Source organism: Melopsittacus undulatus, chromosome 17 (genome assembly GCF_012275295.1).
Source record: "Melopsittacus undulatus isolate bMelUnd1 chromosome 17, bMelUnd1.mat.Z, whole genome shotgun sequence".
Classification (NCBI taxonomy): domain Eukaryota; kingdom Metazoa; phylum Chordata; class Aves; order Psittaciformes; family Psittaculidae; genus Melopsittacus; species Melopsittacus undulatus.
In genome coordinates, this window is record NC_047543.1 from 2,777,458 (window position 1) to 3,021,250 (window position 243,793).

General features: G+C 56.7%; 18 protein-coding genes and 2 non-coding genes across 37 annotated transcripts in view; 9 read left to right on the forward strand and 11 right to left on the reverse strand.

Moving 5' to 3' along the window:
* The window catches only part of ZPBP2 (zona pellucida binding protein 2), a 5,509-nt gene extending 3,529 nt beyond the window's left edge, over window positions 1–1,980 (reverse strand). Inside the window, exons 1-3 of the mRNA XM_034070303.1 lie at window positions 1,899–1,980; window positions 700–774; window positions 1–102 (exon numbers count right to left, since the gene is read on the reverse strand). The exon at window positions 1–102 is cut by the window's left edge and continues 24 nt beyond it. Coding sequence (XP_033926194.1) covers window positions 1–102; window positions 700–774; window positions 1,899–1,980 — 259 coding nt within the window. The remainder of the gene's footprint in view (window positions 103–699; window positions 775–1,898) is intronic.
* A 4,826-nt stretch (window positions 1,981–6,806) lies between these two features.
* IKZF3 (IKAROS family zinc finger 3) lies at window positions 6,807–36,514 on the forward strand. 5 transcript variants are annotated; one of them, XM_034070353.1, is made up of 8 exons: window positions 6,807–6,845; window positions 11,776–11,844; window positions 12,282–12,389; window positions 23,169–23,429; window positions 24,101–24,268; window positions 25,754–25,870; window positions 31,371–31,490; window positions 35,065–36,514. In XM_034070353.1, exons 1-8 carry the CDS (start codon window positions 6,839–6,841, stop codon window positions 35,766–35,768), a joined length of 1,554 nt encoding a protein of 517 aa, XP_033926244.1. In that variant the 5' UTR covers window positions 6,807–6,838; the 3' UTR covers window positions 35,769–36,514. The 5 variants fall into 5 exon arrangements, with proteins under 5 accessions (XP_033926244.1, XP_033926245.1, XP_030899893.2 ...); XM_034070354.1 differs by having other exon boundaries at window positions 31,374–31,490; XM_031044033.2 differs by having other exon boundaries at window positions 11,776–11,829.
* A 5,441-nt stretch (window positions 36,515–41,955) lies between these two features.
* Window positions 41,956–44,387, reverse strand: LOC101881276 (retinol dehydrogenase 8-like). Its single transcript, XM_034070226.1, has 6 exons — window positions 44,203–44,387; window positions 43,967–44,128; window positions 43,315–43,494; window positions 43,139–43,232; window positions 42,844–43,027; window positions 41,956–42,247 (listed from the first exon to the last, which is right to left on the reverse strand). Exons 1-6 carry the CDS (start codon window positions 44,297–44,299, stop codon window positions 42,008–42,010), a joined length of 957 nt encoding a protein of 318 aa, XP_033926117.1. The 5' UTR covers window positions 44,300–44,387; the 3' UTR covers window positions 41,956–42,007.
* Window positions 44,388–44,561: 174 nt separating this feature from the next.
* On the reverse strand, window positions 44,562–64,803 carry LOC101878314 (growth factor receptor-bound protein 7). Of its 7 annotated transcripts, XM_034070276.1 has the most exons (40): window positions 64,658–64,803; window positions 62,749–62,900; window positions 62,483–62,669; window positions 62,271–62,408; window positions 62,112–62,180; window positions 61,703–61,815; window positions 60,945–61,086; window positions 60,756–60,872; window positions 60,228–60,354; window positions 60,072–60,145; window positions 59,913–60,003; window positions 59,095–59,294; window positions 58,885–59,017; window positions 58,723–58,813; window positions 58,494–58,654; window positions 58,369–58,416; window positions 57,458–57,596; window positions 57,250–57,372; window positions 57,077–57,175; window positions 56,386–56,571; window positions 56,162–56,317; window positions 55,824–55,899; window positions 55,593–55,739; window positions 55,422–55,519; window positions 55,178–55,348; window positions 54,627–54,900; window positions 48,911–49,052; window positions 48,372–48,516; window positions 48,150–48,306; window positions 47,483–47,604; window positions 47,327–47,404; window positions 47,089–47,226; window positions 46,910–47,020; window positions 46,705–46,803; window positions 45,991–46,071; window positions 45,798–45,914; window positions 45,655–45,715; window positions 45,477–45,564; window positions 45,130–45,223; window positions 44,562–45,043 (listed from the first exon to the last, which is right to left on the reverse strand). In XM_034070276.1, exons 1-40 carry the CDS (start codon window positions 64,776–64,778, stop codon window positions 44,897–44,899), a joined length of 5,013 nt encoding a protein of 1,670 aa, XP_033926167.1. In that variant the 5' UTR covers window positions 64,779–64,803; the 3' UTR covers window positions 44,562–44,896. The 7 variants fall into 7 exon arrangements, with proteins under 7 accessions (XP_033926167.1, XP_033926166.1, XP_033926165.1 ...); XM_034070275.1 differs by lacking the exon at window positions 64,658–64,803 and having other exon boundaries at window positions 47,327–47,401; window positions 62,749–63,371; XM_034070274.1 differs by lacking the exon at window positions 64,658–64,803 and having other exon boundaries at window positions 62,749–63,371.
* Window positions 51,990–53,298, forward strand: MIEN1 (migration and invasion enhancer 1). 2 transcript variants are annotated; one of them, XM_034070282.1, is made up of 5 exons: window positions 51,990–52,071; window positions 52,584–52,681; window positions 52,758–52,834; window positions 52,956–53,045; window positions 53,104–53,298. In XM_034070282.1, exons 1-4 carry the CDS (start codon window positions 52,019–52,021, stop codon window positions 53,037–53,039), a joined length of 312 nt encoding a protein of 103 aa, XP_033926173.1. In that variant the 5' UTR covers window positions 51,990–52,018; the 3' UTR covers window positions 53,040–53,045; window positions 53,104–53,298. The 2 variants fall into 2 exon arrangements, with proteins under 2 accessions (XP_033926173.1, XP_005139838.1); XM_005139781.3 differs by having other exon boundaries at window positions 52,956–53,159.
* A 1,330-nt stretch (window positions 64,804–66,133) lies between the features above and the next one.
* On the forward strand, window positions 66,134–70,594 carry PGAP3 (post-GPI attachment to proteins phospholipase 3). Its single transcript, XM_034070281.1, has 8 exons — window positions 66,134–66,471; window positions 67,246–67,343; window positions 67,498–67,650; window positions 68,374–68,436; window positions 68,813–68,874; window positions 69,487–69,623; window positions 69,727–69,931; window positions 70,201–70,594. The coding sequence occupies exons 1-8, from the start codon at window positions 66,192–66,194 to the stop codon at window positions 70,262–70,264; spliced, it is 1,062 nt and encodes a 353-aa protein (XP_033926172.1). The 5' UTR covers window positions 66,134–66,191; the 3' UTR covers window positions 70,265–70,594.
* A 398-nt stretch (window positions 70,595–70,992) lies between these two features.
* Window positions 70,993–73,224, reverse strand: PNMT (phenylethanolamine N-methyltransferase). Its single transcript, XM_034070263.1, has 3 exons — window positions 73,071–73,224; window positions 72,423–72,630; window positions 70,993–71,428 (listed from the first exon to the last, which is right to left on the reverse strand). Exons 1-3 carry the CDS (start codon window positions 73,222–73,224, stop codon window positions 70,993–70,995), a joined length of 798 nt encoding a protein of 265 aa, XP_033926154.1.
* A 1,507-nt stretch (window positions 73,225–74,731) lies between these two features.
* TCAP (titin-cap) lies at window positions 74,732–75,695 on the reverse strand. The gene is made up of 2 exons (XM_034070346.1): window positions 75,547–75,695; window positions 74,732–74,987 (listed from the first exon to the last, which is right to left on the reverse strand). Exons 1-2 carry the CDS (start codon window positions 75,693–75,695, stop codon window positions 74,732–74,734), a joined length of 405 nt encoding a protein of 134 aa, XP_033926237.1.
* A 629-nt stretch (window positions 75,696–76,324) lies between these two features.
* STARD3 (StAR related lipid transfer domain containing 3) lies at window positions 76,325–93,096 on the reverse strand. Its single transcript, XM_034070272.1, has 15 exons — window positions 93,033–93,096; window positions 88,761–89,040; window positions 86,110–86,187; window positions 85,831–85,908; window positions 85,689–85,742; window positions 85,486–85,603; window positions 84,349–84,447; window positions 83,843–83,898; window positions 82,922–83,014; window positions 81,709–81,771; window positions 80,771–80,866; window positions 80,293–80,372; window positions 79,880–79,984; window positions 78,758–78,851; window positions 76,325–76,870 (listed from the first exon to the last, which is right to left on the reverse strand). The coding sequence occupies exons 2-15, from the start codon at window positions 88,974–88,976 to the stop codon at window positions 76,778–76,780; spliced, it is 1,323 nt and encodes a 440-aa protein (XP_033926163.1). The 5' UTR covers window positions 88,977–89,040; window positions 93,033–93,096; the 3' UTR covers window positions 76,325–76,777.
* Window positions 93,097–93,832: 736 nt separating this feature from the next.
* On the reverse strand, window positions 93,833–98,457 carry PPP1R1B (protein phosphatase 1 regulatory inhibitor subunit 1B). Of its 3 annotated transcripts, XM_034070192.1 has the most exons (8): window positions 98,288–98,457; window positions 97,294–97,354; window positions 96,755–96,777; window positions 95,976–96,042; window positions 95,718–95,831; window positions 94,811–94,876; window positions 94,601–94,732; window positions 93,840–94,138 (listed from the first exon to the last, which is right to left on the reverse strand). In XM_034070192.1, exons 1-8 carry the CDS (start codon window positions 98,366–98,368, stop codon window positions 94,050–94,052), a joined length of 633 nt encoding a protein of 210 aa, XP_033926083.1. In that variant the 5' UTR covers window positions 98,369–98,457; the 3' UTR covers window positions 93,840–94,049. The 3 variants fall into 3 exon arrangements, with proteins under 3 accessions (XP_033926084.1, XP_033926082.1, XP_033926083.1); XM_034070193.1 differs by lacking the exons at window positions 95,976–96,042; window positions 98,288–98,457 and having other exon boundaries at window positions 93,833–94,138; window positions 97,294–97,477; XM_034070191.1 differs by lacking the exons at window positions 97,294–97,354; window positions 98,288–98,457 and having other exon boundaries at window positions 93,835–94,138; window positions 96,755–96,973.
* An 11,747-nt stretch (window positions 98,458–110,204) lies between these two features.
* NEUROD2 (neuronal differentiation 2) lies at window positions 110,205–112,570 on the forward strand. Its single transcript, XM_034070218.1, has 2 exons — window positions 110,205–110,337; window positions 111,501–112,570. The coding sequence occupies exon 2, from the start codon at window positions 111,506–111,508 to the stop codon at window positions 112,568–112,570; it is 1,065 nt and encodes a 354-aa protein (XP_033926109.1). The 5' UTR covers window positions 110,205–110,337; window positions 111,501–111,505.
* Window positions 112,571–127,977: 15,407 nt separating this feature from the next.
* Window positions 127,978–152,121, reverse strand: CDK12 (cyclin dependent kinase 12). 4 transcript variants are annotated; one of them, XM_005140477.3, is made up of 14 exons: window positions 150,623–152,121; window positions 144,396–145,280; window positions 141,208–141,384; window positions 140,217–140,356; window positions 139,605–139,775; window positions 138,690–138,879; window positions 137,824–137,880; window positions 137,201–137,302; window positions 136,180–136,257; window positions 135,584–135,700; window positions 134,905–135,036; window positions 134,040–134,254; window positions 132,034–132,483; window positions 127,978–129,600 (listed from the first exon to the last, which is right to left on the reverse strand). In XM_005140477.3, the coding sequence occupies exons 1-14, from the start codon at window positions 151,672–151,674 to the stop codon at window positions 128,939–128,941; spliced, it is 4,428 nt and encodes a 1,475-aa protein (XP_005140534.2). In that variant the 5' UTR covers window positions 151,675–152,121; the 3' UTR covers window positions 127,978–128,938. The 4 variants fall into 4 exon arrangements, with proteins under 4 accessions (XP_005140534.2, XP_033925922.1, XP_033925924.1 ...); XM_034070031.1 differs by having other exon boundaries at window positions 132,034–132,486; XM_034070033.1 differs by lacking the exon at window positions 127,978–129,600 and adding an exon at window positions 130,553–130,984 and having other exon boundaries at window positions 150,623–152,119.
* Window positions 152,122–152,416: 295 nt separating this feature from the next.
* Window positions 152,417–167,145, forward strand: MED1 (mediator complex subunit 1). Its single transcript, XM_034070086.1, has 17 exons — window positions 152,417–152,583; window positions 153,803–153,909; window positions 154,487–154,565; window positions 155,095–155,149; window positions 155,278–155,410; window positions 156,119–156,147; window positions 156,517–156,588; window positions 156,863–156,937; window positions 157,398–157,471; window positions 157,811–157,900; window positions 158,675–158,786; window positions 159,079–159,203; window positions 159,413–159,531; window positions 160,156–160,357; window positions 160,539–160,634; window positions 160,734–160,839; window positions 161,495–167,145. The coding sequence occupies exons 1-17, from the start codon at window positions 152,556–152,558 to the stop codon at window positions 164,742–164,744; spliced, it is 4,752 nt and encodes a 1,583-aa protein (XP_033925977.1). The 5' UTR covers window positions 152,417–152,555; the 3' UTR covers window positions 164,745–167,145.
* Window positions 167,146–167,459: 314 nt separating this feature from the next.
* Window positions 167,460–199,856, forward strand: FBXL20 (F-box and leucine rich repeat protein 20). Its single transcript, XM_034070044.1, is given in 16 exon segments — window positions 167,460–167,489; window positions 167,491–167,667; window positions 179,693–179,754; window positions 184,555–184,609; window positions 186,690–186,764; window positions 188,883–188,977; window positions 189,451–189,519; window positions 190,544–190,639; window positions 191,471–191,597; window positions 193,397–193,471; window positions 195,046–195,176; window positions 196,346–196,406; window positions 196,786–196,830; window positions 197,721–197,777; window positions 198,224–198,436; window positions 199,359–199,856. Coding segments are annotated over 16 exon segments (1,476 nt in total). The 3' UTR covers window positions 199,467–199,856.
* A 2,406-nt stretch (window positions 199,857–202,262) lies between these two features.
* Window positions 202,263–206,527, reverse strand: RPL19 (ribosomal protein L19). Its single transcript, XM_034070045.1, has 6 exons — window positions 206,377–206,527; window positions 205,749–205,855; window positions 204,466–204,588; window positions 203,472–203,592; window positions 203,243–203,353; window positions 202,263–202,458 (listed from the first exon to the last, which is right to left on the reverse strand). Exons 1-6 carry the CDS (start codon window positions 206,379–206,381, stop codon window positions 202,335–202,337), a joined length of 591 nt encoding a protein of 196 aa, XP_033925936.1. The 5' UTR covers window positions 206,382–206,527; the 3' UTR covers window positions 202,263–202,334.
* Window positions 206,528–209,536: 3,009 nt separating this feature from the next.
* On the forward strand, window positions 209,537–219,503 carry CACNB1 (calcium voltage-gated channel auxiliary subunit beta 1). Of its 2 annotated transcripts, XM_034070245.1 has the most exons (14): window positions 209,537–209,635; window positions 210,644–210,730; window positions 211,822–211,941; window positions 212,513–212,635; window positions 212,715–212,851; window positions 213,527–213,603; window positions 214,931–214,950; window positions 215,137–215,217; window positions 215,303–215,361; window positions 216,063–216,172; window positions 216,654–216,805; window positions 217,078–217,173; window positions 217,882–218,067; window positions 218,831–219,503. In XM_034070245.1, exons 1-14 carry the CDS (start codon window positions 209,549–209,551, stop codon window positions 219,101–219,103), a joined length of 1,608 nt encoding a protein of 535 aa, XP_033926136.1. In that variant the 5' UTR covers window positions 209,537–209,548; the 3' UTR covers window positions 219,104–219,503. The 2 variants fall into 2 exon arrangements, with proteins under 2 accessions (XP_033926136.1, XP_033926138.1); XM_034070247.1 differs by lacking the exons at window positions 214,931–214,950; window positions 218,831–219,503 and adding an exon at window positions 213,849–213,997 and having other exon boundaries at window positions 213,527–213,609; window positions 217,882–218,292.
* A 1,194-nt stretch (window positions 219,504–220,697) lies between these two features.
* Window positions 220,698–222,050, reverse strand: LOC117437099 (dickkopf-related protein 3-like). The gene is made up of 3 exons (XM_034070304.1): window positions 221,898–222,050; window positions 221,049–221,226; window positions 220,698–220,897 (listed from the first exon to the last, which is right to left on the reverse strand). The coding sequence occupies exons 1-3, from the start codon at window positions 222,048–222,050 to the stop codon at window positions 220,698–220,700; spliced, it is 531 nt and encodes a 176-aa protein (XP_033926195.1).
* Window positions 221,348–221,437, reverse strand: TRNAI-UAU (transfer RNA isoleucine (anticodon UAU)). Its single transcript is given in 2 exon segments — window positions 221,348–221,383; window positions 221,400–221,437. It is a non-coding gene; the product is annotated as a tRNA-Ile (tRNA).
* Window positions 222,051–223,451: 1,401 nt separating the features above from the next.
* On the forward strand, window positions 223,452–223,523 carry TRNAC-GCA (transfer RNA cysteine (anticodon GCA)). The gene has a single exon. It is a non-coding gene; the product is annotated as a tRNA-Cys (tRNA).
* Window positions 223,524–224,216: 693 nt separating this feature from the next.
* PLXDC1 (plexin domain containing 1) lies at window positions 224,217–243,317 on the forward strand. The gene is made up of 15 exons (XM_034070349.1): window positions 224,217–224,304; window positions 225,254–225,378; window positions 227,218–227,361; window positions 227,438–227,507; window positions 228,048–228,170; window positions 228,301–228,419; window positions 228,829–228,928; window positions 229,981–229,992; window positions 230,418–230,513; window positions 232,369–232,450; window positions 234,954–235,014; window positions 235,821–235,956; window positions 237,373–237,408; window positions 238,473–238,633; window positions 239,707–243,317. The coding sequence occupies exons 1-15, from the start codon at window positions 224,250–224,252 to the stop codon at window positions 239,824–239,826; spliced, it is 1,440 nt and encodes a 479-aa protein (XP_033926240.1). The 5' UTR covers window positions 224,217–224,249; the 3' UTR covers window positions 239,827–243,317.
* Window positions 243,318–243,793: the final 476 nt, after the last annotated feature.

The following is a 243,793-nucleotide window of genomic DNA, read 5'->3' on the forward strand; positions in this document are numbered from 1 at the left end:
CAATCCACAGATAGTTGGGATCTATTAGTTCTTCTTGAGCACGAGCCAGATCCATACACAGGAGAAACGGGCTGTTGGTAAACACCTTAACGTAGATGTTAACTGCAATACAAGAGGAAGGTAAGGATGTGAAATGTTTCTGTTGGGTGAAATCCCAAAAATGCTCATTTCAAATACACATTTAATGTAATGCAAGGTTTATTTTTCAGGTTTGGGCTCGGAAAGTGTCAGGTTTGGGTCTGGGAAGTGTCAGGTTTGGGTCTGGGAAGTGTCAGGTTAACCTTTCATCTCCATTTACTCTCATTATGGACCTGTCCATTGTGTGGTTGGTGCTGACTGCAAGCAGAAGACACTCAAATCCCACCCAAACCATATTGGGGTGGCAAGAACAGCATCCGATTTTGAGCCTGTTGCTGAGTGGGACCCTCACTGAGATGCTGGATTTTCATAAGAGCTTATAGGACAAACTTAGAGCTTATACAAACAAGCTTATGGGACAAACATATTCCTAAATCCATGTATTGTGCTCTGGAGTCTCCAGCATGGCGTTTAGTGTCACTTCTCTGTGTAGCTGTGCCTACATACTGCTCATTGTACTTCAAACTCCATTTTTAACAGTCCAATAAGACCTAAATACATATATCTATAATACATATATAACCTAAATTTATATATATGCATATATAAAGGCACATTTACCTTCATGTTTAAGGTTGCCATACACATAATTCTCTTCCACTAAACCAACAAAACGCTGCTCTTCCTCTGCTCCCACTGTAGGGAAAAGGACTTCAGATGTTAAGCCACAAACCTGAATGTGTGTTAGCTGAGCATTTATTTTGTCCTAGGGCATTTATTGCCTTTTTCTTTCCCCCTTTCCTTAAAAACAAGGGCTCCCCCTGGACGGTTTTCATTCTTTAGTGCCCAGGTTGTAAACCCATCTGGATATTACCAGGTTCCAAACCTTTCTCTTTACATAAAGCTAAGGCAATAGTTCTAAACCGAACTGGAAAGCCACTGTGGGGAGAAGCAGAACAAGGAGGCTGTGGGAGTCCAAAAACATCTGTGAGCCTTTGCTGCTTGGGTTCGAGGGTTTCTGTGACCAAACCCCTCAGGAGATGTGTAAATCATGGCAATGTGTGGGGTTTTCCAGGCTATGGTAGATGAAGATGATGCATGGACAGACCCCACAACGGTACAGCTGTAAAGTAGGTATGGGTTTATTCAGCGCTGAGGTGCATGGGGATGGCTCCTCCAGAGGTTGCACCCTCAGGGCTGTTCTCCCTTTACATTTATCCTCTTAAGGTATACATATGCATTAGGTTACTCGATACCCCATATACATATTTATTATCTATCCCCCTTCGTATTGTAATGAGCTAGAAGGTCCTTTGCGCATGCGCAGTGCCCCCTTCTGGCCATGGGCAGGGGTCTCAGGATGAAGTAAATGAGTCTTCCTCTTCCTAAACTCTTCACCTTTTAACCTTCACACATGGCCTGAGGGTTTGGTCGGTTCCCGTCTGCTTCTGCCCCAGCAGAACCAAACATCTGCTTTGGTCCCTTATAGTAGAGCTGAGCATCTGCTTCTCCCCCTCATCAGCAGTCAGTGCCTTGGACGTCAGGTACTTAGGACAGACAATACTTTTGTTTAAGCAAAGGAATCCCATTAACCCCTTTGTACAATTCCCCTGTATTACCCCCTGTACATCGGTTACCCCTGTACCACAGCTCTAACTCAGCCCAAGGGCAAGGCGGATGCTGCAGGCATCATGGAGCAGTGACCCCTTTGGCTTGAAGGGACCCCAAAGCTCCCCCAGCTCCCCTGGAGCCGTGCAGGGATGGGGCAGCCCCCGCTCCTCCGTGCCCTGGGGGGTTCCCCGGTGTGGGGGTCCCGGTACCTCCGTGCAGCGCCGCCAGCACCGCCAGGAGCCGCAGGATCGGGCCCGGTCCGGAGTGCGCGCTCCCGGTGCCCCCGGCCATGGCGAGGCTCAACGGCTGCAACCGCCTGCCCTGAGGGGGGGGGGGGATCCCGTGCGCGCTCCCGACGCTTCTCGCCCGTTTCCTCGGGAGCTGCGCGCGGGGGGGGGGGGGGGGGGGGGTGTCCTGGCCCGGTCGCTTTTTCCTTTAAAAAGACCCTTTTTTGGTGTTTTTTATTTTTGATGGTTTTTATTTTTGGTGGTTTTTATTTTTGGTGGTTTTTATTCTGGCTCTGGAGCCAGGCTGAGAGAGCTGGGCTGGGGCAGCCTGGACAAGAGAAGGCTCCTGAAGGGGAGACCTGAGAGCAGCTCCAGTGCCTAAAGGGGCTGCAGGAAACCTGGAGAGGGGCTTGGGACAAGAGCCTGTAGGGACAGGCCAAGGGGAATGGCTTGAACCTGCCCAAGAGAGGGGAGACTGAGCTGAGCTCTTAGGCAGAAGCTGTTCCCTGGGAGGGTGCTGAGGCGCTGGCACAGGGTGCCCAGAGAAGCTGTGGCTGCCCCATCCCTGGCAGTGCTCAAGGCCAGGTTGGACACAGGGGCTTGGAGCAGCTGCTCCAGTGGAAGGGGTCCCTGCCCATGGCAGGGGTTGGGAATGGGTGAGCCTTAAGGTCCCTTTAACCCAACCCAGTCTGGGGTTGTTATTTGAAGTACTCAGTGGTTTTAAGTCAGTTTTGTGTTTTGGAAGACTTGCTCATGGCTTGGAACCTCTTTAAAGCAGGAATGTTTTGTTTCTAGAGCCAGTGTTATAAAACCACTCGGGCAAGAGCTGAGCAGGGGAAGGAGGTACTTGGGTCTGACCTCGCTGCGCATCATTAGCCTCGAGCTCAGGAGCTCTGGCCTCTGGGAATTCCCTATATCAGAACTTACTGGGCAGCCCCAGCCCACACCAGTGTCCAAAAGTGATGTAATAGTATTTGCATAACAAATACGGAACCAGCCAGCACAGGAATGTGAGTTATTTGTGTAGACAGCTGTGAAAGTTTTAGTTCAACGCTTCCATGCACAAAAGCACTTAAGTTACGAGTTCTGTTTGATAAAGTATGCAAAAAAAGTGTGAAAAGGTTTGACAGAAAAGACTTTTCCTCAAGCCTGGTGGTGTTTTATAGTGTCCCTGTCATTGGATGTCTTGTGAAGCTCCTTGTCCTGCTAAATGTGTGTGTGCTGCCTCTTTATTTCCCTTCTTTCTCTTTGCAGGGAAGCAGCTCCAACTTTCTTCACCCAAGACAGCCTCAAGTGGCTGGTGAAGGTTCATTTTTAATGGTCCTGAGCTGCTCAGCAGTGCAGGATTAAACCCACCTCAAAAGATCCAATGTTCCCACGTGGGTGTTTTCAGTTTTACTCCGAGTTCCCATTTCCCACTCACACTGTAATGGTTCAGTTGGCAAACTGCTGCAGATGAGTCCCAGGTCAGGCTGAGCATCCCCTGCTCCTAAGGATGCAGCAGCCCTACACAGCCCATTGGTCCCTAGCTTGCTGGTTATTATACGATGGCATCTTTGCTATAGAGCTTTGCCTGCAGTTCTGAATCTTTATGAAGACTTCTCTAAGCCTGTAACTTGAGCTGCTGGTCTGTGTGTTTAGTCAAATGACTCTTTCCTTTTCAGTCTCTAAGATTTCTAACTGATAAGTTGTCATTGCAGATTTGTAAGCTCAGAGGAGGGGAAAAACTGGTTTTCTTTAAGCACAGGGTAATGGGAGGGAGGGGGAGGATTTAACAGGGCAAGATGTGAAGTCATGGTGTTCTCAATTACATTACTAGCTATTTCTGCTGGCAGCTAGAAGCTGAAGGAGGAAATAATAGAAGAGGAAAAGCTATATATTGTGCACTCGGTCATGGTGTGAGGAGATATTAAAAAGGCAAATATATTTTAGGATATATATATATCCTAGGAAATATTATATATTAGGATATATATATCCTAGGAAATACATGGAGAGGTTTCCAGGAGCATGTGAGTGACCTGTGCAAGGCTCTGGAGAGGTGGTACCTGGGATACAGAGTGCAAGGTTTGTCTCTGATCTTTAAGGTGGGTGTTCTAAAGAGGAAAGCCCTGATGAGCACTGCAGAGGTTTATACAGGCTGGCAAACCCAGGCTCTTCTGATTTCTGCCCTTGAAATGAAAGCAGAGAGAAGACTTTGTAGGTTTTCTGATGGTAAATATGAGGGATGTAAAGGTTTAAACTGGAGAACAAACCTGGGAGTAGGAGAAAATGAATAATCGTGGGGTGTAAACCAAAGCTTTCTGATCATTCCAGACCAGTTTCCAGGCCTTCCTTGAAGTTCATAGGAGCAAGAAACCTTCCAGATTATTAAATGGTTCTGGAAGGGGAATACAGAGATTGTTTGGGATAGCAGAGAACTGGGCTTGATTATCCCACATATCTTTGGGTTTTAAACATTGTATTTCCAGAATTGTTTTCCAAGTGATGGATAAGCCTCCATTGAAAGAGTCATTGACATTCCATGGGAAGGAGGAGAATCCTGGCTCCGTGTCGTGTTCTCACACACCTGAGCTATGGCAATGGGCACTCAGTGTCTGTGGGTTTGCATCCAAGCAGTCAGGTCAGATCACAGTTTCATTTGCCACTTTGTCAACCTCTAAATGATCAGGTTGTGGGAGTGTTACCAGTAAAAGAACAAGAAAATGCATGAAGCCTCCATCCCCCTTCTTATCAACATTGATCTCTCAGTGTTAAAGCACAGCTGAGACCAGAACCAGCTCTTACCTTCTTAGGCCTTTCCTTGGGGAGTAGCTCTGGGTGTTGGGTCCATGATGCCAAGTGCTCAGCTTGAACATGAGGTCAGGGCTGTGCTGGCCTTAGTTTAACTTATTAAACAACTTTGTAACTTGATTTACTTCTAAATAGCAATGTGACTTTGCTAAGAGAAGCAGCTAACTTCTCTTTTGCTTATCTCAGTCATTTAATGTACAATCCGAGGAGTGTGATCCCTGAACGGGTAATGCCATGAAAGCAGCATGTGTTGAACAGCTAAGGCTGCCCTGCCACGGTTATGGGATGTGTAGACAGACTGAGCACAAAGGAAGATGGAGATGGTAGAGCACAAGTTACTCTTTCATGTGCGTGGGCACCGCAGTGCACAATCCCTGCACCAGTTCTAATCCAGGCTCAGCCTGCTGGGCTCTGCAGTGTGAACTGAAATGAGTCAGGACTCTGCCAACACAAAATAGCTCCGTGTCACCCTTCTCCATATGAATAGCTGGTGTCCCTTCAGTGACCTAACCCAAGCCATAGCAGGATTCCCAGTGCTATTTTGGGATGCTGGCACTTGCTGCAGGCTTTAAAGATGAAATGCTCCCTAAGTTAAGTATTTTGGGTTAGCTGCCCATGGTGGCTGTGGGTCTGTGCACACAACCTGGCAGCACTGCAGGAAACAGAGCGGCTTCTTGTCAGATCCACTTCCAAGTGGAACTGTGGGTTGAAGGAGACCCTGACCTAGCTGGGTGTCATAGGAGCAGGTGTAAGCCCTCGGGGTGAGGTTACTCCTGTCTTGTTGGTTTATTTCCCCTGGAACTGCTCCCCTCAATCCCATTCCTGCCTCTATCCCTGCCCATGGCTCCCTCACTGATGGAGCCCCCTCTGATGGTGGGGACAGAGCTTATCTCCGGTGATGCTGAGGGAGGTTTCCTCTAAAGCCCAGGGCTTCCAGGGTTTCCTTTCGGCCCCTTGGTGTGTGATGTGGCAGCAGAGCTGCTCCCGGGGCTCACCCTCTGCCCACCCCATCTTCCAGCCCCTGGGGGATGGAGGCTGCAGGTGATGCTGCTGCTGTGGATGCTGCTGTGGATGCTGTTGTGGATGCTGTTGTGGATGCTGTTGTGGATGCTGCTGTGGGTGCTGCTGTGGATGCTGTTGTGGATGCTGTTGTGGATGCTGTTGTGGATGCTGCTGTGGGTGCTGCTGTGGATGCTGCTGTGGATGCTGCTGTGGGTGCTGCTGTGGATGCTGCTGTGGATGCTGCTGTGGATGCTGCTGCTGTGGATGCTGCTGTGGCTGCTGCTGTGGATGCTGGTGTGGCTGGTGCTGTGGATGGTGCTGTGGATGCTGCTGTGGATGCTGTTGTGGATGCTGCTGTGGCTGCTGCTGTGGATGTTGCTGTGGATGTTGCTGTGGATGCTGCTGTGGATGCTGCTGTGGATGCTGTTGTGGATGCTGTTGTGGATGCTGTTGTGGATGGTTCTGTGGATGCTGTTGTGGATGCTGCTGTGGCTGCTGCTGTGGATGCTGCTGTGGATGCTGTTGTGGATGCTGGTGTGGATGCTGCTGTGGCTGCTGCTGTGGCTGCTGCTGTGGATGCTGCTGTGGATGCTGCTGTGGATGCTGCTGTGGCTGCTGCTGTGGGTGCTGCTGTGGGTGCTGCTGTGGATGCTGCTGTGGATGCTGCTGTGGATGCTGCTGTGGATGGTGCTGTGGATGCTGGTGTGGTTGATGCTGTGGTTGCTGCTGTGGATGCTGCTGTGGATGCTGCTGTGGATGGTGCTGTGGATGCTGCTGTGGATGCTGCTGTGGATGCTGCTGTGGCTGCTGCTGTGGATGCTGCTGTGGATGCTGCTGTGGATGCTGCTGTGGATGCTGCTGTCGATGCTGCTGTGGATGCTGCTGTGGTTGCTGCTTGGCCTCCCGTTTCGGACGCGCTCCCTCAGCCCCGTCCCCCCTTGTCCCCCCCAAAGCACAGCAGAGCCCCCGGGGCCGGGTCTGCTCCTGCGGCCGCCGCCCGGCGCCGCTCTCCGCCCGCCCAGCGCGGCCGCGGGGCCGGATGTGGCGGTGCCGTCGGAGGCGAGGCCGCTGCGCTCTGACAGCCCCGGTCCCAGCGGGGCCGGTGGAGCCAGGAGCGCGGCCGGAGCATGGAAGGTGAGCAACGATCGCACCCGAGCCCCGGTGCTACCGGAGCAGAGACCTCACCGCGTGGTGCCGTTAAACAGGAAACGAGCGGGGCTCTCTCCCCCTCTCGGTTTAATTCCAGCACCACCACAACGCGTAGGGTAAAGTTGGGCTTTAGAGCCTGCTTTATCTGCTGCTCCTAGTGCAGGTTTAACGAATTAAAGGGGGTGTTGGGTTCTTTTTGCTTGTAGAACGTGGAGGTAACGTTCAGAGCCCAAGTTGTGAGTTCATCGTGGGCTGCAGTGTAATCTGATGTGGGAGGAAAGGAGCATCAGCAGAGTTTGTGACAAGCCTGGCAAAGCATCACTCGGTTTGTTGTGTCAGAGTTGGATGGTTTTATTTCAACTCATCACTTGAAGGACTTGAGGTTCTTTTCTGTTTCAGTGACTTGAGGTCTTTGGTTATTGTCAGTTGGATGCAGTGGAAAAAACATGTTCAGCTTTGCTAAAAGCTTTAAAAATGTTTGTATTTAAAGGATTCCTCTCCTAGAATCTGACTGAATCGAGAGATGTGATGTTGTGAAAGGATGGGTCTGGTGCCAGTTGGGCACTTCAAAATGCAGCTTCATCTTCTTGGTCCAGCTGGGTCCACTGTGTGTCTATGGAGAAGGCAGCTCTTTAGGTGTGTTACTGGGGTCTGGTTAGAAAGGGAGCATGTTTCTGCCATTCTAACTGAGGTTATTGAAGTCTCTTTTCTGTGTTCCTGTTTCTTGTATGCTTAAACTTAACATGCAAATAACCCTTCAGGTTTTGGTTCTGTCTATGGGGATTAAGAGGATCAGAGGGTCAGTTAATGTGCCTGACTTGTTACATTAACTTCATCCAGAAGGTGAAAGTGCTGTTCTGTGCATCTACAGTAACTGAGCAGTGTCTCTGTTTCCATGGTCCTGGGGAAACCCGAATTCCACTGGATGAAGGGGAATTCTCTGTTGAGGAATAAAGGACACCACTTTTGCCCTGGGTTGTCAGTGTGAGGAGGCCCTTTGTGATCACTGCCCAGGACACAGGCACCAGCAGCAGAAGCTGTTTGAGACCTGGGGCCAGGAAGCCAAACCCTGTGATCAGCTTGGTCGTATTGAGGGGTTTGCTGCACTGGGATGAAGGTGTTGATCTGGATTAGTTCTTCAGAGTTATTCTGCTTGGTTTAAAGGGCTGCATGATATGATGTGAAAACAAATGTTATCTTTAGTTACTGCTGGTCAGGATTTCTTCCCAAAATGACATGTGCACCTAAAATGCCCTTGTCACTCTGAACATTATAGGGTGCTTAAGAACAGCAAAGTATTAGAGACCATATCAAGAGTTTCTTTGGTCCAGGTGCCTTCTGAAAGCCATTGAGAGTGGAAGTGCTGGAGAAGACCATGCACTGGGGAAGTTTGGTTTTCCCTCTGTGTGTCTCGAAGGTGAAAACCGCATTGGGTGAGAGCAGTTGAGTGCTGCACATCACAAAGGTGCTGGCTCTGCTGGGAGCATTTAGGGGTAAGGCTGGAGGGCAGAGGCCAGGGTTTGGTGTGTGTTTTGCCTTGCTTGTGCCTCTGAAGATGGCACGAACAAGGAAATGAGCTGTGTTTGTTCCACGTGCTGTGCTGGGAGAACTGAGAGCATAGAGGAGTTGAAAAGAAGTCCCCTTCGTGATGCTGTTGGGCTGAAACCTGCAGCTGGCAGTAACAAGGCAACGTTCTGGGTTTCACTTTGGAGGCAAACAGGTAAGGTCAGAGTAATTCAAGGCATCCCTCCTGTTTTGATGGCTGCACTGGTGATGGAGGAGTATCAGTGTTATCCTTTATCTGAAAAACATCCAGTTTGGGGGGGTTAAAATACAGGTGGGTTTTGTTGCTTCTCTTAACTGGTCAAATACCAGGATAAAGTGAGAGTCCAGCTCCGTCTTAATATGCCCCAGTGCTTTCTTAGCAAGCGATTTGAATATCTGTGCTCCCTTTGGCTGCTGGGGGACACAGGATGCCTGAGGATTGCTCTCAAAAGCACACGGACTTTACTTCTGCTTTGTAAATGCACATTGAGCACCAACTGCAGCACTCACAGCACACGTCTGCTTCAGTGCACCCGGGTCAGTGCATCGCTCTGGAGCTCCAGAAGACTTCATGTGTTCTGTAAGTGATCTCCTGCGTGGTTCTCCTCTCAGTGCTGGGTAGGAACATGGTCTTGTACAGTATCAGGGCTGGAAGCTTCCTAGGCCTCCTTCCAGCGTGCTTATGTGACATAGTGAAGGGTCTGGCTTGAAAGGCTTCGTTCAGGAAAGAGACCTGAGCTTGAAGAGTAAAAGACCACGAGGGCTTTAAGAAGCTGCTTGGGACTAATGTAAAGAAAGCAGATTCTGATGGGTGGATGTTGGAGGCTTGGAAGTGATGGAAAGACTGGTTTATTTCTCAACAGAAAGAGATGTCGTATGGCTGTTCTTATCTCATCAAAAGAGGGTTTAGATTGGATATTGGGAAGAAATTCCTCACTGAAAGAGTTGTTAGTGTTGGAACAGGCTGACCAGGGCAGTGATAGAGCCACCATCACTAAAGGGGTTTGAAAGGTGCATAGATGTGGCACCTGGGGACATGGTTTAGTGGTCACTGGGCAGTGCTGAGTTAACGGTTGGACTCAGATGCACCCAAAGGTCTTTTCCAACCTAGACGATTGTGTGACTGTGCTGTCCCACAGCCCATCATGGGCAGGAGCCTTGTACACTCAGTAATAAACCCAGAGAGCATCCCACTGGGAAGCAGATGGGAAGCAGAGGACTGAGCAGCTCCAGCAGTGCTGATCTCTAGCAGGTTGTCCTGCAGCTGCAGGTCAGAGTTGCTCACAGCAGGATGGTGCTGGGCCTGTTTAGGGCACACAGAAGCTTTAACAATGCAGCCTCCTTGGTGGGGTGCCTGTGATGTCCTGGGGAATCCCATGGGTTCTAAACCAATAGAGTTGCATGGGAGCATGTGCAGAACTATCCCCTTTGAATCACCATTGAGGGGCTCTCACTCTGCCTTCCAGGACCTCCTGCAGCCCAGGGCAAGGCAGAATTGCTGTATCCCCCCCCCCTGCCCTGGCTGGCACCTTTTTGGCTCAATTTTGGCTTCGGCCAGTTCAGGATTCTCAGATTTCAGAATCAGCTAAACCCAGCTCCAGTATTCCAGAGAAATGGGAATTGTCTTGCCCAGAGTTAACTGTTTGCACAATTCCAAGGGTTTGGGCCATTGAAATGTCGATATTCTTGCAATGTCAAGTTAAAATCAGTGCTAGAGAGAACTTTGTGCATGTCCTGATGTTTCCCCATCGGTATTCACAGTATAAATTACTCTGTTTGCTGCTTTGGGTCTCACTCCTGCTGGTGCGATGATAAATGAAACAAGGACAAACTAAGAGCCATGGACTCCATCTAATGTGTTGATTTTAAACATACCAATTTAGTAAATATTTGAGCTTTTTGTCGTTCAGTTCCATGCCTATCTTTAGGCCACAAAGCAATGTTCTTAGCTCTAATAAAAGCCACTTGATGAAAAGCTCCCACTCATGCTGTATTTAGTGGAAGGAGAGGAGCTCTCGTTTCGTTTTAGGATACATTTCCTAAGTGCTAATGGCTTAAAGCACTTGTCTCCAGTCAGGAGTTCCACCCTGAAGAGCTCTGGTCATTAACAGTGTTTGGTTTTCCTTGCTGTGCTTTGGTAACAGCCAGATAAGAGCAATGGGACCTACTGCATAGGGTAACCCTGAGGCCCATTACTGAGGGATGGGAGCTGAGTGCTTTCAGTTAGGAAACAATGAACCAAGCAAGGAAAAAACCCTTTGGAGAGTTCTGTTTTGGAGTTTGCCTTTATTTGGTTGGAGGCATCATCCCCTCCTCTGCTGGTGCAGGTTTTGGTCCATCATCCCCTCCTCTGCTGGTGCAGGTTTTGGTCCATCATCCCCTCCTCTGCTGGTGCAGGTTTTGGTCCATCATCCCCTCCTCTGCTGGTGCAGGTTTTGGTCCATCATCCCCTCCTCTGCTGGTGCAGGTTTTGGTCCATCATCCCCTCCCCTGCTCCCAGGCTGCTTTGCTGTAGGTAACAGAGCTTTGTGTTTTGACGTTGCAGAGACCACAGAAATGTTCCATAGGCAGCAGTGGTAAAGAGAGATGGTTCTGGGTAAATGTCAGTGGTGGTTAACACCTCCCAGTCACTGTGAGTGCACTGAGTTATGTAACTGCCAGGCTGGGAGCTGCTGTTTGATATGGTCATAGATGAGAAGAGGTTTTATGGTATAGGAAAACCAGAGGAGAGAAGGGAGGAAGGAAGCAGGGAGCTGTGGCACTGCGAAGAACATCAACCCTTACATCGATGCCACCTCGAGACATCAAGGTGCTGAGTGAAGCCTTCACTGGCCGGGTCAGAGCTGCCTCCAGCTCCCCTCACACCCGGATACAGGCACTGCAGTGGGAGATGGACAGTCCTGCAACCTGTCTTCAGGTGTCCTGAGTGCTCAGAGCTTCTGGAAACCTCCCATGCAGCCCTCAAAGTCCTTCCAAATCCCTATCAGAATCTCCAAGTGGGAATTAGGGATCATGGGAAGCAGGTGTCATGAAGAGAGGTTTTTCCTCTGTGCTGGAAAAGGAATGTAAAACACCTTTGTGCTTTATAGATACTCACTTCCTACAGAGTCTGTACTTGCAGGATGGTACATTGCAAGGGTAAGTTACTCTGTTCTGCAACAGTTCCAAGTTAGAGAATCACATTCAGTCCCTTTTCTGGGCACAAGCCAGTGCTCAAGGTTGCCCAATGAAACAGAACAAGGTATTTATTTCTGGGAAAGTTTTGCTTTTTCACTTTTGCTTTCATTAAAGAAAATGGGAATTTCTGGGATTAGAGCAACAAATGGTTCTGAATATTAAACAAATCTGTGGCTTTTCTGTCTTGTTGCAGGTTCAGAGGCAGGTATGGACCTAAGTAATCCTCAGGAACAGCCGCTGGCTGCAGGTACAGTGCTTCAAGGTATGTTCTTTCACCCTCTCTTGAAGAAACTGAAGTTTATATGGGGGAAAATGTCTCCATTGCAGCTTGTTTCAGTTCCCAGGACACTGAACAGCACCAGGACAAAGGCAGGTGCTGAAGGCAAAGGGGAAATTGCAGAATTGAAATAGAACTGTGGATATTCAATATCATATTGGAAAATGATGCTAAAAGCCAGGGGAGGGGAGGGCTGGAGAGTGGGGAAGGGAATGTTGCAGGAAGTTTGGATTAGGGAAGCGAGGATAATGTGATCCTGTGTGGGAGTTTGTCCATGACTTGGGGGAGCACAACCATGGTAATGCCTCTGCAGGCAGGATACAGGATGAGCAGCACCAGGGACCTGCAGATGCTTTGAGGGGATCACTTGGAAGTGCCCTTGGAGCATCAATAATGAACTGATGTGTTGGGGTGTTTTTCAGGACAGGAGGTTTTGGCAGACTGTGATCTGAGCAAATCCCAGGAAATGGAAAGGGAGGATGATGCAGAGGATATGAAGGAACACAATCAGTCTCATGAAGAAGTAGAAGGTAAAGTGGAGACTGAATTCTGCAAACTAATAGTTGTATTTTGTCTTTTGAATTGTCTGGTCATGCTGTGAGTGATTAGGAAGTTTACCCTGGATCATGACTCTGGGTTTCCTGTATGGCTGTAAAAGGATGTACAATGCAGTTAGAGTGTTTCAATGTGCTCTGGAGGAGGAGTAACTATGTCCCACCAGGGAACCTCACGTGCGTTTCCTAAAGGTCACTTTTACAGGAGCCATGTCCATAGGGTGAGCTGTGTTGAAGCATATAAGTTCTTAACAGTAATTTCCATATGACAAATGCACTTTTTATTAATGATACTGAGCTACTCCAATATCTGAAAAATAACATGATTTTTGTGTTAAAGAAAGGGTAAATTACCTCCAATTCATAGGACAACCCAGCTCTTTAACACTCCAAACTGTGGCTGTAATCCTGTGCTTTAAACTGTGGGTGGACAGAGGGTTGGGCAGTTTACCACGTTGTTTAACTTGAACAGTAAACCCTTCCTATACAGCTCTGAAAGAAGACACAGGTATGAACTAAATATGAAACCAATAGGTACTATTTCTCATTGAAGAGCTCCTACATAAGTGTATATTTATGTGTAGCTTTAAAAACCAGCAGCCCATCTTCATTTAATAGCTAAAAGGTGAAAGAAGCAGCTCCTGGATAGAGCAGTCCTGCAGCCCTCAGGCTTCAGGAGCTGTGCAGGTGACAGATGTAGAGCAAGAGACTTTGAATCCCTTCCTTGAGGTAGAAGCTGCTAAAGTGAAATCACAGCATGAATAAACCTTCCTGCCAGTTAGCTGAGTGTGTTCATCTGTGCCAGTTGTCAACCACAGGCAGTGAAAGATGCTGCCTGGTGGAGGATGTGGTGTCCATATCACGGGGAAAAGGCAGGTTTCAAGTGCTGCATGGCCATGGCACTGTCAGGACAGACGATGGCTGTGGCTTTGGTCAGTTCTGATGTAGCACTATGGAGTTGTCTCTGTCTTAGATGCCTGAGTAGCTTTGAGTTGTGTCCTGCAATGGACATGGGATTACTTTTGTATAACATGAAATGTTCCAGGTTAAACTTTGGTGTTATTAAAGATGACTCTTTCTCTATTAACAAAGTAGAAAACATGAAACCCTCAAGGGAAGTGTTGCACTAGTGAGAGCCCATCAGGAGAGAGAAGTTATCTCCCTTGGGTATCTATGTGTCTAGGTGACCTGCACCAGTGCCTGGCCTTGCTCGGCAGTGGGTGCAGTGGGAGCTCACAGGTTCCTCACCCAGTCTGGCTATGTGACAGGGGGAAATGCCTCCTGTCCCCAGAGCAGCTGCTTCTCAGCAGCACTCCATTTATAGTCAGTGGAGAGCAGCTTAGTGTACAGTCTGCAGTGTGGGATCCAGCTTGGGCAGGTGAGTTCTGCTCTGCTTACCCCAAAAAGAGAAGTTTAACATTTTTATCCACAGAATGTGGATGGGTTTGAGCCTTTTCTACATCCAAGGCACCCGATCTCTCTTTCGGATCCCACAGCACATAAAGTCTTCGCAGCTGTGTTCCAGCTGTTTGTCCATCCCTTATACCATTCCCACTCGCATTCACTCACTTCCTCAGTGTCCCTGCCCTTCCCTGTCCCCTTCCTCCATCCCTAAACTGTGCATGGAGGAAGCCAGGAAAGGGCCAGGAAATTCCAAGAGGAATTGGGATTATTGACCATCCAAGAGGAATTGCTTTAGCTTCTCCCCACCTCCCCACTTCAGGAGCACTGTCTATTCCACTGCACACACAGCATCATGGCATCAAGCAAGTCTCTTTTTCCATTCCTTGGCTGTCTTATGTCACCTTCAGCACCTTTCCTCAGGCTCTTTTCCACACACATATGTCAGGTGCAACGTTGACCCTTGTGGGAGGATGTTGATGCTCTCATGCATCACTCATTGTCCTACATCACTGCTGATCTCTTGCACTCTCTTTGTTCTGGAATGCAAATACTGAGAGTTCACATCTCAAAGATAACACTGTAAATATCCATAAAGCCTCATTTCCCTCTGCTTGTCTCCCTTACCATGAGAGCACTCCTTCCTTATGAAGTGAGTGTGAACCTAGTACCATGGTGCTCAATGCTTTGATTCTCGCTGTAGGGATACAGACACAACTGCTGGGAGGAAGCAGTTGGAATGCACAGAAAAGCTGCAGGATCTCAGTGTGAACTGGCACAAACTGAAATCCATGTAGTGTTTACTCCATTGCTTCACATCCAGCTCTCCACATTCATTCTGATACCGGAAGCACGATGAAGCTGATACCTTTACGTGTGCTGGAGTCCTCGAGGCTGTGTGAGCAGCAGTAGCTGTGACCGGATTCCCAACAAAACCAGGATGATAACATTCCCAGATAGTTTTAGTGTCTACTCAAGAGCAGGAGCAGCTCCATTGGGAGCAGTGGTTGTGGCTCAGTAATCCTCTGTTGTGCTTCTGGATGAGTGGAGCTGCCCAGGTGGGAGTGTGATCCTTCAGGATCACTAACCCTGCTACAGATGAATATGGAGCATTCTCCAGCATCACAGGATACACATCCAGGATGGGTGATTGCTCTTGGGAAATGGATTATGTCCTGTGTGCACCTGAAGTGTCTGTCTCCTACAAGCTCTGCTTGTCCCTTTTCCAGATGGGATCACTAATAGCTCCTAACATGTCAAATTTATAGGGAAGTCTGGGGAAGGTGTTGGTGTGGATCTCATAGATGTTAATCCCGGTATCCATGATCCATCCCTTTTGTGAGTAATCAATTCCACTTCAGCATCCTCGCAGCTCATTGCAGCTGACAGCCTGCAACACTGCAAACCCTTTAATCCCAAATCCCTGCGTGAGCCATGCCCACAGGGTTTGTTCCATCTGCTGAAGGTGAGACCACTGACTAAGAGGGAGATGAAGCATTTGATAACCTGGTTTCCACTGCCTTAATATGTCTGTAACGTGTTTTTCTTCAGCACAATGATGTGTTTTTTCCATGTTTTTCCATTCCTTGGACTATACACTCTTTGTGAAGCTTCCATTATTAATTGCTGATGCTCTAAACACACTGTGAGCCTTATAGAATCATAGAATGGTTTGGGATGGAAGGGACCTTAAGGATCATCTGCTTCCAACCCCTGAGACTTTAAGCAGAAGTTGGAGCCTGGTCATATCTAGATGTTGCCTGACTCTCGCTTGGTGGGTTTTATGCTAAAGCTGCAGAAAGTGGTACCCTGATCCCTTCAAAAGGCTACAGGGATTTCATAAAGGCTCTCGGTAATGTTAGAGGCTTTAACCTGTCCTGCTTTTGAAAGGACTTCACCATGCTGAGTGCTAAGTACAGGGCAAACAATTAGGCAGGAGGCTGGAGTAAGATGTTAATTAAAAGCCTGCTGGAGAACAAGGGGGATGAAGAGAAAGAACCCCCCTCTTTTTGCCTCAGGGGAATGAGGCTGCATGCTGTGGTGCACATGGTGCACGCTTGCCTGCAACCATACAAATACACTGTTCCCATGGTGCTTCCTGTGTCTGGGCTGAGAAGAGGCAAACCCTGAGCCGGAGAGGGGAGGAAGTGCTGAATTTCTCTGGTCTCTTTGTGTGTCCCCAACGCTGATACCTTTGGTGGCCATAGATGAAGCATCTTTCATTTAAAAATGAAAGAAAAAGGCCATGTTCTCCCTATGGGAATCAGAGTCATGTTTAATTGTGTCTAAATCCGTCGAGGCTGCTGATTTTGGGGGGTTCTGGATGTTATTGAGCTTTCCTGGTTGTGAACTAAGAAAGCAATAGGAGCCACATCTGTGGTCTCTGGATGCTGCTGCAGTGAGGTGTGTGAATGGGGAGCTAAAGGCTGAAGGGAGCCAGGAGGGGATGGAAAGCCCTGGCCTCACTGCACTGAGGTTCCAGTGGTGCTGCTCACACACACGCACTTATCTACCCGAGAAGGAAGTGCTGTTTGTTATCAGCTATCACATCTCCCGAGCCCAGATCGAGCCTGGCTGCTCATGGGACTCAGGGCTTATCTCACAACATCAGCACCGTGCTGCAGAAGTTCACTTCATGGGGGATTTCTGTAGTGTGAACACAGGCAAGGAGCCTGTGCTGCTCCACTGGGTCAGGCCTGAGCCCAGGGCTGTGTCTGAGCCTTAGCACCAGCACATCCTCTTAACCTGTGCTGTACCAGCAGCAGGAATGCACCCAGGAACGTTCAGTGACATCAACAGTGGGTTGGCTCACTGCAGCCTTAAGGGACTGACATCAGCTTGGCTGATGGGAAGCCCAGAGCTGATCCAGGAACTCGGATATTCTGATGGCCTTGAAACAGTCAGAAAGATGCAGCTATTTCTTATTGCAATGAACCCATCATGGTCAGCAGAAAGTGGAATTTGCCTGGGAGATATCCTGGAATCCCAGATGGATTTGGGTTGGAAGGGACCTTAAAGCTCATCTGGTTCCAAGCCTTCCCCTCTGCTCTGAGTTTGGGTTGGACATTCCTAAGGGAACACTGAGTGGACACAAGTGCTCCTGGAGAAAAGCAGGCTGAAAGTAAATCACAAGTATTTGGTTATGAAACCCTAAATTTGGAGAGAATGTCCTTGAAATCTCAAATTCAGGTCTGGAAAGTTGGTTATTTATGACAGACAAATAGTTTATACTTGAATCAAATCAATACACTTAGTTTCGTGAAGTTTATATTGTTTGAGGAATTTGAACAGCATCTTAACCAAGCTCTTGTCTTCAGTTAAAACTCCATTGGGATTAATCACAGATTTCCCTGTTCTTCATATTAGACTATGTTTTCTTTTCCTATGATACTGGTTTTAGTATCAAACACAAGAGGATGGTGGATTACAAGCAAAGGCTGAATGAAACTTCAGCCTCTCAGCTTTGCAGCTCATTTGCAGGAGCAGTTGACCAGAGAGGCTCGTGCCTGAGCAGTCACGTTAGTAATAGGTCCCCTGATATAGCTCATGAAGGTGATTATCTGACTGTAACATGTGGCCTTTCTCAGTCTGACTGTTGGGTCCAGATGTTCTCTGATTCAGTGTCTGATTACAGCCTGATGGAACGGTTGTGGTTGTACATGGACTTCAGGAATTGTCATTTTAGAAGTGAGTGTGAGTGTGGTTCTGTTCCCTGGGACAGAAGGGAAGAACTCAGCTGGTTTCATACTGTTACATGTGGCTTTTTAAAGAGGGAGACTGTCAAGCTGTTGAGATTTGAAAGGATGACATTAACAGGTGTCAGAAATGAACCAAGATTCAGCTTTTCCAAAGCAAAACTGGCTGCTGTTGGCCTGGGGATGGGGGGGGCATCCCCCCATCCTCTGTACTCCGGTATAGATGGTTGAGGAAAACCAGCAAGCTGTCGTTGCCTTTTGTAAGTGAAACACCACCCCAAACCACAACCCTGTGGCAGTCTCAGCATGGCACTGACCATACCCAGCCCCTGGTCACGTTGTCTCAGGTGATGGCTTTGTGCCTCCCCAGGTTGTGTAGCATCAGTTAATGCCTTGAGCCTGGGGCTGTGGCTTGTCCTGCTCAGCTCCAGCTTTGCTAGTGCTCCCTTTGGAGAACGTTTCATTTCCCCCTATTTCTGTTAGTAGAATTGTACTTCCTGTAGCAACGTTATGAAAGAAAGTAAAATAATTCCCACTAGATGATTAATAGGCAGAAATTGGGAAGAGATAGGAAATACTGGGTGTGAAATGATAGATTTATATGCATTAAATATGCATAATTACATGAAAAGTCTTTGTCTTTGAATACGATGCTTCAAGAACCAGTTACACAATCCAAGTGTCCTGGCTCACATGAGCTTGGAGCCGATGCATGTTGTTTGGTTATGTCCTATGGAGTTTTGCTTGTAATGAGCTGTACAAGTAGAGAAATTATGGTGTGTTTTAATGCTAGAGAGACCCTGCTATTAATGAAGTAGAAAATGCACATCTGACCACTTGGAAAACGATGCCTGGGTCAGGTTCTCTGTTTTCCTTTCCAATTCTCATGCTGCATTTCAGTTCTTGTTTGTTTCTATTTTTGTTTCACAGTAAACCCAAAGAAACCATCACCACAGAGTATCTTTAGAGTGACATTTCCACCAGGTGTGTGCCACATGGGCTCACTTGGGAATTACCACCAAGGGTGCTTCGTACAGCATCGAAGCTACATAGCAATTGGGTGTTGTACAAAACGGAGACTGAACAACAGTGCTGGAAGACACAAACTAAGGCACATATAGAATCCCAGCCTGGTTTGGGTTGGAAGGGATCTTAAAGCTCATCCAGCTCCAATCCCTGCCACGGGCAGGGACCCCTTCCACTGGAGCAGCTGCTCCAAGCCCCTGTGCCTTGAGCAGTGCCAGGGATGGGGCAGCCACAGCTCCTCTGGGCACCCCCACAGGGAACAGCTTCTCCCTACTTTGTCCAAGTAATAGTTTCAGTAAATGCAGGCAGTGAAATCTGTGGATTTCCAGTGTTTTCCTCAGTGGATGCCACACTTGGGGTTTTTGGTGCTACAAACCCAAGCAGGCCAGGCCTGGTGCTGTACTCACATGGTTATTGCCACTGTACCTTTGTGTCTGGCTGGAAGCTGATGGGGCTCCTGGGTGATCACTCCTTCCTTTGATGGCAAACAAGTAAAAGCTTCAGTCTCATAAAAGCATTGTTGGGGTTGTAAGAAGGGAGCTTATCACTGGAGTCAGTGCGAGGAACAAGGCCAAGGAACCCGGAACTCCTTTTGCTTCCCTAGAACTGAACTCTGCAGTGGGGTGAGACAGACACAGAGAAAAGTTCCCTTATCTCTGTGTTGCCCCTATTGAAACCCCAACAACCTCACATTGCTCTTGTGTCACTTCACATGTCCTAATTCCCCATTAAGGTCTCCAGATGTTCAATATACACACGTATATGTGTGTCCTGTTTTCTTCCTTAAGGAAAACCCCTTAGCTACAGCATTGTTGGTTATTTCGATGTTTGTCATCCGGATGCAAGCTGCAAACCTCTCTGTATTCACTGAGGAATAGGGTTGGGTTTAATTCATGGCACATCTTCCCCCGCAGTGTGTTCATTCCATGGCAGAGGTGTTTATTGTTACTCGAATCTGGAAACTCTGCTGCCCTTTGCAGTTTCCACACATAGGGCTGATGTGTTTCAAGCTGCCTTAGTGCAGGAGAGCAGCTCTAGCAGGACCACGCTGGGTTTGGGCTCTATGCTGCTGTGGAGGGAGCAGTGCTGAACCCAGCAGTTCATACCTGTCAAATCCAGGTAGGTACCAGAATCCTTCAGTATGTGCCTGTATCAACTCCCGTCTTGTTCTTTTGGCATCTGACTCCTATTAACAGCTGTCAAAACCTGGTAAACTATTTATGTGCTTTCCCAATTTGTTTAATTGCATAGTTAGGAAATGGCACACAAGCAAAGCTTTCTCTTTTGCTTTCCCCCTTTAGTCTGCCTGAACATCTGTAGCATTAGGGGCTCATTATCTCGGAATTGGCACAGCAAATCAGCAGCAGCATTAAAGTGCCACATTAAGATGATGAAGTTTCTTTGTTACCCAGCTGACTTTTTGCATGTGCTGAGGATTTGACGATTATGACCCCGCTCCTTGTAAAACACTTGAGTAACATCACCCTTTTGTGCTGTTGGCTTTAATAGCTTCTGCTTTATATCCTTTGTGCTTTCCAGAGCGCTGCTGCTAAACTTTGCTTAACAACAGGACCAAACTGATGCTCTTCTCTCTAGGTTTGATGCCAAAGCATTGGATTAAACACAGGAATTGGGGGGGTTTCCTTCCAGGGCCTTCTCCTTAGGGGAATAGCCAAGATAATGCCCTGGCCTGTTTGCTGCTGGTGCCTCCTTCCTTTAGTCATGCATGTTCTACCATACACAAGCACTGTTCATGCAGTGACTCAGTCTGCAGTTGCCACCACAGCTTTATGTTGGATTTTCTCCAGAACCCATTGTTTTTACAGTGTTTCAGGTGAAACAAAACTATGACTCTGGAGTAATGTCTTTCATCTTGTAATCATCTCCCCAGGAAATGAAACCATGTGCATCAGCCTGAACACATCACACTGGTGCTTTGTTGTGTCAGATCCACAACAGGGCTTTGCTGTGCTGTTATTACCTCCCTGAGCTGCCTCAAGACAAATAGCTGCCTGGGCTGGGACACCAGGAGTGGTTTTCCCCTCTTTAATTTCCTAAGCAGGGATGACAGCACCACTTGTTCAGCTGGGGGAGCTCAGTGTGTGATGCTGGGGATAAAGGTGTTTTCCCTCAGCCAAATTCCCTGTTCTGCTTGAAGTTACAGCCCCTTTGCTGTGGCTGAAGGTGGACCCTGGTCTCTGAAATATGAGGTTTGGTGACAGACCCAAACCTTTGCCTGTCTCCTGCTCTCACAGGGCTCCCTGTGCTGCCAATACACAGAGCAAACAGGGATGCAAAGGTTGCTTCAGACCTCTCTAGCTACTCGGTTCTCTGACCTGTATTGAGTTGTCCTTTGGACCAAAGCTTCCTTGTCATGCTCTCAGGAAGGTAGACTCCAAAGAATAACAGGAGTGTTAGGAGAGGATAATCCCAACCCTTCTAACACCTATGTGGTTAAACCCCCACCTCTTCCCTGGTTCTTTCTGTTCTCAGTCAATAGGAGGTCAGGTTTTCCTCTTGAGGCTCTCCAAATGCCTACATGGAACCTGTAAAGCAGTGGAGCTTTGGTGGGACAGCACTGCCAGCTGGAGGGGGTGAGGGCTGCTGGGGGAGGCAGTGATGGGACAGCCTTGCTCAGAACTGGGCTGCATCCTTCCCTGCTGCTGTCAGAGCATCAGGAGCAGTCAGTGATGCGGAGATGCAGAGGGACTCATTTTCCATGGGGGAGCTGTGGGATGGGTTGCCCACTTTGTGCCAGTCAGTTCCATGAGGAACTCAAACTGGTGTCCATGCTACACTGCAGGGGCAGCACTGTAAGAGTGAAAACCTGGGGGCTTGTAGTGAGAAACAGCCCAAAACGGCAGAGAAGTCATCTCTGGTCCTCCAGCACCAAACTGTGTTTGATGCAGACCCAAGGTGAGACGTTAAGTAGAAAGTGGGAATTGAAATTGCTTCTGAAAGTGCCCCCAAGGTGCAGCTGCAACGTGCACTTCCTTCCACCGAGCTCTGCAGGATGCAGCACATTCATTTGGAGCTGCCTCCTTGTGCGAGGGAACAAAGACAATGAACAAACCTTGGGTTTGGGGGGGGAGAGATTCTGCTGATGCTGCTTCAGGAATTGGTAGGAATTGTGGCTTAGAGTAAGGGAAGTGGATGTATAAAGTGATTTGGAAGGAGTCTCCAAAGCAGGATCACTCTTGCGCCCTCCGACTTACAGTTGACAGCAGAGGAAACCCTGTTTCAGTGGAAGCAGGAATCATAGAACCATGGAATGGTTTGGGTTGGAAGGGACCTTAAAGACCAATCCCAAAGCCAGGCTCTGAAAAGCATCTGAGACAGGGGGATGCAACCACACAGGATGGGTGTAAAAGCCCTGATGTGGATATCACCATCTAGGGAAGCACTGAGAGGAATCTTGGAGCTCTCCACACTACTGGAATTCCCACCCGCCTGTTTCTTCTGCCTCATTCCAACCCAAAGGAAGAGACTGGCTGGGCTTAGTGCACACAGCTGGGCTCCAGGAGGGAATTCACCCCTGGAATGGGGTTGATAATGTTGATTTCATAGATCATGCCTTGCCACATCTTTGTTTTTCAGGGCTGCTTTCATGTTGCCACCTCATTTTCACTGTTACCCATTGTTTGTTCTCTGCATTTGATGTGGGTTATTACTCAGAACCAGAGTTAATACATATTCAGCAGTCCATGGTCTGTGCTTTGGAGAAAGGACAAGTGATTCAGGGCCGGATTTAACTGTCTGTCTGAGAGAGGAGCAGGTGGCCAGGAGAGCAGAGCTTTCAAACAGGAAGCTTTGTACTTGATCTCTTGGTGCTTTACTGCAATTGGTAGCTTGAGGCTTAACCTTCAGCTCTTGTCTGCACGGAAAAGTCGGCTTTAAGCAGAAGGAAAACCTACCCTGGCTTTTAATACAGATGTGTGTGTAAGTGCTGGTGATGCTGGAGTTAACTGTGGGAAGGAATTCAACACCAGGGCTTGGGAATCACCAGGTGTTTGTATAGTGGGACCAAGATGGAGCATCATTGTTAGTAAATGACTGGCTACATGTTGTGTTTGCCTCTTTGTCATGAAGTTACAGTCATTGAAGGCAATGGCTTTGCTTTCTCTGGACATGGCTCCGGAAGCAGGAACCTGTCTGAAGGCCACAGTCCTTGGGTTCTTTCCCATGTACTTGCAATATGACTTTGGGCCAATCTTTTCCTGTTTCTGGGATGCATTTATTTATCAGGAAAGCACCTTTCAGGCACCAGAGGTTCCATAGGGAGATACAAATATCCTTTATATTTGTGTCTTTGTAGATTCCAATTCACAGGAGCAGCCTCTCATTGCAGGAGTTTATATTGTCATATACTTTACACAGTAGAAGGGGATTCTCCATCAATGGTAAATAACAGGCAGGGCAGTGTTGTTAAAGGTTCTCTTGCTGTGAGTATCATAAAGTGTACGTGACCCATGAAGATTCACATCTCAGCTGCATTCCTTCATCTTTGGGGGTTTAAATACAACTTTCAGGAAGGTTGATAATGTCATTTGCTGTAATACTTGTTCTTTTCCTCTAAGATACTTCCTTGTGCCTAAAAATGAGCATTCACTTTTGTGCTTTGTTTTACCTGCAGATGATGTGGTTAAAGTGAAAGGTGAATACAGTGAAAGAGAGGAGAGTGCTTTACATTCAGAGCCAATGGAAACCCCTGAAGAATCTGAACTGCCTTACGCCTATCCCAGAGAATATAATGACTATGACAGCATTAAACTGGAAAGACATTCGGGTTCATATGACAACATCAGGCCAGCTAGTGGAAAAATGACTTGTGATATCTGTGGATTAGCCTGTATTAGCCTCAATGTCTTGATGGTTCATAAGCGTAGCCACACTGGTAAATATCTCTCTATTATTCTTGTAAAGCTGACTACTGAATTATTTGTAATCTAGACTATTTATCTTTGTCAAAGGATGCTAGAATCAGGACTTCCTTCTTCTGTCCTTGATGCCACACATGATCTATAGCAAGTTACTCACTTTTCTGTGCCTCACTTTACCCCCTTTTGCTCTTATCAGGATAAACCTCAGTCAAAGTGTGTTTGTGGGGCATTTTAAGGATTTTGGATGAAAGGCACTACGTAACTGAAGTATGTTAGACACAAAACACAAGTTACATTGGTTTTGTGCTGCCGTTTCCAGTCTGTATTTGTATTCCTCTATGTACTATACTTTGGCAACAAACCAGTGAGCATCTTGGGTTTCAACGTGCAGTAAGATAAGACCTTTTTTCTCTAAGTTACTAGCTTGTTGGAATCCTCCTCCTCCAGAACACTTATTTCCATGGAGAAACTGCACAGTGTTTCCATAGTCTACATATGTTACAAGAAGCTCTGACACCAGAGCTGCAGTAACTCCCACTGAAGGCAACGGAAGGGCTCTGTGTGCTTCTATAGAAAGAAATTGATCCCATATCTCATTCTTTCCCCTTCCAAGCAGGAAAGGGTGTGAGGATAAACGTGATACCCACATAACCATTAAATGTCCTTTTTTGTATGTCATTTTAAGGTGAACGGCCATTCCAGTGTAATCAGTGCGGAGCTTCCTTTACTCAGAAGGGAAACCTCCTCCGCCACATTAAACTACACACAGGGGAAAAACCTTTTAAATGTCATCTTTGCAGTTATGCCTGCCAAAGGAGGGATGCGCTAACGGGTCACTTAAGGACACATTCTGGTAAGTGACTTCAAAGGCCCTTCGTGTGTTTGAGATGTGTGTCACTGGGACACGAGGTGTGGAGAAGCAAGAGCTCATCAGCAGGGTTGGCTCAGCCGGTCTGGTTTGGAGAAGTCAGCAAATAGCAGTGAGCACTCACCTGCCTGCTGGGCTGATGGAGCCGGCTCAGGGCTCGGAGCCAGCTAAGCCACCAGGCTCCATGTTTGAGGGCTGCTTTGCTGGGACTTCCTTTGTTCCTATCCTGAGCTGCTCTAAGAGCATCACTCAGGACAGCGTGAGCTTATTGGCAGTTAACACCTTGCTGTTGTGTAGTGCCTTTCATCTGAATGTCTTAACGTGCTCAACAAATGCCAGGGGTGTTTCCCAAGATGGGCAGCCTGTTCTGTCCATTTCCAGATGGGAGAAACCGAGGCACAGACTTGAGGTGACTTGAATAACAAGCCAGGTATAAACTGATTGATGTTAGTTCCCCCTGAGCCAGGCTGTGCTTCCTCTTTGCTTTGTGTATATCCTGTGTTACACAAGGACCTAGACACAGAACAGTTATTCTAAGTGATAGATGTTATCTCTGCCCTGCACTTCACAGGCAAAAAAGTTCAACCTCCCAAAGAATCAAAGTTAAAAACGAGATTATCTGACAGGAATGAATGAGGCTCTGGTTTAACCAAGCCCCAGCACAGTGGTGGTCACTGTTCCCCACCAGCACACACTAAAACCATCGTGCTTCAAACACACCATGTGGTTGTGATGACTGAAGTCATCAATGGGAGAAGGAAAATCTCTCCAGGTGTATCACATCATAAGTGAGCAATTGCATTGGCAGCAGGGAGCACAGTATCCAGTGCAAGGCTGGTTGTATTGGTGCTGTACAGGGCTGGGTGTGTTAGAGGATGTCTGGTCACAAAACAGTCATGAGACAGTTTAGAAGGTGCTGCCAGTCCTTGTCTATGGGGCACTGGGAAAGGCTGTGTGGGTATCTTGAGTTTCAAACAGGTTTGCTTTAACTTAAACGAATTAGGAACGTCATTCACTTCACAATATGTGTCTTTGGGTATTAAATGAAGCTCACATATAGCTTTGGGTGGGCTTAAGTTCTTCAGTGTCATGAAACCCTTGAAAAGCCTGTATAGACAGGAGCTAAGTGAGGCAACTGGGACAGCAGCAGCCCTGGTTTACAGCAGAACCCGTGCTCTTCCCTAAGGAAGTTAGGCCAAGAAAAGCCATCAGTTAGAGTAAAGCTCCAGGAACCTGAGCTCCTAGGAACAGGCTCTAATCCTAAATCCTCTTCTTTCTGGTGCTGAGTTTAGGGGGTGAAGAGGAGCTCTGTGCCTGGTGGGTTGCACCCTTGTGATGATCACAGTCCTCATAAACTTAACTTAAAGCATTTTCTAAGCGCTGACTTCATGCTGTTAGCAATGATACCCCTGAACCCCAGTGTTTCAGGAGCCTCTGATGCTCATTAATGCTGCACTGTTCCTGTTGCAGTGGAGAAGCCATACAAGTGTGAGTTCTGCGGCAGGAGCTACAAGCAGAGGAGCTCGTTGGAGGAGCACCGGGAGCGGTGCCGGACCTACCTGCAGACCACTGGTGTGTGTGAGCCTGGTGAGTGTCCCACTGCAGTGGCTCTGGGGGTGGCACATCCCAGTGCTGTACAAGAGGGCACTGGTGAGCTGCTAATGGGCAGCCTGAGAACAGATTTACTGTGGTCATTTCCAGGAGCCTAAAGGGCTGCAGCATCTCTGGAAAGGGTCTGGTTTAATGCATCCCTCAGGCCACTGGTTAAAGGATGCTTCTATTGCAATCACCTTTTCATTGCATAGTTACTGTGGATAGAGCATCTAAACCACCTTGCACACGGCATTTCTGTAGGTGACACTCACAGTAATGTAAACTATTCCTACATTGCTGCTATTTCCTGGCTTATTTTATTGGCTAAGTCGGTGCCTCTGGCTGTTGACAATACTGGTTCACATGTCTCAGTGCATGGTCTGCCTGGAGCATTCTCCAGGCTGCCCCAGCCCAGCTCTCTCAGCCTGGCTCCAGAGCAGAGCTGCTCCGTCTTTGGAGCATCCATAACTTGGAGGACTTGAGCTTCCAGGTTCTGAGCTTGAATTTCCTTTCCAAGGAGAAGTTTAAACTGAGTTTTCACAGAAGAAAACTAAAATGTGAAAATATACTTAGATGACAACATTACAAAAATTACAACATTATTGCCCTTGAATAATGACAATAACATAAAACTGCATTTAGTGAGGTGATTATCAAGCAAGGATTGTCAAGCTCATCACAAGCCAGGCCTAAAAACCAATGTGAAGACCTGTTGATACACAACGGTAACCATGTGGGTACCAGAGTCCTTACCATGTGCAGAGTGAGCAGGTTGGTGTGTCAGGCCTTAGGCCACATGCATACTCACAAACCTCCATAAAGAAACAATGATTTAAAGAAATTTGAGGTTTATAGTTTTCCATGAACTCTTTTCAGCAAATGACATGTTTTTGTAGTAAAATGGAATGATGATCAGAGCATCAGCAAGTTTTGGGTTTCATGAGAACCCATACACACTGTGACTGTGGTTTGATGGTGCAGCACATACTCCCATGGTGGCAATCACTCAGAGATGTCCATACCCTGTGAAAATGGAAAACATGATACCTACTACAGATTGATGCTTTGAAACCTTCCTCATGGTCAATATTCATTTCAGAATAGCAACATTTCCCTTATCCAGAATGTGCTCTGTGCATGACACAGAGGAAATGTGAATTTCCAGTACGACACAATGTACCCCCTGCCCTTGAGGTCTGCATCTGAGAAATGCAGGCCTGGTTTTAGTGGAGCAGTGAGGTTTGTGACAAACAGGAACCCCAGTCTTGCTGAGGCATTTCCATTCTCTGCTCTCAGCTCTGTTAGATGACAGAGCCCGAGCGTGGGAAGGAGGGAAAGGGCCTCAGGAGCTCATTTAGTGCTTTTGATTTGATTTTCCCCTAAATGTAGCATTTTGTGCTTGTGTTTAGTGAGCGTTTTGCTTTCTGACCATTCCCTTCCTTATCCACATCGCTTTGAGCTGGGGAGCTTCCCTGAAGTCCTTGTATCCTTCTCATGTAGAGCTCAAGCACACTCTCCATCATCCAATAATTCATGGCAATACCAAAGGGCACCAGTAGTAACCATTCTGGTCACTCTGTGGTGCAGGGTTTGCATGTTCCAGGTGTGGAAATACCTCTGAACAGAGTTTTATGTAACAGTATTGTCAGAGCACTGCTCAGTCCCTGATAGTCATCTCTGGTCGCATCGTTCTCATTGCACCAGAACCCACCTCTCCGTTCCACTCTCCACTATTGAGTGACCACATAGAAGCACTACAGGAAGCAATGCCTCTAATTCGAGCTCTGCTTTGTGCTTTAGGGGTTTGTTAGCAATGCCCACATGTTCTAAAAATGACACTCACATTTCTGGGGTGACAGAAACCACAGCATGGAAACAGTTCAGCAGAAGCTAAATCATTGTGTGTGTTCGTGCCCTGGGCTGGAAGGAGGGTATCCGCTCTGGGTGTCTGCAGAGGGACATGCACTCAGAGAGAACATTACATTACAGGGAAACATAAGTACTCATTCATGTAGATTTAGGTTAGATATTATCTAATTACAGTGTTATCAGGTTATTGGAAGGGAGACTGAGCTGAGCTCTTAGGCAGAAGCTGTTCCCTGTGAGGGTGCTGAGGCGCTGGCACAGGGTGCCCAGAGAAGCTGTGGCTGCCCCATCCCTGGCAGTGCTCAAGGCCAGGTTGGACACAGGGGCTTGGAGCAGCTGCTCCAGTGGCAGGGGTTGGAGCTGGATGAGCTTTAAGATCCCTTCCAACCCAATCCAAGCTGGGATTCTATGGTTCATGTTGAATCACATCTGCACAGAGATCCTCTTCTGGAAATGCTTCATAAAGAGAAGCTCAGGACTGTGACGTTCACAGCACCAAGGCAGACAGCAGTGACTGAAGCACCACAGACACTGCTCTGGTGGTGGTGAGTTGGGGCTGCAATCACTGTTGGCTGGGTAGGAGGCAATGCCCCAGATTTAAAGGCAGCCAGGACACTGGAACTAAACCTCATCCTACTCCTGCAAGGAACACTGTGGTATTAGTGGGTCAGGTAATTGAAGAGGGAGACAGGGCCTGGTTATTTCTATCTGAGAAGTCCTTAGAGAATTTTGAGTGATTAAAACCAATGTTTCCTCAATACTGAATATTATTCTTGGACTGTTTAATAAATGGTCCCAAAGAAAGAGGTGGGGAGATCATTTATGTTCACTTTTGGGCAGAGAGCAGTGTTGTGGGAGGGAACCTGCATAACCACCTGTGTGTCAGTGCGAGCAGAGACCGTTTCCCTCAGGGTGCTCCATGAAGCTGTTGTCAAAGACCTTTTGTGGCCCATAAATGGAGATGGTTTTTCTCTTGAGGAGAAATCCGGCTGTTAGCAAGGAGCAGGAAATCATAATGTAAGGAAAAGACTCTCAGCCCTTAAATAAAATGGCAGAGACATCAAGCTGGGAGCTGATAATTACAACTGTCCCAGAGCATCTTATGTAGGTCAGTAGTTACTGTCTCCTCTGAGTAAAGACTCTTGGTACCTCTGCAGGAGGCTGCTTGCCTGCCCTCTTGACACTGATGGAATGACACTTAAAATGCCATTGACAAGTCACTGACACTGCATCTGACTCCAGCCTGGGTCTGGGCTGGCTGATGAGGCTCCAGGAGCTTCACTAGTGAGAGGAAGAGCCTGAAAATGTGAAACTAAAGCTGGAGTAGAACTTAAGTGCAACTCATGAAGTTAAAGGTTGAGGAAAAGAGGAACTAGAAGAACAAAGTAAGAACCACAAAGGAATGGCAGGGACCAAGGTGCTGCCTTCTGACATGGATGGACTGTGTTTCTTTATGTGTTTTGGAATATACAGCACTCTTTGTATCATCTTGTGCGGGCAGTTGTGGGTTGCTGGGGGGTTTAAGTTCAAATTACAACTGCTTTGTGCAGCCATCTGACAAGCTGACAGCTTTCTGCCTTGGGGATAGTTCAGCCTCTAACTGCAGACGATACAAGGAGCTCAGGAAGCACAGTCCATGTTCCTGGAGCATGAGTGTCAAACAGAAGCTCCTAAATCACAAATCCCATCACAGGATCCCCAAGAATTACCCAGAGCTTCTGGCCAGAATCCAAAGGGATGATCATGTTCTGCTACCTCACTTTCCTTTATGGTTTTGGCTTAATCTGATGGTTTGCTCCTCTTTATGTCAACTATTACATAGTGTCTTGGTATTTCAGGCTGGCAGCAGATGCCTTTTAGCAGCTACTGAATATATTCATGCTAAGTATAATGTAAGTTATATTTATTCTAAGTCTTTAAACATCCTACAGTAATTTAGAATCAAAATCAGCCTAGGAAGGCAGGATGTTATTACCTTTAAGGCCCTGAGCATGCCCTCTGTGAGTCTGGTTATCACGTACATCATGGGGTTACAGCCTGATGCAACAGGGCTGAAGTGAACCCTGAGTCATACTCAGAGGCAGTATTTGTGGCATCGAGTGCTTCTGAAGCACTTTACATGTTCAAAATGCTGAACAAACATTACCAAATGCTTCTGGCTGAGGCTGGTGCTGACTGTAACTCATATGGTATCAATAGCAGCAGTAATAAACAGGGTGACTTTGGCATTTCCAGGGAGATGCTGCAGTTTTATCACTTCTTGTACTGGCCAAACTGCAATTTAAGTCCAGTACATCATGAAACTGCATTTAACAGCACTGCAGTGATACCAAAGCACTTGGATCACTTTCCTCTGGCATTCCTTCCCTCTTACCTACATGATGCTTCATACATTCAGGTGCAAAGGTCCAATCACACGCAACCAGGATTCACAGTGAGAGCTGACCTTGGGAAAGTAAATGACCCTGCCTTGCCTTTGCTTTCCTCTCCTTAAACACCAGCTCTTAAAGGCAGGGGCAAGTTCCTGCAACGTGTCCAGTTCCACCACACCGGAACCCTTTGTGCTACTTGTTCATATAAGAACACCACAAGTGCTGCTTGCTCTGCAGGCGAGCGGGAGCTTTCAGGGGCAGCCACAGCAGTTACACTCAGTATTAGTCTGGTAGTAGCGATATGAGGTGGCTGATCCACCTCAAAAGCCTGTGCAGCCTCCCTGAGGTGAGAACAAGCAGTCATTTCCGTGAAATGGTGAGCACTGGTGAGCACTGGTGAGCACTGGTGAGCACTGGTGAGCTCTGGTGAGCACTGGTGAGCACTGGTGAGCACTGGTGAGCACTGGTGAGCTCTGGTGAGCACTGGTGAGCACTGGTGAGCACGGCTCAAGGGGACTGGAAAATGGTGAGATCCTTCAGCTGTCAGTGGCCCCATGGTGAGGGATGTATGGGGCAGAGATTCCTGAAACTGGAAATCACGGAGGTTGTGATGAGCTTTAAAGCATCTCGTGCCAGGGAGCAGCATTCTGAGGGTGTTTAGGGCAAAAAAGAAGTGATGAAGGCACCTGGGGAGGTGACTATGGAAAGGTTTTGTTATTTTAATCATTTTTGCTGTTTCGTGCCAGTTTCTTAGTGGTTAATGAAGACCTCTAAGTGTGAGTGATACCTAAAGCAGTGTGGCAAGAGGACTGAATGTCTTCTGTGCAGCACTGGAGCATGGTGGCAGCCTGCAGGTGTCCTGGTCTTACTCAGAATAGAAAGACAGGCTAGCAGAGGCTGTATCCCCAGCTACACTTCATAACCAACCCTTCCAGCCAGTTGATTCTGCACTTCCTCTTGCTAATGAAGATACTGGGTCTCATGGTTTCTGCTCCCTTTGCATGAGCTCAGGACTGCAAGATCAGTGTCTGCTGCTGCGCTTGCTTCCACTGACCGCAGCCGGTGCCCAAGGAGCAAGAGCAGCAGAAGCAGCAAAACAAGCTGACATCAGATCTCCCAACTGTTTCCGTGGCCAAGGCCGGAGATCAAACCATCCATCCCCTGCTTTGTTGTTTTAATTTCTTTCTCCTTTTTTGCCCTTTTCACCTACTTTTGTGTTCTTGTCTTTTTCTTGTCTTCCTGGTGCATGTCGGAAGTAGCGAGCGTGGAGGGAAGGCACATCAAGGCAGAGATGGGGAGTGAAAGAGCCCTTGTGCTGGACAGGCTAGCGAGCAACGTGGCAAAGAGAAAAAGCTCAATGCCTCAGAAGTTTATTGGTAAGAACAAAAACCCTTTTCATGTGCAACAGTTGAATGTGCGTGAGCCGGTTACTGCTGGTACAAACCCTCTGCTTCTTTCACACCTCCTGCTCGAGCTTATAACCTAAGCTAGTACCAAAGAGTGTAAATAAAGTAACTTGGCTGATTCTGATGTGGTTTTAGTGATTTGTTGCAGGGGGTGATTGAAATACAAAGAATAGATGCTTAAAGTGGCTGGAAGCCACTGCTGTGCTGTGTGTCTGTCTGTGTAGGCAATTCAGAGCTCTGATGGGCTTCCATGTGCTGTTTCCTGTACCTGTGTGTTGGAAATGTTCTCTGCTAGGCTCTTCCCAGGAAGGCTCCATGCTGTTAAGAGCAAAGTGCTCTGTCTGGTCAGCAGGATACTTGTGGGATGCACGTGTGGAATAAGGCCTAGAGACAGAAAAGTATTGGATTCCTGTTAGTCATCCTGCTGCTGAACTTGACTACGATTCAGAAAATATCAGATCCTTTCTTGTGGTAATTTAAGCAACAGGATGTTTCCATAGTATTTTCTTTGCATTTCATTTCCTCTGATCAGAGGTTTACATGCTGGGGATCTCACATACCCGTTTGGCAGGTTCTGTGCTCCAGTGAACGCCTGATCCTCTTGGCTGGGCTGCTTTCATTAACTCACCCTTTAAGAAAGTCAAATGCAGCTCTTGTGTCCTGAGTAAAGACCTGACTTAGTCAGCAGGTACATGAGACTCGTACTAGCAATGCCTTGGTTATGTTCTGCTTGGGCATATAAGGTACTGAGTGATGCTCTTCTTACCATGAGCTTTATGGTTGGTGCAGGGGCCTGAGCAGTGGTTGGTGCTCACACACATGACTGGGGAGGGAAGGAGCATGGGGCTGAGCACACAGGCAGGGATCAGGGGATGGGCTGAGGACCTAGGTGCAGGAATGCTGCTGAATCCATAGAGACCTAAACCCAGTCTGGTTTCTGAAGGTAACATAGCTCTGGGTGGATTTATGGGTAGCACTGGACTTTCATCTATGGAAACTGCTAGTTTTTATTCAGGTATCTTAGTATGGCTCTAAAAAGCTCACCTCTTCATACAGGAGTGAAGTACCACTCCATGTGAGTGCCTTTGGGTACTTCATACTGAAACCATTGACTGTGTGACTTCAGCCTTACATGTCCTGCTGTGATTCAGAAAGTAATACTAATGCAAATGGGTTTGAAAATCCTTTAGCTTCCTTTTCCTTAGCACAGAGATCAGCTTCACCCTACCTTGGTCTACAGTGGCTACTGTTTCAGTGTTGATGTGCTTCATTAATCATACACCCAGCATACTTCAAGTGAAGCGTGTTTCTTGTTTGCTTTACCAGTCTAGCAGTTACCATAAGGCACTGATGCTTTTCTGACAGGGGGGTTGGAACTGGATGATCTTGAGGTCCTTTCCAGCCCTAACTGTTCTATGATTCTATGATCCTATACGTGATGGAGCTCAGTAATGCGCTGGGGTGATGGCTTGCGCTCATGCTGCACCATGGGGAGGGGTTTGTGCAGAAGTTGGAGGACCCAGGAACAAAATAGCTGATTTGTGAAACTTAAAGTGATTTTCCTGAACCTGTAGGGTTCTTGTTAAGTTACATGTGAAAAGATCACTCAGTCCCTTTTATCCTTGGGAAGTGCAGTATCCTTGGGAAGAGGGCTCTGTCCGACCCCACTGTGACTCCAGTGACTGAACTGCTTGTGTGGGAGCACAGATCTAACAGGGCAGCTTTGGGGTTTCTTGGGAAACAGCATTGCTGGAATGGGTGCTGATGTTTCATGCTGTCAGGGAGGAGGGATAGCGACAAGTACTAACAAGGCATCTTTGTTAGGCTCAGTTCTGTGAATGAAGGCCATTGATCAGGGAATAAAACCCGACTGTGTCATTATTTGAGGGCTCTGCAGAGGTTCATACAAGCACCAGGGGTTCTGCCCACTTCATTTCTCACGTTTTCATCTGCAGGAGCTCCCTCGTGTGCATAGTGAGTCTGAAGTAAGGACACAGAGCAGCAAACCATCTACTTGACTCTTAACCTCTGCACTACACCCTCTTCAGAGCCTTGTCCCACAGATCTTGTGCTCAGTTATTCCCTTAGTGCTGAGGGAACAAGGATTTAAATGGAAGTTCATGGGTTTCCTGTTTTGCTGGGGATGTTTTGCATGTGTACGGAGCAAAGTACAAGCCTTGGCTTTTGTACTTCCTGGTTTGATTAATGAACAGATACTTATAGAGAAAACAGCCCAGCAGAACAGCTCGATACCTGCTGGTGGTTTCACTGCTCTCCAGAGCACCCATAGGGCTCTATCTTCAGTTGGTGCAAGCCAAGGTGACTGCTGCAGTCAGGGCATCCCTGCAGTGTACCCAGCTGAGCATCTCACCCACAGACTTCTGTTCCTTCCTCTTGAAAACGAGTTCTCCCAGAGACCAGAGTAGAAACCTGTTCCTGGTGGTGGTACAAGTGTTAGGGCAGCCCCACACGGTTCCACACAGCTCTGTCCCTGCTGTGTCATGAGGAACGGCTGCTTTGGTTAGCAGGGGGCAGGGAGCAGGGTCCCTCCCTCTTCCCGGTGTCCACACCTCACCAGGCTGCAGAACCAAAGTGGTTTAAAGTGAAGAGCCACTGAGCAACCAGGACACGAGAGCAGGTCCCAGGCTGTGGCTCATGTGTGTATGTGGAAGGGGGAAGCTTTAGCACTGCTTACTGAGGCAGGCAAAGAGGAAAGATGTTCTGCTGACCAGTGGACACTGGAGAGCCGGGTCTGCATCTGGTGTGTTGTTGCCTTTGGAAGGTGTGCAGCACCACAACACATCAATGGGACTGTGTCAGAAGAGCTTTTGGGTGTTTGCATTTCATGTGATACAACCTTGAATTGAAGGGCAATGGAATGGGCTGTTGTGGGGATAACAGCACGGGAGAGCCTCAGAGATCATATGTTGTGTGTTGAGTCTCTTATGACAGTGAGTCCCAAATTCACAGGGAGTCCCAAATATCTGTTTTCACTTCTGTTGCCTTTTTGTTCACATTTTCATTCTCTTGGAGCTGGGTTTGACTCACCCAAACATGCTCTGAGCTCTGGTTTCCTTCTGTGTGAAGTCCTGGTGAGGCCTGGGAGCAGTTACACACTTGTGGTTCACTCACCTTTCTGAGTGTTTTAGAAGGGAAACGTGAGCTCCTGTGTTTCTGCCTCTGCAGTGAAACCTCATGAGTTTCATATCCATTGAGTCATGGTGTTGACAGGTGACTGATAAACATCTGCACTATCTGAGTTACCGTAACTCAAAGCTTGGTGGATCTGATGTTTCCCAGTCAGTAACCATCCTCACCTCCTCCTCTATGAGGTTTATTTTGCTTCCAAGCCTGAGCTTTAGAAAATGAGCAAACCCCAATTCTCGCCCCCAAAAGCTGCTTGGGTGTGTGAAGAGCCTCTTTCAGCAGAGAACATTTCACACCTCTTTGCTTTCCAGACACTGCTGCCATTTAAAACAGACCTCATGGAGCCTAAATGCTCCTTTACCCACCCAGGTGACTTCATGCCTCTCCTCTCTTGCAGGTGAGAAACGCCACAGTTTTGATGTCAATTATAACCCAAGTTTCATGTATGAGAAGGAAAGCGATGTGATGCAAGGCCGTATGATGGACCAGGCCATAAACAACGCCATCACCTACCTGGGGGCTGAAGCCCTGCGCCCTCTCGTGCAGACACCACCAGCTCCCACCTCCGAGATGGTCCCAGTCATCAGCAGCCTGTATCCCATTGCACTGACCCGTGCTGAGGTGCCCAATGGCACCTCGCAGGATGCTGATAAGAGCCATCCCCACCTAAGGGACAAAAGCCTGTCCTCAGACAGAGGCCTCTCCCCCAACAACAGCGGCCAAGACTCCACAGACACCGACAGCAACCACGAGGAGAGGCACAATCCCACTTTCCACCCCAGCCAGATGCTCCCTGCTCAGACCCACAACGGCCTCCAGCCCTTGAAGGACTTCCCGAGGCCATACGACATCCTCAAGCCTCCGGCCATATGCCCACGAGATGCCTTCAAGGTCATCAACAAGGAGGGGGAAGCCATCGGGGTGTACAGGTGTGACCATTGCCATGTCCTGTTCCTGGATTACGTGATGTTCACCATCCACATGGGCTGCCACGGCTTCCGTGACCCCTTCGAGTGCAACGTCTGCGGGTACCGGAGCCACGACCGCTATGAGTTCTCATCGCACATAGCACGAGGAGAGCACCGGGTAGGGCTCAAGTAAAGGGACCCAATCCACAAGGTCAGAGGGGAGGCTCGTGGGGTTTTCAGTAGCAGAAAGAGAGCTCATGAGTGTATTTTTCTATGCCAGTTTTAAAGTGAGAGTCATGGGGCAGGTGATGCCTTTTGACCCGTTCCTTTGCAAGCAGTCAGTGTCCTGTAGCATCTCTGCTGTGCGGGGTGGGACTGAGGACGTCCCAGGAGCAGAGACCGGTTTTTAGATGAAGTTTTATTTTTTTATACCATTTTAAACCATTTTTAGATGGTTTTATTTTTTTAATGTGCATTTGTGTTTCCTGATGTGTGCTTTAACTCAGCTCAAACGGGTTTCATGCCCTGCTGATGCTGTCCGATGTGTAGGAGCAGGAATATAGGAGGAGCTTTGTTTTAGCTGTTACAACCCCAATGGGCTTCAACTCACTGAACCAAGGAGAACACACTGGGAGGGATGATTAACTCCTCTTCAAAGGTTTTCCCCTCAGTTTTAAAGAGCACATGGCCCCACCACACTTTCATTTTCCTTCCCCTTCTGTTCACCTGCTTCAAAGTCACTCCCACACGTGTCTTAGCAAGAGCAAAGTGAGACATGAGACCTGGGATGGGGGTTTCACAGCACACCCTTATGGGATACCCCATGAGCTCACTGCTTGGCTCATCCGTGCAGTCAGTGATGGGAAATCCTCCTTTCCAATGGGCACCAGGACCGAGGAGGATGCTGTGTATGGGGGGGACATCCCCAGGTTCTCCTTCCCGATGGGTGCCAAGAGGCAGCATTGGGCTCGTGATGGAGTCACCGGCACCGTGAGAACCTGCCCTGGGGTGTGTGGGAGCCACCAGCTCCGTCTGCTCTTACATGGGGATGTCCCTCGGTGGGAAATGTGCTGTTTGGCAACATGAGTATTTACCCTGACTTTGAAGCTGGGTTCGAAAATAGCTCTTTTAATCTAATCAGTGCTGCAGCTGTATCATTACTGCGCTGAGATAGGGATTTGATAACAGTTCTGCTGAGTGAATGTTTGTTCTTTGCAAGGTATTTTTGTGTAGTGTGGAGCCAGGTGTGTTCTGGTGGACTTCCTGCATTGCAAGGTTTGAGAGCTGCATGCTTCTGTGCTGCTGTGCCCATATCCCTGGTGATCCGTGAGGGTACAGAGACCTGGATGGAGGGTTGAGAACTGCTGAGTTCCCTTCCTCCCTCTGGCCTGGGCTCAATCTTTGGGCTCAAGTATTTTCTCCCTCTGTGAGTTTTAAGGTCACAAGTGCTGTGGAAGAGCTAGATCCTAGATCCAGCTTGCTAAGGGGGTGAGGAGAACTGGTTTGTACCTTGTGTGCTGTTATGTGTAGTTATAGAATAGGTTTAGGACCTTTTCCCTGTGACCAGTGTCCCATTGTGAGCAGGTGGATCTTGGCTCTTCCCAATGTCATGGCATGACAAAGACCCTTCTGTGAGCGAGGCTGCAGTTCCACCACAGTCATCCAAGGATCAACACCATGGATTTGGGAAGCATTTGACCACTTCCTTGCTCCTCCTGGTGTAAATCCTCCCCCAGCTCCATCCCTCCTGTGTTCCTGGGGAAAGCTGAGCTGCTCACACGCTGTGGCTGATGACAGCAGTCCCCATGGTCTGACAGAGAGGAATAAGCTCACCCACCATGAAGCATCACTTGTCCTCACAGCACCGAATGTGCCACACGGCTGATCCCTCCCATCCCTGATATCCCTCTTCGGATGAACCCCTTCCTTCCCATCACACCCAGCTTAGGCTTCCAGCCTTCCTCCCAGCCCAGCTGAGCCCTCAGCATCCCCATGGTGCTCCCAGCACTGCTGCCATGTGGGGAAGGAAGGAGCGAGGTTTCCTCAGCGTCTGACCCATGCGGCCCCATGGCTGCTCCGGCACAGCCGTGGTTCCCATGTGGGCTGCACCAGAAGCCGTCCCCGGCGCTGCCTGGAGCCTCATTGCTGTTGAGCAATCCTGCTGTGGAATTCCAAGCCAGTCATTCATTAAAGTGTCTCTGTGGTTTATGAGTTCAGCTGCTGTGTGATGCCTGAGCCGTGTCCCCAGAGCAGGAGTCACCGGCGCCGTGCCGGGATCAGCCCCTCCATGTGCTTCCCAATGGGGACACCCCCAGTGTGGCAAACCCCATCCTACTGCACTACCCCATGAGCTGAGCCCCAATGAAAGGCAATAGGGAAGCCCATTGAGCAGTACCCATCCATCAAAGAGCTCTGCTCCATCCCAGGCAGGAATCTGAGCTCTGAGCCTTGCAAATCACCTCATCTGGGAAAGCAGAGGGATAGAAATCACCTGTGTTTGTTGTGAGCCTGGTTTGTGCTGCTCCTGCTTTGGTTATTTTGGTACAAGGTTTGGTGTGGATGGTTCTCCTTGATCATTGCTTGGTCTTGTCTCACTTGGCTTCTTCCTTTACTGATGAATTAGAGCCTGAGAGCAGGAGCATGGAGGCAGCTCAGGAAAGTGGCTTTTAGCACTAAGGAAGCAGCTTCTGGGGCTTCAGGGTGGATTGAAGCTCTTTAGGATGTCAATAAACTCTCATGTACATCACAGTTAAAGGCAGCTTGGATGGGACCTGGAGCAATGTGGTCTGCTGGAAGTGTCCCTGCCCATGGCAGGGGTTGGAACTGGATGAACTTCAAGGTCTCTTCCAACCAAACCATTGTGCAACTCTATGGAAGCAGAAGTGATGTCAGTGCTCAGAGCTGGAAAACTGGGGGGATGCTGGCACATGAGGAAGGAAACATCTTCCTCTTCTCTTATCGGGGCTGCTGCTGCCTTCCCTTGGCTCCCCAGCCTGCTCTGGAGCCAGGGGACAGAGCTGGGCTGGGGCAGCCTGGACAAGAGAAGGCTCCTGAAGGGGAGACCTGAGAGCAGCTCCAGTGCCTAAAGGGGCTGCAGGAGGCTGTTCCCTGCCCTGCTCCCAGCCTCAGGACCTGCTCCTTGTGCCATGATCCAAGCTCCATCCTGCACCCCCGGGTGTCACAGTCCCCATGACCTGCCCAGGGCCAGGTCTATGGGGTGAAGGCAGCTCCCAGCCCCACGTACCAGGACCTGCTGCAGGATGGGCTCAGCTTTGCCATAGGTGAGGCTGGAGCCAGATGGGCACATCCTGGCTCCCACCAATCCTCCCACAGCACCTCTCCTAGCAGGGTGATGTTGTCCATGCTTATTGCTTTGCTCTCCTGACACGTACCACGAGAGGCTGGACAGGCTTGGGTAACAAAGGGGACAAGCAGCAAGTCAGGGGATCCATTTGCCTGTTACCCTCACATCCTCCCTTGCTGGGTGAAGCACAGGAACCAAGAGCTGTGCTGCTGCCCCAGCCTGGCTCTGCACTGCAGCAGAGCTGGTTTGGTGCCACCCCCCTCCCCACCCCCCTTCTGGAATCAAACCCTCTTAAGCCCAGCTTTATGAAGACGTTGGTGTTATGACAGGGAGATCCTTATCTGCTGATATGCTGTAATGAGGATAGAGCAGAGAGGAACCCGTTTCCACTGTCATGTCAAAACACGCTTTGTGCCACACACCAAACTCCATCAGACGCCGCCGGGTGCTGAGCTGCATCCCTGAGCATCCCATCCCATCCCATCCCACCCCATCCCATCCCATCCCATCCCATCCCATCCCACCCCATCCCATCCCATCCCATCCCATCCCACCCCATCCCATCCCATCCCATCTCATCCCATCCCATCCCATCTCATCCCATCCCATCCCACCCCATCCCATCCCATCCCATCCTGCTGCCGCCTCGGGAGCGGTCCAGGGCCTGCAGATTGAGTCACCACCAACACCTCCTCCGGCTCCCAGTGCTCCAGCCTGGCTCACACCCCCTGCCCGGTGAGGAGCTGGCACCATCCTGCACCCTCAGCATGGGATGGGATCCACTGAGCCCAAAGCAGGGGCATGGGAACACCCCATGGGGGATGAGTGAGGAAAGGGATGGGATGGGAGAGGATTTGATGGGATAAGAAGAGATAGGAGAGGATAGCAATGGGATTGGAAGGGATTGGAGGGGATAAGGATGGGATTGGAAAGGATAGAAGGGGATAGGAATGGGATTGGAAGGGATAGGAGGGGATAGGGATGGGATTGGAAGGGATGGAGGAGATAGGGGTGGGATTGGAAGGGATAGGAGGGGATAGGGATGGAATTGGAAGGGATGGGGGGATAGGGATGGGATTGGAAGGGATAGGAGGGGATAGGGATGGGATTGGAAGGGATGGGAGGGGGTGGATCGGGAGCCTTACCCATGCCCCCTGCAGAGCCCAGTGCCCAACACTGGCCCCCCCAAGTTGTGGCTCTGCAGCCCCAGGTCCTGTGCGGGGCCATGGGTGTGCAGTGGGTTCCTGTCACACCTGGTGCCCCCTCGCTGAGCCCTGGGGAGCCGCCTGCTCCGGCCCCATTCCCTCCGGTGCTATATCTGGCTCCCCATTTGCATGGCAGTGAAGCGGCACAGCCAGACCCGGACCCGGTCACAGCCGGTGTCACCGGGGACAGGAAAGTCCCAGCACCTGACTGGTTGTGGCACAGCAGCCTCAGCCCTTGGGCTGCACCCGAACGGGCACCATGGAGCCATGGAATGGGTTGGATTGGAGGGGACCATAGAGCTCCTCCAGTTCCTTCCCCTTGCTCCAAGCCCATGTCCAGCCTGGCCTGGGTGATGCTCCAGGACCAGGAGGATGCTCCCAGGCTGGAGCTGGTGCCTCCCCCAGTACAGGAGCCCTGAGCCCAGTTTCCCCCCTCCCTTTTCCCACTGCGGAGCCGAAGCCACCCCAGGAATGTTGGGAATGATCCTGCTCCCCCCTCACCCACACCCCCATTGCTGCTCCCCTGTGGGGCTGGGGGTACCTGTTGGGGGGTCCTGCCCCCCCATAGCCCCATTCCCCATGGCTGTGGCTCTGTGCTGGGGGGGGCTGAGCCGCACATGGGGCCCCCCCATACTGGTGCTGCCGGGGGCTGGTGCAGCCCCCCCGGAGCGGAGAAAGTGACTCAAATGTGCAGAAACCACAGAGCAAGGGGGGGGAGGTTGTGGCTCTGCCACCGCTTTGGTGTCACCGGCACAGCCGCAGGTGCGGCACCATTGCCATAGCCCCGGCGCTATGGGGGGGTCATGCAAAACGTGGGTCCCCCCTCACCTCCTCCACCCATCCTGTGCTCGCATGGGCCACGTGCATGGCACGAGCTGGTGCACAGCTCCATCCATCCCATGGCAGCCCCGCTCCATCCTGGGATGGGGGAGCACTGGGAAGTGTGGTGGGAGCTGGGATGGGGTCTGAGGAGCGCGGGGTCCCCTTGCTCCCATGTCCCGGGTGCGGTCACAGCAGCACCCACACAGCAGCACCCACACAGCAGCACCCACACAGCAGCACCCTGCAGGGGACCCCCCCTGCAGAGCTGGGGCACCCACACCTCTGCTCCTGGTGCTGCACCAGCACCCAGCACCCAGCACCCTGCACCATGCACTGTGCAACCCGCACCCGCTGTGCTGCACGTGAGAACAGGGCCTTGCCCTTCCTATGCACATCAGCACCCCATCCCCATCCCGTTCCTGTCCCCATCCCCTTCCCATCCTGTCTGCAGCCCAGCTTCACCTCCATCCCCGTTCCCATTCCATCTCCTTCTCATTCCCATCCTATCCCTATCCCCTGCTTCTTCTCATCCCATCCCTATGCCCATCTCATCCTCATCCCCTTTCCATCCCATCTGCACCTCAGCTCCACCTCCATCCCCATTCCCATTCCATCTCCTCATTCTCATCCCATCCCTATGCCCATCCCATCTCATCCTCATCCCCTTTCCATCCTATCTGCACACACCCCATCCTAATCCCCACCTCCATCCTGCATCCCTTGGTACCCACCATGCACCTTGAACACACCACACACCCTCTGCACCCTGCTCCTGCCCCTGCACCCATTTCCATGCTGATGGGGGGGTGACCCCGGAGCCCCCCCCAGGGGCATTGCCAATCCCACAGCAGTGCCCATGGGTCAGAGGATGCAGCCATTGGTGGTGTCCTGGGGTGAGGACCAACCTGAGGTCCTCGGGGTGCCGTGTACCCATGGATGTGGGGTGCAGGTTGCCCATCCCATTGCTGCTCACCAGCACTGCTTAAAAACACCACTATGGGGTTTAATGCAGCAGGATTTGGGGCCGGCAGCAGGAAGTGAAGCCCCACACGGGTCCCAGCCCCACACGGGTCCCAGCCCCACACATTCCGGTGCCCGGGTCTATGTGAGCCCCAGGAGCCGGGCGCCCTCCTTCACCTTGCGGATGTTCCATCGGAGCATGCGGATGGCGCGGAGGCCGAGCCGCAGCACCGCGGTGTGCTTGAACACCAGCTGGTAGAAGGCACTGGTGATGATGGTGCCGCTGGGGTCTGCCTGCTTCAGGGCAGCCATCGGGGTGAAGGCCGCGTTGGTTCGGTGCCGGAACGGCGGCCGCGGTGCCGCGATCACCCGCAGCGTGTGCTGTGTGTGGGGACGGGGCTGTGCCCATCACCATGCACCTCCAGCCCCATTCCCATTCCATCTCCTTCCCATTCCCATCCTACCCCCATCCTATCCTTATGTCCATCGCATCTCATCCCACCCCGTGCCCATTCTCATCCCATTCTCATCCTCATCCCCTTTCCATCCTACCTGCACTTCATTCCAATCCACCTCCATCCCTATCCCCATTCTGATCCTATCCTATCCCCATTCCCATTTCCATTCCCCTTCCCATTCCCATCCCATTCCCATCCCCATCCCTTCTCCATCCTATCTGCACCACATCCCCATCCCCAATCCCATTCTCATCCCATCCTGTCCCATCCCTATTTCCATCCCCATCCCATTACCTTACCACCTCCTTCCAGTTCCCATCCTATCCCCATCCTCAACCACTCCCATCCCCATCCCCATCCCATCTCATCCCACCCCCATTCCCAGCCCCTATCAGGATGGAGCTCAGGAAGAAGGAGCCCTCAGGATGGGCCCCAGCCCCATTGCTCCCCATTAGCACCAATTGATGCCCCTTGGAACAGCCCAGTGTGGGCAGGGGACAGCCCTTGGTGCTCGGTCACCTCCGCGACGTCCTCGGGGCTCTGCCCCAGGCTGGCGAACACGTCCCTGGCATTGCCCAGGTAGAGCCGGGTGAAGATCGCGGCTGTCTCGGGGTCAGTCTGGGTGTAATCGGCGCGTTCGGCTTCTTGGTACATCTTGGTCTCGAACTCTGTGGTCACCGGTCCTGGCTCCACGAGGCTGATCCTGCCCATGGACGGGGCAATGGGGACCGTGGTACAACCAAACCCTCCGTGCCCCATGGACCCGGCGGTGCTGGTGCTGCCGGTGCTGCCGGCGGTGCCGCCCCACACTCACCCCACATTGAAGCACCGCGCCTGCACCGCCAGGCTCTCACAGAACCCCTCCACCGCGAACTTGGAGGCTGCATAGATGTCATTGAAGACGATGCCTGGATGGGGTGGGAGGGTCCAGTCAGGGGCTGGGGGGGGGGGGGGTTAGTCCCATTGGGGGTGCCCCATTGCTCCCTGTACCCTGCAGGCCCATGATGCTGCTGATGACCACGATGTGCCCCCCCCGGCGCCGCTTCATGTCCGGCAGCACCTCCTTGACCAGGCGGACGAGGCCGAAGAAGTTGGTGTCCATGAGGCTCTGCATGGCCGCCAGGCTCTGGCATTCCAGGGGTCCCACCATGCCCACCCCAGCGTTGCTGACTGGGGGGTATGGGCATCACTGGGGCATCCCCTGTGCTCAGAGGGGCCCCAGTGCCCAGAGGATGCCCACTGTGGGATGCTCTGGGTTTGGGGGGCCCCTGGCACCCAGCACAGAGGACCCCAGTGCACTGAGGGTCCCTGGTGCAAGATGCCCCTGGCATTGGGGGGCCCTGACATGGAGCATCCCAATCACTGCATGGGATATGCTTGGCATGGACAGACCCAGGGCACTGGGGGGCCCCAGAACAGGCTGTCCCCAGTGCACAGAGGGTCCCTGATGCAGGATGTCCCCAGAATGGGGGTCCCTGATGCAGGATGCCCCCAGAATAGGGGTCCCTGGTGCAGGGGGTCAGGGTTTTGCTGGTGCAGGATGTCCCTGCCATGGGGACTCCCTGCCACAGAGGGTCCCCATCATGGGCCTTGCCTGGCACAGCCAATCCCTATGGCATGGGGGGGGTGTCCGGTCTCTCACCCAGGACATCGATGTGCCTCCCGGGAATGCTGTCAACGCAGGCGCGGATGGATCCTTCATCACACACATCCAACTGCTTGATGTGCAGTGTGGTACCCAGCGCCGGCCCCGCTGCGGCCACCAGCGCCGCACTCCTGCCCGTGTCCCGCATGGTGGCGATGACTGCGGCACAGGAGCTCAGCCCCACGCAGGATCCCACCCTCGGCAATGGGGGGTCCCCCCTTGTACCCCCTCACCTCGGAAGCGGCGCTGCTTGTCCCGTGCGAGCCGCGCGGCCAGCGCCAGCCCGATGCCGGAGGAGCAGCCGGTGATCAGCACTGTCTTGGGAGCCATGGGGGGGTCACAGCCTTGCTCCGGACCCCCCAACCTTTAATAGCAGCTTATGCAGCCCCAGCCCCCCCAGATCCAGGCTCTTAATCCGCTCCCGTTAATCCCCATCCTGGGATTTGCCGGCGGCCGCGTGGGTGAACCGCACGTGGTGCACAGAGGGGTCTTTGTGTAGGACCGGGGGCACTGTGAGGACACGGGGGACCCCCCCGCCCCCCCCCCCGCCCCCCCCCCCCCCCCCCCCGAAACCCCGTTTTGGGACGGGAGCTCTGCAAAAATAACCTTTATTGTCAATGGTATAAAACACATCACAGTTGAACTGGCCTTGGGGGGGGACACAACACACCGGGTGCTGGGTGCCCCCCTCACCCCTTCCCCTGGCACCCCCAAACCCGCCTGGCCTGGCAGTGAGGAGCTCCAGACCCCCCCCCCGGGGGGACACTCGGGGCTGGTGCTGTGGGGATGGGGGTGAACAAAGTGCTTGAGTTTGGGGGTGGCACCCCCGGACCCCACAGGCAAAGCGGCACCGGTTTGGGTTGGGGGGGGATGGAGGCTCCGCTGTGTCCCTGCCCCGAGGGGCCGCATCCTGCGCCGGTGCTGGGCTCACAGGGCCACGCAGGTGCAGTAGTGCCGCAGCCTGCAGGGCAGGATGCCGCGGTTGATCTGATGGAACTCCACCAGCTGGATGAGGTCTGCGAACCGGGTCTGTCCGTCGTCCATGGTGAAGTAAAGCCGCCCCTCTTCCTCACTCTGCGGGGATGGGGGGGTCAGGATACCCCCCCCCCCCCAAGCTCCGGTACCCCCGGACCCCCCCCCCGGACCCCCCCAGCACTCACCGGTAGGATCAGGTAGTGCTTGACCCGCTGCAGGTGGCACAGGGACAGGACGAAGCCCTTAGGGTTACGTTGGCTCTCCCGCACCAGGAACACGCTGCGAGCACCGGGGGGGTCACTGGACCCCTCCAAACCCATGGCCCCACGCCCCCCACCCCCCCCCCCCCCCCCCCCAAATCCCGTTTCCCAACCCCCAGGGGCTGCAGATCCCATATAAACCCTGGAGGGTCCCAGCTGCTCCCGGGATCCACAGCTCCCCACATCCCTGCAGTGCCCATGGGGGACAATTCCCCATTCATGGAATCATATCCCCCCCCCATGGTCCCCAGGCCCCCCCCCCGGTCCCATACCCATCCACCAAGCCCTGCCGGCCGATGAGCTGCTGTGTGTCCTCCCTGGAGATGCGCCCATGGAACCAGGGCTGGGTGCGATGGATCACTGTGGGGACACGGGTGTCAGGGACCCCAACCCCAACCCGGGACCCCAACCCCAAGCAGGGCCCCCCCCATGGCACACAGTGCTGCTCACCGGCGCTGAGCGGGGAGCTGTGGCATGCTGCCGGCAGGCTGTACCGGTGTGTTGTCTTCTTCTGGCCATGCCAAAGCAAGGAGAGAGGCTTTAGGGTGGGTTTGGGGGGGGGTACGACCCCCATCCTGCACCCCAAAACTCACCCTCCAGGCCTGAGCCTCCTCCAGGGCCACGCTCAGCACCTCACTGGGGTTCTCGATCACTCGGCCCGTGCACCCCGAGAAGTCCATGGCCACCAGTGCATTGTCCGAGACACTTCGCTGTGGGGGACCGGGGGGTGATGGGGGGGTCCCCATGGGGTGGGGGCTGTAAGGGGGGGGGGTCACTGGTGCTCACCAGGGGTGTGGGGCCGATCCAGTGGGGCTGGCTCAGGCGCGCCTGGGCTTGCTGGTAGTTGCGGTAGAGCTGCATGCCATACTGGGGGGCAGCCCCGTGAGGGGGAGTGTCCCACAGGGTGGGGGGACGGGGACCTCCACATCCACCCCGTGTGGGGATGGGGGCACCCATCCTGCATCTCTCGAACCCAGTATCCCTCCAGTATCCCCTCAGTATCCTCCCCACATCCCCCCAGTATCCCCCCAGCATTCCACTGATATCCCCACAGCATCCCCGCAGTATCCCATTGGTATCCCCCCAGCATCCCTCCAGCATCTCTCCATCACCCCTCCAGCATCTCCCCAGCATCCCCTCAGCATCCCATTGGTATCTTCCCAGCATCCCACTGCTATCTCCCCAGCATCCCCCCAGCATCCCATTGATATCCCTCTAGCATCCCATTGCTATCCCCCCAGCATCCCTCCAGTATCTCCCCAGCATCCTATTGCTATCTCCCCAGCATCCCCCCAGCATCCCATTGATATCCCCCCAGCATCCCTCCAGTATCTCTCCAGCATCCCCCCAGCATCCCATTGCTATCCCCCCAGCATCCCTCCAGCATCTCTCCAGCATCCCCCCAGCATCCCATTGCTATCCCTCCAGTATCTCCCCGCCATCCCATTGCCATCTCCCCCAGCACAGCACCGGTACCAGCTCATTGTGCCCAGGGCTCACCTTGAAGAGTCGGAAAGCTGCCATCCAGCAGCTCCGGCTCTGCTCATCCTCACTGCAGAGCAGCTTCAGGCCCTTCACACCGCTCCGCACCTTGTAGGGCTGCAGGGAGAGGCTGAGGCCATCATGGAGCAGCCCCGAACGGGTCTGGGTGGGGAGCAGAGACCCCATAGCAAGGACGGGGACAGGGCAGGAGGGACATCCCCACCTTGATGCAGAAGCCGAACTCGGTGGGTGTCCCATAGAGCTTCTTTCCCTGCGTCACGTAGTAGATGTTGGACTCGGAGAGGTCAGCGAAGTACTGGAGGTGCCTGGGGTCCTGGCATGGGGACAGGGTCAGGGTCCGGCCCCACTGCACCCCCATAGTGCTCCCATCCTCATCCTCACCTTGGAGGTGCCTTTGGTGGAGTAATAGAGCCCCGAGCGGCGCAGGGAGAAGTGGAAACGCTTCCAGACCTTGCGTCCAGGCTCCCGCAGCTGCAGGAAACCCTGGACCTCGGGGCAGCTCCCGGAGTTAAGGAAGTTCTGGGGGGCAGAGGGGGGGCTGAGGGACCCCTATGGCACCGCAGGGATCCCTCCATACAATGGTGTGCACACAGCGCATCCGGATGCACCAGCTCCATACCTGGATGAGCTCAGAGTGAGCCATGCTCTTGTTGGCCTCCAGGCAGCTGGACACCATCACCTCGGGGAACAGGGACTGCTGGGGGGGCAATGGGGGGGTCAGGGTGAGCCATGGGGTGTTTGTGGGGTGCAGGGGCCCTCGGGGGCAGGCACCTACCGCAGGGCTCCGGAAGAGCTCGTACTTGGCAAAGTTCTTGCGGAACACGAAGCGGGTGTCAGAGCCTGGGGGCCAAGAGCTCTGCACCTCCAGCACCAGCTCGTGGTCCTCCAGGCACCGCTCTGGGGGGGACAGAGGTCAGGGGAACCCAGCACCGCACAGTGCAATGGGATCATAGAACCCTGAATGGGTTGGGATGAAGGGACCTTAAAGCTCCTCCAGCTCCAACCCCTGCCACAGGCAGGGACCCCTTCCACTAGAGCAGCTGCTCCAAGCCCCTGTGTCCAACCTGGCCTTGAGCACTGCCAGGGATGGGGCAGCCACAGCTTCTCTGGGCACCCTGTGCCAGCGCCTCAGCACCCTCACAGGGAACAGCTTCTGCCTCAGAGCTCAGCTCAGTCTCCCCTCTCTTGGGCAGGTTCAAGCCATTCCCCTTGGCCTGTCCCTACAGGCCCTTGTCCCAAGCCCCTCTCCAGGTTTCCTGCAGCCCCTTTAGGCACTGGAGCTGCTCTCAGGTCTCCCCTTCAGGAGCCTTCTGTTGTCCAGGCTGCCCCAGCCCAGCTCTCTCAGCCTGGCTCCAGAGCAGAGCTGCTCCAGCCCTCGCAGCATCTCCATGGCCTCATCCCCACACCCCAGCACCGCACTCAGCCCCATGGCAGCCGCTCACCCAGCCCCAGGTGCTGGTGCAGCTCCACCAGAGCCCAGCTCTGGTCCTGCAGGGATCGTGTCCTCCGCACCAGGGTCTGGCAGAGCTGCCGAGCTGTGGTCCCCTCGGCCGCCTCCAGCGAGCGGCAGGCTCCGTCCTCCCCGAACACCTTCACCACCTGCACGGCCACAGCATGAGGAGGGCTCCGGAGCACCCCCGGCCCCCCCGGCCCCCACCACTCACATGGGAGGCTCCATCGCGGGGGGGACCCTGCCCCAGGGCCGGGCTGCTGAGGATGGGGGAGTTGGAGGGACTGCAGAGCTCAGGGAACGGGTTGGGGATGCTGGGGAGCGACGAGGAGCGAGGCTCCTCTTCCAGAGGCTGCCGGCTGCGGACAGAGGGGGGCTGAGTGCTGAGGACCCCATCCCAGTGCGATGGGCACCGCATCCCAGTGCGCTGCACCCCACATCCCAACGCACTGCACCCCACATCCCAACGCGCTGCACCCCCCATCCCAACGCGCTGCACCCCACATCCCAACGCTCTGCACCCCCCATCCCAACGCTCTGCACCCCAAACCCCAACGCACTGCACCCCACATCCCAACGCACTGCACCCCACATCCCAACGCACTGCACCCCAAACCCCAACGCGCTGTACCCCACATCCCAACGTGCTGCACCCCACATCCCAACGTGCTGCACCCCCCATCCCAACGCGCTGCACCCCAAACCCCAACGCACTGCACCTCTCCGTCACCCACAGGGGACCCCCAAACCCACCTGCAGCCATGGATGAGGAGGGGCTGGGAGCGCTTGAGCTCGGGGGGGCCCTCGCCCCCATCCCGTTCCTCCTGCTCCGTGCTTCCCGGCCCGGGGGGCTCCCGGAGGCTGCTCTGCTGAGCCCCCCCATCCATGGCATCATCTGTGGGGCATGGACAGAGCGGGGCTCTCACCACACCAGGCTCTGCCTTTGGGGCACCCCCATGGGCAGCACCCAGGGCCCCCCCACCCCCGGTTGTGTTTTACCGGCTCCCGGACACCCCAGGACTCAACGAGGGGCTGCCCATGGGGGTCCCGGTCCCCTCAGCCCCATCCCGGGAGGTTGGTGCCACCGGAGCCGCGGACCGAGGGTGATGGGGACCGGATGGGAGCAGGGACCCAACCCCGGCCCCCCCCCCCGGCTCCGGTTAAACCGGTTCTAGGGCCGCTCCCAACCGCTCCTCCCAGCGCTGGCATCCAGGCCGTGGGAACGGCCCCGAGCTCAGCCCCCGGCCCCGCTCCCCCCCCCCCCCGCCCGGTGCCCACGCGGTGCTGGGGGTAGGGGGGGGTACGGACCCCCCGGTTCCGGCCCCACAGCAGTGTCACTGCAATGGGGAGCCCCATGGCACCGTCGGCATGTGGAACACGTAACACATGTATGGGGCCTGGCACCACAGCCCAGCACTGAGGAGGGATGTGGGGCAGTGGGATCAGGGCCACCAAACACAAGGGATGGGGTCCGAGGGTCACCAAACACAAGGGATGGGGTCCCAGGGCCACCAGCTGTGGGATCACGGACACAGATCCCATGGTTCCCAGGATGACGCATGGGACCAGGTTAAACATTCACCCGTCCCCATCCCTGTGCCCGTTCCCTGCTCAGGGTCCAAGTCCAGGAGTGGGCAGGACCGATGCCAACACACGGCTGCCACCATCATCCCCATCCCTGTCCCATCCCTGTCCCACCACATCCCCATCCCTGTCCCATCCCTGTCCCACCACATCCCCATCCCTGTCCCCATCCCTGTCCCCACCATCATCCCCATCCCTGTCCCAGCCGTTCCCACTGGCACAGACCCTCATTCCCGGCTGTGCTGTAGGGGCTGCAGTGCCCCACAGGCCCCACAGTGAGCACAGGGGTAGCCAGGACAGATGGGGTCAAGTGGGGTGATGCTGCTGAGCAGGGATGTGGTACAAGGCCACAGAGGGGACACCGGAGGGGTCAATGGGGATGTGATATATGGGGGAGCCCATAGGGTGCTGGGCCAGTGGCACAGCCCTGACACCAGCCCACAGCCCATCACCGTGGCCTCAGGTCACCCCGATGCCAGCCCCTGTCCTGGTGGCTGTGAGGGGATGTGATGGTGATGATGGACCATAGGCTGTCCATAGGGACAAATGGGGGGTTGGGATCAGGGGCTGTGGGGCAAGGGCACCAGGGCCACCAGGGTTATGGGGCAGGGTAACCAGGGCCACCGGGTTTAGGGGACAGGGTCCCAGGGCCACCAAAACTAAGGGATGGGCTCCTAGGACCAGCAGAGCTGTGGGGCAGAGGGACTGGGGGATGCTCAGGCTATGGGATGGGGTCCCAGGGCCACCAGGGCTATAGGGTGAGCTCCCAGTGCCATCAGGATCAGGAGACAGGCTCCAGGGCCACCAGGGCTATAGGGCAGGGGGCTTGGGGCCAGCAGGGCTCTGGGATGAGGTGCCCAGGCCCCTACGTGTGTCAATGGGACGCAGTGGGGCAGGACCGTGGGGCAGCAGCAGTGGGGCAGGGCTATGGGGCAGCAGCAGCAATGGGGCAGAGGAGGAGGAAGAGCCGGGAGGAAGGTGGCAGGGAAGGGGTTGAAGCACAGCCCATGGAGGGGAGGCACAGACCGGGGTCCTATGGGTGCAATGGGGCCGATACCCTAATGCCCCCCCAGCCCCACAGCGCAGTGGGGCCCAGCCCGGCCCCATTCCTACCTGCAGGCGCCTGCCCCGTCCCGGCCCCGTCCTGCCGGACCGGGGATTCCTGTTCAACACGGCTTTATCTACGTGCGCCTGCGCCCGCCCCACAACTGACATCATCCTGCCCCATGGCATGGGGAGCTTCCCACAATGCACTGCGGTCAGCCCCCTAACTGGTCAAACTGGGGGGGAATGGGATGGAACACGACACATACAGAGGGCTCTGGTTGGTTGGGGGGTGTGGGTCTGGATCACCCCAATCTGTGCCCCCCGTGGGGCAATGGACCCCCCAGGTTGGGGGTTTGGGTCTGAGATCCCTTGGTGACCCCCATATAGGGGTTGGTGTCTCCATGGGGTGCTTGGGGTCCCCATGGGGCCGAAGACCCCCCAGGGGTGTCCCTATGGCTGGTTCAGGGTATCCCTATGGGGGATGCTGAGGGCCCCGTGTGGGTCCTATGGGTCCATAGGTCTGTCCCTGCCGGCTGTGAGGTGCCCAAGGCGCTATGGGACTCCCATGGGGATGTTGAGGGGGGGTCATCGGGGGTCCTATGGGTCTGTGGGTGATGCCCATGGCACCATAGAGCTGCTGTGGGGCCGGTGAGGGCTCCTGGGGTCGATGTGGGTCCCATGGGGTCGATGTGGGTCCCATAGGGTTGATGTGGGTCCCATGGGGTCAATGCGGGTCCCATGGGGTCGATGCGGGTCCCATGGGGTCAATGCGGGTCCCATGGGGTCAGTGTGGATTCCATGGGGTCAGTGTGGATTCCATGGGGTCAGTGCGGGTCCCATGGGGTCAATGTGGGTCCCATGGGGTCGGTGTGGGTCCCATGGGGTCAATGCAGGTCCCATGGGGTCAGTGTGGGTCCCATGGGGTCAGTGTGGGTCCCATGGGGTCGGTGTGGGTCCCATGGGGTCAATGCAGGTCCCATGGGGTCAGTGTGGGTCCCATGGGGTCAGTGCGGGTCCCATGGGGTCAGTGTGGATCCCATGGGGTCAGTGCGGGTCCCATAGGGTTGATGTGAGCCCCATGGGGTCAGTGTGGATCCCATGGGGTCAATGCGGCTCCCATGGGTTCGGTGCCGGTCCCGGCCTGCGCGGTCCTCCCGCCAGCAGGGGGCGCTGTGCGGCGCCGCTCGGGAGCGCAGCCCTGGCGCAGGACCCGGAAGTGGCGGAGCAGCCATGGGGGACGGGACCGGGAGCGAGCGGAGAGTCCGGATAGTGGTGGAGTATTGGTGAGGACCGGAACGGGGGGGGCATGGGGGGGGGGTGCCATGGGTCTGGGGGTGCTATGGGTCTGGGGGTGCCATGGGTCTGTGGGTGCCATGGGTCTGTGGGTGCTATGGGTCAGGGTCTGTGGGTGCCATGGGTCTGTGGGTGCTGTGGGTCTGTGGGTGCTGTGGGTCTGTGGGTGCCGTGGGTCTGTGGGTGCTGTGGGTCTGTGGGTGCCATGGGTCTGTGGGTGCCATGGGTCTGTGGGTGCCATGGGTCTGTGGGTGCTATGGGTCTGGGGGTGCCATGGGTCTGGGGGTGCTATGGGTCAGTGTCTGTGGGTTCCATGGGTCTGGGTCTGTGGGTGTCATGGGTCAGTGTCTGTGGGTGCTATGGGTCTGCGGGTTCCATGGGTCTGTGGGTGCCATGGGTATGGGGGTGCCATGGGTCTGTGGGTGCCATGGGTATGGGGGTGCTATGGGTCTGTGGGTGCCATGGGTCTGTGGGTTCCAGCTCTGCCCCCATCTCCCCCCAGTGAGCCCTGCGGCTTCGGCCCCACATACCAGGAGCTGGCGAGCGCCGTGCGGGAGGAGTATCCGGACATCGAGATCGAGTCCCGGTTGGGGGGCACCGGTGAGGGCTGGGATGGGATGTGGGGTGTGGGGGGTCCCGGTCCCATGGCCCCAGCTCAGCCCCCCCTGCCCCCCAGGTGCCTTCGAGATCGAGATCAACGGGACCCTCGTGTTCTCCAAGCTGGAGAACGGCGGCTTCCCCTATGAGAAGGATGTGAGTACCCGGCCCTATGGGGCCCTATGGGGTCCTATGGGGCGCTATGGGGCCGCGTTCCCAGTGCTCCCATATCCGAGGGCTCCTTCCAGAGCCTGACCCTTCTCCTGCCTCTCCTCAGCTCATCGAAGCCATTCGCAGGGCAAGGAATGGGGAACCCCTGGAGAAGATCACCAACAGCCGCCCCCCCTGCTGCATCCTCTAGCCCCACATCCAGCCGGGACTGCCCCATGGCATCGGTGCCCCCCTGCTGCATCCTCTAGCCCCACATCCAGCCGGGACTGCCCCATGGCATCGGTGCCCCCCTGCTCCGCGCATCGACACCTTCCATAGCTCCCTGTGGGGCTGGGAATGCCATGGGGAGCTGCAGGAACCTCCTTGTTCCCAGTGGGGCACTGGGGGGGGTGAGAGCTGTGGTACCTGCTGTGGGTCACATCCCTGCTGTGGGTCACATCCCTGCTGTGGGTCACATCCCTGCTGTGTGCTGTGGGTCACATCCCCGCTGTGGGGTGTGGGTCACATCCCTGCTGTGGGTCACATCCCTGCTGTGGGGTGTAAGATGGGGGGGATCTGGGGTCAGGCTCCTGCAGTGGGGCCGGTGCTGGTTGGGAATCATGGTGGGACTGGTGAATGATTAAACCTGTCCTGTCACTGTTTAAGCCAGCGCAGGGCAGGGGAGCCCTGGCCCCATAGCCAAGAGGTTTATTTAACCCCCCCCCAATTCCCCCATTCCCAGCCCATCCTCAGGCATTCCTGCCTGGAATGACTCTGCCCGAGGGGTCCCTGTTTATTCCATAGCATGGATGGAGCCAGAGCTGAATAAAGGATGATGGAGACTGAGGCCCCACATCCCTGAGCCGGGTGGGACACGGGCACCAGGGCTTGGGAATGGGCTCCTGCCATGCAGGGTAATGGGAGCTCAATGCCCCATGTGGGTCAGGGGGGTCCTATCCTGCCCTGCCCCACAGGTGCTGGCGCAGGAACCACAGAGACCAGGGGTGTACAAAAACCAATGTACAGGTACCAAATATACATCCCAGCTTCCAAACTGGGGGGCCAGGACCTGTGCCCAGCACCCCCTCAGTGCAAGTCCGTGTGTGCCGGTGCCGCCGTGCACAGGGATGAGGGCAGGATGAGTCCCAATGCACAGGAGCCATTGGGGTGATGCTGACAGCACCTCCTGCTCCAGGCTGAGCTGCTCCGGTTGCAGTCCCAGCACCATCCAGTTTGAGGTCACCCCACACCAATGGAGGGGGGACCCCTCTTTGGCTGCCCCACAGCATCCGTGCAGCCGCCGGCCCCACATCGTGTCTGGGTCCTCCCCAAGCTGCCTGTGAAGGGATGGGGTCCCCATGCCCCTATGCTGCAGCCCCATCAGCACCAGCCAGGCCCAGGTACTCGGGGTTCTCGGCTGTGGGGCCGGTGGGGTCGGGAGGGTCCTGGTTCCAGTAATAGGGGTTGTCAAAGGCCTGGCTGAAGGTTGGGGTCAGGTACTCAGGGTTCTCCACAGTGTGACCAAAGGGGATCGTGGCTTCCTTGATGAGCCCATTCCTCAGGCCCTGGTGCCCCTTGGGCTGGGCTGGGGGGCATGGGGGGGTTCGGGGGTGCCGTGGGGGCGACCGCTGCTCCTCAGCCTGGTTCACGTACTCTGGGGGGACAAGGGGGACGTTAGGGGCCATGGGGATGCTCCTGCATGGCCCCATTGTCCCCTCCGTACCTGGCACAGTGCTGTGGGTGCCGTGGGTGCTGTGGGTGCTGTGGGTACCATGGGTGCTGTGGGTACCGTGGGTACCATGGGTGCTGTGGGTACCATGGGTGCCATGGGTGCCATGGGGCTCCTCGCTGTCCTCAGCCGCCGGTGCAGTGGGATCCTCGCTGTACCTTGGTGCCGCAGTGATGGGCTCCCGCACCGGCAATGGGCTCTGCAGGGTCCCCTTCACCCCCACATCCCCATCCGGCACCTCCGGCATGGGGCCCTCCGGCCCCTCCACCGCACCCTGCGGTGGGAAGGGGAACGGGGCCAAGGCCTCACCCTCCTCTGCATCCACTGGGGTCTCTGCTGTGCTCTGGTGGGGATGGGATGTGGTTGGGTGCCCACAGCCGGCACCGAGGGCACCATCCCAGTATGGCACCATCCCGGTGGGCACCATCCCAGTATGGCACCATCCCAGTATGGCACCATCCCAGTATGGCACCATCCCGGTGGGCACCATCCCAGTATGGCACTATCCCAGTATGGCACTATCCCAGTATGGCACCATCCCAGTATGGCACCATCCCAGTATGGCACTATCCCAGTATGGCACCATCCCAGTATGGCACTGGTCACCCAGCCCCTCTTACCCGCATGGAGGACACGCAGCTCCGGTACGTGGTGGAGGTGTCGGCGCTGAAGAAGCCGTGGTGAGGAACCAGGTACTCCTCAGCATCCACCAGGTCCTCCATGTCCTCCTCCTCCAGCAGCGCCCGGTAGAAGGTGCTGTCCATGGAGCCAGGCAGCCCGGCCAGGTCGTTCTGGATGGGGACCCGAGCGCTCAGCACCCACACTGTGGTGCTGAGCAGGGACCGGGACATGGGATCCATGTACCTGGATGACCACGAAGCGCTGAGGGTCTCGTGCCATGCGGGAGAACTCGGTGACCAGCTCCCGGAACCGGGGCCGGCTCTCGGAGTCGATCATCCAGCCTATGGGCACAGGCTCCATCAGCACCATGATCCCGGTGCCGCCGCGGCCCCAGCCCGTGTGCCGGTGCCATACATTTCACCATGATCATGTAGACATCAATGGTGCAGATGGGAGGCTGCGGAAGCCTCTCGCCCTTCTCCAGCAGGTCTGGGATCTCCCGAGCAGGGATCCCCTCATAGGGCTTGGCCCCAAACGTCATCAGCTCCCATACGGTGACGCCTGCAGGGATGGGGACATGGATCAGAGATGCCCCTGACCCCCCCCCCACATCCCCATCCCCAGTGTGGGGCCACCCCAATGTACCATAGCTCCAGACATCGCTCTGGTGCGTGAAGCGCCGGCGCAGGATGGACTCCAGTGCCATCCACTTGATGGGGACCTGGGATGAGGATGGAGAGGTGAGCCCTGTACAGGGGGGTACTGTGCCCCCCATTGCTGTGCACCCCATTCTGTGCCCCCCATTGCCGTGCCCCCATTGCTGTGCCCCCCATTGCCGTACCCCCATTGCCGTGCCCCCATTGCCGTGCCCCCATTGCCGTGCCCCCCATTGCTGTGCCCCCCATTGCTGTGCCCCCCATTGCCGTGCCCCCCATTCTGTGCCCCCCATTGCCATGCCCCCATTGCGGTGCCCCCAGCCCCACCTTGCCACCATCCGCATGGTACTCGGTCTCATCGATGTCCAGCAGCCGCGCCAGCCCAAAGTCAGTGATCTTGACGTGGTTGGGGCTCTTGACCAGGACATTGCGAGCAGCCAGGTCCCGATGCACCAACCGAACCTCCTCCAGGTAACTCATCCCCTGTGGGGGTACCAGGGTCAGGCTGGGTCCGTGACCCCCCCAGTGACACCCCAATGATCCCAGCTCACCTTGGCTATCTGCACACACCAGTTGAGCAGGTCCTGGGAGCCAATGTGGTCCTTGTTCTCGCGCACGTAGTCCAGGAGGCAGCCATAGGGCATCAGCTGTGTCACCAGCTGCACTGTGGACGTCAGGCAGATGCCCAACAGCCGGGACACGTAGGGGCTGCCCACCCCTGCCATCACATAGGCTTCCTGTGGGCGGCACAGAGGGGTCAGGATGGGCAGGGGCCAGCACCAGCACCAGTATCAGCATCAGCACCAGCATCAGCATCAGCACCAGCATCAGCATCAGTATCAGCACCAGCATCAGCACCAGTATCAGCACCAGCATCAGCACCAGCACCGGTATCACCATCACCACCAGCACCAGTATCAGCATCAGCACCAGCATCAGCACCAGCATCAGCACCAGCATCAGCACCAGTATCAGCATCAGCACCAGCATCAGCACCAGCATCAGCACCAGTATCAGCATCAGCACCAGTATCAGCATCAGCATCAGCACCAGTATCAGCATCAGCACCAGCATCAGCACCAGTATCAGCATCAGCACCAGCATCAGCACCAGCATCACCACCAGCATCAGTATCAGCATCAGCATCAGCACCAGCATCAGCATCACCACCAGCACCAGTATGACCATCACCACCAGCACCAGTATCACCATCAGCACCAGCACTGCCGCAGCCACACTCACATCCAGGATCTCCTTGTTGGCTTTGGGGGATGTGTTCTCCCGCAGGACCTTGATGGCCACCGGGATCTTCACGCTCTCCCCATCAGGGATCCAGATGCCCTACAAGGGGACACGTGGGGTGAGGGGTGTGGAACGGGGAGGTCCCAGCCCCCATCAGCACCATCACCCCTCACCTTATAGACGGTGCCGAACGCCCCAGAGCCCAGGACCTTGACCTTCTTGAGCTCTGTCTCCTTGAGGATCCTCATCTGGGCCTGGTTGGGGAGGGCCCCGCTGGGCGTCAGGGGCTCCACCAGCTGTGGGGCACACACGGGTGAGGGGGGGGCCATGCTGGCACCCATGGGTGCTGTGGGTCTGTCCCAGTGTGGGTCCCATCCCCACCTCGGTCTCCTGCAGCAGGCGCCTCATGGTGTGTTTGCGTTCCTGCTGCCGCCGGCGCTTGACGCAGACAACAGTGATGAGCAGGAGGACAACAACCAACAGAGCTCCAACCACACCAGCGATGATGGATGTGACCTGGCTGCAGGGCAGGAACAGTGGGGGGGAGATGGTGATGGGGGGGTGCAGGGTGGGGGGGTCAGGGGGGCACAGCACCAGCATCAGCACCAGCACCAGCATCAGCATCAGCATCAGCACCAGCATCACCATCAGCACCAGCATCAGCATCACCACCAGCACCACCACCAGCATCAGCATCAGCACCAGCACCAGCATCACCACCAGCACCAGCATCACCACCAGCATCAGCATCAGCACCAGCACCAGCATCAGCACCAGCATCAGCATCAGCACCAGCATCAGCACCAGCACCAGCATCAGCATCAGCACCAGCATCAGCATCAGCATCAGCACCAGCATCAGCACCAGCATCACCACCAGCACCAGCATCAGCATCACCACCAGCACCACCACCAGCATCAGCATCAGCACCAGCATCAGCACCAGCACCATTATCAGCACCAGCATCAGCACCAGCATCAGCACCAGCACCAGCATCAGCACCAGCATCACCACCAGCACCAGCATCACCACCAGCATCAGCATCAGCATCAGCACCAGCATCAGCACCAGCACCAGCATCAGCATCAGCACCAGCATCACCACCAGCATCACCACCAGCACCAGCATCAGCATCAGCACCAGCACCAGCATCAGCACCAGCACCAGCATCACCACCAGCACCAGCATCAGTATCAGCACCAGCATCAGCACCAGCACCAGCATCACCACCAGCACCAGCATCAGCATCAGCACCAGCACCAGCATCACCACCAGCACACCCACACTCCTACCTTGGCTTCTGGTCCACGGGACAGCCGTCCTCATCCCGGATGGTGCACCTATGGACACAGTGTGCAGCATTCCCACCACCAGCACCCCCATAGGTCCCTGTCTGTGCTGGGACCCCCCAACTCACGAGTGGGTGCAGTTAGTGGGGCAGAGCTGGCAAACACCATCTTCATCCGGATACTTCCAAATGGGCACGAAGGAGGCATCTGCCTTCACCCCACTGGGGCACCGGCGCACGCACTGCTGCCCATCCTTGTAGTGGGCACAAGCCACACACTGGTCTGCTTCCTGCGGGAATGGGGTGGTTGGAGGCACCTGGGATCCGGGGACACCCCATATGTGTGTCCCCATCTCACCGGTCCGAAGCAGGTCTCGGTGCCGTTCTGGGGCTGGCACTCGGGGTGGCAGGGCAGGCACCGCGTCCCATTGGTGTGCTCCCGGATGGCTCTGTGGGGAGAAGGGACCATGGGATGGGGGTCCCAGCCCCACAAGTGCCATACCCTGTGCTCAGTGCTCACCCATCCAGGAGGTTGCAGGAGGCCACACACTCCTGGCCCCGCAGGAACCGCTCGCAGGCCACGCACTGGGTAGGACCAGGACCCCAGCAGTGCCCATGGGCACAGAGGTGGAAGCAGAGCAGCCCCTCGCTCTCTGCATCAGAACACAGTCAGCATCAGGGGGGGGTCCTCCAACCCCCCCATCCCCATCACCCCACAGCACCCACTGACCGCACTGCTCGGGGGGTTTGTTGTGGGTCTGGAACAGGCGCTGCCGGGGGTTGCGGAAGATGCTGTCCCAAGGCACCTTCTGCAGGAAGCAGAGCTGGGGGTTGTGGTGCACCAGAACCATCCCACTGCTGATCTCCTGCAGGGACCTCAGCCCCAGCGCCCGCACCGGCAGGTCCCGCAGCGTCAGCGAGTAGGCACCGCTGGGGGGACAGCACCTGGGTGTGAGCCTGCAGCCCATGTGTCTCTGGGGGTCCCTTGTCCCCACATCCCCATGTACCCACATCCTCCCCATGTCCCCATATCCCCCCATGTGTCCCCACATCCCCATGGTCCCCACATCCCCTCAATCCCCATATCCCTGTGGTCCCCACATCCCCCCCATGTCCCCACATCCCCCCCCATGTCCCCATATCCCCATGGTTCCCACATCCCCCCCATGTCCCCACATCACCCCCATGCCCCTGCATCACCCCCAATCCCAACAACCCCCATGTCCCCACATCATCCCCAATCCCCACATCCCTGTGGTCCCCACATCCTCTCCATGTCCCTATATCCCCCCGTGTGTCCCCACATCCCCATGGTCCCCAGATCCCCTCAATCCCCACACATCCCTGTGGTCCCCACATCCCCATGGTCCCCACATCCCCCCCATGTCCCTGCATCACCCCCAAGCCCCACATCCTCCATGTCCCCACATGCCCCCCACTCCCCATATCCCCCCCATGTCCCCACATCCCCCCCATGTCCCCACATGCCCCCCACTCCCCATATCCCCCCCATGTCCCCACATCCCCCGTGTCCCCATCCCTGCTCACTTGTGCAGCACCCTGCCCCGGATGATGCGCAGGTTCTGGAAGGCCCCAAGGTCCTGCCACCCGGGCGGCCAGGCAGCAATGTACAGGTACCCTATGGGGATCCCAGTGTCACCACACTGTGGTCCCCCCCCCACCAGAGCCCCCATTGCCAGTGCTCACCCGTCAGCTCCTCCAGGCTCTCAAAGACACGCAGCAGTTTGGGGTCCAGGGGTGCAGTGTTGGTGTTGGGGTCCCTGCCGGGATGGGAGGGGGGAGGTTGGGATGGGGTCCCCACTGTGCACCCATGGGATCGAGGAGGGGGGGACCAAGTGTTACCCAGTGAAGGTCTCGGGCAGGAAGGCCAAGCTGCCGAAGACCTTGGTGCAGCCATTGAAGTGATGGATGTTGGAGGCGTTCACAGCACGGACCCCCTTGAGGAAGTCAACTCCCAGCCCATAGCACACTGCAAGGGATGGGGGGCACAGTGGGGCTGGGATGGCTCCATCAGGACCCCCATCCCCTGCTGCCCCACGGCTCTGGGACGCTCCATCGGGACCCCCATCCCTGCTGCCCCACGGCTCTGGGGCGCTCCATCGGGACCCACATCCCCTACTGCCCCATAGCTCTGGGGCACTCCATCGGGACCCCCATCCCCTGCTGCCCCACGGCTCTGGGGCGCTCCATCGGGACCCACATCCCTGCTGCCCCACGGCTCTGGGGCGCTCCATGGGGACCCCCATCCCCTGCTGCCCCATGGCTCTGGGGTGCTCCATCAGGACCCCCATCCCCTGCTGCCCCACAGCTCTGGGGCGCTCCATCGGGACCCCCATCCCTGCTGCCCCACAGCTGTGGGGCACTGCTCACCCTCAGGGCAGGGCTTGCTGCACTTCTCACACTTCTGCACGTTGTTGACCGTCACCTCCTGGCTGTTGTGGGGGCACACGAGGGTGCAGGACCCGACCTCTGTGGCCAGGTAATTGTCTGTGGGGGCAGAGGGGGGGTCAGGGCTATGGGGAGCACCGGACCCCCCATCCCCATCATCCCGGTGCTCACAGGGACACTGGCTCACGCAGCTGGCTCCAAACGTGTAACGTCCATCGCGGTTGGGAACCGACTCAAAGGTGTCTGAGTTGTAGATGACGAGGGGAGGACAATGGAGCTCACAGATCCCGCTCCGGTTGAAGTTCAGGCACGCCTGGGATGTGCCATGGCTGGGGTGAGATCCCTCATCCCATCCCAGCCCATCCCAGCCCATCCCATCCCAGCATCCCATCCCATTCCCATCCCATCCCAGCCCATCCCAGCCCATCCCATCCCAGCATCCCATCCCATCCCATCCCGGCATCCCATCCCAGCCCAGCCCATCCCAGCCCATCCCAGCCCATCCCATCCCGGCATCCCAGCCCATCCCAGCCCATCCCATCCCATTCCCATCCCATCCCAGCATCCCAGCCCATCCCATTCCCATCCCATCCCGGCATCCCATCCCATCCCAGCATCCCATCCCATTCCCATCCCATCCCATCCCGGCATCCCATCCCAGCCCATCCCAGCCCATCCCAGCATCCCATCCCGGCATCCCATCCCATCCCATTCCCATCCCATTCCCATCCCATCCCGGCATCCCATCCCATCCCATTCCCATCCCATCCCATCCCATTCCCATCCCATCCCATCCCATCCCCATCCCATCCCATTCCCATCCCATCCCAGCCCATTCCCATCCCATCCCAGCATCCCATCCCATCCCATCCCATCCCATTCCCATCCCATCCCATCCCACTCCCGGCCTGCCCCATCCCAGTGCGCACCAGGCAGTCCGAGTGCTTGGGGCCGGTGCAGCCGGCAGCACATTGCTCATGGCAGCAGTCGGTCGGCTTCGTGCCCTTGCAGCGCGGGCACCCATGGCAGATGCTCTTGGTCACTGGGATGGGAGGGAGCTGGTGGGGATGGGGACCCCCAACAAGGGGATGTGGGGGTGCCCTGGGTCAGGAGGTGGGTTCCAGGGCAGGGATCTGGGGGGTGTTGGTGGTGGGGCAGGGATTGAGGGGACAAATGGGGATGTGCAGGCAGGGGTTGGGTGTCCAATAGGGGTGAGGGGGACAGGGACAACCCAGGAGGAAGTCCAGGGGGTCTCCAGGACCATTGATCCAATGGGATCAATGAAGCAGGAGCACACAAAGGGAAAAGCTTCCCATGGGATGTGGGGTCTGTACTCACGTGTCTGGCAGTCCCCTGGCCCCTCTCCCCAGCAGTGCCCCTCGGCACACAGCGCTCGGCAGTCGGGACCTGCACCGGGAATGCCATGAGCAGGTGATGCCATAGGGCAGGATCCCCCCCTGCATCCCATCCCTGGGTACCACCCCCATCGGGGCTCACAGGTTCGGCTGCGGGTGCTCTCCACATGGATCTCATCCTGGAGCTCATTGTGCCGATGGAAGATGTCAGCCCATAGGATGGTCTCCTGGAAGCAGAGCTGCGGGTTCCTCTCGATGCGCACTCCTCCCTTTAGGATCTCTGTGCAGTGATGTGGGGCTCAGCATGGGACCAACCCCATGGGGAGCATGGGGCCGCAGGGACAGCTCCCTGACCTGTGAGGTGCCGCATGCCGAGCTGCCGCAGCCCCTGTGTGCCACCAGTGCCACCATTGCCCACCACGGCCAAGGCAAAGCGGTCCTGGAAGAGCTGCGTGCCCCGGATGATGCGCAGGTTCCGCAGCTCCAGCCCCATAACCTGGTTCTCAGCGATGAGCACATAGCCCTGCACCTCCTTGATGTCCTAGGGATGCAGGCACAGGGGTGAGGAGTGGGATGCGCCCCACTGGAGCCCCCTATGGGGTGCTCTCCCCATAGCACACCTTGAGGAATGCGGTGTCGGCATCGGGGGGCAGGTAGGTGAGCTCCAGGTTGCCCTGCACCACTTGGCAGCCCTGGTACAGGTGCCGCAGGGTCTCGTAGTGGCTGTCGGGGCTGGATGGACGCAGCAGCTTCATGTCGGTGCCCGTGCACACTGCGGGTGAGGAGCAGGAGCTCAGCGGGGTCCCCTCTCCCTTCCCATCCTCATCCCATAGGGAATGCGGCCCCGGCCTCCGCAGGAAATGCCACAGCTCTGCCGGCGGCCGCTTATCTGCGGGGCTGCTCCCAACAGCTTCCGATGGGCTTCCTGGATGGTGCTCCCACCCCATGTCCCCATGCGGGGACAACCGGGGCCAACAGCACCGCGGTGGTTATGGGGCCGGGACCCACAACCCGTCCATGCGGAGCGGGGGCCGGGGGGCAGGAATGGCTGTGCCCACGTTGGTTGGAGGGAGGGAAGGGGGGGGTGATGGAAGAGACAAGCCCCGATTGTTGCTGAGCGGCCATGGCCGCCGGAGCGCGACCATCCCCGCGGCGTCGGGGCCGGTGAGTCACGGCCGCGGTGGCACCGGCAGGAACCGCACTTTCAGGTCGGGCGTGTTTGGGAGCAGCAGTGACGCAGGGCACGGAGCAGCCCCGGGCACAGCCCCCCCATAGCACCGAGCGGGGCCCACACTGCGGCTCCGGTGCCGGTGCCGAGGGTCCGGTGCCCCCGGGGCCGAGGGTCCGGTGTCCCCGGGGCTGCGCACGGGTGAGTGACAGCCCCTGGTGCGGCAGCTGCTCATGGAGCCACCTCCTTCCCCAAGGAAAACACCCCCTTGACATGGCCGGAACGGGGGAGCCCTCCCGGGGGTGGGGGCGGCTCTCGCCCCATGGCACCGGGGGGCTCTGAGCCGTCGGAGGCAGCAGCCGAGGCTCCGGTGCGGGGATGCCACCGGCTTCCTAAGCGGGATGGTGGCAGGGCCGGATCCTGGTGGGATCCCGGCTCCATCCCATGGGCTTCGGGCCTGGCTGCTCCTCCATTGAGGATCATTGACCCATGCAGGGCAGTGATCCCCATGGATCTGCCCAAGGGCAGGCACCAAACGCATCCAGCAAAGCCCACGGGCCCCATGCCCATGGGGCTGCTCCGGTGCCCCCGCTCATTCCCAACGCATGGATCCAGCGGCAGGGATGGGGCTGGCACTGGGGGAGCTCCCTGGTGTGCTCCCAACCCGGAGCTGGGACCGTCCCCAGCACAGACCCTCAGATCGGGGAGAGGTTTGGGGTGCGGGAGCAGAGACCCCCCCACATCCCAAACCTGCCCCCAAACCCCGACGGCCGCTATGGGTGTTGTTTAAAGCCCATTCCAGCCCCCCCCGGTTCCAACGCTCGCTCCCGTCGGGCAGGGCAGGGTGCGGCACGTCGAGAATGTGGATGGGAGCGACGGGGACGCGCCCACCGCCACCCACCCGTGCCCCGTGGGGCACCGCGCCCGCCCCGAAACCCCCCCGGGCTGCGGGAAGGGAACCCCGAGAACTCGGCCCCCCCCCCTCCAACGGACCCCCCCCCCCCCCGGTGCTACCGGGACAACAACAACACGGGGGGGGGTCCCGGTACCCAAACTCCCAAACCCCCCCCGGAGGAGCGGACCGGGAATGGTACCGGGAATGGGGGGGGGGGCAGTGCGGGACGCGCAGCCCGAGGCGGGGAGCACCGGGGAGGGGGCGGTCCGGTCACTTTCACCCCTCGGGGACACCGGATCCGGTTCCCCCCCCCCCCCGAGCCCTCCCATTCGCTCCCGTGCAAAACTTTGCTCCAAGTCCCTCCCGTGTCCCGGTTCCCGTGTCCGGTGTCCCTGTCCCGGTGCCCATGTCCCGTCCCCCCCCCCCCCCCCCGTTCCCGGTTCCGCCCCCCCCGGTCCGGACCCACCTTCGGCGGCGGCCGCGGGGCCGCGCAGGGGCAGGAGCAGGGGCAGGAGCAGGGGCAGGGGCAGGGGCAGGGGCAGGATCGCGGCTCGCACGCAGCCCCCGGCCCCGTTCATGGTGCTCATTGCCGGCCCATGGCCCCCCCCCCCGCTCCCACAAACTTCTCGGTGCGGAGCCGCCTCCCGCCGCTCCCGGCTCCGCCTCACGGGGCCGCGCCGCGTTCCCGGCCCCGGGCGAGGGCGCGTCCCGGTCCCGTCACCCCCCCCCCCCCCGGCTGCTCCGTGCGCGCTCCCGCTGCACCGGACACCCCCCCCCGGCTGCTCCGTGCGCGCTCCCGCTGCACCGGACAACCCCCCCCCTCGGGGTGCTCGTCCCCGTAACCCCCGGCTGCAGGGAGCGGAGGTTGGGGGGGCACAAGAGCTCTGCCCCCGTCCACTCAATGGGCCCGTTTGGGGGGCGGTGATTGGGAGGGACAGAGCTGGGGTACGGGGGCAGTGCTGGGCATGGGGATACTGCGAAGGGACAGGGGACACTGCTGGGGTACAGGGATATGGGAACACTCCTGGGATACGGGGATATAGGAACACCTCTGGGGTACGGGGATATAGGAACACTCCTGGTGTACAGGGATATGGGAACACCCCTGGGGTACAGGGACATGGGGACACTGCTGGGATAGAGGGATATTGGAACACTGCTGCGGTACGGGGACATGGGAACACCCCTGGGGTACAGGGTTAATCCTCACGGACCAGGCCATGGTGACAGGGCCATGGGGTCACTCCAGCATCACCCCATGAGTCCCCAGTGGGGTGACCGGAGCCGGTGCTTGTCCCCCCCCATGGGCACAAGCCATTGGTGCACCCCAACCCCTGCTCCCAGTGAGGATGTGGGGTCCGTGGGAGCATCACAGCCCACGATGGGGACCCCCATGTGCCCAGCCCCATGTGCACAGCCCCATGCAGCCCCCCCGGCCATGCAGGGCAGGGTGCACATGGGGACGGTTCTCCTATGGGTCCCCATTGGCCACCTCATCCCCATGGATCACCCCGGGGGGAGCCGGCACAGTGGGGCCGGGGAACCCCCACTTGGGAACCTGAGCGGCCACCTCGGGGTCCTCATCCCATGGCGCCAGCTGGGACCCGAGCCCCCATTGGACATAGGGGACCCCACAGCTCCATAGGGACCCCACAGCTCCATCAACCATAGGGGACCCCACAGCTCCCATCAGCCATAGGAGACCCCACAGCTCCATAGGGACCCCACAGCTCCATCAGCCATAGGGGACCCCACAGCCCCCATCAGCCATAGGACACCCCGAGCCCCCATCGGCCATAGGGGACCCCATTGGCCATAGGGGACCCCACAGCTCCATCAGCCATAGGGACCCCACAGCCCCATAGGGGACCCCATTGACCATAGGGAACCCCACAGCCCCATAGGGACCCCACAGCCCCCAGTACACACTGGGGTCCGGGGGGAGGGATATATCCCATGATCCCCTGCGGAAGGTGCATTGGGGTTGGTGAATACATCCCATGATCCTCCCCCCCGTGGGGGGACTATATCCCATGCTGCCCCTCGCCGCCCCCGTTTCCGGTCGGCGCCGGAAGCGGCCGGCGCTCGGCACGATGGCGGCCTGCGGGTCGGTGGTGCTGCTGCTGCTGCTGGCGGTGGCACCGGGCCCGGTGCGGGGCTCGGCCGGGGACCGGGAGCCGCTGTACCGGGACTGCCTCGGCCGCTGTGACCGCCGCAACTGCACCGGAGCGGCGCTGCGCCGCTTCCGGGCCCGGCAGCCGCTCTGCATGCGGCTCACAGGTACCGCCCCCCGCCGCTCATTGGATGATGGGGCACGGAGGGGGCGGGGCACGCCCCCTGAGGGGCGGGGCTTGGGGAGGACACGCCCCCTGCCTCCGCCTCCGCACGGACGGGAGGGGGAGTGGGAGGAACTGGGAGGGATTGGGAGGAACTGGGAGGGATTGGGAAGTACTGGGATGGATTGGGAAGCGCTGGGATGGATTGGGACGCGCTGGAATGGACTGGGAAGAACTGGGATGGATTGGGAAGAGCTGGGATGGATTGGGAAGCACTGGGACGGACTCAGATGGATTGGGAAGCACTGAGCTGTCCTGAGGCCTCACTGGAAGGCTGCTGGGCTGGACTGGGAAGCACTGGGCCATACTGGGGACTACTGGGCCATGCTGGTTCTGTCCTGGTCAGTGCTCAGGCTATGCTGGGGGGCACTGGGGCTGTACTGGTGGGCACTGGTCCATACTGGAGGCTGCTGGGCCGTGCTGGGAGGCACTGGGGAATGGTGGTTCAGTACTGGGGGACATTAAACCATGCTGGGGGTCACTCAGGCTATACTGGGCAGCACTGGGCCATACTGGTGACTACAGGGCTGTACTGGAGTCACACTGGGAAGTGCTGGGGGGGAGACACTGACCCCTACTGGGAGCCTCTATTGAACCCTTCAGGCTGACTCCATTGAACCACACAGCGATGAATCCCCCCCCCCCATACCCAGTACCCACCATAACCCATACTGGGAGGCACTGGGGCGACCCCAGTCCCCCCCATCACTGCCCACAGGCTGGACCTGCCGCGACGACTGCAAGTACGAGTGCATGTGGCTGACGGTGCGACTGTACCTGCAGCGGGGCCACCGCGTGCCCCAGTTCCATGGCAAGGTGGTGATGGAGGGAGGGATGGGATGGATGGATGGATGGATGGATGGATGGATGGATGGATGGATGGATGGAGGGATGGATGGATGAATGGATGGATATTGGGGGGGGGTCCCCCCGTTTTTACCCCATAACCCCCCTTTGCTCCCCATTGCAGTGGCCCTTCTCCAGGTTCCTGTTCTTCCAGGAGCCAGCCTCAGCCTTCGCCTCCTTCCTCAATGGCCTCGCCAGCTTCCTCATGCTGCTGCGCTACAAGGCCACCGTGCCCCCCACCTGCCCCATGTACCCCACCTGCGTCGCCTTCGCCTGGGTCAGCACCGGACCCCCCCCAAACCCTGCCCCACAGCATCGCTTGGAGGGGGGATGGGGGGGCTCTCTTAGAATGGGAGGTTATGGGGCTCCCTCTTAAAATGAGGGTGCTGGGGGGGTTCTCTTAGAATGGGAGGTTATGGGGGGTTCCTTATAAAATAGGGGTGCTGCAGGTGCTCTCTTAGTATGGGAGGTTATGGGGGGCTGCCTCTTAGAATGGGGGGGCTGGGGGGGGTTCTCTTAGAATGGGAGGTTATGGGGGGGTTCCTATTAAATTAGGGGTGCTGGGGGTGCTCTCTTAGTATGGGAGGTTATGGGGGGCTGCCTCTTAGAATGGGGGGGCTGGGGGGGGGTTCTCTTAGAATGGGAGGTTATGGGGGGGTTCCTATTAAAATAGGGGTGCTGGGGGTGCTCTCTTAGAATGAGAGGTTATAGGGGGGCTGCCTCTTCAAATGGGAGGTTATGGGGGTCTCTCCCTTAAAATGAGGATGCTGTGGGGCTGCCTTATAAAATGGGGGTGCTTGGGGGGTTCCTCTTCAAATAGGAGGTTATGGGGGGGCTTCATCTTCAAATGAGGATGCTGGGGGGCTTCCTTTTACAATGGGGGTGCTGGGGGGGCTCTCTAACCCCTGACCTGAGTGGGGTTTGGGTGCTCGTGCTGGGGGGGCTCAGCCTGTGCTGGGTTTGGTTGGGGGCAGCTCCAGTTCCCATCTCCCCCCCCCAGGTCTCCTTGAACGCCTGGTTCTGGTCCACGGTTTTCCACACCAGGGACACGGCTCTGACTGAGGTGAGTGGTGCCCACAGCGGCCCCAGAGCCCCCTGGGTCCTGCTGCACAGGCTGCATGTGGGGCTCAGCCCCATACATCCCTTCCCATCCCTTCCTATCCCCATCATTTCCATCCCATCCCTATCCCTTCCCATCTTTTCCCATCTCATCCCGTCCCATCCCATCCCAATCTTTTCCCATCCCACTCCATCCCTCCCCATCCCTTCCCATCTCTTCCCATCTCTTCCCATCCCTTCCCCTTCCATCCCTTCCCATCTTTTCCCATCCCACCCCATCCCTTCCCATTGTTTTCCATCCCATTCCACCCCATCCTATCCCATCCATCCCATCCTATCCCATCCATCCCCATCTTTTCCCATCCTGTCCTATCCCACAGAAACTGGATTATTTCTGTGCTTCCGCCGTTGTCCTGCACTCTGTGTACCTGTGCTGCGTCAGGTGAGGGCTGTGCGGTGCTGGGGGGGGGGCTCCTTCTTAATATGGGGGTGCTGGGGGCTCCTTAATATGGGGGGGTCATCTTAATATGGGGGTGCTGGCGGGCTCCTTAATATGGGGGGGCTCCTTTTTAATATGGGGGTGCTGGGGGCTCCTTAATGTGGGGGGGCTCCTTCTTAATATGGGGGTGCTGGGGGGCTCCTTAATAGGGGGGGCTTCTTCTCAATATGGGGGCGCTGGGGGGCTCCTTAATAGGGGGGGCTCCTTCTGAATATGGGGGTACTGGGGGCTCCTTAATATGGGGGGGGGCTTCTTCTTAATATGGGGGTACTAGGGGCTCCTTAATATGGGGGGGGCTCCTTCTTAATATGGGGGTGCTGGGGGCTCCTTAATAAGGGGGGAACCTTCTTAATATGGGGGTGCTGGGGGGCTCCTTAATGGGGGGGCTCCTTCTTAATATGGGGGTGCTGGGGGGCTCCTTAATGGGGGGGCTCCTTCTTAATATGGGGGTGCTGGGGGGTCCTTAATATGGGGGGGGCTCCTTCTTAATATGGGGGTGCTGGGGGCTCCCTCTGATAACAGAATTGACCCCCCTTCCCTCCTCCTCCTCCCCAGGACCCTGGGCCTGCAGCGTCCAGCCTTAATCAGCATCTTCAGAGCCTTCCTCCTGCTCTTCCTCGCCTGCCACATCTCCTACCTGACCCTCGTCCGCTTCGACTACGGCTATAACATGGCTGCGAACGCAGCCATCGGTGAGACCAGGACCTCATCCTTGGGGGGGTCCCTATGATGGTCAGTGGGGGGGGGGTGTTTCACCCCCATTACCCTCTATGTGTGACCCCCCCTGCCCCATAGGGCTGCTGAACGTGGCCTGGTGGCTGCGGTGGTGCCTGCGGAACCATCCACACCTGCCCCACGTCTGGAAGTGTGTGGCTGTGGTGCTGCTGCTGCAGGCGCTGGCACTGCTGGAGCTGCTGGACTTCCCCCCCCTGCTCTGGGTGCTGGATGCACACGCGCTCTGGCACATCGGGACCATCCCACTCAACGTCCTCTTCTACAGGTCAGGGATGCGGATGGGGGGGCCCTATTCCAATGGGGGCTTCCTTATAGTATAGGGATGCTCCCATTGGAAACAAGGATGCTGAGCGCTCTTCCCCTCTGTTTCCCCCCCCCCCTTGAAACGGGGGTGCTGAGTGCCCCCCTTTTGACATTGGGGTGCTGGCACCTCCTCTCTTCGGTGCTCAGGGCCCCCCTCTTGATATAGGGGTGCTGGGGGCTCCCCTCTTGCCCATGGGTGCTGGTGGGAGCCCCACTGTTCCCTCTCCACAGCTTCCTGATGGACGACAGCCTCTACCTCCTCAAGGCCAACTCTGACCTCCTCAAAGCGGATTAGAGCTGCAGGGGGGCTGGGGGGGGGCACATGTGCCCCTTTGTGCCCCCCTGGGGTCCTGCCCTGTGCCAAGCACCCCCCTGCTCCCCCCCCCTCCGGCCATGGGGTCCTTCCCCCTGTTGCCTTCTCTCCACACCCCCCCGTGCCCCACATCTCCGTGGGGGGGGGCCCTGCTGGCTGCTGGCCGGCTTTTGGGGGGGGGGGTCTGTGTGTAATGAGTGGGGCTGGAGCGGTGCCTTGGGGCTGGGGGAGCCCCCCCCTTGCCAAAGGGTCTGTGCCCCCCCCAAACCTGAGTGTTTTGTGGGATGTGAATAAAGATGAGCTCAAGTTCAACCTGGGCTGGGCCTGGCTCTTGTGCTCCCCCCATTGCACCCCATGGTGCACCCCACAACCACCACATCCTGCACCCCATTTCTCTTGCCCTTTGCACCCCTCTGTGCCCCATATCCCCCCCAGCCTGACCTATGGGTAACCCTGCACCCCCCAAGGCAACACCAGCACCTTGGGAGCAGTGGGGGCCGCACATCAGTGTTTTGGGGTGTGTGGGGACCCTCATTCTTCCAGCAGCGTCTGCACACGGGTGAAGGTGATGCTGTCAGTGCCTTTTGCACCCCATTTCTCTCACCCTGTACCCCCCAATGACACCCACCTGTCCCATGCACCTCAAGCCTTTATTGGGGTGCTCATTGACCCCACACCCTTGCTGTGGGGCTGGGGGGGGCAGGGACCCCTCATTCCCCCCCCGGTTTCCGTGCATGGACAAAGAAGACCCCCTGGACATCATCCACCCCCGTGCGCAGCTCCGGGGGCATCACATAGCAGCGGAGCCGCCGCAGCTCGAACCCGGCCCCGTGCAGGGCCCGGCGGACATCGGCCTCGTCCAGCGGCAGCACCGGCAGCCGGACGGACCCCGCCAGGTAGAAGGACTCCCCGAGGGCCCCGAGCAGCACCGCGTGGCCCCCAGGCCGCAGCAGGGAGGACACGTTGGACAGTGCCCGGGTGAAGGCAGCTCCGTCCGGGCTCACGGCCTCCAGGCAGAAGGCAGAGAGCAGCGCGTCCGCCTGCGGCTGCAGCGGAGCCCCCAGCGGCTCCGGCCGGTGAACGTCGATGGGGAGGATGCGGCGCAGACGGGAGCGCAAGCGGAGCTGCTTGTCCTGCCATGGCTCCCTATGGGGATGGGGATGGGAGCTCATGGGGATGGGGATGAGAGCCTGCAAGGAGCAGCCTGGTACCTGCTGGGATGTGGGGATGGGAGCTCACAGGGATGGGGATGGGGATGGGAACCTGCAGGGAACAGCCGGGTACCTGCTGGGGTGTGGGGATGGATGTGGAGATGGGCGCTCATGGGGATGGGGTGGGAGCCTGCAGGGAGCAATCGGGTACCTGCAGGGATGTGGGTATGGGAGCGCATGGGGATGGGGATGGGATCCTGCAGGGAGCAGCCTGGTACCTGCAGGGATGTGGGTATGGGAGCTCATGGGGATGGAGATGGGATCCTGCAGGGAGCAGCCTGGTACCTGCAGGGATGTGGGTATGGGAGCTCATGGGGATAGGGATGGGATCCTGCAGGGAACAACCTCGTACCTGCAGGGATGTGGGTATGGGAGCTCATGGGGATGGGGATTGGATCCTGCAGGGAACAACCTCGTACCTGCAGGGATGTGGGTATGGGAGCTCATGGGGATGGGGATGGGAGCCTGCAGGGAGCAGCCTGGTACCTGCAGGGATGTGGGGATGGGAGCCTGCAGGGAGCAGCCTGGTACCTGCAGGGATGTGGGGACGGGAGCTCATGGGGATGGGGATGGGAGCCTGCAGGGAGCAGCCTGGTACCTGCAGGGATGTGGGGATGGGAGCCTGCAGGGAGCAGCCTGGTACCTGCTGGGATGTGGGTATGGGAGCCCGTAGGATTTGGGGTCAGGATCCTGCAGGGATCAGCCACCAGGGTGTGGGGCTGTGATCCCGTGGGATTTGGGGACACAATGGTGCAGATCAGCCCAGCATCCAAAGGGATGCGTATCTGTGATCTCATGGGATTTAGGGACACCTTCCCACAGGGACCAGCCCAACACCTTCAGGGGCAGGAGGCTGTGATCCCATAGGATTTAGGGACGCGCTCCCGCAGGGCCCATCCCAGCCCCCTCCGGATCCCATCCAGCCCTACCCGCGCCCCTCGATCTTGCAGACGTGCTGGATGAAGGGGCTCCAGTCGAAGGTTCCGGGGTCCCCCCGCACCCAGCGCCGCAGCTCCTCCCGGTTCACCTCCAGGTAATCGGTGGCCACGATCTCCTCGAAGTGGTCACAGGCGCTGAGCAGTTGGTAAATGGTGGGACCTGAGCCCACATCGATCAGCGTCCGCCCACGGATCTCACCTAGGGAAGGAGCCGGACACAGTGGGTCCCACCCCAACATCCCAACATCCCAGCATCCCACCCCAACATCCCATCCCATCCCAGCATCCCATTTCATCCCATCCCAGCATCCCATCCCATTGCATCCCAAAATCCTATTCCACCCCAACATCCCATCCCAGCATCCCATCCCATCCCAACAGCCCATCCCACACCAACATCCCATCCTATTGAATCCCAAAATCCTATTCCATCCCAACATCCAATCCCAACATCGCATCCCACCCAAGCATCCCATCCCATTGCATCCCAACATTCCATCCCAACATCCCATCCCACCCTATCCCACCCCAGCCCCCTTGTGACAAGCCCCATCCCGCCCCATCCACCTCCCGGTGCACTCTCTGCCGTGTTCCGCTGCTCTCCCCCCGCACCCGCTCCCCCCCCGGTCCCGTCCGCACCGGAGCCGAAGGTGTCCGCAAGGCACCGGAGCTTCCAGGGCACCACGGACCCCTCGGAGCTGAAGTCTGCCCGGGGGGGGCTGTAGTTGTTGTCCAGGTACGCGCGGGGCTCGAAGCGCTCGTAGCGCTCCCGGAGCGCCGGGAGTCCGGTCATGGCTCCGCTCCCGGCTCCGGTCATAGCTCCGCTCCCGGCTCCGGTCATAGCTCCGCTCATGGCTCCGGTCAAGGCTCCGCTCTCCGGCCCCGCACTCCCCTTTTATCCCCCCCCCGTGAGCACCGGAGCTCATCCATCCCCATAACCCGGTTAGAGCCGCGCCGGGGGCAGGGATGCGGCGGATGCGGCCCCATGGAGATAACGGAGGGGGGGGGGGGAACAAGGAGTCCGGCTCCAGCCCTGCGGGTGGGAGCTGCGGGGGGGAGCGGTGTCAGAGAGGGGGCACCCCCCGTGGGGTGCCGGCGGTGGGGATGGTGGAGAGTGTACCATGGGGGGATGGAGGGGGAAGGGGTTGGGATGGGGAGAGGATGGGGCTGGGGATGGGATAGGGATGAGAAGGGAATGGAACAGGGGAGAAGATGGGGCTGGGGATGGGATAGGGATGGAAATGGGAAGGGATTGGAATGGGGAGAGGATGGGGCTGGGGATGGGATAGGGATAGGAAGGGAGGGGAATGAGGGAGAAGATGGACCTGAGGATGGGATAGGGATGGAGATGGGAAGGGATTGGAATAGGGGAGAAGATGGGGCTGGGGATGGCTTAGGGATGGAGATGGGAAGGGGCTGGAATGGGGGGGGGGGGGGCTGGGGATCGGGCTGGGGTTGGGATTGTGTTGGGATTCGGGGTGTGATGGGATGGGCATGGGAATTAAGCTGGGCCCAGTGCCCATCTGAGCTCCCCCAGTGTCTCCATCACCAGTGACCTGAGCACGCTGGGTCTCAGCCCAGCCCCAGGCACCCCCAGCACCTGGGGCAGAGGAGCAGGATGGGACCCGCTCAGGGCTGGGTTCAGGACCCCAAACCCTGCCCGTGTGGGGTGGGAGGTGACAGGGACGGGGCCTGGCAGCGGCCCAGGAACAGGGAACAGGAACAGGGAACAGGGAACAGCTAATCTGGGTGTTGGCACCGTCAGTCTGTAGGGGGGGTTACGTAAGAGATGGTTCCCCCCCCCCAATGCTCCCCAATGCACCCCCAATCCGGGACCCTTCAGTGTGCTCGATCCCCTCCGGCTGCCTCAGTTTCCCCTCTTCCCATGGGGTGCCCCCATAACCAACACCAGTGAGCCAGGCCGGGCACTTTATTGCCATACAAAGCCCATCATTGCCACAACCCCACTGCAGCCCCCCCCGCCCCACATCCCCCCCCCAGCGCCCCGGTTGGCACCGGGGGGGGTTCATTCAGTGCTCCCCATCCTCACCCCTTCTTTTCCTTTGCCAGGGAATACGAGAGCCAATCCCAATGCTGCCGGGACCCCCCCAATCCCCACCGGCCCCCTCGATGCCCGCTATGGGGTGGGGGGTCCCAAGCAAATGGGAGCCCACCCCACACATCCCCCCCCACCGTTCTGCACTGTCCCTTTGGGGTGGCTAAGCAGACCCCCCCTCCATCACTATCATCCTCATCCTCACCCCCCCCCCACCAGACCCCATCTGTCCCCATTGCCACCCTCAGCCCCTCTGGGCCTCTTGGGACAAGGAGCGGGACAGGGTGCGTGGGACCCCACTCTTGGCCCCACGGAGGTCCTGTGGGGCGAAGAGGGGCAGGGGCAGGGTGCGGGCATAGGGCAGGAGGTGCTGGGTCAGGGGCTGCCCCATAGAGCCGACCCGGAGCACGCCCCATGGCGAGCGCTGCTGCAGCACCCGCACCTCCCCGCGCTGCTCCAGCGTCTCCCGGCGCTGCTCGTCCACCTCCCGACGGCACCACCTGGGAATGGGGCCGGGAATGGGGCTCAGCACCCCCCGGGTGTCCCCAGCGACCCTAATGGGGACCTTTGGAGACACCCCCCCCCCCAAAGGGACCCCCAGAATCCCCCATGGCCATAGGTGAGTGCCCAGCCCCATGGAGACCCCAATAGAACCCCCAAGACCCCCCCCCCATCCTGGAGCTCCATTGACTCCACAGGGACCCTCGGAGCCCCCCACATCCCCTTGGACACCCCTGACACCCCCATATTCCCTATGGCCCCATTGGAACCCTTGAAGCACCTCACAGCCCCCTGGGGACTCCTGAGACCCCCATATCCCTTATGGCCCCATGGAGACCCTTGGACCCCCCCATAGAGTTTGGGCACCCCTGCAACCCCCAAGGCTCCATTTGGACCCCTGAAACCCCCATATCCTTTATAGCCCCATGGAGACCCTTGGACCCCCCATAGAGTTTGGGCACCCCTGCAACCCCCAAGGCTCCATTTGGACCCCATATCCCCACGTGCCCCCCCTTAGGACCCCCAAGCCCGGCCCTGGGTGACCGCAGAGCCCCTCACCCCTCCTCAGGCCGGGTGCTGAGCTCCAGGTCGAACCATTCAGCACTGAAGCTCTCGTGCCGCCCCATATCCTCCTCCCGTAGCCGGCAGCCCAGGCGAGCCCCCGAGAGCAGCCCCCCATTGCACCCCATAGCAGTGGGGCCCAGCATCCTGCCCCACAATGGCACTGCTGCTGCTGCTGCCCCCCCGGCCCCACTGCGCTGCAGCTCTTATATAGCCCCACAGAGGCTATTTTGGGCTGCGGCGCTGGCACCGTGGGGACAGGATGGTGCCAAGCAAGGGGGTGGCACCGGGGACACGTGTGTGGCCCCGTGTGTGGCCGTGCCCAGCCCCATAGGGCTGCGGTGACACCCCCAGAGCCGTGTCCCCTCCATGGGGATGGCGATGCCAGAACCCCCCCCCCCATTTGGATCCATCCCAAGGCACGTTTGGCCTTTCCCTACTGATGGGCACGGCTTTGGTCGCCCTGTCTCTGCCCTATAGAGCCATTAGGGGGGCCCCATTGCAGGGACAGGCTGTGCTGGGGGGGGGGCTGAAAGGTGTCGTGTCCCCCCCCAAGGCTGGGCTATTTACAACTCAGCTCCAATGGGACCAACCAGGATCCATGGGGCAGGATGCTCCATGTGCTGCCGGTGATCCCATGGTGATCCCATGGTGATCCCATGGGATGGGGGCTGTGGGGCACCCATGGCCAAAAGCATCACAGAGGCCCCATCCTTTGGTGTCCTCCTCACCTTCATCCCCTCGGGTACCAGGGCTTGGTGGAAGACAAGGACCAAACAGTGCAAGGCTTTTAATGCTGACCCATCCGTGTCCCCCCCCATAGGGACAATGGGGGACCCCCAGGATGGGGTGGAAGGGGGGTACAGAGAGCCCTGTTTGGGGGGGAAGGAGGTGGGGGGGGCCCGGCCCCCTCCCTGCAGCGTGGGCCCCATGTGCAGGCGGCTCCAGTGCTTCCCTTTATAGCTCAGCACCGGCCCCAGCACCCACAGGTAGGGAGCAGCCGCAGCCCCCCCCACACCCCCTATGGGGCAGAGCTGGGGCTGCCCCCAATGCAAAGGGATGGAGCTGAGTCCTCACCCTCACACATCCTCCTCCTGGGAGCCTGGGGTCACTGTGTGGGGCTGAGCCCCACGGAGGGCCGGGTTTGGCACACACCAGTGTGGGGTGAGGAGCCCAGCGCTGCCCGTGCCCATCCCGGGGTCCCTTCCCATAGGAATGTCCATAGGGATCAGAGCTCAGCAATGCGCTGCCGCAGGTGGAAGGCAAACTCGAACATGGTGGCAGCCAGGCTCTGGTGGATCAGGTAGCGAGGCAGGCGGCCCTGTGGGGATGGGATGGAGACGTGAGCTGGGGGAACAGGGATAATGGGGATACAGGGATAACAGGGATAATGGGATAACAGGGATAGAGGGGTAACAGGGATGCAGGGATGCTGGGATAACAGGGATGCAGGGATACAGGAATAACGGGATACAGGGATAACGGTGATACAGGGATGCAGGGATAACAGGGATGCTGGGATAATGGGGATACAGGGATAACAGAGATAACAGGGATGCTGGGATAACGGGGATACAGGGATGCAGGATAACGGGGATGCTGGGATAACAGGGATACAGGGACACAGGGATGCAGGATAACGGGGATACAGGGATACAGAATAACAGGGATACAGGGACACAGGGATGCAGGATAAGGGGGATGCTGGGATAACAGGGATACAGGGATGCAGGATAACAGGGATTCAGGGATACAGGGATACAGGGATGCAGGATAACAGGGATACAGGGATGCAGGATAACAGGGATTCAGGGATACAGGGACACAGGGATGCAGGTAACGGGGATGCTGCCGCAGTGTGGAGCTGCCGCTCGCCGTGCACAGGCTCCGGGGGAGGAACTGCTTTTGATTCCTCTAAAAAGAGCCCTGCACGACTCAGCCCAACCGCCTCGGCCCCAATCCATTGTGTGCTCCCAGTACATCCCATAGTGCTGCTGCGGGGGAGGCAGCGGGGGTGCACTCATCCCTTGCTCTGTGCCATTCCCTATGGAGCTGCATTGCAATGGTGAGAGCCTTGGGCCACGGGAGCAAACATGCACCCAAAGGCACCCAGAGCCGTGTCACCCGCACCAAGGGATGAGCCATGGGCTATAAATACCCCTCCAGGGCCAAAGGAAGGAAGGAGGCAGGCCAGGATTGGGGCCCGGGCACCAGGAAGGTGATGGGAGCACAGCCTGGGGTTATTAATAGCCTGTCCGCTCTGGAATCCCTGCCAGAGGCTGCAGGGAGGGCTCTCCAGGCTGGGAAGCACAGGGAACATCTTCCCCTTTCCCATCCCCATGGGGTTCATCCCCCCCCAAACTGCCCCATGGCAGGAGCTGGGGAGGGAAGCACATCCCCAGCACAAAGGGGCATGAAGCTCTGCTCTGCTCTGGTATTCCCGACCCAGAGAGGCTCATTCCCAAAGATTCCACAAGGCAGGAGCTGTGGGAGGGGAGGGGGCAGCAGCTCTGCAGCAGAGCTGATGAATGGAGCCTTTGTGCTCTGCTGCTGCAGCGCCGTTACCACGTCAACCCCGAAGGAAGGGGGGGGAATGGGGCCAGCTCGACCCCGGCTCCCTTTTGTCTGGGCCACCAGTAAGGGACTGGGACCCGAAGCTCTGTAAATAGCTCTGGAGCTGGCTCCTCTCGTGCGGCCAAAGAGCCTTGCTCTAGGGGCAGGCTCGGCCCCACACTGCGTTGGGGGGGTCCTGGGGGCAGCAAGAGCCCAGTTCTGCACACAGAGATGGGGAAAAGCTTCCCCATTGCACAGGGACAACTTTGGGGCAAATAGAGGGGTTTTATGGCAGTGTTTAACCACCTCAGAGCAGCCTTTGCTGTGAGGGTGCTGAGGCACTGGAATGGGTGCCCAGGGAGGCTGTGAATGCTCCATCCCTGGCAGTGTTCAAGGCCAGGCTGGATGAAGCCTTGGGTGCCATGGTTTAGTGTGAGGTGTCCCTGCCCATGGCAGGGGGGTTGGAACTGGATGATCCGAAGCTGCTTCCCAACCCTGACTATTCCATGACTCTATGATTCCTTGATAAGGAGCTGCTTTGTGGGAGCACGGCCCAGGTCCTGAGCGTGCAGCAGGGGAGGCTGGAGCTGCTGGGAGCTCTGCTGGGGTCCGGATGCGGCCGCAGGCAGGGACACCAGCACAGAACAGCCTTTACCTTCAGGTCCGTGTTGAGAATCCAGATGAAGGTGCAGACCCGAGGGTTGCTGGCACACTTGAGCACGATGAAGCCTCCGGGCCCGTTCTCCCCCCTGCAGGGAAGCAAGAGCACAGTCAGAGCTGGGCTGTACTGGGAGCACTGGGGTGCACTGGGCACCAGCAGCAAGAGCTGGAGCCCAGCAGGGTCAGAGCAGACGCAGAGGGCCTGTGATGGGAGCTGCTTTGGCTGCAGCACACGAGGGGCAGGTTTCCCACAGGTGCCTCCAGCCTGGCCCCAGCTTCTCCTCCCATGGAACCCCATGGAAAAGGGGGTGCAAGGAGCTGCATGGAAAGGAGCAGGCAGGGAGAGGCTCTGTCACCACAGCACCATGAGATCTGGCTCCGAGACACCCACTGTGCTCAACACACGGAGCCCAAACACGGATTCCCCTTCCCAGCTCGGGAACACACTATGTTCTGCTGCACACACTTGGAAGGAAGATCTCTCCAGGCCCTGACGGCCTCAGCTCCCAGTTAAATGTCAATTACTTTAACCAGATTAGGAGGAAAAACAAAGTCCGTGTGCAAAGTGGCACAGCTGGGCCCCGAGCACCAGAGCAGCAGAACAAGGAGCCCTTGTTTGATGGAGCTAAACCCACTGTGATCCATCCCCAGCCCTTTGGAAGGGGAGAGGCCCAAGAGCTGCCCCACCTCGGGAGCCAGCCCATCCTGATGCAGCTCTGGTTCACCCCCGGGACCCCCTCCCAGTGTCCCCAGCCTTTAAAGCCAGTAAGTGCCTGGCTGACGAGAAGCAAAAGGCATCCGAGCAGCCCCTGTCAGCTGCTTCCTGCCCCTCAGGAACAGCTGTCCCTGTTTGGGAATGGACTGTGACATAAACAGGATGCAGAGCGGGATGGGGTGGTCAACACCTCCACTCCCCTGAGCTGGGAACGCCCGAGCAGCACTGACAGCACAAGGAGAGCTCTTAACAAAGGCAGAAGGAGGAAGAAGGGAAGAGGTTTAGCTCCACAAATAGACCTGGCTTCCTGCACAACCTGCCAGGCAGACAGCAGGGGTTTCACTGCAGGGCTCTCTGCCCTGTGCTTCAGCAGCTACAGGGAGAACAGCTCCTGCCTCTTACCTGACATACTTGGAGAGCGGAGGCTTCAGGCTGTGCGTGGTTGACATCCCTGAGGATATGTACCTGTCCCTCCTCCTCTCGATCCGCCGCACGTTCACGAAGTCCCTGAGCAAAGGAAGGGATTCAAACCGTGCAGGGGGTTGGGAGCAGTGGAGCTCACTCTCCAGGCTCTAGGAAAGGCTTTGGCAGGGGTATGGCAACACCAGCGCCAGCAGCACCGTCACCAGGGAGCCCCATGCCTGTGGCACCGGCTCCGAGACTCGTGCCAGGAGGAAACTTGAGGGGCTCCCTATGGGAACACCCCCAGTGCCCGGCTGACACCAGGCAGCACTGAGCACCAGTGCCCTGCTCCTGGCTGTGGTTCAGGAGGGTGTCCAGGGGCTCGGGGGAAGCAGGGAATGGAATGAACCAACCTTGGGGAGACGACACCTCCTGCAGCACCAGCTGCCACGTCGTACGAGACGATGGTGTTGTCCTCCACCCGCTGCAGGATCTGGGTGAGGAAAGGAGACAAGAAGGGGTCTGCACATGGCAACAGCAGCCACACGGACCCCCCCTACCCCAGCACTGTGAGCGGAGGGGGACGAGCTCATTGGCAGTGTTTGCTCTGGGGCTCATCCCTCCCTCTCCATAGGGGTGGGCTCCGGATCCCAGCCCAGAAGCAGAGCCCCTGTCCCTGCCCACCTCATGGGCTGCTGGCCTGCAGCTGCTGCTGCTGCTGCAGTGCACTGGGCTGGGATGGATGAGCAGGGGGATTTAATGCCTCAGTGCCTCGGCTCCAGCTGAAGCTCCAGCAAGGGCCTGGCCACAGCCTGGGCTGGACTGGGAAGCTCCCAGCTCTCGGCTCCAAAGGAGCTGCTGTGATTAAGCCATCTTTGTCCGCACGCTCACCTGGCAAGCTGCCACTGTTCTGTTCCACAGGATCATCTTCTCGGGCTGGAGAATAACCTCCTGGTAAACCACTTCAGCAGAGCACTGCAGGAAAGCCTGAGGACAGAGGCAGAGCCACTGGGGTGACATTGTTCCCAAGGAACACAAAGAACCGGGATAATACAGGAGGGAAGAGGCGAGGCCAAGCAGAGCCAAGGCTGTCAACAGGGGCCTGGAGGGCACACATGGAGGTGGAGGAGGCACAGACCTGGGGCTGGCTCCGCTCCCACCCTCACCCCTCTTGAGCAGCAGCTCCACTGTGTGCACATTGCTTGGGGAAGGGGCTAAGAAGCTATTCTGAGCTCCAGCACAGCCACCGACCCCTCCAGGTCCCCGTGGGCCAGGAGATCTTTGGAGGTAAACCGTTAATGCAGTAAAATGGGACCCATCCAGCTTTCTGCTCTGCGAGCTGCTCCATTGGCAGCTCCTGCCAGCGAGGCAGCATATGCACTGGAACAAAGAAAAGCTACCGCAGCCCCGATGCTTCATTAAAGTGTGGGTCCCAGCCAAGGCACTCCAGCACGAGGGCACTTCCGAGCAGCTCTCCTCCATGCCAGGCAGCAGCAGACGTGTGCTCAGCCCTGGTCTTGCTGGCAATTAGTTCCAATTAGCCTCCTTGGTCAGATTAGTCCTCGATGCTGGGGTTGGAAGCGACTCTTGCAGTCACCTGCTCCCACTTGGAGCAGCAGAGCTTGGGGCCCAGCCTGTTTGCTGGGGAGTTTGTCCCACAGCCAAAGGGGCTTTCCTGGAGAGATTCCCTAGAGCGTGCAGTGCACTTCATCTGTCTCAAGCAGAGTGTGGGCTTTGCACAGCCTGACCCATCCTGCCAGGGCCAGGAGCTGGGATCCCATGGCTCTGCACCACGCGGCCCTAAGGAAGTGATCCAGGAAGGTTCTTACCTTTAAAATAAAGGTCTTGCCATGGAAAGGTATTTCGAAAGTGTAAACAACGTCCCCGAAGTCCTGGGCAAGAAAGAAGGAAGTTTCCTTTACGTTAGCAAAGCAAACACTTGCGCATGAACCCCCCCGTGCATCACTGCGGGACCCCTGCCTCCCCATGGCAACCCCAGAGGGAACCACGCGGAGCCTGTTTCAGAGGCACAGATTTCCATAAGGAAAACAACATCCAGGGATGAGCCAGAAACAGAATCCGCCCCATGCCAGCCTGCAAGCTCCTCACCAAGGTCACATTCTCTTTGTAGCAAGCTACCAACACCAGGGTGAAGAGAAAGGGGCGAGTTTGCCAACGCTGCTGCTGTTACCTACATCTGAGAAGAGCCTCCCTGGGGGGGTTAGGGATGGACAGATGATAACCTTTCATCATTAGCCCTGTGTTAAACTCTGATTAGTCTATTTAAATCCATCCCCCTTTGGATAAAGAAAACAATCTGCCCAGCTAGTTTGGCATCAGACAATGGATCACTTGACAGGGGAATTTTGAGCACCAGATGAGACAGCAGTTTGCAGCACTCGCACCCCACGAGCAGAAAGCAAGGGCAGGGTTAGGAGGCACAGGCAGTGCCCTTTCCTCTCCAGCCTCTGGAGATCAAAGAGCTCCAGGTACCCCAGAAACCTGCCCTGGAGCTCAAGGAATGGTGAGGAAACAGCCAGGGCAGAGCCTGCCTTGCTAAGGTGCCACAGTGGGGAGACCTAAGGCAGAGATGCATCCCCCATTTACACCCCAGCATCCTCCAGGTCCCTGTCCTGGGGAGAGGGGAACACAAACAGCTTTGGGGGTGGGAGGTCTGTGCCCCACATCCTCCTGCTCCCATACGGGCCAGAGCTGCCTGGTGTGGGGCACAGGCAGAGCCACGGGGCCATTGAGCCTCCACAGCTCCGCATCCCAACGCCAGCCATAGGTGAGGCCTTCCCTGCCTGCCAGCAGCAGGGAGGAGGGATGGGCTCTCTGCCGTCAAACGGGAAGGCAATTAAACGTCTAATTAAATAAGAGGGGATTTTACATGGAACTGAACTGGAAGAGGCTCCTAATTCAATCAGGTCATTGTAACGCTTGTTAATCTTTCGTGTCGCGAGGAGCTTTCAAAAGCCTCATTTGTCCTCCCAAGCCACCCGTGCTCCCTGCCAGCAGCACCAGGGGCAGGGCAACACTTGCATTGTTCTTCTCGAACTTCCACTTCTCCTCCTGGGCCAGGATTTGGTCCACAACCTCCATAGCATCCTTGCCTTGCCGGACGTACTCCTTCTCCTAGGGGAGAGCACAATGTGAGCTGGGCTTGCAGGGAGGCTGGCAGAGGGAAAAGGGATCTCTCCCGGCAGCACCAAGCAGGAATCTCTTCATTTAGGTGACAGAGGCCTCATTCTGGAGCTCAAAGTCACGCTCCCTGCCCTGGCTGACATCCACACACCAGCTGTGTCTACCAGTGAGCCCCCTGCCTCCTGCAATGCTTCCAACAGGGAACGGGCTGGGAGATGAGCAGAGCTAGAGCCGGAGCTGAAGCACTTGGAGAGGGGCAGAAAGCAGCTTGTGCCCAGCCAGGCTTTGAGGAGGGGAAGGGCTGCCCTGTGAGCCAGGGAGCAGCAGGGGGGACTGAGGCAATGCCCTTCTTGGTACATGCCCAGGGAAAGGGGGATTCAGGCAGAGCCGGAATCACATCCCTATGGAATGCTGCAGGGAAGAGCATGCAGCCCTAGGGATGTGGGGGAATGCTGGGTGGCCCAGAGAACCCCCTCCTTGGTGGCCACGATGCCACCGGTCTCAGGGTACACAGGGACCAGTCTGGGGTGCCCTGGAGATTCAGCATCCTGATGGGGCCACAGGGGTGTTAAGAGACTCCCATAGCCCTGGAGGAGCCTAAAGCTGGGGGACAGGGAATGATGGGGGACAGGGAATGATGAGGGACAGGGAATGAAGGGGGACAGGGAATGATGGGGGGACAGGGAATGATGAGGGACAGGGAATGATGGGGGACAGGGAATGATGGGGGACAGGGAATGATGGGGGACAGGGAATGATGGGGGACAGGGAATGATGGGGGACAGGGAATGCCCCTCAGGCCACGCTGCCTCTGTTTACCTGAGCTGTCAGCACCTTCCTCCCTGCACCTTCCTCATCGGATTCATTGTCTGACCCTGTTGAGGAAGCACACAATGAGCATGCAGCCAATGAACCCCCCTCCTTGTACAACCTCCCTCTGAGGTGTCTGATCCCGTGCCCTATCCAATGGGAAGGGCTCCCAGTGGGGATAACCCTGCTCTGATCATCACCTGCTTGTGGCTACTCGCCCCGTGCCCCCATCCCAAGGGCAGCCTTTTGCAAGCCCTTTAACCACTGCTAAGAGCACTTAATCCCAAAACCACAAAAGGCTCCAGTTTCCAGGGGCTGAGCATGACTCTGCTCTGCAGTGACCCAGGGACAGCACTGCAGGGTGCAGGGCAAGGGCAGGGGAGCCTGTTCTGCAGAGCCAGGTCTTGGAGGCACTGCCAAGGGCTGGGATAAGGGGACAGGGCACAGGGAAGAGGCTCAGGTTGAACCCTGTGATGGGACCAGCGAGGCAGAGAGGGAGGAAGGACAAGTCCTACCTGCAAAGGACTCTGGTGGGGAGTAGAACTGCCCCTCGGAAAGGGCTCCGGGGTAGAGCAGGGGCCCACGAGAGGCTGCAGCCTGGGCTGCCAGGTACCCTGCGAAGCAAAGCACAAGGGTTTACACACACAGCACCATAGGGTGCTGGACCTCCCAGCACATCCAGCCCCTCCTGAGCACCCTCCCAGGCACTTTCCTCCAGATCCAGCTGGATTGTGCACTGGCACCAGCCAGCCCACCAGCTTTTCAGCTCCTATTGCCTCATCTTTTGTTTGAGACATTTTATCTGCATGGAGATCAATGGGCTCTTCTGCCTGTCAAATCCAAAGGCGATTAAGCATCTAATTAAATAAGAGCTTCCCCTGGAAGCAATTTGGAACCTGAGCCTAATCCAATAGAGGCATTAAACACTTGATCATTTTTCATCTTAAAGCCTCCTTGCAAGACCCAAACATCCTCTGGTGTTTTCCAGTCAGTGCCTTTCTGATTGAGCCCCACTTGACAAATACTCCTTGCTTTGGATGCCATTTCCCAGGCCCCTGTCATCAGGGAAGCCTGGGAGAGTGACAACCCCCTTAGGAATGGGCAGCTGTGCCAGCCCAGTGCCACTTGCTCCCTAGAAGGAGCCCTGCAAGTTACAGGTGCCCAGCACTGGAGGGTGATTTGTAACCTCAGTGCCCAGAGGCTGTCAAACTTCACAGCCCATAAGTCACGTCCTGCCCCTGCCACGTGGCTCTGACTGAAGCAACACTCCCTGCAAGGCCTCCAGCCTGGTTCCAAAGGCAGAGATCCCCACACAGAGCCCAGGAGCCCGCCTGGCATTTGTCTCAGTGCTTCAAAACCCCTTCTCCAAGGCGGAGGTGAGCTCCGTTTCCAACACGTCTGGCTCCTGGATGCAGACACTGGGGAATTTGGCACTTTTCTCCACTCAATTAAAAGATGCTTTTTATAAGCTGGTATTTTCTCCCCCTGAAGGGACTTCTATACCACACCAGAACGGAGTCAGGCACTGGCTGTCACAGCCAGCCTGCTTCTCCATAAATGTCATAGCTGCCAAGGTGCTGCCAAAGCAGCAGCAACCCCAGGCCCGGGAGCCTCATCTGCCAAGTGCCACCAGAGAGGAGCAGAATACTCACATCGTTCCTCTTCTGCTTCCTGAGTTAGGACTTTAAAATCCAGGAACCAAGTCTCCAGCCAAGCAATGACAAACGAGACGATAGGAAGTAAGTAGCCAAAAGCCCCTTTGGCCAGAAGCTGTGAGGAAGAAAGGAGAAACCACAGGGAGATGGGAGCAACAGGAAAACAGGCACCGATTCCCTGGGAGCCCAAGGAGACCAACCTCAGAGAGGATGACCTTCACGATGAGGAAGGCACTGGATACCAGCGTAGTGACCTGGAAAACAAAGGTGCACATCCCATCCCTGCAGACCCCAGGGGGAAGGAGAAAGCTCCCAAAGGGAAAGCCAAAGCTGCCTCCTTACCGCGATGACCGCCCAGTGGCGCAGGCGGACGATGGCATAGGCCAGCAGCAACACAAAGAAACGGAAGAAAGCCAAGACCTTTAAAACAAGAAGCCATGAACACTCATCACTGCCCCTGTCCCTGTGCCAGGTGCCTGGGAGGAGCCATCCCCGAGCCAGGCTCCTGCAGACCTCACTCCTGCACAGAGCAGGCCCAATGGGCTGAGCCCAAGGGCACGCAGATCCCCCCCACGTCTGCCCAAAGCCATTTCCTCACCTGCAGCAGGCTGAGATACTCACAAATATATCAAAGAAGGAGGTTTTAAAGCTGTACTCGATGATTTCACCCTCCAAGTTCTTCTGGATGCCATCCTTGGTCTGAAGGGGAGACAGGAAACCACAAAGCCATTGAGTGCACTGATAAGAAACTAATGGTAGAAAGCACCCGGCCAAGCGGTGACCGGAGGTTGCCGCCAGGTCAGGTTATGCATCAGGCATACAAATGCTGCCTCATCTGCCAGGGCAGCACCACGGGAGGATACAAGAGCCCATTTCACCCTCGGTTTCACACCGAGGAGCACGAGGCCAGCAGCCAGAGCTGGAGCAGCAACGTTAAAGCACTTCTCCATGGCCTCCTCGTGGCTGCTCCTTTTGGCTCAGGCACCAGCTCCCAACCCTCACAGCCTAAAGCTCAATCCCTCCCACTTGTGCCCAGCACTTGCATGGGTGGCTTTAGGGGACAGACCTCAGCTGTACTGGAGGAGACATGGAAAACATGGGGAAGTCCCAGGAAACTGCTTCTCCAGCAGCTTCGTGCTGAACAAAGCATCCCACAGCTGGATAATCCAAACACATCCCCTGCGAGGGCTGTTCTCAGCAACCCGGTGGGATTTAAGCTGGGATTGTGCAGAGCACTGAGGGGTCCCCTCTCCTGTTTTCCAGGCCAGGCTGGCTCCCAGGAAGCTGATGGAGGAAGCCAACCGGCAGGTTCAAATGTACTGGCAAAGGGGAAGAGGGAGGAGAGGAGGACGAGAGACACAAACAGCCACAGACAGACCTCGAGGAAAGCCAAAAGAGGCCAAAATGCTTCCTGGGATCTTGTATGGGAGCGTGGAAAAAGCTCACAGAAGAGCTGCCTTGCATCACCCCCAGACAATCCGGGGCCTGCAGCCCTGCTCCTTCTGACACCATCAATCCAGCTCTGGGGAGCCTGGCATGGCTCAGGTAACTGGAACAAATGCTTCACCTTTAGGCTATTGGTTTGAACGTGGCCCAGCTGGCCTGGGAGCTGCTAGAGGCTGGCAGCTGTTGGATGAGCTGGGAGGAACAGGTTGGTGGATGTCAGGCCAGTGCTTGGCAGCCGGTGCCCTGGCACCCTCTGCTCTCACAGGCCAAGGACACCAGAGGCAGCCATCGGAAACGGGCTGGTCAGGGCTGGTGCCTGGTACCCAGGGCAAGGGGGGCAAAGCTGCTCTGTGCCAGGGCAGCATCACCCCACACCAATTCAGGAGATGCTGCAGAAGGAGACACTTTGGATCAGGAGCTCTGGGAGGTGTTTCCAGCTTGAACTGAAGCATCTTCTGTCCCCGAGAGCAGCGAGTTACAGTTTGCAGGCAACAGACATTTAACAAGGGCCAATTTGCTCAGCTTATCTTGCAGTGAAGGAAACCGTTTGATAAAAAAAGCATTAGTCATGATCTGAAGTCGTTGCTCTTCATCAGGAGGCAAATAAGCTGTCCTAATAGCTTTAAATATGCAGCATCTCGGCTCAGGGCCTAAATATCAGCAGTTAGTCACTCATTAATGGCTACCTGCAAGCATTACTGCTCACAGTCACCCTGGTGACCGCGCTGGCACATTATCCCCCGGGGCTGCAGAGACAGCAGCTCTCCAGAGACAACAGGGACAAGAGCAGGAGGCCAGGGTCCAAGGCAGGACACCACTGGCATGGCTGGAATGCTGGCTGGGAGATGCTTTTTCCTAGGCAAGGGTCTCTTGAGGCTCTCAGCTGCAGTGGGCAGGGGAGGGAGCTGCTGGCCCAGACAATCTGTTAAGTGCAGACACCCAGGAGATAAAAGAGGGCAGAGATAAGAGCTGTTAAGTGAAGGCAGGATCCAGTGCTGATAAATGGAAGCCAGAGGCAGGCAGGGCTGAAGCACTGGGGTCTATCTCTTCATCTGCTCTGCTCTGGGGCTGTTCCATGGCAGGAAGGACACAGCGTACCTGAACACGCTGCCACCACGGCCCCAACCAGCCAGGGCCGGTTCAGGAGCAACCAAAACAAACTGAAGGCCACGGGAATGGCTTCAATCCGATGGGAACAAGGGGAATAAACTGGATTGCCCTGCTCCTTGCAACAGGTAATGCGCTGAGCAAACACAGCCGCCTGCACAGGCGTGCCAGACCAAAGCACCCCTTCTCTATACCCCGTACAGCACAGCAGCATCTCCAGCTCTCAGAAGCTGAGATTACAAAGCTCAAAGACTCTTTTGTCTGTGCCCAACAGCTGGGTGGGTGTGAGGAGGGTCTGCACATCCTCTGATGCTCGCAGAACAAGATGCTGCAGCAGAGCTGGCAGCTGCCTGCAAGCACAGCGAGCAGCTTCCCTTAAGGCAAAGGGAGCAGGGGAGAAATGGGGCCAAGTGAAGGAAATGGGGCCAAGTGAAGCTGGCACTTCCAGGGGCCCCAGGTCTTGTTTTGCTCCAGCACAGAACACGGTGTGAACACCCCTGGACAGCCCCACAGGAGCCCGGGTGCAGGAAATGAGCTGGAATGCATGTACACCAGTGCAGGGGCTCTGCAGCCAGCTCCAATCAGCAGAGGGCTGGGAAGAGCAAACAAAGACTTGGCCCCAGCCTTCTGAACCAGAGCGATTAGCACCGAGGGAGCTGCAGTTGCACAAGCACAACTTAATAGGACAAAGGCTCCTTGGATTCACTTCCCCCACTTACATTCAGCTCGATTATCCACAACAAAGAAATGAAGAGCAGGTCGAAGGTGACGAAGAGGCAGAAGGTCCTCCTCACATCCGAGATGGCTTTCCTCTTCTCCAGGGACACGTAGCAGTATGGGGAGAAGCCCTGGCTCTGGGAGAACGAGGTGCTGATGGAGGCAATGGCTGGGAGGCTTCGTTCCAGGTTGTGCTGCAGGTCTGTGGGCTTGCTCATCCTCGGCCCAAGCCACTTGGGTCCTACATCAGGCAGGGCAGCATGGGCCAAGTCAGTGCATCACCTGTGGGAGACATGCAGGGCACCCTCAGTGCTCCCAATATTCCTCCTCTCACCCTCTAAGGGTGAATATTCCAACTTCCACATCAGCTCCTGACTGGTTTATCCAGGGAAAAGGCTAATGCTGCCCCTGGGCTGCCCAAGAGCTCCCATTCTGAGGCACAGACATCCCCATCTCACCCTGGCACCCTCAGCACAGGCAGAGCCGCATCCCCTGCTCACTGCAGGGAAGGAGGAATTGCCTGGGAAAGGCTCAGAGGTCCCAGGGTCCATGGAGCCACCAGGAAGGGGCCCTGGGACCTGGAGCAGGCACCCAGCACCCATGGGAGCTGCTGCTGTGGCAGCAGGGAACGGCCTCAGGCTGTTGCTGCAGCCCCAAGGAAGCAGCAGTTTAGGGATCCCTGTGCTGCAGCAGCCTCCTCTGCAGGGACACATCATTCCCAGGGCCTCAGGAGCTGGTTATCCATCAGCCAGAGCCCATCCTGCCCAGCCAAGGAGCTGGTTCCCTTTGGGAGCAGGACGTTGGGTTTCCCACCCGGCTCAGCCGAGCGGAGCAGCAGGAAGGGGCAGGAGCTGCTCCTGGCCCCATTGCAGCCTCAAGGCTGTTTCCATGCCAAGAGCATCGTATGGAAACCCTTCCTCTCCGTCAGCAGGGCACCAGGAGGCCACGGTGTTAATGGCCCATGCGACAGAGCACACACTGCAGAGATCCAAGGAAAAGGGGAAGCCAAAGCCGAGTATTCCAGGGTTTTGCCAATCCCTGGAGGGCAAAAGCTCTGTGGAAAGCTCCTGCTCAAGCTCCTTCCCTGCATCAGCTCCTGCCACAGCAGCTCTGCATCCTCCAGGATCCAAATGGGGTTTGTCAGCAGTGGAGCACACTGGGAACAACAGGAGGCTGCAGCCAGGCTCTGTCTATGGGGGATAAAACCCCCCCCAAGGGGGTGGGTGAAGCTGATGGAGCATTGGCCACCGGAGCAGGAGCGAGAGCCGGGTCTGGGGCAGGTGTGGGGCAGGTTTGGGGCAGGTGTGGGGCAGGTAGGGAACAAAGCTGTGGTGCTGTCTCTGTCGGAGGCCTTCGGAAGGAGCTGCAGGACTTGTCACTTCTCATCAGCCGCAGCTGAGCCAGGAGCCCGGCTCCAAGTGGGGAAAGTTGGGAGACATCTGTGAGAGCTGAATAATGCATCAGGCCGGGCAGGGCTGCTCCTCCTGCTCTGCCTCTGACACTGCTTTGCACTTAGGCAGCTCCCCCCAACCTCACGGAGCTTCCACATCAGCCCCACATCAGCCCCACATCCCTCCCAGCCCCAGCTCTGCAGTGCCAGGGACATGGGGGAGCACAGGGAATGGCTTGAACCTGCCCAAGGGGGGACTGGGATGAGCTCTTAGGCAGAAGCTGTTCCCTGTGAGGGTGCTGAGGCGCTGGCACAGGGTGCCCAGAGAAGCTGTGGCTGCCCCATCCCTGGCAGTGCTCAAGGCCAGGTTGGACACAGGGGCTTGGAGCAGCTGCTCCAGTGGAAGGGGTCCCTGCCCGTGGCAGGGGTTGGAGCTGGATCAGCCTCAAGGTCCCTTCATCCCAACCCATTCCATGATACAGCAGAGCCCAACCCATTAACCCCCAGTGGGGTTTAAGTCACTGCTGGGGGAAGGACCAGCACCAAGGGCTTCACCTTGAGCACACTGTGGGGCAGAGCAGCCGCATCTGAAGCCCTCACTGGGGGGGAAGCCGGTAGCAGCAGCAGCACAGCGATGGCAGCGTCAGAAATGTGCCTTTTTCTGGGTGACAGATCAATTATTGAGCACCTATTATGCATTCAGCATCCTCCGCAGCCTGCGAGGGCCTCACTGCAGCTCCCACAGCCCCGGCTGAGCACCAGAGCCTGCCCGTGGCGTCAGGAGCACAGCACCCGGTGCTGGGCACAGGGACACGGGCGCTGGTGAGGCTCCGAGGGCAGGTTGGGTTGGTTTTGGTGCTGAGAGCTGCTGGGGACAAGCAGGAGGGCAGAGGTGATGGCAGCATCCACAGGGAACTCAATGGGAAGCACCATGGGAGGCAGGGAGCTCCTGAGGCTGCACCAGGAGGGTCCTGGGGCTCATCCTGCCCTGGGGCCCCTGCAAAGCCCCCAGTGCCAGCACCTCCTCCCCAGCACCTCGTTCAGATCACACGGCTGCCATCAGCACCCGTGTGCATGTCAATGACAGCTCTTGCAGTGTGTGACAGAGCTTCTGCTCCCCCCCCGCGCCCCCACTTCCCATTAACGTGACAGCTTCTCACCAGTTAATGCTGGTGTCAGCCCTGCCTCTGCACCAGTGGTGCTGAGCAGCACGGATGAGGCCCTGCGGAGGCAACAACCCACAGCCTGGGCTTCAGAGAGGCTTTGGGTACCCCAAGGGTGAGGAGCGGGCATGAAACCTCCCCCCTCTAAAACACCCCAAGCACAGTGAGTGTGGAGCTGCTCAGCACAAAGATGGGATTGACAGCCCTGGTCCATGTGGGGTTTGGTCGGTATTCCATAAGGAATACCATAGGGGAGACCGGAGAGCAGCTGCAGGAGCCCTGGAGAGGGGCTTGGGGCAAGGGATGCAGGGATGGACAAGGGATGCAGGAATGGGACAGGGGATGCAGGGATGGGACAAGGAGAATGGCCTGAACCTGCCCAAGGGGAGGCTGAGCTGAGCTCTGAGGCTCCCTGGGAGGTGCTGAGGCTGCAGATCCAGAGGCACAAGCAGGGATCCCCCCTCCCGCTGGCAGGGAACAGGGACACTGGGATTGCCTCGTGGGCAGCACAGGCCCCGGATGGTGCCACCGGCAGCTCCTGACAGCAGCCCCATGGAACAAGGGTCCCTCTGTGCCCCACGGCCTGGGGCTGCCTCTGCTGCAGCCCCCAAAGCACCCCCCATGGCCCCGGTAGTGCTGAGCACCAGCACGAGGACCAACCCCTGTCAATGGCCACCAACCCCCGTCAATGGCCACCAACCCCTGTCAATGGCCACCAGCCCCCCGTCAATGGCCACCAACCCCTGTTAATGGCCACCATTCCCTGTCAATGGCCACAAGCCCCCATCAGTGGCCACCAGTCCCCGTCAATGGCCACCAGCCCCCGTCAATGGCCACCATTCCCTGTCAATGGCCACCATTCCCTGTCAATGGCCACCAGCCCCTATCAATGGCCACCAACCCCATGTCAATGGCCACCAGCCCCCGTCAATGGCCACCAACCCACATCAATGGCCACCAGCCCCCGTCAATGGCCACCAAACCCCTGTCAATGGCCACCAGCCCCCGTCAATGGCCACCAACCCCATGTCAATGGCCACCAACCCCTGTCAATGGCCACCAACCCCCGTCAATGGCCACCAACACACATCAATGGCCACCAGCCCCCGTCAATGGCCACCAAACCCCTGTCAATGGCCACCAACCCCATGTCAATGGCCACCAAACCCCTGTCAATGGCCACCAGCCCCCATCAATGGCCACTAACCCCCGTCAATGGCCACCAACCCCATGTCAATGGCCACCAACCCCATGTCAATGGCCACCAACCCACATCAATGGCCACCAACCCCTGTCAATGGCCACTAACCCCCGTCAATGGCCACCAACCCCATGTCAATGGCCACCAACCCCTGTCAATGGCCACCAACCCCCTGTCAATGGCCACCAACCCCTATCTATGGCCACCAACCCATGTCAATGGCCACCAACCCCTGTTAATGGCCACCATTCCCTGTCAATGGCCACCAGCCCATATCAATGCGGACAAGGCTCAGGCCTTGCCAACAGCACAACGCGATCCGGTAGCACCGGGATGGCCGCGGCCCCCCCGACGGCCGCGCTCCAAGGCCCCAACCCCCATTCCCGGCCCCATTCCCATTCCCGACCCCATTCCCATTCCCGATCCCGGCCCCATTCCAACCCCATTCCCGGCCCCATTCCCGTTCCCATTCCCATTCCCATTCCCGGTCCCATTCCCGGTGCAGGCCCCGCTCCGGTACCTGCCGCCGCCGGTGCCGGCCCCGCCGGAAGCTGACCCCGAAACACGCAGCTTCCGGCGCCGCTGTCACCTCTGACCCCAGAAGGGAAGGCCCAGAGCGAGGCTGCGCCGGCGCAAACCAACACCGGCCCCGGGAGGGGGGGGGTGTGTGCGAGGACGGACCCAAAGGGGCCGAGGGAGAAACCATTTCAGACATGGGGGGGGGGTCAATGGGGCTGGGAGGGACCATTCCCTTCCGGGGAGGGTGATCAGTGGGGCTGGGAGGGACCATTCTACTGCAGATGGGGGTCAATGGGATGGGAGGGACCATTCCCTTCCGGGGGGGGGGGGCATCAGTGGGGCTGGGAGAGACCATTCCACTGCAGATGGGGTCAATGGGGCTGGGAGGGACCATTCCCTTCCGGGGGGGGGGCATCAGTGGGGCTGGGTGGGACCATTCCACTGGAGATGGGGGTCAATGGGATGGGAGGGACTATTCCCTTCCAAAGGTGGGGGGATCAGTGGGGCTGGGAGGGACCATTCACTACCCGGGGGAGGGGGCTCGGTGGGGCTGGGAGGGTCCATTCACCTCCAGACGGAGGGATCAGTGGGGCTGGGAGAGACCATTCCTATGAGAGAGGGAGGGTGTCCACGGAGCACCTGTGTCTGCCCCACAGCCCTGCCCCACAGCTCCCTGCTCTCGCCCCACCGATGCCCGGACCACCCAAACCCGGGGGTCAGCCCCCCCCCCATGGCCGCAGCCCCCCCAGACCAGGCTCCATCCTCTCTGTACAGCCGTTTATTGCGGGCAGGGGGCTCAGCTCGATGTGGGGCCGGGGGGGGGGGTCCCCACCAGCCCCCCGGGGGGGTCCCGGCCCCTCGCGTGGGACCCCCCAGTGCGAAGCGTGGTGGCCGTGGCCATGTGTGGGGCAGCACACGAAGCGCAGGCAGGGCAGCAGTGGGGCGAGGGGGGGCAATGGGGCCGGGGGGGGCACCAGCGAAGCTGCTGCAGCCGGGGGGTGCCGGGTCCCGGTGCCGGTTAACTGGTACCCAGGGGGTAGGTGGGCGAATGGCGCTCGGTGCCGATGGGGCGAGATGGGACCTCGGCGAAGCCAACGTGTCGCCGCTCTGGGGATGGATGCAGGGATAATGGATGGGTGGATAGGTGGGGAGAAGGAGGGGAGAAAGGGGGGATGGAGGGATGGATGATGGAGAGAGGGAGGGAGGGAGGGAGGGATGGATGGATGGATAGATAGATAGATAGATAGATAGATAGATAGATAGATAGATAGATAGATAGATGATAGATAGATAGATGAATGGATGGAGGGATTGAAGGATAGATGATGGAGGGATGGATGGATGCACGGATGGATGGAGGGTTGGATGGATGGATGGAGGGTTGGATGGAGAGATGGAGGAAGGGATGGATGGAGAGATGGATGACGGGATGGATAAAGGGATGGATGGAGGGATGAATGGATGAAGGGATGGAGGGATGGATGGATGGAGCGATGGACAGGCAGAGGCTCAGGCACCTCCACACCACCTGGAGACACGGGGCTCAGGAGGGGCCGACACCCCACGTACCCCCGGTGCCGCCGTCCTCCTCCTCCTCTTCCTCCAGTCCCTCGGGATCCTCCGGGATCTCGGACACCGTCAGCGACTTCAGGTCCTGGCCGCGCTCGTCGAAGCCGCCGGCGAAGGACACCTTCTGTCCGCCTGCGGGACCCGGCTCCGGGTGACCGCACTGCGGGGTCCCGAGCTCCGGCCCCGGCCTCCCCCCCCCCATCCCGGTACCTTTCCGCTTGTGAGCCTTGGGGCCGCTGAAGTAGCTGCGCTCGGCTCGGGGATGGCTCCCGGGCGCTGTTGGTGCGGGCGGGGATGAGCCAGGGCAGGGGCAGGCACCGACGGCACCGCCGCAGCCCCGAGGGCTACAGGGGTGGGGGCACCGGTGTCCGCAGCGCGGGGCTGCGGCTGGGCCGGCCCCGTGCTCCCCAACATCCAACATCCCCGTGTCCCGCAGGATCCAACATCCCCGTGTCCTCAGGATCCAACATCCCCATGCCCGTGTCCCGCAGGATCCAGCATCTCCATCCCCATGTCCCGCAGGATCCAACATCCCCGTGTCCTCAGGATCCAGCATCCCCATATCCCACAGGATCCAACATCCCCATGCCCGTGTCCCGCAGGATCCAGCATCTCCATCCCCATGTCCCGCAGGATCCAACATCCCCGTGTCCCCAGGATCCAACATCCCCATGCCCGTGTCCCACAGGATCCAACATCCCCATGCCCGTGTCCCGCAGGATCCAATATCCCCATCCCCATGTCCCACAGGATCCAACATCCCCATCCCCATGTCCTGCAGGGTTCCAGCATGCTCATCCCCATGTTCCCCAGGATCCAGCATCCCGATCCCCAAACCCCCCAGTCTGTAGCATCCCCGTCTCCATGTCCCCCAGCATCCAACATCCCCATGTCCCCCAGCATCCACCATCCCCGTCCCCCCATCCCCTGGGCTCCAGAAATCCCAACTCCATGTCCCCAGGATCTACCATTCCTGTCTCCATGTCCCCCAGGATCCAATATCCTCACTCCCATGTCCCCCAGCATCTGACATCCCTGTCCCCACATCCCAAGGGCTTCAGGGCCCCTGTCCCCATGTCCCCCGGACTCCCACATCCCACATCCCCATCCCGCTCACCGGGCTCCAGGGCACTGTCGGGATCGACATGTTCCCCATCATCAGCCTCCCCATCGGAGCTGTCCCCCCCGGCCAGGCCACCCTCCATGTGGGACTGGACAATGCGCTGCACCGCTGGGGAGGCACCAGTGTTGGCACTGGGAGCACTGGGGTCTCCCCATGGAGCACCCAGAGAGGTGTGGGGAACCCCGGGTGCCCCCAGCCCACCCCGCACAGCCCCGTGCCTCAGTTTCCCCATTCAGATGGCTCATGCAGTACCTTTGAGCGAGGGCGGGGTGTAGGCACACGGGTTGGATCTCTTTGGTTTCAGCAGGCAGCTCTCACGCTGCAGGAGTGAATGGCATCAGGAATGGGGTCCTGGTGTGTCCCCCCCATGTCAGGGTCACCATGGACCCAGGGGAGCCAGGCACCCCATGGGGAGGTGGGTGCTGTAATGGGGGTCCCTCCATGGAGACCCCAGGATAGAGATGCTGTGATGGGGATCCTGCAATGGGGACCCCAGGATGGAGATGCTGTGATGTGGATTCCACAATGGGGACCCCAGGATGGAGATGCTCTGATGGGGACTCCAGGATGGAGATGCTGTGATGGGCCCCAGGATGGAGATGCTGCAATGGGGACCCCAGGATGGAGATGCTGTGATGTAGATCCCACAATGGGGACCCCAGGATGGAGATGCTGTGACTTGGATCCCACAATGGGGACCCCGGGCTGGAGATGCTGTGATGGGGGCCCCAGGATGGAGATGCTGCGATGGAGGTCCCGCAATGGGGACCCAAGACTGACACCCCCTTCCCAGCAATGAGGACCCTGCAATGGGGGCCACTCTGGTGTCCCTGTGATGGTCATGAGGCTGTTTGACCGCAGCCAAACCCCAGAGCCTGTCTGTGCTCTGTGTCCCCGTCCCCTCAGTGCCGGCGCCGGGTGCCGGTGCCGGGCAGGGAACCGATAAGCGTGGAGCCAGCCTGGGCCTTGATAACCCCCCGGTGCCCTGGGATGGGGAGCGGGGCTGCCCCGGGTGTCCTGGTGCCACTCACCTGGTAGGGCAGGGACTCGTCCTCTGGGTCAGTGGCAGCAATGGGGAGAGAAGAGTGAGTGGGACAGGGGCTGATGGCAGCCAGCAGAGCCAGGCAGGTCCCTGCCACCCCCAGACCCCTGCTCCAAGGGTTACCTGCCCAACAGGGACCTGCCACTGCATCCCATCCCTGCCACCCTATTCCATATGTGACACCGCATCCTGTCCCTGCCACCATGTCCCATCCCTGCCACCCCATTCCTTATGCAACACCCCGTCCTGTCCCTGACACCCCATTCCTTATGCGACACCACACCCCCTCCCTGCCACCATGTCCCATCCCCGATGTCCCAAGCCATAGGTGACACCCGCATCCCATCCCACCACTGCATTCCCTCCCCGCTACCATGTCCCATCCTGGATATCTCGTGCTGTGCATGACACCACACCCCATCCTTATCACCACATCCCATCCCTGCCCCACATCTTATCAGTGACCCCAGACGTCCCCTGACACCACGTCCATCCCTGTCCCGTGCCCCATTCCCGGCCGCTGCTCACCTGGGGATGAGTGCTCGGAGAGCTGGAAGAGCATGGCCGGTGTGGGTCTCCTCCGCCGGATCTGGGGCACAGGGGGTGTCACCGGATGGGGACACGCAGGGTCCCCGTCCCCTGCACCCCGGGGCCAAGGGCCCATGCACGTGTCTATGTATGTGCATGCGTGTGAGCACGGGTGTGTGCAGGGACCGTGTGGGGCCGCGGCCTCATCCCCGGGTCCCCACCATGTCCCCAATCCCCTCCAGCCCCTGCCCGGTCCCTTCATGGGAGCTCTGGGTTCGGTGTGTGCCTGGGACGTCCCCTCGGGCTGGGTACAACAGTGGCTTCACCGTCTCTCAGCGTGTCCTGTCCCTTCCGTCCCATCCCTGCCCCTGTCCTGTCCCTTCCATCCCATCCCTGCCCGTGTCCTATCCCTGTTCCGTCCCATCCCTGTCCCTGTCCTGTCCCTTCCGTCCCATCCCTGTTCCTGTCCTGTCCCCTCTGTCCCATCCCTTTCCTCTCCCCCATCCTTGTCCCCGTTCTGTCCCCTCTGTCCCATCCCTGCCCCATCCCTGTCCCCCTGCACAACTCTACGGGCCCGCAGCTCACGCAGGTACCTCGGAGGTCTCCCGTCCCGTCCCCGTCCCTCCCTTGTCCCCTCCTGTCCCCCCCATCCAGTCCTGTCCCCTCTGTCCCTCCCGTTCCATGTCCTGTCCCCTCTATCCCCCCCCGATCCCACTTACCCTGCTCTCCCAATCCCACTCGGTCCTTTCTGTCCCCTCCAAACCCCCTCGTCCTGCTCTCCCTGTCCCTTCCCTCCCTCCTGTCCCCCCCGATCCCCCAGTCCCATCCCTCCTGTCCCACTCTGCCCCCATCCCTCCTCCAATACCCGGTACCTTGGGGCTCTCCCGTTCCCCCCCATCCCTCCCGGTCACACCGGGGGTCCCTCGTCCCGACGGCGCCCTCGGGGGTGCCGAGGGAGTCCCGGGGTGCCCCGGACCCCACGGTGTCCCCTCACCATCTCCACGGCGCGGGGGTCCAGCTGGCTGGGGGGGGCCGGCACCGAGAACTGGATCTTCTTGCGGTCCTTGGGGTCCATGGTCACCGCCGCTGCCGCTCAGGGGGGCTCAGCACCGGTACCGAGCAGGGAGTTCGGTGGCACCCGGGGCTCCGGTACGGCGAGGACTGAGAGGGGAGGGAGGTGGGGAAAGCAGAGCCGGTGAGGAGGAGGAGGAGGAGGAGGAGGAAGGAGAGGGAGGGAGGACACATCTCCTAGCAAGCACTGAATTATTCATCCCCCCCTTCAGGGGCAGGGGGGCTGAGGCCGAGGTAATGAGCCCTTGGGGAGCCCCTCAGGGGGTGCAGACAAGCTGTGGGGGGACCTTAACCCCTTCCCTGCCAAGGGGGTGTCCCCCGATGGGAATGGGACTGGAACAGGTGCTTCCATGTGGGTCCCCATTCCTTGTGCCTCAGTTTCCCCACCAAGCCGCAATCACGGGGCAGGGTCACGGCCACTTACACCCGTGGATGGGCAGCAGGAAAATCCCCCCCCCTTTGCTCTGACCCACACGGGCCACAGCTCAGGGATGGGATCTCCCAGGGGTTATCCATGGGGACATAGGACACCCCGAATGTACCATTGCCCACGGGGTGTGCCATGGGCAGAGGACTCTGCCCTCACCCGCTCCGTGCCCGGCTCTGCACTGGTGGAAAATTCCACCGAACCCAAAGTTTCCCCTTGGGAAGGGGAGGTTCCCCCCGTGCCCCCCCCCCCGCCTCGGGCACAGCCTCCAGCCCGGCCACCGCTCGGTACCGGGGTCCGATCCGGTGCGGGGCTGCCGGCAGGGACCGAGGGCAGCACCGAGCGGCTCCGGCCCCATCACGGGGTGTCCGGGCCGGGGGACGGGGACAGGGCCGGGACTGTGGCGCTGAGGAAGCCGCTTCCAAGGAGGAACGAGGAAGAAGGAGCCGGGATCTGGCTCCGGCCCCCGGATCTCCCGGTGCTCCAAGGGCTGCGGTGGCCCCGGGCCAGCAACCGCTGCTCCAGCACAATATTTACCCGAGTGGCACCGTGCCACGGAGCGGCCTCCCCTGCACAGCACCACTCTGCATGGCAAAGCGTGGTGAAGAATGGCGAAGAATGGCACAGAATGGCAAAGAATGGCACAGAATGGCAAAGCCGGCCCTGCACATGGCACTGCCAACCGCAGGGCAGCGGCCCTATGGAGCGGACAGCACGGGGACAAAGTGCGGGGTCCCTCGGTCACCCCATGCCCAAGCGGACCCCATGCGATGCTCCGAGCATCGTCCCCATCCTCATCCCCATCCCGGCATCCCACCGCGGGACCCGGGTCGTTATGGCAACAGGTTCCCAGGCTCCATCCCGCTGCCGTTCCCTCTCCTGCCGCCTACGAGGACACGGAGCGAGGGGGTGGCCGAGCCCCCTCCCCTCCGTGCGCTGCGGCAGCGGCAGCACCCGCAGCCCCCCGGGATCGGCGCACGCCGCCCGCGCCCGCACCCACACACCCGGGGCACGTGTGGAGCCGCACCGGGCCCCGGTACCGGAGCCTAACCCACCACGTGCCGCACACCGGTCACCCCCGTGCCCACCGGCTCAGCCCCGGCCGTGCCATGGGCACCGGGGCAGGGCAGCACCGGGGGTTGTGCCGTGCCCATCACCGTGCGTCGTGGCGGGGGCTGCGGCAGCGCAGCCTGCAGAGGCAGTAAAAATAGCAGCGGGTTCAGGACGTGGAGTTCGCTCCTCACCGGTGACAGGAGCCGGAGATGGAGCCTGCACCCACCGGTGGCAGCGGCGGCAGCACCGGACTTGTGGGGCCTGTGGGGCTGCGGCCGTGTGGGGTGGTGTAGGGATGGGGTGGCATGGGGGGACAGAGGGATGTGGTGGCATGGGGGCAGGGTGACAGGGATGAGGTGCTGTGGGGATGGGGTGGCATAAGGATGAGGTGATACAGGGATGGGGTGGCATGGAGATGGGGTGACAGGGATGAGGTGCTGTGGGGATGGGGTGGCTTAAGGATGAGGTGACATAGGGATGGGGTGGCAGAGGGGATGTGGTGGCATGGAGATGAGGTGACAGGGACGAGGTGGCACGGGGGTGGGCCATGGTGGCGACAGGGTATACAGGGCATGGAGCATCATGGTGATGGGGCAGCCCAGGGATGGGGCACCCCATGAATGGGGCTCTGGGACACACACCCTGGGGATGGAGCACTGTGGGGACAAGGCACAGGGGGGGGGACACGGGGGGGGACAAGGGGCACTGCGGGGCCAGAGCATTGTAGGGACGAGAAGACACTGGGGAACATGGATCGCTGGGTCTGAAAGGTGAGTGTCGGGGGGGCGGGGCCTGTGCATCGGAGGGGGCGGGGCTAATTATAGGGGCGGTGCTTGGGGGGGCTGTCAGTGGGTGCCGGGCCCCCCCTCCGGTGCCCATCACTCCGGGTGCCCCCCCGGAGCCCCCATCGCACCCCAGGACCCCGGTGGGTGCTGCCCCCCCCCGGCTGCAGAGGAGGTGCTGGCAGTGGGAACAGGCGTGGGAACGCGCTGGAACCGGGGGGGGGCGGCAGGGACCTTAACCCCTTCCTTGCCGGTACCCCCCCAGCCACAGGCATGGGGCGCTTCGGAGGGCATGGGGGATGACCCCCACCAAATGGGGTTTCATTGGGGTGGCTGGGGACATGGCCACCCCTATGGAGGCACTGGGGGGCGCTGGTATCCCCTCTATGCTGTAGGGCTGGGGGCTGCACCCCACCGCAATGGGGACGCTGGTGCAAGGAGGGGACGTGTCCCTGTGGCGCTGGCACCATGAGGATGGGTCCCATCAGGGTAGGCAGGGGGCTGTGTCCTCCTGTCCCCCCCCGCTCTGGGCCTGGTCCCGGTGCCACCGGCAGATGCCATCGCCGGTGCTGGCAGGGTCACCGCGGCGCTGGCACAGCCACATGGCGAGCACAGGCCTGGGCACAGGCTCAAGGGCTTTGGCACGGGGTGACCGTGGCTGGAGCCATCCCGTTTGGCAGCCACCGGCCCCCGGCCCATGCCAACCCTCACACCCTGGGGTGCTGCCATGGGGGTACTGGGGGGTCCGGGGACATCACCTTGGGATGCGCATCCCATCGGATAGGACCATGCATCAGTGGGGGGGAGTCTGTGCCCCGGTTTGCCCAACCTGGGAGGTCTGAACAGGGCAAACCATAAGGGGGGGACGGGGGGCAAGCCTGAGACCCCAAGGAAGGAGAGGACGTGGCCCCCCGGGGGTCTCCTCTTGCTGGGGCCGTGCCTCAGTTTACCCACCTGTAGAACCCCAGTTCTATCCCCATCCATCCCTTCCCGAAGGATCTGTGACCTCAGGGGACCACAGAGCCCATCCCAGTGCCCCCATAGCAGGGTGGGCTGCATGGGGGGGGGGTCCCATCCCTGCTCCTCCCCATCCCCACCAGTGCCCCCCTCCCGGGGGGGGCCAGGCCGCCAGCACTGAGCAGTTTCGCTGCCTCCATTCCCAGAAGAAAGACTAAAGTTAAAACATCTGTTAATTTATAAACCAATTTAACCATGACTGGTTAATAAATAGGAACCAGCTGCCACCCCCCACCCGCTGCCTGGGCCAGGGGGGACGCGCAGCCGGCCGGGCCCCCCCCTCCTAACCCCATCCCCCCCCCAGGGTCAATGTCACTTGTCCCAATTGGGGTGTCACCAGGGTCCCCCCCCCCAAAGGGATAGGGTGGAATGGCTGGGATGGGGACATGGGATGTCCTGATCCATGGAGGGGGTCCTGGATGGGTGGTGTGTGTGTGCATGTACATGTATGTGCTAGACATGTGCATGCGTCTGCATCCATGTGTGTGTGTGCATCCATGTGTGTGTGCATCCGTGTGTGTGCATCCATGTGTGTGTGCATCCATGTGTGTGTGCATCCATGTGTGTGTGCATCCGTGTGTGTGTACATCCATGTGTGTGTGCATCCATGTGTGTGTGCATCCGTGTGTGTGTACATCCATGTGTGTGTACATCCATGTGTGTGTGCATCCGTGTGTGTGTGCATCCATGTGTGTGTGCATCCATGTGTGTGTGCATCAGTGTGTGTGCATCCATGTGTGTGTGCATCCGTGTGTGTGTGCATCCGTGTGTGTGCATCCATATGTGTGTGCATCCGTGTGTGTGTGCATCCATGTGTGTGTGCATCAGTGTGTGTGCATCCATGTGTGTGTGCATCCATGTGTGTGTGCATCCGTGTGTGTGCATCCGTGTGTGTGTACATCCATGTGTGTGTGCATCCATGTGTGTGTGCATCCGTGTGTGTGCATCCGTGTGTGTGTACATCCATGTGTGTGTGCATCCATGTGTATGTGCATCCGTGTGTGTGTGCATCCGTGTGTGTGCATCCGTGTGTGTGCATCCGTGTGTGTGCATCCGTGTGTGTGTGCATCCATGTGTGTGTGCATCCATGTGTGTGTGTGCATCCGTGTGTGTGCATCCGTGTGTGTGCATCCGTGTGTGTGTGCATCCATGTGTGTGTGCATGTGTGTGTGTGCATCCGTGTGTGTGCATCCGTGTGTGTGCATCCGTGTGTGTGTGCATCCGTGTGTGTGTGCATCCATGTGTGTGTGCATCCATGTGTGTGTGCATCCATGTGTGTGTGCATCCGTGTGTGTGTGCATCCGTGTGTGTGTACATCCATGTGTGTGTGCATCCATGTGTGTGTACATCCGTGTGTGTGTGCATCCGTGTGTGTGTGCATCCATGTGTGTGTGCATCCGTGTGTGTGTACATCCATGTGTGTGTACATCCATGTGTGTGTGCATCCATGTGTGTGTGCATCCATGTGTGTGTGCATCCATGTGTGTGTACATCCGTGTGTGTGCATCCATGTGTGTGTGCATCCATGTGTGTGTGCATCCGTGTGTGTGTACATCCATGTGTGTGTACATCCATGTGTGTGTGCATCCATGTGTGTGTGCATCCATGTGTGTGTACATCCGTGTGTGTGCATCCATGTGTGTGTGCATCCGTGTGTGTGTGCATCCATGTGTGTGTGCATCCATGTGTGTGTACATCCATGTGTGTGTGCATCCATGTGTGTGTACATCCATGTGTGTGTGCATCCATGTGTGTGTGCATCCATGTGTGTGTGCATCCATGTGTGTGTACATCCGTGTGTGTGCATCCATGTGTGTGTGCATCCATGTGTGTGTACATCCATGTGTGTGTGCATCCATGTGTGTGTGCATCCATGTGTGTGTGCATCCATGTGTGTGTGCTGGCATGGATGTGCCAGGGATGTGAATGTGTGAGCATCCACATGCACATGCGTGTGCAGAAGGACACGGGAGTGTGTGTGTGTGCTGGCATGGATGTGCCAGGGATGTTCATTGTGTGCATCCGTATGTATGTGTATGTGCCAGGGAGGTGTATGTGTGCACAGGATGGTGCATGTGTGGTGTGTGTGTGCACAGGACCATGCAGGATGCGTGTGCACAGCCCCTGTGCATGTCCATCAGTGGGTCTGGGTGCCAATCCTGGACCTGGGGGGCTGCTGTCCCCATGGGGCCGGGGACAAGGGATGAGGACTCACATAGAGCATCCCCACTGCACATGGATCTGGGATGGATGCGGATGGAGACAGGCCCAGTCCAGGCACTGTGCCCAGGGATGACCGCAGCGATGGGGCCGGGTTGTGGGGTCCCCACTCCTGCCCCCCAACACCCCCCCCTGTATCCCCCCATCCCCACTCCCCCTCGGCCGCGCGCCCCGACACGTGTCGCAATAGTAATGTAATTTGTACGTTAACAATGGGCAGCTTGAGGTTTATATTTAATTACACCGTTTGCACCAACCTGAACTCACCCTTATTCATCAATAATGCATGGGCTTGTGTTTAGCGCTGCTTAATTAATCTGTGCTTACGACAATTAAAGGCTTGCAAAATCCCCAAAGGTGGCAGCGGGGAGCGGCTGCGCCGTGCTCGTGGTGATGGTGATGCTGTGCTCGTGGTGATGGTGATGCTGTGCTCGTGGTGATGGTGATGCTGTGCTCGTGGTGATGGTGATGGTGATGCTGTGCTCGTGGTGATGGTGATGCTGGGCTCGTGGTGATGGTGTTGGTGATGCTGTGCTCGTGGTGATGGTGATGCTGTGCTCGTGGTGATGGTGATGCTGTGCTCGTGGTGATGGTGATGGTGTGGTTGTGGTGATGGTGATGCTGTGCTCATGGTGATGGTGATGCTGTGCTCGTGGTGTTGGTGATGGTGATGCTGTGCTCGTGGTGTTGGTGATGGTGCGGTTGTGGTGATGGTGATGCTGGGCTCGTGGTGATGGTGATGCTGTGCTCGTGGTGATGGTGATGGTGCGGTTGTGGTGATGGTGATGCTGGGCTCGTGGTGATGGTGATGCTGGGCTCGTGGTGCTGGTGATGCTGTGCTCGTGGTGATGGTGATGCTGTGCTCGTGGTGATGCTGTGCTTGTGGTGATGGTGATGCTGTGCTTGTGGTGATGGTGATGGTGCGGTTGTGGTGATGGTGATGCTGGGCTCGTGGTGATGGTGATGCTGGGCTCGTGGTGCTGGTGATGCTGTGCTCGTGGTGATGGTGATGCTGTGCTCGTGGTGATGGTGATGGTGATGCTGTGCTCGTGGTGATGGTGATGCTGTGCTCGTGGTGATGGTGATGCTGGGCTCATGGTGATGGTGATGCTGTGCTCATGGTGTTGGTGATGCTGGGCTCGTGGTGTTGGTGATGCTGGGCTCATGGTGATGGTGATGGTGCGGTTGTGGTGATGGTGATGCTGTGCTCGTGGTGTTGGTGATGGTACGGTTGTGGTGATGGTCACGGTCACGGTGGCAGTGTGGTGATGGTGGCCAGCAGAACACAGTGACCCTCATGGGTGACCTCAATACCCACATCCTTGGGGGTCCCCCCATACCATCAGTGGCCGCTCACCTCCTACCCAGCCGGTGAACCCCAGAGCGCTGCGGTGAGGACCCTGCCTCAGTTTCCCCATACGGACACAACCACCACCAGCACTGACCCCACTGCACCTCCAACCTCCCTCCTCCTCCCCACTGCTTTCTGCTTCGTTCTCCCTATTCCCTGCCTATTGTCCCTGCCCTCTCCCGCTGGGGCACACCGGTACCGGTGCTGCCGGTGCTGCCGGTGCTGCCGGTGCTGCCGGTGCTGCCGGTGCCGGTGCTGCCGGTGCCGGGGCCGTGCCATACCGGCTCTGTGCCTTTAAGCGCAGCACCGCGGCTGTCCCGGATCAGCCCGAGCGCCTATTAAAATTTTATGCGAAGTGTAAATGGGCCAAGTCTCCAGCTTCCCGCTCCCTCCGAATGATTTATTACTCGCAAATACCACAGAACTAATTAGTATAGTAATTAATTAATACGAATTTGCATATTTGCATGTGCAATTAGTGCAGTGGAGTGATTACTCTGAAAATGAGAAGTTGGGCTTGTCAGATGGTAGTGTGAACTGGAGTGGAAAAGCCTCGTGCAAATGAACCTGGGTGGCGATGGTGGCGATGGTGGTGACAGTGGGCACGAGGCGGCACGCGGTGGCTGCGGCCCCGGGAGGGTGCGAGGCCCCACACATGGGGGGCTCAGCCCCAGGGACCCCCATCAGCCCTGGCCTGGCCCTGGTCCCCACCATAGGGACCAGCTCCATCCCTCGGCCATCTCCATGGCGACTCGCTGTGCCAGGCGCGTCGCCATGGCAACGGGCTGGGCCACGCATCCTCGCCATGGCGACTGTCGTCATTGGCACCCTGTCACCATGGAGACTCCCCCCTCCTGCTCCCCAAATCCGCTCCGTGCCCCTCTTTCCCCATCGATGGCACAGGGTGCTGATGAGCCCCAAAGTCACCTGGGATGTGGAATGGGGGTCCCAATATCCTGAGGGATGGAGGCCTCAGAGCACCCTGGGATAGGGATGAGGACCCCAGGGTGCTGGGTGATGAGGGTCCCCCATTGCCATGGGGCTGGCAGGATGAGCTGACCCTGTGCTGAACCCCACACCGAGCCCCACACTGAGCCCCATGACGGCAGCACAAGTCTGGATCATGTCCCCAGGACCAGAGGCTCAAGACCTTCCCAGGATGGGGATCCAGCACCCCCAGCCCCACAACCTGAATCCTGCCCTTCACCTTTGTCACTGGTGCCACTCCAGCAGCCCCTCACCCATGGTCTCATGCCCACCTGCCCTGCTGAGGCCTGACACCACTCAGTGCATCCCTGTGAGGGTCTGGGGCCACCAGTGCAGAGGGGTTGGGGGGGGTGATGAAAGCAGCCCCATCACTGATCCCACCACATCCCCCCCCCCACATCCCCCCCGCAATGTGCCATCTGCCGCGGGGGGGGCTGGTGCCAGCCCTGCTCCTTCATCACACTGTGCCCACACTGGTGGCACTGTGGGGCTGCAAACCCACCCCTGTTCCCCCATTGACCCGGCCTGGGTGGGAATGCTGTGCTCACAGGGGGGCTCCTGGGGCCTTGTGATGTCACAGGGCACTGGTTGTGACGTCATAGCCCACTGTGACCTCACCATTGTGGCCTTGTTACCTCACCAGCAGCCAGTTCTGAGGGTGGCCCAATGGCGATATTGGGGTTCCCCCATTCCAGCCCCTCCATTGCCCCCAAGGAGCACCTGACCCTGGCAGGGAGACCCCTGGGGGAAGAAGGAGCATGGGGAGAGATGCACAAGAGCCCTGGGGCCATCCATGTGCCGTCACCAGGACCCTCCATCCCCAGCCCCAAACTGGAGGCCGGTGGCATTCCCACTGAACAATTCCCAGTGTCATTTGTCCAATCAACAGCATCTACCTTAAAACCCGCTTGGCCAGGCCTTGGTCCTATGGGCAGGGACTGAGCAGGGCTCTGCACTTCCCCCCTCTCCATGCCTCAGTTTCCCTCCACCACCAACCTCCCTCCTCCCATCCTCCCCATCCCACCTATTGAAGGGCCCTTTAGGGACCCGCAGCCCCCCCACAACCGCATCCCCATCCCACAGAGACCCCAACCGGACCCCTGCTCACCAGGGACGGGTCCTGCGGGGTGGGGAAGGGCTCAGCTCCCTCTCCCTCTGCTGCCGCTGCCGGCGCCGGCTCCGCGCACGTCCTCGCATCCATCTCTCCGCAGCCTTCACCTCCCAGAAATATTGCAGCTCGGAGCCGGCTCCATCTGGCACCGCGGCCCCCGCCCCCCCCCCGCAGCTCGCTCCGCACCCGGGGCCCTGCACCCGTTCGGTGCGCGGAGGGACCCGGAGCCCCCACGGCCGCGCTGCGGAGCTCCGGGCTCACCCCGGGGCATGCGGACCCCGTGCGGGGTCCATGGGAGCCGGGTGGGAGCCGTGCGGTGCCCAGCGGGGTCCCAGCACCCTCACTGTGCCCGTCCGGATGCTACGTGTGCCCCCGGTACCCACCTCCACTGCTGTTCCGGGCAGGATCCCCATCCCCATCCATCCGTCGCCTTCCTGCTGGAGGGAGGGGAAGGAACACGGAGGGATGAGGTTTGGAGGAGGAAAGAGCTTCCTGCACCTGCCAAGCGCCGGGCAGCGAGACCCAGGGGACCTGGCTGGGGTGGGCACAGACCAGAGGCGGCCGTGCCTGGGAAACCGGCTCCTGGACATGGGAACCGGCAGCAGGATGGGGATCGGAGCCCCAGGATCCCCCAGCCCCGAGCTCCTGGAGCAGGAGGAGCCCCCACCTCTCCCCTGCACCCGGAGCATCAGCGGCCACCCCTGCTGCCCTCATCCTGGGGTCACCCCAACCTCACTGCCCCATTGAATGAGACCCCCATTCCTCACCCGCCTCCCAAAAGCACCCAGACCCCAGGATGGGGCTGTTGCCATCACCAGCCATGGCAGAGGGGATGGCACAGGGATGGCACCGAGCCCCCTGCTCCTGCCCACCCCGGGGGCCGTGTCCCGGCACAAGGCTCTGGTTTGGGTTTCCATCTCCCCCCCTCCCCTTTCATCTCTTCTCCCTGTTTCATGTCTCCACTTTCTTCTCCCTCCAAGCGCTGTGAATACTGATGAGCCTCACGCCGGCGCCCACCCTCACCGCTCCCCGGCTGCTAATTAGGGCTGGAACGGATACACTGGGCCAGGGGCTTGTGGCTTCCCCCGTCCCCATCCCTGTCCCTATCCCTGTCCCCATCCCTGTCCCCATCCCTGTCCCCATCCCTGTCCCCACACAGGCCAGCGTGGGCATCTCCTCATCCTGGGGCTGTCCCATGGTACCAGGAACCGTGGCACCATCAGCTTCGCTGCCCTGATGCCAGGGTGCAGCCATGGAGGGGGAGCCGAGGGCAGCGTGGTGGGGACTTACCCAGTGTGGTACCCATCACTGGTGGGCATCGAGTGGGCTCCTGGGCACGGCAATGCCCTCTTGGCACCTGCGGCCAAATGAAGATGGCAACAACAGTGTGAGGTGATCAGGGCTGCGATGCACAGGGAGGGTGCCAGGGTTTTGGTGCCCTGGCACGGCACCGGCACCGGCACCGGTGTGGCTGGGGTGGGCTCTGCCTCCCTGCAGGCCCACTCCAGCTCCGGTGCCATCTGCTCGGCCACAGCCGTGAGTGACAGTCGGAGGGTTCGGGGGGGACGCCGGTGGAGGCCCCTCTGTCACGTGCCAGCGCCGGCACCTGCACTGGGGAGTGGGTGATGGTGATGCCGCTGGCACAGACCCGGCACCGGCAGCCCTTTGTCTGCATGTGGGCACAGCCCTGGACACCATGGGCACCATGACCATGCCATGGCTGGGCCACCCTCGCCTGCGGTGCATGGCCAGCACGTGCCATGTGGTACCCGCTGCCCTGGGTCCTGCTTCTCTGGGCTTGTGGGGACAGAGGGATCCAGGACATGGAGACATCCCGCAGCCAGGAGCAGGGTGATGGGATCCAGCTCCCAGGAACACAACACACCCATAAGGGGTTCCTTGGCCCCGGTGCTGCCCACCGAAACAGCAGTGGTGATTTGTGGTTGTATAGACACCGTGGTGGGGATGGATTGGAGGCCAGGGGTGACAGGGCACTGCCAGGCTGGTGAGGAGGCAGCCAGCACACAAAGGCCTCATTGGCTGCACCATGGCATGGCCAGGCCTCCACCATGGCCACCGTGAGACCCGTGTCAATGGGGGGCATGGACACGGTGTGCATTGGGGAGGCCGTGCTTGTGCCTGTGCATGGGTGTGCACGTGTGCACGTGTTTGTGTGTGCACAGAGGAGCGTGATGGAGGTCTGTGTGTGCCAGGCTGTGCCGTGGGGCTGCAGGGAGAGCCTGGCACCACCATGGTGCCGAGGGATGTGGGGCAGGAAGCAGAGGCCATGTGCCACCCGCATGGTGACCCATAGCCCCTCACCCCCCAGTGCTGCCCACACCCGCACCCACAGCCCCATTCCTGCACCGCACCGGGCACCGCCACCATTGCCACATCCCCATCCACAGCCCCCTGCCCGCACCAGGCCCTCACCACCGCAGCCATCCCCGGCTCGGCTGGTGGCTGAGGGTGGGGATGGAGCCGCAGATGCCAGCTCGCACCGAGGGTCCCCACGGCAGCTCCCCCCGAGCCCCGGTGCCCGCCGGCTGCCCCCGACACGCTCGGGATAGCCGGTTTCCCCACCGCCCTGGTGCTGGCTCCATTGTTCCTGCCGGCCTCGCCATCGCCTGCATCTCAGGGTCCCATTTTGCGGCGTGGAGGCAGAGCTGTAGATTTGGAAAAGGTTTTTTTTCTTTTTTTCCCTTTTTTTTCCCCCTTTTCCCTGTTTTTTTTTTTTTTGGAGTACAGAGTGACAGATGGCGAGTCCTCCTTCCCCAGAGAGACAAATCTCCCTGAATGCAAGCGCATGTCAATCATTAGCTCTCATGTGATAGCTCTCGCGCATGACGTGCCAACCATATGGCACTGGCAGCAGAGCTGGTACCCCCTTTGCTGGGTAGAGATGCCACTCTCGCCTCCTTTTGGATAGAGGACTGCAGGAGGCTGGAGCACCTCAAGGAGCCGCGTCCCGGTCCCAGAAGATGCTGGGAACAATGAAATAAGAATTCCTGCGGTCCGCCCGAAGGTGAGTTATGTAAAGAAGTGGAGGGTTGGGAGGGCAGCGGAGGAAACTTGAATGGAGAAAAGGCAACTTCCATGTTGATTTGGTTTCTCCGCCGCGTCTCGCCCTTTTTCCACCCGGCTTTCGTTCTCCCCCGGCCCTCGCTTCTCCCGTTCGCCACCGATGGGGTTTTCCCTCTCGCCCCGGAGCGCCCCCCCCAACCTCAGGGAGGGGTTGTTGGGGTTTGGGGTTCGCCCCCCCACACACACACCCGCTTTCCCCCCCCCCCCCCCGCGGTTGGGCGCGCCCGGGGCTGCGCGGTCCCGGTGGGACGGAGCGGGCAGCGGCGGCCGAGCGGCATCAACGAAATCAGCGCGGAGCCGCCGCGCCCGCGCCCCCGGGGGCCCCGACCCGGCCGAGCCCCCCCCCCGCTCCCCCGCGGAGCCCTCGGTCCCCGCCCCGGGCGGTGCCCCCCCCGCCCCGGCCCCTCCGCCCCGGCCGGTACCGGGGGTGGCTCCGGTAGCGCCGCCGCCCGGGACCCCCGCGCTGCCCCCGGGAGGAGGGGGGGGGGCTCGGCCGCCGCCGCCCCCGCCGCCCCCCGCAGCGCCGCCGTTGATGCCGCCGCATTGCCCGGGCCGTGCTCCGGTGGCCGGGGGAGCCCCGGGGCCCCGGGCGGGGCTGACGGGGCTGGAGGGGGGGGGGGGGCAACGGGGGGCGGAGGGGGGGGGGCAGCGGCCGCGCCTCGACCCCCCCCGGCCCCGGGACGTCGGTGCCGGAGCCGCGGATGTGGCCGCTCCGCGCCCGCGGTGGGGAAAAGTTGGAGGCGTCAAAGAGGAGCCGGTGGCACCGGGCCCGGCCCACGGAGCACCGGGGAGAACGGGGAGGGTGGGGGGGGCACCGACCGGGTCGAGGCCGGGTGGGGGGCGCAGGAACGGGGCAGCGGGCGGCGGCCGAGGGGAGCCCTGCGGAGGGTGGCAGCGGTACCGGGGGGGCCGCATCGCAGCGCCCCGAGGGAGCCCCGGTGCCCCCGGTGCGGGCTGACCGGTGCGGGAGGCGGCGGCGGACGGCCCCGTGCTTCATTCGTTATCGGCGGCCGGGGATGGGGATGGGTTGGGGGGGGGCGGGTGGGGGGCCGGGGGGGGGCGGCGGGCAGCCGGTAACGCCTGGCTCTTTGCCCCCCGTTGCAGCCACGATGTTGACGCGACTTTTCAGCGAGCCCAGCCTGGTCCCCGAGGTCCCGAAATTCGGCGGCTGGGCCGAGGAGTGCGAGGACGATGCCCGCAGCGAGAAGGAGGAGCGGGCGGGGAAGGGCTGCGCCCTCCCCGAGGAGCCGCCCGAGGGGGAGAGCAAGGAGGAAGGGGAGCTAGGCGGGGACGAGGAGGAGGAGGAGGAGGAGGAGGAAGGTTTGGAGGAGGCGGAGGGCGAGCGGCCCAAGAAGCGCGGCCCCAAGAAGCGCAAGATGACCAAGGCGCGTCTGGAACGCTCCAAGCTGCGGCGGCAGAAGGCGAACGCTCGGGAGCGGAACCGAATGCACGACCTGAACGCGGCCCTGGACAACCTGCGGAAGGTTGTGCCCTGCTACTCCAAAACCCAAAAGCTCTCCAAAATCGAGACCCTTCGCTTAGCCAAGAACTACATCTGGGCTCTGTCGGAGATCCTCCGCTCGGGCAAACGGCCCGACCTGGTCTCCTACGTGCAGACTCTGTGCAAGGGGCTCTCGCAACCCACCACCAACCTGGTGGCCGGTTGCCTGCAGCTCAATTCCCGCAACTTCCTAACGGAGCAGGGCCCCGAGGGCGGCCGGTTCCACGGCCCCAGCGCCTCCTTCGCCGTGCACCCTTACCCCTACCCCTGCTCGCGGCTGGCCGCGGCGCAGTGCCCGCCCGCCGCCGGTCCCGGTGCCCACGGGCTGCGGACACACGGCTACTGCGCCTCCGCCTACGAGAGCCTCTACGGGAACGCGTCCCCCGACTACAACAGCTCGGAGTACGACGGCGGCCTCAGCCCCCCGCTCTGCATCAACGGCAACTTCTCCCTCAAGCAGGACTCTTCCTCCCCCGACCACGACAAAAGCTACCACTACTCTATGCACTACTCGGCGCTGCCCGGCTCCCGGCCCGCCGGACACAACCTGGTCTTCGGCTCCACGGGGGTACGCGGGGGGGTCCACTCCGAGAACATCTTCCCCTACGACATGCACCTCCCGCACGAACGGGGCCCCATGTACGAGGAGCTCAACGCCTTCTTCCACAACTGACCCCCCGCTGATGGAGGGGATCCCACCCCCCCCCCTTCGGGAATGATTTGGGGGGGGGGGGGGCAAGAGGCACCGGCGGCGGCCCCAGCGGAGCGGCCCCCGGGGCTCCGCCGTGGGCTTTGGTGCAATACGGGGACCGGGACCCCGCGCCCCGCGGGGACAAAGTGCTTTTTTGGGAGGATTTCCCCTTTTCCTTAAATTCTTACTCTGATTTACCCGTTAGTTACATGATCAGTGTTATTTATTGAGTCAAACCACCGCTAGCCAGTCAGTTCGGTGATTATTTAGTTAGTGAGCGACTTATTTATTCAGGTAAATCCTTTTTTTTTTAAATTTCAAGAATTCAGTTAAATTATTATTTATTACTTTAAATTCTTGTTTATGAAGTTAATGAATGAATAAGTTCAATTATCATTTCTTAAGTTATTATTTTTTAACTTGAAGAATTATTTCTTTGGTTAAATCGCTATTTATTTGGTCGTATTATTATTTACTTAATTTATTATTTACGCAGTTAAACTATTACATTTATTATTATTATTATTATTATTATTATTATTATTATTATTATTATTATTATTATTGTTATATTTCCCTGGGGGGAGGCGCCCACCGCGGCCCCGACCCCCCCCGTTCACCCTCCGGAGCCCCCCCGGGCTCCCCCCTTCATCCTTTCGGCTCGAGCCGCGTCGTTTCCTTATGAATTCGTTTTCATCTCATTCGAGCTCTGTATTTTTCCTCCCTTTTCCCCTCATTTTGGGCCGTTCTCCCCCTCCCCTCTACCGCCGCCACCCCCCCCCCCTAAAACACAACACCCCCCCCCGGTATTGGACACCCGCGGGAGCGAGAGGACGCAACTTTCCGAAGCAATAAAGAGGCGAAGGGAGGAACCCACATTTCTATCTATGCAAGCGGGCCCGGCCCGGCGGACGCTCAGAGATGCACTTTGCTTTGGGGGGGCCCCGGCCCCGCTCCCCACCCCGGGAGCTCCTCTCGCAGCGCGTGTGTCAGGACGTTTTCTACCTGTTTTCAAAAACTTGAAACGGAAAAAGACAAAAAAAAAGAAAAAAAGGAAAAAAAAAAGGGGAAAAGACAAAAAAAATGGAAAAAAAGAGGAAAAATAATAATAATAATCACGGAAAAAAGATAATGAAGCGACACCCCCACCCCCCCCAGCCCCGCGGAGCGCCCCGGTTCTATGCAAGCGGGGCTCCGGGAGGGGAGGGGGGGAAGCGGGGCTGAGCCCTCCCCCCCCCCCCGCGGCATCCGCCCCGGCCCCGTGTTTCGCTCCGCTCCGGTTTGCCGCATTCCTCCGGTCGGAGCCACCGGATGGCCGAGAAACGGCTTCGATTTTCCTTCTTTCTTTCTTTTTTTGTCTTCTTTTCTCGATCTTGGGTTTTCTTCGGGTTTGCTTTTCTTCTTGGACCCTGCCCGCACCCCCTTCGAGAAACCAGCATTTAATAGAGCCCAGGGAGGAGGAGGAGGAGGATTTCTGAGAAACCGTTTTCGAAACGAAAAAAAAAAAGAAAAAAAAGAGAAAAATCTGAAAAACAAAAAAAACAAAAAGTTTTGCAAAAAAAGACAAAAAAAGGGAAAAAAAGAAACGAAAAAGAAAAGCAAAACGAACCCACCACAAACCGTGTAGCAAAGGGGACCCGCCTGCCCGACACCAGAAGTGCTTTCGTGTTTCTGTTCCGTTTCATTTCGATTAATAAATATTTATGGCCAACGATATGCAAGACCCCCCCCAACCCCCGCGCCGGGAGCCGCGGACACTGCCGGGGACCGGGCACCGGGACCGGGCTGGGGGGGGGGGGGGCCCGGCGGTTCTGCATGCACCGGCCCCGCCGCAGCCCGGTCCCCGTCGGGGCGGCCCTGCCAGGACTGTCCGGCCGTGACTGAGCCGCAGCCATCGGGGCGATTCGCGGCGATCCCTGTAATTACCGAGCGTCCTTCGACGGCGATTAATAAATATTCAATGTTGACTCCGCCGCCTTCGCCGCTTTCCTTCCTTCCTTCCTTCCGCACCGGAGGCACCGGCCCGACCCCCGCCTCGGTGCCCCCGGTGCCTCCGCCGCTCCCACCGCCCCGAGTGCGCGGCCGTCGGTGGGGCGGCGCTGATATAAAGCGGCGTTGCCCCATGGGTGTCCCCCCCCGGGACCGGGGAGGCGGTGTCCCTTCCACCCCCCCCACCTCCCCGCTAATAAAGGCACCGGGATCTGGAGCCGCGGCCCCGCTCGGGCCCGGTCCGCAGCCAGCGGCCGTCACACGGCTCCGGTCCTCCGGGAGCTGGAGCTTGGACGGTGATGCCCGGAGCTGGCACCGGGCCGCGGTGATGGTGGCTTCGGTGAGGGTGCGCGGCGGCGGCTGCCAAGGCCGGGTTCTTCTGTGGCAGCCCCGGTTCCTGCTCGGTTCCCGGTGCCGGTGCCCGATGGAGCCCCGGACGAGCCCCGCTGTGGTGCCAGGTCCCGGTGCCGGTGCCCGACGGAGCCCGGGCGCGGTGCCGGTGCCCGGTGCGGAGCTGTCCGCTGCGGCGGTGCTGAACGAGTGCCCGGGCCCCGCCGCCTCCCCAGCTCCATTTACCGTCCGCACCACCGGGGATCATCACCCCCCGACGGCCCCGCTTTCCTCCCGGTCCCACAGGCCCGCAGGTTTTGGGGCAGATTTGGGATCGGGCCGGGACTCGCCTCCATCCCGGCCATGCCCGGGGCCGGCACCACCGGGGCTGGAAACGGGGAACGGCTCCAGTGCGGCCCCGACGTGCCGAGGAAGGGAGAGGAGAGGCACCGGGCCCAGGCTGCGGAGCGGGTCCAACCGGTCCCGGTCCGAGCCGCTGCTCCCGGGGGCACTCGGAGCCCCGATGGCCGTTCCCCGGTGGTGTCCGCTCCCCTGTGAGGAGCGGAGCCTCTTCCGACGGCCCCGGGAAGGGCCTCGCTTCCACGGGGGAACGAGCCCCAAGGCCGTGGAGGGGGATACCGCGGCCGGCGGCACCGGGGCCGGGAGATGCGGCGGCGAGGGGCGGCTGCCCCGGCGGAGGGGAGAGGATGGACCGAGGGAGCCCTCCCGGTGCTCCGGTGTGGCCCCGCAATGCGGCCCCGCGCTCGGTGCCCAGCTCCGGTCCAAGGCTGCGGTGCCCGGTTCCGGTGCTGAGCGGCGGCCACCGGCGGCTCCCGAGGACGGAGGTCGGTCGGGAGCTGCCGCCGCAACCCACGGGGCTCTGCGTGATGGTGGCACCAAAACCCCGTCGGGGCTGGGAGGGGGGGGGGTGTGTGTTACCGGGGACCCCGCACTGCTCTACGGGGGGACCGGAGAGGGTCCAGCAGCGGGGGGTACCCCGCAGTGCCGGATCCAGGGGCTCAGCGCCGTTATCCCAAGGCAGGATGAGACGGGGACGGATCCCCCCCCACACCCCCACCCCCGTTACCCCCCGTGCCCCCGGTGCCCGTGTCCCTTTCGCTCTCCCGTTGCGGCGGAGCGAGCAGGGGCTCGGGGCCAGCGCCAGCTCCGGGTCGCCGCTGCCACCGGCGAGTGCCAGCCGGAGGGGGGGGGAGGAGGAGTCATTGCTTCAGTTTAAATTTCATGGCATCTGTTCATTATTATACAGTGCGGATTTTTATATGGACAGCTAAATTAAAGACAGATTTCTGCCAAAATTGCAGCTCCCATAAAAAAACCGGAGGCTCCCGGCGCTGGCGATCGCAGCCATGCGGAGGAGGCTCCTTCTCGGGGGTCGGGGGCAAGGGGTAGGGATGGGGATGGGGGATGCTGCCCCCCGGTCTGTACCATGGGGATACCGAGACCCCGGCCGGTGGTGAGGGGGGGGGGGCTCGGAGCCGCGGCCGGGGCTGGCAGCCGTCCCCGCCGCACCGGGGGCTGCCGAGCCGCCCCCTCCCCCGCCCGGCCTGCCAGGCTCCATCGCAGAGGAGTTAAAACAAGGACATCTGTGCCTGGAATCGTTGCGAGGCTCCGAAGCTGCCAACGCTGCTGGCACCGGCCGCCGGCAGAGCCGCTTCTCCGGAATGCGGCACCGCCGCCCCGGGCCTCTCATCCCGCAGCACGGCCCCGGCCATGGGGGCTCGGCCCGGCTGGGATGGGCTGGGGGGGGATGCTCAGCCCCCCCCCCCCATGGGGTTGTGTGTGCAACCCCCCAAGGCAGCGTCCCCACCGTGTCCCTGCGCCCCATAGCGTGGCCGTACCTCGGTTGGGAGCCCTCCTGCCCCTCCTTTACCCCCTGCCCCACAGGGGGCTCTGTTCCTATCTCCACGGGTGGGCAGTGGCCGTGGGTGATGCCCTGGGGGTCCCCTAGGACCTAGGATGGGCTGGGAGGGGGGCGAGTGGTACCCAGGGGAAGGGGTCACCTAGGGCTGGGGGCATCGGGGTGCTCAAGGCTCTGTTGTGCAGTCCAGGATCCCACAGCTCAGACCCCTTTGGAAAGGGAAGAGGCTTCCCCCCCCCCTCTGCCCCTCCAGCTCTGCCCAGGGAGAAAAGGGGCAAAACCCACAGAGGGGCAGTGGGAAATGCTGGTTCCAGTGGGAAATGCAGGGCCAGCCCTGGCCAGGAGCAGTGGGGAGCAGGTGGTGCCCACCTGAGCACCCTGAGACAGCCCCTTCCCTTCTCCTTTCCCTGTGACCCCATCCTGGGCTCCAGCCCCATCCCCGCAGCCCCAGGCCGGGGGCACCGCTCTGTGACCCCCCAGCTCGGTGCCCCCAGGCCCGGGCCCTGCCTGGGCTCCTTCTCCCCCCGCTCGGTGCCAGGCGGTGGCTGGGTTCATATGGGAAATGTCCATTTTGTTGCTACTTAAAAGCTGATTTACGGCGGCTGCATCCCCAGCCCTGCCTTGGCCTGTGTTCATCCCATAATCTGCCCATTTCTCTTGGCAGCTCCGGCTCGACTGGGCTCGCTGGAGGTCTGTGCCGGGCAGCGGGAGCACCCGGCCCCCTCCCGTGGCCCCATCCCCTGGATCCCATCTGCTTTGGGTGGATCCTGACAGCTCCAAGCACCAGCGATGCCTCCGGTGTGCAGTGGTGGGATGGAGGGGACCCAATGCCCCCAGAACACCTGCCTGGGGCAGTGGGGCTGGAGGGGACGTGAGCAGGGGATGGGGACATGGTGCTGGCACAGATAGGACCCCCATTCCATCCATCTCTGCCCTGGGATGGGGATGATGGGATCCATCCATCCATCCATCCATCCATCCCTCCATCCATCCATCCATGCATCCATCCATCCGCTGTGCCCAGGCAGAGCAATCAGAGCAGGGGCACAGTGGCAGGTCCCAGCCTTGTGTCCACCAGTGGCTTGGAGCATCATCCCGCCTGTCCCATCCCTCCTGTGCCTGCTCCTAATGAAACTGTTCCCGACTGAAGGTGTTACACATAACTGAAAGCCAAACCTTTGGAATCATGACACTGACCCAGTATCCGCTTCCCTGGAGCCCCTGCAGCCTCTTCCAGGTTAGTGCCGGGCTGGATTGCGCCATAATCCCGGCAAAGCAAACAAGTCCCGACCAAAACTAATTACATTTAGAGCAGCTGTGATAATAATCCTAATTCCACCCCATTTGGTGCCTAAAATCCGGTGATCCAGCAGCGAACGGGGGTGTCCGTGACCAGCACCCAACCAGCCCCTGGTCATCCCAGAGCATGGGGGGTCCCCTTTGCCGCTGTGGTCCCACCGGGGGTCGCTGCCTTTGCCCCCCTCATAGCCCTGTCCGACCCCATCGCCCCTCACCCGGTGCTGCCGCGGCTCTGCCCCGTGCCCGGGTGGTGGCACCGTGCCCGGCCCCCCCTCCCACAGCCTCCTTGGGGACACGGGAAGGGGAGGGGGGGATCGGGTGGGCGCAGCTGGCGCCCATCACCGTAATGGCCACGGCTGGGCTGGCACGGCGGCCCCGCGCCTGCGGGCACCGGGCAGGAGCAGCTTGTGCCTGGTTTGTCCTTCACCAGACCCCACAAAGCTGAGGCCTTACACTCATCACACGTGTGAAACCGGTGATGGGAGCACAGCACTGGGGCTGACCGTAAACCCCAGTGTGCCATGGGCCGGGCAGGACACCCCGATGCTTCCCATCGGGAACGGAGACCAATCCACCGCTGGCATCTCCTCTGGATGCTGGTGGGTACCGGTTGGCACCGTTACCGGCGGCCGCGGGAGGGTATTTGCATCCTCACCGTTACCTCGGGGAGCGTTTGCCACAAACGTACATTGGGGCTTTTGGATTCCCTTTTATTCCTTTTATTTAAAGTTGCCAAAAATTTGTGTTAGCTAATGGCTTCTTAATTCTGCCGAAAATGAGGGAAGGAAAATGATGCCATTCATCTTGTATTGGTTTGAAATCGCGGCTGACAACTAATCGATCATACTGTGGGACATTAACTCCTTTGGATGGGGGCCCAAAGCCGCTCTCGCAGCTCCCGCCCTGGATTCATTTAACTACTTTACTGCTGGTATTTTGGCACGTACCGTGCCAGGCTGGTTCCTCTCCGGCTACAGCTGGCACCGTGACTGCAGCATCCCCCCCCCCCGTGTGCCACGGCCGGTGCCCTTCACCCGACCTTCACCCCGTGGCCCTAACACCCCCCTTTCCTCCGTGGGTCTCCCCCATTATGGATACGGATGGGATGGGTGAGCACACAGGGGCATTGGTGAGGACAAAGCAAGGATGGGGATGATGATGGGGGGGTGGCTTTGCTGCCCCAGAGGCCCCTGCCTCAGTTTCCCCATGTGGAAGGGCTCAGGTTTTGCCCCCCCCCCCCCCCCCCCCAGTGTGGTCACTGGGACAGGAGCTGAGGGGCTGGGGGCACCTCAAAGCCATGGGTGAAGGCAACGTGGCCCCAGCCCCGACGTCCCCTCTGGCACCGCCATACCCCAGAGGGGGCTCCACATCGAGTCCTGGTGCCAGGGGTGGAGGCCTTGGGATCTGCCCCCCCTTCCGGGGGGGGGGGGGCACCCCACAGCCGAGCAGGGTCGGATCCTGCCCCTCCATCCACGGACATGGAGCTGGGGGTCAGCGATGGGACCAAAGGACGGCAGGGAGCGGAGGGGAAGGCGTTTATATTGCCATGGTGGGCGGGGCTAGGGGAAGAAAGAAGTCTGCCATTGGGCAGCAGCACCAGCCCCGGCAGGCGATTGGCTGGAGGCACGATTCCCGGCTGGGGATTGGCTGAGGGCTGCGAGCGGGTGGTCCCCGCATGCCCCGGGGGGGTCTCGGTCATGGCCCACGGTGGGACCACGGCCGGGGGGGTCACGGCTGAGTCTGGTGGTGCCAGAGCAGAGCCAAAGGGACAGAGCCCCCCCCCCCCCCCCCCCCGGGGACCGTTGGTGGCTCCGGCACAGGACAGCGGCACCGGCCCATGGGTCTGTCTGTCCAACCACATCTGTCTGTCCAACCACGTGTGTCTGTCCAACCACGTGTGTCTGTCCAACCACGTGTGTCTGTCCAACCACATCTGTCTGTCCAACCATGTGTGTCTGTCCAACCATGTCCGTCTGTCCAACCCTCTCTGTCTGTCCAACCACGTCCATCAGTCCAAACACGTCCGTCTGTCCAACCACGTGTGTCTGTTCGAGCACCTGCCCTGCCACCCTCCTGCACAGCACCTCCATTTACCCGTGTGTCTGTCCATGTGTCTGCACCTGCATCCACTCCTCCACACATCTGCTTGTCCATTCAGCCACCTGACTCCTTCTCTGTGTGTCCATCTGTCCATCCATCCATCCATCCATGCATCCACCCATCCACCCATCTATCCATGCATCCTTGCATCCATTCATCCATCCATCCATGCATCCACCCATGTGTCCCTGCATCCATCCAACCATCCATCTCTCTGTCCATCCATCCATGCATCCGTCCATCCCAGTCCATGCTGTGTGCACACCCATGTGTGTGCCATGTGCTCACATGGGACTGACCCTCCCAGTATGGTTGTGGTGTGATGGGCAGGGCCAAATGGGGTGCGGCAGGGTTGGGGGGGGTGCAGCAGCCTCATCACACCTTCATCCCCATCATCCTCATCCTCCCCATCAGCCTCATCACCGCCATTGTCTTCATGATCCTCATCAGCCCACTTCAGCCCCTTCATCCCCTTCGCACCCATCACACCCATCATCCCCCAATCCCCATCACCCCCATCACTGTCATCACCTCCATCACACCTATCATCTCCACCATCCACTTCACCCCCATCATCCTCATCACTCCATCACCCCCACCATCCTCATCCCCCCATCGCCCTCATCACCTCCATCATCATCATCACCTCTATCACTCCTATCATCCCCATCTCCTTCACCCCATCACCCTCATCCCCCTACCACCCCCATCACCCCATTGTCTTCATCACCCTCACCATCCCCTTCACCCCTTCCCTTCCTTCACCCCCTTCACCCCCATCACCCCCTTCACCCCCTTCACCCCCTTCACCCCCTTCATCCCCATCACCCCCCGTCCCCCCCTGCGGCGCGCGGGCGATGAAGACGCAGACCCCGAGCGTATGTCAGGAATCAGCTCCTGTCGCAGCCACATAATCTGTTTTTCTAAGCCGCCCACGAGCCGAATTAGGCCGACAGCTGCTCCGGGTCCTCTCCCCCTCCGCGCCCGCACCGCAGATGCCGAGGCCGGGGAGCGGTGCCGGTGATGCCGGTGGTGCCGGTGCCACCGGTGCCGGTGGTACCCATGGCTCCAGCATCGCACCTCCGTGCCGCTCAGCATCGGGACATGGGCACACGCGTGTGCATCCGGCCCTCGCCTCCCTTTTGCTTTTTGGGAGAGCAGTAGAATGCAATATGCAAATGAGATGGTTATTACCGCAATGTTCGTCAAGCTGAGCTGAGAAGACATTAATAGCCTGATGAATATGCATGTGAATTTGTTAATTAAGTTAATTATTCTGCTGAAAATGCATTCGTCTTCCAAGGACATTTTCCCAATGATTTTTACATGCTTCAGTCATTAGTCATGCTGTATTTTAGCAGGGAAATGAGTTTGCTTAAGTTGCAGGGGAGAAAAAAGGAAGGGAAAAAGCAAGAAAGGGAAAGGGGAAAGAAAAGGGGAAAAAGGGAAAACGGGAGTGGGGGGGAGGGGAAGAAAGAAACAACAAGGAAAAACGGGTGGAAAAGAGGGAAAAGGGGGAAAAAGAGACAACAAAGCAGCTCGGGGGGGGGCACTTGGGGGGCTGCAGGTGGGTGCCCCCCCCCCCCGTGCGCCCCTTTTCCTCCCTCTGATGACAAACTTTTCCCTTCCTTTTTTCCCTCCCAGTGCCAAATTTCCAACACATTAATTAATTGTTGTAGCCAATTAAGTGCAGTTGTGCAAATGAGTTTAGCACTAATTGCCATGCAGCGCCTGGAAGCACATAAAAACTTGCGGTGGGGTGGAGGGAGATGGGGGGGGACGGGGATGGGTTGGGAGGGGGGGACTGGGGCCATGCGAGGGCAAGGGGGTGACAAGGGGGTGGGTCCTGTGGTGGGATGGGGCATGCCATGGTGTGCCATGCCAGGATGTGCCATGCCCATGCCATGGTGTGCCATGCCCATGCCATGGTGTGCCATGCTCATGCCATGGTGTGCCATGCTAGGATGTGCCATGCCTATGTCATGGTGTGCCATGCTAGGATGTGCCATACTAATGCCGTGATGGCCATGCTAGGATGTGCCATGCCAATACCATGATGTGCCATGCTAGGATGTGCCATGCTAGGATGTGCCATGCTAGGATGTGCCATGCCAATGCCATGATGTGCCATGCTAGGATGTGCCATGCTAGGATGTGCCACGCCATGCAGTGCTGTTCCACACTGTGCCCATGCCGTGCTGTGCTGAGCCGTGCCGTGCTGTACCAGGCTGTGCCATGCTGCTCTATGGCATGCTGAGCTGTGCCATGGCAGGAGGGGCACCTGGCACCAAGCGGATGCCCCTATCCCACCTGGAGACCCCGTTTTCCCCGGCTGTGGCCCCTCTGCCCCCCCCATCCCACCCTCCTGTCCCCATGGTTCTGACTGCATCGGGCCAGCACTGAGCCCCCAGGACCCCTCCTGGCACCAGGCCTGGGGGCAGGGTTCACTGTGCCATGGGTATGGACTGCACCGGGAGCTGTGCTCCTGCCCGGGGCTCTGGTGGCACAGCAGGACATGGCACAGTGTCATGGGGCATCACAGCAGGGTATGGCGCAGTGTCATGGGGCATCACAGCAGGGTATGGCGCAGTGTCATGGGGCATCACAGCAGGACATGGCACAGTGTCATGGGGCATCATGGCAGGGCATGGCACAGTGTCATGGGGCATCACGGCAGGGTATGGCACAGTGTCATGGGGCATCACGGCAGGGCATGGCACAGTGTCATGGAGCATCATGGCAGGGCATCACAGAGCACGGCGTGGCGGTGTCACAGGCACATCATGGCATGGCACAGCACAGTGTCACAAGCACATCGTGCCATGGCATGGCAGTGTCACAGGCACATCACGGCATAGCATGGTACAGCATGGTACATCATGATATATCATGGCACATCATAGCACATCATGGCACAGCATGGCACATCATGGTACATCGTGGTACAGCATGGCACATCATGATACAGTGTGGTACATCACGGTACATCATGGTACATCATGGTACATCATGGTACATCATGATATAGCATGGTACATCATGGTACAGTGAGGTACATCATGGCACATCATAGTACATCATGGTACATCATAGTACATCATGGTACATCCCGGCACATCATGGTACATCGTGGTACAACATGGTATATCATGGTACATCCCGCCACATCACCCTGCACCCGGCACCACACAACGTGCCCCATCCCAAGCTGCCACCGCCGATCCCCGGTTGGGGGGGGGATGTCCCGGTCAGCAGAGGGTTAACGGCCCCGGCCGCTGCCAGCGCAGCACGGGGGGAGCGGAGCGGGCACCAGGGGCTGTCTCTGGGTACCAATAACCCCGGGGCGGCCGCAGCTGCTGCTCCGAGCGGCTCCGCACGGCAGAGCCGGCCCCGGCAGCACCGGCCCCGGTGGGTACCAGCGGCCCAGCTCCATCCCACGGCACATTCCAGAGCCTGCTCCGTCCGCAGCATCCCGGGATGCAGCAGCCAAAGGCTCCGGAGCCTCCGTGCCTGGAGCCGCACGGTCCCCATCCCAGCGGCTGCACCGCATCCAAGCACCCCGGAGCCAGGATGGGACCTTTGGCTCTGAGGGGCCGGGTTTGGCCCCCCCCACGTTTCACACCTCCCTTCTGGGGGGGGGGAAGGCGACAGCGGGGTCCGTGTGGGTCCATAGGGGGCCATGAGGGGCTATAGGGTCCTTGGAGGGTCACAGCAGCAGCAGCATCCCTGAGGATGCCGTTCACATTCCAGCACAGGAGGCAGCTGAGCCCCCCCCGGCGCTGCCCCCCCAGCACCACCAGACATTGATGCTGCCCCATGGCACCTCCAAACCCCCCCGGCCCCCAGTGCTGGGACAGGAGGTGCTGGGGGGGGGGGGGCACATGTGCCTGATCCATCTGTGCCCCCCCATCCATAGGAAGGAGCAAGGCTGAACTGGGGGGGGCGGGACCCCCCTAAAGTGCCCACCCGGACCCAGCAAGAGCAATTGGGAGCTGCGTTGATCCCCCCTCCCATCCCCATTGGTGCTGAGGCCGCACCGCTCATCACAGCAGTGGCCTTGAGCCCCAGCCAAGAGCTCGGAGCCCAAAGCAGGGGGTGATTGATGGTGCTGACGGGTAAGAGCACCCCGCGGCCCAATCCTGCCGCCGGCCCCAAGTCCTCCCCTGCCCCTCTTCAGGGCTCGTGTTTGTCTCATGTGGGTCCCAGAGGCACCATTAATTAAAAATACATCCAATTAAATGGCAGGTGAACCCCCCCCATCAGTGGCTCAGCTGTGCCGGTGGCAGTGGGGATGGTGACGGTGTCCCCATTGCCACCCGGTGCCCACTGTGGTCCTTGGGGCGCAGCGGGGTCCGTGCCATGGGGCACGGTGGTGGTGATGGGCACAGTGGCCAGGAGGTGATGCCCCCACATAGAGGGACACGGCTGGAGCATCACCGGATCCCAGCATCCTGGTGCGGTGATGGCACCGCAAGGAGGTGGCACCGCAAGGAGGTGGCACAGGGGGTGCAGGGGGAATGGGGGACCCCCCCCCCCCCCCCCCGGGCTGCGGTGGTTTCGCATTGCCGCTAATTGGAGCCGTTAATCCCGGTGCTGGGTGCTGCGGGAGGCACCAGCTGCGCCGCGGCACTGCTTTAATCAAGCTGCCAGCACGGGGGGGGCCGTGGTGGCACAGGGACCGTGGCACCCACTGCTGCCCCACCCCCCCCCCCCCCGGACCCATTGAGCACCCCACATCCATCCCCTAATGCGTATGGGGCCAGCAAAACACATCCTGTTCCCATGGGATGGATAGTGCCCATCCTTCACCCACAACCCCACTTCCATCCCAACCTCTCCCCATGTTTTCTATGGTGGTTTTATCCTGCCTGGATCCTTTTGAATCCTTTCATTCCCCCTCCCCCGCCCCCATTCCCAAATGCCAAGGAAAGGTGTGAACGGGTTTTTGGAAGGAAATGTCTGAATCGCAGGAAAACCCTGGAATGCCACAGGGAGCAGCTGGAAGGACAAACAGAGAGGGAGGAGGATGGGGATGAGCGGTACCCGGTGACTGGCACCCACGAACACGCGTGTTCACGCATGTGCAAACCCACACGTGTATGGGATGATCCGAGCTGGGGGGCGATGCTCTCATCCATAGGGTATCCAGGTGGAGAATCCAGTGGGAAAGTGCTCAGCGCCTTCATGGGAAGGCTCCCGCTCCTCTTCCTCTCCATCATCCTGCATGGAGGAGCACGGAGCATGTGCTGGGATGTGCTGGGAGCTGCTTCCCACATGGATCCCGACCGCATCACTCCCATTCCCAAGTCTGGGATGAGCGGCAGAGCCTTCGCCTGCACGAGGACTGTGGGATGCGGGAGGGAGAAGGGTTTGTGCTGCATCCCAATGGCACCAGGAGGAGCTGGGAATGGTGGGATGGAGCAGCTGGAGATTTACAGCCCCGGCTCGGCCTGAGGCCATTTGGCAGCACAGCTGCTGCCGGGGGGGTCGATGCCAAAGGAATGGGATGAAGGGAATGGGGATGGTCACCTCGGGATGCCGCGGGATCCATGTGCCTTTGTACGGGAAGGTTGGGATGTGGTGCTGGGGGTGCTGGGGATGGAACAGGAGGTGATGCTGAGCGGGATGCGCAGGGGCAGAGAGGGGAAGGCGGCAGGAGGCTGATTCCTGACTCCTGGAGGCTCATTCCCAGCTCCTGGAGGTTGATTCCCAGCTCCTGGAGGCTGATTCCTGACTCCTGGAAGCTGATTCCTGACTCCTGGAGGCCGATTCCCGACTCCTGGAGGCTCATTCCCAGCTCCTGGAAGCTGATTCCTGACTCCTGGAAGTTGATTCCCAGCTCCTGGAGGCTGATTCCCGACTCCTGGAAGTTGATTCCCAGCTCCCAGCTGCCCGCTCATAAATCAGGGGCTGCAGAGGCTGCTCCAGGCTCGCTCCGGCCGCCTCCACCATCTGCGCAGGGTGTGAACCATGGGGATGCTGAAGCAGGAGCAGGGAGAGCAATGGGAGCCGGATGGAAGCCATGGATCAGCACCAGGGCAGGGGCACTGTGAGGAGCAGTGAGGCTCAGAGGGAGCCTTGGTGGAGTAGGAAGGAGCTGATGCCTGGAAGCAAAGGGAGCCCCTGGAGCAGGAGCAGCCACCTCTGGGTCTCATGGAATCCTGGATCCTGCCCCTTGTCCTTCCCGTGCTCCAGGGCTGGGGGAAAGGCTCCTGGAGACAGTGGGGAGAGAGACTGAGGGAGAGGGATGGAGGGAGGGATGGGAGAATGGCTGGAGAGATGGACAGAGGGATGGATGAATGGATGGGTGGATGGAGGGATGGATGGATAGAGGGATAGAGGGAAAATGGATGGATGGATGGAGGGATGACACACACTCTGTGCCACAGCTCCCTCCCACCTCAGGGCTGGAGCCCAACTTCTCCCCAGCTCCTCTCCCTTGCCCAGGTGCCTCCAGGACCCATGCACAGACATGGAGACAGCCACAACCTCCCTGCTTCCCTTCCCATCCCCACAGCTCGGGGGCTCCTCCTGCCTGCTCCCACCATACCAGAGCATCCCACAGCCCCAAAACCCTCCCTGGGCCCCCAACTGCAGCAGGCAGGAGGGGCCAAGGCTGATGGATGCAGGCAGCGACAGGAGGCAAATACAGCAACAGGAAATCTTTAATTTTCCAATCTCCACTTTTCCATTGTTATAAACTGAAAAAAAAAAACCAAAACCAAAAACACCCCCAAAAAAACCCAAAACCCTAAAGAAAAGCCCAAATCTTACAAAATATCTGTACAGAGACAAGGTTAAACCCAGCACAGGCGCCTTGGGGAGGCTTTGAACCCTGGTGTGTGCAGAGGGGGAGAGGAGGGTGAGGGGCACCTCAGGGCTTGTGTGGGCCCTGAACCCCATTCGAGAGCCTTTTAACCCCCCCCCCCCATCAATCCTTTTGTACAGAGGGGGAAAACACACAAGACAAAGGGGAAAAGGCAGCAGGGGAGAGCGGCCCCCCCAGCCCTGCATGGTCCCCCCATTCAATGCGTGCTACTGGGACCAGTTAAGCCATTGGAGATGGAGGGAGAGGCCCCTGCTTGGCTCCAATCTCAGTGGGCTCCTAAAGGCAGCCCCAGATGCCACCCACAGCAAAGGAGGGAGGTGGGGGGGGGGGTCCATCCTTTGCCAGGGGGGATCCAGAGAGCAGCAGTGGGAATGAGCCCCCCAAGTGGGGGGCACAGGTGGGTCCGTGTGCTCCTGGAGAGGATGAGCAATAGGCATCGGGCTCCAAAGAGGATTCAGTGCTTGGAACATGATTTTCCTTCCAAATGGGATGGGGTTGGGAAGGGGAAACCAGAACAACAAGGAAAGCTCCATCCCAGCGCATGGAGAGAGAACAGAGAGGAACCAAAGGCCTGGTGGGTTCAGTGCCCCCAACCCAGCTCCTCTGTTCTTGCTCCTGAGCATCAGGAATGAACTTGGACATCCAAAGAGACCCAAATTAAAGCAAACCCCAACTCATGGAGCCTGGAATTCTGCTAAGGAGCTGCTGGTCCCTGCTCATCACCACCACATAGCACAGAGCTGCTTCCTCTCCCCCTCACATCAACCAGCACCCATCCAGGTGCATCACATCTGCCCCTTCCCTCCATCCACACACATGAACTCAACCCCCACAAAGAACAAGGTCCCACCCCCCCAACCCCATCCCCTCACCCCCCAGGTTTTCCCAGCTTGGAAGCCTGGTGGCTGTCCAAGGATGTTTTCCATAGGAAAAGCCTAATCAGGGACAAAAAAGCAGCTCATCCACATGTACCTTTGTTTTATTCATCTCTTTTAAGTGTCATTGAAAGGGACAACAGCGCAGGGCTCTGCAGGAGGAGGAATTCCATCGTCGAGACTTCCTTGAACACAACAAAAATATATATATATATATATATGCTTCTAGAAATGATACAGGGATGCCTGGAAAAGCCTCCAAGGACTGAGCTGCTGCTCCGGGAGCCCAGGCTCCAAAAGCTGCTCCTACATGGCAAGAATTCCCCCCCAGAAGTTGGCTTTGGGTTTCTTTTCCTGCTGTGGGGTTTGGAAGTTTCAAAGGAGAAAGGAATTGGGGAGCTCTGGAAACAAAAGAAACAAAAACCCAGGAGCATTCCCACTGGGAAGTGGCAGTGGGAAAGGTACAAACCCCCAAAAGCCCATTTATTAAGGCTACAGTCAAGTGAGAGGGATCCTGGACCTGGAGCTCACAGCAATACTGGATCAATTGAGGCCAAGCCAGTGCCCATCCCGGCTCTCCAGAGCTGGGATAACCAATTCCCAGCAATAGATTCCCCCTCTTTTTATTGTTTTCAAAGGGAATCAGGAACAAAAAACCAAACTCCTCACTTTGGGACCACCTGTCCCCTTAGCCCTATACCTGAACCCTGCGCTCCCCCCTCCCCAGGGAAGCACTAGTGAGAGATTGAGGGATTTCCTATTGCCCTGTGCTCAGGTTTTGTTTCATTCCTCCTATTTGCAATGGATCCCCCCCCCCCACGAGGGCAGGAAGCTCACCCCCACCTTGGGGGGGTCAGTTTAGTCACTCAGCAAGCACAAAGGCACCCAAGTGGGGACCCCTCCGGTGAATCCCGGTGGCAGCCTAGCAAGGAATAACAACAGGGAGCATTGCAGCAGCTGAAATGCAGAGAAATGAGACCTTGCTCCGGGCCACAAACTGGAGCCGTGGTGCTAAAGGTGGAGGTGAAGGAGGGGAGGACGAGGGCAGCTCAATAGGGAACCCCCCTGCCCCGTCCTCCCCGCGGAGGCACTCTGCCAGCCCCACGGAACGCCTTCCCATAGGAAGAGGTGGCTTGGGTTGGGGCACCCCAGCTGGGAGCTGTTCCTGCCCCACTGGCTGGGCCCAGCTCGCTGTAGTTGTGGATTTTGGCCTCGGGATGGACCAGAGTGTTATTGCTCCCCTCGGATTTAGGGAAGGATTGGCCAACCGTGTGCACGGCGACGGGGCCGCGGGCGAAGCGCAGGTCCTGGTCCCCTGGAAACTGGACAGAGCCTGTGCCCTGGTAGCTGCTGGTCTCCCCGAGGTGGCTCACGGAGCCCAAGAAGGTCCTGCTTTTCCCCAGAGGCTGAGCAGAAGGTTCCAGGAGGCTCTGGCCTGAATTCAGCTCCTCGGCTCCGAATCCGCCCTCGGAGCTGTCGGTGCTGTAAGTCCTGGAGGAGCGGGATCTGCTGTAATCCGTGGCTCTGGAAGTCTGATGCTCCTGTGGCTCCGGCTCCTGCTGGGAAAAGAGCTGCAGGAGAGCAGCGGTCACGGCCGGGTTCAGCTCCTGGGCTGCATTGGAGAGGTCGTCCTGGGCCAGAGGCGGCGGTGGCGGCGGTCCGGGGGGCTCGGGGGGTCTCTTCTCGGGTGGGACAACGCGAGGAGGACACGCTGTGGAAGGGTTACTGCTTTTAAACACCAGCTTATAACATCAGCGAGCAGACAGCAATAGATTCAGTAACATAACACCCACCCCCCCTTCCAAACCCAGCCTATGGAGTTGGGATGCGCTGGGGGAGATGGAGATCTGGCAGCGCACACAAAGCATCCTTTAGTTTTCTCCATGCATCCAGTGGGCAACAGCTCCCCTAACCCATGGGTACCCGTGGGAGGGATTCCTGCTCTTGGATCAGAAGGCTGATGCCAAGCGGGAGATGGATGGAGCTGCACATGGGGTTGCTGCAGAGGGATGCCGTGGCCTTAATGCTTCGGTCCCAGGCTCACTGGTGCCTTCAGAGTGATGGACTGGTTTAGGAAAGCCACAAAACCAAAAGCCAACCCCAAGGCCACACTGAAGGAGTGGGTACAGCCTCCTGTGTCCCGACATTTTCCAGCACAGAGCCCAAAGCAATCTCAATCCACAAATCCTTGCGTGCATCACACAGACTGCCCTGGAACATGAGAAAACCCTTTTGTCCCCGTGCCCAACCCCCTTCTCCCCAGCTCAGACCTGAAATCACCAACATTCCTGTTTCAAAAGGACTTGTTCTGTGCTAGCAAGAACAAGAGCACCCTTCACACCCCATCACCACCTTCTCACTGCTTTGTGTTACTGCTTTCGAGGCAGCAGAACAACAAAGCAGCCTGGTTAGGTGATGGGTAAGACCAAAGACAGCTCTGGCTCTCCCCCTTGCTAAGGGCAAGCAGCAAGGGGACAACACGGGACACGACCTGCTCCCAGCAACCCATCCTGACTCCTGCAGAGCAACACAACTGAACTGCCTCGATTCCCATCCAGCGACCAGGCTCAGCTACCCCATGATTAAAGTTCTTACTGGCGATGACACAAGAGGCCACAAACACCTTGGTTTGAATCAGATCCTCAAATCATTTGCAAAACTGGTTATTAAAAAGGTCAAACTTTATTGTGAAAACCAGTAGTCTTCCAGGACCACCCCTCCACCCATCAGTCCACTTTAAAACTAGATTGTATTGCAATCCAGAACACAATCTTCAGGTCATTGGGGAAGCCAAGCCGATTGGGGGACAGCATCTCCTTTAAAATCGTTATAAACAGAGAACAAGGTTATTGAATTGAAGCTGCTCTACAAGAACCTAGTTATCTTCCAGGACTAGGGCAGAAAGAGAAAAGAACCAGGCAAGACAAGCACGGTCACAACTGGCTCGTGGTGGGCGGGTGTGTCGAAGGCACGAGAACACAGCACGGTCAGCTACATTGCAGAGGAGGTGTGTGGCCAAAAGAGGCTCCCTTGGAGAGTCTGGGACATACCCGGGAGGTGCTTCTACAATTTGGTGAGGTCGTCACGGGAGGTTGCTAATAAAGCCAAAAAATCAACAGAAACAAGAGACATGGAGACATTTACACTCACCTTCGGCAAGGACATCCCAGCGCTCACTGAGACAAACTGCTCTTTGCAACATGCCTCCTGCCTGCTCTACAAGAACCAGGGGAGCTCAGCTTTGGATGGCAGCACTCAACTGAAACAGGGGGGGGTTTAGATTGGATCTAAGGAAGAAGTTCTTTAGTGTGAGGGTGCTGAGGCACTGGAATGGGTTGCCCAGGGAGGCTGTGAATGCTCCATCCCTGGCAGTGTTCAAGGGCAGGTTGGATGAAGCCTTGGGTGCCATGGTTTAGTGTGAGGTGTCCCTGCCCATGGCAGGGGGTTGGAACTGGATGATCTTAAGCTCCTTTCCAACCCAAACTCTTCTATGATTCTACTCAAAGCTGGATGCACCAGTTCCTGTTGATCCCAATTGCTACTGTCCCCCTCCCTTCCAGCACTCGCCACTGTTTCAGTTCTCATGTTCTTCACAATCATCTCTGCACATTTGTCTTCATTTCCTTGTTTTTGGAGGGCAAGAAGGGAACGGTGAAAGAACAGTTGGGATAAGCAGCAAGATGGGAAAACCTGCAGGGATTCCATGTCCTGGGTGGAAAAACCTACCTGGATGTGTAAACTGATGCTTAGGGGTGCTGGAGGAAGAACTGAACCTCTGGGCTTCCCTTTCATTTCTGGCCAAACCCCAAAACCTTTCATCTCCACTGATGGAACACTACAATATGCTTTGGGGATGTGAAGCAGAGAAGGAAGGATTGCCACGTTTTGGCTTGCTGCAGTTGTTAAAACCTCCCGAGCACTTACTGCAGGGAGTAGGTCAGTGTCTGCCTCAGTGCTGAAATCCTGCCCCCATTCTGGCACCCAGCACCTCTCCCCTCTGCCCACCCACAGCCCCTGCTCCCTCTGTCACACCTCTCAGCTCCTCCTGGCTGCAGATCAACCAGAGGCCCTCACGTGGAACACTTGAGCTGCTCAACCAAGAGTGTGGCACCCCAGATGCACGAGCCACGGGCACGTTATTTACCTGTACTCTCCTCTGGCTGCACCGTTGGGGTTTTCCTCGGCCCCCGTTGCTCACTGCTCTTCTCCCCATTGCTCTCCTCCAGGGTCAGAACAGGCTCCTGGCTCTTCATCAGCTGACTCAGCAGAACAGCCAGCACGTTCTGCATGTCTCCCTGAGCACTGGCTGCTTCTGGAGTCGCCTGCTCCTCTGGTAGCTGTGCCTCTGCGGGTGGCTCCTCTATGGCTTCCTCTGCTGCTGCTGCTGCCTGAGACTCGTGCTGCTGTGTGGTGGCTTCTGTCAGAGCATTGATGGACTGGTTGAGAGCTTCCAGCTGCTGCTGCATCTCTGGGTTTGAGTGAACATTCAACAGCTGGGCCATCTGTGGGACACTCAGATCAGTCTGGCTCTGCAGCAAGTTCAGTAACACAGCCAGTTCGCTCTGATTCAGCTGCTGGGTGATCTCTCCGAGGCCTGCTGGAAACACAAGCAGCATCATAGGAAGGTTACACAGAGCCACATTGCACCAACCTGTACTGCTGACACTGCATCCCCCTCCTCTGTGACCCTGTGCTGGGGGAAGGCATGGAGGCTCCAGGATGGTTTGCTCAGCTTGCCCCCTCCGGGCTGCCATCAGCTCTGACAGCACTGCAGCAGCACCCCGTGGTACTGTGCACACACTGCACTCACCCGAGGTTCAGCTCCCTCTCAGAGCCACCAGCACAGCTGCACACGTGGCTGCTGCTTGAAACGAGCTCAGCTGAGCCAGACCTCCCAGTCTGAGCATCCCGGTAGCCAAGGACGGCACCAGTTACAGCAGTGAGGCTGAGATGTGCAATGAACATGGAAACCCCCAGCCCACCTCGGTGGCAATCAGAGCAGCTCAGCCCCTCCTGCAGCATTCCGTGCATGAGCAGCACTCCCTATGCACTGGGAAGCAGGTTTCCCGGGATGAAGCCGAGCTGCTCTTTGGGATGGAGAAAGGGTGTGTTCCCCTGACACAGCAAAAGAATTAGGTCAAGCAGAAGGCAACTGCTTGCTGAAAACTGGCCTGGGATCATAGGAGACTGTCCTGACCTGCAAGTATCCAGGTTAGTCTGAAACACAACCCTCAAGTGGCATCACCTCCCTCTGCACCATGCTGGAGCAGAGCCTCCCGAGTGACAAGTGCCAACAGTGTCCCTTCACACTGACACTACCTTTGTAAGGCAAGCTTTTGGGGCAGAAAGCTGCAAAGGTTTGGGTTTAAAAAGCTTAAAATGAAGCTCCTCTTGCTGGTAGGCAACTAAGAACACGACACTCACTTTTCTCAGCTGTTTGTTAATCCAACCACCACCTTTTTGTCCATCTGCCATGTTTCATTGAACACATGGATTGTGCATTCCCTGGAGCAAGAACTGTCTTCCTCATTACTTGTCAGCACAACGTCTGAGACAAAGGAAGCTTTAGCCCATATCTGGGTTTTTATAAGGCTTCTATAGAACAATCAGCATGGCCTGGGTAGCTTTGCATAGCTCTGTATTCCCAGGAATCAATATACCTCCCATCCAACTACTTTTGAGACACAGGAAGGCTGCTCACACCTTTAGAAACCCGGTCCTGCAAGTCTCTATGGCCAAGTGATCTTCCCTGCACCAAGCAGAGCGTGATAATGTGCACTTTCACCCACCAGCCACTAGCCTGAGAGATCCCATGCCTCAGCTTTAGAGAGTTCAGCTCATCTGCACACCCTTTACATGGCTGCACCTTCCAGCCTAAGATCTGTTCCTTCACTTCAATGACTCAGTAAGTCCTTCCGTTCATCTCTGTGGAAGCGTGTTTCAGAACCAATAGGACTCCTAGAACAAATTCACAGCCAGCTCCTCCATAAGACATTCCTGAGGCAATCAGGATGGGGAAAACCTGGCATTTGCCTTTCTGCAGAAACAGAGGTGAAAGAACAAGCCTGGCTTCAAACCAGCCCCAAGCCAGAGAGCGAGCAGGGAGGTACCATTACCAGGCACCATCTATAGAGCAGGCTGGGCACTGACCTACTGCATCTGCAGCCCCAGGCTCTGCTTTGAGCTGGGCGGGCTGGGGGGGCACAGGACTGCTGTGGTTTTTGACAGGGTCTGTGCTTGGAACAGAGGTAGTTTCCTTCCGAGGAACTTTGGAGAGCGGTGGCTCCTCCACTGCGATGCCGCTCTGCCGCTGCCGCCGCCGCTTCTTGCTCCACAGCTCGTGGCAGTCCTGCCAGTGCGGGAGGCTGGAAGGGAACAACACGTGGCAGTTAGGATGTGGCACCAGTGTAACCCTCCAGCACACAGAAGTCATCGGTGCTGGAGGAGAAGCATGGATGTTCCAAGCAGGGGCAAGGCAGCAGAATCGGATGGGAATCGTTTCACTTGCAGCCGGATCTCCCTCCCAGCTGGACAGCGTTAGCCACAATGCACACAAGCTTGCCAGCTGAATCTGGCAGCTTTAAGGAGTTAGGTCCCTTTTGTACCTCTAAAGGGAAGCTCAAAAGCCACTTGCACCCAGTAAGAGCAGAGCTTTACGCCTTGATTACTGGAGTGGAAGAGCCGCATGGGACACTGCTCAACAGCCCCTGAGTCAAGTACAAACAAGGCCTGGCCAGTCCCCCTGGCACACAGGACAGAGGGATGCTACATGCTACCCTCCTGTATCTTCCAACAGAGTTTTAGAGCACCTTGTGAGCATTAAACTGAGCTTTCTAAACCCAGCCTGATACCAGGCAGAAAGCCAAGAGCACAGAAGAGCTATTTGCTCAGCCATACAACAGAACACACAAAAGGAATCCAGAAATCATAACTCTGACTGACCTCCCCCCCGACAAGGGCAAGCCAGGGGGGCTCTTTCCCACAGCTTGTTAGCAGGGAACCCACTGGAACTTACTCTGGAGGGGCCATCTTGCTGAGGTCAACATCCTTAAGGAAGTCGCTCTGCAGGGCCTGTTCTGCTGTGCAGCGCTTGCCAGGGTCTAGTGTCAGCATGTGGTCCAGCAGGTCAAGAGCAGACGAAGGAATGCTGGGGAGAGGTGGAAATACAGCTGAGTTCAGGGCTCGTTGTGAACAGGCACTCTCAGAAAGGCACCTCAGGCCTAAGAGAAACCCTTGCAGTCAAAATCAGTTACTAGGTGATGCAACAGCCCAAAGACATCACCAGAACAGGCATCAGATATGGGGTATTTTCAGTGGAATTTCTGCTGTTTAGGAACAGCAGTTCAGCTAGAAATCCCATGGGAATATCACACAATCATACTCTCCCCTCAGGGAGCACATCTCTGAGGTCAGCCAGCCTTAGCCCTGTGGAACACAACACTGACAAGTGCTTCCCAACACAGATCCTGCCTAAGCATCACGAGCCCTCCAGAAGGCACCTGTGGCAGATGAGGTGTTTAGGAGAGGGACAATGACCCCATTCCAGCTTTACCCAGAAGGAGGAAACCCTCCTGGAGAGGGCAAGGAAGGGAGGCACTGCTTTACCCTGCCAGGTAGACTAGAGCTGAAGGAGAGCAGATGAGTTGCACATAACCCCCACGCAGCTACTCATCCTCTCCTCTACCAAGACTCACAAGGAGAACTCCTCACGCAGGCGCCTCCGGTATTGCTTCTTCGGCTTCATAGTGTTGAAGTAGGGCAGCTTGATGACATCTGGCCACACTGCTGGACAGGGGCTCCCACAGAGCCGGCTGCCAACCAGAAGAGCAGAGGATGGTCAGTGAGTGGAACGCAGCCAGGAGGAGAAGAGTCCCCAACCCCAACTGCTCTGGCTTCAGCTGGAACAGTTATTTCTCTTCCTTAGCAACTTATGGTACCAATAACCTAGTTCTGGTTAATCAGTTATGGTGAGATAACCCTCAGAGGTTAAATAAAGAGGTAAAATGAATACCTTCAGTCTGTAAGCTTTCCAACACAACAGATTTTCAGTGCGGGATGTAATTTAGGTTCACTGCACACTCAACTACCAACAGCAAAGTTTCCAGACAGTGCCTGCATTAGCAGCCACACACCCCTAAATGCCCACCTCTTCACATCTGCAGTTACCATCATTTGCTGCTCCTATTCTGTAGGCAGGTTAGAGAAAGAGAGCTCTTCTAACACAGAGCCTGTGTGCATGAGCAGTTTCTGCAGTACCACTTCTCATAGGCATGCATGTGCAATGCTTTACCTGATTAATTCAAGCTGAGCCAGCTCCAGATTGGCTTGAAAAATAGGCTTCTTTGTAAACAGTTCCCCGAGGATACAGCTGGAAAGAGGAAAAGCAAGAGGTCACGACAGCAAACCCTTGGGATGGTCGTTTGAACACTGCAGTATTTCTGTTCAGGAGCAGGTTTGCCTGAGGAGAGTTATTTGCATCAGGGCTTGTAGTTGAGGACTGACAAACTAACCTATGTGTACAGAGTCACTGATTCCACGCAGCTGGGAAATAGCGTTCACTACCAGGCTGGTTAACACTGGCTTCATGCTTTAACTCTTTGCAGGGAGAGGAGGACGGGGCAATAATGTGACAAGGAAACAGCCAGGCAGCTCATTTGCCTTCAGATCCAGCCCGTTTCTCTTTGCAGCTTTACTGAAGGGAGGGTATCTGCCTGCCCAAACCATCCTCAGCTGCCTGAAGCTCAGTGTTTGTCATTGCCAAGCACAGGACACAGCCTTGTGCACACAAGGTTTGTACACACATCATTTGTACAGCTGAAAGGGAAAGAAAAGGAGGGAGGGGACAATTCTGGCTCAGTCCTTAATATCTACTCTAAAGCTGACAGCAATGGCAATCAGTGCCAAATTCTTCCCTGGGAGGGTGCTGAGGCACTGGCACAGGGGGTCCAGAGAAGCTGTGGCTGCCCCATCCCTGGCAGTGTTCAAGGCCAGGTTTGACAGGGCCATTACAGCCATACACTGAAGCTACAACCAGCACAGAGTAAGCTTGTCACCCCTCCTTAGTGGTGCATTATGATCAAAGGTTGGCTGGTTTGGGTATTTAAATAGCAAGAATAGACACTTTTTTATGCTCTCATATGTCAATACCAAGCAGGAGTTTTTACTAAGTGGTGTAGTTTAAGTTTAGAAGTATCCCTGTACTATCTCACCACTCTGCCTTGCTGGAACAGAGCTTCAGAGATCAGCACAAAGCAAAGAGCAGCTTCCATGTGCTGATGGTCACAGCCCACAGACACAAAGCAGGGACTTACCCACAGCTCCACACGTCTATGGCAGGTGTGTAACGCTCCTCACCTAGCAGCAACTCTGGAGGTCGATACCATAACGTAATGACTTTGTTGGTGTATGGACGGCTGGAATGCAAGACACAAACACAGACTGAGGCCAAGTGCCACAAAAAGCCTTATGAACTCTAATTTTGACTTCCCAACGGCAGTGTTTGGCATGTAAGTAGGAGTGGGCTTTCAAATGCCAGCCTTCCATAGCATCTGCCTGAGTTACATAGAGCTGGGGAGCCATCAGGGATTTCAGGTCTGCCTATAGGCAGATAGCAAGCTGTAGGCACCCAAGACCTATAAAAGGCAGCAGGAGGCTGCCATGGCTGAACAGCAACTGATCTCAAAGCCAAACATGGGCTAGAGCAAGCAGGGAAGGTGTTTCTGCTCCTTATCAGCTGGTTTCTCTAATGGAAAGCCATTAATAGCAGCCAGGAGTATATTTTTGCAACAGCTGGAGCTACATTATACCACTTAACCCTGGAAATCACTCCTCAGGCAATGTCAGGACTTCCAAGTGAAGTGACTATGCAGGTATTAAGAACAAAGGAGCTCATCCCACCTATGGAAGGCCTTTCCCCCTTCCTCCCATGCCTCACCTCTCCTCTGAGCTGTAGAGTCGGGCGAGTCCAAAATCTGCAAGCTTGATTTGCCCACTGAAAGACAGAAGACAGTCACTGGTTTGAACCAGAGCCAGGCTCACACACAGCAACAGGAAAAGGGAAGGAAATCCCCCACATAGTAGAAAGGCCCAACAAAGCAATGGGAGCAGTAATTACTTTTGAATATACCAGTGTTAATTTTCCAGATCCTATTGAATGCTTCAAAGAAACAACAAGAAAAGGCAATAATTTAGTCCCATCTCTACCATACACCCTTCCCAACAGGCCAGTGTCCCAGGGACCCTTTTCAGATGGATATCCAGACATGTGGATGTGATTATGTGCAGCATTATTCTCACAGGCTCAAAGTTTTCTTATGGGTATCCAAATAAAGACTTGAGAATTAACAGCAAATGAGTAATTGTGATGTATTCTGTGATGAGCTCTGTTAGTGCCAAACCCTATCTAAAGGAGAGAGCATTCACAGAGAGCTGCTCCTTCCTACCTTAACCCTCAGTGGTTTCCCTGCATACAAGTGCTTCCAATAAACAGGATTTTTGCCAAAATACCATGGAGACCAAGTGCAGAGCCCCATTTATTTCAAGCCAACATGAAAATTAACTGTAAAGAGCTGCAAAACAGTGGGGAGAGTGCCACCAGCAGCAAGTCCAGGTGAAGGCTGGTGGGGCTGCTCACCCTTACAGCAGCAGCACCCAGGAAAGCCACTGCTTAACCATAACCACCCACCACACCATGTGGAAACACGCAGGGTTCAACACCTCCTGCTCCCAACCATACTCAAGGTGAACCCAGGGAGAGGGCAGGGAAGAGCTTGGCTTGAAGTGTTTCTATTCCCAGGTTACCTGTTGTTCAATAAGATGTTGGAGCACTTGATATCTCGATGAAGGAAATTCTTCTTGTGGCAATAATCCAGCCCCTCCATTAACTGTTTCATGAAAGACTTGATATGGTCCTCTGAGAAATGTACCAAGCCAGATTCTAGCAGCCCCATTAGGTCATGGTCCATGTACTCAAACACAAGGTAAAAGGCACCTGATATAATAAAGAGAGAAATCATTTAAGACAAGAGGAGAGAACAAAGAGGAGGGGAAGTGGATTCAACTGTTGAAATAGCCTTGTTGGTGTTTTGTTGGCATTTTCTCCAACACACCCAATGTGAGACTTAAGGTTTCCTGGACACCCTAAAAGACTTCTTTTTGTTCCTCAAGAGAGGAAAAACCCAACACAACCAAGCAGCCCTCCCATAAATTCCTTTGAAATCCTGGGTTCTTTTGGATTTGTTTCTTTTAAGCTAAGTTGCTGAAGAGATTACTTGCACTCACAGCTTGACCTGAGGTCTGTGGTGTTCCCTGCTCCCTCATGGAAGAGAAGGCCCCAGACAACAGCTAGTGGGATGCTGGAACACCTCCCTCTTCCAAAGTGACAGAGGACAAAACTCATCTTGCTATTAGTAAGGTTTTTGCCACTAATCAGTGTTAAAAGCCCTCCTGTAAAGGCTTCCTTTGGGAGTCTCCAGGAATGCAATGCATCCTTTTAAACCTCTTCGCTCTGCAGTGTGAGGCCTCACTTTAACTGGAACCTATGCTTTGATGCGAGGCCAAATCCAGATACCAAACTCTGAGCTTTGCATCAAGGAGGAACCCAAAGAAAGAACATCTAGAGCAGGGTCTGGATTTCTGGTTCTACCCCGAGAGCAAACACTAAGGGATTGCATCAGCTCTCTGGCTGATGAAACCACAGCCTGCAGCAAATGCTACCTTTGTCCTTCTTGAAATCCAGTGCATCTTGTTTGTCCGTGACAATCTCCTTCATGTTCACCACGCTGCGGTGGATGAGCTGCCGCAGGATCTTGATCTCGCGGATGGCTGTGATGGGGAAACCTTCCTTCTCGTTGTCCAGCCGCACCTTCTTGAGAGCCACCAGCTCCCCTGCAGGGACAAGGCACTGTCAAAGCCTCTGCACACAGCCCCGGCCACCAGCTCGGTGGGATTCCCAGGGGGAGTTGAAAGCCAACATCCACCAAGGTAAAAATCACTGCTAGAAGTTAGCACATCAACAGCTCCAGACAGGGACATCAGTGCTCCCCTCATCTACTTCAGTGTAGGGTCACACAAGTGGACATAAATGAACCCTGGAAACCACTCCACAAGCTACAACAGTGTGGCCAGAATGGGATTCTTCCCCCCTGCTGCACGGACACCCCCTGCAGTCCTAAGTCCAGCCCTGGGGTAACAGCACAAGAGGGACCTGGAGCTGTTGGAGGGAGTCCAGAGGAGGCCACACCACTAGCACTGGAAAGGGTTTGAAGCACACCCACAGGAATGAGACCTTCAAGTGCAAAGCAACCTGAAGCCGCTTGGCATCCTTACCTGTGTCCTTGTCCTTGGCTTTGTACACCTGCCCATATGTCCCTTCTCCAATAATCCCAATGATGTCAAACTTGTCCACACAACGCTTCCCCCAGTCACTTTCCGTCTGTCTCCTTTCCCCATACCGAGGGCAACAGATTCTGGAAGAGGAAAGGAAGCAGATCCATGTGATTCTGGATTTGAGTTGTACTTCAAAGAAGGTGTAGCCAGCACTCAGTGTACAAAACACATGGGTTTCATTGTCAGGGAAGCTCTATACACCTTGCAACACAATCATGCCTGAAGAAAAGGTGTCCACCTCTTGTTCGGAATAGCAAACTTCTGGTAGCACCAAGAGCTTTCTATAGGGATACTCATCAGGAGGTTTCTTTGCCCTGCAGGAACTGGTATATTAAGGATGTGGGCACCTTCAGGGTAAATGTGGCTGGAGATTGGATCTGAAACACTCCAGCAACTTCTAACCCTGGAAGGGTCAAAGGGGAAGACAACAGAAGCCATCACAGCTTCAGTAGTGAGCCTGAACCAGGCTCCATCCGGCTCCCACCTTCCACAACCTCCTCCTCTTCCCCAAGTGCTGTTCATTCTCACAGAGATGAGGCAAGTGGCCTCCAGCTGTGAGTGGTCCAAGTGAGCAACCCCATAAGAAAACAACAGAAATATGAGCTTGTTCTCTCCACGTTTCACTTCCCTCAATCAAGAGCACTCAAACGAGTCTGGGGACAAAGAATGGATACAAGTGAATTAAACCCGACTCAAGATCTATAACTAAGTGCCCATTAAGTGTTCTCCCCATCCACTCAATGGTGGGGAGGCTGCTGAGAGCTGGCAAAGCAGCTGCCAGGTTCCATTCCAAATGGAAGAGCTCAGTCAGCTCTTCAAGCAGCGCTGTGGTTACACTGGAAACCCAAACCTTTGGAAACCTAGACCAAGACCTGTGTGAAGAGACAAACCCAACAGCTCCAAAAAGCCAACAGAAGAGAAAGGCTCTTACTTTGGTCTCTTTTTGAAGGGTTGCTGAGGTGGTGTGGCTGCCTTTGGTTCCGGGGAGTCGGGAGGAGATGGATCCCCTCCAGGAAGCTCTGGGGGGAGCGGGAGGTCCGTGAGTAAGTGTCGTGGTCTCTGCTCTCTATCTTTCTTCACAGGTTTTGGAGGAAGAATCTCTTTTGGACTAAACTCCGGAAAGTTAATACAACACAAAAGTCAGACTTAAGAGGCAGTGAGCAAACAAAGCCAGCCTGCTGCAGGGCAGCTCAAGAACACGGTTAGGAGCCCAAGTTACAGGGCCAAAATGAGCATAGCTGAATAGAAACCTTCAAGTTTACAATGATGATACATCAGGGTTAGGTTTAAATGCACCATCTTCAACTAAACACCCAGCTCTGCAGCTAGATCCTGCACCAATAAGGGGTTATGGTGAGTTTCCTGTCAGTTCAGGTTACCCCCAGCCCCCACTTTCCCCCCTTACTTCCTCTATTCAGTCTCTATCATACTGAAATTAAATGCATGACTTGTTAAGGAGCACTAAAAATACAAACCCAGGATGACATCTCTCTACATCAGTGACTTTGAACTTCTTAGCCAGGACCCAAAGGCAGCTCTGACTTGTGAGTACTGCTGAGGCCCCCAAAGGGGACTTCAATAAAGTTACCAACAGCATCCAAAAAGCTTGGCTTGGACTGGCAGAACCTAATGCCTCTCTCCTGCATGCAGCAGGGAGAATTCCAAGGTCTGAATAGCCAGGAATTCTTCTCCATGCACATCTCCAGTAGGATGAGGAGATGCAAACACCCTCGCAAGGGGCTGTTTTTAGGGCAGGCAGGTTTGCTCTTTGCCAGCACTGTCAGGTCTAACCCTCAGCATGGAAAACTCTACATGTACCCGCAATGGAAGGAGGTCATTTTCCCAGTTATTAGGCACTGTCTAATCCCCACAACCACCTCTTGTGAAACAGAGTTGAGAAAGGACAGAGAAGGACACAATTGTGGCACTGAGCTTGGATACCTCCTGTAAGAGATGGGGGAGCAGCCTTCTCCCACTGCTAACAAGTCACCAGGCAGCTGCAGCACTGATGGCATATGAGGGAAAGCACTCACCAGATCCCAGAAACACCAGGAATGGGATTGCTGCATGGGCTGAGCTCTCCCTCCATTAACCACAGATGTGCAGAATAACCCCCAGCCCAGGCAGAAGCCTGGCTGAACCTCAGAAGAGGTTCTTCAAAGCAGGACCCAACAACAGCACATAGGAGATGGGAGGCTGTCCCAACCACGTTTTGCTTTCTTTATGGCTTCCCTGTGTACCTGAAGCACTGATGTGATCACAGAACCACAGGATGGTTTGGGCTGAAGGGACCCATGGCAGGGGGTGGAACTGGATGAGCTTTGAGGTCCCTTCAACCCAAAGCAGTCTGGGGTTCCTTATTTTGAAGGAAGAAAGCCCCATGAATCCTTCAGAGCTTTGAATGCAACCTCGAACACAGAGTTTGTACTATTGGTGTCTACACAGCCTTTCCTCCCCTACCACTACACCTCTTGCAAGGTGAAGCAGCCCCCAATGCACCCTGACTGCTGCACAGTCTAAAAGCATTCCAGAGGTGACAGCAAGCACCAGGAAAGGATGGAGTCTCCAAACTGAATGAGGCATATCTGGTACTTGGACACATTTAAGCACGTTTCCATATCCTGCACTCTCCATAGGCTCAGAGCTGGAGTCTCAGCATGGAAAATGAAAGTCTAGCCACAAAAGTTGTGTTCCTATGTATGAAAGCAGCCAAATAAGCGTGAGCTGCTGCTCAATCAGTGCCACATGCAACTGCCACCAGACTCAGCAAAACAAAGCAGGATTTCCCATCCTTTCATTGGGAAAGGCAGTGGAAATCCAGTTACTAAGCATAGCAACCAGCTGCAGGATCACCCCCATGCCTCAGTTCATAGTGATGGCAGAGAGAGAGCACACTTGGACAAAACCGAGCCACACCTGGTGGTAAAGAAAGGTTAAACCCCTGGATCTGCAGAGCAATCCTGGTTTGGGAATGAGGAACAAAATCCTGCAGGCTGGGAAAAGCTGCTGCTCAACACGGATGCAGTTAAACAAGTGTTTGCTGAACCTTCCACAGTTTTGGATGGGCAGAGCCTAACTTCCACATTGACTGAAGTGACAACATCACCCTCATTTACAGGGATAGCAGGGAAATCACTTCAGTGAATGAGAAAATGTAACATAACCATGCTCACTTCACCCACAGAGTAATTAAACCAAGTCATAACCACTGTGTTAAGCACTAGTCATTAAATCCCATACAGGATACCTAGGCCATCTTCAGTGATGGCTGGAAAGACACACAAGCTAAGCAGAGAAAAATGTATCTGTGCTGATGTTAACAGCACTGCAACACATTAGCATCTACAAAAGGGGAAGTAGCTTCTCTTCCTCTCCACTTTGTCTCTTCTGCTCCTTTCCCCTCCACCAAAAGCCACCCCTCAGGAAGGTTTTGCAGCCAACCTGATATTAAGGCCCAGAGCAGCAGCAGCCAAGGCAGGAGCTGCTCTTACAGGGCAGAATTGAGCCTGGGAGCTTTGGTTAGAATAGGAAACAGAAAGATGAAGTCGGTGCAGCCTCACCCTTCCATTTTTACATGAACACCTACTTCATAAGCAGTAAGGATTGTATTAATGACTCAATAGTGCAGCTAAACCAAGGGCAGTTTCATGCCCAGCCTGCATGACTGATGCATTTGGAACCACCATCACTCTGGTTTGTGCTCTGGTATAGGACTTGTTGAGCTGTTCCCTGTTATTAAGTGCAGGTTTTGGAGGCATTCAAAAAGCAGTTTCAAGATAAGTCTGTGCAAACAGCTGCACCAAAGGGGTGCATCATGCCAGACCCATGCTACATTACTGTCATAAATACAAACAAAGAGTGATGTGAAACCTTTACTAACCAGCATTAAATCAGCAGCCAAACCTCTTTTTCTCACAGGGATAACACATAACTACTGCATGGCACCAAAAAACTCCACATAAACCTGACAAAGCCAAAATGAGGACTGGGGCCATGTAATAACGCAGTAGTCTTGAGTGTACTCTGCAGGATGAGGATGAACTGCTCAACTACCCCAAAGAAGCTCTATCTCAACGTTTAGCTTCTAAATGCAACCCGGAGGCTGTGGTGTGACCTTACCTATCCAAGTCATCTTCCCCAACTAAAATAGGGGGGAGCGGAAGCGGAGGCAACGTTGAAGTTTTCAGGTGTGGGATAGCAGCCGTCACAGACACTTGTGTTTTTGTAGCGACTTGGACAGAGGGCTGAGAGTTCACCTGAGAGGATAAAGTAGACGTCCTTGGGTGGGAAGAAGATGGCAAAGGTGTTGGGGCTGAAGTAGGGACCTGAACGGGAGGCAGTTGGGATGGTGGCAAAGGTGGAGCTGCAGGTGATGGAGGCAAAGGCGGCAGCGGTGGGGTCGGAGGTGGTGGTGTGGTTGTCGGCAGGGGAGGAGGAGGTGATTTTATTGAGGGTAGTGGGGGTGGAAGCTCCTTCTCTGCTGTGTCTGTCTCTTTTGGAGATAGGAGGTCCTCTACCACTGCTACAGGCTTCAAGTCTTTTGCTCCCAGCTGTTTGGAATCTCTGACTGGAACAGGATGTTTCCTCTCCGAGTTCTCCTCTGCCTTGGCTTTCGCTGTCTCGGCAGCGGTTTTAGTCTCTGCATTCGTGTGCAGCAAATTCACTGACTCCGTGTCTGAAGACGACTTGTCAGATTTAACACTTTTGAGGCTCTTCTTAGGCTCCGTTGGGGGCTCCCTCAGCTCAGCCAGGCTGTTCTCCTTCCTCGCCAGGAACACGGGAGAGCCCTTGGCTTCCTTCCCATCCACCCTGGCTGCAGCCGCCGCCGCGGCCGCTCGCTCCTTCTTCTTCCTGCTGAGCTCTGCCCCGAGGCTGGAGTTCAGTGGGAGCCTCGTGGGGGAGATGCTGGAATGGCGACTGCGGGACCCAGACCTCTGCTTCTTGCTGTGAGATGAAGAGTGCCTTGAATAGGCAGGGCTGCGGCTTCGGGACTTCACAGACTTCCTGTGGGGGGAACAGGGAGAGGATGAATGAAACGAAGCATCTCTCACCCCCTGAGCTACTCACCAACACCAAGAGCTCGCTCTGGAAACAACTCCCATCAGCTGAGGTCAGACAGTCCTGAACACCTGTGGGGGAAAGCTACTGAAAGGAGTTTCCAGGATAAAGCAGAGCGAGTTTCAGGTCCTCATCCAGCTGTCCAGTGGCAGGACCATCCTCATTGTCACACTGTTCAAGGCAGAAAGGAAGGATGAAGGTGGGCCAAGGTGAAAGGGAATCACAGAGGCAGGCACTAAAGAAAAGAGTTTTCCCAGTTATTATGTACAATTTTAAAGCAAACAAGGGATAAAACATGACTGCCTTCATGGGAAGGCTGCCTCAGAAAGCACCTCACTTCAAGCCTATCCCCCCTCCCTGGCTCTTTTATGATCATCAGAACTCAGATTTGCACAATGTGATTCAGGAGAAGAGAAACACCCAATCCACCAGGAATTGTCCTTCTGCTTGAGGTATATCCAGAGGGCCTCTGTTAAAATAAGCAGGCTCTACATTAGGTGTATGTATGCAGAAATAAAGCCACACTGAAACCTGTGAGGCACAAGCAAGGCAGGAAACACCTTGCACCATGAGGGTACACACCAGAGCACAGGGTGAACCCAGCAGTAACCATCAGCTGATGTAGGAACAAGCTCAGGAACAACATGGAACTGGAAACTGGTACTTCCAGTGCCCATGTCACAATTCCTGACAAGACACAACTGCTTCCAATGAGGATTTTGGAGGTTATGAGGCAGCACACTTTATCTGTACATGTGATAGGCTCTGAGGGGTTTAGAAGCCATGTGAGCCAACAGGAAAACAAGGACATCTTGAGATCAGACTCTCTGGATACCAGAAACTGCTCAAAGCTTACTCTGATTGCATGAGTTACTCCTCAGGAGTATCTAGTTGTGAAGATGGGGACCTGCCTCTAAACAGAGTCCCACAGTAGTTCTAAACCCCACCTAACAGCGAGCAGGTTTGAACACAGGCTCCCTTGGAACAGCACTCAATGTAATTTACTCTTTCTAGTAGACATTAAGACCACCCTGAGACAGCAAACGGCTGGAAAATAAACTGGAGAGCTGAGACTACAGCAAAATTCCTTTGCAGACACCACCAGCCCCTGTAAGGATGCGAGAGCAGGGGCTGGCTGCCCCCAATCCTCTTCCCTTGCTACACCAAGGATTCTGCCCTCTCACTAGTATGTACAACCCCAAACCTCCAGCTAACAGTGGTCGAAGAGCACAAGTGCAGGTAGGCCTTACCTTTAGCCTTACCAAATTAATACACAGCAGAAGGAGGAAAACAAAAGTGTCATCTGAAGTCAACTCAACTATTCTCCTCTTCCATTACATGTGTTTGTATAATGGGAATGTGCCTCAGGATCAGCTCTTTTCCCAAGGTTTCTGCTTCCGGAGGTAACAATCTCAGATGCAGTTTGCCCCTTGGGCAGCAGTTCACCTGCCACATCCCAGGGCTGAAAACACAGCTCTGGTTTTGCTCAAAGACCCTTGCATGTTAACGGCAGCATTCCTATTGGATCCTGTAGGATGCAGCTTACTGCAACCACACATAGTTATGGGGTTAGCATTCCCTATTACAATTCTTTCAGGTTAAGATTAAGATGCTGCAATACTTGGTTTCATCCCATCTTTCATCCTGCCCATGATTACTCCAACTCAGCTGGTTGCAGAGCAACATTCCCAACAAGATCACTCAGCAGATCCGATATAAACTTCCCCGGAAGTCCAGTTCTACCTCGTTCCACCAGGACTGAAGCCATTTATTCCTGCTCCACGAGCATCACTCAGGCTATCCCTCCTGAGTTGACCAATGATAACCTACAGTTACCTATAAAGAGCTCTTTTTCCTTAAGCCCATTTTCCAGCTCCTTTGTCAGAGCTGAGGAAGCCCCAGAGCCAGCAGCTCCTCTGCTTTCCCACCAGTTCACAACCAGTAACAGATCACTGCAGACCCTATCTCATATGAGAACACAACAGTCCCACCAGCACTACAGCTGGAGATCTTCCACAGCTATACTTGCTTTTATCACTACTAGTGCTCTCAGGAGATGACAGAAGATGTCCAGGTTTTTTGAACATACTCTTTCCATCCTCTGGAAGGCTCTTTTCTTGAAGCCAGTCAGCACTTCTGCCCCTTCACATGTGTTAAGACAACTCTCTATAGCTTTCTTACCCTGCTAAGATCATCAGGGATGGGAGATTCAGTCCCACTGCAGTTCTTCCTGTGGTTAAAAATGCTTTGGGGCCAAGCCCCACTTTGTTGTATCTCTAGCACTGGAAAGGAGAAGTGCAAGATCCATGAGCACTGCACATTAACCCAAAGCAGAGCTTATGGCTCATCTGGAAATCCAAATGAAAAAGCATTATTAGATTGATTTAATTGATACAATCAGAAGATTAGAATGGGGCATGGAAGAGGGATTGCTGGAAGCCTCCAGCCCTCCTCATGCTAAAACCAACCACAACTCATAGCCCTTGGCTATCAGACCCTCCATCAGCTGGCAGAACAAAGCCCCAGGTCACCCATTACACAAGCTCCTAGGGACATCTACAGACATTAAAACATTTCACCTGCTCCAAGCCACCACAGAAGTCAAGAGTAACATGGAAATGAGTGCTTGGGAAGCCTGCCCCATGCTCAGGAAACAAGCTCAGCCAGGAGGCAAATGCTTTTGCTGTGGCAATGGTCTGTGTGACAGGGGCCACTACTACAGCACGTGCACACACTCACACTTAGCTGCTATACTTAGAGCACAACCCACTCCAGCAAGCTGAAGGACTCTGGAATTTCTTCTAGTTTCAGCTGCAATGCCAACAGTTGCTACAGGGAATGGGAAGGCACATCTGTTCTTTTCCCTACTGACCCAATCAGCCTCATTTGCTCCTCAATGGAAAGCAAGTTGTTTTGCACAGCCATTTGAAATGCAAACATTCTGGATTTCCCTCCCATCAGCACTGCAAGCACATGGATTCAGTTTCCTAACACTGAGGCTTGGTCGTGGAAATGAAAGAAGACACAGAATACATTGAAAATACCCCCCCAGCTACTACATTGTCAGTCAATGGAAGTCACTCAGTGGCCCAGAAAAGCCTGTGTTACCTCCTCTGAAGGACTGCAGCCACAGGCAGGTGTTCACTGCTTGAGTGTGCCAGTTAAAGCCCTCTCCTCTCCCAAACCATCCCTCTGCAGGAGCCAACAGAAGACATCCCAGTCACTCCTCAGCTGCCCCATTCCACACTCACCTGCAGCACATCCACCAAAGCTGCTCCCAGTGGAGCTGCTGAGGAAAGCTCAGCTCAGCCACCCGAGGGGAGCTCCTGCACAGCCCTCAGCAGAGGGGCAGCCCCACCTCTGTCTGCTGGAGCAGACACCTGACCAGGAGCCTGCAGCCACTGCCTGAGCACTGAGCTGCAAGCTCAGCAAAGCCAAGCTAACAGCTCAATTACAACTTACAGTTTGCCTAACATATGGAAAATGCATTAACCCCCTTCTTCCCTTCACTAGAATCCCTTCAGGCAGACGTCTTCTCAAGGCATAATCCATGTTGTCTGCTCTGCTTTACAAGCGTGTATCACACAGTAAGTTCTCTGCCCAGGAAGGAAAGAGGACTAGGTTACCAAATCAAGTCCAAGATTCAAAGAATTCAGTACAAGCTGAGAGTAAACAGGCAGTAACCTTTGGAATCTGTTTTGCTTTGAGGTCCAGCATTTTGCCAGGGAGTCAAAGATGCACTCAAAAAGTTCCTTGTGAGGGTATGGAAGTTCAGGGAAGCAGCACAAAGTTGCTCCCATAATTAAGATCAAGTCAGAAGTAACCTAACACCTACAACAAGAGTAAGCTTCAGGTTCTGTTGGGAAGTGGAGTAATCTGGGGGGCAAAAACCTCACCTCTTAGTATAAGACCCTCATTCCCACATGGTTTCTCCCTGCTTAGGCTGAATATGGACATTTAGCAGGTGCTGTAACACCATTATAGCACATCCATTTCCTACTGCTGTATTTTCTCTTCCCAATGTATTGGCAAAGAGTCTGTGGGAGCAGTGCTACCAGGGCAAAAAGGATTGAGGGGAGGGAGAAGGAAACCATTGAGGACCTCAGGTGCACATAGAGAAAACAGGGCAGAGGAGGAAGAGCCCAAAGGGAATCCTCCCTCTGTAAAACCACATCAGAATGAGTAGATTTTATGTAACAGCATCCAGGGTGCTAAAACCAGCACAGCTCTCCCAGCAAGGACAAAGGCCCCATTCCAAGCCCACTATGGGAGATGGTATTCCTGAAGTTAGGAGCTCTAGTAACAAAGGGCAGATTCCAACAGCCCTGTGTTCTTTGGGAAGTACTGATCACAAACGTGCTCTGGAGGCAGCCTCTTCCCTTGCAGCTCCTGTTTGGCCTAGAGGATGCAGCTGCCACACTGTGCTACAGCCATTACATTCCAGGTCACATCTTAACTGCCATGGAGCTCCCACCAAAGCTCTGCAGTACCCATGGTGACAACTGGAAGCTCAACATAAGCTGAAGCTAGGAAAGAAGAATCATTAGGTTTGTGCAGGTAACAGGGTGATGATGAACACCTGAAACAGAACACCCAGAACCACCTGCAAATAACAGCTTCCTTCTGTAGGAAAGTTACTGATTAAAGAAAAAGGAGAGAAATTTATAGTTAAGCCAAGATCTTTAACGTCCCTTCCAACCCAAACCTTTCTATAAGTTAAGCCAAAACACAGCTGGTTTCTACCAGCCCTGGGAATGCCCCAATTTCAGGATGGAAGCAACAAACCCCAGCACTGAGAAAGGGAAGTTTAGGCCAGGAAGATGGAGCTCAGGTGTGTTCAGCTTGGGGTGAAGGAAAAAGACTGCTCAGCAAGAGCACACTGCAGCCTCCTGAAGGGGGTGATCAAGTTCCCACCTGGACTGAATGGCTCCAGGCTTCCTGAAACAGGTGAAAACCTTCTCCCTGGCTGAACCCCTCCCAGGGAAGAGCCTCGGGAGCCGAGCACAGCCCTCACCATGGCCACCTCAAGAGGTGGGTGTAATTTAATCCAGGCAGCTCATTCAGCCTTGGGCCTCTCTGCTGGGAGCCAACATGGATGCTGCCTCCCACCACTCAGGAAGGTGTTTCCCAAAGGGATCACCATGACCCCAAGCAAAGCAATACCAAGCAACCAGCAACCTTGGGGCCCATAGAGATGAGGAAGGGGGTGACACCTCCCGGTACCCACAACCATCCCAATACACTTCCCTCTTCCCTGGGGTGAGGAAGACCACACTGAGAGCACATACCTGGTGATGGGGCTCCGGCTCACGGAGCGCTTGGTGCCAAAGGGGCTGCTGGAGCGCCGGCGGCTGTAGGGGCTGGGGGACCTCCCGCTGTAGGAACCGCTGCCTCTCTCGTAGCTGGACGAACGCCTCCTGGTATAGGGGCTGATGGACCTCTGCCGCCGGCAGTAGGGGCTGGGCGAGCGGGTGTTGGACTGGTAGGCCACAGGCTCCTTGTAGGGCGGGCTGATGGACTGGCGGCGTGAGGAGCCCCCGGGGCTCTTCCTGTAGGAATCATAGTTACTGGATGTGTGAGAGCGGGGAGGGCTGAGGTCGTACTCCTGGATGTAGGAGGCTCCTGAGGGGCTGTCGTCCAGTTTCGGGCTGTCAGACCATTTCCTGTGAGGACTCCTGGATTTCCGCCTGGGACTGTCAATGGTTTTGTAACTTTTGGGAGCATCCCTTTTCCGATGGCTTTTACTGCGCTCCTTGTGGCTGGACTTGAGCTCCCGATCCTTCCTGGATTTCTCCTTGTGCGCTTTGGCTGAGCGGGATTCCTTGGTGCTACTCTTTGAGGACAAGGCCTTGGGATGCTCCTCACCCTCCAGGAGTCTCTTGGAAGATCCCGATATTCTCTCCTTGGTGGACCCAGACCTACTGGATGAATCCAGGCTCCTTTCCAGCTTCCTCTCCTTCTCCGACTGCTTGCTCTTCATCAGCTCACGGACGCGCTTGTGCTGATGGTGCCGGTGCTTCTGGACCCTCTCGCTCCTGTCCGTTCTCCTCTCCTCATTCTCCCTCCTATCCAGCTTGAGGACCACATCATCCGAGAAGGTATCCGAATCCGAACTGATGTCATCGTATTCCACCAGCGGCTTCATCGTCGAGCCCAGGGATGCCGCTGCCTCCTGGGCCACCAGCGGTGACTCCCTGGAGTGCCTGGACTTGTGCCGCCGGTGCCGGGAGGCCGGCCGGTGCCTCTCCTTGCTGTTGGAGCCGCCGCTGCCCGGTGCGTGCTGCGAGGACCCCCCGCCGCCCCCGTCCTTCTTGCCCCCATGTCTCTCCGGGTTTGGCATTCCTCCTCCTCCACCGTGCTCCGAGGAGCGGAGGGGGAAGAAGCCTCCGAAACCCCCAAAACTTCCTCACACGCCCGCCCCTCGCACCATGCACCCCGGCCAAGGGCCTCCCTGCCGCCGACACCCCCCCGGCCGCTCCTACATGGGGAGCGAGGCCCCGGAGGCGGCGGAAGGACGACGGGAAGGGGGCGGCCGGCACCGGGAGGGGAAGGGGACGCGGCCCGGCCTCACCGCCTCATCCGAGGGGCCCAGGCCCAGAGGGCAGCGCCGCGGCGGGGGCGCCCCGGGAAGGCGGGGCCTGGGCCCACGCTCGTTCCTCAGCACCGGGAGGCTCCGGATGGCCCCGCGGCCGCCGCTGCCCCCGGTACCTCCGGTACCCCCGGCCCGGCCGCTCCGGCCCCGCCGCCGCCCCCCGCTCACGTCCCAAAGCGAAGCGGCTCCGCGTCCAAGGGGGGCAACCTCGGCAACGTCTCGCGAGACCCGGCGGCCTCTCGCGAGAGCAGCGGCAGCGCCTCCGCCCCTCGCCCGGCGGAGCGCAAATCCCGCGAGAGCCTCGCGGGGTTGATGAGGGCTGCCGGGGGAGGGGGGGGCGGTGCGCGGCCGTCTTCTCGCGAGAACTGAATCTGAAAGCCGATTGGAAGGGAGGAGGGGGCGGGGCTTGAGCGCTCGCACCCCTCCCTGCGCGCACACGCCGCTCTCGCGAGAGGGAGCGAGGCCCCCCTCCCCCGCGCGCGCTCCCGCAGCCATGGCGGCCGCCGCCGTCTGAGGCCGGAGGGGCCCGGCCGCGGCTCCCTCCTCCAGCCCCGTCTCGTTCCCCTTCCCCTCGGCTCCCGGAGCCATCGCCGCGGCCCCGCTGAGGGCTGCGCAGCCCCGGCCGCAGCATGAAGGCGGCTCCCGGCGGCGCTGAGGGTGAGTGAAGCCGGGGGGTGCGGCGGGCATGGGGCCTGTGAGGAGACGGGGGGGGGGGGGGGGGGGGGGGGGGGGGGGCTGTGAGGCACCGGTAACGGGAGGGGGGGGGCGGCTGTGAGGCACCGGTAACTGGGGGGGGGCTCTGAGGCACCGGTAACTGGGGGGGGGCTCTGAGGCACCGGTAACGGGGAAGGCGGCTGTGAGGCACCGGTAACGGGGGGGGGGGGCGGCTGTGAGGCACCGGTAACGGGGGGGGGGCGGCTGTGAGGCACCGGTAACGGGGGGGGGGCGGCTGTGAGGATCTTATCAATACATAAACACCTTGAGGAGAGCCTAAAGCAGGGGGAGCAAAGCTCGCTTCAGCTGGGACCTGCAGGCCATGGGTGCAAGCTGAAAGGCTCCACCTGAGCACTAGGAAGCACTTTATTATCAGCACATGGTGCCCAGAGAGGTGATGGGAGCTCCATCCTGAAGCCAGCAGGACATGGGGCTGGGCAGCCTGTTGTCAGCGGCCAGGAGGCCTCAGCTGTGTTAGCTGAACTGGACTTGGTTAGTCACTGACCCTCTAGCCTTCCTTTTCTCTCATCAGGGAGATATTATTCCTTACAGTGGAACTTTCCCTAGTAGCTTGTAGACCCACGTGTTGCAGATGGGAGTCTATGGGATGTGAGAGGTGTTTTGTAAGCTTGGGTTGGTTTGAGGTTGGTGGAGATTTGTGTCCCCTCCGGTTGCCTGCTGCTGCTTTCAGAGCCTCCAGGCCTGTGTCTCACACCAGTGTGGGGCAGGAGTGTGTCTGCTCACAGAACCCATCACAGCTGGCAGATGGACCAATGTGGTTGAGGGTTTTGGCGAGGGAAGGGTCTGTGAGGATCTTCAATGGAAGCAAGTTGGAGGATTAGATGTGAGAATAGTGATGGGGAATGCAGAAAACAAAGCTTAACTTCACTTCTATAACAGTGTTTTGTATGCTGTTACATTGTCCCAGGGAAGCTTCTGTCTCAGACCATGTATCTTTATTTTAGGGTCCTTGAGGTTTTGACAGCTTGTGATAGAACCTACGTATTGAGATCATGGGGAGAAACTAGCAGTGAATGTGTTTTATTAAATCCCATTTAACTTAAAGGAGGAAAGGCTTTTCATTCCAACAGCCCAGCTGTTTTATTTGTAGCACTTCAAGTGTTGTCTTGTTCCATGTTCTCAAGAGTGCCTTGTCTTACAGAGACGGAGAAGCTGAACAAGATGAGCACCCTCTTGGAAAGACTCCATGCAAAGTACAACCAGAACAGGCCCTGGACAGAAACCATGAAGTTAGTGCGTCAAGTCACGGTGAGAGGTGTTGGGGTCTGAGCAGGAGCTTTCTGGAGCTCCTGGTGTGGCAATGGTGGTGTTACTTTGTGAGCTCTCTTCAAAGGGCTGCCCCTTGTTCTTTGGGGGTTTTGGGGTTTGTAAAGCAATTTGCTTCCATTTGGTGATGTGCCAAACTCAGCGTTGGCTTTGTCAAATGAGGGTTTGAAATGGTGGGGGAAGGAGGAGCAGGAGTCAGGGCAGGGCTACAGCAACCACTTCTGCGTGCACTGAGGTGTTAAAAGTGTGCCTGACTTCTTGCTTCTGTGTTGTCTCTTGTGTAACTCTTAGCTTATATCTATTTAAAAGTTGCTTCAGTTTGTTCTTCCAGATGAGCAAGTTGCTTAGAAGCAGATAAATCAATTCCAGGCCTGCTTTTGTTCCCTTCTTCCAAAGCAGATAGTGTTCTCCTACAGGAATCAAAATGCAGCTGTAATCTGGGGAGGAAATTAATCAGTTTTCCATCACCTCGACAAACCTCCCTTGACTAAACCACAATGGCAATAACTCCTGTTACTGGGTGAGGCACAAAAAGCTGTTTCTCTTCTCTCTGACTAAGGAAAAGCGCGTTGTGATGAACTCGGGGGGGCACCAGCACCTGGTGAGCTGCTTGGAGACACTGCAGAAGGCCCTGAAAGGTTGGTGCATCCTGTGCTCAGCAGTGGGAGGCCTCTGAACCAGGAGAGCAGTGAGGTGGCTGCTGGCACATCTCCCTGTGTTCCTCCTGTGTGTGTGCTCATGTTTGGGTACCTCCTCTTGGTGCCTGTGGAGATTGTCTGTGCTGCTTCTGTTGTGAAAGTAGAAAACTTGTGAGCGGGAAGTACTAAAACATGGAATGGTGAAAGGAATGGCTTGAATTCCCTTTCCTGCACCTGTATGAGAGTTTGAACTTGCTCTTTACATTGGCCTGGCCACTCTTCTGAAAACAGACCTGAATTGCACTGGGGGAATAAAATCCCTTCTCTGCTTGCAGTTCTGGGAGCATGTAGTTATCTCTGTTCAAGTTGTTCTGCCTGTATTTGGAGTGCAGCTCATGTTGCACATGCAAAGGTGTGAGCACACATGGGAGGGAGGAACTGGTTGAGGTTGGGTTTGGTGCTGATGCCTCATTCCTGTTGAGGTGTTGAATCGTTTCACTAAGCCTTGTTTTTTGCCCTCCCCATCTAGTATCTTCTCTGCCTGCCATGACAGATCGCCTGGAGTCCATAGCTAGACAAAATGGGTAGGTCTTCTCCTTTGGTTGACAGCAAAGGCTTTCCCTGTTCCTCTGTACCCATCATGCTCTCACTGCTGCTTTGGTTGGCTTTTGTGTGCATCTCATGGCAATTTCTGTTTTGTTTTGTATGGAAGCCTGGGATCTCACCTTAGTGCCAATGGCACTGAATGTTACATCACTTCAGACATGTTCTATGTGGAAGTCCAGTTAGATCCTACAGGGCTGCTGTGTGATGTCAAGGTGGCTCACCATGGAGAAAACCCTGTGGTATGTATCACTGACCAAGGTGAGAGCGATGGCTGTGTGGTTTTGACTCCCTTTGAGCACAGGAAATGGATTATATTTAATGTTTCCCTACACCCACCTTACACCTTTACTGCTTGTTCTGCTGGAAAGGGAAATCCTCCATGGAGTAATTCCTGTGGCTTAGCCTGGTTGATGTATGTGTGTGGGACCAGTTTACTGCTGGTCTCTCTTTCCCTCTGTGTGGTTTTACAGCTGCCAAAATCAGCTGTAGACATTTTCACTGTGTTTCTGGAAGCAGAATAAGGAAAATAAGCTTAGAAAACTGAGATCTGCAATTGGGAAGTACTAAAATATGGAATGCTGAAAGGAAATTACTTTATTTCCCTCCTGTACATGGAGGAGAGTTTGAACTTGATGCTTATATTGGCCACTCTTCTGAGAACAGAGCAGTTTTTAGTACCTCTGTGTAGAAGGTAACAGTTGTCAACTGAAAGCTTCATGATTTCAAAAGTCTGTTTCAAATGAGTTGTTTAAGCAGAAAGAGAAGTGCTTAAATCTGTCCCAGAGGGGCTGAGGGACAAGTGGAGCTGGAGCAGTGTGGAGTTGGGAGCTCAGGAAAAGCTGCTGCTCAGGCATGTTCCTGTGCTGCTGTTTCACAGTTGCTGTGCTGCACAGGGACTGAAATCACTGCACTGGCACTGATCTCATTCTATGTTCTTCTCTTTTCAGAGTTGTCCAGAACTGGTGCAACATCTGAGGTGAGCGTCAAGAGTTCATTGTGGTTTTGGCAGCTTCTCTTTGCAGAAATGATCCCATGTTGGTTTAGGTCTGGAAATGCAACTTGTTTCAGAACTATTCGTTCCCCCACAAAGTCTCTCCATGTCTTCAGGGGGTTTTCTGGCTTTGGTTCAGCTCCTTCTGACCCTGAGTGCTGTGCCCAGTATCTTCAAAGCCACAGGGCAACATTCCCCAGAATCAGTAAAGCTGGACCATGCTGAGAACATATTTTGTAGCTTCCATGTAGCAGAAGTCTCTTCTGAAGTGACTTAGTGTCTGTATTCATGTAACCTTTTAAAACAAACCCTTGCGTGTTACCAGTTTGAATGCATCTTAACTTTGCCTTTCAGAGAGAAGAACTTTGATGAGTTCTCTAAGCATCTGAGGGGGCTGGTGAACCTGTATAAGCTGCCAGGAGACAAGTAAGTCTAGAATGTATTTATTTACCACAACACGTATAAGATAAAAGTGCAAGTTTTACTTCTGTGCTTACATATTCATTGTGTGTGAGCCTCCTGAACTCCCTATCATGGCTTGCACTTGTGCAGTGGGTAGGGAGGGTTTCATGTGAGATGGAGCTGCAGAACCACACGGGATCAAGGCTGAGGGCAAGGCCTGCAGCTTCTCAGCCTGCACTTCCTTGCACAGTTCCTTTCCTGTGTTCTTACATTGTTTTGTTGTTTTTCTTCTCCCCAGCAAACTGAAAACTAAAATGTACTTGGCTCTGCAGTCCTTAGAGCTGGATCTCTCAAAAATGGCAGGGATGTACTGGTAAGGGCATCTGTATGGTTTGGGGTTTGTTGTTGGTTTGGGTTTTCTTACTAACACTGCATCACACTGGCTGATTCTGATAGTGTCACATCCTGCTTATGTGGGAAGTGTCCCATCAGTGCCTGTCTAGTCTGTCATTGCTGCGAAGAAGATGCTGAGGCTATAGAGGGCCTGTGGTAGCAAGGGAATGAGAAAGAAAGTGCTCAGAGCTTTCTAGCAATCCCTCTTAACTGCAGAACTAGATTGCAAGAAAGCCTAAAAGGCAAAAAATGAAGTTTGTAACTGGATGGATTAGTGATAATGTGGTTTACAGTAAGAAACTGAGGACCATTTGACCCTCTTTTACTGCTGTAGAGCCTGGGCAAACAGCTGTGCTGTGAAGTTTAAGATCAATGGGACTGGATTTTGGTTTCAGGTATGACTCTGGCTTCTTACAGACTTGTGGTCGTCTTTCTTGCAGGCAAGCCACCAACGCCAATCCCTTGGACAAGATTCTCCATGGCAGCGTTGGCTATCTCACCCCCAGGAGTGGAGGTACCTTTGATGAGTGCTTAAAAAAGAAAAGAGTCAAACTTACTTTGTTCAGAGTCCCCTTTGTGGACTTTGGCTTCACCTGAACTGCTGGAAACCAATGGGGAAATGCCAAACAAAGAGGGACAAGGTTGAGTGTGAGTCCCATGGGATGCAGAGATCCAGCTTTGCTTTACAAAGCCACACAGATGGACATGTGTGTGTCTGCCAGCAGAGCACAGCTCTTCAAGGTGACGGCTCTGCTTGGTGTGTGCTGTGGCTCAGTGTGAATGCTGTGTGGCTGTGGGTTAATAGTGCTCTGGGTGACTTGTACCCTCAAGTTCAGCAGCTTCTCTCCCACAGGTCTCCTGATGAACCTCAAATATTACGTCTCGCCCTATGATTTGTTTGAAGATGGCTCTGGAGCCCCTGTTATTTTGCATGAGAACAATGGTAGGTCAGCTTCAGTGAGGGCTACTGCTGCTTGCAGGAGCAAGGAAGACAACTGTAACAGTCTCACTGCCCTCTGCTGTCACCCTGTCACACAGGACAGCCATGGGGTGACATGCAGAGGACATGGGTTCAATAAGCCCATGTGGAAACACTGGTGACTGTCATCTTGTGGCTGTTCTGGAGTTCAAACCAGACTGCTACCAAGGGGGATGGGGTGCACACAGAGCTGTTTTCCTTAGGGTGAACTTCCTTCTTAACATGGGTTCTGTTTTGTTGTGTCTCTACCATCTTACTAGAAGATGAAGTTCTATGCATGGACATGGATATCTGTGTCTCACTAAAATGACAAAACCAAGCAGCTATTCAAGCTGAGGCTACTCTTGGGAGAGGAGAGGGTGAAAGTGTCCAAAATTGTGATTTATTTTGCATTGGAAAGAGCATACTACAAACTTACAAATGTATTTGGAGTCTCTTTTAAGAATGATGCAATTGGTTCACCTTGCAAGAGAAAAACAGAACGTTAGGGAGTAAAAGTGCCCAGAGAAGCTGTGGCTGCCCCATCCCTGGCAGTGCTCAAGGCCAGGTTGGACACAGGGGCTTGGAGCAGCTGCTCCAGTGGAAGGGGTCCCTGCCTGTGGCAGGGGCTGGGGAGCTGGATGGGCGTTAAGGTCCCTTCCAACCCCAGCCACTCTGTGACCATGATTTCCACACAGTGATGTTTCTCACATAAAGCTGCTCTGGGTTTATTGTTGTGTTTCTTGCTCCCTCTCGCAGTCCCTCGCTCACTGGGGATGAACGTGTCGGTCACCATCGAGGGCACCATGGCCATGTACAAACTGCCAATCGCCCCACTCATCATGGGCTCCCATCCCGTTGACAGCAAAGGGTAAGCAAAGGACACAGCACCCGGGTTTAGGTGCACGTTCAACACTCGGGCCTCTGTTGGAGTCAGAGTGGGGAGATAGCTGGGAGATGTCAGTACATCATAGCACTGTCTTTAGCCAAGAAATCCCTATTTCAGGCATGTGACATGCTCTTGAGGAATACCTTAATTGTTAGGAATGTCTAACAGCCTGCTTGGGTGGGAGCAAGGAGGAAATGGGCTGTGTGGTGTTGACAGCAGAAGCCACAGCCGTGCCCTGTGTCTGATAAGATCCCATGTTAACCCACTGTTTCAGAACTCCGTCGTTCTCATCCATCACTAGTGCCAACAGTGTGGATCTACCAGCTTGTTTCTTCCTGAAATTCCCACGTCCCATCCCGGTGTCTCGAGCTTTCATTCAGAAGCTTCAGGGCTGCACAGGTGGGTGCAGATCTGTCTCATAGCTGCTCCCCAGGTTTTTAGTCAGAAACTGATGCTTGTTTTGAATGTGTGATGGGAAAAGTTGCTCGAGGTTTTGTGCTGGTGTCAGGAGAACCTGGATGGGTTTCCTGTGTGGTAACACCTTCTGTGGCCCACGTTCTCCTTCTGCCTCCCTGGTGCCATCATTCTGTGCCATCTTGTGCCCTCAGGTATTCCTTTGTTCGACACACCACCAACATTTGTACCCTTGTATGAGCTGATCACGCAGTTTGAGTTATCCAAGGAGGCTGATCCAGTACCTTTAAACCACAATATGCACTTCTATGCAGTAAGTATCTTGTTACAACCAAGCATTGGAATTCAGATATAGGCCACAGTAATGAGAATCATAGAATCCCAGCCTGGTTTGGGTTGGAAGGGACCTTGAGATCCTCCAGCTCCAACCCCTGCCATAGGCAGGGACACCATCCATAGAGCAGGGTGCTCTGAGCCCCTGTGCCCAACCTGGCCTTGAGCACTGCCAGGGATGGGGCAGCCACAGCTTCTCTGGGCACCCTGTGCCAGCGCCTCTGCACCCTCCCAGGGAACATCTTGTGCCTAAGAGCTCAGCTCAGTCTCCCCTCAGAAGCAGGGGAAATTGTAGTTCTTAAGTTAGTCAATGATGGATCTCTTGTTAACTTCAGAGGGTTTCTCTCTACCTCTGAAGGGCTGCTGCACTCTATGAAAGTGGATTAGTGGGGACAGTGGATAGTGTTCAGCTCTGGTACTTCGGAGGAGCCAAAAGTCATGTTTTGCTTATTCAGATTGGAAGACTGTATCTTCCTTGTTAGTCATTTCACCCAGAAAGGTGGCTTTGATGTCCCTTGCATCTGGCGCTTGCTTTTCCTTCCTGGAGGTCTGTTACTGCCTTGTACCCAGCAGGAGCTGGAGTAAAGCAGGACTTGTTTGTCAGGCTCTTCCAGGACAGCAGCACTGTTACTTTCTGAACAAAGATGCTCCTCTCCCAGATGGAAGAAGCCTCCAAGGAACTCTGATCAGTAAAATCGCCTTCCAGCACCCAGGCCGCGTCCCACTCATCCTCAGCCTCATCCGGCACCAGGTGGCCTATAACACCCTCATTGGCAGCTGTGTCAAGAGGACGGTGCTGAAGGAAGGTGGGTGCAGCAGGTGGGGATGAGGAACCCTGGGTGATGGGCCCAGGTGTAGGAATAGGAAATGAGGCCTATGCTTTCCTTTTCCTTTTGCTTTTCCCATTCTTTCTCCATGGGAGCATCGACTCTGGTTCGTGCCCTGTGTTCCCCAGTTGAACAGCCCCCATGTTTCCATGTCTTTCAGATTCCCCTGGGATCCTGCAGTTTGAAGTTTGCCCACTCTCTGACTCCTGTTTCAGTGTCTCCTTTCAGCATCCCGTGAATGACTCCCTGGTCTGTGGTAAGTGGAATCGGGAAGAGCAAGAGTGTGTATGGGAAGGGTGGATCCTTCCACTGTAACCAGGAGTTTGATCTCCTCCAACCTCCTCCTCTCTTGTAGTGGTAATGGATGTGCAGGACTCCACTCATGTGAACTGTAAGCTCTACAAGGGGCTGTCTGATGCTCTGATCTGTACAGATGATTTCATTGCCAAGGTTGTGCAAAGGTAAGCCAAGGGTTTGTGTGCCACCAGGAGCTCCAGCTCATACAGGTGTACTCTGTGTCTATCTCCCATTTACCCCGCTGGGTTTGGAGCTGGCCTGTGTGCGGGTGAGTCTTGGGAGTGGTTGGTTGGATGAGAGGAAAGCCAGAGCCCTATTAAAAACCCAATTCCAGGCATTCAACTGTAGTTTCTTATATTTGAATGCATGTCCAGATGCCTTCTCGTGGGGGTGGCTGCTTTCTGAGCCTTAGAAGACATGAAATAGCTCCCAGCAGTTTGTCTTTACACAGACCTTTCTCCAGGGTTCAGAACACAGCAGAATGGGAGCAGGGCACTGCACAGGCCTTTGCAGTGAGAGGAGCTGCTTCTGCTTGCAGAACATTAGAGGCTCAGCTCTCTCAGCCTGGCTCCAGAGCAGAGCTGCTCTGGTCCTCACAGCATCTCTGTGGCCTCTTCTGAGCATCTCCGTGGCCTCATCTGGCCGTGCTCCAACAGCTTCAGGTCCCTCTTGTGCTGCTGCCCCAGAGCTGGATCAGGGCTGCAGGGAGGGGGTCTCCCCAGAGCAGAATAGAGGGGGAGAATCAAGTTATGGGAAGGTCTTGTTGACCGTTGCCATTGAGCAGCACACACACCAACCCCTTTGTGTTGTGTCTTGCAGGTGCATGTCCATCCCTGTCACCATGAGAGCAATCAGGAGGAAAGCAGAAACCATTCAAGCTGACACCCCAGCCTTATCCCTCATTGCAGAGACAGTCGAAGATATGGTGAAGAAAAACCTGCCCCCAGCCAGCAGCCCAGGGTATGGCATGACCACAGGCACCAACCCCCTGAGTGGTACCACTACCCCAACCAACACTTTTCCTGGGGGGCCCATCACTACGTTGTTTAACATGAGCATAAGCATGAAAGAGAGGCATGACTCAGTGGGGAGCCATGGGGAGGACTTCAGCAAAGTGTCTCAGAACCCAATTCTCACCAGTTTATTGCAGATCACAGGCAATGTGGGCTCAGCCATTGGCTCAAGCCCAACCCCTCCCCACCACACACCACCACCAGTATCCTCCCCAGCAAGCAACACCAAGAACCACCCCATGCTCATGAACCTTCTGAAGGAGAATCCCCCTCAGGATTTCTCCAGCCTGTATGGGAGCAGCCCTCTGGAGAGACAAAACTCTTCCTCTGGCTCCCCTCGGATGGAGATTCCTGGGGGGAATAAGCAGAAGAAAAAAAAGTCCCGCGCACCAGCGGACAAACCCAAGCACCAGACTGAGGATGACTTCCAGAGGGAGCTCTTCTCAATGGATGTGGACTCCCAGAACCCCATTTTTGATGTCAACATGACTGCCGATACCCTGGACACCCCCCACATTACCCCAGCCCCCAGCCAGTGCAGCACTCCTCCTGCTACCTACCCCCAGCCCATCCCTCACACGCAGCCCAGCATTCAGAGGATGGTTCGGCTCTCCAGCTCGGACAGCATCGGGGCCGACGTCACCGACATCCTCTCGGACATAGCAGAGGAGGCTTCCAAGCTCCCCAGCACCACTGAGGACTGTCCCCCCATTGGAACTCCAGTGAGGGACTCTTCCAGTTCAGGCCATTCCCAAAGTGCCCTCTTTGACCCAGATGTGTTTCAGAGCAATGCCAGTGAGAACCCCTACACGGACCCTGCGGACCTGATCGCCGACGCTGCCGTCAGCCCCAACAGTGATTCCTCAAACCATTTCTTTCCTGATGGTGTAGATTTCAACCCTGACTTGCTCAACAGTCAGAGTCAAAGCGGCTTTGGGGAGGAATACTTTGATGAGAGCAGCCAGAGCGGAGACACGGATGACTTCAAGGGTTATGCATCCCAGGCTCTCACTACTTTGGGGGTGCAAGTGTTGGGGGGTGATGGGGGGGACAATAAATTCAAGGGGAGCACTCAGTCCGACACGGTAGATTTTAGTATTATTGCAGCTGCAAGCAAAGCACTGGGCTCCTCGGACATCATGGAGCACCACAGTGGGGGGCAGAGCCCTCTGCTGAACACAGGGGATTTAGGGAAAGAGAAGTCTCAGAAACGGGTAAAGGAAGGCAATGGCTCTGGAAGTGCCATGGCAGGAGCCGGGATAGATGGGAAGCCTGGGAAGCGCAGCCGGACACCATCCAGTGATGGCAAAAGTAAAGAGAAGCTTCCCAAGCGGAAGAAGCAGGAGACAGATGGGAAATCCCCATCTCACAGCTCGTCCAACAGGCCTTTCACACCACCAGCAAGCACAGGTGGGTCCAAATCTCCCGGGAGCTCGGGCAGATCTCAGACTCCTCCTGGTGTAGCAACTCCTCCTATCCCCAAAATCACCATTCAGATCCCCAAAGGAACAGTGACTGTTGGCAAACCCTCTTCACACGGCCAGTACACGAGCAGTGGCTCCGTCACCTCCTCCAGCAGCAAAAGCCATCACAGCCATTCTTCCTCCTCCTCCTCTTCTTCCTCCTCTTCAACCTCAGGCAAGATGAAAAGCAGCAAATCGGAAGGGTCTTCGGGCTCCAAGATGAGCAGCAGCCTCTACTCAGGCCAAGGCAGCTCGAGTTCAGGCCAGTCCAAAAGCTCAGGCCAGTCAGTGGGGAAACCGGGATCTTCCCCCATCACCAAACACGGCCTCACCAGCGGCTCTGGGAGCACCAAGATGAAACCTCAAGGAAAGCCATCGTCACTTATGAACCCATCCATGAGTAAACCAAACATCTCCCCCTCTCATTCGAGACCCTCGGGGGGTTCTGAGAAGCTCGCTTCTCCCATGAAACCTGTCCCAGGTACTCCCCCATCATCTAAAGCGAAGTCACCCATCAGTTCAGGTTCTGGAGGCTCCCACATGTCTGGGACCGGCTCAAGCTCAAGTATGAAGTCGTCTTCAGGAATGGGATCTTCTGGGTCGATGTCTCAGAAACCACCTCCTTCATCAAACTCCTCCACGGCATCCTCCTCTTCCTTTTCATCCAGTGGGTCTTCCATGTCCTCATCTCAGAACCAGCATGGCAGCTCCAAAGGCAAGTCTCCAAGCAGAAACAAGAAGCCATCTCTGACTGCAGTCATAGACAAGCTTAAACACGGGGTTGTCACTAGCGGGCCTGGTGGAGACGACCCAATGGATGGACAAATGGGGCCAAGTTCCAATTCCTCAAGCCATACCATGTCCTCCAAACACAACATGTCTGGAGGGGAATTCCAGGGCAAACGTGAGAAGAGTGACAAAGAGAAGTCCAAAGTCTCTGTTTCTGGGGGATCTGTTGACTCTTCCAAGAAAACTTCGGATTCCAAAAGCGTTGGAAGCACCGGCGTGGCCAAAATCATCATCAGCAAACACGATGGCGGTTCCCCCAGCATTAAAGCCAAAGTGACTTTGCAGAAGCCTGGGGAAGGAGGTGGGGACAGCCTCAGGCCTCAGATGGCTTCTTCCAAAAGCTACGGGTCCCCTCTCATCAGCGGCTCGACCCCAAAGCACGAGCGCTGCTCTCCCAGCCACAGCAAGTCCCCTGCCTACACCCCCCAGAACATTGACAGTGAGAGCGAGTCAGGCTCCTCCATAGCAGAGAAGTCCTACCAGAACAGCCCCAGCTCCGACGATGGCATCCGGCCCTTGCCCGAGTACAGCGCCGAGAAGCACAAGAAGCATAAAAAAGAGAAGAAGAAGGTGAAAGACAAAGACCGGGATAGGGACAGGGAGCGGGACAAGGACAGGGATAAGAAGAAGTCGCACAGCCTGAAGCCAGAGAGCTGGTCCAAGTCGCCCATCTCGGCTGAGCAGCCTCTGGCCATGGGCAGCAGCTCCATCCTTGCTTCCGAGCGCCCGCCCCGTGCCAGCCCCGAGTTCCTCATTGGGGAGGAGGATGATGATCTCATGGATGTGGCTCTGATTGGTAACTAATATCCCTAATGTCTGGAAGTGATGGTTCCAGATCCCCCTGTGAACCTGCCATGCTGCTGACCAGGCTGTGGGTGAAAAGGGGGGAGCAAAAAGTATTCCCAAGGATCTCCAAAGACAAAGGAAAGTGCCAGTGCCAGCAGCTCCCTCGGGATCCAGGTCCTGACTGTGGCCTTCACGCTGCTGGCACTTACACTTGCTTTTAATAAGTATTAATAACCCCATTAGAGTTAATGGGTATGAAGCAAAGTGTGTGTGAGCATGGGAGCAGACCCCAGAGTGGTGCAAGCGGGATCATGGGCTGTTCAGGAGAGTCTTGAGTCCCTCTTCCCCTCATCCCACTTGGAATCAAGTTGCTTTTGTATCAAGGAAGTTTGATTTCAGGGCTGGACTTCTAAAGGATGATTGGAAGGAAAAGAAACCAATAAGGTCTGATATGATTCTTGGGGTGTTTCTATATTCAGTGCCCAAGCCAGTGTGGAGCTGAGCAACTTCAGCTTCCTCTGGTCTGAATCCTGCTCCGTGCTCTGATGGATAGCAGGATTCTATTCCCAGCCTGGCGATGAAGGATTGCTGTCTGTATTGGACTTCCCTTCTGGGTTAGGTATTTATTCAGGTGCTGGGATGCCTCAGTTCTACTGGTGTGATGCAGAGCCCAGAGAGCCTCAGGAACTTGGGAATTGCTGTGCCCTGGACAGCTGGTGAAGTTGTGGAATATTGAAGCAAATCTGAATGGAAAAGGGACTCTGTTGGCTTCAGCCTAGAGCTTCCCCCACTGCATCCCTGGAGCTGTGACCTGCATCCTGGTCCTGCCCACAGTGCTTCCCCACTATGGATGCTTCCAGTGATGGCAATAGGATGCCTTGTGCATGGTCATGGCCACAGACAGGGCTTGTCCCGGTTCCTGAACCCTGCAGGGTTTCATTTGGGGCTTTGCTTTGTTTTCCCTTTGTTTCTGGTGATTCCAGTACCACTCACAAGTGCTGCTGCCTCATATCCCTGCTGGAAAAGCATCCCTGGCTGCCCCTCCTGGGAGCAGAGCTGTGCAGAGCAGGGATTTCCCTCAAAGATGGCAATTTTTCCTCTTTTGGCTGGAATTAGGAGCATGACTCAGGCATCCTTTATGGTCTTATCTTGTGGTCCCTGAAAGGAAAAGAGACTCAGGAGAGGGTTGTATTATTCCAAGCAGTTCAGTGTGATTCACTGAGGAGGAATCCAGGAAATGGGAGTTCTGGGAGCACATCTGAATCATGTACCTGCTCCCAGGGGATTTTGCTGTTGATTCCCAGAAGCCAGGGTTTTCCCAGTGGGATTGGGATGAAACTTCATGTTTTGGGGAAGATTCCACAGAGATTCCTAGTCCGCTCCCAACAAGTTGCTGCTTTAAAGCTTATTCAAAGCTTTTAATTGTAGGGATTTTCCACCTCTTCCTCCTGCCTTCGGTGGAATTCCGGATCCTGAGTTTCCCCAAGCCCCTTCGTTGCTTCTCCTTGTATTCCCCACCATTTCCTCTTCCTGGTTTGCAGCCTGTAGCTTCCCCCTTCCCATCTCCCATGCACCAAGAAGATGGGAATGTGGTAAAGGAAATCAAGAGTCAACCTGGAGCAAACGTGTTGGAGCTGCGGGACTGCAGAGGATGGAGGGAAGAAGCTCATCCAGGATTGCAGCTCCAGAAGTGGTCTTCCTGGAAGCAGGAAGTGGCTCCGGATCCCCCTCATTTTGTGCTGGTTTTGGGGGGGACTTTAAGTTGTTTTGTTTTCCAGAGCCCTTTGAGCTGCTCTGGGATGGGTAAAGGTTTAAAAGCAGTGTTCAATCAGCGCTGGGGATTTCAGCGGGGGGTTCTTTGGACTTGGCCTTTTCCTGCTCGGAATCACGCTGGGAATTCAAGGGAATGCCGCTCAGCATCAGAATAAGCACACAGATGGGTTGGAAAGGAGTGATCTCACCCAACCAAAGCTCAGTATCTTCAATTTCTCCTCTCGGGAACATCTCCTCTCAGAGAGCACCATGGCAGCAATTTAACGCTTTTCACCCCATTTTGGTGCCCTGTTTTCCTGCGTCATCCCCTTCCCATGATGTAAATCATGTGACAGACAGACCAGAGCCGTGCTTAGGGATGAGCTGTGTGATCCTGTGACTACTCCAATGTGTCAGGGCTCGGTCTGTGACACAAAAAAGGTTTATTTTTCATAGATTCCTTGGCTTCTGCGGGTATTTTACATCTTTCAGTATTGGAAAGAGAACCCTTCAGAAGGTGCGAACAGGACCGGAGCCGAATGGGTCCAGGGGCTAGAGGACGATGTGCTGAGGGTGTAAATACGCGGCTGGGTCTGTAACCGCTCCGGTTTTGGGGCAATATCGCGGAAAACGCGTTTGTTACACGCCAATAAACCCCTTTGGTACACGGCGGTGTCAGCTCGCTGCGGCAAGGGGGGAGCTCCACCACGCTTGATTTTCCCGCGGGGATGACATCACCGTGACGTCACGCCAGCCTCGCCCTCTGATTGGCCAAGCTCCGCGGCCTCCCGGAAGGGAGCGGCGGGACATGGGGGGGGAAGAGGGGGGGGGGGATCCCCCAATTCCCCCCTCCCCACACCGGCCCCTCCCCCTCCCCTCCTTGCCCCAAGGGGGGGGGGCAATAACCCCCGGGGGGGGGGGGGGGGGGGGGGGCGGTGTCTTACGGGGTAGGTGGGGGCTCGTTGTTGCCGGCGCTGGCCAATGAGCGGCCGCGTTGCTGGCAGGTGCGGAGTGTTTTTGTTTTGGGTTGAAGTTGAGGCCGGAGCGAGGCGAGGCGGGCGGAGGCCGCGGAGCACCGGGACCCCCGGACCCCCCCCCCGTTCCCCGGTGACCCCCCCCCTCCGGTGCCCCCCCCCATTGCCTCGCCATGCGGAGGGACATGAACGGAGTCACCAAGAGCCGCTTTGAGGTGAGGCCCGGCCCGGACATGGGGTTGGGGGGGGGCACGGAGGACAGGGCCGCACCGTGTGGGCCCTGACGGTGTTAGGGTGAGGGGAGACCCCCCCCGTAACCCGGTACAACCGGTTGGTGCTGCACGGGGGGGCTTTGTGTGGATGGGGATGGGGGGGTTTAAACGGGGCCTGTCCATCGATGGTTATTGGGGGGGTGTAGGGTAGGTTGTATGTGTGTATATGGGGGGGGGTATAAACTGCTTACCCCCCCCAGGGTAACTGGCTGTTGTAATACGGGGGGGGCTTTGTGTGATTAGGGTGGTTTAAAGAGGCCCTGTCCACGCGTGGTTATGGGGGGGGTGTAGGGCAGATTGTATGTGTGTATATGGGGGGGTATAAACTGCTTACCCCCACCAGGATAACCGGTTGTTGAGGCGTCGTTGTAACACGGGGGGGGGGGGCTTAAATAGGCCCTATATACGCGTGGCTGTGGGGGGGGACACCACACACTCGGGTTATGACCCGCGGTGCTGGTGTATGTGTATATATGGGGGGGTATAATATGGTTTTGCCCCCCCCTTCCCGATGTAACCCTCCCCGGGGGGGGGGGGGGGTAACGTGTTGTTGGCAGCGAGTTGGTGGAGATGTGGGCAAACGGCTGGAAAACGGGGGGGGGGTCGGGAATGGGAATTGGGAATGGGGGGGGGAGCAGGACGGTATTTGGGCAGTAGCCGGTGCGGGGATGGGGGAGGACGGGAGGAGCGGAGGGGGAACAATGAGATCCATTGAAAGGCGATGGCACAAAGCGGGTGGGAGCCGGGGCTGCTCCCGGCTCCGCATTGTTGTCCCCGCGGGTGCGGAGCAGAGCCAGGATTGCCCCTGGAAGAGGATGGAGATCCCTGCGCTTCCCGGCTCCGGGATGAGCACGGAACGGGAAGGACGTGGCCGTGTTCCCCCCGTCCTAGAGACAGGGCTGGGAAGGCCGGGTTAATGGTAAACCGCAGTGGCCAGTTCCACCCAGTTCAGCGCTGGAAGCCGGTCCTGGAGCCGAGCAAGGTGCAGGCGCTGCACACAGGGAATGGTTCCGTTCCGCTCTGGAATGGGCGGCTCGGGAGCGCTGTGGGGGTGATTTGGGGTTAAATGCTGGTGAATCTGTGTTCCTGCAGCATCCCGGGGATGGAAGCAGTGACCTGGACCTCATCCCGGGTTCCTGGTGTTCCTGTTCTAGGCTGTTCCTGAGCTCTGCCTTTCCTCTCCCAGGGCCGTGCTGCAGAGGGGCTCTTGCAGAGCAGGGGCAGGATCAAACCACCCTGGGGCTGAGTCCTTTGGAAACACCAGAGTTCATCCCATAGTGGGTCTGGAGCAAAACGAGATTCCTTGGGGAAGGAAAAGGGGGGAACGAATCATTTGGTTTGCTTTGAGTGGGTTTGCTTTTGGGTTGGGGTTTTCTTTGGAACTGTGTGTTCTGTTCTTCCCATAGCTCAGAAATGGCCAAGTTAAATGCTCCAAGAGTATCCGAGATGTAAATGAATCCTTTTTTGCCCTAATTGCTATAGGGAGAGGTGGTGTGCTCTCGAAATGCTCACCCTGAGCTTCCAGCAGTGCCTTTAACCATCCTGTTTCGTGCATGTGTTTTGATTGGTAAATGAAGGGCATGGTTTCATTAGCCCTGGCATTGATTATCCCTGACCCACTCACCCATATATCCCAGGAGGGATGAGTTTGGAGCTCCTCTGCTTTAAACACAGGCTTTCCTAGGGAGGGTGTTGTGGTGTGGAAAGCTGTCATGCCAGCGTAGCCACACTTAGAAATAGCTTTGTTTTTCCAAAGGGAAGCATGGGGAGTTATTTTCCAGCTTTCTAGAAACCCATTTGTGAAGTCTCTGCTTTAAAAGTTCTATTTGCTATTGAGAAGGGGTATTTTTGGTGTGATAATTCCTATTGAATGTGACATAAGGGCAGTTACGCAGGGATGTGGTGTGAGTGGAAGGAAGCTGCTGCTCTGAGTATGGTCAATGTTTTAAGATGAGTTCTCCAGAGCCCTCTGCACCATGCTGGGTTCCCTATCTGAGGGCTGGGAAGCAAGGCCTTGGGGTCTGGAGTCTGATCTTGGGGTAAAACCAGCTTAAATTGGGGTTGTGAGGAGCGTGGGTTGTGTCTGTCCCAGGCTTTAACAAGTGAATGGTTGAGGGGGAACTTGCTTCAGGTTCCCCAGGTTAATTTATTGCCTTTTGTAAAGAGATTCCCAAGCTGTTGTTGGGTAATTCCCAAATCCAATCTAGGTGGGATTTAATCATCGTTGCTTCTTACTCCAGTGATAAAATATGGAGCTGGTCTATGGACTAATCCCACTTGTGCATCCTTCCTGGTGTGGCTGCGCCGGCAGCATTCCCGGTGGGATGGAGCTCTCCGAGATGAAAGCTTGTCCAGCCAAAGGAGCATGTTGGAAACAAGTCCCTTTCCAGGAGGTGTGGCCACCACAGAGAATAATCACTGACTGCAGCAAAGCAAACACCAAGGGGAAAACATGGCCCAGATTGAGTCCTAGTGCTCGGTGGTGTCGGTTTGATGGGGACCGTGCCCTGTCCTGGCTTCTCTTTGGGGTTTCTGTGCTTCCTGTGGTACCTAATATGTGATGCCTGATGAGCTACAGCTAAATGAGAGCAAAGAGGGGATGGATCTCATCACCTCCTGATGCCTTTGGGTGCTGGTGCTCTGCTTGTGGAGGGCTTGGTTACCTTCCAAAGGTCTCCTTGCTTCTGTAACCTGGTTCATCCATCATCGCATGGGATGTCGCCTGGAGACCAAGTGCTTCCATCAACCTGCTGCTCTCACCCACTCCTCATCCAAGAGGAAATGAAGCCTTGCAGGGCAGAGCACTCCCCGGAGCCTCCTGGTTTTCCAGGTGGGATGGATGGCATCGGGCAGCACTGCTTGGAGCTGGTGAGCCCTTGCACAGAGCTGAAAGGGATGGTGTGGCCCAAAACATCCTGCTTGTGGTGAGGAGCAGTGTTTTACGTGGATCAGGAGCTTCCCTGGTACCAGCCTGACTGCAGGGCAAGCTGCAGGCATCTCCATGGGGTTTGAGCTTCCTCTGTACAGGCATCTCTTGCTCCACAGTGTGTTCCATTGAGCCACGTTGTCAGGCTCCAGTAATTATAGTTGCTTTTCTTACCCAGACGGTGAGCAATACACAAAGTCTGTGGCAAGGAGTCCTTACAGCAGGAAATAGAAGCAGAAATGCCAGAAAACCAGGATTTCCTCCCCCATCCCATGCAGTGAAGAGGTGAAGTCACTGCTTTGGCTGTCTATGGCGCTGGGGAGGGCTCTGCTTGCAGGTTAGGGGGTGAGCACTGAGCAGGGATTCCCCAGGGTGGTTTCCATTGCAGATGGAGAGAGGTGCTGGGCTGCATCCATCCTGCAGCCTGTGGAACAGGACTGGCTCAGCTCAGGTACCATCATTAACCGGGGCCTGGGGAGAGCAGGGAATTGCTGTTGTCACGGAGGGGTTACCCTGCTGTGCATCCCAGTTGACTCACACCATTAGGAAAGTCAAGCCCCTGAGTGCTGTGGCCTTCTTGAGCTGGTGTGAGCCACAGCCTGTGTGTGCCTGCCTGATCCCTCAGGTTTGCTTTCCCATCCAGCATCCTATTATGTGCTGAGCTCACCCCATGCCTTCGCTCCTCGTCCCAGGTAGGGCTATTGAGATGCCATCGTTTGCTTTTTATTTCCAAGGATGATGCTAATAATTCCATCATCATGGAATCACCATGGAATGGTTTGGGTTGGAAGGGACCTTAAAGCTCCAACCCTTCCACTAGACCAGGGCTCAATATAAACCCAGCAAGGAAAACCCCCTTGCTACCAGTGATAGAGAGCTGCAGGCTTTGGAGAGGGGCAGAGCGAGAAAACATTTGTTATCAAAGAAGCTTATTTGACTTGTGCTGAGCCTTGGTACATACTGGGAGAGCTGGAAGAGGCTCAGGTTTGGCCTGGAAATACTGAAACATGTCTGGTTTGGGGTTTTTGTTGTTGGATACAGTTAAAGGGTATGTGTAGTAAACCACTACCCTGCTAAACTGAGCTTAAGGAAGAAATAATCATATGGGACACACGGCCATAGGCTTGTCCCTTTGAAGTGGGGAACCTTCTGTCTTATTTATATCCCCCCCTTTGCTGGGCTTAGGTGGTGTTCCTGTGGGCAGCAGTGCACATTGAAACCTCTGCAGGCTGTGGCTGAGAAAGCAGCAGTGTGTTAAATCCAGGAGCTGCAACAGGCTCCTGGGATGCTGAGGCCTTCATGGGGTCCATGCCCAAAACCATCCTTGCTGAAGCATCTGTGATACCTTCACTCCTGGCTGCTCACCCTGCCTTTGTTTAACACCATTTCCAGCTTGCTTGGAGCTCTGCAGCTCCTGGATGTGCTGTTTCCAGAGTGGGATTTCCATTTGGCACCAGATACATCTCCTAGGAAAGCCAAAGGTGATGAACCACGAGCTCCTTCCTCCCCTGTGTGTTACCAGGGTTCTGACCAGCCGGTGCAGCTGCTCTGAGGTGGATCTGCTGAGGATGAGGATGCTGATGCTGGGGGTAAATGGCACTTTCAGTACTAACACACTGGGCTTCCAGGTGTTGTTGTGGGATGCTCTGTCTGTAGAACACTGTCTCCCAGCCAGGAGCAGGAGAGGAGAACGAAACAGGTGAACCAGAATCCTTTGGGATGTGAGAATGGTTCCTAGGGGATAAAATATAGGATATAGAACATATTGAAAGGATAATTCTTGAATCAAAAGTAGCCTTCTTGTCGGCACGTCTGGCTTGGGAGCTTTACTTTCTCAATACAACATCACCACCCCATGTGCTTGCACATAAATCCCCAATGAATTTCCCCCCATGGCAGTTCCATCTACATCAGAGGTGTGTGCAGCAGGCAGCTCTCGTGATTTCTGCAGGGCTTTATGCATCAAGTCTTTATGTTGGGTTTGATTTCTGTGGGGTTTTACTAATCCTTTGTTCAGCCTCATGCTTTTAGCGTTCTGATTCAGAAGGTAACATCAGAAAAGGCTCCTGAAGGGGAGACCTGAGAGCAGCTCCAGTGCCTAAAGAAGCTGTGGCTGCCCCATCCCTGGCAGTGCTCAAGGCCAGGTTGGACACAGGGGCTCAGAGCACCCTGCTCTATGGATGCTGTCCCTGCCCATGGCAGGGGTTGGAGCTGGATGGGCTTTAAGGTCCCTTCCAACCCAACCCATTCCATGGCTCTATGGATAAAGGCTGTGTATCAGTGAGTGCAGAGCAGGGTCAGGCTCCAGGGAGCGTTGCCAGCAGGGACTGAAGCTTTTCCATAGCAGATGAGGAACTGATGATGGTGCATGCCAGGTAAATTCCCAAAGATGGGAGTTTGTTTGTGTGGAGGCCTGGTTGGGAGCCAGGCTGGTACCACAGTGCATGGCAGGAGGATGCCTTCACCTTCCCTCCTTCCACTGAGCATCACGATGGAGCTCATCACAGCAGCTCAGTTCAACCCCAGCCATGTCCCTTGGAGTCTCCACATGGATTGAACCGGATGGGGTTTCCAAAGCACAAATAATTCCCTATGGGACTGAAGGCTGGAAGGAAGATTCCGATGGAAACAGCTTCATGCTTCGTATCGTGGCCTCCAAAGAGCTTTGCCTGGCGCTGGCACTTGTGTGTGACTTATCTCTGCAGCATCCCTGTGCCTCCAGGAAGCAGTTCTGCTGCTTGAACTGCTTCAGCTCCTGCTTCCCTCCAGCCTTGTACCAGGAAGCAGCACTTGGGAAGCAAACTCCATGAGTGTTCCCTTTGTTTCAGTTCTTTGTATCAGGGAGAGAGTATTTTCAGTCCCCAAAGTGAACAGAACTAGAGGTCAGATGCTGCTGTTCATTGACAGGGTTTGTAGGGAGACACTTCAAAGCTTCACTGAGCTCTTCCAAAGGGAATCCAGGCGGAATTCCATGGTTTTCTCACTGTGGTTTATGCTCAGCTGCTTGTACCCCATCAGAGCTCACTTTGCTGGGTGGCTTGTCCCATATCAGTGACTCTGTAATGGGCTTGTTCATCTCCATATGGGGCAGAGCAGATCAAAGTGATGCAAACACTTGGATTTTGGGATGGGGACCAGCAGCTGGAGCTGCAGAACTCACAGGGATCTGCCTCGCCAGGATTCCAGCTCTTGGGATGAGTTTGCACGAAGGTTTCACTTGGGAACAGCAGCGACTCCTCCATAGCCCTGAAGGTGAATCCCTAAGGTGTGTGGATGATATGGACTGGGTGGGGATATAACCTGACCCAATATGCTGGCTGTTAAGTTAATCCTTCCTTTCTGATGGCCACCTTCACTTCCCCACCTCTCCTGGCTCCAGAAGCCCTTTCCAGAACGCATTGACTGCAGCCTGCTTTGTGTCCTGGCTTTAATGGCTTCATTTCCTGTGGTTGCAGCAGCCTGGGGGGGTCTGCTCAGTGTGTGCTTGTGGAGCAGGAACAGGGAGCTGTGGGGCTGAGCAGCCTCCACCATGTCATCCTCAGCACGGGGCTTCCTCTTCCTTTGCTGTTTGTGGGGCTGCTCTAAGGAGTTTGTCTCACACTGGGCAACAAGAGCAGTGTTTGGATATGGGAATAGCTGATAGCTTCTCAAGAGGCTGGGCTTTGAAATGCTCTGTTTGTTTTGCATGGATTTGCTTCATCCAGAGGCACACAGATTGCTCCATCTTTGGCCTTTCAGAGCTGTTTCTAGGTTTCCTGCATGGATGTCCCCATTGTTTGCCTGTGTGGGGTCTGTGCTGCAAAGGGGTGTCCATCACCTCCTTTCTTCCCCCCTCTGCATCAACCTGGTTGTGTCTTCATGGTGCTGGTGCTTCTTGGGAGCCCCATCCAGCCTGTGTTCTCAAGGGGCTCAGTGGTGATGTTCCCATTAGGGTGGATGGTGGTGAGTCTGTTACAACCGGTTAAAGGGCCTTTCCCAGCCTCGCAGCCACTCGTTCCATGCAGCCCCAAATGCTCCTCATCCCTTTTCCCCCCTGCTGAGCTCTGAGCTATCCACAAGTGTTTGAGTTCAAAGTCCACAGTGCGGCTGTGCCGGGAGTGCGGTTGTTGCCTTTGGCACTGCTGCTTCTAAACTTCAGCCTTGTGGGATTTCCATAGAGTTTGAAGGCCAACGATCCATCCCCTCTGGTGCTGGTGCCAGATGCTGTTTGTCACCAGCATGGAACTGCTGCCCCCCACCCCTAGCTGATGTGAGCATCGTGCTGCTGGGATGCAGTACAAGTACCACCGTGGGCAGTGGGTTGATGTCCTGGTGATGGCAGCTTCTTGGCCAGCTCTCCTGTTAACCTCAGGTCTTCAGTGCTTTTCAGGACAAGATGGGTCTTAAATACTGCTGTGTGTGTCTGTGTCTGCAGGTGAAAGAGCACAGAGAGGGGTGATGCTCCTTAAAAACAGTGTGGTTTTATGCACAAACACACTCTGCAGACTGTCACTTGGACAGTGAATGATCAACCTTGAGCTTTGTCATAGAATTCCAAACTGGTTTGTGTTAAAGGGACCTTAAAGCTCATCCAGCTCCAACTCCTTCCACTGGAGCAGCTGCTCCAAGCCCCTGTGTCCAACCTGGCCTTGAGCACTGCCAGGGATGGGGCAGCCACAGCTTCTCTGGGCACCTTGTGCCAGCGCCTCAGCACCCTCACAGGGAAGAGCTTGTCCCCATCTCCCCTCTGCCAGTTGATCCCTGTAAATCCCCTCATGTGTGTTGGCCAAGGAGGGCTTTGTGGCACAGGGTCATAGCACTCGGTTGGTTCAGGTTCTGAAGCTCCATCCTTGGTGCTGCTTGGAGTATGTGAGTACCTGTCCACCTTGGAGATGTGCCTTCATTGCAGCCCCCCCATGTTACACTGCACATGGATGCTGTCCTCCTCCTGCTCCTTGGCTTTTCAGCAGGCAAGGTCCTGTGGAGCAGAGCATTGGGAGTGTTGATGGTGGGTTTCAGTGTTGGTTTCCTCCAGGCACTGCTGTATCCTTATGTCTGGATGGTGCTTTCTTGACCCAAGTCCTGCTGCTCTCCTACCAGGCAGTCTTCTTGGTAGGTGAGATGGGTAAAGTGGTTACAGAGCTGCTTACAGGGTCCTTGTGATCACTGAGGGCAATGTCCCATAGCTGTGCTTTGTGTTGTGGCCATCGTGTTCCTAAAGGCTGCAGGCAAAGTGTAAATGTTGGAATCACTCACTTGGAGACTTCTCCAGTGTGTTTTTCCATAGACAAAAAAGGGAAAACCAACCCTTTGTGGTCCCCATAGGAACACCCCTGCAGCCTTTCCCCAGCCATGCACTCAAACCAGTGCCAGATGGGACATTGACAGGGAGGAGGCCTCATCCCTCCCTCTGCTGCACTGGAGCCTGATGGGAGCAGCTCATGGGCAGCTTTTCCAGCTCTCTGTAAGCTGGGAAAGGCAACTGTGTGTGTGTGGAGGCTTCCTATGGGATGGGGCAGGAGGAGGTGGGTTCTGGAAGCAGAGGTTTCAGTTCTGCAGGAGCTATTGAATAAATCCAGCTCTTGCTGGAAAAGCTTTTCCTTGTTGGTGAGCAGTAAATGAGCAACTGCTGCCAAACCCTCTGTGTTATGGGATCAGCTGTACCTGAGCAGAGCTGTCAGTGATGGCTGTACCTGAGCAGAGCTGTCAGTGATGGCTGTACCTGAGCAGAGCTGTCAGTGACGGCTGTACCTGAGCAGAGCTGTGTTGGTGATGGCTGTACCTGTGTTGTTGATGGCTGTACCCCATTTGCCAGTGACACACGGTTGTGTCATGTAATGTGTAGAAGCTGGATCAGCCCAGCATTGGGACACTCCATTTCCATGTTAACCATCACCTCACACATTCACTCGGGGCAGGATGGAGAGCACAGCATCAGCATCAGACCCAGGTGAGGCTCCTGTCCACATGGCTTTTGAAGCCTGGTCCCTCTCAGTGCAGGACTTGCTGGGAGGCTGAATGAGTAGCTGCAGTAATGACACAATGCTCTCTATTTTAACTCAACCCCTGCCTGCTGGGAGTTGCTTCACTCCGGGAGCTTGCATCAGTTGTTGTTCACTCCCCTCTTTGCATGTATGATGAGTACAGTCCGTATGTAGGTGTTCCTTGTGCAGGGACACTCATAATTACACCCTCACCCACCGCGCGCTCAGCTCCAAGGTGCTGTCGGCTGCATCCTGCCTGGATGCACATGACCCACTTTGGGTGCTGTGCCCTGTAATGAGGGCTTGATGTGACCAGGGCCTGACCAGCAGCTCCAGTGTTCCCAGCACATAAACCTCTTCATTATCCACACTGGGGCCACCAACAGGGATTTACTGGGAGGGTGGTGGCAAGCAGTGCTCAAGGCCAGGTTGGACACAGGGGCTTGGAGCAGCTGCTCCAGTGGAAGGGGTCCCTGCCCATGGCAGGGGTTGGGGCTGGATGAGCTTGAAGGACCATTCCAACCCAAACCAGGCTGGGATGCTGTATGTTTCCCTGTATCCTGTTGAGAATGACACCTGGTAATAAAGGATGTTAAGGGACAGGGTAGGAAAAGCAAACTTGGGTCAGTTGGTTTGTATCCCTAGAAGCAATTCAAAAGCCTGGAATTCTCCAATGGCCTCTCCCATTGTTTTCAAACTGGTTTTGTTCTTGTATGGCCCTGCCAAGGAGTCCCAGTGTCCATGGCTGTATTTACCTGTCCCCACTGCCATGACTTACCAGTATACCCAGTGCCGAAGCTGCTGGGGCACATGCTGTGCTGGAGCCTCCCTGGTGCACAGTGTGTGTTAACAACAGGCAGTGACTGCTGCCTGCATTCACACAGGCACATCTGAATGCAGACAAAGCCTTGTTGCCAATACAGATGAGACAGAACAGGCTGGCTGCTTCTGGAATCTCTATTTTAATCCTTCCTGCCCCTCGCCTGCTCTCTTCCAGGCTGGTTCCTTTCCGGAAGTCTCCTGCTGCTGTCTGGTTTGCTCCTTGCATTTTCCTTCTCCTATTTGTGTCCAAGGGCCGGAGGGTGCTGGGTCAAATGGAAGGTCCTGGCTTGGACAGTAATGGGAATGAGCGGAGATCTGCTCTTCCCTATTGTGCTGGTGGCTGGGGGATGAAAATCATCCTCTCCTTTTCCCATGAGTAATTCCTCCTTCGTTAGAGCTCTCTGCAGGATTTCCTTCATTTCCCAGCTGATCGGCTGAGGCATCTCCGGAGATGGAGCAGGAATCCTGCATCCAGCCCTGGGGCAGCAGCACCAGAGGGACCTGGAGTTGTTGGATGAGGCCATGGGGATGCTGCGAGGGCTGGAGCAGCTCTGCTCTGGAGCCAGGCTGAGAGAGCTGGGCTGGGGCAGCCTGGACAAGAGAAGGCTCCTGAAGGGGAGACCTGAGAGCAGCTCCAGTGCCTAAAGGGGCTGCAGGAGGCCTGGAGAGGGGCTTGGGACAAGGGATGGAGGGACAGGAGCCTGTGGGCTCTCAGCAGTTGGTAGCAGTTGTTACTGAGGGTGAACCAGGTCCTGGGCTCGAGGCGCTGCTCTTGCACCCGAGTCCGGATGGAGCAGACTCCATGGGATCTATGGGATCTCTGTGATTTGGGGCAATGGCAAAACCCCCATTTCATCATCTGCAAACCAGGCTGAGGTGGTGCCTGTGAACCCGTTCGGACTCACTGTCATCTGCTGGGAGGTGAGAACAGCATCTGTGGAGGGGGAACAGCCCTCATTCTGACCGACACGTGAAGGAATAACACTGCTGAGTTCGTGTCCCACTGCAGCATCCTGCCTTGAGATGCTTAAAAACCAGCTTTGAAGTTTGATGCCTCCAAGAGCATCGGTTTGAGCATCCCCTTGGCACGATGGTGTTACCCTGTTAGGTACCACTGATACCCAGAAGCACGTTGGCATCTCACATTAGCGTTCCACACTGGAGGTGATGTCTTTGGTGGGCAAGGGGCTGGATTGAGGCTCAGGTACATGGTGTTTGCTCTTGCAGATGCTGTTGTCTCATTGAGGTCTGGCAAACAGCACCATAAGCCAGTTCTTACTTTCCTTTTTTTAACTCTTAATCTGATCCTGTGCCACAGGAGTGACCTGCCTGAGGCTGGCTTTATTTGCTCTGCATACATACACCTCCATTCATCCAGAGCACTGCATCAAGCCATTAGAATCAGCTTTTCCAGGCTGGGATTTCAGCAGGTTTGTGGCTCAGGAAGATCAGCTTTTAGGTAAAGGTTCAAGAGGAAGTTCATTAATGAAATTAAAGCTCCTTCTCATTCCCTGCTTGGCTTTTGGCAATGTTGAAAGCTTCTGACAGAAGGAGGCATCACTGCTCAGCAGTCCTGGTTCACAGATCACGCTCAGCCTTCCTCCCACAGGCACAAGCGTGGGGAGGTTGGTGGTTTGTTGGGTTTTCACCACGGCAAGACAATACTGAGGGGTTTAAATCCATGGGGATGCTTCTCAAGGAGCACACGAGGCACCATCCTCTGCTCTTCATTGGACTCCTTGGAACAGAGAAGCTGCACTGAGGTCATTTCAGAGCCCACTGCAGGTTTGTCCCTTGTTGACCACTGCAGTCATTGCCCCCCCTGCAGCCCTGATCCAGCAGCACAAGAGGGATGTGGGGCTGTTGGATGAGGCCATGGGGATGCTGCGAGGGCTGAAGCAGCTCTGCTCTGGAGCCAGGCTGAGAGAGCTGGGCTGGGGCAGCCTGGACAAGAGAAGTCTCCTGAAGGGGAGACCTGAGAGCAGCTCCAGTGCTTAGAATCTCCATTTATATTCATCTCTCAACCCACGGAGCCTTTGGACCAGTTGTCATCCATATTGGATGTAATATTCTACCCAACCATCATCGAATCCAGGCGGCTGAAAGCCTGAGCACAAAGTTTCTCTGTTGAGAGCCGATGGGGGCAGATGTCTCTCTCAGAATGGCTTTGTTAAGCACCAGCCTCTCCCCTCAGGTAGGTTGTCTTTCCCTCATGAAAACCAATGGCTCAATGGCTTGAACTGTGCTTTCTTTCCAGATGTTCTCAAACAATGATGAAGCTGTGATCAACAAGAAGCTTCCGAAGGAGCTGCTGCTCCGGTGAGTCCTTTCCCTTCCCAACCAGGGCTGGTACTTTGCTGGTTGTGCTCCTAAATCATGAGCTTAGATCAGGTCACTTTAGAAAAGCCATAGACAAACAGAAGCAGATGAGAGGTCTGCAGCAGCTGCGGTTTATGCTAAATATGGTTAGGTTTGGGGTTTTCAGATTGCTGTTTTGTAGATGAAGAGCCCTAGGACTAAAATCCGTGGTGAAAACACATGGTGAGTACCTGCTGATGTCTAGAACAGGATTCTGCCTCTCTCAGAGTTCAATTCTAGTACAAAGTGCATATCTCTGCTACAGACTTTGTCCTGGTCCTCATCCATAGGAGATGTGTTCAGCACAGGGCAGGATGCTCCTGGTCCAGAGCTCAAGGACCAGGCTTTGAGGATCTCGGAGGAGAGCTCTGCCCTTCCCTGTGCACTCACATCTGCCCCTTCCCTGGTGCAGCAGCAGTGATGGGATGTGTGTGGTTGGCATCTGGAAGTAAAGCTGTGTCCATCCGTGCTTGAAGCTGGGGCTGGACCACATAGAATGCTTGAAAGAGTGAAACACCATCAGTGGTGAAGGCAATTGCAGGTGGCAGCTTGAATTATTGACATGGCAAGAAACTGTGGTAATGCCAGCACCATGATAGAAAGTGTGGGGAGGAGATGCTTTTGTCTTCTGTGTCTTGCCAGCACGAATCACCCCAAGCCTGCTGTAGACCAGGGCAAGCATGAGGAGCACAGGAGAGAGCAGGAGGGTGAGTTTATAAATGTTTAAAGTTCATAAGTGATGGTTTGAGGCTTGGAATCCACTGTTAGCATATTGTGAACATTAATTAGTGAGGATTGACAGTGCAGCCTTTCAAAGAGCAGCGTGGATGCAGTTGTCTGCAGGAATCTCCTGTAAATGAGTGTCACTGTCTACAAGACAAAGCCGTGTGTGTTTTAAGCAGTGCTGCTGTGTCATGTCTTGTTCCCTGGCTTGTTCACTCTGCAGATGGCATTGATGTCTCGTGTAGTGTGGCTGCAGAGTGGAAAGCTGTATTAGAGCAACATGAAGAGTGGGAGGATAGCAGAGGGGTGAAGAGCAGCCTTTGTCACAGCCCCGAGACACAGACGTGGGACTCCAGTGGTGCTTCTGTCTGGGAGGCTGGGCTGGAGGTGGCAAATACACTGCAGGGTGTCCTTGCAGAGCTCCTGTGTCTCCTGCCCTGGTGCTGGTGGTGTGTGCAGGACTCTGAACAGAGCAGTTTGTGGCTTGGGATCAGTTGAGGGGTCCCAAGTCCTTGTCCTCCTGCTGCTGGGCCTGCTTCAGCTCTGCTTGTAGGAGCTTACACCTTCATCCATCACTACAGCTCTGACACTGACAGAGGAGCCAGCCCTTCACTGCTGCCCCTGCACTGAGTTCCTGCTCCATGCGGCTGTGCCTGTGCTCCTTTCCCCATCCCATCCCTGTTGCCCTGCCATGATCCTCTGGGAAAGCCACATTCCTTCCTTTGAGGGCTGCTTGCCAGGTGCCTGTTCTGTCTGCAAGCCTCGGATGTGGATGTGCCATGGCAGGGGGATCTCTGCTGCTTCCCTGCAGCAGGTCCCCTCCTGCTGGGATATGGGGCTGCCTCCCTTGGCAGCAGGAGCTCTTTTCCTTGCTGGTTCATGGGCAGGTCAAGCAGTTCTCAGTTCTCTCCTGCCATAAGCAGCTTTTCCTTTATGCTGCTGCCTGCCCATCTCCAGCACAGCCATGGCCATTGCCTTTGCCTTCTGACCTTCACGTTACTTTGGTGCTCAGGAGCTCCAGTGCTGCTCAGGACCAGGCAGGAGCAGAGCTCATTGGGAGCGATGGGTTGACAGCAAAGGTGTCCTTTCTCCTCTGCATTGGTATCAAATGGGTCCAGAGCAAAACCCAGCAGGCCTGGTGGGTCACTGGATAATTATAGCAGGCTGAAGGTCTAAGCTAGCTCACCTCCAAGCCCGCAGCAGCCAGGGATGGCATTAGAGTCCTGACCCTAATCCAATTAGAATGGCAGTGGGAAAGTGAGGAGCCCTGGAAAACCCTGAGTGGATTAAGAGGCTGAAGGCTGCAGAATGGCTGAGAGCTGAACTGCTCAGGCAGGGGAGTCCCTTTGGGGTGAAGCAACTCAATCTGCTGCAGTTCCACATCTGGGCTTAATTCCTCTTTGGAATGCTCAGTCTGCCTTCACCTGTGATCGCTGTCTGATGGTAGTTCTTGGTGTGCATTACTGTTGTCAGCTCGGAAGAGCCAAAAGAGCAGTGTAAGGGAGCAGCAGTCAGCTGGGAACAGAGCACACCCATTGTGCTGGGTGTATGAATCCACATCCCTGCTCTGGGCAGGTTGATCTCTTAAGGCAGAATTGGGGTTAGGGTTAGGGAATACCAGCCTGGGTTGGGATGAAGGGACCTTAAAGCTCCTCCAGCTCTAACCTCTTAGGAGCTCATCTCAGTCTCCCCTCGGACAGGTTCAAGCCATTCCCCTTGGCCTGGCCCTGCAGGGGCAGCTCCTTGGAGAAGGCAAAGCAGGTTCAGGCCGGTGTTAGGAGCCCTTGTGTCCTTGTGCCCGCAGGATGTAACCAGGCTCCTGCTGCTCCTGGTTCACCAAAGGGCTGGAGCTGGAGCCAGCTCTGCCATGACCGAACCTCGAGCAGTGACGGGTGATGCAGGAGTCATTCCTGCAGGCTCATTGTGCTGAATCATGGGCTCCCCTTCCTGAGCGAGGGCAGGAGCAGCTCAGAACACACTCAACAATGCTCCTAAGCTCTGCAGAGCCAAAGGCTCCAAAGGGAGCTCCTGGCAGAGCTCAGCACCAGCAGACACAGAGGGGAGAGGGGCAGATGTTCCCCTGTGTTGCCATCCCTTTGGCTGTGGGGGCAACCCGGGAAGGGAGGAGCAGGAAGTAGGAAAGCATTTGGCCAAGGCCTCATCACCCCTATGGAGGGATGGGAGGGTTATTCATAGCCTGGGATTTCCATGGAGAAAGCAATCTAAGGAAAGTATAGAAAGCTTGCGTGGTTCCTGACCCGGGCGCTGTTCCCATGGAGCCTGGGGTGGTGTTTGCTGCCACAATGGGAATCCAGGGGGAAAGGAAGGATTTTCCCTTGCTTCTCCCATTTCCCCAGGCTTTCCTTGTATTGTTGTGCATGGGCTTTGCAGACATGCAGGAGTAAATGACACTTCATGGGAGGGGAGCACTTGTCCATCAGCAGGGAGTGTGAAACTGCTGCTCGCATCCACAGGTGGCTTCCCAAAGCACTGTTACAGTGAAGTGTGTGTAGCTCAGTTCCAGACCTTTGAAGTGCAAATATCTCATGATGAGATGTGTAAGGAACAGATGAGAGGTGTCTTAAACCAAACTCCTTGAATCTGTGTAGAAACACAGGAGCACACGTGGCTGTTGATTCTGCCCTATCCTGGCTGAAGGATTCACTGCTAAGGCTACATAAGCATCCGTGCTTTGATGAGGAATCTGCATTCATCCTCGAGCAGGAGCATCCTTTTCCATCAACGCTGATGTTGATGGAGTGTTTTGTGTGTACCTGCTGATGTGATCATCGTGTTGTGACATGGAATGGGCAAGAATCCCTGAATGGTTTTGGTTGGAAGGGAGCTTAAAGCTCCTCCAGCTCCAACCCCTGCCACGGGCAGGGACCCCTTCCACTGGAGCAGCTGCTCCAAGCCCCTGTGTCCAACCTGGCCTTGAGCACTGCCAGGGATGGGGCAGCCACAGCTTCTCTGGGCACCCTGTGCCAGCGCCTCAGCACCCTCACAGGGAACAGCTTCTGCCTAAGAGCTCAGCTCAGTCTCCCCTCTCTTGGGCAGGTTCAAGCCATTCCCCTTGGCCTGTCCCTACATCCCTTGTCCCAAGCCCCTCTCCAGGTTTCCTGCAGCCCCTTCAGGCACTGGAGCTGCTCTCAGGTCTCCCCTTCAGGAGCCTTCTCTTGTCCAGGCTGCCCCAGCCCAGCTCTCTCAGCCTGGCTCCAGAGCAGAGCTGCTCCAGCCCTGCAGCATCCCCATGGCCTCCCTCTGGACAGCCTGGTTTCAGTGCATGGATCATCCCTTGCTTTCCACACCAACCTGTTCCAACCACGAGGTGTTGTTAACACAGGGGCAGGAGGAGGGTTTTGCTCTGCACCACTGCAGCTCACAGCTGGGAGATGTACATCAGTGCAGTGCCTTGGAGATGCAGTCAGCATTGAGGTGATGTGGTCACTGCTGTCATTGCCCTGCCAGGGTACACCCAACACCCTGGTGCTGCTGTCCTGTTTATTGGGATGAAGGAATTCAGCAGTGACACTTTGCCATGCTGACACTGGGCTGTGCCACCCATGCTTTCCTCTCAGGCACATACACCCCTACCTGCGTGTGCAAGGTACCGAGCCCATTGACAGCTCCCAGATGTGAAGAGATCAACAGGGGTGTGTGGTGTGTGGTTCTTCAGACAACCTCTCTCTTTGTGTCAAATAGGAGCCAAACCCCACAGTGTGAATGTTGTTCCCTATCCTGACCTAACTGAACCATTAAGCTACATGATACCCGTGAGCATCTCTTGCTAAATGATCATTGAGTTTGCTGCCAGCAAGCACTGCAAGGTGGGAGATGAGTGTTTCCCAGTGCCTCAGTGTCTGTGTCCTGCTTTCATGTGTCAACTGCTAACCCTGCACTTCTTTTCACAGTTGAGCTTTCAGCTGCATCACAAAGGAGTTTTGCTGTCTCCAGGGCTTTGCTTTCCCCTTTGTTCAGCCTGGTTTAATGTGCTTTAAACACCCGTAACCAAGAAGGCTTCTTTTGTTTCTCTTACAGGATTTTCTCCTTCCTGGATGTGGTCACTCTGTGTCGCTGTGCTCAAGTTTCCAGGGTGAGAACCTTCCTCCTTGCTGCTGGATGGGAACGGTTGGGTTGGTTCTGGAGGGCTCCAGCTTCCCCTCGTGTGTCAGACCACGAGGCTTTGGCTTAGGGAGCTTTGTGTCACTCAGCTATTGTTAACACAGGGCACTAAATAACACCACGATACCAGAAGCTTCTGGTGTCAGCAGTGAAGGGGGACTCAGAGCTTGGAATCCCTTTGCCAGTGTTTGCTGTGTGGAGCTGGCTCCCTTTTTGCCCAGGAACCCTCCAGTGAGCCTAGGTTTGGTTGTGCTGATGGAAACACATCCCTGGAGGAGTCTGAAACAGCATCTTGAGGGCTTTGATGGAGATAAATGTCAATGGAAGTGACTTTCCTGTAGTCAGAGGAAGGATGGAAGTTGAACTGGGTCTGTTTTCCTCAGGGTTGGTTTTCCCTCAGGCAGCTCCTGGTTTTCAGCTCCTGACATCCAGCCTGCATGGTCCACTTGGGAACACTCCACCTGCAGGTCTGGTTACAGGCTCCCCATCAGTGTGGATCCTTCCTGTCACCAGGGTCTGCTCAGATGCAGAGGAGGCATCAGTGCAGCAGGCTCCATGCAGAGGGTGTTGCAGTGATGTGCTCAGTGCCCTGGCAGTGCTGAGTGACACCTGCAGAGCTCAGCAACCTGGGTTCAAGCTTGGACTCCATTATTCAGAGTACATAAGAGGGAGAAAGCCTGTGCTTACCCATTCCTAACTGCATTAAACCCCCTGTGTGATGTCTGGGCACTGCAGTTAGCACCCTGTGTTGTCTGTGGAACACCAGCCTTGCAGTGAGAGCTCTGCCAGCTGAAATCCCTGCTCTTCAGAACAATACTGACCAGAACAGGCTGTCCAAGAGACTTGCCAATGCCAGGCTGTGCTCCCGTTTCTGTCACTTGCTCCTGCTCACACAGCCCACAGGGCATCAGAGAACACTGTAGTCATGATGTGACACAGCAGGTACTGTAAAGGACTAAAGTACCCATGCAGAGCTCCAAAGGGCTGTAGGTAAAGTCCCCTCCATTACACAGTCAGATCTGCAGGCACTGATGCATTTATTCTCTGCTGGAGCTCTTAAGTTCTCTCGTGGTGATAACCAGATCTTAAACCAGATCAGCAATGAGTGAAAAGGCAGAGACTGAATGAATAGTCACAGTTCTGTCTGTACATGGCTTGCACAACAGCTGCTACGTGGTGATGGAGATGCAGCTTAGTGCATGTAATAGAGGTAGTATAAACACATGTATATACTCATACACGTCAGCTGTCATAATGATGGGCTCATGGTTAGGATGGGATCTAGTCGTGCACCTTGATTCCATCATGTATACTTCAGGCTCCGTGTTGACAACCTTTTTGGTTCATTAAGAGCAGGATTTAGTGACTTTCAGTTCCTGGTTCTCATTTCTAGCTTCTGGGTGGTTGTTTAAATAAACCAAAGCAGCCCCATAAGGCAGAGGCTGTAGGTCCTGGGTGCTATGTTAGCTGGGCAGCTTCCAAAGCTCTGAATTCCCCATCTGTGGAATGTGGCACCAAGTGCACCAAGTGGTGGAGCTGCTTTGAACACCTCTTTCTGCTGGAGGCAAAGAGAGGTGTGAGAGGAGGCAACAGCTTCACCCACCACTATGGGACCTGGTCACCAAGTCCCCCATCCCAGCACCATCACCCTCCTCTGCACCCTCAGCCTGGCTTCACTTCTCTTGACAGTGTGGGTACCCAGTATAGGGTTTCCTCATGTCCTGGTATCCTTCATGCTCACACTGGCCCCACTATAGCATCCCCTAAAGGCTTTGGTGTAGCTGGATTGGAGAGTATTAGGTTCCAACCATGAAGATGCTGCAGCACTGCCTCCTGTCCTGCCTCAGCATCTTCACCTTGTGTGGGAGCACCAGTGGCTTGGAAGAGTGTGCCCCATAGTGAGGGGAGAGCAAGAGATGCTATAGGGAGCTGTTGCTCTTACATCTGTGCCCCAGTGTTGGTTCTGAAAGGGGCAAACTGTAACTGGGTCCCCACTGGTGTCTTTTGTCCCCTATTAACAACACATTTACCTTTCTTTTCCCCCAATAAAGGCATGGAATGTTCTGGCCCTGGATGGCAGCAACTGGCAGCGAATTGACCTGTTTGATTTCCAGAGGGATATTGAGGTATAATTAAGTGACATACAAACCCGTTTTTCTTGTTTAAAATGTAATTACAGCCTAGAATGGATTAACACTCCCAACGTAGCCCTCGTTGCCTTCCCTGGAGAGAGCAGCCATTCAGTTCAGTTCTCCTTAGCTTCAGGGAGACTTGGCAATCCATTCAGCTTTTGAACATGGACAGGATTCTGTATCTGTATCACAGCTCAAAGGTGGTAATGGAAGGGAAGTGGTTTTGGGTGTGCTCTGAGACCAGAAATAAGGAGAACAGTTCCATTCTGGGGGAGAGCAGAATGGAGGCCACTTTCCATGTAGGTGTTAACAGAGCCCTGACTCAGACCATTAACACTGAATATCTCTTGAAACATGGCCTGAACGTGTCTGTCCTCTCCTGGCTTAGCTTTAATATCAGACATTATATGATATGTGATATATATTGATGCATGAAAGGGGTTTGGGGGGCCAGATTAGTTCCTAAGAGGTGCAGCTTTGAAAGGCTTTGTTGTAGCTGTTCTGAGTCTGTAAGATGGGGATTCCTCAGCACTGAGAGGAACGGATGCTGCTGGGCTGGTCTTCAAGTGGAACATTGCATTGGGTAGGAAAAGGGAATGTTCTATCCTCTTTATAACATATTAGAGCAGGGAAATAGGGAGCGGATCATTTTAACTCCTAACAGAGCCCAGATGAGGGCTGAAGGTTCTCACCCATGGGAACTGGTGGGAAACACACCTCTTATTTGAGGAGGAAAGGGTGAAATCCATCTCCTGCTGCTGGGTCTGAGCCCTCTGCTCAAGGAGGAGGTTTGTGCTGCTGCACCTGCAGGGTCTCAATGGCCTGAGGCTTCCTGGAGGAAGTAAATGGTGTGGTTTGCTTGAGAATGAGCCCTTGGAAGTTCTGCCTTTCCTTCCATGGAGGCAGAGCAGTGTTCAGGATGGAGCCTGCTTGAGGGCTGGAAGGAGCACTGCGAATAGGGATGATGCTCTTCCCATTCACCAGCACTTTTCACATGGGTTTCATGCCTCTTTGTCCCCTCCCCATGCATCAAACAGAAGGTCCTGCAGGAGCACCGGCCGTCCCTTTGGAAACACAGCACTTGGAGAGGTGGTACCTAACCTGAGAGCACCTCCAAGGCTGGTGCCAGTGTGTCCTTTGCTTGAAGGGGATGTCCATCACCCATTGAGGTGACCTCTCTCTGGAATCCTCTCATCCAAGCCTGTGAATCCCAACACTTGCTGGAGGAGCTGCAGAACCACAGGGACTGGGTCAGGTTTTCCAGCCCTTCCACATGGAGATGCCTGCAGCCAGGGCAGTGCTTCCACAGCCGGATGTCAGCAGAGCCTCATCCAGAGACCTCATTGAGCTCATTCCCTTTTGATCATGGGGTTCTGATGCTTGCTCCGGTTTGGGGCTGGAGAAATGTTATAGGAGCCTCTCATCACTGGGATGAGGTCCTAAATGCCAACTGCTGCCTGAAGACCCAAGGGATGTTCATGTCTCTGTGATGAACAACCATGTAGACAAGGTGTTTGTATCTCTGCACACTGATGCCAGTGTTCTCTCAATGGTTCTGGGGGCTTGGAGCAGCTGCTCCTGTGGAAGGTGTCCCTGCCCATGGCAAGGGCTTGGAGCTGGATGGGCTTGAAGGTCCCTTTCCAAGCCAAACCAGTGTGTGGTTGTGTGTGTGATTCATTCACAGTGAGCAATAGCTGGGCCAATGTCAGCTTGTTTCCAGAGATGCTCAATGGTGTCTTTGGAGGCTCCCAATGATACAGATCTCTTGAACACAGATGTTTGAATCCCTTTCTCTCTGGTTCTGCCTCACATCTCTCTTGAACAGGGCTCATGAAAGCCAGTTCACAGTGCCTAGACTGTGCTTATTTGTAGGTCTGTAGCCAGGGCACTGCTGCCTTCATCCATGGATGTCCAGGAGCTCTGCACTGAAGGCAGCTCCTCAGCCATCACCCTGAGTGGCTTTAGGAGGTTGTTCCTTATCTCTCCATCTTCAGAAGCTGAATAATTCCCCTCTCCCTGCCCTGCATCCTTAACCTTTGTGTCTGTGAGCCCTGGGAGCTCAGTGTGGGGCTGCTCAGGGTTCTCATTGTGCTGCTCTTGTGTCTCCCACAGGGCCGGGTGGTGGAGAACATCTCCAAGAGGTGTGGGGGGTTCCTGCGGAAGCTCAGCCTGCGCGGCTGCCTGGGAGTGGGAGACAATGCACTGAGGTACTGGGGAGGCTTCCTCCTGCTCCTAAAGGTGATGGGAAGGGGGATCCCATCTCTGCAGGCTCTGAGGAACACGTTGGACCTGAGCTCTTTAGCCTGTGTCCAATGTCAGCCATTGAGAGCAGCATCATTGAGTTTATCATTGAGTTTATCCTTTAATGCTGAAGGCTTTTTAATGCTCATTTCTCATTAAAGCCTTTGGAGTTTGTCATGGTTCAGCTTCAGAGTAACCATTGTTCTCAGTGCTCATGGAACCCTTGCCAGCTGCTGCTGCAAGGAGCTGGCACTGACTTACCAGCCTTGGCCTTAAGGCTGGGGGATCCCAAGGCAAGGTGTGGGGCAGCATGGATTCCTTCTGTTGTACATTCACTTACATTGAGACAAGTTTGTCAGCTGTGTTCCCATTAAAGGCCATAAAACACCTGGAATTGCACAGCCTCAAATCCAGTGTTTTCCCTTTTCCTTTCCTCAAGAACGTTTGCCCAGAACTGCAGGAACATTGAAGTCCTGAACCTGAACGGCTGCACCAAGATCACTGACGCGTGAGTAGAGCTCCTTCCTCTCTGTGCATCCCCTTTTCCATGGGCACCAGGCTGGATTCCATCCCTGTTTTAAGGGAAGGCCGGTGGCAGGTGATGGGATGCATGTGGTGGGTTATGTGTGGGACTCTGTGGCCTGAGAGTGGTGGCACTGAACTGGGAGCAGTGGCTGACACACCACAAGGCTGTGCTGCCATTCAGAGAGACCTGGACAGAGTTGGGCAGGGAGACACTGATGACATTCAACAAGGGTTGAATTGAGAGTCTTGCATCTGGGGCAGAACAACCCCATGGACCAGTACAGGCTGGGGGTTGACCTGCTGGAAAGGAGTGAAGGGGAAAGGGACCTGGGGGTCCTGGTGGATGGGAGGATGACCATGAGCCAGCAATGTGCCCTTAGGCCAAGAAGGCAAATGGCATCCTAGGGTGCATTAGAAAGGGGGTGGTGAGTAGGGCAAGAAAGGTTCTCGTCCCCCTCTACTCTGCCTTGGTGAGGCCGCATCTGGAATATTGCATCCAGTTCTGAGCCCCTCAGTTCAAGGACAGGGAATGGCTTGGAAGGGTCCAACACAGAGCCACAAAGATGATGAAGGGAGTGGAACAGCTCCCTTATGAGGAGAGGCTGAGGGAGCTGGGTCTCTTTAGCTTGGAGAAGAGGAGACTGAGGGGTGAGCTCATCAGTGTTGTAAAGGGTGGGTGTAGGATGATGGAGCTGGGCTTGTTTCAGTGATATCCAGTGGTAGGACAAGGGGCAATGGGTGTAAACTGGAGCATAGGAGGTTCCACGTTAACATCAGGAAGAACTTCTTTACTGTGAGAGTGCCAGAGCACTAGAACAGGTTGCCCAGGGGGGTTGTGGAGTCTCCTACACTGGAGATATCCAAGGCTCACCTGGACAAGTTCCTGTGGGATGTACTCCAGGTTACCCTGCTCTTGCAGGGGGTTGGACTGGATGATCTTTGAGGTCCCTTCCAACCCTTGGGATGCTGGGATTGGTTCTGAGTGTGTCCACTCTGTTCTCTTGCAGGACATGTACCAGCCTCAGCAAGTTCTGCTCGAAACTCAGGCACCTCGACCTGGCTTCCTGCACCTCCATAACCAACCTGTCCCTCAAAGCACTCAGGTAGGACTCAGCAACACCACTGCCTGTGTCCTGTGTGCCTTGGAGGAGGCTGGGAGGTGCGGCTGTGATTTGGAGCTCAGGTTCAGTGTTCCCATTGCCTTGCTAAGACAGAGGAGGACTCGGTAAACCTGCCCTCATCCTTGCTTGCATCCATCCAGATGGCCATGGGCAGCAGCAGGATTGTGCTCTCTTAAAGCCTTTGGGGCCTCCTTTCTGGAGGGCTCCTTCTGCAGCTCCTTCACTCCCAGTGTGCCCTTGGTGCTCAGCAGTTGTTTAGGGAGGATACTGGGATGGGAAAAGGGGCAGGAAAACCCCACTGAAGGCAGCAATAGAGGCCAAGCTATTGAAAAATAATACTTATAAATTCAGTATAATATAATACATTAAGATTTATGAATAAGAGAATAAAAGAAAATAGAGGGAAGCTGTATCCCAGGAAAAAAACACTGGAGAGTGAATCTGGACACCAGAAGAAAACAGATTTGGAAGAGCAAGTGAATGATTCCATTCTTTTTGAGCCTGTTTTTCCCTTCCCTTGAGCATCTTCCTCCTCATCCCCATCTTCCCAAGGTCACATTCGTGCTGCAGCTCTCAGGTGGATGCTGGCATGTTCCTGCTTACACATTGAGTGTTACTCCTCCTGGCAGCTCTTTGCCAATGCAGTGTTACACCTGGGCAGAAATCAGCCCTAGTTTGCCTTGGCTTGAGGGTGCTTTGCTTGTATTCAGATCCAGGAAGCCTTCAGTGTGACTGGGGGGGGTATCCAGAATGGGATCACGGAGCAGGATTTCATCCCAAACCAAACCCAAGCTTTTCCTTCCCCTTGCACAGTGAGGGCTGCCCATTGCTGGAACAGCTGAACATCTCCTGGTGTGACCAAGTGACCAAGGATGGCATCCAGGCCCTGGTGAGAGGCTGCGGAGGACTCAAAGCCCTCTTCCTGAAGGGCTGCACACAGGTACTGCCCTAGAGAGGGCTCAGAGCCAAGCACAGCTCCCTTCTGCTCTCCCTGGAAGTGTGGGGATGAAGGAGTGAGGCTTTTCCCATTTGCTGGAATGATTGTTGGAGATTAACTGCTTCTATGGAGATTCTTTAATAGCTCTGAGCACAGGGTGAATAATGGGACAGGGAACAAATTGCTGTAGAATCCTTCTTCTTTCTTCCCCACTGATGACACATTGAGAAAACCTTACTTCCAAAGGAGATAACTTCATTATTCCTGGCTGGCCCCATCCATTTGTGAGGGCTCAGGTGTCAGAAAGCTCTATGCTGGTGATGGGATCTCCTCTGTGTGGCCTTTGGATCCAAGGGGATCACTGGGGATGTGCCTCCTTGCAAAGGCATCTCTGCAGCAGTCAGGAACGTGCTGCTGCTCCAAGTACATTGGGGAGCTCTTGAGCTATAACTGTGCTTTGAAGAGGCTGCAGAGACCGTGGCAGTTGTGCTTTGGGATGTGTAAATGGTGCAGATTCCTACAGCTGAAAGGGGGATTTTGTCCCCTTGTACTTTCTGTTACTTTGATTTCCTTTAATCTGGCTTTGCTGTCTTAGCCCCGTGTGTTAAATACTTCCCTGTGTTGCAGCTGTACTATGGACTTACAAGGAGGAGCATGAAGATGCTCTAAGCCTGGAGCAGCTCTGCTCTGGAGCCAGGCTGAGAGAGCTGGGCTGGACAAGAGAAGGCTCCTTAAGGGGAGACCTGGGAGCAGCTCCAGTGCCTAAAGGGGCTGCAGGAAACCTGGAGAGGGGCTTGGGACAAGGGATGTAGGGATGGGACAAGGGGGAATGGGCTGGGGTGGTTTTAATGCAGGCTGATGAGCAAGAAAGGAGCAAAGATGTATCTGAGAATCTTGTCCTTGGAGAAGGAAGGGAAATCTGAGCCTGCAGGACTTGAAACCAGAGACTCCCAAGGGTTTAAGAACCTCGAGGTAGACCTGGAAAATGATGTCTGATTACCTGCCCATTGGCTTGGATCTGGGGTTAAGGCTTCCTTAAGCCCGAGTCCATCAGTGCCCTTTTCCTGTGCTAAGCAAAGCAATACCACACTGCTGATGGGCACAGAGCACTCATACCCAAGGCAGCCCAGCTGGAAGGGCTGGAGTCAGTGGTTCTTCCAAATGGATGCTGCTGGTGAGGTTTTCATACATGAGATGGGTTTACATCACCTTGTAATATATATATATATATATATATGATACATTACATGGCTGTAAAAGTGACTTGATTAAAGGCACAATCTCAGGCTCTCTGAGGATTCAGGTCACAGGAACAGCTTGAGTTTCTTGTATTTATGGAGTCGTGAGCAATATTGATGGCAAGATGTCCTTGTCATCAATTACTTATCATCTGCTCTTAGAGATTTAGGAATAGCAGCTTCTTTTTATCAGCAGGAAGCAACCTGGACGTGTTTGTGCTCCTCACATCAAAACAAGGCTCTCTCTGGGTCCCACTATTGCAGTATCAAGGTGGTGGCACTTCCAGGCCCTGGCTAGGGAATCATTTCCTTCATCCCTGGTTTCACTGCTGCCTTTGTTACATCTGTGTTTGATCAGCTTCTCTTGAACCTTAGTGTTGGGGTCTTGGAACCCTGCTCCTGAGATGCTTAAAACCCAAAAGCCATGGGGTGCGTGTGCAGGTGCTGCCCTTGTGCCCTATGGGTATCCAAACCATAGATGCTTTATTAAGCCCCCTGTGCTTCTTGTGTAGCTCCCTTCAAGTCTGAACACGTTGCTTCAGTCTCTGATTCCTTCCTTTCCAGCTCGAGGATGAAGCTCTGAAGTACATTGGTGCCCATTGTCCTGAACTGGTCACTTTAAACCTTCAGACGTGCTTAGTAAGTAAAGCTCCCTGTGATGCCCCCATGCAACCCAGCACTGTGCTGGTTGAGGCCATCTCTGAGCAGAACCCTGCAGAATGGGCTCCATCCCAGGAGGACCACTTAGGTCCATTAGGATCACCATTAGGACCACTGCAGGCAGGGAAACAGGGAATTTACCAGGCTTTCAAAACCAAGGGATGGAACCAGCTTGTTGGGAACATTCAATAGGGTTGAATAAGCCCCCCCAAAGTCACAGCTCTGCCTTTGCCACACTTGTTTTGTCTCTTTGCCCTGCCTCGTATGCAGGAGGAGCTGGAAAAATCCTTTCCATTGGCCTGGAATGCTTGGATGCTGCTCTGAGCCCATGGCTCCTTGGGCCTCTTCATAAAGCTCAACCAAGAAGTGCACTTTCCCTGCCCACGAGGGCTCTCAAGCGCTCATCTGCAGTGCCAAAAATGTCCATTTCTGCCCAAAAATGTCAATTTCTGCCCAAAAATATAAATTTCTGCCCAAAAATATAAATTTCTGCAAAAAAAAATCTCTATTTCTGCCAAAGAAGAACCTGGAATAGGCTCTTTGCACTCACAAGCTGCAGCCAGGGTGATGCAGGCTGTAATGGGGCAGCCACTGCCTTTTCCATGCCAGTGAGCAGAGCCTCTGGGATGCAGGGCTGTTGCTGGCCCAGTCCCGTTGAAGGAGCAGCTTTAGCACTTCCCAGACTGGTGCCCATCCATGGGACTGGGGCTGAGCTGTGTCTGGGATCTTGGGAAGAGGCAGTGGGAAGAAAGGAGGAGAAACCTGGGAAGGTTTGTGATCTCCTTACCTGAAAACACCAAGTTCTGCTCAGTTTCTCCCTACTGCAGAGCTTGGGTTTACCAGCCCATAGACCTGCTGTTGAATGAAGTAATACTAGTCCCAGAAGTTGGTGTTTTCCTATAGGAATTGGGTCTGGTTGCCTCTCAAAGTCCAGTGAGGTTTCACCTGGTGCTCAGCACACACATCCTCTGCCCCCGTTATCCCTTTTCCCCTATCCCACTGCCTGTGTCGCTCTCCTGCCACACACACTCCCAGCCCCACACAAGGAAGAGCACATCTGGAGCAGATCCATGCCCTGTTGCCATCCCATTGCAGAGCACATGGGGCTGGATGGTCCCTGTGTGCCTGGGGATGCTGCAGGTCCATGGAGCTGCTGTGCTGCACTGGAATTGAATGGGAGTTTGCCTGTAAGCCTGTCTCTTCCAGCTCAGGTTTTGGTCCCACACCACTGAGGTGTAGTTGTACAAGGCAGTGAGAACAACCTGTAGCTCATTCTGGGGGTAACTCTGCCTGTTGGGTGAGTGTGGACCCACTGTTACCCTCCACTCGGAAACACTTCCATGCATGTGGAATCACTTCCCAGTGCTCCCAAGTCACCTCAGTGTGGTTCACCCTATGTCAGCTGCTGCAGTGAAAGAGCTGCCTGCATTTTGGGGTTAAAAGAAGCAGACCTCGGCCTCGGGGACCTGGTTGGAAGCAGGAGCACAAGCAGCACCTTTGCACCTCTGCCTCCGTTGTTATGGCTTGTGATGTTGTTATTGTTTTTCTTGTAGCAAATAACAGATGATGGTCTCATTACAATATGCAGAGGATGCCACAAGTTGCAATCCTTGTGTGCTTCAGGCTGCTCTAACATTACAGATGCCATCCTGAACGCCCTGGGACAGAACTGCCCAAGGCTTAGGTAAGTCTGCAGCTCCATCCCCTCCTGGTGATGTGGTCCTGGTGTGTTTGAGCCTGTTTGGACACCAAAATCCTCTCTAAAAGGGGCTCTTTTGATCACTGGTGTTTGATCATGGATAGAGCCAAACCCATTCTGTGGGTAGAGCTCCATGGAGCTCTGTGCCCTGCTGATGTGTGCTTAGTTCCCTGATGGAAAGCAGTGAGGTTAGGTGGCTGTTGTACTGGGAACAGCCTGGAACTACAGTTTCCTCCTGCTGTGTGATGTTGACAGGTTTCTCATGATGCTTTGGATGGTTTCAGATGGCATCCGTGGCTCTGCAGGTGCTTGCTGCCTTCTGTGTTATCTCTTAAGGCTCTATTAGGACCAGTTTCTGCAGGAGGACTCCACTTTAATGCAGCAAATACCCAGGTGCAGGAAGAAAAGGGAGTTTTATTCTCTGACATCCCTAAGAGCTGAGTGGCTGCATTAAATGGCACAAAATAGGGCTCTTCCAGGGGGAGCAAAGCACAGCTGTGTTCTGTGCCAGCCCCTTCAAAGCATTACGGGTACAAATGCATGGAACCCAGTGTCAAAAGAGGAAGGTGAAGCATCGTTTCGGTTCCAAATGGTTTCTGTGTTCCCATTCAGCTCCATAGAGTAAAATCCATCCTGCACTATAGGGAAGTTGGCTTCTTTTCCTCTAGAGGTGGGTAAATGTGGTACCACTGGGAAGGAAACCTCAGCAGTGGCTGCCAGCAAGTAAATGGTTCACCCCTTAAGACTTCAAACCTCTCTCATGGCATCAAATACTTGTTCTCCAGTGCTCATCTCTCTGGTGCTTCCCCACTTTGGGAATGCCTGGAACCTGCCAGGGATGAGCTCTTAGGCAGAAGCTGTTCCCTGTGAGGGTGCTGAGGTGCTGGCACAGGGTGCCCAGAGAAGCTGTGGCTGCCCCATCCCTGGCAGTGCTCAAGGCCAGGTTGGACACAGGGGCTTGGAGCAGCTGCTCCAGTGGAAGGGGTCCTTGTCCATGGCAGGGGTTGGGAATGGGTGAGCTTTAAGGTCCCTTCATCCCAACCCAATCTGGTTCTATGGCTCCGAGCATCCCTGGGGTGCTGGAAGCTTGCACTGAAGTGCTCTGCAAAGCCAAGTGACTGCACTGTGGTGATGGTGATCCCTTCCCTATGCAGGATATTGGAAGTGGCAAGGTGTTCCCAGCTGACAGACGTGGGCTTTACCACCCTCGCCAGGGTAAGTGCTCCTTCCCTGCCTGATGGATGTGAGCAATCAGGGGCTGTCCTTGCCTGTGCCACCAAACTGCAGCCTTTGCCATTGTCCTGAGCCCTGCATCCCAATGGGAAGCACTTGGAAGGAAAACCCTCCTGGTTTGATTGCTGGAGTAACCTGGGACGTGCACAAGCAACCCTAAATTTGACTGCCCCTATTTGCCAGGACTGGAGCACCTCTGTGCCTTTACCTGGTCCTACACTGCATTGGTGCTGGGCATAGAGAAGCAGCACCGGGATGCTCATGGAGAGGACCTTGTGGGTTGAATGAGAGCTGTGTTCCTGTGGTTGTGTTCCCATTCCCTGCACTCAGTTTGTGTGTTTGCTCTTCTCTTTGTTCCTAGAACTGCCATGAGCTTGAAAAGATGGACCTGGAAGAGTGTGTCCAGGTAGGAGCTGCCACCCTTGGCTCTATTATCCTTTAGGCAGCATGGCAATAGGGGGCAGAGGGGGAGATGGGCTCCAAAGGACTGGATTTCACATCCTGAGCAGGAAAATGGGATGTATTTGGGATAAAGACAGTGTCACTTTTGGGGATTGAGCCTTTGTTCATATCTCAGTTATCAATTAGTATCAAATTTCATCATCAATATCTAATAATGACCACAGTAGCACTTGATTAGTGATAGAGGTGATAGGAATGTGACCCCCAGAGTAAAGTATGCACAAGGCAAGAACAGGTTTGTGCTCCATGTATGGCTGGGAATACTGGAAGTTACCTCTGTGTGGGAAGGGCACATTGAGCTAGAGGACATGGCAACAGCTTGGAATGGAGCTGGGCTGCCTGTGCTACCAGGGCAGTGGGATGACAGGGATGATGTCCCTATCCCTGCCTCCTGTGCTGCTCTTGTCTCCCAGTGGCCATAGGGGAGCACTGACAGGGATAAGAGCTGGATTTCCAGGCAGGAGCTGCTTTGAAGTGAACCCGGAAAAGGAAGAAGAGGAATTGGGCTCGGAACAAAGGCATCCCAGGCAGTTCCCATCAGGGAGCCGCTGTGTTGAGCCTCTTTCTTCCGGAGGGATACAGAGGAACAATGGGGCAGTGCTCCAGAGCTGTTGGGATGGGATGGAGCTCTGCTCCTTGCTCCATCAGAGCTGCTATGGGAAGCTCAGGAAAACATGAGGTGATGCCTCGAAGGGAGTGGAAGAACCTGGAATTGGGGCTCAGGACAGGGGAATTCTGCCATGGATTAGGCCAGCTTTGCAGTGTTCCTCTCCTAGGAGGGGGAAGGCCTTGAGCACAGCAGCCAGCCTGAAAAGGGCTTTTCCTCTTTTCCAGATAACAGACAGCACATTGATCCAGCTCTCCATACACTGTCCACGGCTCCAGGTTCTGGTGAGTGTTCCAAGGGAGAATTCCAGCTTTGGCTGTGCCACAAACACAAGGATTTGAAGTGCAGCCTGTGGGGATTTGTCTCTTTGCCTTCATGGATGTGATGTGAAGGCTCAGCTGGAAACTTGACCTGGAGAACCTCTACATCCATAGGAGACTGCAGCTCTTCCCACCTGTATTATGGAGCTGGGGAGCTGAGGCCTGGCTCTGGAAAGCAGTATTCCTCTAGGTGGGAAAAGTGGGAATTCAGGCTCAGTCTGCCCTGTGAGATGCTGAGAGAGCTGAGCTGGGGCAGCCTGGACAAGAGAAGGCTCCTGAAGGTCCTGAGAGCAGCTCCAGTGCCTAAAGGGGCTGCAGGGACCCCGGAGAGGGGCTTGGGATGAGGGATATAGGGATGGGACAAGGGGAATGGCTTGGGCTCCGGTTCAGCCCTGCTGTGTTCACTGCAGAGCTTGTCCCACTGCGAGCTCATCACGGACGATGGGATCCGGCACTTGGGCAATGGAGCCTGCGCCCACGACCGCTTGGAAGTGATCGAGCTGGACAACTGCCCCCTGATCACAGATGCATCCCTGGAGCACCTGAAGAGCTGCCACAGCTTGGAGAGGATAGAACTGTATGACTGCCAGCAGATCACCCGCGCCGGCATCAAGAGACTCAGGGTAAGGGGCAGAGCTTGGGGGGCAGGAGGGAGGCTTGGGGGGCAGGGGGTCCTGTGCACCCGGAGGCTTGGCTGATGGGGAGAGGTTGTTGCTGGGTAGGAGTGGTTGTTTTACATGTGGCTTGTAAAGGGGATGGAGCTTGCAGCACAGCAGGGGCACCTCCATCACTGCTTCATAGGCTCTGTGCACATTGCAGTGCATTGTGTTGGCCCTTCCCATATAAATAACAGGGGTAATCATAGAACCATAGAACGGTTTGGGTTGGAAGGGACCTCAAGATCATCCAGTCCAACCCCAATGGGCAGGGCCACCTCCCACAGAATCCTGTCCTAGAGGCAGGGGAGGCTGCAGGGGCTCAGCTGGGACAGAGCCAGGCTGCTCTGTCGTGAGCTGTCGGCACCTAAAGCACCTCATGGCCCAGTGCTCCCATCCTCGGGCTGTGTCTCGAGCTGTGAGGGTGCTGAGGCACTGGCACAGGGTGCCCAGAGGAGCTGTGGCTGCCCCATCCCTGGCAGTGCTCAAGGCCAGGTTGGACACAGGGGCTTGGAGCAGCTGCTCCAGTGGAAGGGGTCCCTGCCTGTGGCAGGGGTTGGAGATGGATCAGCTTTAAGGTCCCTTCCAACCCAACCCATCCCATGACTGGGATCTCTTAAGAGGAGCAATGATAGCACTTCATTGGCTTCAGAGGACACAGCTCTGCACAGGCAGGAGCTGTTCTGCTCCCCACAGCCACCCCAGGAGTGATGGGGGAGGAAAGGACATCACTTTATTCCCTGGGATTCTCTTTTCCACTGACAGAATGAACTTAAAAGGGCAAAATCCCCCTGGGCACCTGCAGGAACCTCCAGTTCCATTGTCAGAGCAGAGCCAGGCCTGGTGGGGGCTCCTCATTGTCACCGCCCCCCTCGTGTTTGTCTTCCAGACCCACTTACCCAACATCAGAGTCCACGCTTACTTCGCTCCTGTGACCCCCCCTCCGTCGGTGGGAGGCAGCAGACAGCGGTTCTGCAGATGCTGCATCATCCTATGACAGCGGCCGCGCTCCTCCTGCAAACTGAGGCTTCCACCCCCTTGTAGGAGCATGGGGGACACACCAGGACCTCCAAGGAAAGCGATACCAGTGTCATTTGCAAGGGGCAGGGAGCAGGGCTGTGGTGCCCCTGTAGCCACCCATCCCCATCCATAGACACCCCCCATCCCTCCGTGCTGTGGGAGCTGGAGCTCTCGTGGCTTTCTCTCTAGGTGGATTGGTCCCATCCGGAACCATTCCCGCTGGGTGGAATCGCTGGGAGCAGGAGGGGAGGCTTGTGGTGAGGTTGGGAGAGGGAACTGAAAGCCTTGGACATGGGGAAGGGGAGAGGAAGGGACCTGCTTTAACCCTTGTCCAAGGGGGAAACAAAGAAAACAAACCTGACCCCCCCCCCCCAAGTTCTTGTGTCCATTCTTCAGTGAGGGGATGAAGCAGCAGCTGTTGGGGGTCAGGATTGAGCCGTGCTCCCCTGCTCAGCACCCTGAGCATGCTCATGGCCAATGTTCATCTCTTCTGTGTTCCATAGCATCCGGCTCAGAGGCTTCCTTAGATCCTTGTGGTCCAGCTTGAAACCTGGCACATCCTGGGGGGGGTTCCCCTCCCTGCATCCCACTTGGGGTTGATTTGACACGATTGGAGATTCCCTAAGCACAAAGGCAGGAATGGGGCATTCCAATGAGTGCTTCCCACCGGGAGCAGCCTGAGCCTGGAGTGATCCGGGGGGAGAGGATGCAGGACAAGGGAGCTGCACCACGGGAGGCTCCTCAGCCCCTTCTCATCAGTGCTTGGGTGTCCAAACCTCTTCTGCGTTCCAGGTTTGCTCCCAGGGACAAGGCTCTAACTCCTGCTATAGGGGAACAAGTTCTGACCCTTGCTGCAGGGACCCTAATTCCCAGCTTCCTCCTGCTTCCCCTTCATCCCCAAGGAAAAGCAGAGCAGATGCTGCTGGTTGCCCTGGGAGGAGCAGCCTGAAAACAGACCTCGAGTCATCACCCTCTGTGTGAGCCCGGGGGGTGTGTGTGTGTGTGCTGCTTGTTCCCCTTCCACAGGTAAGTGTCATGGATGGAAGGAGGGTTTGCTCCGTGCCAGCACTTCCCAGCTCCCATAGGATCAGGGATCGGATGGGTTCCATGGGGCAGAGCTCAGACTCTGTCACAGGTTTGGGGGTGGTGTTGTGCTCCTGCTGCCAGGGCCCATCCGGGCTGGAAGGGACCCGTGGTTCTGGATGCCTCTGACCCCCCAAGTGATGCTGCACCTTCAGTCCATGGGGTGCAGCACGAGGGATCTGGTTGAGGCTCAGGGTTTGCTTTGTGCTGCTTCCCACCCTCTTCCCACCGCTCCAAGCAGTTCGGGCAGGCAGAAGGGTCACTTCTTCCCACCTTCATCTCCAGCTTCCCCTTCCCTCTCCCCATCAGCGTTCACTTCCCAGTGTGCTGCTGGGAGCCTGGTTGTGCCGCCTCAAGGATGCTGTCGATCCTTCCCTGGAGCTGGCTTTGAATCCATTCTATTTATTCAGATCCCTGTGGATCCCGTCCCTCCTCCACGAGCATTCCTCATCCTCCCTTTGCACAGCTCCCGAGTTTCAGGGTGGCCGAGGACAAACCGTGTCCTGGGAGCATCAGCAGCAACCGGTGTCTTTGCACAGCTGGAGATGGGGCAGGGCAGAGCTGATGGGGATTTCCAAGCCAGATTTGATGGGATTTTCCTTGTGGCAGAGCCCAGTTTTCATGGGGGAAGCTCCCCAAGACTGCAGAACCCAAAGCGTTTTCGTTGTCGTTTTCCAGACAGGGTTGACAGCATTAAGGTAGCTCAGAACCTACTTGACAGTGTCCTTGACAGTCACTTAATCCGTCTCCAAATGGACTCTATGTTTGTATTTATAAATACCAATAAACACCATTTTCCAAGCTCTTTTTTACCACCGGACCAACTGGGAGAGCAAAACCCAATCCCGGTGCATGGGGCAGCGTTCCGGGCTGGGGCTTGGGAAGGGGGCTTTGGTTTGGGGGGCGCAGAAGGCATCAAGCAGAGGTTTGGGGCTCAGCTGTGGTTGTGGGGTGAGGAGCTGGTGGGTCCTGGATCTGCTGGCTCAGGCCAGGACCTCAGGCCCTGCTCCTCCCCAGACACCCAACCTGTGCCATAGGATCCATGGGCAGAGCCTTGGGAAGCAGCTTCTGCTGCCTCAACCCTCCAGGGCTGGAGCAGATGGAGCAGGGAGCTCCCCAGGGCACCAACTGAGCCCTTCTGGGCCAGGGAGCCCCAATTCCACCCCAAATGAGGCTTGTCTGGGGGTTCAAGGCCTGCAGCAGTGCTTGCGAGCCCATTCCCGTGGCTGCTCCCACAGGGATGGGGCTGGCACCCGGCTCAGTTAAACCTGAACAGATCCCTGTTCTTGGAGAATCCCCTATGGATGTGGCATCGTGGGGGGGTTGGGTTGGATTTTGCTGGTTTGGGGGGGATGGAGATTCAGGATGGACCCTAAAAATGAGGTTTAAAATATCTGTGCCTGAGGGGGGAAAGGATGGGGATGGAGGGTGAGAATGGGAAGAGTTGGGTGGTGATGGGGTTGTGGGGCTCAACCAGCTTCTAAAAGCTTGGGGTGGGGAGGGTTGGCCCCTTGCAGCACCCATGGGGTAAGGAGAAGCTTGGGTGAGGGTTGGGGGTCCCCTGCTCCCTCCTGTCCCTTCCCCTCTGTGGCTGCAGCGCACCCAGAGCCTGTCCCTGATGAACCAAGGTGAAGAGCTGGAGCTCTCCACATTCCACACATCCTGGAGAGAAAGAGGGAGACTCCCTGGGAGCAGTTGGGGCTCTGGAGCTTTATTGGATGCTCGTGGCTGGAGGCTCCTCCGGGTGCAAGACAAGCAGGGGTCACTTCTTGGTCTCCTCCTCCTTGGAGAGGGTCTTGATGATCTCCTCCTTCTTGGCCTGCAGCCGCTCCTCGCGCCGCTTCCGAGCCTCCTTGGTCTTGGACCTGCGAGCTTCAGCCTGGTCCCTGTGAGAGGGGGAGAGCTGGTTCATGGGGGGGTCCCCTCAGAGCTTGCAGCCTGGCCCCTGCTCCCCCAGATCCGAAGCAAGCTCTGCTCCAGTGCCAGCTGCACCAATGGAGCATGGAAGCAGGGGATGGGTTGGAAGGGACCTTAAAGCTCCTCCAGCTCCAACCCCTGCCACGGGCAGGGACCCCTTCCACTGGAGCAGCTGCTCCAAGCCCCTGTGTCCAACCTGGCCTTGAGCACTGCCAGGGATGGGGCAGCCACAGCTTCTCTGGGCACCCTGTGCCAGCGCCTCAGCACCCTCACAGGGAACAGCTTCTGCCTAAGAGCTCATCTTTGGGCCAGTCCTACCCAATTCTGGCTCCGTTCCTCACCCAGGCTGCAGAAGAAGCCACCAGCAGCAGAACCCCCCCCGGGATCACCCCACTGTGGATGCAGCACCCCCAGGATCACCCCACTGTGGATGCAGCACCCCCAGGATCACCCCACTGTGGATGCAGCACCCCCAGGATCACCCCACTGTGGATGCAGCACCCCCAGGATCACCCCACTGTGGATGCAGCACCCCCAGGATCACCCCACTGTGGATGCAGCACCCCCAGGATCACCCCACTGTGGATGCAGCACCCCCAGGATCACCCCACTGTGGATGCAGCACCCCCGGGATCACCCCACTGTGGATGCAGCACCCCCGGGATCACCCCACTGTGGATGCAGCACCCCCGGGATCACCCCACTGTGGATGCAGCACCCCCGGGATCACCCCACTGTGGACGCAGCACTTACGCCAGGAGCTTCTTGCGAGCTTTATCCGCCTTGAGCTTGTGGATGTGCTCCATGAGGATGCGCTTGTTCTTGAACACGTTGCCCTTGACCTTCAGGTACAGGCTGTGATACCTGATGGAGCAGAAGGGAAGGGGCTCAGTGAGGCAGCCCCAGACCCCCCCATCCCTCCTGCTGGGATCAGCCCTGGTGCTGTGCTCCATGGGGAGGGCTCCAGCACCACCAGGCTCACATGTGCCGGTCGATCTTCTTGGATTCCCTGTATCTGCGCAGGAGACGCCTCAGGATCCGCATCCTCCGCATCCACGTCACCTTCTCGGGCATGCGAGCATTGGCTGTGCCCTTCCTCTTACCTGGAGAGGGAAAACAGGATGGGAATGGAGCCGGATTCCTGCACCTTTAACATGGTCCTCATGGAATCATAGAACCATAGAATGGTTTGGGTTGGAAAGGAGCTTAAGATCATCCAGTTCTAACCCCCTGCCATGGACAGGGACACCTCACACTAAACCAGGGCACCCAAGGCTCTGTCCAGCCTGGCCTTGAACACTGCCAGGGATGGAGCATTCACAGCCTCCCTGGGCAACCCATTCCAGTGCCTCAGCACCCTCACACTAAAGAACTTCTTCCTTAGATCCAGTCTAAACTTCCCCTGTTTCAGTTTGAACCCATTACCCCTTGTCCTGTAACTACAGTCCCTAATGAAGAGTCCCTCCCCAGCATCCCTATAGCCCCCTTCAGACACTGGAAGCTTCTCTGAGGTCTCCCTGCAGCTTCTCTTCTCCAGGCTCAACAGCCCCAACTTTCTCAGCCTGGCTCCATACAGGAGCTGCTCCAGCCCCTGAGCATCCTCGTGGCCTCCTCTGGACTTGTTCCAACAGTTCCATGTCCTTCTAATGCTGAGGACACCAGAACTGCACACAATGCTCCAGGTGAGGTCTCACAGAGGGGCAGGATCAGCTCCTTGGCCCTGCTGCTCACGCTCCTTTGGATGCAGCCCAGGATACGGTTGCTTTCTGGGCTGTGAGCACACACTGCAGCCGGCTCATGTTCAGTTTCTCACTGACCAGCACCCCCAAGTCCTTCCCCTTGGGCTGCCCTGGATCTCTCCTCTGCCCAACAGGAGCTGTGCCTGGGACGGCTCCCCCTGTGTTTAACCCTTGTCTTTGCTCCAAGAGGAAAACCAGGAACACACCAAGCACAGGTGGAGGCTGGGATGGACTCACCGATGCCCATGTGCCTGCCCTTCCGCCGGGCCAGGGTGTTCTTCCTGCAGCGGGCTCGGGAATGCACAGTCACAGGCTTGCGGATGATGAGCCCATCCTTGATGAGCTTCCTGATCTGCTGCCCTGCGGACAGAAACATCCACCTCCAGCACCAAGCACAGGCACCAATCCTGCCTTCCCAAAGCCCCCCCTCCATCACTAGAGACCCCTCCCCAACCTTAAACCCACCCCCATAGGATGTGGCACTGGGCTCCCTCAGGCTCTCAGTGCCCTGGATTCACCTCCCTGCCCCTGTCCCCAGCCCCACAGGCAGTGTGATACACACATCAGTGTATTGGCTTTCACAGACCAAGTGTGGTTCTGTGGATATAACCATACAAGTTTATAGTAACAAAAACAAAGCTCAATAAAGACACAAGATGAGCAAAACAGAGTTGCTTAGTAGAAGAATCTGTAAAGGTAAAGAGAACGGGGGGGTTTGCATGCTTGATAGAAGAAGAGCTAGTGCCTGTAAAATAGAGAGTGAAAGTACTTTTTAGCTTAACTTAGGTTGTAGAAATGAACAGTATTTATGTTGTAAACCTGTGGAATTGAGTGGCCCCACTAAATGTGAGTGAATTGTTCCACACCAGTCCTCCAAAGCATCTTTAAAGAACAACGTTTGTGTTGTAAGTCTGGGGTGAGATAACAAGATTTAGTGACCCCATTAACATGAATGAGTTATTTCACACCATCCTTCTACCTATCAGTGAGTTTAGAGGCAGAGCCTCCCAAACATCTTGGGATGCTCCTTGTCTGCAATAAATGGTGCAGGAAGGCCACACTGCTTTAAACCTTTGCCAGTTATCATAATACTGAGAGATGTGGTTGGGTTTAGCCAATTTGTGATTACTGGGGTGTTCAACTGTGCCAAAGGAGATGAGTACACTGTGAGGAAGACTGCTTACTTCATCCTGAAGACCCCTACTCACATGAGGAAGACTGCTTCCTGCATCCTCAACACCCCTGCCCACACTCATTGAAGAGCAGTGCCAAGAGAAGGAGACTTCTGATAACAAATCACTGGACTTAGTTATAATGTTCCCTGCCTATACACAGGGATTATGAATATGGATGTGACCAATGGAATTGTGGAAGCATAGAAACCTGTACCAAATATGAATCACTCACACCTCTGACTATGGCCCTGCCCTGTTTGCTTTGGCTTCATTGACTTTGCCCCTCCATAAACCCTTGTTATCCCGTTCAGAGCAGTGAATCCCTACTGCACACAGGGCACTCACGGGAGTTGGCGTTGGCGATCTCATTGGTCTCGTTGGGGTCCAGCCACACTTTCTTCTTGCCGCAGCGCAGGACGCTGGAGGCCAGCCTCTTCTGGAGCCGCAGCATGCTGCAAACACCTGCATCAGCCCCCCCGCACCATGGGCACTGCCCCGAGCACCCCGTGGGGCAGGGATTGATCCTCGGCTCTATCTAAACCTGCCCTGGTGCAGCTTGAGGCCATTTCCTCCTGTCCCATCCCTTGTTCCTTGGGAGCAGAGCCCAGCCCCTCCTGGCTCCATCCTCCTGTCAGGCACTTGCAGGGAGCCATCAGGTCCCCCTCAGCCTCCTCTTCTCCATCGGAACCCCCGGTCCCTCTCCCATTCCCCATCTCTTGTGCTCCATTCCCTTCCCTGGCCCCGCTCCTCCCTCCCTCAGCTTCCCCTCAGCCGCCATTTCCCCCTCCCCTCACCGCGGCCGCCATTTTCCCCCCACGGAGGCCGCAGCCACCCCGGGGCCGCAGGACCCCCCCCCTCCCCGTTACCGAAGCCTCCCCCCGTTATCCCGACCCCAAACCCGGCTCCCTACCGGCTCCCCCCGTCCCCATGGCCGCTGTACCGGCCCCGAACCCCACAGAGCGCTGCCCCTTACCTCATGGCGGCGGCCGGGCACGGAGGAAGAGGCGTGTGGCCGGTCCCACCCTGCCCCGGCGGCGCTGGGAGAGGAACGTACCACTTGTCTCGCACCCAGCCCCGTGCCCCGCAGCACCGAGGGGATGCGGATCGCGGTGCCGGGAGAGCCCCGGTGGGGCTGAGGGTGCTGAGGGCGGCCGGGAGCGGAGAGGCTCCGGATGGGGAAGGAAAGATGCGGTTTATCCTCTTCGCACACCCCTCTGTCTCGGTGCGGGGTGGTACAGCCCGAGCCGGAGCCTGCGCATGCGCGGTAGGGTGGGGGGGCAGTGGGATGGGATTGGGGCTATGGGGTTGGATTGGGGGCGATGGGACGGGATCTGATCCCATTGATTGGGGCAATGGGGTTGGGTTGGGGGCGATGGGACGGGATCCGATCCCATTGTTGGACCCGAGGGAGCCGGGACGCGGTTGTTCCCTCTCCTCCTGCCTGGGGCCGCAGGACGGGACGAGGTCAGCATCGTCCGGGCTCTGGTTCCAGAGCTCTCACCTCTGGGATGTGGGGATTGGAGCTGGGATCTCGGGTCCCGCTTGGCTCCCGCAGTTGGGAGAGCAGGAACGGGCTCAGGGATGTTCTGAGCCCTCCTGGCACAGGAAAACCAAGAGCGAGGCCTGAAACCGGTGTCCTTAATGCGGGAGGAACATCCCAGAGGTCTGGAGCCTCTCCAGGAGCAGTGGTGGAGAGATCCCAGGAGAAGGGAATGATGCAAAGGGATAACGCGTGGATAGCACCGAACTCAGGGACCGAATTCCCCCTTTCAAGCAAACTTGTGCGGTGAAAACATCACCTTTTAACCACCCTGATGTCAAATAGCACCCAAATACATCCTTTTGCAGCCGTTTTCCTGCTTCCTTCCACCTTTGGAGCGGTTGGAAGGTGCGAACCCCCAAAGCCACATCCCGAAGCACCAGAGCCAGGATGGAAACGGTTCCTTTGGGATCTGGCGGCCGCAGGCGCTCAGCATATGGTGTGAGAAAAGGAGCCGATGGCAACAGATTTCCTGGTTCACTCGGAGGGAAAAACAGGGATAAACACAGGCGTGTGCTGTGGGAATGGGGCTCCTGGTGTTCCTACAACAAACAGCGCGATCCAGAGCATCCGGGTGCAGGGCAGAGCCTGGAGCTCGGTTAGCAGGGATCTGCGGCTGGGATCCGTGTTGGGTCCAGCCCTGGGGCAGCAGCACCAGAGGGACCTGGAGCTGTTGGATGAGGCCATGGGGATGCTGTGAGGGCTGGAGCAGCTCTGCTCTGGAGCCAGGCTGAGAGAGCTGGGCTGGGGCAGCCTGGACAAGAGAAGGCTCCTGAAGGGGAGACCTGAGAGCAGCTCCAGTGCCTAAAGGGGCTGCAGGAAACCTGGAGAGGGGCTTGGGACAAGGGATGTAGGGACAGGCCAAGGGGAATGGCTTGAACCTGCCCGAGGGGAGACTGAGCTGAGCTCTTAGGCAGAAGCTGTTCCCTGTGAGGGTGCTGAGGCACTGGCACAGGGTGCCCAGAGAAGCTGTGGCTGCCCCATCCCTGGCAGTGCTCAAGGCCAGGTTGGACACAGGGGCTTGGAGCAGCTGCTCCAGTGGAAGGGGTCCCTGCCTGTGGCAGGGGTTGGAGCTGGAGGAGCTTTAAGGTCTCTTCCAACCCAATCCATGGCTGGGATTCTATGGTCCTCTGCTGGCTCCATTGTGTCCTGCTCTGGATGTCCTGGAGCAGTGACAGGGGCAGCACTGGAAGCGCTGTGGATACAGGAGCACTGTGGATACAGGAGCACTGTGGATGCAGGAGCACTGGATACAGGAGCACTGTGGACAGGAGCCCTGTAGATACAAGGGCACTGGATACAGGAGCACTGCAGATGCAGGATCACTGCGGGTGCAGGTGGGTGCAGGAGCACTGCGGGTGCAGGTGGGTGCAGGAGCACTGATGCTGTGGGTGCAGGAGCAGAGCCCATCAGAGCCGTGCTGGCAGTGGGAAGCTGATGCTGTCACCGCATCCTGCTCCCACACATCTGCCTGCAGCAGCTCTGCCTCCCCAAACCCATCCCCAGCACCCCCTGCTCTGCACCAGCACCCTCGGGTGCTGCACCCCAGGAGAGGGGCAGGGTTGGTGCTGGGGGGGGGGAATGAAGCCCCAACACCTGGAGCTTGGTCCCCAGCACAAGTGGCTGGTGATGGTCCCATCCTGCACCCCTGCGGGCAGCTCATCCCTTCCCCACTGTGATGGATGGGGCTGAGCATGGAAAACATGGCATCAGCTGTCCCGCTTCCCAGGAACATGCTCCTGACCCCATGGAACAGGAATCTCGGGCGTTCCAACAGCCGGTGCCATTGAGCTGAGCTTGAGGGGGGGCTCAGCCCGTCCTGTTGGGGGCAGGATCTGCCCCTCACCCCATGGGCAGGATGGGGCTGGGAGTCAATGGGGGTCAACAGCCACGGGGTGTCCCCCCCCATTGCAATGGGGTCCCCGGGGTGCCCTTTCCCACACGGCTCGGTGTCCGGGTATCCCTGGGAGCTGGAGGTTTTGGGGTGCCCATGTCCTGGGGGAGCCCCAGAGCATCCCAATGGAGCCCTGGTGTTCGGGATCGCTGCCTCTGCACGCGTGTGCCTCCGAGCCCCCCACAGCCTGGGGGACCCGTGTTCCCCCATCTCCTTTCGGGGTGCCCCCCCCTCAGTGAGCAGCCCATTGGGGGGGGGGGCTCTGAGTCACTGTCCCAAGGGAAAGGACCTGTTTTGGGGGTGCCCTCCATGGGAAACGGGACTTTGGGGGTGCCCTGTATGGGAAGGGGGGGGGGTTGGGGACTCCTCTCTATACGGGGCGGATTTGGGGTCCCCTCCATGGCAACCACGGCTCCGCACCCCCCATCCCTGCCGGAACGCGGTGGGAGCGGCCAAGGCGGAGGCAGCCGCCGCCATCCCTTGTGCCCCCCCCGTCACCGTCCCCACTCCCCTTCCTCCTCCTCCTCCTCCTCCTCCTCCTCCTCCTCCTCCTCCTCCTCCTCCCCCTCCCCTCTCCGCACGCCGGAGCCGCCGTCACCGCCGAGGCGAGGCCCGGGATCCATCGTCCCCATCCCCATCCTCATCCTCATCCTCCTCCTGCTTCCCACCCCCCCCGTCCCCCCCCCCCCCCCTCCGGTCCCCGCTTGCTCCATGGTGCGGGAAGGCGGCATGGCCCGGACCCCCCCCAGCTCCACGCAGGACATCCAGATGGACGTCTTGGACAACGCCGCCCTCCAGGTGACCCCCCCCGGCCGCAATGAAGGGAAAGCCCCATTGATTCCCCCCCCTCAACCCCTACACCCCATAACTGGGGTGATTCCCCCCTCCCCATAATGCGGGCCCCATCGCAGGTTTGGGGGTGCACGGGGGGGTCTGTGCTTGCTGTGTCACTGTGGTTGTGTGTCCGTCCCGTGTTCCCCCCCCCGAGATGCTGGTGCATGGGGAAACTTTTAGGGATTGGGAAAACTCCGTTGGGGTGGTTTGTGTGTGACCCCCCCCCCCCCGGTTTATCGCCTTTATATGGGGGACAAGGGATGTGCCCCCATGGGGCACCCCCTCCCCGTGGGGTGTCTGGGTGCTGCCCCCCTATGGGGACATTCAACCACTTGGGGTGACAATGGGGGGGGAACACACACATAGAAGGGATGGAGGTGCTGCGGGTCCCCCCATCTCCATGGGTGGGGGGGTCTCTGGGTGGCTGTGGTCCCCCCCCCCATGGCGACCCCACACTGAGCCCCAAGGCCATACCAATGGGGGGGGGGGGAAGGACCTAAAAATACCCAGAGCTGCCCATTCTGGGACCCCCCCCATGGTGGTGGCAGCTGGGCCCAGCTGTCCCTGTGACACAAGGGGGGGGGGCACTGGAGCATCCCCATTGCCCCCCATTGATGCCAATAGGAGCATGTGGGTGTCCCCCCATAGCACACACCTCCCTGGGTTCTGGTTTGGCTTGGGGGGGGGGGGGTGAGAGCACAGTGGGGTCTGCCCCACATCCCATCAGCTGCACTTTTCCATTGGGATCACAGAGCCAATCCCTATGGATGAGGCAATGCTGGGCCCTGGGGGGGGGGGGGGGGGGCTGCATGGCAGTGGGCGCAACCCCTTCCGTGCCTCAGTTTCCCTTCTCTCATCCCATAGGAACCTGTGGGGCAGGGGAGGGGATGGAGCAATGGAAGGGGGGGCTTTGGGGAGGGGGTGCTCAGAGCTGCCCCCCAAGTCCTGGGGCTCCCCCATTGCTCTCCATAGGGCAAGTACAGCAGGCGCAAGAGCCGCTTCAAGCGCTCGGATGGCAGCACCTCATCCGACACCACCTCCAACAGCTTCGTCAGGCAGGTGAGTGGGGGGGTCCCTCATCCTCATCCTCATCCCATCGGGAATCACATCAGGAGCCAGGATTGCAATGGCTGAGGCCAACCTGGCTGTGCCCCCCCCTCCCCTCCATCATCAGCCTTGCAGTCACTGGGACCATCTGGGGTCCCACACCCCCATTCCCAGGGTGCCCCCCCCCCATATTGGGGTCCTGCATCCCCTTCCCAATGTATCCCCCCCCATATTGGGCCCTATTTGTCCTCTCCCCCCCCCCCCCCCGTGGCCCCCACCCCTGCCCGGCTCTGGGCTAAATATACCCGGGGCTGAAACCTGAGCGGGTGCCCCGAGCCCAGCGCCCGCCCCAGCGCCTGCCCCGGCCCCACAGCCATGGAGGTACCCGGCAAAGAGCCCCCCGCTGCCCCGGTGAGCCTCTGCCCCCCCCCGGACCCCTCGGTCCCCATCCGCTGCCTTGGAGCTGTGGGACCCATAGCGGGTGTGGGGTGAGGGTGTCCCCTCTGCCCCCCTTACAGCCTCCCCATAGGGCTCAGGGCTGACCCCTTGGTCTCTCTGCCGCATGGTTTTGGGGTGGGGGTGTCCCCAGTTGCTGACCCATGGGTTGGGGTGAAGGGGAGCGCCCCCCTCCACCCCCCAAACATCTCCATGGGGCAAATTGGGGATCCCACAACCGCAAGTGTGGGGGGGCTCTGATGGGACTTGTGGGGCAGCAGCCCCCCCACCTGCAGGGTGCTTGGTGCCTTCACCCCCATTGCCATGGGGCTGGGGGTTGCTCTGGGTTATGGGGGGCTCTGACCCCATCCAAGCCTTGTCCTGGGGTGACCCCATTGCCATGGAGGGGGGGGGGGGGTCAGCGCTGTCCATGAGTTGGGGGGGGCAATGGGGAGGTGCGGGGGGGGGGGGATCCCCAATTTCCTCCCTTCGGGGGGGGGGCCCGGACCGGGTCACGTTCCCTGCAGGAGCAGCTGCGGCTCCATCACCCGGGGGCCGGATCCGTGGGGCAGAGGCAGCGTTCGGGGCCCCCCCCATGGACACGGGGGTGGGTGCTTGGGGTGGGGGGCACTGACCCCGTCCCCTCTGCCCCCCCCCCCCCCACAAAGGGCTCGGCCGAGTCCTACACGAGCCGCCCGTCGGACTCGGACGTGTCGCTGGAGGAGGACCGGGAGGCTCTGCGCAAGGAGGCGGAGCGACAGGCCATGGCCCAGCTGGAGAAAGCCAAGGTGGGAGGGAGCCCCCAGCCCCACGGCAGCACCTGCGCTGGAGGCCTGCAACTGGGAGCAATGGGGGGCACTGGGGTCAATGGGTGCACTGGGTGGCATTGGGGAGCAGTGGGAGCAGTGGGTGGCACTGGGAGCAGTGGGTGGCACTGGGTGCACTGGGTGGCACTAGTTAGCACTGGGTGTACTGGGTGGCATTGGGGAGCAGTGGGAGCACTGGGCGGCACTAGGAGGCAGTGTGTGCACTGGGTGCACTGCAAGGCACTGGGGAACAGTGAGTGCACTGGGTGGCAGGGGGTGCACTGTGAGGCACTGGGGAGCAGTGAGTGCACTGAGTGGCAGGGCTGCACTGGGTGCACTGGGGAGCAGTGGGAGCACTGGGTGGCACTGGGATCCCAGGTTCTCCCCTTGCTGCATGCAATGAGCCCCTCTTTACCTCCCCATTGGTGTCGCAGTGAGGGGCTGTGCCGTGGGTACCCATTGCCGCTGGCACCAGCACCATTGCAGCACCAGCTCCTGCTCTCTGTGGGTGCTGGGGGGGTGTGGAAGGTGCTGATACCTGTCCCATTGCCAGACGAAGCCGGTGGCCTTTGCCGTACGGACCAACGTCGGGTACAACCCATCCGCCGGTGATGATGTCCCAGTGCAGGGCATGGCCATCTGCTTCGAGCCCAAGGACTTCCTGCACATCAAGGAGGTGGGCACAGGGTTGGGGATGGATTGGGGGGGGGCAGGAATTGGGGGTCCCATTGGCTCCTGCCCCTCTCCTCCCTCAGAAGTACAACAATGATTGGTGGATCGGGCGCCTGGTGAAGGAGGGTTGTGAGGTCGGCTTCATCCCCAGCCCCGTCAAGCTGGAGAACATGCGGCTGCTGCAGGAGCAGAAGATGAGGCAGAACCGCCTGAGCTCCAGGTGCGGCTCAGCCCCAGCTCCGGATGGTGCTGACCCCCAACCCTTCATCCCCATCCCCATCCTCATCCTCATCCCCATCCTCATCCTCATCTTCATCCCCATCCTCATCCCCATCCTCATCTTCATCCCCATCCTCATCCCCATCCCCATCCTCATCCCCATCCCCATCCTCATCCTCATCCCCATCCTCATCCTCATCTTCATCCCCATCCTCATCCCCATCCTCATCCCCATCCTCATCCCCATCCCCATCCTCATCCCCATCCTCATCCTCATCCCCATCCTCATCCTCATCTTCATCCCCATCCTCATCCTCATCCTCATCCCCATCCCCATCCTCATCCCCATCCTCATCCTCATCCCCATCCTCATCCTCATCCTCATCCCCATCCTCATCCTCATCTTCATCCCCATCCTCATCCCCATCCTCATCTTCATCCCCATCCTCATCCCCATCCCCATCCTCATCCCCATCCTCATCCTCATCCTCATCCCCATCCTCATCCCCATCCTCATCTTCATCCCCATCCTCATCCCCATCCCCATCCTCATCCCCATCCCCATCCTCATCCCCATCCTCATCCCCATCCCCATCCTCATCCCCATCCTCATCCTCATCCCCATCCCCATCCCCATCCCCATCCTCATCCTCATCCCTGTGCTTCTCCCATCCAGCAAATCAGGCGACAACTCCAGCTCCAGCCTGGGTGATGTGGTCACCGGGACGCGCCGCCCGACCCCCCCCGCCAGCGGTAAGAGTGTCGGGGGTCCCCGGGGCAGGACCCCCCTCCTTGTCCATAGCTCCAGTGCAGGCAGGCGGGTGCCCCCCCCCCCCCCCCTTCCATCCCCTGGGGACCCCCCATCTCCTCTCCCATCCCCTCCTGCTCTTCCCACCATCCCCACACCTCCATGTTCCCCTTCCTCCATCGCCATCATCACTCTTCTTCTCTCCCCCCCACCCCATCCCATCCCCTGCTCCGGCTGCCCCCGTCCCCAGGTGCCCTGGACATGCCTAGCTTTGCCTTTGACCCCGATGAGTTAGAGGAGGAGGAGGCGGCCATGGAGACCCACCGCTCCCCTAAGAGTAGCGTGAGCAGTGTCACCACCCCCCCAGCCCACAACAAGCGCATCCCCTTCTTTAGGAAGGTAACGGCACCCGCCGGGCCCCACGCTCGCCTGCTGCACCCTGCCTGCCCTAACACTGCCTCCCCCCCCCGGCCATGGGGTGGATCAGTCCGCGGCTGCATCCCCCCCCCATGAGCAATGGCATGGATCAGGCCATGGTCCATGGGGTGGATCAGTCCATGGCTGCCTCCCGCTGTGGGCCTTGGGATGGGTCAGTCTGTGGATGCCTCCCCCTGTGGTCCATGGGATGGATCAGTCTGTGGATGCCTCCCCCCATGGTCCATGGGATGGATCAGTCCGTGGACCCCATGATCCCCATGGATCAGTCTGTTGTCCATGGGATGGATCAGTCTGTAGCTGCCTCCCCCCGTTGTTGATGGGATGGATGAGTCTGTAGCTGCCTCCCCCCGTGGTCCGTGGGATGGATCAGTCCATGGTCCATGGGGTGGATGAGTCTGTGGCTGCATCCCCCCGTGGTCCATGGGATGGATGAGTCCGTGGCTGCCTCCCCCCATGGTCCATGGGATGGGTCAGTCCATAGTACATGGGATGGATGAACCTGTGGCTGCCTCCCCCCATGGCCTATGGATGGATCAGTCCATGCCCCCCATTGCCTGGGCTCCCCATGTGTGCGCATGGTGTGTGCCAGCACGGCCCGTGTGTCACCCTGCACCCCCCTGCGAATGAGAGTGGACCATTCCTCCCCCTCAGCTGGGCAGGAGCTGGGGGGCTCTGGGTGCAACCACAGCCCCACCACGGGGGGGATGGAGGGTGTGGGGGGGAGAAGCGGGTCTGCAAAGGCTTAACAGGGGGCAAGCGCCCCGCTCTGAGCCCTGCTTGCACCCCAGAACCTAACCCAGAGCAGGGCGAAGCTTCGTGTGTCCCATGGCTGGTAACACGCATGCCTTGTTTGTCTCCTCTCGCCCCCGGCCCCCCCGGCCCCTTGGCACGTAGCGAAGCAGAAGCAGAAGTCGGTGAGTACCGACAGGACCCCCGGGAGGGCCCCCCCGGGAGGGGTTTGGGGGTCCCCCCGCTTGCAGCCCCCCCCCCCCCCCCCCATTTTGGAGCTGTCCCCCCCACAGGGGTGAAGCTGAGCATCCTTCCCCCCCCCCCCCAAAATCCTTGTGCTCACCCCATTGACCCCCAGCTCTGCCCCACAGACCGAGCACGTGCCCCCCTATGACGTGGTACCCTCCATGCGCCCCATCATCCTGGTGGGGCCGTCGCTGAAGGGGTACGAGGTGAGGAGTGGGGGGCATGGGGGGAATGGGACACAATGGGGGGGGGACCCCGGTGTCATGGACCCCTCTGTGCATCCCTGCCCAGGTCACGGACATGATGCAGAAAGCGCTCTTTGACTTCTTGAAGCATCGCTTTGATGGCAGGTGGGACATGGGGGGGCACTGACACCATAGGGGGGGCACCGACACCATGGGGGGGCACTGACACCATGGGGGGGACACTGACACCATGGGGGGGGCACTGACACCATGGGGGGGGGCACTGACACCATAGGGGGTCCCTAATGGCAAAAGGTGACCCCTGAGGGGACACTTTACAGGGAGATTCCTCACCCCAAGGAGGGGTGATCCCATGCGAGGTCCCCTAATCCCACGGTGGAAACCACTAACACTATGTGGGGGACCCTTCCCTCCATAAGGGGAACCCTAATCCCACAAGGGGAACCCTAATCCCACAAGGGGAGCCCTAACCCTATGGAGGACCCCTAATCCCATGGGGAAAACCCTCTGACCCCATGAGGGGACCCATAAAACCAAAGAGGAACCCCTAATGCCATGAGGGGATGCACCCCTAACACCATGGGAGGGACCCCCAACATTGTGGGGGCCCCTTAATCCCATGGGGGAACCCCCTAACCCCATGGGAGGGCCCCTAACACAACAAGGGGACCCCTAAACCCATGGGGGGACCCCTAATGCCTTGCCCCATGGTTGGGGGGATCTCTCCCCTGAGGAGCTCCAGTTCCAGCATAGGAGGGGGATGACAGATGGGGGGGGGGGTGGGTATCAGGAGGGTCCCATTGGGGTGGGTTTTGCACCCGCTTTGTGCCCCCCTGCACCCCCAGGATCTCCATCACGAGGGTGACAGCTGACATCTCCCTGGCCAAGCGCTCAGTGCTCAACAACCCCAGCAAACACACCATCATCGAGCGCTCCAGCACCCGCTCCAGCCTGGGTGAGCCTGGGGACCCCCCCATTCAGTGCTGAACACCCCCATTGAACCCCCTGACACTGACATCCCCCCCTGCCTCCCAAGCCTCCATCTGTATCAGCCTCCTGTCCCCATGCTGGGGTGAGCAATAAGGGGGGACCCTGTCCCTTGTGCTCACCCCAAACCCCTTTGATTCAGCCTCTCCTCCTCCTCCTCCTCTTTTATCTTCTCTCTGTTGTTTCCTTCTCTCCTTTCCTTTGGGTTCCTTCCCCTCCACGCTGCTCCTTCCTCCCCTGCTCCTGATACAGATGTCTTGGGTATGTAGCTTGGACATCCCTCTGTGTGTGTGTGTGTTGGGGGTGGTACCACATCCCTTTGGACCCCATCCTCTCCCACCTACCTCTGGGACATGGAAGGGTTGGGAACACCCTAAGTGGACACAGTGTGGGGGGGATCTCCCTATCCCCCTCCATGGTACTGACCCCATCCCATCCCCATCCCATAGCCGAGGTGCAGAGTGAGACCGAGCGCATCTTCGAGCTGGCTCGGACGCTGCAGCTCGTGGCACTGGATGCTGACACCATCAACCACCCGGCACAGCTGGCCAAGACCTCACTGGCGCCCATCATTGTCTACATCAAGATCGCCTCCCCCAAGGTGGGACTGGGACCATGGGGGGGCTCACTGGGACCCCAATGCTGGGTGTGGGGCTCACTGGGACCCCAATGCTGGGTGTGGGGCTCATGGGGGGGGGGGGGGGGCTCACTGGGACCCCAATGCTGGGTGTGGGGCTCATTGGGGGGGGGGGGGGCTCACTGGGACCCCAGTGCTCACTGGGACCCCAATGCTGGGTGCAGGGCTCATGGGGGGGGCTCATTGGGACCCCAGTGTTGGGTGTGGGGCTCACGGGGTCCCTGTGCCCCCCCCAGGTCCTGCAGCGCTTGGTGAAGTCTCGCGGGAAGTCGCAGGCCAAGCACCTCAACGTGCAGATGGTGGCCTCGGACAAGCTGGCTCAGTGCCCCCCGGTGCGTGCCCGGCCCCGCCCACAGCCTCGTTCTGGCGCTGGCTCCGCCCCCATAAGCTCCGCCCTTTGACGTTAGGCCCCGCCCATGAGGCTGAAGCCACGCCCCCTTAGCATAGGCTCCCGCCCATAGCTCGTAAGCTCCGCCTTGCTCCAATAGGCCCCCCCCCCATCCCGTAGGCTCCACAGCCCATTCCTATAGGACCTACTCCTATTTCAGGGGCCCCATAGTCCTGCCCCATAGCCCCCCATTCTGCCCAATAGCCTTGCCCTATAGCCTTACCCCATAGCCCCCCCCGCCTCATAGCCCTGCTTCATAGCGCCCACTCTGCCCCATAGCCCCCCACCCTGCCCAATAGCCATGTCCCATGGCCCCCACACTGCCTCATAGCTCTGCCCCATAGCCCTGCCCCATAGCCCTTCCCCATAGCTCAGGCCCAGAGTCCTTACCCTGCCCCATCTCCCTGCCCCATAGCCCCTGCCCTGTCCCATAGCCCTGTCCCATAACCCTGCCCTATAGTTCAGTCCCAGAGTCCCTACTCTTGCCCATAGCCCTGCGTCATAACCCTGGCCCATAGCACCTGCCCTGTCCCATAGCACTGCCCATAGCCCTCACCCTCCCCTATAGCCCCCATCTCCCCCATCTCCCCGCCCCATACCCCAGCCCCATAGCCCCCACTCTGCCCCACATCCTCCTTCCCCCCCCATCCAGGAGATGTTCGACATCGTTCTGGACGAGAACCAGCTGGAGGAGGCCTGTGAGCACCTGGCCGAGTACCTGGAAGCCTATTGGAAGGCGACGCACCCCCCGAGCAGCAACCCCCCCAACCCCCTGCTCAACCGCACCATGGCCACGGCAGCACTGGCCGCCAGCCCCGCGCCCGTCTCCAACCTCCAGGTACAGGTGCTCACCTCCCTGCGCCGCAACCTGGGCCTCTGGGGCCGGGGGAGCCCCGATGCCAGCCCCCCCGGTGCCCTGGAGGAGCACGCGCTGTGAGACACACACAGGACCCCCCCCGACCCCACAGCATCACCCCCAGGCACTGGGAGCATCCTTGGGGTGGCTGCTATGGGGAGGGATGTGGGGTGCCCCTATGATGGGGGGACACTGAGGGAAACTGAAGCCCCCCCCTCCACCCCAGGTTTGGGGTCACACTGGGGAGCTGCAGCCCCCCAGGATGGGGCCATCCCTGGGATTCCCCCCCCCCCAGGGATCTGCTCCCTGCCTGGGGCTGGTGCCCCCCCCCCGAGGTTGGGGTCTCTCTGGGATCTATACCCCCCCCCCCCCAAACATCCCCTTTGGGATCATGGGATGCCTCCATGTGGGATGCCAGACCCTGATCCTGGGGGATCCTCATTGAGAGCAAGGACCAGCTTGGGGGGGGTGTGGGGTGTGCAGATCCCTGCCCCACCGAAGGGAAGGGGGGGACACACGTGTCCTGTGTTGTCTGTGGCTACTGGGGCACAACCCCCCCCATTACCCCCCATTACCCCCCATTAGCCTGGCCCCCCCCAGGCTGAGACCTGACACAAGTCATGTCCTGAATGAGCAGCGTGTGCAGGCCAGGCTGGGCTTGAGCGCATGTGCCCCCCCCCCCCAACTAACCCTCCCCTTCCCTTCTCCCCCCCCCTTGCACGGTGTGGTTGCTTCTCCTAACCAGGGTCCGTACCCGGTGCCGCGCGGCCGCCCCCCCCGGCAGCCCCCCCACCGCCTGTCCCGCCAGGACACCGTGGACATGGAGCCCATGGCAGCCGGCACCGAGCCCGGTGACTCCTGCGGCACCGACATCGACATGGAGCCGGGAGACGGCCCCCCCCCGGCTGCCCCCCCCTCCCCGCACCCCCACAATGGGGGGGCTATGGGGCAGGGAGCACCGGAGCAGAGCGATGGGGAGAGATGGGGCCAGGATGTTCACCCCCCCCCGTTAGGGTGAGGGGGTGCGGGCAGGGATGGACCCCCCCGATCCCAAAAGGATGGGACCCCACCGACTGCCTTTGTGCCCCTATGGGGAGCCCCTGCTTTGCCCTGGGACCCCCACTCCTCACTTGGGGGGTGTCCCCCCCCGTACACCGCAGCCCCCCAACATCTCGCGGTGCCTCAGGCCCTCCCTGCCCGGGGGGGGCAAGTGACCAAATGGGCCCCCCAGCCCATCCCCTGCCCCATGGTGGGGGCTCTGTGTGTGCCCCCCCCTCCGGGTGCCCCCTGCTTCTCCATGGTGCTCTTTGCCACCCGGCTGCAGGGGGGGGTCCCTGCGCTCGTCATCCCCCCCCCCCCAAGCAGTGCCTACAGCCTGGCACTGCCCCACTGCAGGGCTGTGACCCACAGCGCCCCCCAACGCCGGGGGGGTGCAGTGCATGCGTGTGCAGTGTGTGCAGGGTGTTGGGGTGCTGCGTGCCGGGGGGGGGGGCAGTTTGCATGTGTTTGCATTGGAGGGGCTCTGCTTGAGTTTGGGGGGGGGTGTAAATCTGAGCCAGTTTGGGGGGGTCTAACACGTGCTAACAGCCGCCCAGCCCTGGCCTGCCCTATGGGGGGGGCCCCTTGCCCTGGGATTGGGGTGTACAGGGCAAAGCCCCCCCTCTCCTTGTGCCCCCCCCCGCGCTGTTCCCGTCTGCTCTCGCCCCATCCCACTGTGTCCGTCTGTCTGTCCGTGAGCCTGTCTGTGTGTGTGTCCCCCCCCAGGGCACTGCCTTCTCCTGCGCCCGCCCCGGGGTGCCCTTTGTGTGTGTGTCCCCCCCCAACCCGCACCAAGGTGGGGGTGTCCCCCCCCCACATCCAGCCCTCAACCGTGGGGCCGGGCTTGCCCCATTTATGGGGGTCGCTGCCTTACCCAGACCCCCCCCCCCAAGCTTTGGAGGGGTCAAGGGGGGGACACCCCACTCTGCCGCCTCTGCCCATGTGTGCCTCAGTTTCCCCTTGGGGGGGGTCACACAGTGTCACTGCTGCCAAGTGCTTTGAGACCTGCCTGTCCTGGTGCTTGCCAGGCAGCGGGGTCCCCCCAGGCCCCCCCATGGGCAGCGGATGCCCCTATTTATGTCACTCCACAACCGTTATTTAAAAGACCCAAAAAAAGTGTATTTTATTTATTTATTCTGTTGGGTTTGTTGGATTTTGGTGTTTTTGGGGGGGGACTCGCCCCACTCGCTTGGTTCTTTGTAATAAACAGTTCGGTGAGACCTTGCCCCGTGGCTGTGCCTGGTGCGGGGGGGGGGGGGGGACGGGACACACACAAGGCTGAGACCGGACACAACTCAGCTCTGCAGTGCCCAACCAAAAGGGAACGGCTGCGGATGGAGCTGGGACCCGCCCGGCTCCGTGGCTGGATCGAGGGGGACCCGAAGCCGCGGTGATGGGCGGTGATCGGACGCGCTATTTACAAGGCAATAAATAGGGAGCCGCATCTCAGGGCTGCCGGCAGCGCCACTCGCTCCTCTCCGGCCGGTACTCGAACTCCTTCCTGCGGACATGGAGCACACAGCGGTAGCACCGGGGTCCGGACCCCCGTGTACCCCCCCCCGGTACCCCCGCACTCACTCTCGGAGGGGTGCGCTCGCCCTGCACACGAGTCCCTGCTCGCAGGGGCAGAGCTGGTTGATGCTGAAGGCGAGACCCCCGGGGGGGACGTGGCAGCTCCGGCCCCGCTCCAGCCGCCGCTTGCAAACGGTCTCACCGTGCACCCGAGCGCAGCACCCTCCGGATCCGCACTCCTCGTCCCGCACGCACCGCGCTCCTGCGGGGATGGGGAACAGCGTCAAGAGGGGAGAACGGGAACGGGGACGGGGATGGATCAATGGGTGAGGTGCGTCCCCCCCTTCCCTTCCCTTTCCAATCAGGGGGTGATGCTGCGATGTCCGCCCCGTCCAAGCCCAGTCCCCGCTCACCCTCCTGCCCGTCGGGCACGGGCTGCTGGCACTTGCCGAACATGCAGAGGAGGCCTTGGGCGCAGTGCGTGTCCCGTCGGCAGTACTGCCCCTCGGGCCGCTCGGGCAGGCACAGCCCGAAGTGCTCGTCGCAGAAGTGTCCGTGGGTGCAGGGGGTGCTCGGGCCGCACGTTGTTGCCTATGGGGGGACACACAGAGGGCAAAAGCTGCTCACGCATCGCGAAGCAAAGCGGGGATGGATGCGAGAGGGGTGATGAGGAACGAGGGGGGGGTGGCGGCCGTCTGGGCACGTAAAAGTCTGCTCCAGGTGAGGCTCGAACTCACAACCTCGGCATTGCTCCAGTACTGCCCTATAAGTACCGCGCGCTGACCGATTGCGCCACTGGAGCGCACGGCGCCGCCCGCAGCGCCCGCGCCCCCTGCCGGTCCCCCCCATTCCCATTCCCATTCCCATTCCCATTCCCATTCCCATTCCCATCCCATCCCCATCCCCATCCCCATCCCGGTTGGAAGTGCGGCTCCTCCGCTGCTGCAATCCCGGCTCCTGCTCTGTATCCAACCGTGCTCTCCCAGCCCCAGCTCCCATCCCAGGGGCAAACCCCGCTCGCATCCTGCCTATAAACCCCGATCCTGCACCCATCCCTGCTCCAGACCCAGCTCCCACCCTGGTACAAACCCAGCTCCCCTGGACCCATCTCTGCTCCCACCCCAGGGGCAAAGCCACCTCCTGCTCCTGGACCCCCTCTGCTCCCACCCTGGCTCTAACCCAGCTCCCACCCTACCGCAGCCGTACCCCGCTCCCTCCTGCCCCCCAGGACCCCCCCATCGCACCGGGCACCCATCCCTCACCTCCTCCGCCTGGTCCTCGGGGCTGGCGCTTCTCCCCAGTGCTGCTTCCTCGGGGAGCTGGTGGGGCAGGGAGTACATCCAGGCCCACAGGTACCCGGAGGCCGGGGGCAGGAGCGATGCGATGAGGATGAGGATGGCCGGGGACATCGGCATGGTGCTGGCGGTGGCGCTGGGTGCCCCGGGCCGGGGGCACAGGGGGTATTTGTAGCCCAGAGCCTATCATGAGCCCCGCTGCTCAAACTGTTTGCCCACCTAATGGGGTTAAGGGATTAACATAATTGCAGCCTTCCCCTCGCTGCGGGCAACAGCCCCAAAGCAAACAGCCCCCTCGGTGCAGTCTGGCTCCGGCGCCGGGTGGGTGCAGCTTGGGGTGCCCCTGTGTGCATCCCCCCCCATGGTTTTGGGGGGCTGGAATCGAGCAGTTCCAAGCGACAGCAGCCTTGGGGTTTGTGTCCCCCCCATATTTTATAAGGGGCAGTGGGAAGGAGGGAGGAGAAAGCAGGGGGCAAATGCAGGAAGCGCAGCGCTGGGCACGCAGTTTGCTTTGTGCCCCCCCCCCCCCCCATGCCATGCATGTCCCGTGTGCCCCCTCCCTGTGCACACACAAGGCCCGGGGGGTGACGGGCTTTGCACCTTCCCTAATGGGTTCACTAACGAGGTGTTTGCCTGGCCAGGCTCTTATCACCCGGCTGAGCTGCGCCGGCGCTGGGCAAACCCGTTAATGGCCCCCCCCGAGCATCCCCCAGACACTGTGGTCCCAAGCAGGCGGGGGGGCACCCCCCGACCTCGCCAATACACTTGGAAGCAGGGAAAGGCACCCCAGGGTTTGTCCCCAGGGCAGGAACACTGCGGGGTCCCCTCCTTGGCTCCGCAGGGATGTGGGATGGAGATCACCCCCTCGGGCCCTGCCCTGGGCCATTCGTGCCTCAGTTTCCCCATGTAAAGAGCAGGGGGGAGGCTGATGGGGCACGGGACAACCTCGGGCCGGTGGTCGGGGACCCACCGCGGCCGCTCGCACTGGGGTGGCCCCAAACCTCCTTTGTCCCCCGGATCGTGCCCCTGTGTTTGCTCAGCGCCTCCGGGAGCAAATATTGACCCCGCTCCTCGGGGACAATCGCTCCCCTCATCCGCCCCCCGCTGGGTGCTCCCCCCAACGCTGCTGTCTCCGGCTCTAATCCCCCCCGTCCCAGCCCCACGGAAGCCCCACATTGGTGCCTCTGCCCCCCCCCAACCCCCGGGGGTCCCGCAGCCCCCCCAAGCCCCTGCAGTGCACGCACGGTCCGAGCCTGCGCTGGCTCCATCCTGCTCTGTGCGGATGGGTTTGGGGGTGATGATGCCTCGTACCCCCCCCCCCGAACTGATGAGGCTGGGGGCTGCATCCTGCGACCCCTGGGGGGTGGGCAGGTGAGACGGGGGGGGCTGTGCATGGGGGAGTCTGTGGGTCATGGGTGCTGAATGGGGTGCACAAGGGGGTGTCCATAGGCCGGGGGTGCAGGATGGATGCCGTTGGATGCAGTGCTGGTGCAGCACGAGTCAGGGTGCTGTGCTTGCAGCGGGGGTATAGCTCAGTGGTAGAGCATTTGACTGCAGATCAAGAGGTCCCCGGTTCAAATCCGGGTGCCCCCTCTTTTGCCCCTCAAAACGGGGGGCTCCTTTTCCCCTTCCCCTTTATTTGCCCCCCCAGCACCCTCCGCAACAAGGGGGGGGGTCGCGTCCTGCTCCCCGCAGCCTCGGGTGACCCCACCGGGGGGGTCTCTTCCTCCTGCAGAAGAACGAAGCCAACCCCCAAAGTGTCCCCGTCCCCCCCAACCAAGGATCACCCCCCGAACCCCCCCCCCCCACCTTGGGACCCCTCCCCTGGCTCCCTCCACGCTGGGACCCCCACTTTAGGACCCCCCCAGATGGGGGCACCGCGGCTCCGGATGGGGCCGCCCGCAGTGGGGAGGGGGCTGCGGGAACCCCGGCTGCACTGCTGCCCCCCCCCCCCCCCCCCCCCCCCCCCCCCGGGGAGGGGATGGGGACCGGGCCGGGGGCGTCCTCAGCCCTGCCCGGACCGGGGTTGGGGTCCCCCCCCCGGGATCCCCGCTCCGCTCCTTGGATCCCATCCCCGCTTTGGGGGTCCCCATTCCCGGGATCCCAACCCTGGCCCCCACCCCCTCACACCCCGGGATCCCCCCCCTCCTTAGCCCCGCCCCCAGCCCCACCCCCGGCCCCACCCCCAGCCCCCGCCCCGCTCCGCTGCCGCCCGGCGGGTGCTCGGCTCCCGTGTGATGGAGGGGCTCTGACCCCCCCCAACCCCCCCCCCTCCAGCAGCGCCGGGCCCGAGGGGGGGCCCCGCCGCCCCCCAGCACCATGCGCGGGGGGGGCCTCATCCTGCTCTGCCTGCTCCGAGCGGCGCTGGGCGCAGGTAGGGGGGTGCGGAGGGGACGAGGGACCCGAAGGGGGGGGGTGCAGAGGTGGGGTTGGGGGGGCTCAGGGCTGTGGCCTCATTGTTGGGGAGCCCCCCCCCCCACGGAACCCCCCTCCTGTGGCTGTGGGTGCAGACCTGGGGGGGGGATACTGAAGCCTCTGTGGGGTCCCACAGCATCAGGGGGGGTCCCCTCAGTGCCCCCATGGGGACCCCCAAGCACTGAGCTCCCTTTCCCCACCCGGGGGCTGCCGCCTCCTCCCTGCCTCAGTTTCCCCCTCCCAGTGGAGCTGGGAATAGAGCCCAGCCCCATGGGATGGCTCCGAGCTCCTCAGGCAGCAACGAGCTCCCTATAGGGAGAAGGGGGGACCCTGTCCCAGGGGTGATGGAGCAGCCCCCATGGGTGTCTTTGCTGTCCCAGTCGCTGGGGATGGGTGTCCTGGCTCTGCCGGGACCAGCAGGGAAGTGCCATGGATCCCTGCTATGGTCCCATATAGCTTGTTCACCCCCACCCCATCAATTCCATGTTTTCCATCTCTCCGGGGCTGGAGCCGGGCAGGGGGGGGACAAGGGATGTGTTTTGGAGATGGATGCTCTGGGTCCGGAGACCCTATTCCAGCCCGGAGGAGGGGATGGATGGCTCTGGACCACGACCACTGGTGCTGGTGGTTGAAGCTGTATCTTCCCCATCCCCATCCCCTCGTGTGGGTGTGAATGAGCTGTGGGGTGTCCTTACACCCCCCCATGGCAGCTCTCCTCCCACGGCCATGGGTGTCCATCACCCATCCCTTATCCTGGGGGCCCTTCTCTTTGCCTCCATCATTGCAGTGATGGGGGGCTGAGACCCCCCAAATTCGTGTCACCCAAGCAGAAACTGCCTTGCTGGGGGGGGGGTATTGATCCCATTGTGGGACCTTGATAACCCATCCCTGTGCCCCCCCCCCTCCAGGACACCCCTCTGGGAGCCCAGCAATGGGTGAAGGCCCAGGGAGCGAGGGGACCCACATCAGCCAGGACCTGGTGGGGGGCAGCTTGGCCATTGACACACTGCCAGCCAATGAGACACGGATCATGGTGAGTGAGGACCCCCCCCCAGCGGGATCCACCCTTGGGAATGGGGAATCTGGTCCCAGCAAGGCAGGATCCAGCCGGTGCCTGACCGCTGGGAGCTATTTCCAGGCTGGGCAGGGAGATGCTGGCTTGGATTTAATGCATGGGGCTGGATCCAGGAGGGTAATTACAGCCCAGTGAGGAGGTGCCCTGGGCATCACCCCCAGTCCTGTGGTCACCACTTCCCACCCTGAGGAGCTGGAGATGCTCCACTTGCCACATGTGCAGCGGGATGCTCCTATGGGGCTCAAGGGATGCTGGAAGCTGCTGGCTTTGGGATGCAGGAGCCTGTGCTGCTGCAGTGGCCCCTCCTGGGATTCCAGCCCTGGCTCCCCCATCCCAGCCCTGCCTAATTACCCGTCCTCAATTAGCTCCTGGTTATTTGTGTCCCTTGAAACCGAGGGGGTTTGCCTGCTGCTGATCCCTATGGGATGGGCTCATGGGATCGCGGGGTCCGTGGCTCTGGATGCGTGGCTGAGGCTGGCTCCTCATGGAGGATGTGACTTGTCCCACTGGTTTTGCCACTCATGGATTCAATGGGATTCAATGGCCTGGTGGGGATGGGAGAAAGGGCTGGGGCTGGTTGTGTCTGCCTGGAGCCCCAGCTTGGGAGCATCAGGGATGGAGAAGAGCCAGGAACCGACAAAGTCCCTGATGTGGAAGCATTTAAAAGCAAACCCCAACCAGCCCAAACCCAGCAATGGAGCCGCAGGATGGGAGCGATGGCACTTGTGCTTCCCAAAGGAAAAGGCAGCAATTCCCTGTTGGAGCATCGCAGCCTCAGCATCAGGGCCATGGGCCAGGTCAGGGGCATTGCTGCATCTCACTGCGTCTGGCCCATGGGAGGAGGGTGCCAGCCCAGAGGGGTTTCCCAAAGTATTCCAGGTTTGGAATGTTGGGATTATGTTGGGGGGAGGTGCATCCCCAAGTCCTGCCCAAAGCATTGCCCCACTCACTGGTGTGTCCAAACCCTCTCCTCTCTTAATTCCTGCTGTATCCAAAGCAAGGTGATGGATGAGGACATCCAAGTGAGTCAGCTCCTCCGCAATCCCAGCCCTGCTTGCATCCCCCCTTGATTCTTTGGAATACATTGGGAAGGCCTGGGAGGAGGAAGGAGCTGTAATTGCTCTCTTGGGAATAACAAAGGGCTTTACTGCCTCATGTTTACCCATGAATCCTGGGCTGATGGGTCATTCCCTGCCTCTGGCATGGGCTCACATGGGGAACAGGCCCCTAGGGAGAGATGCTGTGGTCTGGATGGGGATGTGCATCCTCCAGCAGGTCCCTGGCTGGTTGGAAATGGCTCTTGCTGTGTGCTCCATGCTCTGATCTGCTTGGGAAGGGGATGTGGGAGCCTGGGAATAACAAGGAGGTGTTTGACCACTCAAACAGAGCCATGTCCCATCCCATGCTCCAGGGATGCAGCCCCGTGTCCCCATGCTCAGCCCCTCACTCCCTGCGCTGCCCGTTCCAAGGGTAACCATTTCCTCTGGGTTTCCCCATCCTCACTCGTTGGCTTCACTTCCCGGGTGTAATTCCCAGCCCTGGCTCGGGAGCAGGATGTTTTCATCCCGGGAATGTTGCATCTGCTCTGCTGAGGTCTCTGAGTCACAGCTCCCTCCTGCCAACACCGGCCTCTGCTCAGGGTGTTCTCTGCACCTTCTGCTGCTCGGAGCCCTTTGCAGGCTTCACACTGGGCTTTGGGTGCTGGTTCATGGCTGCTTTGTGCTGAGCTGGGGTCCCTGAGCCCATCCTGGGGTCTCCATGGAGCCAGCCGGGTACCACCATCCCTTGTCACCGCAGGAGGACAACCACAGCTACTATGTGTCGCGGGTCTATGGGCCGGGTGATGCTCGTCTGAGGGGGCTCTGGGTTGACTTGGCCACGGCCAACAGGAGCCAAGTGAAGATCCATGGGATCCTCTCCAACACGCACAGACAGGCATCGGTGAGCCCCGACCCATCCCATTGCATCCCAGCCCATGTCCTGCGGGATGGGATCTCATCCCATCTCCCTTCCATAGAGAATCGTCCTCTCCTTCGACTTCCCCTTCTATGGCCACCTCCTGCGGCAGGTCACCATAGCGACGGGTGGTGAGTTGGGATGGGATGGGGTCAATGGGATGGGGTGGGATGTGAGGGGGTCAACGGGATGGGGTGGGATGCGATGGGGTGAATAGGATGGGGTGGGATGCGATGGGGTCAGTGGGATGGGGTGGGATGGGGTAAATAGGATGGGGTGGGATGCAAGGGGGTCAATGGGATGGGGTGGGATGGGGTGAATAGGATGGGGTGGGATGCAATGGGGTGAATAGGATGGGGTGGGATGTGATGGGGTCAATGGGATGGGGTGGGATGTGATGGGGTGTCCATGCTCCGTTGTCATTCCCATAGTGGGAGGATGTGGCTCTGGGGCTGGCTCCAACCTTACACAATCAATAGGGCTGGAAGGGACCTCTGGAGTTCATCCAGTCCAACCCTGAGCCCCCAAGAGTCCTTTGAGCTCTCTCCTTGCACCCCAAGGGTAACCCCAGCGGGGATGCAGGGGTCCCACAGGCACTGGGGAGATGCTGGGCAGGGAGGTGGGAGCCGGAGGAGGGGACGGGCGCTCTTCACCCTCCTCTGCCCGCTCAGGCTTCATCTTCATGGGGGACGTCATCCACCGGATGCTCACGGCCACGCAGTATGTGGCTCCCCTCATGGCCAACTTCAACCCCAGCTTCTCCCGCAATTCCACTGTCCAGTACATGGATAATGGTGAGACCAGCTCCGGACACCCCAGTGTGCACCGGAGCGGCTGCTGGAGCATCCCAGCTTCCTGCTCCATCCTCATGGAACGGGAGCAAACAGAGGGGATGGGGTTGATGCGCTCTGGTCTCTCCTGCAGGGACGGCGTTTGTGGTGCAGTGGGACAAGGTCTATCTGCAGGGGAAGGAGGAGATGGGCAGCTTCACCTTCCAGGCAGCGCTGCACAGCACCGGCAGGATCATCTTTGGGTACAAGGAGGTGAGAGATGCTTCTGCTGGGGAGGGCACAGCAGGAGGGGCCCTGTTGTAACCATCCACACACTGGGTCTGGGCATTCCTGGTGCCACCAAAGCACTGGGGACATCTGCAGCAGCACCATAAGCAGGGTCCATCACCTCCATCACATCCATCACGTCCATCACATCCATCACCTCCATCACATCCATCACCTCCATCACCTCCATCACGTCCATCACCTCCGTCATGTCTATCACCTCCATCACATCCATCATGTCCATCACCTCCGTCATGTGCATCACCTCCATCACATCCATCACCTTCATCACATTCATCACCTCCATCATGTTCATCACATCCATCACCTCCATCACCTCCATTATATCCATCACCTCCATCACATCCATCACCTCCTCTCTCCCTGGCTGCAGATCCCTGTGCCTGTCCTGCAGATCAGTGCCACCCAGCACCCCGTGAAAGCCGGTCTCTCCGATGCCTTCATGGTCCTCAACCCATCTCCTGATGTGCCTGGTGGGTCACTGTGCTGGGGGATGTGGGGGAGGTTGGGGCAGGGAAGCAGCGGATCCTGCAGGGATGCCACAGCTGCCCTGGGATCACAGCTGGGGAAGGAGAGATGGGATGTCCTCACCTTGGGGCTCTTCAGGAGGATGCACTGCTTGGATTCATGGTGGGGAGCAAGGAGCGTGAGGAGATGTGTGCAGCTTGGCTGCATGGACACCCCTCATGTCCCACATCCACTGGTGCATCTCTCTTTGGGTCCATTTCTCTTTGGGTCCATCTCTCTTTGGGTCCATGTCTCTTTGGGTCCATCTCTCTTTGGGTCCATGTCTCTTTGGGTCCATCTCTCTTTGGGTCCATGTCTCTTTGGGTCCATTTCTCTTTGGGTCCATCTCTCTTTGGGTCCATGTCTCTTTGGGTCCATGTCTCTTTGGGGTCCATCTCTCTTTGGGTCCATTTCTCTTTGGGGTCCATCTCTCCGTGGCCAAGACCACCATGGTCCATGAGCACCGTCAGCTTTGGCCAGGTGCTGCAGGCTTCATGCACATGCTTGTGTCACACGTGAGCTGAGCTCCCCAAAAAGGCTCTTCCAGCCTCTCTCCTCCCTGCTCATCACCAGGAGCCCAACCTCCTGCTGCTGTCACTTTATCCCTGTTATATATGGAGCTCCATGTGCTCCTCATTCATCACCCCCTTACAACAGTGACCCTCGGCTGGGGTGGATGTACCTCCATCCCCGTGGCCTGTGCTACCTCCTGCCTGCCTTAAGGGGTGAGGGGAGAAGAAGTGTAAGAACTGGGGTCAAAACCAGCTCATGAGGTGAAGAACGAGGCTTGAAGGGAAGGAGAGGAGGGGTGAATGCTCTGTGTGCTCATCCCTTGGGCTCTTTTCATTCCCCTCCCATGGAACTGCGATGCCAGAGAAGCATCTTGGCTGCTGTCACCATGTGCATCCATGGCGGATGCTGGGAGAAGATCAGGGAGAAGCCAAATGTGGGAGACCCTTCCAGGCCCAGGATGGTGGGGAAAGAGAAGGAAACGGGGAAGGAGGAGGCTGTGGGGAAGCGGCTGCGGCCGGTGCTGTGCTGGGGTTGGTTCACAGCCCCATGAGTCACTGATGAGCAATGTGTTTGTTTAGAGCGATGCTGGCCTGGACCACGGCCACCCCTGCTCCGGGACAGGGGCACAGTGAGCTCCAAGCTCCTCCCAGCAAACAGGGATGAGATCTGTGTCCCCACATCCCCCTGCCCCGCAGCACATCCTGGTTGGAAATGGGCTCATTGCAGAGGGATGGAGGAGGTGACGCTTCCAACCCAAACTATTCCATGGTTCCCTGCAGCCTCCGTGCACTCTCCTCTCCCCCAGGAACAACCCCAAGACCTGGGGCCACCTTTGCCTTCCAAGTGGGAGGCAGCAGCAATGGGGTAACCCCCTTTGCAGGATGGGGAAGGGTGCTGAGGGTGGGTTCGTGCCCGCTCTATAGCCAAGGCTCTGTGTTTCAGAGTCCCGGCGCCGGACCATCTACGAGTACCATCGTGTGGAGCTGGACACCAGCAAGATCACCAACCTGTCAGCAGTGGAGTTCACCCCCCTGCCCAGTGAGTCAGATATGCGTGGGGACCACAGTGATGGAGCAATGGGGTCCTGGGGACACTTGGGTACCACAGTGATGCCACAGTGATGATAGGATGATGTGGTGGTGCCCTGAAGGGTGTTTTCCTCCCATGGTTTCACCCAGCAGCTACAGCAGCCTCCTATGCGGAACCAAGGGCTGGAGGAGGCAGGTTCAGTGGGTACCAGGGGTGTGTGGCTGTCACCCATCAACTGATGGTTGGGAGCCATGGAGGGAGGGTGAGCATCAACCAGGGTCCTCCACTTACCCTGAAGGTCTCTGAATGGCTGTCACTGAACAGAGGAGCAGAGAATGGTTTGGGCTGGAAAGGACCTTAAGATCATCCAGTTCTAACCCTGCCATCTCGTGCCTACAGCTCTGTTTGGGTTGATCAGCTCAGACTCAACCTCAGCCAAACCCCATGAGTGTGCCAGGCTGCCTTGCTCTGGAGCCAGGATGGGAGCCTGGGATGCAGCAAAGCCCAGGGGAGAAAGCTGGGATAAGAGGGGTGTGCAGGCAGTTTTCCTTCCCTACTGCTCAGCACTCCCCAGCTAAGCAATGAGAGCCGTGGTGTCAAGCACCATGTCCCCACATGGTCCCAAGCCACGCTCCATGCCACTGCCAGCACCATTCCTCATGTTGGGTTGATGGCTCTTGTTGCTCACCAATGGATCCCCTTTCACCCTAGGCCTTTAATTCCTTCTTCCCTGCTCTTCCCACCTGCCCATCCTGCAGGACTCCTTCTCTTTGCTCCACAAGCTGCAGCTAATCCTGATGGACACTGGTTCACTTCAGGTCTGCCTATGAGCTGCTTCGGACACCTCCACACTCAGATGGAATATCTTGGGTTGCTGTTCAGCAGCCCCATTTTTGGTGCTGGGATCCAAGGACACATCACGAAGCCCATGGATACAGAGCAGGGAGGGAATGTGTCTGGAGATACTGGGGTTATGGATGGAAACGGCCTCCCTGGGGCATTGGGTGGCAATGCCAGCAGCAGCAGGGACACCACAGAGCACACCATAAATAAGCATCCAGCAATAACTCTATTTCTTCTCCTTTAAACCCTGCTCTTTCCTCTTCCCCAGCAGGCAGGGATGCTGAGAACAGCATCTCCAGAGGAACCACAGGGCTGGGGGGAGCTGGAGGCCACTTCTTGTGGGGCTTCATGTTTAGGCTCATTCAGGTCAGGAGGGCAGGTCTGGGGCATGGAAACCACCAGTTTCTGGGGCTTTTCTTGACAGACCACGTTTACCAGCCAGGTCAATGGACCTCCAAGCAGGTCAGCCTCTGCAGATGCAGAGCTACTTACTATGGACACGGCCACAGAGGGTTAAGCTGTTTGTATCGCTCCCTTCCATCTGTGCAGTAGAAGTGCCCTAAGTCTCTGATGTGTTTTACGTCCCAGCTAAACAGGATGGGAAGAGGTTTACATCCTGCTAGAGAGGTGTCTGCAGGCCCATAGCAGAGAGGCTGGGTTAGAGACTCACCTGATGATGCTGTGCCCACACCACCAATGCACAATGGATGCTCCTGTGCAGATGCTGGTGTGACACTGGATGGTACCCATGCAGATGCTGCTGTGTCACAGGATGGTACCCATGCAGATGCTGCTGTGTCACAGGATGGTACCCATGCAGATGCTGGTGTGACACTGGATGGTACCCATGCAGATGCTGCTGTGTCACAGGATGGTACCCATGCAGATGCTGCTGTGTCACAGGATGGTACCCATGCAGATGCTGGTGTGACACTGGATGGTGCCCATGCAGATGCTGCTGTGTCAAAGGATGGTGTCCATGCAGATGCTGCTGTGTCACTGTCTCCTCTCTCTTTTACAGCCTGTCTCCAGCATCAGAGCTGTGAAATGTGCATGAGCTCGGAGCTGACCTTCAACTGCAGCTGGTGCCACATCCTGCAGAGGTACCAGGGATGGGTTTCCTCCCCACTTCTTCTCTTGTTCACATTCCTATAGCTGGGAGTGCAAGCACAGCTCCAGGTTTGGTGCCTGTATCAGTGCTCATGGGCTTTTATTACTCTTTCCCTTTGCTGCTTTCTGGTGCTGCTCTCAGGCTCACAGCCCTGGTGATGCTGTGAGCTGGTCTCCAGTTACAAGCCATTGAAAGGAGACATTTCCCAACCCTGGAGCTTTCGGTCCTGATGCTTCAGTGCAGCAGCTGGAACAAGCTGGGACCAGAAGCAACATTCACATTTCTTATGTGAATCAACGAGCTAAAACAGGGGGAAACTTGTCCTGCTTTAGGCTGTGATTTGAGCCTGAAGTGCAGCACAGGGAGGCTGGGATGGGCTCCAGCCTCAGGTAGGTCACAGAGAGGGGGATGCTTATCATGTTCTCCTTGTTGGGGATGAGACATAGCAAGGGGAGGGCTATTGCTGCTGGTTTAGGGGTGCACAGAGGATGCGGGGGTGAGGCTGGCCCTGCCATGCAGCATCCCTGCTCCCTGCTCTCCTTCAGCCTGATGGGGAGCAGGAGTTTAATGAGATGCTGCTGAAATCTGTATTTAGAGCTGGTGGCAGGGGAGGGGACCCAGTAACACAGATCCTCACAGGCGGCACAGCTCGGATCAAACAAGGAGCCTCAGTGGCTGGTCCCCTTCCCCAGCCGCCTCCTGCAAGGGCAGTGTGGTTCTATGGGGTCCCCCCTTGCTGTAGCCCTGGAGAAGGGGATGCTCTTGCAGCTGAGAGGCGTGAAACCAAATGTGGCTTCTGTAGCCAAACCAAACGTGGGGCTGGGCAGAGGCTCAGGCTGGGTCTGGTTTGGGCTGAAACCTCAGGGAATATTGCATCCGGTTCTGGGCCCCTCAGTTCAAGGACAGGGACAGGGAATTGCTTGGAAGGGTCCAGCGCAGAGCCACAAAGATGATGAAGGGAGTGGAACAGCTCCCTTATGAGGAGAGGCTGAGGGAGCTGGGGCTCTTTAGCTTGGAGGAGACTGAGGGGGGAGCTCATCAGTGTTGTAAAGGGTGGGTGTAAGGATGATGGAGCTGGGCTTGTTTCAGTGATATCCAATGGCAGGACAAGGGGCAATGGGTGTAAACTGGAGCATAGGAGGTTCCATGTTAACATCAGGAAGAACTTCTTTACTGTGAGAGTGACAGAGCACTGGAACAGGTTGCCCAGGGGGGTTGTGGAGTCTCCTACATTGGAGATATTCAAGGCACGCGTGGACAAGTTCCTGTGTGATGTACTCCAGGTTACCCTGCCTTGCAGGGGGTTGGACTGGATGATGTTTGAGGTCCCTTCCAACCCTTGGGATTCAAGAACTTCGCTATCCTGCTTATTCCAAACTCACTGTGTTTGCAACCCCAGCTTCCAAAACCTAAGTCACTGCTGCTCACGTGTCAGAGAACCCCAGCCTGGTTTGGGTTGGAAGGGACCTTAAAGCTGATTCACCTCCAACCCCTCATCTCAGTCTCCCCTCGGGCAGGTTCAAGCCATTCCCCTTGGCCTGTCCCTACAGGCCCTTGGCCAAAGCCCCTCTCCAGCTGCTTGCCTGTGTTGGCTAAAGGCCACGCTTCCCATAGCCGTAACAGCGTGTTGGCAGCCCCATCCTGAGGAGCTGAGCTTACACATGGACAGGACACATGGCGAGCTGGAGCAAGCCTGCTGCTATCTTGCTGGCTGTCAACCAGGCTGCCTTTGCAAAGCCAACATGCTCTTTCCCAAAGGAAATGGGTCGGGTGGGTTCCAGGGAGTGACCTCAGTGATTTAACCCCAGTCATCCTCACTCACCTCTGGACATTGGGGTTTGTGCTCGTGCTGTTGCTGAGCCCATGATTGTCACCTCAACAGCAGCCTAAGGAGAGATCCCAGCCACCCAGCAGCACCTGGAGGGGGTTTATTGGGGTTCCTCCTCCTTTTCCTGCTTGGTCCTTGGGTGGGTTGGTGCTTGTATGAGCTGTGAACCCCTGTTTCATGGCCTGGCATACCCCGAGAGCTCCTCCATTCCCTCTTCCTGTAGGGAGTTCTCAAGCTGGTGTTTTCCTGAGCTCCTTTATCATTTCTTTAATGTGTTTTTCCTGTGCAGATGTTGCTGGAAAAACCCCACAAACCCCTTGTGGAGATCACGGCAGGGCCCAGGGAATGGAAAGTCAAAGTCAGTCCATATATTTTTCCCATTTCTCTGCTCTTCTTTCCCTTGGAGAAGTGGTGTTGCCCCTTTTCCTCCTCTGTGAAGAGGAACATTTGGGTCCTTCCAGCACAGCTGTATTAGGAGATACAACATTCCCATGTCAATCTCTTTCCAGCCCTCGGCTGTTTGTCCAAACACCCATCGGGGCAGCATCTGGGACTCTTGGCCAGCTTGGGAATCCCTTCCAGTGCCCCCACAGGAAGCAAAGCAGCTTTAGCATCACCGTGTCCCTCGAATTCCTCTGGTTCAGGTTAATTGTGCTCTTGCCCACAGATGTTCCAGTGGCTTTGACCGATACCGTGAGGAGTGGTTGTCCTATGGCTGCGGGCAGAAGGTGAGGCTGGGGCCAGAGTCACTTTTGGGTCCTCTGCTAAGGATGCAGCTGATCCGCAGCAAAACCAATGGCCACATCCCCTAAAAGTCACACTCAGCTCCACTTAACCCGCGCCTGGAATAGGCTGAGCATCCCTTTAGGCATCCCTTTAGACATCCCTTTCCTGTTGGATGTCTGTATGGGAATGGTTAAAGCTGGTCCATCTCACGCAGGGTTTGCTTTGCTGCTGTCTTGTTTCCCTGCTGCTGGATATTCAGCAGAGGTGCTCCTTAAGTTACCAAGTGGTGCAGTCAGAGTGCTCTGGGATGTGTTTTTCTTCCCCCACTGAAGCATGACTCTTACTCACTCTCGAGCATGAAGGGATTAATCCTTGTGACTTTCTTTGCTCTCCAATTATCTCCACGCTGGATGAACCAGTTCCTTTGTCTCGGAAAGATCAGCTCTAAGGAAACATCTGGTTCTGCTTTGGGTTGGTTTTCTCTTTCCTCCCTCTGGAAGCTCAGCTTTGTTCCCTCTTAACCGAGAGGGTTGAGTGAGGGGAAAGGGGGTCACAGGACCCATGTAAGGTCACTCAGTGATGCAAGAAGGTCAGGCCTTGTCCTGCTTAAGTGATTCCCAACCTTTTCCTCCTCTAACCCCTACCTCAGCCCCCTCCATACCTCTGGACCACATCCCCTGCTTCCACTCCAGTGATGGAAGCCCTCGGGCTCCGTAGTCCCAAGCCTGGGAAGCAGAGTCCAGTCCCCATTGATGCTCCCACTGGAGGAGAGCAAGGTTAAAGTGGCTCCTGTCTGTTTGCTTCCCAGGCTGATGAGAAGAGCTGTGAGGATTTAGCAGTGGGTGAGCACTACTCAGCACCTCCTGAGAGCTCTTCCTCCCCGCTGGATGAGGACATCACCACCTCCACGTCTACGCTCTTCATTGACAACCTCACTACAGAAGGTAGGGGCCAGTGCATGGGTACCACCTCCTGATGCTTATCCCTGGAGAGGTCTTTCACTCCAGAGCCCGTTCTTATCCACTTAAATCCAAGAACAAGCAGGTTTTGAAGCACAAGGGTTGGGGAGAGTACAGGAGGCAATGGGAAGGAGAAGGTGAGAGGGGTGATGTGGCAAAGGAGGTGAGGAAACCCATCAGTGGGGAGGGATTTCCAGCTGCATCCATAGGCAGCTGGTACCTGGTGGGGAGAACCCCAGCATCACAGCAGGGGTTAATACAGTATATAGGGCTCATGCTTTTAATGTGCTTGGCTCAGGGCTGCCAGCACAATCAGAGTGGTGATAACACAGCACAAGGTTGTGATTGCCCTTTGCTTGGGAATGGTGTTGATTCCAGTGCAGGAAAGCTCCACATAAGGCTCTGAGTCTCCCTCAGGACACCCATGTTCTAAAGCTTGCTAATGCTATTAACACGGGGCTGGCTCCTTGGATCCTAGCGGCAGGTATCGCTCCCATTTGCTTGCTTAATAGTCCCTAAAGCAAACTGCTAATTAGAAGAAATAGAAAGGAACACTCCTGATTGTCCTTCAGCAATGGGAAGGAGCTGGACGGATGAAGGGAGCTGGTGCTGACAGAGCTGACTTTGAAAGGAGCAATTAAAGGCAAGGGGGGAGCAGGACACCAAGCACTGAGATGATTTTCCAACTCATCGCCGGTTCTTGGAAGAAGAACAAGAGGCTTTTCAGTGCCAGAGCCAGGCATGGAGCTCATTTGTGCTCTTGGAAGCAAACACTCATCCAGCTGCATCAGGCAGTGAGCTTCATGTGGAGACATGCAGCCAAGGAGCAAGAGAGGCAGAGGATGGATCCACCCCCTGCATCCTCCTCCTCATCCCGCTGGAGCCGCTCATGGAGATGTTTGGGGATGGGTCATGTGTCAGTGTGGAAGCCAAGCAGTGAGATCCCAGCTGGACACGTGAGGGTGCTGGAGCGGAGCCCATCCAGATGTGAAGCCTTGTATGAAATATCCCAGTATCTTCCAGTATGAGACTGAAACTGGAACTGGATTTTGGGCCCCCACGGAAGACATCTATAGCGTGACAACATCCCACTGATTTATTGGGGCTGTATGGGCACCATAACTGAGAACCTCATATAAAGAAGCCTTAAATTCCCTGGGAGGGTGCTGAGGCGCTGGCACAGGGTGCCCAGAGAAGCTGTGGCTGCCCCATCCCTGGCCAGGTTGGACACAGGGGCTGGGGTTGGAACTGGATGAGCTTTAAGGTCCCTTCCAACCCAAACCAGGCTGGGATTCTGTATTAGGAGCTTCTTCCTGCAAATGCCATAATGGGAGCGGATGGGAAGCTGCAGAGCATCCTCAGTGCCTCCTAACTCTATTTGCCTTGGTTTTATCCTTTCAGATGACACGAAGCTCACCCAGTATGCAGGCAGTGAAGGTAAGCCCTTCGTCCTCCCCCAGCCTGCTCACAGGCATTCCATGGGAAACCAAATCCACCGGGAGCTGCAGGATGGGCAGCTGGGACAGAAAGGATGGGATCAAGATAAGGCTCCTCTTGTCCTTACCCTGATGAATACCATTGCAGAGAGTGGAAAGTGAGAGTCAGGCCAAATCTCTTTTGCCCTGATGCTGTTTGTCTGCTTCTCCCACTTAGTCCTGCTGTGCAAACAAAGATGATGAGCTTTCTCTTTCCATGGAATTCCCTTTCTCCACAGTTTTTTTGCACAGACAAAGTCCTTTTTCCTTTTGAATTTCCTCAGCTGTGCCAAAGAGCAGCGTAAAATCCAAATATGAAGTGTCCTTAAGCCCAGCTCTGCCTTTTTCATCCCTGTTCCAATGAATCCTTTCGCACCCAAAGTCTGCTCATCGGTCCCAAGGGCAGGGAACCAAACTGTTGCCATAAGGCTCTAATTCCAGAGTATGGGAAGGATCTGAGCCCTCTTCACCCAATGTCAGGTCTGTGAGCACTGTGGTCTGGGCAAACCACGAGCCCATTCCGCTCACCTGGAATCAGCTCAGGGAAGTTAAACTGGGTGCAGGATCAGCTCCTTTGCAGGCACAGGGCCCTTGGAATGCTTCATCTTCCCCATTCCAGCCAAACTGCTTCCCAAATGGTGGTAATGTCACTGTTCATAGATGCCACCTCCACCTTCTGTAGGTACATTCATAGCTGAGGACCGAGGGCAAGGGAGGCACAGGGAGGCCCCAGCTCAGCACATGGCTAATGGCTTTCCACCAGAGTGAGCAGGCAGTATAGAAAGAACACATTGGAGATGGGGTTCTGCATGGGGCTGGTTTAATCTGCCTTCAAACCAGCATCTCCCATCATCTGGAGTGGGTGCTGGAGCCCGGACAGCCCTTTGGTACCTCCTCACCTCTCATTGAGCCGGTTGAGGTGCTCAGTCTTGGGTGCTGAGCTCTGGAAGCTCTTCCCTTGCTTTTCCCTTCCTTCTTCCCGAGGTGCCAGCACAGTTCCGGACTGAAGTGACCCCTTTCTTGCAGGGCTGGGAAGCAGCCTTCATTCCAAGCAAGCCAGCACCCCAATCCACACCGGCACGATCGTGGGGATCGTCCTGGCCGTGCTGCTCCTCGCACTCATCATCCTCGCTGCAATCTACATCAACAGCCACCCCACGTCCACCGCTGCCCTCTTCTTCATTGAGGTGAGTGGAGAACCTGATCCCTCCATGGTTCCTCTGTTACCATCCCAAATCCCAACCTTCTACAGGAGAGCAAAGAGGAGCATTGATGGAGTCCAGACTGAGCTTCTTTCCATGGTCCTCCAGTCCCAGCTCATCTCCCAACCTCCAGCTGATGGTGTTTAAACTTAGGCTCTCCCCTCCCACACGGTGTTATTTTGCTCCCTTTCACATGCTCTCTTTCACACATTGCCTTTCCTTTTCCCCCATGCGACGTTCCCCTCTTCCACCTGCTTGCAGGAGCCATCAGCACACAGTTGGAGGGCTCGCTTGGAGCCACAGCATCCTTGAGATCGCTGCCTTTTGAGTTACCCAGCTGGGGACTCAAGTTGTCAGGTTTTACTGCTAGATGTCACCATCAGCTACTGTGTAAGTGGTGGTGTGAAGGCTCTAAAGGGAAGGTTTTAATTCACAGACTGATGGGGGTCCAACCATCTCCATCTGCTGTTCAAAGGCAAGAAGACCGCTCGCTGCAGGATCCCAAGGCAGGCAGAAGTGGGCTGAATCCTGGCATAGGAGCTGCTGAGGAGGGAGTGAGCAACACTGAGCCCTCAGCCTTTCCTTGTCTCTCCCTTGAGCACTTGGCTTTGCTCCATCTGCCCTGTTTGAGGGGCAGGAAGCAGGGAATTGAGCTACGTGGCCTCTACCAGTCCAGCAGCCTTTGGCAGTGTTGGATGCATCCACCTACACCCAGCTGGAATGGGGCAATGCAGTTGTCCCTGCTCTGCTGATAGAGGACACACAAAGCTGGCTTGCATGTGGTGACCATCCTCTGGTGCCACCCTGGGCACAGAGCATCCTTGTTCTGATGTGAGATTTCCCTTCAAGCTTCCATTTCTTCCCCCATTTTAACCTTAGCAGTGGGTCATTGGATGTGTTGGAATGAACTGGGTTAAGCACGAAGGTATTTGTTAGCATCGATTACTGCCACAAAGGCAGCACTGTTCTTGTTTCAGGACCAGGATTCCAGCTTCCCTGCAGGCTTGGCCTGAAGGGCTCTGCCATAGCTTCTAATGGCTCTTTGTTTCTATCCCCAGCGAAGGCCACATCACTGGCCTGCCATGAAGTTCCGAAATCACAGCAACCACACAACATACTCCGAGGTGGAAGCGAACAGCCAGGAGAAGGAGGGCTTTGTGGAAGCAGAACAGTGCTGAGCGCTTCTCCCCCTGCACCTCCCATGTCTCAAGTGTTGGAGTCTTCTGTTATCCTATTGCAAAGTCTTTCCCCTCTTGGAAAAGAAAGCGCAAGTAGAGGCAAAAAGACCCAAATGGAGCCTTTGAAGAGCGAGGTGTGGTGATGTGGGGCTGGATTTGCCTGGGTTCCTCACAGGATAGCAGAGCCTGCAGTGGTGGCAGTTGGCTGTGGACATGGGACTGGATGTGGGGGTAGAAAGAAGCGCAGTCAGTTCTTCAGCTCCCAATGGGGTTTATGGTTTGTGGCTGGGTTTTTCCCCACTGTGTTGGCTGACCTCTTCTCTCCTCCACCGGAGCCTTCCAGGGGCAGCAAAGGGGGAGAAATCTTGTTATGGGCTAAACATGGGGTTGCCTCAAGCAGGAAGCTCTTGGAGACAGCGAACCCGATGCTTTCTGCTGCCTGCACTCAGGAGAGCTGGGCTGATTTGCTTGTCTCCATGGAGAGGCCGGGGAGGTGCCGGTGGTGGCCCAGGAGAGGTTAAGGCTGGCTCCCAGGGCTCACAAACCACTTCCCATCTCCATCCCTTTCTCTTCCCTCTCCATCCCTTTATCTCCCCTCTCTATCCCTTTCTTTTCTCTCCCATATCCATCCCTTTACCCTTTCTCCCCTCTCCATCCCTTTCTCCTCTCTCCCCTCTCCATCCTTTTCTCCTCTCTCCCCTCCTTTTGTGGCAGGCAACATTTAGCTTTGCCTTTGCAGCTGAGAAGCCTGCAGCCCTCAACTCCCTGCCCTCCTCTCCTTTCAAAGCAACAGCTTTTACCCCTTGCCTGGGAGAAAGGGAAACCAGCTCTGTCTTAATGGCAAAACCCTGCAGAGGATTCCCCTTCAGGATGTCTGTGAGCCAATGGCTTTGAAGCACTTTTTGGCATCTCATTAGTTTGCTATATCCCTAATGATAACCCTTGCCCTAAAGCAGACAGTGTGATTCCAGACAGCTTGGATTCCTTCAAAACACATCCCAGTGCTGTGGCCACTGATCCGGCAGGAACAGAGTGGGATGTGGTGGAGGAGGATGGGGACAGCACACGAGTGAATCTGTGTCCTCCCACAGGCTCCATCCTGCAGTGAATCCAAACTCCTCCGTGGGCTTGGTGCATAAATAAGGAGTGAAGGCTCACGCTGGTGGCTTCACACCATCGAATATCCTGGGTTTAGAGCCTTCTGGAGGCTTCTACTGGTTTATTTTGCCTGTGACGGGTCCCTGGTCTGGATTTGTGCATGGAATAATGATTCCAGCCTCTGAAACTAGCAAAGGGCTCAGATATGAGACCTCTCAGGGCTTCCTACTCCATCGGATTCCACACCAAGGCAGAAATACTCCCTCCTACTTCCACAGGCAGAGCTTGGGCTCTAAACTGAGGAAAGCTCCTGCTAAAAACAAGGGAGACCCTAAAGTCCAATGGAAGGTAAAAGGTTCCTCCCCCCCCCCCTCCCCAAGGTGTTGGGTGTATGGGGCTTTTTTTCCTCCTTTTTAGTCCATTTTCTCTTGATCCTCAGTTATTTATTCTGATAACCATGAGCTTGGTGCAGGTTTCATCCCCTGCCTGGTTCAGCTGGCACTGGTGAGGGATGCTGCCAAAGACAGGGGCTGTCTAATTCATGTTTTCCTTCTCATCTGCTGACTCCTAGAGCCATTCAAGACAAATACGGCTGCTTTGTGCCATTTACACCCAGATTCTCCTATCTCCTACATAGCCACCAGGGAGATATTGCTGCATCTTATGGCATAAAGGCACCAACACACTCAAACTGGCTAAGTCAGAGTCGTGCTGAGTTGTTCCAGCTCTTTAGACATAGTTTGAAGAGAAACTTTATGCCCAAATAATGCTTCAAGCTGGGAGGTTGCTTTCCCCCCTGTATCCTTGAAGGAGAAAGAATTCAAAGGGATGCTTTCATCTAGTGTATGCCCAGGATCTGATCTCCTTTGAAATGGTTATGAGCTGGTAAGGAATTTGCTCTGGACTTAACTCTTTTGGTTTGCCTGTTTTTCTGACCATGCACACATAGGAAGATTTGGGGTACTCCTCCTCATCTACAAGCCCTAGAAATACTGGGTAACATCCAAGGCTTCTGAAATGCTGTGGGTTTGAAAGAAAACAGACTTTAAATAATGCATGAAGCTGTGTAAAACACTGGGGCATTACTGCAGCCAGGGTCTTGGAAGGGTTCAGAAGAGGATCAGGTGCTCAGGTGGAGAATAACAGCATCCAAGTGCCTCGCACAGCAATGGCTGAGATATGGGAAACACCTGCATTGAGGGGAGAGGCCAAGTTCTGAGTGCCTGGAGGGCAAAAGGCTGTTTAAAATGGTTCTTTTTCCCTTAAGGAAAGCAAGAAACCAAACCAGGCTGTCCTGCAGCCATGCACCAGATGTCTGTCCTATCTTCCCCTAAGGAATATGGTTTGGGGTATTGTCAAGTAGAGCATTAACAGCTCCAGTTCCTCATCTCTAAGATCTCGGGGTAGATGGAGATGTTTCTGCCCATAGTCATGCTCTGAGCTGAAGGTTTGGAGCCCACCAGCATCTCTCAATGCTCAGCCTGGAGAAGCAAGGTGCTTATGTGCTGTGTCTCAAGGAGGATGGAATACTCTGTCCTACCTTTTGATGTAGCTGTGGGCACTTGAAGCTCACATCTGGAAGAGTGGAAGGGAAGAGGTTGTCTGAAATACAGGAAAACCCAATGGTAATGTTGCCAATGCCTTGAAGAAAGAGAAAAATGCCTTTGCCATCAGGAAGTGCTCCTCTAATACTGAAGAGAAGAGGCTGGGTGCAAGTACAATGCTGGCTGCACTGAGTCAAAAGCATCAGGATCAATATCCCTGTCCTGCCTGTCAAACCCTGGCTTCAAGATGCTGGTTAATCTTGCTAGTCTGGAGTGCTGGAGCAAGAACAGGAGGATGGGGACTATGCCATGAAAAGCATTGGATTTTGCTTTGAATCTTGGGCCTTCCTTAGCCACATCCTGGGGTTTCCCTCTGGATTGGGTTTGGGCTTGCTTCAGCCTGCATCCCAAATGTGTGTGTATTGACCTCTGTATGTCAGAGCTCTCATATGGGCTGCTGGCTGTGCTCAGCCCATAGCTCAGCTGCTTAAAGATGCAAACCACAACCCAGGGCACAGGGTTTATCAGAGACCAGCATGAGGTGGGGTCTGCTCTTATAGAATGGAGGCTAAACCCCCCCCCCCATTTTTGACATCAGTGGGAGCAGGACCCTGATCAAAACATATTCTCTTAATAACTAAAGGCCTATTTTCCACATACTTGAATTTACAGCACAGCTGGACTATTTCGAGGGACTAAAGGCACTTTAACTGTCTTTTAATGCGAGGTCTTTACTATGGAGTCGCTGCATGGAATACAGTCTTAATATTCAACACGAGAAATCCTCCTTTTGGACTGCTTTGTTTTCCAAATAAAACATGCAAAAGATGATTGCTCCGGTTATGTGAACCTGTAGCAATGATTTTCCTCTTGTATTCTCTTCATGGTGCTATAAGAGCACAAGGATCTTTGAAGACGTCCTTAGCAATAAGACATCATTATCAGGAGGTGCTCCCAGGACATAGCTGGGATAAAAACGAATGTAATTGGGGTTTGAATCGAGACTTAATTTGCTTGGCCTGGTTTTGACAGCAGTTAAAACCTGACTCACTTTCAGGGTCATTACCTGGAAGCTCTGGGGAACACCTCTGTGTTTGGGCTTCCTTTGCTGCTGTCCATGACAAGTGTGAGCAATCGCACGATGCAGTGACTGATGAACTGTAGGGAGCATTGACAGCACTGCTCCTGGGTGTGTTACACCCAAAGGAACTGCTAAGGGCACAGCCAGAACAAGCACTTACCCCTATTCCATGCTTTTCCCCTGCAAAACGCTGTGTCACGTAGAAATAGCCAAGCTGGCACCAAACCTGGAGCAACTGAGTCCT

Coding starts and splice junctions, on each gene's coding strand:
- TCAP (XM_034070346.1), bottom strand. CDS start 75,695: ATGCTGGGCCCCACTGCTATGGGGTGCAATGGGGGGCTGCTCTCGGGG. Junction 74,988..75,546: donor AGCACCCGGCCTGAGGAGGG/GTGAGGGGCTCT, acceptor CCCCATTCCCAG/GTGGTGCCGTCGGGAGGTGG.
- PGAP3 (XM_034070281.1), top strand. CDS start 66,192: ATGATCCTCCCCCCCGTGGGGGGACTATATCCCATGCTGCCCCTCGCC. Junction 66,472..67,245: donor GCTCTGCATGCGGCTCACAG/GTACCGCCCCCC, acceptor CACTGCCCACAG/GCTGGACCTGCCGCGACGAC. Junction 67,651..68,373: donor CCTGCGTCGCCTTCGCCTGG/GTCAGCACCGGA, acceptor TCCCCCCCCCAG/GTCTCCTTGAACGCCTGGTT.
- STARD3 (XM_034070272.1), bottom strand. CDS start 88,976: ATGAGCAAGCCCACAGACCTGCAGCACAACCTGGAACGAAGCCTCCCA. Junction 83,899..84,348: donor CCCACCAGAGTCCTTTGCAG/GTAGGACTTGTC, acceptor CTTCCTCAACAG/GGTCAGACAATGAATCCGAT. Junction 79,985..80,292: donor GGAGGTGTCGTCTCCCCAAG/GTTGGTTCATTC, acceptor TCCTTTGCTCAG/GGACTTCGTGAACGTGCGGC.
- CDK12 (XM_034070031.1), bottom strand. CDS start 151,674: ATGCCAAACCCGGAGAGACATGGGGGCAAGAAGGACGGGGGCGGCGGG. Junction 137,881..138,689: donor AACATCTTATTGAACAACAG/GTAACCTGGGAA, acceptor TCTGTCTTTCAG/TGGGCAAATCAAGCTTGCAG. Junction 135,037..135,583: donor CTGCGTGAGGAGTTCTCCTT/GTGAGTCTTGGT, acceptor ACCTCTCCCCAG/CATTCCTTCGTCTGCTCTTG.
- PNMT (XM_034070263.1), bottom strand. CDS start 73,224: ATGACCGGACTCCCGGCGCTCCGGGAGCGCTACGAGCGCTTCGAGCCC. Junction 72,631..73,070: donor TGCGGACACCTTCGGCTCCG/GTGCGGACGGGA, acceptor CTCCTTCCCTAG/GTGAGATCCGTGGGCGGACG. Junction 71,429..72,422: donor TGCAAGATCGAGGGGCGCGG/GTAGGGCTGGAT, acceptor CCATCCCCATAG/GGAGCCATGGCAGGACAAGC.
- RPL19 (XM_034070045.1), bottom strand. Junction 204,589..205,748: donor GATCGCCAACGCCAACTCCC/GTGAGTGCCCTG, acceptor TTCTGTCCGCAG/GGCAGCAGATCAGGAAGCTC. Junction 203,593..204,465: donor GGGCAGGCACATGGGCATCG/GTGAGTCCATCC, acceptor TTCCCTCTCCAG/GTAAGAGGAAGGGCACAGCC.
- IKZF3 (XM_034070353.1), top strand. Junction 24,269..25,753: donor TCACTTAAGGACACATTCTG/GTAAGTGACTTC, acceptor TTCCTGTTGCAG/TGGAGAAGCCATACAAGTGT. Junction 31,491..35,064: donor AATGCCTCAGAAGTTTATTG/GTAAGAACAAAA, acceptor CCTCTCTTGCAG/GTGAGAAACGCCACAGTTTT.
- CACNB1 (XM_034070245.1), top strand. CDS start 209,549: ATGGTGCGGGAAGGCGGCATGGCCCGGACCCCCCCCAGCTCCACGCAG. Junction 211,942..212,512: donor CCCAGCTGGAGAAAGCCAAG/GTGGGAGGGAGC, acceptor TCCCATTGCCAG/ACGAAGCCGGTGGCCTTTGC. Junction 212,636..212,714: donor ACTTCCTGCACATCAAGGAG/GTGGGCACAGGG, acceptor CTCCTCCCTCAG/AAGTACAACAATGATTGGTG.
- LOC117437099 (XM_034070304.1), bottom strand. CDS start 222,050: ATGCCGATGTCCCCGGCCATCCTCATCCTCATCGCATCGCTCCTGCCC. Junction 221,227..221,897: donor CCGAGGACCAGGCGGAGGAG/GTGAGGGATGGG, acceptor GTCCCCCCATAG/GCAACAACGTGCGGCCCGAG. Junction 220,898..221,048: donor CGTGCCCGACGGGCAGGAGG/GTGAGCGGGGAC, acceptor CCATCCCCGCAG/GAGCGCGGTGCGTGCGGGAC.
- PPP1R1B (XM_034070191.1), bottom strand. CDS start 96,970: ATGGTGGCAGGGACAGGATGCGGTGTCACATATGGAATAGGGTGGCAG. Junction 94,877..95,717: donor CGACAGTGCCCTGGAGCCCG/GTGAGCGGGATG, acceptor CCGCACCAACAG/CGCCCGGGAGCCATCCCCGA. Junction 94,733..94,810: donor CAAGGCTCACAAGCGGAAAG/GTACCGGGATGG, acceptor CGGGTCCCGCAG/GCGGACAGAAGGTGTCCTTC.
- MED1 (XM_034070086.1), top strand. CDS start 152,556: ATGAAGGCGGCTCCCGGCGGCGCTGAGG. Junction 154,566..155,094: donor ACTGCAGAAGGCCCTGAAAG/GTTGGTGCATCC, acceptor CTCCCCATCTAG/TATCTTCTCTGCCTGCCATG. Junction 159,532..160,155: donor ACAATATGCACTTCTATGCA/GTAAGTATCTTG, acceptor CTTGTTTGTCAG/GCTCTTCCAGGACAGCAGCA.
- MIEN1 (XM_034070282.1), top strand. CDS start 52,019: ATGGGGGACGGGACCGGGAGCGAGCGGAGAGTCCGGATAGTGGTGGAG. Junction 52,072..52,583: donor CGGATAGTGGTGGAGTATTG/GTGAGGACCGGA, acceptor ATCTCCCCCCAG/TGAGCCCTGCGGCTTCGGCC. Junction 52,682..52,757: donor GTCCCGGTTGGGGGGCACCG/GTGAGGGCTGGG, acceptor CCTGCCCCCCAG/GTGCCTTCGAGATCGAGATC.
- PLXDC1 (XM_034070349.1), top strand. CDS start 224,250: ATGCGCGGGGGGGGCCTCATCCTGCTCTGCCTGCTCCGAGCGGCGCTG. Junction 225,379..227,217: donor CCAATGAGACACGGATCATG/GTGAGTGAGGAC, acceptor TTGTCACCGCAG/GAGGACAACCACAGCTACTA. Junction 238,634..239,706: donor CTGCCCTCTTCTTCATTGAG/GTGAGTGGAGAA, acceptor TTCTATCCCCAG/CGAAGGCCACATCACTGGCC.
- NEUROD2 (XM_034070218.1), top strand. CDS start 111,506: ATGTTGACGCGACTTTTCAGCGAGCCCAGCCTGGTCCCCGAGGTCCCG.
- LOC101881276 (XM_034070226.1), bottom strand. CDS start 44,299: ATGGCTCCCAAGACAGTGCTGATCACCGGCTGCTCCTCCGGCATCGGG. Junction 43,495..43,966: donor GAGGCACATCGATGTCCTGG/GTGAGAGACCGG, acceptor CATACCCCCCAG/TCAGCAACGCTGGGGTGGGC. Junction 42,248..42,843: donor GCCCCGAGGACGTCGCGGAG/GTGACCGAGCAC, acceptor CCCCACACACAG/CACACGCTGCGGGTGATCGC.
- LOC101878314 (XM_034070274.1), bottom strand. CDS start 63,075: ATGGGGTGGGAGCACCATCCAGGAAGCCCATCGGAAGCTGTTGGGAGC. Junction 55,349..55,421: donor AGCGCTTCGTGGTCATCCAG/GTACATGGATCC, acceptor GTCCCCATCCAG/AACGACCTGGCCGGGCTGCC. Junction 49,053..54,626: donor TGGTACCCACAGCACCCATG/GTACCCACGGTA, acceptor CATGCCCCACAG/ATGATGCCATGGATGGGGGG.